This window comes from Enhydra lutris, unplaced genomic scaffold (genome assembly GCF_002288905.1).
Source record: "Enhydra lutris kenyoni isolate GAN:26980312 unplaced genomic scaffold, ASM228890v2 scaffoldscaffold5, whole genome shotgun sequence".
Classification (NCBI taxonomy): Eukaryota; Metazoa; Chordata; class Mammalia; order Carnivora; family Mustelidae; genus Enhydra; species Enhydra lutris.
The window spans coordinates 36,662,396-36,933,975 of record NW_019154089.1 but is presented as its reverse complement, the minus strand read 5'-3'; the positions used below and the strand labels follow the sequence as shown (position 1 = coordinate 36,933,975).

At 54.1% G+C, this 271,580-nt stretch overlaps 7 protein-coding genes across 11 annotated transcripts in view; 3 read left to right on the top strand and 4 right to left on the bottom strand.

Annotated features, from left to right (window-relative positions):
* Positions 1–11,137, top strand: part of LOC111140847 (HMG-box containing 3) — a 44,741-nt gene extending 33,604 nt beyond the window's left edge. For both annotated transcript variants that reach the window (XM_022493062.1, XM_022493063.1), the window contains 7 exons: positions 706–837; positions 1,734–1,918; positions 4,971–5,190; positions 5,883–6,016; positions 6,808–6,924; positions 8,580–8,789; positions 9,770–11,137. In XM_022493062.1, the coding sequence (XP_022348770.1) occupies positions 706–837; positions 1,734–1,918; positions 4,971–5,190; positions 5,883–6,016; positions 6,808–6,924; positions 8,580–8,789; positions 9,770–10,237 (1,466 nt within the window). In that variant the 3' untranslated portion in view covers positions 10,238–11,137. The remainder of the gene's footprint in view (positions 1–705; positions 838–1,733; positions 1,919–4,970; positions 5,191–5,882; positions 6,017–6,807; positions 6,925–8,579; positions 8,790–9,769) is intronic.
* Positions 11,138–11,289: 152 nt separating this feature from the next.
* On the bottom strand, positions 11,290–40,765 carry LOC111140850 (colony stimulating factor 1 receptor). The gene is given in 21 exon segments (XM_022493068.1): positions 11,290–12,149; positions 12,244–12,352; positions 13,236–13,335; positions 13,852–13,963; positions 14,044–14,166; positions 15,181–15,278; positions 15,394–15,485; positions 17,555–17,717; positions 18,376–18,486; positions 18,972–19,076; positions 19,223–19,349; positions 24,684–24,799; positions 26,531–26,718; positions 26,810–26,931; positions 27,090–27,231; positions 29,794–29,980; positions 33,337–33,496; positions 34,132–34,268; positions 35,637–35,921; positions 36,370–36,627; positions 40,581–40,765. Coding segments are annotated over 21 exon segments (2,967 nt in total). The 5' UTR covers positions 40,630–40,765; the 3' UTR covers positions 11,290–11,966.
* An 18,933-nt stretch (positions 40,766–59,698) lies between these two features.
* On the bottom strand, positions 59,699–96,473 carry LOC111140848 (platelet derived growth factor receptor beta). Of its 4 annotated transcripts, none has more exons than XM_022493065.1 (23): positions 96,033–96,473; positions 80,435–80,480; positions 79,041–79,364; positions 78,251–78,517; positions 77,404–77,531; positions 77,114–77,288; positions 76,324–76,516; positions 75,512–75,627; positions 74,054–74,177; positions 73,506–73,717; positions 70,978–71,072; positions 69,920–70,052; positions 69,324–69,428; positions 68,859–68,969; positions 67,677–67,836; positions 66,861–67,021; positions 66,199–66,317; positions 65,849–65,971; positions 65,013–65,124; positions 64,522–64,621; positions 63,886–63,991; positions 62,791–63,023; positions 59,699–61,663 (listed from the first exon to the last, which is right to left on the bottom strand). In XM_022493065.1, exons 1-23 carry the CDS (start codon positions 96,060–96,062, stop codon positions 61,498–61,500), a joined length of 3,339 nt encoding a protein of 1,112 aa, XP_022348773.1. In that variant the 5' UTR covers positions 96,063–96,473; the 3' UTR covers positions 59,699–61,497. The 4 variants fall into 4 exon arrangements, with proteins under 4 accessions (XP_022348773.1, XP_022348772.1, XP_022348775.1 ...); XM_022493064.1 differs by having other exon boundaries at positions 73,506–73,720; positions 96,033–96,365; XM_022493067.1 differs by lacking the exon at positions 96,033–96,473 and having other exon boundaries at positions 73,506–73,720; positions 80,435–80,486.
* A 9,889-nt stretch (positions 96,474–106,362) lies between these two features.
* On the top strand, positions 106,363–122,023 carry LOC111140750 (caudal type homeobox 1). The gene is given in 4 exon segments (XM_022492944.1): positions 106,363–106,807; positions 121,152–121,297; positions 121,816–121,899; positions 121,901–122,023. Coding segments are annotated over 4 exon segments (798 nt in total).
* A 6,178-nt stretch (positions 122,024–128,201) lies between these two features.
* Positions 128,202–145,991, top strand: LOC111141138 (solute carrier family 6 member 7). The gene is made up of 14 exons (XM_022493486.1): positions 128,202–128,333; positions 133,280–133,463; positions 135,014–135,145; positions 135,331–135,565; positions 136,079–136,217; positions 136,956–137,090; positions 138,189–138,292; positions 138,421–138,545; positions 138,944–139,056; positions 139,292–139,423; positions 139,905–140,004; positions 140,204–140,304; positions 140,834–141,001; positions 144,297–145,991. Exons 1-14 carry the CDS (start codon positions 128,301–128,303, stop codon positions 144,504–144,506), a joined length of 1,911 nt encoding a protein of 636 aa, XP_022349194.1. The 5' UTR covers positions 128,202–128,300; the 3' UTR covers positions 144,507–145,991.
* Positions 145,992–154,982: 8,991 nt separating this feature from the next.
* On the bottom strand, positions 154,983–213,058 carry LOC111140840 (calcium/calmodulin dependent protein kinase II alpha). The gene is made up of 19 exons (XM_022493053.1): positions 212,997–213,058; positions 198,398–198,492; positions 191,491–191,550; positions 186,357–186,411; positions 185,447–185,512; positions 185,271–185,343; positions 182,092–182,194; positions 180,736–180,819; positions 180,512–180,606; positions 179,354–179,476; positions 178,894–178,977; positions 177,375–177,417; positions 174,871–174,911; positions 170,165–170,197; positions 169,135–169,183; positions 162,765–162,840; positions 160,081–160,175; positions 156,274–156,502; positions 154,983–155,993 (listed from the first exon to the last, which is right to left on the bottom strand). The coding sequence occupies exons 1-19, from the start codon at positions 213,056–213,058 to the stop codon at positions 155,990–155,992; spliced, it is 1,470 nt and encodes a 489-aa protein (XP_022348761.1). The 3' UTR covers positions 154,983–155,989.
* A 7,499-nt stretch (positions 213,059–220,557) lies between these two features.
* Positions 220,558–225,880, bottom strand: LOC111141210 (arylsulfatase family member I). The gene is made up of 2 exons (XM_022493616.1): positions 225,561–225,880; positions 220,558–221,965 (listed from the first exon to the last, which is right to left on the bottom strand). Exons 1-2 carry the CDS (start codon positions 225,878–225,880, stop codon positions 220,558–220,560), a joined length of 1,728 nt encoding a protein of 575 aa, XP_022349324.1.
* Between the last annotated feature and the right edge of the window lie 45,700 nt (positions 225,881–271,580).

Genomic DNA, 271,580 nt, shown 5'->3' with positions numbered 1-271,580 from the left:
TTTTTTTTTTTTTTTTTTTTTTTTTTTTTTTTTTTTGCAGGGGGAGATTGTCTTTTGTTTTTCTTTTAATTTTTATGTAATCAGATTAAATCTTTTCCATTATGGTTTCAGCATATGGTATTATGCTCAGAAAGGTCTTCCCCACTCCTCTGTACTCTTCCTTTATGGAAACACATATTCCAGAACTTGATTTTGTGCAAATTTGTGCATTATACTTCCTGCAAATATAAAATCACTCTCTTCTATTTGTCTTAAATTGACTGCATTTAAATCCTTCTGAGTCATCTATCCCCGGATTTGGCTAGAGATATTGATAGCTATTGTTATATCCTTGGGCTAGAAGGTGCTCCTGGCCTTTACCCATGGTGCAGTTGTTGAAAAGTAGAGGAAGAGTGGGGTCCGGTGGTCATGAGGGCTGAGCTGGGTGGTATGGAGGGTTTTGTTTTTGTTTTTTTAATTAAAAAATTTCTGTATGGATTTCACTGCTTGCTTTTTTCATTTAACATTGTATTATGGACAACTCCATGCCAGAGCATTTAAGTCTATGTTATTCTTTTTTTAATGAGGCATAATTTTCCATTTTAGGAGTGTACCATTATTAATTTAATTATTCCCCTATTGCTGGATATTTAGTTTGTTTCTAATTTTTTGCCATTGTGGATGTTTTATAGTGAGTTTATTTGTTGCCTCTTTTTAACTTTGCAGGTCTCTTTAATGTGGGGAACAAGCTACTCGTGAGCCTGGACTTGCTTTTTGCAGTCCGGAACCAGATCAAGCTGGGAGAGGACCCCAGAGTGTCCATCAGCGCTGTTCTGAAGTCGGTGCAGGAGCAGACAGGTACAGCTTGGCTTGCTCCCTTTCCCATACTAGTCCTGAGTTTCCTGGGAATTTTCAGCGCTGCTTCTCCAAAGAGAGAAGAATCTGGTAGTTTGAAAAGGAGACATTCTTGACTTCCTGATACACTGCTCTTTCTGAATTTTATAAATGCCAAGAGCGTGAGTCTTTCCATCCACCCAGGGACCCTCAGCAGAAGATTAAGCTGACTCTTTAGAAGTTGATCCTTTGATGATCGGTAGAGTTGGCTTCACCGCATGTTAATTGTACTCGTTCTGAGTACACAGCTTCTGGAGGTCTGCTGCCAGTCCTGAGGCTCATATTGAGACCTGAAGGTGGAGGTCACCCTCCTTAATATTAGAAATGATTTTTCTCTTTGCTTTCCTTCTTTCTTTTGATGCTTTCCCCTTCCTATCCTTGTAAACTTCAGTTCACTTGCAGCTTGCCTGCTATGAGGTCAGATGGAGTAGGGCAAAGTTCTAGGGTTAGAGAGGCCTGTGTTTGAGTCTTGGCTCTGCCAGTTAGTGGCAGCATGATTTTTGAGCAGTTATCCTATATCTCAGTTTCTCCAGTTGTAAAATGAGGATGAGTATATCTTCTGTTTCATAAAGATGTGAGAATTAAATCAAATAATGTATTTGAAGCTGTCAGCACATGATCTGGTGCCTAGTAGTTTGCTAGCGCAAGGCGGTTTTAATAATTCTGTTTGGAATTGCCCTTTGGGGTTGTCATCTGCACCTTCGAAGGCCAGGGTACTTGACCCTTAGGGTGGTTAGTACTCTCGGGTGTCCTTTGGGCAGGAATCTTGTGGAGTTGCTATTCTTGTTGGCCACTGGCTCATCCCCAGTGGCCTCAGGGTCTTTTTTGTGACCTTCTCAGAGCTCTTGCCCTCCTTGCAGAGAAGACTCTGACCTCAGAGGAGCTGAGCCAGCTGCAGGAGCTGCTGTGCAATGGCTATTGGGCTTTCGAATGCCTCACTGTCCGAGACTACAATGACATGATCTGTGGCATCTGTGGTGTGGCCCCCAAAGTGGAAATGGCCCAGAGGAATGAAGAAAACGTGTTGGCACTGAAGAGTGTGGAAGTAAGTGCCTCCTGGCCACCTCTAGAACTGTCCTCACACTTCAGCAGCCACGTTCCTGCAAGCTGCCCTGGGAGCAGATGGCTCCAGTCCTGCCTGGGGAGATGAGTGGCTTTTTCATCTAAGGAAGGCTAGATGGAAATAGAAGCATTTGTTACTTTCCAATGAATTCATTAAATATGAACCAGGTGCATTTTCTAGACACTTGAGACAGGGCAGTTAAAAACCCGTAAAGTTTCTGTGTTCATGGGGCTCAAATTCTGGTGTAAGAAGATAGGAAAAAACATTATTAATAATTGCATATGTTATATTAATGTCTATTGTATAGGCAGTATGTAGAATTAAAAGTAGCATAGTAAGAGTAAAGCAGGTAAGGAGAGAACAGTGTGGCAGAGAGACAGAGACTATCTAGAGGATAGTCAGAGGGAGGCCCCTCTGATATGGTGGCATTTGAGGGGAGATCTGAAGCCCACAAAGCTTTCAGGGGAGGAATATTGGCAGAGAGAGCAGCAAGACAGAGTCTGAAGTGGGCTTACTGTGCTTGGTTGAGGAGCAGCAAGAAGGCCAGTGTAGCTGGAGCCATAGGAGCAGCGGAGGGAGTGGTAGGACTTGGGAGGTTCAAGAGGCTGCAGGTGGCCATGCTCTCCATGGGGGCATGTGGGCCACTGTGAGGACTTAAACCCAGTGAGCTAGAGATCCAAGGGTGGGTTTTATGGAAAAGAGACACCTGATCTGTGGCTTGGTTCTTAACTAAAAAAGTGTTCACATGAAGATAATACCAAATTCATATGGCCTTAGACATTAATTCTAACAGCCAAGAAATACATGATCCTGATCATAAAAGACTGGCAAAAGCAGATAAATTTCCCCACTTCATTGTATAAGGCCAGATAACCTTGAAAATAAAGCCAGACATTTAATATAAGAGAACAAATTGGAGCTAATTGTATTCTTGACTATAGTTGCCACAGTGCTGAATAAGATAATAGCCAGTCATCTATAACAGTGAAGGAAGTAACCCATAATGACAGGCTTAACCCAGGAAAGCAAGATTGCTTGAAAATATTCTAATGTAATTTGCTCCTGTACAGTTTAAAAGAAGAAAACCTGTATGATTATTTAATAGTTGTAGAAAAGGGTTTCATTATCATTCAACACCTATTTATGATAAAACTCCTAGTAAACTGAGAAGAGTAAGAATCTTTCTTGACCTGGTACACAGTGTTTTAAAAAAAAAAAATCACATAGATTGCTGAACTCTCTCCCGTGATCATGCTGAGAAGTGTGGTGTGTGTGCATAGCTATGGAGTGCCTCATGGGTATGCTAGTAATAACTTGGGGAGTGGGGGTGAGCTTTCCAACCCTGAACTCCAGCACAGAGACAGAGAGGACTGGAACATGAACTCTCCCTTTAGGCACTGGACTTGCAGCTCACCTGTTCACCACCAGGGGTGGTACAGGCCCTTGAGAGAAAAGCTTGGGTGCATTTTGGCATGGCCAGCTGATCCTGTGAGGGATTTAATACATATATCTCCTTTTATTCCCAATTTTTAAAAAAGTATACATTTTGCTCACATATCCCATTTGAAAGGATGATGTTGCATAACAAGATACATGAAAGTAAGTATAATGCTTTCTGGAGTCTTCTAAATGTTCTTTGTAGATAAAATGACCGGTAATAATTTTTAATTAAAAAATTAAAAATAATTTTAACCAAGAGGCTATTTCTATACTCATTCAGATCTCCTTGTCTGATGGTAATCTAATGGTGGTGGTTTTTGTTTTTTGTTTTTGTTAAGATTTTATTTCTTTATTTGACAAAGGGAGGGGTAGCACAAGCAGGCAGAGTGGCAGGCAGAGGGAGGCAGAGGGAGAGGGAAAAGCAGACTCCCCACTGAGCAGAGAGCCCAGTGCAGGACTTGATCCCAGGACTCTGGGATCATGACCTGAGCTGAATGCGGGCGCTTAACCAACTGAGCCACCCAGACGCCCCTAATGGCAGTGTTAGCAGTGCCCAACTAGAATCACGTTGAGCACGTTACTACCTATGCTGGGTTCTTACAGTGTGCTCAATGCTTGACTGAAAAACACATCTAGCTGCAGAGACCATTTGGTTTTCAGAAGTGAAGAGATGCCCACCCCCCTGCAAAAGCTCGCATCTCCTAGTCCTGCCTGGCATCTGCCTTGTCTGATCAAGGCTCTTTCACAGAATGGAGTAGAAGTCCCTTCACTCTTGGTGTGCCTGTCTCTCCTCTTCTACAATACTGGGTATATCTTCTGAGAGACCGAATCTAATTCATTTTCTCCCTTGTGCGTGTGCGGAGTGGTGTGGTGCATGGGCAGAGAAGCAGGTAGAGGGTGTTCTGAGGTCAGTGAGAGGAAATAAGAAGTTACTGAACGAAACTCAAATTGGCAGTTGTCCAGGAGGAGACAGTTTGGTGGCCTTTCCCCTCAGGGACTGTATAGAGGAGGACCCTCTAGACTAAAGACAGCACATCACTCTCAGTTGGCATTCCTTGTCCCTTTGTTTTGGGGAGAGAGTGGGCTCAGTAGCTGTGAAGTGTGGTGGGCGTTTCGTGCTGTGTACTCACAGCATGCACTGGCGTCATAGGTGGTGGGGACACACGACTTGGGCTTTGGAACTAGACTTTCGTTCCCATTCTTATTCTGCCCCTTACTGCGGTGGTCTCGCCTCATACAGCCCCCCAGACTTGTGCAGTAGTTAATCAGACAGCGTCCCGACACGTGACAGGTTTCGGCTATGGTAGCTCCCCTTTCCTGGAGGCTCAGGGAAAGAGCTTGAACAAAGGCAGGTGCAGAAGGGACTAAGGGCTGTTCAGGTATTGGGGACAGCTGTGGTATGGGAGAGGGGAATGTGGCCAAAGGCAGGTAGGTACTAAGATGTCAGAATTGGGGCCGGGTGCCCTGGCAGTGCATGGCTGTCTGACACCAACCCCCACCTTGTTGTCCCCGAGTGGATCAAGAAGGGGGGCTCTTGTGTTGCTAGTAGTCTATGGTTCCTACATTTTGATCTTTTTTTATCCTGACCTTTTAGTTCACCTGGCCTGAGTTCTTGGGCCCTAGTGAGGTAAACGTGGAGGACTTTTGGGCCACGATGGAGACTGAGGTGATTGAGCAGGTGGCCTTCCCTGCCAGCATCCCTATCACCAAGTTTGATGCTTCTGTTATTGCCCCCTTCTTCCCACCACTCATGAGAGGAGCTGTGGTCGTCAACACTGAGAAGGACAAAAACCTGGATGTGCAGCCAGTACCTGGTAAGAGCACTGGTGGCTGACTTGGATCAGGGAACAGCCCAGTCCAGAGTCGGGAACATTTCCATGGCTAGACAGTATCAGTGGCAGAGCGGAGTGGGAATAGGCTCATGGAGAGGTAAGATATCGACGCACTGAGGTGACTTTATAAGTATTTAATATGTTGTGGTCCACTGGCTCTCACACAGTGCTTCTTAACATCAGATGCTGAGGGCCCACCTCATACTTGCTGTTTCAAGGCCCAGAAGTTGGTTTTTGTTAAGACTCCCACCTAGCTCACCGGTGCTCATGCAGGTTCAGGAACACAGTGTAAAGAGAGTGTTTTTGGAATGAGACCTCCTGCTCATCATGTTGCTGCCCTTGTGGAAAGCCTCTGAGAGCTTGGTTCTGAAAAACCTTAAAAGAGTAAAAGCTTACCCATTTTGGGGTCCTTTGCAGGGGCACTCTGCTGGATCTCTCCCCTAGACATTCAGGGGCAGAAAGCCAGTTCTGAGAGACTTCGTACATCTGCAGAAGTTAGATCTGCCTCAGTCCGCTGCCCTTAGCCCCTAGGGCAGTGCTCGGGGTAGAGCCTGCTTGCGCCACTTCCTGGACTTGGGCCTCATCCCCGGGTCCTCATCCTCACACATGACAGGCTCCCTGTGTTGTACTGTCTGGTGGCAGTGCCCTCCCCTCAGCAGGGTCGTCTCTTGCAGGCCATGGCAGTGCCCTGGTGAGGCTGCTTCACGAGGGCGCCTGCAAGCTCGAGGACATTGGCTCCTATGGTGAGGAGGAGCTGCGGCACCTCTTGACGCAGTGTGGCATCCCCTTTGGGACAGAAGACTCCAAGGTGAGTGGCGGTGGCGGCAGGGCAGAGAGGGACTTAGGGAGCAGGCTGGTGGCCTTCTTTCTGGGCGAGGAGAGGAGCCACCTGTGACAAGTGCCTGTTTTGGACACAAGGTGCTAGCAGTCAGGGGCGTAGATCGTTCACAGCCAGGTCACCATAGCTATACGAGTCCTTCCCCTCCAGTCAGTTCCTCTGGCGAAGGTTGTGGTCCAGACTCGGGTCAGGTCCTGGCTCCCACACTGACTGGGCATGACCTTGCTAAGCTGCCTTTCATCTCAGCCTCATTTTCCTGGTTCACAAATTGGAAATAACCAAACTACTGACCTGACAATGTTGTAAGGAAGGCACTTTGCCCTGTGTGGTTTATCTCTTCTCCAGGCCCTTAGGGAATGAGCATCGTTCTATCTGGGGAAGGGGAGGGGAGTGTGTTTTATCCATACATTATTCACTTCATACTAAAGTCCTGCTGAAATTTCATGCTTCCTTCAAGTTTAGACTCAAATATTAGCTTCTCTTTGAAGCGCCCTGCCCTGTGAGAAGTAGGAAGACCCGCTAGGCTCAAGATAGCACCTTGATAGCTCTGGCTGCCTCTCCCTGAGACCTACCTGGTCCTCTCAGGGCCTCAAAATCACCATCTGTACCTAGAGGATGTTAAGCTAGTGAGGCGCCAAGGCACATACTGGCCTTGACAGTTTCTTCTTTTGCTTTGGGTATTGAAGTGAGCGTTTGGTGCTGCACACCAGGTCTGGTCCCTTAGCATTTACTGCTTTGTATTTAATCTTGTCCTGCTCCAGGAACAGCTCTGCTTCTCCTTGTTGGCCCTCTATGAATCTGTACAGAATGGAACCAGAGCTAGACAGCCCCCATCTCATCTCACAGGGGGTAAAATCTACAAGGTGTGCCCCCATCAGGTAAGGGGGTAGTAAGGAGGAGCTTGGGCTGAATTTGTCCATGTCCGATTGCCCACACAGAGACTCTGGTTGATGCAGCTCATTCTGTGGGAGCCGGCACTTGGGTCACTGGGCAGCCTGTGGGGTAGCTTCTTATGGGTCAGGTGCCACCCTTTGGACTAGGAAGGGAACCTGGGTCATCACCAATGAATATTAAGCACCCTTTCACATCCTGGCCCTGCGTCAGCTGTTGAGGGTACAGAGGTGAGCAGTGAAGATTCATTCTTTAGTTGACCTCATGTTAGAGGGGAGGTAGAGTCATCATGGCTTAGGGAGCTAGCTCTAAAGGAACTAGACAAAGCCCTGAGATAGAAGGCGACTGAGAGGGACCTGCTGTCTGGGGTAGCTAGGGAAGGCTGAGCCCAGTGATGAGTTATGGAAAGACTGTTCCAGCAGAGGGAAGACTGACCACTAAGTCCTGAGTGGGGAAGCCTGGTGAGCCCAGAGGAGGAAGGTTGGGACCTTCCAGAGGACCAGAGAGCAGATCATGTAGAACTTTGTAGGCCACAGTAGTGGTCTAGGTTTCCCTCTGAGAGTGCTGAGGGGCCTACTGGACAGTTCTGAGTGGGAATTGGGGAGCACGTAGTTCTGATTTTGGTTTAAGGAGAGCACCTTCGTGTCTGTGGAGCGTGGACAGGGTAGGCACTGGGATAGCACTGGGAAGGCTGAGCACTATATGACACAGCAGGCCCAGGAAGATATTGGGGTTGATAACCCCCTGAACGGGTACTAACTGGGGGAGGGATTGCTAGCAGAATCTTCAGTTCTCTCAGGTGTGAGAGTGGGCGTGTCAACAGGCTGTCAAAAGAGAATCCAGTTCTCAACTTCTTCAACCAAAGCTGCATTTGAGGGACAGACTGGGTGCCTTTGCCCTGGCGGAACAGAGCCTGTTCAGTGGACTGTGTTCATATGACTAGGGACCCTCTTGTGAGAAGCACTTGACCACAAGGGGCTGTGAGAGTTACAGAGCCTCCAGGCTGTGATGGGCGAGCAGTATTATTAGGAGGTGATAGCTACGGCTGGTGGGGGCGAAGGTAGGGAGGAGGCGGCTGATGCAGGATTTCCCACTATACACAGAGCTCTGCCTCCCCAACCACAAAGTGGTGCCTGGGAGCACTGTCAGTGCAGGTGTTTACTAGTCTACGTTGAGGTTCCCATGAGGTTCCCACCTGCACAGCATATCTGGGTCTGGTGGGGAGCTGCCCAAAATAGAGCTGCTCAGAATGCCCCACCCCCAGAGGCTAGTGCCTTGGGTTTGGGGTGGGGCCCAGGAACCTCCGTCTCTAACCAGCTGTAGCTGCCAGTGCTGTGGGGCTGGGAATTGGAGCCCCTGGACTAGAGGGTGCTTGGTATGGCAGTGTGGAGGGTGGGGTTTGGAGTGGATGCTCATGGGGGCCTCTCAGCCTCAGTCAAAGACTCCCAGCCATATTCTCTCAGGAAGTCACGGATGAGCTGGCGACTTCATTTGGGGACAGAAATGGGAAGCAGAACGTGATGGGCTCTGGAAGGATGGCTGTGGCGTTAGTCACGAAACCTGATTTTTCATCTTTATGGGAAGAAGACTCAACTCTGTGTGCTGCTTCACCCTCTGCTGTGACTTCCTTCTCCCTGCTCAGGTGATCTGTGGCTCCAAGTATCTTGTGCGGGGCGAGAGTGCCCGCGACCATGTGGATCTGCTGGTCTCTTCTCGCCATTGGCCACCTGTCTACGTGGTAGACATGGCCACACCAGTGGCCCTTTGTGCTGACCTCTGCTACCCAGAGCTGACCAACCAGATGTGGGGGAGGAACCAGGGCTGTTTCTCTAGCCCCACAGAGCCACCTGTGGTGAGTTCCCTTCTGAAGAGCTGGAATAAATCCCTCAGCCCATGTCTCACCTCCTGGTTGTTTGGGAAGGCCTTCTCGGAGCCATCTCCAGCATCCTTTGTCTCCACTAATATTTTGTCTTGATGCTCTGAGCCAACATTTCCTCCACAGATTTTTACTCACCAAACCCTGTGTGTGTGAGGCCCCAGCATGTCACTTAGGAGTGCCCAGGGTGTCCCAAACAGGTATTTTGCGGTTGCCTTCCAGATAAGCCTGTGAAATTGCTGCCTTTGGGAGACCTCATACACGTTGGTGTACTAAAGGTCCGGACCAGTCAGGTCTTGGGTCTGCCCATGAATGTACTACATGGCATACCTGTTGTGACCTAGAGGCACAGAGACTTAGAAAACATCACCGTATCCAACTCTCTCCATTTAGTAAAAGGTAATGGTCCAGAGAGGGGAGATGGACTTAGCCAGTGTCACACAGCAGATAAGTGGCAGAGCCCTTGTACTGTATATTTTGGTGCTTTGTACGAGACAGTGATTCTTCCTAGACCCACGCGCCCTTTGCTGGGAAGAGATGTTAGGACTGGCAACAGAAAGAAGGGGACATTATTGTCACCACTCAGCCTTTTCCTTAGTCACTGGGACTCAACTGGCTGTGTGAGCTTGTGCCTGGCACTGCCGAAAGGCAACAGCCTCAGCAAGAGCCCTGCTGCCCACTCCTTGCAGCCCCAGCCAGAGTCATCTAGACATGGCACTAAGCAGTAGCAGCTCAGGTAATCGAGCATCTGTTCTGAGAGGTGGTCCCTGTGACTGTCCCCATCTTCATGAGGAGAGGGAAGCACAGAGGAAAGGGACTTGCCCCAGGAGGTGTGAGCATATATGGTGACGTGAGGGTGTAAATGGTGCTGACAAACCCCCCTTCACTTTCACCCACCCCACAACTTTTACCTTAGTCATCCCTCATGTCAGATTGGTTTCTTCTCTCTCCTCCAGAGCGTATCCTGCCCAGAGCTCTTGGACCAGCATTACACAGTGGACATGATGGAGGCTGAGCACTCTGTCCAGCACCCAGTCACCAAGACTGCCACACGTCACATCGTCCATGTAGACACACAGCCCAGTCCTGGTGACCCCAGTACTGGACACCACTCTTCAGCCCTGTGCCCTGAGTTGGCGCCCTACACAACCATCCTGGCCTCCATCACAGACAGCAAACCAAACAGTGTCCGCCAGCGGCCCATTGCCTTTGACAATGCCACCCACTATTACCTCTACAACCGCCTCATGGACTTCCTCACCAGCCGTGAGATTGTCAACCGGCAAATCCATGACATTGTACAGAGTTGCCAGCCTGGCGAGGTGGTCATCCGAGATACCCTCTACCGCCTCGGGGTAGCTCAGATTAAGACAGAGGCAGAGGAGGAGGGTGAGGAAGAGGAGGTGGCTGCAGTGACAGTCTGAGCCAGGCTCTTGCACAGGGACTTCACCATCAAGCCATAGTGAGGCCCTTGCCCAAGGCAGATCCATCCAGGGGACCGGCCGGCGCGTTCACCTTTGGGGAGGCCTCTGATGCTGGGACTGACCAAAGAGCTTCCATTTCCTGAGCACGGTGGGGCCCAGGGTCAGGAGAAGCACCAGAACACTCCTTACTTGGGGACTTAGTATGTTCAACAGAGGGGAAAGGAGGCTGAAGGAATGCTGGTAGCTGGTGGCTTCCCTGGGGCCTCCTGCAGGTCAGGGTGGAGGTCCTGGGGTAGGCGAAGGTGGAATCCAGCACGGGGGAGGGGGAAGGCTGCAGAGGTATCTCTTCCCACCCCTGGGGTTCGCTCTTTCCAGCCCCTGCAGCCACACGACTTCCTTAGCCTGTTGCCTTTGACTTGGGGCCTTGGGGGCCTCATTAGCTCTAGGGGTCCCTTTGGGCTCTTGATTTTCCCAGAGGAGGGATGCATTTCCCTCCTACTCTTCCTGCACCCAAATTGGGGGGAAGCTGAGGAGGGGAGAAACAGCCACAGCTTACTTCCAGGACTGTCTTCTCTGCCCTGAGCTTTGAGGAAGAGGATCCCCTTCCTCCTTTCCCTGGCCACTGCTGCTGCACCGTACATCCTTTCTGGGCTCTGGACCCTCACCATAGAGGGGATGTGGCCCGTTGGCATGACATAACCTGGCGGCAGTAGGAAAAACTCCCTTCTGTGAAGGGGAAGCAGACTGGGCCATAAGGAAACAGCGGGACTGGCTCAAGTGCCTGAGGTTTGCTTAGGGCACGGGAATTGGCCGTGTGTTACTTAATTTATTGAGAGGAGTGGAGTAGGTGGCTTTTTTCCCTCCTTCTTCCCCCGCCAAGAATAAAATTTATTAAATTATCTGGTGAAGCAAGAGTCAATTCCATGCTCATTGTGTGGGGCACAGCGTGGTGGCACCCCAGGTGTTGAGTTGGTCACTTAACATGAAGGAGGATGGAAGAGGTCCCAGGGAATCCGCAGGCCCCCGAGTGGCACAGAGAACTGGAGGCCAGCTGTGTTAATGCTGTTAGTTTAATGACCGAGACATCCCGCAGGGTGACTGTTAGTTACAGGGAGTCAGCTTGGTGGCATGCATGCCGCTTGCTTGGTGTGGCCAGCCACACGGGCCCCCAGCCTTCCAGCTCGGAGTGATGGGGGACTGGGCAGAACCCCGAACTTTAGCTGCCACCTGGCTCATTGTAGCGACCAGATCCGGGGTGGGTGGGGCTATAGGGACCAGAAGGTGGGGACTAAGAGGTATAGTTCCTTCTTAGAAAGGAGCCATGCCACGGCTCTGAGGTGCCTGGGCTTTTCAGCGTTGGGAGGTACAACACGGATCCATTTACAGTGAGATAGTGGGGAGTAGGAAAAGGGGTTCCTAGAAGTGGGAACAAGGTTAAGAGAGTGAGCTGGGGGTTCTACCAGTTGGCATAGCGAACACGAGGCCATAGCATTGAGAACAGTGGGCGGGGGGCTCAGCCCTAGCCCCTGACTGGCAGTGATGGCCTAGGCCCTGGAAGTGGGGTCCTCCCCACACTCCTGTGGATCTCACATTCCTGAGTTTCAAAGCTGGGCCGGGCTGTTGAGTGAAATGACCAAGGGCAGAGTCTGTATGTTCTCCCCGCAGTGCCCCATCCACGGTGGAGTTGAAGCTTGGAGGAAGGGGAAAGCAGTGCTTCCTGGCCATCCCCTCAACAGAACTGGTAGTTGTTGGGCTGCAGCAGGGGCTGGGCGATATCCCCCTGCTCACAGCAGGCCAGGTTCTCACTGGAGCTCTCCTCTGGCTCGCTACTGCTGCCGCCGCCGCTGCCGCTGCCGCCGCTGCTGCCGCTGCCGCTGCCGCTGCTGCTGCTGCTTGGCAGATTGGTGTAGTCCTGAGGGTGTGAGAGCCCAGGAGAAGTCAGTCCTGGATTAGGCCCAGCCTGGCCTGCTGGAGCCAGCCACCACCCTGAGGTCGGCCCCACTCACCGGTGCTCTCTTGTCCACTGGGGCCTGCTCCTGGAGGAGGGAGCAGATCTGCTGGAAGGTGGGTCTGCGGGTGGGCTCCAGGGCCCAGCAGGCCTGCATGATGCTGTATCTGAGACCGAACAGAGGCTGCCTGTGGGTCTGGGGACCGTGACCCACATGCCTGTGCGCATGCGCATGCACACACCCTGCAGTCTTGCCCAGCAGAGGTCCTGAAGCCTAGTGAGAAGCAAGCCTGACGCAAGAACTGTGCTACGTTCTTGACATGCATTGTCTTATTCAATCTCCCCAGTAGCCCTTGGAAGGTATTTCCATCTTGCCCATTTGACAACTGAAAGGAGAAGAAGCTCAGAGATGTTCTCTTTCCCCAACTCCTAGAACTAAGAAGGGGCACTTTTGCTGCCTACAGGTAGGTTTGCCAGGTGGACTGAGAGATGAGTGAGTGGCCAGCTGTAGCAAGAGGTGAATAGGGCACGTGGGCTGCAGGGGCCATGGATCTGGCGAGCCTTCGAGCAGTGAGTGCGGGGCATGGGGGGTGGCTGTGCTGAGAGTGGCAGGGGAAAGGTGCAGTGGGTGAATTCATGGCCCGCTGGCCTGTGCAAAGGTGACGGTAGGGAGGCGGCTCGTGATGGGCCAGTTGCAGTGAGTTGGTGGAGGGGCTGTGGTGGCTGGCTGGTCGGCACCACAGATTGCCAGGACAGAAGAAATGACGGGAGCCTTCCCCGAGGTCATAATAAGAGAGTCTGACTTAAAAACCTATCATCTGAGTTAGGATCAGTCCCAGTTAAGAGACCTCGGAGCACATCCTCTAGGCTACCTAGGGAACCAGTGGAAACCCTGAACTCACTTGGAAAAGGGTTTGGTTTAGCCTACTGTGGGGGAGATAAAGCCTGGCCCTGGAACACTGGGCAGGGAGATCAGGCTCACACACACACTTCATCCCCTTCAGCCAAAGCCTGGGGTGTCCTCTTTCCTCCCTGGGGTCCTTCACTTACATGTTCTTTGGGGCAAACGCAGGCTGGGCCATTTGGTATCCATCCTTCACCAGCTTATAGAACTTGCTGTTCACCAGAATGCCAGGGTAGGGGTTCAGCCCTGCAAAGGCCAAGATCATGTAGGAGACCATGCTCAGTGCTCACCTTCACCTGCCCCCACACCCACGTGCATCTTGGTGAGACTGGGCTGTGAAGAGTTACAAAGGGCATAGGCTTCAGTGGAACTGGGGAGCCTTCACCCAGGCTTCACCAGACCCCACAGAGAATTCCAGCACAGGGCTTGGAATAAGAGGTCAGAGGAACTCGATGAAAGGCTTAGCCCAAGTCCCTGTGCTTAATGCTCCAGAAGTGGGATATGCACGTTATGAGGGAAAACCATTCGAGGAAGCAGCAACTGCTCGGGCAGGCAGAGGAGGCAAGAGCCCGGACGGAATGCCCAGCAGAGTGGAGCATCGGCCCAGCCCACGCAGGAGCTGCACTGCTTCATTGTCAGATGCTTTGCCCGTCATTTCACCAGCCTTTGCCCTGGGCACCAAGGATCCTTGACTGGCATCCTCCATGATGCATAGGACACTGTGGTAACCGAACACGATTGAGCCCGGGGCCGGCAGCTTACCGAGCGAGAAGATTTCCCAGAGCAGGATGCCGTAGGACCAGACGTCGCTCTGAACCGTGTAGACACAGTCGAAGATGCTCTCTGGAGCCATCCACTTCACGGGCAGGCGGGCCTGGCACAGCAGACCCCGGTCACCTCGGACCCTGGCTCACTGCCCCCTCCCCAGCCTGGCCCACCCTCCCCAGCACTCACATTGCCCTTGACAATGTAGTTGGAGTCATTCATGATGTCCCTGGCCAGCCCAAAGTCCCCAATCTTGGCCACACGCCCACTGGTCAGCAAGACGTTTCGGGCTGCCACGTCCCGGTGGATGCACTGAAGGGAAGCACTTGTGGGTTAGTCTCGGCCCCTCCCCTGCTTGAGCCTGAGGTGCCAGGGGAACAGCCAGGGCCTAGAAGGCCTTGGGCTCCTGACTGAGGGAATTGGCAGCCGTTTTGGTTCTCTACTCTGGCTCCTGTCCCCACCTTCTACCAAGACCCAGGTCTGAGGAAATTCAATGTGGTCAGACAGTTCAATGTTTAAGAACCACTGTCACTGCGGCCCTCTGGCCCTGAGCAGCGGCCGCTGACTTACAGCAAGGCAATCTGCTTGGGCAAGAAGCAATGAGCCCTGGTGCTGGGAACAGCCTCTGGACCCGCCCCCCACCAGTTACCAATGATGGCAGCTGCCACCTCCAGGGCCCTGCCATGCCAGGCTCTTCTCAAAGCATCTGCACACCTTACAACCCTGTTTTGCCCTCAAGACAACCCTGTGATTTTGCCCATTTTTATAGGTACAGAAACCAAGGCTCAGAGAATTGCCGTAGTTGCTCAAAGTCACGCAGCAAATGGCAGAGCCAACGATCAAACTCTGGACCCCCAAATCTGTAAGGGGTACGGTCGCAGCTCCCACTCACTGGGACCTTCGTGGGTTGAATGTGTTGCATACGTTTTATCCCCTCACAACTCAGGGAGGTTCCTTTATCAGCCCCATAAGACCAGGGCCTTCACAAAGGGACACAATGGTTGTCTTGTTCACACTGTTGACCAAAACTGAAGGAATAAAGCCTGTTCTTGGAAATGGGGTCCTCCATTTGCTGCATACCAGGGAAACGGGTCTGCTCAGGCTGGTGGCTCCCACCGTCCCGCCGTGGAGGAGCGCTCAGCCGTGGGTTTCTCCCGCGCACTCCTAGAGGCTGTGTGGCACTCTGGCTCCGCCTTGGCTCCGTCATATACCCCCTTTCCTGCCCTTGTCCTCAATCATCCAGCCTCACAGCGGGGCGGGGGTGGGGGGGGCAGCTGCCTCCCGGCCACCCTGGGTGACCACACTCAGACCCAGTTTACAACTCACGTTCTTGGAAGCAAGGAAGGCCATGCCCTGGGCCACCTGGCTCGAGAAGTGGAGCAGGTCCCGCAGCTCCAGTGGTCGCCCATCCTCCTTGTCCAGGTCTGGTGTGGGGAGAAGTGTCATGGCAGCCCTACCACACCCCTGCCCCTTCCTGCCCATCCCCCAGTCACCCTTCTCCTCTGCCTCTCCCCCACCTGCATCCCAGTACATCCTTACCTTGTTCAGAGAAGGAGTCATTTGAAGAAGAAGTAGAGACAGGCCTCATCTCCACATAGGTATCTACACCCTGGCTGGAGAAGCCGCTGTCCCTATACAGGAGAAAGGTTGGGGATGGGTGAGAACCTGTTGCTACACTGCCCAGCTCAGGCCTTGGCCACTGGCTCCCCATGGCCTCTCCAATCGGCAGGGAAGGACGGGGATGTCAAGGTCCACTCAAACATCTGTTGCTGACAGGGAATCCCCTGCCACATTCTGTGCGTGTGATCATTGATCTCTGCTTGGCCATCCAGGGAGGAAGCTCACAATTTGTTCTATCGTTGGGCAGCTCTCTGCCTATTAGAAAGTTCTTCACTGTTCCTAATGCCACTTTGCCCCTGAGATTTTCCTCCTGCTGGTCCTCGCTCTGTCCTCACGGGCCACAGAGAATGAGGCTCACTTTTCCCATAGCAGCCCTGCAGGGATTTGAGCATACTCTAGGTCCCCTTCCCCAGACAGTGGCTCTCATGGCTGGCTTCACATTCAATCACCTGGGGAGCTGTCAACTTTCCCTGTGCCCAGACCACCTCAGAAATTAGGGGCAAAACCCAGTCAGTCACACTTTGAAAGCTCTCCAGGCGATTCCAGTGTGCAGCCTGGGTGAAGGCCACTGGTCTGGAGGAGCGCTTCTTAAACTAATTCAAGAGCACATAATCCACCTGGGGTGGGGGGGGTCTTACTGAAATGCTGATTCTGATGCAGGAGGTCTGGTGGCCTGAGCTCCTGCATTTCTAACAGCTCTCAGGTGATGCCTTTGAGCTTACTCTTTGGGTTACGGTTGGAGAAAGCACTTCTCTACATTGAATAGCCACTGCTGCTTCTAATAATCCAACTAGGTATGATTTCTGGACTCCCCCCTCCCCGATCCCCTCTGTGATGGAGATGTGCACCTCGACAATGCCCATACTCTAGTGTTCCCAGAAAGAGAAGGAGGTGGCCCACTTACGCTTTGACCATGGCAAAAACCATCCCCTCCCTTGGTTTAGAAACTCTACTTCCATTAATGTAGCCTGGGAACCAACTGGCAGGATTGGTTCACATGCCGTGTGCCCTTGAGGTCACATCACTGAAGCCTTTCCCCATCTGCACATTTGAAGATCAGAAGTTAATAGTTTACTTCAGTTCTCATTTTGATTTGCCTGGCCTGAGGTTCCAGCCTGCAGAGGCCCAGTGTGAGCTGCCCTGTCAGAGGGGCGGCAGAGAATAGAAGAGGAAGCAGATCCTGCTCAGCCCTCATTTTTGAGGATACCAGATGGAATGAAATGGCCTCCTTCCCCTTTTGCCTCCTCAGGCTTGGCAGCTGACAGTAGCTGAGACAGGGGCCCCGTGTACACCCTTCTTGTTCCGATCCTGTCTCAGCAGCCTCGCCCTGAGGCCCCACATGCCCCAGCACTGAGACTTCAGAACAGTCAGGAGGCTTAGGTGAGTACCGAGCCAGGAGTCAAGGGAACCTAGTTCTAGTGTGGGCTCCGCCTCTGCCCCTGACTCATGTGTGACACGAAACTGGCCACTTCCTCTCTCTGGTTCCCTGTGTGGCTTTGTCCATCTGCCTCAAGGGTGGCTTCCAGGAATCACAGCATTACAGAATGACAGAGTAGGAAAGACTCTGAGAGGTTCAATCCCCCGATGGCTCACCCCGGGGAAACCAAGGCCCAAGTAGAACAGGGGCCTGGCCACAGTCACCCTGTTTTATCCCCGTCTCCAGACTCTGTCCGGGCGCTGTGCAGCCCCTGACAGCCTGAGCCTGTGGGAAAAACAGGGCAGTTTGCCTTCAAGCTCTCCCCATCTCTGGCTAGAGCGCTGAAAGGATCTTGGTTGATCTTTTATGTACATTAAAGTGATGATTTTGTTAACTAACGCCTGTCTCCACCAGACTGTGAGCTGCCCATCTTTGCCTCCATACTCCTAGTTGCCCAAATTGCCCAAATATTTGTTGGATGATAGGAATAAGTAGTAGAAAAACCGAGTTGGCCCATCTAAGCTGGGGTGACTACTCCCCACGGCAGAGATGGGAATGTGAGAGTCACGCGGCCACCCAAGCCTGAGTTAGCTTCACAGACAGACGCAGCGCCCCCGCCCCTTCCAGTCCCAGCCTCCTTCCTGTCCTTTGCCAGGGTCCTACCTGCGGACGTATTTCTTCTCCAGGTGGATGTTCTTGTAGCCAGTGCCTGCCTCGGGGTCCTGGCCCACACTCAGGCTGGGTCCCAGCATGGCTTCGGCCTTCCTTCGCAGGAAGTTGAGCAGGTCGCCATAGCAACAGTACTCGGTGATGACCAGAACAGGGCCTAAAGCATCCAGGACCGAGGGGTAAGTGCACTCCTTAGCCCATAGACACATGGGGTGGGGTGCTATGGCCTTCTGAAATGGGACTCAGGAGCCCTGAGTTCTAATCCTGATTGTCTATGAGCAGCTTTTTCTGCTTTCTGTGCCTCAGTAATCCTGTCTGTCTAAAGCAGAGGAATCTCAAAAAACTGCAGCCCAAGAATTCCTACTTCAAAGGAAATCTGTGGCTGTTCCATATGGGTCAAGGCTGCTACAGAAGAGAATGGGACAGACTGGGAGTCCTGACAGGCCCTGGGGCACCTCTGTGGACCCTGTCATGAGTGTCCAAGTGTCTCTGGGTGGAAGCTTCTCTCCAGACCCCCAGAACCAGACTCCCGGCAGCAAGACCCGGAGAACTGCACTTTTATAGCCCTCTCTGGCTGACTTGGACATCCACCAAGGTTTGAGAACCAACGAACAGAGCTCATAGAACTGTCCCTCAGTCATAAGCAGCTTCTGACCAATCCAGGCACCTGGTCTAGGAATTTGAGGAATGCTGAGGTAGAGATCCTGCCATCACTTAGAGCAGGTGGGAAGAAGATGGAGTCAGGTGGCCCTGGGCCCTCAGACACCCAAGAGGCTCTAAGACCATGGGCCCCAATGCCTGCCAGGACCCCTCACCTCCGTGAGTGCAGGCTCCCAGAAGGTTGACTATGTTCTCGTGCTGGCCCAGGTGACTCATGATCTTCAGCTCTGACATGAGGGCCTCCTTCTCGTCTGCGTGAGCCGTGGCTGGAAGAGGGAACCACAGGTCCCATAGATGGGGAGAGGGCAGGGCATAGATAGCCACACAGACAGACATGAGACACCCAGGAGAGCAAGCAGGGCACACCCAGTGCCCCAAAGTGATCAGTGACCAAATGAGAGAAAAGGAAAAATTCGGACACACAGATAGGAGTTAGGGAAAGAGGAGAGATGGCCCATCCCTGAGCTGCTCTCTAGGGGCAGGAAACCAAGCTGTGGCCAGACCGTGGCCCAGGGTGGCTTCTGTGCGCCCCAGCCTCTCTGGGGCTCCATCAGAAGCCCCTCCACACCCAGGAGCCAGGGGGAGGCTGGAGCTCACAAAAGAAGCCAAGAGTCCTTGCCCCCAATCCCAGGTCCTACCCCAGGCCAAAAATGTGGGTGGTGACTCTTGTGATGACCGGGAGGCCCTCCCCCAGCAGACACCTCCTCCTCCCTCTTCCCCGAAGTTCCCAAAACCCCCTCCCCTCACTCACACTTGAGCATCTTCACGGCCACCTTCAGGACAGCATCTTCCGTGCCCAGACCAAAGGCTGTGGCCTCCACCACCTTCCCAAAGGCGCCGGCTCCGAGAGTCTTCCCTGCCACACACACACACACACACACACACACAGTCTCCTTAGGTCCCTGGTGACAAAGAGCCCTTTGTCTAAGGGCCCACAGGCTCCCTACAGCACATGCCGACCCCATGACGGGGGACGCGGGGGTGTGCTAGGACCCGGCTCACCGAACCGCAGGTTGTTTCGGGGAAACTCCCACTTCTCGTTGTAGGGCAGCTGGGTGGGGTCAATGAAGGTGTAGCTGTTGCCCTCATAGCTCTCGATGATCTTCCAGCGAACCTGGTACTTGGGCTTCTGTAGAGGGAAGCGGGGGGAGGGGGGAGCATACGTCAGCTGCCCGCAGGCAGATCTGGTATCTCATCCCTGACCCCCAAGAGCAGGGGTGTGGGAGGCCTGAGGTGTGCGGGAGGAGGCGGGGTGGCCTGTCCTTGCCTGGCTTGGCCTCACCATGTGACCGTCCCTCTTGCAAGCCTTGGTTTCCCTACCTGTGTACTGAAAGACAGGGGGCGGCGGTGGGGGTGGTAGGATCACCTCCGAGAACCCTGCCAGCCCTGATAACTTGGTAATTTCTGACCCGGTAGGGGGGACATTTCCATCTCTCCATCCGTCCATCCTCCACTCCAAATACAGTCTGGTTTTGTTTTCAGGTTGTGGTTAGATACACACAACAGGAAATTGACCATCTCAACCATTTCTGAGTGTACCATTCAGAAGTATTCATTCACACGGTTGTGTCACCAGCCTCCACAATGCTTTCCGTCTTGCAAAACTGGAACTCCGTCCTCATTAAGTGACTCCCCTTTCCTACCTCCCCTTAGCCCCTGGCCACTTGTCTCCCGAATCCAACGACTCTAGGTACCTCACTTAATTCCAATCAGGCAGTATGTGTCCTTTTGTGACTGGCTTATTTCCCTCAGCCTAATGTCTTCAAGGTTCATCCGTGTGTCAGAATTTCTTTCCTTTTTAAGGCTGAATAATATTTTCAGACAAATATTTCACCAAATTCCTATTTGTGCCAGACACTATTGATTCAGAGCTAAAGAAGATAAATGTAAAGCCCTTTCCCCCAGGCAAAGGGCTAAGACAGGCATTCAACTCACATACACACATGGGTCAGACATTTTCCGACAGTGTCATGAAGATGGTAAATCGAGGTAGTGGGACAGAGAGCACCAAGTGCAACTGAAGGTAGGTCAGGGAAGGCCCCTGAGGAGGTGAGGAGAAGGCGGCCAGATGACTGATGGAGGAAGCTCTTTGCAGGCTCGGTGAAGACCAGATGCAGAGCCCTGCAGGTGGGCTGAGTCCTGGCAAGTCTGAGGGACGGAAAGGAAGTTTCCCCCGGGGGTGGAGGGCTTGAAGGAGGTGCGGATGTTCCAGAGACAGGAAGGTCTTGAGCGCTGGGATAGGTGAGTGGATTCCCTCCTAACTGCAGAGAAAAGCCCTTGAGGGTGCGACGCAGGTGAGGGATACTTCGGACTTTATGTTGTCAAAGGAGAGGGAGGGGGCACAGCCAGATGCAGGGAGGGAGGAGAGCAGCTGCCTCGCTCTTTCCTGCCCAGGATGGCAGCTGCTTGGGGGCGTCACTCCAGGGGGTGCCCATGAGAAGTGCTGATGGAAGATGGACTTTGGGTGGAAAGTGGAAGCTGGGCCTGGGTGGTGGAGAACACTGAGGCCTTGGGTCAGCAGTCCCACTCTTTCCGGTCAGTCCTAGGGGACAGGGACCAGCTGGGCTGTGTTTAGCAGCTGGGCTCCTTCTCTGGGCACCCAGCCTGGGGGACCTAATGGTTGTGCGAGTGGGTGTTGGGGAGGGAGGCAGCCTGTGGCTACAAGTTGCACGGGATTAGGAGAAAGACTCCAGAGAGCCATAGGGAAGAACTTCTGGAACTTGGGAGAGGAGACTGTGGTTAGACACAAGGAAGAACTTCTGGGTTCTGAGGGAGGCTGCAGGTAAACCTAAGAACATCCATGCCATGGCTTGGGAGGAAGAGTCTGAAGTGGGACCAAAGGAGGAACCTTGTGAATCACAGAGGATTCAAGCCCCGCGTGTGGGTCCCTTCCCTACCCTAAACATGGAGAGAAAGCCAGGAGGGGGTTCTTGGACCCCCCCCCCCAAGCAACTTCCATCTCCAGGGGCTTCTGTGGCCAAAGCTGTTTTTCTTCTCACCACTTCTCCTTCTTCTGGCCCCTGCAGCTGAGCCTGAGTCAGCCCCCTCCCCAGCGCCACCCCGCCCCCAGCCAGGCAGAGGATAAGAGGGTAAGGTCGGGGAAAGGGGGTTGTCAAAGGAGGAAGAGGTCATCTGGTTGGATCTCAGGTCTCTGAATCCCAGACTCTACCCGCAGGAACACACAGCTCTCTTCTGCCTCCCCCTGCGCCTCCGGCATCCCTGCCCCTTCCTGGAAGATAGCCAGCAGCTCTGCTTCTGTACCACCTTGGCTACCTAGGGCTTCTACCTGGGGGGGTCTCCTCTGAAGGACAGCCCTTTCAGGGAAGTTGGGACGGGCCACTTCGGCCAGGTTTCCTAACGGAAGTAGTTGTCAGGATAGGAGGGAGTGCTCCCTGATCGCCCCTGGTGAGCACGGTGCCGGGCAGCACCCTCAGTGCACGCGTCATCTCACTCTTTAGGACAAGCCCAGGCTCACCCCACTTCCCCTTGGTGACCGAGATGGGCAGGGAGACATCCCAGTCCTATGACCCTCCCCATCTAGGCCTGATTGTTCTGGGCTACTGGATGTTCTCTCTTAGGAAGGTAGCAACCTCAACACTTCCTGCTGGAAAACCTGGGGGTCCTCCCATCTGGCCCCAGTCAGCCTCCAAGCCCCAGAGCTCAGTTCTGACTCCAGAATCCCAGCCTTCGTGCCTCCCTACCTCATCCTTTCCTCCTTGCGTCCTTCCTCCTTCCAGCCTGCTGACTCCTGTCCTTTTCTCCTCCCCCCTCGGCCCCCCTTGTGGTCTCTCTGGGGGCCAAAAAGGCGATGACTCAGCTCTGAGGCAGAACCAACCCCTCCCCCCACCAGAGCCACCCCTCACCGCAGGTTCAGGCAGTGAGGACGGGCCAGACAGAGTCCCCAGGGCAGAGGCAATGCTCAGAGCCCCATGGGGCACAGAAGAGGGGAATTGGCTGGAGGGCCCAGAGGTAAGGGCATTACCATCTTGACCCTTCAAGGTCTCGTCCCATGAGATGCCCTCCTTTTCTTGGCCTTCGATGGGTTCAGGGGACAGTTACATTTCCTGGATGGGAAATGAGGTGGCTGGGACTACATGTTCCAAAAATAGTCCCATGGAGAGAAGGTAAGGTGTTCCCAAACCAAAATTGGCCAAGGGTGCTGGGCACCTAAAGGTAGAAGGGGCTGGAGAGGGAACTGGGCCTTCTCCAGAATCTCGGCAGAATTGTCCTGGGCTGAGGCCACAGCTCTGTGGGGCACTGGGAGGCAGTTTTCTGTTCCATAAAAGGAAGAAGCTGTTCAGAGAAGGAACTCATAAGAGTGAGTTAAGGCCTGTCCACAGGGGTGGGTGAGTGAGGCCGGACAACCACTGTGAGTGTGTGGTCAAGGAGGTGCCCAACCTCAGACACTCCTACAATCCCAAGAAGTGTGAGCTAACTCAGGTTCCCTACAGTCAGCTTTCTCTTGGGCCAAGGGCGTGCAGGGTCCACCCTGAGCACTGTATCCAGCACCCTGCTAAATCCCCTGCATGCGGTCCATCACTGAATCCTGACAGCCTGGCGGGGTGGCCTCCATTATTAAACCCATTTCACAGATGGAGAAACAGAGGCAGAGAACCGCCCCCCCCCAACTTCCCCAGAGTTACAATAGCTGGAGACTAGCAGAGGCAGGACCCACATCCGTCCAATTCCCAACCCCTGGCTCTTAAACCAGAGGCGGAAGACTGTGACTTCCATGGTACAGGTAGGGAAACTGAGGACCAGAGTGGGCAGTGAGTCAGTCAAGGTCGCATGGCAAGACAGTTTCAGAGCTGGACCCAGATCCCAGGACCTTTGTTTCTTGGAGTCTGCCTTCAGAGCTGCCTCTCCACGCTGGGTTCTGGCATGAGCATGAGAGCTGCTCCTATGGGCCCCTACATCCCATCCACAGTGTCTTAGTCCTCTTCTCATAGTAAAACCCCCAAGGCAGGGGTGCAGAAGAGAAAATGCAGAGGAGGGGCGCCTGAGTGGCTCAGTGGGTTAAAGCCTCTGCCTTCGGCTCGGGTCATGATCCCAGGGTCCTGGGATCGAGCCCCGCATCGGGCTCTCTGCTCCGTGGGGAGCCTGCTTCCTCCTCTCTCTGCTTGCCTCTCTGCCTACTTGTGATCTCTGTCTGCCGAATAAATAAATAAAATCTTTAAAAAAAAAAAAAAAAGAAAATGCAGAGGAGGAGACCCACAAGGGGGGTTATTCACCCCTAAATCACACTGCTCCCTTGTTCAAACCCACTGACGGCTCTGAGCCTACAGGATGGGCCCAAGTCCTTGGACCCACAGCCTGCCTCCTCTTCCAGGCACCAATATTTCTGGAACTCTCTTGGTCCCCCCCACCCTCCCCTTTGCACACAGTGCCCTCTCCCCCAGAGATACCCTTGCCCTGAGTCTTGTCTCCCCTTGCTGCACCACCCATTCTCCCAGACCTGTCCTGCCCATGCCTACCACCTTTTCCAAATGGGCTCCTTTCTCCACAAGGGACAACGGACACCATCTTTCACGTAGGACGGCAGCGAGGCAGGGTGGCAGAGGCCTCGGGCTGTCGTGTGGGGAGGCCCCGGGGACCCTTGGGCCAGTTCTTCCCCCTTGCCAGCCCTCAGTTTCCGTACTGTAAAATACTGACTGCTACAGTTCCTGCCTCCAGGTTGTGCAGCTAAGATAAGATGAGTCAGTGTTTCACATAATGGCTACAAATACGGCTTCTTAAAACCCAGCCTCTGCCACCCGCCAGCTGTAGAAGAGGGCAGCTGCCTCTCCCTCTCAGAATCTCAGCTTCCACTTCTGTAAAATGGGGTTAGTGATGCTGTCCACATGCTGTGACTGTCGAGGGCATTCAGCGAGAGGATGTGAGTAACAGACTTCATGAAAATGCCCCTAAAGTTGCCATCACCAACTCTGAACTGAGTGACAGGCAGCACGCCACACGTCAATGGGCCATCAGCGGCAGCTTCTATGAGTAGTAACTAATGAGGAGGGTGATGATGGCTGAGCCTTCCTCCTCCACTAGACCACCCACCACCTGCAGGGATCCACGGGCCTGGCCCCATGATGCCTTCTCTGTGTGCTTGTGTCCCCCAGGGGGGACAGGACCCCATGTTCACGCTGTCCTGGAATAATCCATCCCTCCCCCAATTGCATCTTTTCCTTCGCACCCTCACTTTTCTGGTTGTTGGACGTGCAACCATCTCCTGCTCTAGACAGTGAACCCCACGAGGGAAGAGCCTCCGAGCCTCCAAGTTTAGGCTCACTCAACACCCAGCGGCCCGCGTTGGTATAGAGATGACACCCATTGAGGAGCTGTTGGCTGAATGGCTGACAGAACGAGTGGGTTCTCGGGGGACTACAGGGTGAATCCTTGCAACCTGGTGGCAGCGTCCCAGGTCTGACTCACTCGGGTGCCTGGACACCCCCATCCTGGCCCCGCCTAGGCTCACCTGCTTGTACTTGTAGAAAAGCAGCAGGAGCAGCAGCAGCAACAAGGCCATGATGGACATGCAGGTGACCAGCACAGGTGTGAAGAGTGGCTCGTCAGAAAGCTGGACGTGGGCTCCTGCAAGGGGTGGGGCAGAGGAGTGAGCCAGCAGAGGGGGTCTCCGAGACCTCCTGCCACCACTGAGATCAGACCACTGCACTGCCAGGAACACAGTAGATGCTCAATAAATGCCTGTTGACTGAACACAGCGTTTTCTCACCCAGTAGCCTCCAGAGCCTCAGAGGGTCTTCCTATAGACCCTCCCCCAGCCAGGGGCCAGGAGGACAGCTCCTCCAGTTCTGCTCCTGCCCAGCCCCAGACCCTGCCTGGAGTCACAGCCTCTGTGGTTGGGGAGCCCCTCAGGTCACACAGTACCCCCTTCTCTGCAGCAGACTGGCCTCGTGCCCAGCTGTGGCTTGTGTGTGTGTGCGCACACACCACACAGATACACACACACACACACACACACACACACACACACATCAGTGATGGGTGTCCACCCCCTGTACCTTCAGGCAGCTCAGACAGAAAGACCTAGAGGTTAGCCTGAAATCTGTCCTCCTGGCCTTTCCCGCGCTGCTTTCCCGAGCGCCCCTTGGAGCCACACAGCCCTTCTTAGGGTCTGAAAGCTTCGCTTATAGCTCCTGGGTCTCCTCCTCCAGATCCATAATCTTACTTCCTTTAATATGTTTAAAGGACACAGTGTCCATCCTCTTGCCCAGATCAACAGTGTGGGTCTGAGGCCAAATCTCACCTCTGCCACTTAGGAGGCATATGACATGGAATGTGGGACTTCTCCCTAAGCCTCCGGTTCCTCATCTCCCAAGTGGGAAGGAACACAGTGCTAACCTCCTAGGGCCCTGTGAGCTCAGGGAGATAATGACTGTGCGGAGCTCAGCGCAGTGCCTGGCACAGGGGGTGCACTCAGTGGAACGGCCATTTAGAAGGTTTGCTGTGGGACCCCAGCAGTGAGGCCGAGCAGCCACAGGCCTCGGGCATGTGGAGTCCGGCCCCAGTCGCAGTGGCTTCAAGGCACCTGCGGGGCCATCTCTGAGCCAGACAAAGGCTTCCATTCTGTGTTGTCTGCCCAGAGAGTCTGGCCGGGGCCTGGCACACAGCGGTGCTGAGTCCCGGTTGGTGGAAGTCTGGGGGGTGCTGTGGGTTTCCACAGCTGCGGGCCTCTCGCGCTCAGACAGCTGGGGCCTTTGTGCCACATGGGGAAAGGCATGCCTTCCTCTGAAGAGACCCAGCCTGCGTCAGCGCCCGGGGCTGGCCATCAGCCCCACCCAGGGACAGTGGCCCTGAACAGATAGGACTGTGTCTCTGGAGGGAAGAGAGTCCAGGAGGAATGGAGGAAGCGGTCGGGGCTGGCGCTGGGGTGCAGTTGGCCTGTCTCTCCCCAGCCTGTAATCTCCATGGACATCCTGCTCCCTGACACCAGGTGAGCGCCTGGCACACAGCTCATGCCAAGTACGTACTTGTGAGTTCATGGGGGAGTTCAAAAGCAGGAAAATGAGCAGAAGCCCAGATGAGACCACGCTTCCAGCTGGTGTCTCCCTGGACCTCATGGCTTCCTGCCCTCTGTTCCTCTCCTCCCTGCTGCTAGTCCCATGGGTTCTAGATCCTCCACCTGGCCTCTGCAGGAGACCTTTGGTCAGGAGGCGGCTGCAGTTGGGCCCAGAGACGCGGAACTCAGTATGGCTGGGACCTGCTCACTTTGGCACTCAGGCCAGGGTTCCTTGGCTCCCTGGGGCTGGGGCAGTTTCCTGGGCCCACCTCCCACCCTGCCTGGGAGGGGCGAAGGCTCACCTACAGAGATGGGCCTGAAGGCCTGGGAGCTGTTCCCCACACTGTTGAGGGCCCGGCACTCGTAAGTCCGGTTGTGTTCCAAGCTCCCCATGGCCAGCAGGCTGTGGACGATCACCTTGTGGAAGGGCTCCCGGCTCAGCACCTGCGAGTGTGAGTCCTCTAGGACCAGCCCTTGGGCCTCATCACACCTGGGAAGAGCAGAGTGTGGCTTAGAGTGTCAGGACACCCCCACGCTTGGCCCCTCGGCCTGGGGTGAAGAGGGAGACCAGAGCTACCTACCTATCCATGTGGCTCCTGCACTCCAGCCATGTCACATTGGGCTGGGGGTACCCGGAGGCTTCACAGAGCAGTGCGTCGGAGCCATTGACGACGGTCCATGTGACCCTCACCTCTGGGGGGGTCTGAGCAGAAAAGAAGGGGTGGAAGAGGGAGGGATCAGCCCCGGAGGTCCCATGCGCCCTGTCTGACCACTCTGAACCCTCCATGCCCATCTGCAAGCCTCAGGGATGCACAGGCTGCCCCAGGGACCTTAGTCTCCCGTAGCCCCTGTCTCCCCCACCCCCGCCCACCTGCCGCATCACTCACATCGCAGCGTGAGCTCAAAGGTCAGAGAACTCTCGCCTCCAGTGTTTCTGGCCAGGAAGGAGTAGCGACCGGCCTCCGAGGGCTTCAGACGAGGCAGGGAGAGGATAGAGGTGTACCTGCACAAAGGGGGCAAGCCATCTGGTGTGAACCCCAGTTCTGGTATGGCCCCTGCAAGACAGTGGGCTCAGACAACCTTCCTAAAGGGCTTTGTTTTATTTTTGGTAAAGTGTCCAGGACACAAGGGCCTTGGCTGAGCCAGGGACCCAAGCTGAGTGCCATTAAGATATAGGAAAACCACGAACCGAATTTCCTTAATTGCTTCTCTCATTTGTTTTAAGATTTTATTTATTCATGTGTCAGAGAGAGAGCAAACACAAGCGGGGGGAGCAGCAGGCAGAGGGAGAAGCAGGCTCCCCGCAGAGCAAGGAGCCCCATGCGGGACTCCATCCCAGAACCCTGGGATCACGACCTGAGCCGCCCAGGCCAACTTGCTTCTCTCATTTGTAAAGCGGTTTTGTTCTGAAGTCTAATAGGAATGATGTCCATGAAGTGCCGACACTGGACAGCACATCCCAGGCCTGCACTAAGTGTACCTACTTTCACCATCGTCACTGGGCTAAGGAGTCCCTGCTCAAAACACCAGCACCCAGGCTAGCTGCTGTTCCTGAAACACCAACCCTGCCAGGAGGGACTGTGAGAGGGATGAGAGTCAGGATGTAGCCGCGGGGCTACAGAAACTGGGGTTCAAGTTCTTGCGCTGTATATCTTAGCTCTCTGATCTTAGACAAGTACTTCACCTCTCTGATCCTTTGCTTCCTTTTCTATGAGGGTGACACTGATGGTAATTCATCCACAGGCTTGGCCTGAAGATTAAAGGGACATACGTTCAGGGTGCTTGACACAGAGCCCAACTCATTGCAGCTGCACTGTTCAACGGTGCCCTTTGTTACAGAAGACCCAGAAGCAGATGCGGACAATATAATTTATTCTCAGCTGATCCCAGGTAATTTTTCAATTTTTTTTCTTAAGCTCTATTTTAGCATTTCCTTAATGGACATGTATTGTTTAGGTAATAAGTTTTTTTAAGTCGATTATAGCATTTAATTATAAATTATACTGGACTAATACATACGGTATTCAAAGGGCTCTCTCATTCAGCCAGACCTTTGGCATACAGAACCCCTCTACACATCTACCTCCTAAGCGGAAAGAATTTAACTTTTTTGCATGACTCAAAGTCACCATATGAACACACCCATCACATGAGCTCAATTTTGTGGCTGTTGGTTGCCCAGGTTTATCCGCCAACTGGCCCCACGCTACCGTGTTTTGGGGGATCTCCATGGTTTCTTTCTGCACTGTCCCTGTTGCATTTGGACCCCTGAAACCTGTCCGTGGACCAACCCCCTCCCAGGGGTCTATAGACTCCAGATTCAGAACTTCTGCTTTAGACAAAGGGAAGCTAGAAATCCTGACCAGAATGGATGAGAAGGGAACTGAGAGGAGAAAAATGAGGACAAGGGAACATTTTTGTCCTGTTGAACATTTTGTTCTGTTTTGATTCTGACAATTGGCAAACTGGAGGCCAGGCATTCATGAGGTCTGGGCTTCAGGAGCTAGGAAGAGAACCCCAGAGAGTTCTGGAATTGGAAGATGGCTAAGGGATTACCTAGCAAATATCTAGCAAATCCCCAAATAATGGCCAACACGTCTCTTCTCCTGAGTCAGTTATAATGAAAATACTGGCTGAGAGACTGTGTCAAGAAGGACTGCCAGGCTGCACTCGGACCCTGTGGGAAAGGGCTCAACAGCGGATTAGAGATGTCTGTCAAAAGCGTGCGAGGGGAATGGGTTGCACGCACAGCACATGCTTGTTGTCCTGGAGCACCGTCCTCTCATTCAGACACAAGTGGATAAAGAAGCTATCGTTTTAACAAATGGTATTGGTGTTCCTCCTGTGGAGAAGGCTCTTACGTAGGAAACTACCTGTGAGGCCACTTTGGAGGGGCAAGTGACACCCTGAGGATGTAAGGAGACAGGAAATGGACTTCTAACATGCTGTGCGTGGGGGAGAAGCCAGATTCTGGAAGTGGAGAGAAGGGAGGAAAGAGGAGATAGAGTCAGATGGCACTTTATGAGAAGCATTTTGAGCCTGTGAAGAAGAATGAGGGAGAAATTCTCAGGGGTGGGTGACCACAGGCCTTTAAAGAATTTTGATGTGTCTGTGTTGGTGTGATGTTGATTCTCTCTGCCCCCCAAGCCCATGGCTTATGTGGCAGACTCCCCTGAGCCATCATTATTAGGAGTGTACCTAGGAGTAGAAATCATGGAACAGTGTCTTCTACATTTGGATTGGCCACGAAAGAAGAGACTGATGGGATTCAGAATTCTTGAGTGAGCATGAGAATGCGTGTCCCAGGAAATGGTAGAATTCTTGAGGGGGGCATGGGACTTCCCAAGGATGTGGGACAGAGGGGCAAGCCAATTTTGTCCTAGTCAAACACAGATGACTGATATTGAGCTCCTAGAGTCAGGGCAAGTGAGACCCAGAAAGGGGAAGGGATTTACTCCAGGTCACCAGGAAGGTTGAGACATGACCCAGTCAGTGTCCTGCCTTCTGGCTGAAGCATTCCCCTTGTGGTTGTGGGGCTATCCCGATGGGAACTCATAGGCCATACCTGTATGTGTCCTTCATCGTGACAAAATTGAGCTTGGACTGGTGGTCAGAGAAAGGTCCCAGATAGGTCCAGTTCAAACCTTGCAGGCCTGGGTAGGCCTCCACCTGGACTTGAAGATCGACCTTCTCACCCACAGTCACCTCCTGGAGGAGGTTCTGCTCGGAGGTCAAGTTCAGGTAGGCTCTCTCTGGAAAGCAGAATACATACAGATCTGACATTAGCGGGAAGATGTCTCTGTTTGGTTGCTCATTTGGTGATCTACCCATTGATTCAGCCATTCAGCTGGAGCCTTCCTGAGTGCCTACTGTGTGCCAGGCTTATAGTCCCCGCCCCTAACCAAGACTCGCCCTCTGATACCTCCCCTCCCACCACTGCCCCACAGAAGTCCAAATTTTTCTCTTTGCTGAGTTCTTGGGAGAACCTGGACAAATTCCTATCCTCCTTGGTACCTCTAGATCCTTATTTATATAACAAAGAGATTGAATATACTTGTGTTGTTACAACTCTTTGAAATGTTTTTCAGTGGCAAAAAAAAAAAGTCTGCTTTTTTTGTTGTTTTTTGGACACCCTCACCCATTTCCCCTTCTCCTGCTAATAGTTGGGGCAGTGAAGCTTCCACATCCAGCTCTAAGGGAGCATGTGACCCAGGCCAGCCAATCAAAGTAGCATGTCCCCTTTGGAACAGTGAGTGGTTTGAGGTAAGTCATGAGCCCATAGGTCCTATGACACTTATTTCCATGATTTTTGTTGGAGTGCTGGGAAAGGAGAGGCCCTAACGTCACTGGGGTTGTCAAGCCCTATATGATAAGGAGTCCACAAGAAAAATGTAGAGCAAGAGGTAGAGGTGAGAAGCAACGAGTTCTTGTCCACATCAACTGAACCCCTAGATACGATTTACCTGACGCTCCTATCCACTAGTTTTTTAGCTAAAAGGCCAACAAAAATCCTCTTGTGATCAGGCTAGCTCAAGTTGATTTCTGTTCCCTATGCCTGAAAAAGTCCAGACTAGTTTCTTCTAATTAAAGCTTGCATGAATTCAAATCAAGTTGCTCTGGTTGAACCTCACAAAAAGGAGCTATGGCAAGGATCCCGCTCACTCAGCCTCTCCATGCCTCTTAGGGAAACCCCTGAAAAGCTTTCTTAAGTCCCCAAGACTTTGCAAAAAGCCCTGGACTATATGATCTCTAAGGGTTCCTCTACTTACTCAGGTCTATGAAACCTAAAGTTCACTCTTGTACCCGGTGATACACCTGCTCTAACGCCCTTATGGCTCCCTATTGCCTCCACCAGACAAAGTGGCATTCAAGCCTCTCTCAATCAAGTCTCCTCTTTATGCCCATGTAGCCAGCCCCCTCTTCCTACACACACACACACACACACACACACACACACACACACAGCTGAGTCTCTTAACATCCCCTGAACACACCAATACACAACAGTCTTTCCTACCTTGGAGGTTTTGTTCAAGCCATTTCCTCCACCAGGAGCCCTGTCCTCTTCCTCTTTTCTATTTAAAGCCTTCTCATCCTTCAAGGCTTATCCCTGTCAGGGGTTTCTGCCCCCCAGTCCAGGCCACAGGGAGCCCTCCCTGCCCTGGACTCCTGCGCCCCTTCTGGATTACACATTCATTAGGCACCACATCTAAGCTACTTCCGGCATCTGCTTCTCCCTTTGGGTAGCCATCCTCTCTGTCCAACTAGCCTGTGAGCTTTCAGGGCAAGGCTTCTGTCCTCTTCTCTCTCACCCACTTGGTCATCTATCTGTCTACCCGTCCTCCATCCATCCTCCCACCACCTCTTCCACCACCGCCTCAATCAAGCCACTCTCTCCTCTAGCTTGGATAATAGCAGTAGCCTCCTACCTTGTTCCCCTGCTTCTACCCTCCACGCAGCACGGGAAAGGCATATTAAATTTCATTACATACAAGTCAGATGATATCACACTCCATTACTCAGACCCTCCCATGGTGCTCCATCTTTCTCAAGGTGAGAAGACCCAAGTCCTTCCATTAGGGCCCTGTGGAAACTGCCACCTCTCCCGCTCACCCCTCTGATTTCACCTGAACCCCACCCTGGCCATGCTGGCCGGCTTGTTCCTTGCACATGGCCAGCACAGTGCCGTTCGCCCTCTGCCCGGGGCTCCGTGCTGCCGCGCACCTGCAAGCTTACCCCTCCGCCAGCTTCACTCCATGGCTCAGATGGCAGCTGACCGGTGAGACCATCCTTGAGGACGCCCTATTTTAAACAGCAAACCCTAGAGAACTGATTTCATCTCCAGAATTTATGTCAGCTCATTGCTGGTCTTTCCCCAGCTGGAGCGCAAACTTCCTGTGGGCAGGGGCCTCCGTGTTTGCAGCCGTGTCCTCAGCCTTCCAGAGCAGTGTCTGACCAGAAGTGGGCACAAACACAAACACGGAGTGACTGCTGTACCCAGGCCATAGGAAACACTCCGGCTCAGAGCCCACCGCCGGGCAACAATTCGCTGGGCTCCTCTCCTCCTTCACCGCGCGTGGCTCCCAGTGCAGGATGGGGGCCACGGCGGAGCTCACATTGACGGCAAGCCTCGTGCAGTGCTGCTGCTCTCGGGGGTGATGGTCATGCGTGCTCTCCCCAACGCCCCTCTGTCTCCCATAACATTGAACACACAAGGCGTGGCCAGACCGCAATCACTCAGCCGGTCTTGACCTTGAGAAACTCTCCCTTAGCTTGTCCAGCCTCCGATCTCCCATTCAAAGCATAGGACATTAGACTGACCTTCTCAGATGACCTCTCCTGTGCACACTTAGTGTTTACTCTGGTCCAGAGTAGATAGATAGATGGATAGACAGATTCACTTAATTCTCACAACTATGAGATAGTGACTGCTAGGAGTGTGGGCTGCTGGCTACCATGACATACCCCGCCACGCAGTCTGATCCCGTCACTCTCTCTTCAACTCTCAATGACTTCCCAACAGGATGGGCTGCAAACCAACACCCGCTTTACCATCTGGACGCTGCCTCCATCCCTGCTTCTCTCTGGCCACATGTCACACCACTCACAGCCCTGCCATGGGCAGCTTCTCTCCACGTCTCTTTCCCTTTGGGCCTTCCACATGCTGTGCTCTTGCCTGTCCTTTCCCACTCTTCTGCCTCGCTAACCTGTCTCTGTTCTTTTGGGCCTAGCTTAGGCCACTTTGTTCAAGCGGGGGATGGGCGGGGCGGGGCTTGGTGTTCCCAGCAACCCCATGCTTCCGGCATGATCTCGCAGGGTGAGCACTGTCTGCTCCTGTGTCCCCGTGATATGGTTGTTCCAGGCATGAAGGATGAATGAAGGAGAGAACAGCAGTCTAATAGGGAGCTCCTGGAGGCCAGTCACAAAACAGAAGGCAGTAATGCCCTGTAGGAGCTCCAGGAGGGGAGCGAGGGATTCTGGGGAAGGATCTGGGAAGGCTCCCAGCAGTGTGGCTCCCTCCACCATCAGCTACCTCCTTCCCAATCTCCCTACACACTCCCTCACCCCAGGATCCCTGGCAGCCCTCTCCCATCACCCTGACGCTCACCTACCACCCGGAAGACCATGGACCTGGAGTTGATGCCTCGGACATTGGTGGCCACGCAGGAGTAGTTGCCGGCATCTTGGAAGCCTACGTGATCGAGCTCAAGGGTCAGGACCTTTTGGTACTGGTTACCTTGGAAGTCGGATTGTTGAGGGATTGTGAGCTGTAGTCAGAAGGAGTGGAAATGGGATAGCAACATTGTTTAGGAATTAGAGAACTCTGAGTTCGAATTGACAGCCTTTAAAGATTACTATCTGCCTTTCCTTGGGCAAGGGACTGAACTCTGAGCCTCAGTCTTCATCTGTAAAATGGGATGAACACCAGCCCATGCTCCTAGGGTTGTAGTGAAGAATAACGAGTTATTACATGTAAATAGGGGTAGACACAGTGGGGCAGGGAGGAGCTCTTAGAAGCTGCCCGATGCCATTTGGGGATATTCCCTCTGCTTCCCCCTCTCTTTGTCTTTCTGAAATGGCCTTTATATTCCTGGGCTTCAAGGTGGCCAAGGAACCCCTTGCTAAGTCAGAGGTGAACCGACCTCTGGTTCTTGTCTACAGGCTGGGGCAAAGTTCATGGGTCAAGGGGGAAGAGTACCACCTCCCCCCACAACAATAATCAGTGGCATGAGCCCAAGTCCTGGTTTTGAATTAGTTATTGACTGGCAGTAAGATCTTAGGGCCTGGGCTATACCCTCAGTCCAGAGAACCAGCTGGTAGCGGGGCTGGGGCGCCATCCTGCAGTGCCTGGTGTGCAAGGAAGATGGGCACCCTTCCCCCTGCTGTCTCCCCACGGACTGACCTTGGTGTCTCCATGTTGGAGGAAGACGTCAAAGTTAACATCAACGTTGCTGGCTGCGCACACGATCTTGGCAGTCTCTCCCTGAATCCGTACCAGCTCTGCAGGTTCCAGTGTCAAGGTCGGGGGCCCTGGGATGACTGAGGTCAGGGGAAGCGACCCATGAACACCCAGGCTGGAGCTGTCATCACTCCGCTCCCTGCCACAGGCCAGAAACTGGCTGGGGGCCCCCCACGTCCCCTTGAAAATCCTGGGAGGCAGCCCAGAGGCCTCTACAGCTCGTCTTGTCTTTGAAACAGACTCTGAGAAGTCCACTCCCCTTTGTCACCACACCTCTCCCCAGTCTCACCCTGTGTTCTGCTCTGGGCACCTGCAACACCCACCTAGAAGGTCCCCACTTCCCCTCGGACTCCTGCACGATGCAGACTCCTCAAAGCAGTCCGAGGGGCCTCTTAGGAACGTGGATTGGATCACATGCATCTCCTGGGCCAGTATCCAGTGGCTTCCCATCACCCTTGGGATGCAAGCCCGGGCCCATGACCGACCCCCCAAGTACCTGCCGCCTCATGCTCACGCCCCGCTCTGCAACCTCACTGGCCTTCCCACCAGAAACTGCACACTCACCCCCCCCACCCCCTTCTGGAGTGCTCTTCCTTCCACACCAGGAGCTGGCAGCTGCTTTCACCCTCCAGATCTTCTGCTCTGAGAAGCCTTCTGTGACCGGTCAGCTGGGTGAGCCTCCCCTAGCCCACACACATCCAGCTTTCTCCAGCGCAACTTCTTGTGGATCAGTCAGCCTGTTATTTGCTCTCTCTATTCTGTCTCTCCCTGGAAGATGATGCTATCCCCAGCAGCTTGTACAGTGCCTGATGCAGAGCACGCATTGAATTCAAGTTCATGGCTATTACTTATGTTGAAAGATGATCTAATCCAGTTTCTCAAGGCCCAGAGACACTAAGGGACTCATCCAAGGTCACCAAGGGCCCAGGGCTTGACAGATGGAGTGCGGGGGAAAGAGACCTAATGGCCCCCTCTGCCCACATGGTGGGGTCCCATGACTTCCCAAACAGGTTTCATGGCCCAGGCACTGTTGCCTGCCACACGGCTGTGACCCTGGCCCTTGTTGCAGGAACGTGATTCCTGTATTGAGCCAGGTGTCGAGCCTGGGGTTCTGCATACTCATGCCAGGCCTTTCAGAAATGAGAATCCTGTGTACCAACCCAGCCGGGGCAAGGGGGAGACTTCAAACCATTATCACCTCCACCATGAAAGCTGTCGTGTGCACCCACCCAGACTATCCCAGGCTGTCTCTTTCTGTCCAGCACAGCTTGCTTGTCTTTCCCCTGCAGGAGCCCTGTGGATGACCATGGTGCAGTTGGAAGGAAGAAGTGGAAGAAGAGGGATGGTCCGTTGTTCCCCATCAGGCCCAGGTCCTCCCTTGGCTCCCGTGTCTGCGGGCTCTCCGGCCCTGCCCTCTGCCCTGGCCTGTCCCTCCCAGCCCCACGCACCTTTCTGCACTTTCAGCCAGATGCTCATCGATGTCACCATGCTGCCGCCTACCCGGGCGCTGCATTGGTAGCCATGGGTCTCCATGAACTGGGCCTTATGGATGGTAAAGCCATACCAGGGCGAGAAGGAGTAGTTGGTTTGGCGCAGGACGGGCCGGCCACGCACCCGCATCAGCGAGACGCCGGCCTCCAACGCGGGGTCGGTGAGCAGGCAGGGCAGCAACGCGTCCTGACCTTCCATCACCGTCACCTCCTCGGCCAGCACCTTCCAAGGTCGGACAGGGTCTGGGGTAGAGGGATACAGGGTTACAACTGCCCTCCCTCCACCAGGCTAAGCGGTGCCTGGACCCTGGGGATGGGGAGGCTCGGAGAGGCTGATGGTTTGCCTGAGGTCACACCATGTACCAGAGCAGCCCCGCGGATACTTCTGAGTGGGGGGTGCTGGAGCCAGACTCAGCCCCCCCTACTCGGTGCTGGGTTACTTTGGGCAAATGACTCGACCTGTCTGAGCCTTTGGAAAATGGGCATAATCGTGGCACCTATGTCACATGGTTGCTATGAGAACTACATTGAATTGGAAGCACTGCCACCGGTCATGGTCAAGGGCAGGCCCTCGCTTGGGGTGGAGCTGCTTTACTGTGGTTACTAATGTTAGGGCCCAGCTCTCTTGCCCATTCTTGGTGGTTCCTGTTGGGCCAGGCATCTTGGGACTGAGTGGGCCCAGAGTCCTCACCTTTGACGTAGAGGTGAATGGTGGCACTGTCCCCGAGTGGGCCTCCAGGCTCCGTGCAGCGATAGGTCCCAGTGTTTAGGAAGGTGGCATTATTCGTGGTCAGGGTGCTGCTGGGGGCCTCAGTGTCCAGGTTCCAGTAGGGGAATATGGGGCCGTCCCATTCCACGCTGCCGTTGCCCACACAATGCAGGGTCACCGTCGTGCCTGGCTCCACAACCAGCTCAGGGCCACTGGGTTCTATCATGGGGACTCCTTGTACTGGTGGCAGGGGGAGGGGCGAGGTGGTGAATAGGGGACAGAAGTAAGCCCTGAGGAGACACACGCTGGTCTAATGATCCTAGCCTCTGAGGTCCTCCTGGCAGGAGATGTGCGGTGCTGGGGTTTAGCTGTGACTGGGGGTCACCTTGAGCAAGTCCTGGCCCTCTCCGTCATTTGCTCAGCCCCCCATTTCTAATCTGCTCATGGAGGGCCCGATGTCCAGCAGCCCCCTCCTCCGAGAAACGGGCCCTGGGAGCTTTCTGGGCACCCAGGCAGCTGCTGTCCCGCGGGTCCTCCCCAGCCTCCTGCCTCAGCCTTCCCAGCTGTGACTGCAACGTCATCCCCACGGGCGGACCCTTTCGGCCCTATGTACAAAATGCGCTGTGTCCCTAGTGCCACACCCAGGACCTGGCTCAAAGCAGGGGGCTCGAACAAGCAATGGAAAAAAATAAGGGAATGGAATGTTCGTGGCAAAGTCCATATGATCCATATTGGGAAAAAGAGAAGGGTCGTGGAATGTCGGCCCAGCAGAGTTAGAAGGGTACTGGGGGTCTTGTGTCGTGACCACTCCCACCACTGGACGTCTGCCCTGCCGCACAGTGGGACGGCTCAGAGGCTCTGTGCCGCGGTTGCCCTGCCTGCAAAGTGGGGGCAATAATTGTGCACATTTTTCGGGATACCAGGAGGATTGAGCACATGAGAGGCCTTTGGAACCTCATCTGTCACCAAGGAAATACTCTGTAAGGGCGGCTCGGCAGCCAAGCCCAGCACGCGGCACTGCTGTGTTTACTAGGAAGCCAATCTCTTTTAAGGAAAATTTTCTTGAAGGAAAAAAAGAGAACTTGAAACCCCTATCAGGCCCTCCGGGAAGAAGGCCCGTTGCCTCTGCCGTGTCAGCATTTCTCCAGGCCTAAAATAGGGGCAAAGGAGGGAAGTGAGAGCTGATTCAAGGCCTTGGAGGGGCAGCCAGGCGCCCCCCGAGCCCGTGAGGGCGGAAGCACATTGCTGGTGTCCAGCCCGGCCCCTAGTTTCCGCTCAGCCCGCAGCCCTTCTCACTTCTGTTTCCTGGCCCTCCTGGCTACCGACCCCTCTCCCACGGAGAGACCCCCGGAAGAGGGAGGGCCACCTGCAACCCATTGGAACATTCTGGGCTGCAGGGCCTGGCTCTGCCACTGACCAGCTGGGTGTCCCCACTGAATCCGACCCCTCCACTCCGGGGACAGGGTCCTGGATACTGCTGCCCCCAGGGCTTCAGCTGAATTCACGGTTCTCCACTGTCCTGCACAAAAGTGGCCGAAGTGGGTTTTTTCCTCCCCATCCCCACCACAGACTCCAGACCTGGAAAGATTTCTCTGTCGAGTTCTTCCAGGATGGCCTCATTGGCGTTTTGCTGTTACACCATCTAGAGGGATTGGCCTCGCTGCCTGAACTTCCTTCCAGTCAGCATGAAGAATCCAGCACACTGGTGAACACTGCCAAGGCCAACGCCTGGGGGTTGCGTCCGCTCTGGGCCACATGACCCCCAGGGAGAGGGGCAAGCATCATTTCTGTCAGGCTGTGGGCGAATCCCAGCCGAGCTGCCGCAACGTGGGTTCCCAGCTGGGGCTTGACCGTAGGGTCACATCCACACAGCCTGACATTTGGTTCTCCCTTACGCTGGGTGCGTTGCTTACCCTCTCTGGCCCTCGGGCTACTCTTCCTTCTAATGGGAATAGTCCCTTTCCACCTGGGAGGTCCCTGGAGGATTCAGGGAGGCCATAGCGGCCCCAGGTCCAGTCCACCGCTCTTGCCCTGGGCTACTGCTTGTTGCGACATTTCTAACCTCCCTTTTGGTTCTGATACTCTAGTATCTAAAGTTTTAAACTTTTTTGTTTTTATTTTATTATTTTTTATTAGTTTTTATTTTTTGTTTTATTTTTAAAGTAGGCTCCATGCCCAGTGTGGACCCCAACGTAGAGTTTGAACTCACGACCCTGAGATCAAGACCTGAGCTGAGATCCAGAGTCGGACGCTCAACCGCCTGAGCCAAAAGTTCTTAACTTTTCAAGGTCACAGTCTCATCCGAGGTCTCAGATTCTGTGATTCTCACTGGGTTCTGCTTCCGCACCCACACGGTTTCAGTGGCACCTTCTCCTTCCCCTACCCTGGCCTGTCCCTCTAGCCCCTGTCTCGGCCTCCTGGAAATGTGGTCAGAGAAATGTGTCCTGTTTTGTCTTGTCCTGTTGTCCCAGATATTCACGCAGGGCCAGGCTGACACCCTCCACTTCTGCCCCTAACTTCCCCCTGCTGGTTTGGCTGGCGGGAAGAGAAAGACTGCTCAGGCCCATCCTCCTTGCGGGTGGGGGCTGGGGCTTGGCGGACAGTGACCAAGATCGCCTTCTGTGCCTGTCTCTCGTCTCAGCTCCCAGAACTGAGATGTGGCCCAAACTCCACTCCTCTCTCTCAATGCTGCCCCCATACTGCACACCAAGGCCTGGGACATAGCCCCTCCTCAGCCTAGAATCTTAGCGGGCCTCTCCCCAACTCTAGGGTGTTTGGAACCTAGCCCTTGACTCCCTCACGGCCACCCCTATACCCCTACTCTCTCACCACTGGTCTGTGGGGCTGAAACCTGAGGCTTCTAGCCTGCTGCCTCCTATGTTCTTTCTTCTGCGTCTAGATGCCGGACAACTTTTCCACCCCCCAACAGTGCTGCACAAGCAGGTGCTGGGCAGGCAGACAGGACAAAGCAGTGAAATAAAACCCATGGGACTTTCTGGAGAGAGGGGAACAGTTTCTGTCTTCATTGGGGTGGTGGGTACCCAAGCACAAGCATTTGTCAAACCTCATCAGACTGTACACTTAAGAATCTGAGCATTCTACTGTATGTAAATTACATCTCAATAACAGAACAGACGCTCAAGCCCAGAAGATTGACGGGGCCACAAAAAGACCTTCAGCGGGCCGTCTCTTCACTGGGGTCCAGATACACCTTCTCCCCAGGGTCCTGCAGCCCCAGAACTATGGGGAGGCCAGAGCTGAGGCTGCTTTCCCATCTCACCCCACCCCACCCCCATCCTAGCCTAATTTCCCCCCAAATAAGCATGTGATAAAATATAACTGAAGCTACCAGCCAAGCAGCAGCCCCTCCCCTCCAGTGAGGCGCCCTCCTGGGATGGAGTCCGCCAGGGCTGCTGCCACCGGAGCTGGAGGTGGGACCGGGTCTGCCACACAGCTCTCTGTGCCGAGGCCCAGCAGCCTGTGTCTGGGAGCACTCTGGCCAGGGAGACCTACACTGCCCTCCCCCCCGGCCCTCCTCTAGTCCTCCTCTACTCTCCTCCCAAATTCACCTCACCCGAGCCCTGGGCCAGAGAGGCTAACCCCTTATCTCCCTTCCAGCCCCTTACCCACGCCTCCCAAGGAATGACTGCTGCCCCCTCAGGCCTTTCTGAGTCGGGTCCTGCCTGCTCTCTAAGGCTCACAGGCTGGGTGGGAGCTAGCAGAGCCATCAGGAGCTCTCTATGGCCTCCGGATCTCCTAGGAGCTTGTTAGAAATGCAGAATCTCACGTTGTACCTGGGACCTACTGAGTCAAAATGCACATTGTAACAAGATCCCCGGGGAATCTGTGTGCAGAGTAGAGTCTGAACAGCATTATTTAGTCCAGCTCACCACGGCCCCCAACACCTGCCATTGAATAGATGGGGACACTGACGTCCTGGGGCATCAGGGGCTTGCTCAGGACACCTGGGGAGTCCGCCTCTGAGCTGGGACAGATCTGCAGCCCTGGTGGAGCTGGTTCCACCCCACACACACCCTCTTTTCCCTCCACTGCCTTTCCAAAGCAGACACACGCAAACCTGCGGTCCAGAGTGGCAACACCTGGGGACGGGCAAGGTTTTACGGGATCCTTGCACAGCGGTCTTCCCTGTCACGCATCCCCCCAATGCGCAGAGTCCCCAGTTTTGCTCTTACCATGCCAAGTTGTGGCCCCCAGCAGGACCAGCAGAGCCCCTGGGCCCATGGCCTCAGTGGGGAGGTGGCAGGCTGATGCGGGGCTAAGGGGTGGGCAAGGCACAGGGAGGGTCTCAGCTTCTAGTTCCACAGGGACCAGGATCGCTGGGCACACGTTCCTCTCTGCTGTACTAGCTGTTTCTCTTGTTTTCCTCTTCCTCCTCCTCCTTGGGCCGATCCCCTTCTTCCCCTTTTAGCTAGGCAAGGCAACCACAGAGTTTGGAAATCTTGGGTCTTCAGAAGAAAACAAAGCCATGACCCCCAGAGGGAGGGGTTGGAGACTGGGACAGGGCCAGCCTGAGCCTGGGGGAGCTGGCTAAGTTTAGGGCCCTTCTCAAGCCACCTCCAAAGGATCCTGGGAGAACAGACATGCCCAAAGTCAAGCAGTCAGTAGCACAAATGGGGGAGTCTCCAGGGTGACCAGGCAGCTCTGGCTTAGCCAAAAGCAAAGTTTGGTTGTTCTGGGAGAGCCTGGTGATAGAAGCAAGAAGCTTCCATTTCCAGGACTCTCCGCAGCTAAGCCCTTTACATTCACTGTTTCCTCCAGTTCCATAGAACCTTTATGTAATGGGCACTACTGCCATTCCCATTTTGCAAATGGAAAAACTGAGGCTCAGAGAGATCAAACACCTTAAACTTACCCATAGTTACAGGGCTACCGAGTGGCAGAAGTGGGATTTGGATCTAGACAGCCTGGTTGTAGAACTTTTTTTTATATCACTTACTTATTTTTTTTAAAGATTTCGTTTATTTATTTGACAGACAGAGATCACAAGTAGGCAGACAGGCAGGCGGAGAGAGAGAGGAGGAAGCAGGCTCCCCACCAAGCAGAGAGCCCAATGCGGGGTTTGATCCCAGGACCCCAGGATCATGACCTGAGCCGAAGGCAGAGGCTTTAACCCACTGAGCCACCCAGGTGCCCCTTAAGTTATTTTTTATTTGTTTTTATGAAGAGTCTAATTCTGCTGCTGTATTTCTTCAGAAAAATTACATTCTTCTGCTCCTTCCTTTCCTGCAGTCAATTGTTTTTTACCCCTTTTTAATAGATTCCCTTAGTTTTCCTCCTTATTTCTAAAGTTGTGAAGTTGTAACGTTATTTCTTGGTTGTAAAGTTATTTCTTGAAACTAAAAAAATTCCCATATAACATCGATCCAGGAAAATGACTAGTCTTTCTATGTCCAGGTATATGTGATATATATATATTTTAAAGATTTTATTCATTTATTTGACAGAGAGAGAGATCACAAGTAGGCAGAGAGAGAGGAAGAAGCAGGCTCCCTGCTGAGCAGAGAGCCCGATGTGGGGCTCGATCCCAGGACCCTGGGATCATGACTTGAGCCAAAGGCAGAGGCTTTAACCCACTGAGCCACCCAGGCACCCCTATATGATATATTTTATATATACATTTTTTTTCCAGAAAAGTGTTTTGAACCTCAAGTAACCATAAATACCAACCAAAGCTGACTCAAGAAGAAATAGAAAATCTGAATAGACTTATAACTAGTAAAGAGATTAAATCAATAAACAAAAACCCTCCAACAAAGAAAAACCCACGACCAGATGGCTTCACTGGTAAATTCTACAAACTTCTTAAAGAATTTACCCCCCGCCCAAAATTTACCCCCATTCTTCTCAAACTCATTCAAAAAATAGAAGATGAGGGAATACTTTTCAACTCATTCTATGAAGACAGCATTACCTTGATACTGAAGGCAGATGAAAACATCCCAAGAAAATAAAACTACAGACCAATGTCCCTGATGAGCATAAATGTAAACTTATTCAGCAAAATACTAGCAAGCCGAATCCAACAGCACATTACAGTGATTGTACACCAGGACCAAGTGAGATTTATCCCAGAAATGCGAAGGTGGTTCAACACATGAAAATCAGTCTAAAACACTACATTGCCAGAGTGGGGAAAAAAAACACAAACCCATGTGATCATCCCGATTAATGCAGGAAAAACATTTGACAAAATTTGACAAACACCAACAAACTAGGAATATAAGGCAACATTTTTAACATGATTAAAACCGTAAATGAGGGACACCTAGGTGGCTCAGTTGGTTAACCGTCTGCCTTTGGCTCTGGTCATGATCATAGAGTCCTGGGATTAAACCCCGCATAGGGCTCCCTGCACAGTGGGGAGCCTGCTTCTCCCTCTCCCTCTGCCTGCCGCTCCCCCTGCTTGTGCTTTCTCTCTCTCCAACAAATGAATAAATAAAATCTTTAAAAAAAAAAAAAGTAGGTGAAAAACTCACAGTTAATTCAATGGTGAAAGATTGAAAGCTTCTCCCCTTAAATCAGGAACAAGGCAAGGATTCCACTTTCACTGCCTCTGTTCAACACTATACTGGAAGTTCTGGGCAGAGCAATCACAGAGAAAAAATCCAAAGTCAAAAGGAAGAAGTAAAACTATTTCTCTTCACGTATGAGATAATCCTATGTATAGAGAAATCCTAAAGAATCTATGGGGGGGGAACCCATTAGAGCTAATAAATTCATCGAAGTTGTAGGGTACAAGATCAACACACAAAACTCAATTTTATTTCTATTCAGTAACCATGAGCAATCCAAAAAAGAGGTTTAAAAATTATTTTATTTGCAATAACACCAAAATGAGTAAAAATACTTGGGAATAACTTTAACCAAAAAGATGTAAGATATTTGCCCTGCAAACCACAAAACACTTCTGAAAGAAATTAAAAAGACTAAATAAATGGAAAGACATCTCGTGTTCATGCATTGGTATTGTATTGTAAATATTGTGTGTAAACATCGTAAAGATGGCCGTCCTCTCCAAAGATGGCCGTCCTCTCCAAAGTGATCTGCACATTCCATGCAGTCCCTATTGAAAGCCCAGTGGCATTTTGCTCAGAAATGGGAAAGCTGATTCTCAAGTTCATATGGACTCCAAGTGACCAAAAGACTCTTAAAAAAGAACAAAGTTGGAAGAGTCACACTTCTCAGTTTCAAAACTTACTACAAAGCGACAGATACCAAAACAGTGTGGTATTGGCATACGGATAGGCATATAGATAAACAGAATAAAATTGAAAGTCCAGAAATAAACCTTTACATCTATGGTTAATTGATTTTCAATAAAGGTACCCAGACTGTTAATGTGGAAAAAAACAATGTCTTCAACAAAGGGTCTTAAAAGAACTGGATAGCCACATAGAGAAGAATGAAGTTAGATCCTTCACACCATATATAAAAATGATAAAGGATCAGATTTAAATATAAAAGCTACTACTAAAAAACTCTTAGAAGAAAATATAAGGGTAAATATTCATGACCTAGGCATGGAAATGGCGTCTGTGATATGTCACCAGCAGTGCAAGCAAAGAAAAGTTCAATAAGTTGGACTCCATCAAAATGCAACATTTTAGTGCATCAAAGGACATTATCAAGAGAATAAAAAGACAACACACAGAATGGGAGAAAATATTTGCAAATCATATGTATGATAAGGATTTGATCTCCAGAATATATATATATCTCTTCTAACTCACCAACAAAAAGGCAAACTACTCAATTAAAAGTGAGCAAAAAAGTTGAGTATCTATTTCTCCAAAGAAGATGTACAAATGACCAACAAGCGTGAAAAGATGCTGAACATCGCTCATCATCAAATCAGAAACACAAGGATATACAGCCTCACACCAATTAGGTTGTCCATAATTGAAAAATCAGAAAATAACAAGTGAATGATGCAGAGAAAAGTGAACCCTTGTGCATTGCTGGTGAGACTATAAAATGGTGCAGCGGCTGTGGTAATCAGTTTGGTAGTTCCTCAAAAAGTTGAACACAGGGGCGCCTGGGTGGCTTAGTCAATTGAGAGGCTGACTCTTGATTTCGGCTCAGGTCATGATCTAGGGTTCTGGGATCGAGCCCCGTGCTCAGTGGGGAGTCCGCTTGAGGATTCTCTCTCTCCCTCTCCCGCTGCCCATTCCCCAGCTCGTGCATGCTCTGTTTCTCTCTCAAACAAATCAGTAAATCTTTAAAAAAAAAAAAAAAAAAAGTTAAACACAGAATTACCACATGACCCAGCAATTCTACTCTTAGGCATATCTAAAAGAATTAAAAATAGAGATTCAAGCAAATACTTGCACATGAACTTTTTTTTAAGATTTTATTTACTTATTTTGACAGACAGAGATCACAAGTAGGCAGAGAGGCAGGCAAAGAGAGAGTGGGAAGCAGGCTTCCTGCTGAGCAGAGAGCCCGATGGGGGGCCTCGATCTCAGGACCCTGGGACCATGACCTGAGCAGAAGGCAGAGGCTTTAACCCACTGAGCCACCCAGGCACCCCTGCACATGAATGTTTAACGCAGCAGTATTCACAATAACTAAAAGGTGGAAGGGGTTGATGAGTGGATAGACAAAAATCCTGGCATCTCCACACAACGGAATGTTATTCAGCCACAAAGAGAATGAGAGGCACTGTCGGAAGAGCATGAGACTCTTGATCTCAGGGTTGTGAGTCTGAACCCCACACTGGTTGTAGAGATTACTAAAAAAATAAAATAAATAATAAGAAAAGAGAGAATGAATACTGATAAATGTCACGACACGCACAGACCTCAAAAACGTTATGCTAAGTGAAGGAAACCAGACACGAAGTCACTTACAGTACGACTACATTTATATGAAACATCCAGAATACGGAAGTCTGCAGAGACAGAAAGCTGACTGGTGGTTGCCAGGAGCTGGAGGGAAGGGAGAGTGGGGAGTGACAGCTTGATGGGGAGAGTGTTCCTTTTTGGGGTGATGAAAAAGTCTCAGAACTAGAGGGAGGAGATGGTTGCACAACACAGTGCACTCAACATCACTGAATTGAAGTAGTGGGCATTGAAGTTCATGAATATGTTATATATTATATGTTATATTATATATTATAATATTATATATATATATATAATATGTATATATTATATAATTATATATTATATATATATATAACATATATATATGTTATATATATATGAATAAGTTATATGAATTTTACCTCGATTAAAAAAAGAAGAAGAGATCAAGACTTTCTTGGAAAAACAAAACCATAAAATTCATTGCCAGGAGATCAGCACTACAAAAGAAAAAAAAAAAAAAAAAAGAACAAAAACCCCTGGGTGGCTCAGTCAGTTAAGCAGCTGCCTTCGGCTTAGGTCATGACCCCAGGGTCCTGGGACCGAGTCCCACATCAGGCTCCCTGCTCAGCAGAGAGCCTGCTTCTCCCTCAAGAAGATAACAGACTGTCTGAAGCAGACATTGTTGAAATTTTTTGTAAAGAACCAGATAGTGTCTATTTTAGGTTTGGCAAGCCATTCGGTTTGGGTGGCAGCTGCTTAACGAGGCCATCGTTGTAAAGAGGCAGCCGCAGATGACACCCCGGCTATTGACTACAGCTGTGTTCCAGGGGGACCTGACTTACAGAAACAAGCGCAGGCTGGGTGTGGGCTGACTTAAAGCACAGAAGGTGGCCGAGCATTATGTGTGTGTGGCTTCTGGTGGGGGTACAATGTAGGACAAGAATATTACAGAAGGCACAAAAGTGTACTCTGTAAGGCTTATACTATATTTAGAGCAGTATAATATGATTTGCAGGCAGGTTTTGGTTAATTAAACATATATATTTTAAAATCTAGAATAATCATTAAAATTGTTTAAAAGGTGGGGCACCTGGGTGGCTCAGTGGGTTAAAGCCTCTGCCTTCGGCTCAGGTCATGATCTCAGGGCCCTGGGATCGAGCCCCGTATCGGGCTCCCTTCTCAGCGGGGAGCCTGCTTCTCCCCTCTCTCTCTGCCTGCCTCTCTGCCTACTTGTGATCTCTGTCAAATAAATAAATAAAATCTTAAAAAAAAAAAAAAAGAAAGTCTAATTCTAAGAAAAAAATTGTTTGAAAGCTATATGTTATAAGCCAACAGTAGAGGTAAGATAGAGCCATAATAGAGTCATGAAATATAGTCAATTAATCCAAAGAAGGAAAAAGAATAGGAAGGAAAGACCGGTAAAACAAAAAGAAACATCTAACAAGACGAGAGGTTTGTCTTATTAGCTTAAGCGTCAGCTCGTGTCCTAGAGGTAAGCAGCCCAAACGTACCAAGTGAAGACAGAGATGGTCAGCACACTCCCGCTATTTGCTTTCTACAAGAAACCTACTCTAAAAATAAAGACACAGACAAGATAAATGCAAAAGGATGGAAAAAGATATTCCATGTAACAATAATCAGAAAGGGTTGGTGTGCAGCACTGATACCAGACCAAGTAGGCTTCAGACACGGACTTTGTCTCAGGATAATGAAGGACATTATGTAATGGCAAAGGAGTCAATCACCCCCGATGACGTAAAGATTCCAAATTACGCACCTCAATTACAGCAGGTAATTCGAAATATAGGAAACAAGACCCATGGAATGGAAAGAACAGACAGACAAATCTTTGGCAACGCTTCTGTCCCCATAATAAATAGCACCGGGGGAGAGAAAAGAGTAAGGATATTGAACAAGGCTATAATCCAACCTGACCTAATTGAAATTTATAGAATAATCCACTTAATGGTAGCAGAATACACATTCCTCTTTAGGGCACATGGAGCATTCATCAAGATTACTATATTCTGGAAAATAAAATAAAATAAAATAAAAATCACAAATAACTAGGGGCACCTGTATGGTTCAGTTGGTTAAGCGTCTGCCTTCAGCTCAGGTCATGATCTCTGGATCCTGGGATGGAGCCCCGAGTCAGCTCCCTACTGAGTGGGGAGTCTGCTTTTCCCTCTACCCCTCCGCCTGCTCATGCACTCTCTCTCTTTCTCTCTATCTCGTTCTCTCTCTCAAATAAATAAATCAAATCTTTAAAACAAAACACAAATAACTAAATCTTATAAATTATTTCTTTTTTTTATTTTTAAAGATTTTATTTATTTATTTGACAGAGAGATCCCAAGTAGGCAGAGAGGCAGGCAGAGAGAGAGGGAGAAGCAGGCTCCCCGCTGAGCAGAGAGCCCAATGAGGGGCTCCATCCCAGGACCCTGAGATCATGACCTGAGCCGAAGGCAGAGGCTTAACCCACTGAGCCACCCAGGCGCCCCATAAATTATTTCTCGTACCAAAACAGAATTGAACTTGAATTCATTAACAGAAAGAGATCTGGGAAATCCCAAATATTTGGAAATTGAATAACACACTTATAAACAACCCATGAGTCAAAGAGGAGATCACAAGAGAAATTAGAAAATATTTAGAATTTAATGAAAAAATAATCAATGATTTGTACTTCTATCTTAAGAAACTAGAAAAAGAAGAATAAAACCCAAAACAACTATAAGGAAGAAACTAAAGATACCACCAGAAATCAGTGAGATCAGAACAAAAATGTTAGAGAAAAACCAGTAAAACCATTGAAACACATGAATAAAATATCCAGGAAAACAAAACAAAACAAAACAAAAAAGACACAAATTACTAATATCAAGAATGAAAGCGTGGACATTACTACTAACCGTTTGGACTCTAAAAAGTTAATAAGGAAATGCTCTAAACAATGCTAAGCCCATAAATCATTAGGTGAGATAAAATGGACTAATCCCTTGAATGACACAAAGTGCCAATTTCACATGAATGGCCCTGTATTTATATAAAGCCTTCTAACAATAACAACAGACCCCAGATAATGAAAACAAAATTCCAGACCCAGATATTTCTGTTGGCAAATTCTACAAAACAAGGAAGAGATAATACCAAGTCCACACAAACTTTTCCACAATGTAGCAGAGGAGAGAACACTTTCCAACTCATTGTATTATCCCAGCACTATCCTGATAACAAAACTATACAGGGACATTATAAGAAAAGAAAACTACAGGCCAATATCACTGATGAACACAGATGCAAAAAATCCTCAAAAATATAGCAAATCAGGGACAGCTGTGGAGCTCCGTCAGTAAGGCCTCTGCCTTTGGCTCAGGTCACGATCCCTGGATCCTGGGATCGAGTCCCGAATCAGGCTTCCTGCTCGGCGGGGAACCTGTTTTCTCCCTCTGCCTGTCCCTCCACCCTGCTTGTGCTCGCTCTCTCTCTGGCAAATAAATAAATAAAATCTTAAAAAAATATATTAACAAACCAAATCCAACAATACATTAAAAAAAAATCACTCACCACGTTCAAGTGGAATTCATTCCAGGGGTGGTTTGAGTATTTGCAAATCAATCAGTGTGCTACATCACATTAACAAGAGAAAACATAAAAAACCAGTATGATCATCTCAATAGAATGCAGAAAAGACGTTTGACACAATACAACATCCATTCATGATAAAACCTCTCAACGAAGTAGGTTTAGAGGGAAAATATTTCAACATAATAAAGTCCATATATGAAAAACCCACAGCTAACATCATGCTGCATGGTGAGAGCTTTTCCTCTAAGATCAGGAACAAGACAAGGATGTCCGCCCTCACTACTTTTATTCAACATATTACCAGAAGTCCTAGCTGCAGCAGTCAGATGAGAAAAAGAAATAAGGGGCATCCAGACTGATGAGGAAGAAATACAACCTTCACTATTTGCGGATGGCAGGATACCATATATAGAAAACCCTGAAGGCTGTACCAAAAAATTACTAAGACTGATAAATGAATTCAGTAAAGTCACAAGACACAAAATTAATGTACAGAAATCTGTTACATTTCTATACACTACCATTGAAGTAGCAGGAGAAATTAAGAAAACAATACCATGTACAACTGCACCAAAAATAATAAAAAACCAGGAATAAAATTAAGCAAGGAGATGAAAGACCTGTACTCCAAAAATTATAAAACACTGATGAAAGAAATTGAAGATGACACAAATGGAAAGGCATTCCATGCTCATGGATTGAAAGAACGAATATTGTTAAAATGTCCATACTACCCAAAGCAATCTACAGATTTAATGTAATCCTTATCAGAATACCGACAACGTTTTTAACAGAACTAGAACAAACAATACTAAAATGTGTATGGAACGAAAAAAGACCCTGAATAGCCAAAACAATCTTGAGACAAAAGAACGAAGTTGGGATTGAAGATCTCAATCCCAGATTTCAAGATGTACTAGAAAGTTGTAGTTATCAAAACAGTACGGTAATGGCACAAACACAGACCCATAGAACAATGAACAGAATAGAGAGCCCAGAAACAAACCACGTTTATATGGTCAATTAACCTATGATAAAGGGGACAAAAATATGCAATGGGAAAAAGTCTCTTTAAAAAATGGTGTTGGGAAAACAGGACAGCTACATAGGAAGGAATGAAACTGGACTAGTGTTTTACCCTATACCCGGAAATAAACTCAAAATGGATTAAAGAACTAGCTGTGAGACCTGAAACCATGAAAATCCTAGAAGAAATCTCGTTGACATTGGCCTTAGAAATATTTCTCTAGATTTATCTCCTCAGGCAAGGAAACAAAAGCAAAACTGAACTATTGGGACAACAACAAAATGAAAATCTTTAGCCCAGCAAAGGAAACCATCAACAAAACGAAAAGACAGCCTACTGAGTGGGAGAAGATACTAGCAAATGATACATCCAATAACGGGTGATGGAACTATGTCTTAATTGTGGTAGTGATAACATGAGCATATACATTCGACAAAAGTAGCACAATGGGGGTGCCCGGCTGGCTCAGTCTGAAGAGCGTGCAACCCTTGAGCTCCAGGTGTTGAGACCCAAGCTGGGTGTAGAGATTACACAAAGTAAAACAAAACAAAACAAAACGTAAGTAGCACTATAGACTAAAGAACTGCAGCCTAAAAAGGGTGAATTTTACTGTTACTTAAACCTTAAACAGAACGAATGGAGACGAAAAGTATAGACTAGCCAAGACATTCTTAAAGAAGATGAAAGGAATGGAAAGCCTTGTTCTATTACGTATGAAGAAATACTATGAAGACAGTACGGTTGAGTTTGCTACTGACTCACAGACAGACAGATTGTACAAAAGGAAGATCCTAGAAAGAGATCTCTACATGCAGGCATTTGGTAAATGATGGAGATGGCAGTGTGAGTTTGCAGGGTGGGGAAGGACAGCCTTCCCAATGGAGGGATAGCAAGTAATCAGCTAGCCACACGTTTTTTTAAGTTTATTTCTTCTACATCTATCTTTTGTCTATTTTTCTATGGGTTTTGTCTTCTGTTGATTTGTGGGACTATTTCTATTCTCTCTTACATCTCTTAACCCTAACATCATATATGTTGAGGTATCTTTCATACTCGACCGTTTCTGTTTGAACCCTCTTTTTTGGTGTCTTTACGTACACAGAAGTTTTTACCTTACACGTCCTCAAATCGTTTGGTCTTTTCATTTCTGGCTTCTGGGTTTCATGTCTTGCTTAGGCAGGGTGAGCCATTTATTGTTTACAAGGCACTTTCATTTTCATGTTCTCATACAGGCCTGGGCCACCCGGACCCAGCAAGTGCATATTATCTCCACTGGAGAGATAAGAAATGGGAAGGTCACCGAGGGTAAGTGACTTACCTCGGGTCACCCAGTTACTTCGGGGAAGACTCAGAGCCAGTTTGGGGATTCTCAGAGCCTTCAGCCAAGGTCACCACTCCCTACTCCTGGGACCATTGAGCCAAGACCATTCCTCTCACCCCTCCACTCCACCCCTCAGCAGGTGACCTGCCTGCCTCCTGTTGTCGGAAAGCTGTAGCCCTTTCTTCCCTCCCTGGGGCACCTCCTGTCCCTTTTAGTGCTGCATTCTGGACTCCCTGACAGCTTTGCTCCTTGCCTCTCAATGGGCCTCCCATGTGTGGAGGCAGCCCTGCGCTCCCTGGAAGCACCACATCTTGGGCTGGGTGTGCTGGTCCCTTAGCCGTCCTCCTCGGACCTGGTCTCCAAACACATCTGGTCATCCTCGTCAGATCTTCAGCATATGCAGGGTCATGAATGTGACATTAACTTTTTCAAGTCCAACACATTTGGAGGGAGCCCCTTTATGTGGAAACAGAGGTATGAGGGGGTACAGATGTTGTGGAGGAAAAAGGACAGAGCGTTTCTGTGAGGGTTTAGAGGGCGCGTCGGAGGAGTCCGCCAGGCAGAAAGGGAATCTAGGAGGACTGGTGTAGGGGCGGAGAGGGGGAAAAGCAGGGCCAGCCAGAGGGAGGGAGTGGAGGTGGAAGTAGGAAGGGGTGAGGTCTGGGTGCGAAGAGTCCCTGACAATCCCACCTGGAGCTCAGACTTTATCCAGTTGGCCATGGCCATGGGCTCTTAATGGGAGCCTGTGGATGGGTGCCTCCAAGTATGGTCCAGGGACTCCGGCCTCAGACTCATACACGTACCCGTTAAAATGCAGAATCCAAGGCCATCCCAGGCCTGCTGAATTAGGGGTGAGAGGTGGAAACCTGCACAGGAAACATCTCCCTACAGGGTTCTGATGTGCACTCATGGTGGAGGCCACTGTCCTCAAAACCCCATGGATGGCCTCAGGGAAACCTGAGAACCCCTATCATGTCGGTGAAGTTTGCATCTGATCTCAGGATCTGGTGCCCGGCTTCCATGCCATTCTCACCAAGTCCCTGACCCAGTCTAGCAGAGACCCTCTCCGGTGGAGGGAGTGAAGGTAGAGAAGAGACTTGGCCGGCGAGGCGGCTTAGATCACCTCCGCAGAACCTGTCTCTGTCCCAGCTCAGAAGAAGCCGCTCGCTCTGTCGTTTCTGTCCTTCCAGCAAACTCCCATCGCTCCTCACCCTCCCTGCTTCCAGGAGGGCTCCCCAGCCCTGACAGACGGGCAAGTGTCCTTCCTATGCGTCCCAGGCTAGCCCAGTACTTTCCTCACTCGGCAGGTGAGGGTTAGCAAAGGTTGATCAGGACCTTACTATGCGTCAGAAGCATCCCACTCCCTTTTTGAAGTTTTCTCACTGAATCTTCAGGCCTAGAGGTAGGTGTTGTTATTATCCCAAAGCTCAGAGAACTTAAGTCACTTTCCCAAGATCACATAGCCGGTGAGGGTATTCCTGCCTCTTGAGCCTATGGTGTCCATAACCATTCTGATCCCCCGACTTTAGATATTTGGAGAATGAAAGAGTCCACGAGTAAATGCTGTGTTCCCCAACTCTGCAAGCAGGACAGTACTCTCCCCTCCTGGGAATGTGGCCTCAGAAGCCCCCGATTCTGAGTGTGGCTTGTGTGCAAGGCACCACATCAGGCCCTTTGCACATTTACCTTGTTTCTTCCTCTCAGCCGTGAGTCTGGTTCTAGTGATTATTCCCATTTTGCAGATGAGGAAACTAAGACTCAGGGAGGTTAGGTCACTTGCCCGAGGTCCCAGAGCCAGCAGGTGACACAGATCTGGGGTTGGAACCAGGCAGCCTGGGTGCAGAGCCTATGCTAATGACTGCCACACTGCACAGAGTGTGGGCCCCAGCAGCAAACATGCTGGCCACGGGATGGACATGACCTGCGGTTCAGTGCGGTGATACCCAGCAAGGAAGCTGTAGTGATGCGGCTGGGAGGGGGAGGAGCAGGAATCCTGAATTGACGTCACTCCTTCCTGCAGCAGAGGAACTTTAAAAAGGCTTTGCCCGTCAGCCCAAGGATTAGGAAATCCCAGAGTAACTGTGTGGGACGTGTCTCGCTTCTGCACTTACTAAGGGCCTGGAATTAATCTCCCTGCCTGGCTCTTGGCTCCTGGTGCTTCCAGGCCTCATGGGAGGGACAGCTTGGCCCTCCGGATCACTCAACCCCAGCCCCAACCCATGTCCTGGGATGCGGGAGGTTCCCCCCTCTCGGAGTGGAGGAGCCCCAGCCAGGAGCCAGGGACCCATTCTGGTCCTGCTTCCTGGTCCTGCTTCCACCCTAGGCCAGAGAGATCCAACCACCCCTCCCTCTTGGCTCTGGGGAGTCACTGGGCTCTAGCATCTGGCGTAGGACATGGTGGCACACGTTTCCAGCTCAGCTTCCTCCTCTAGCAGGGCTCACAGAAGCCCTGTGACCTGTTCACTGCTGGTCTCTCCTCCTCTTGTCACCCACACTCCTCCTGCACTGCATGCTGGGATTTCAGCCCTGAACTCACTTGGCTCCTTCTTACTGCTGGAGGTGGGCCTGCCTCGTCCGGACTGAGCTCCACACCCCATGCTCTCCCTGGCCCCCAAGTGCACAGCACCCCTCATGGGCCCAGCACAAGCTCTATTCTAAGGGAGTTACTGACACAGGGGCACGAAGAGGGCTCATTCTCCATCACCCTGCCCCTTGGGCACGCCCTCTGCGCCCGTCTCTGCATGGCTCATCCCATCCTATCCTCACAGCCACATGTGGGGATAGCTATAATTATCCCATGTCACAGATGAGGAAAGACAGGCTCAGAGATGGTAAGCGGCCTGCCCAGGGTCACACAGCTAAGTGGCAGAACTGCATTTGAACCCAGAAACTTGGTCCCAGAGCTCATGTGTTTAATCATTGGCCTTCAGCAATAGCTGGGGCTCTCAGAAAGGTCAAGGCTAGAGGGGAATGGCGTGGGCTTTAGAGCCAGGGAGACCAGGAATCACATTCTCCACTCCAGGCTATGTGATTCCAGCCAGGCCCTTGGCCTCTCAAGGCCTCAGTTTCTTCATTGGTGAAGTGGGGGAAGGGTTACTGACTCAGATCCAGTGAGACCACAATGCTTGGTGCACTCGACAAATATCTAGCATGTACTCTGTGCCTGGCCCTGGGGACACAGTGGTGAACATGGCAGTCATCGTCCCCCGTTCTGGAGCTCCCAGCTTGGTGGCAGAGGCAGGAGAGGAACCAGGAGCTCAGGCGGTGGTAGGACTTCTGGGGAGCACTGAAGAGAGGAGACAAAGAGGGGTGTGGCTAAGCCAACCAGGAACTGGGGGAGGTACAGGGAGGAGTGGGGAATATTCCAGGAAGGAGAGCTGGCATGGTACAGGCCTAGAGATGAGAGAGTACACTGGACATCCAGAGACTGAGGCTATCAAACAAAGGACTGGGAAGAAAAACCACTTCCCGCTGAGTGATTGGGAAGGCTTCTTGGAGGAGGCGGCTTTGATCTGGGCCAGTTTGCCCTTCAGCCATAGTGCACTGGGCATCCTCAGGGGTAAGGACAGCACCAATAAAGGTGCAGAGGTCAGGCTTCTGCACAGCAGAAGAAACAAAATGAGACAGCAACCTACCAAATGAGAGAAGACATCTGCAAACCATCTGTCTGATAAGAGGTTGACAACCAAAATATCTAAGGAACCCCTATAACTCAACAGCAAAACAAAACAAAACAAAAAAACCCCGAACGAACACACAAAAACCCCACAAAGTATCTGACTTAAAAATGGGTGGAAGGAAGTAGAGCGCTTGGTTGGTCGGTTGGTGGAAACGCGCCTCTCTTGATCTCAGAGTCGTGAGTTTGGGCCCCAAGTTGGGTGTAGAGATTACTTAAAAATAAAGTCTTTAAAAATATGGGTGTAAAAAGTGATTAGACATTTTTCTAAAGAAGATGTATAAATGGCCAACGTGAAGAGATGCTCAACATCACTAATTATCAGTGAAAAGCAAATTAAAATCACACGAGGTATCACCTCACAGCTGTCAGGATGGCTAGTGTCACAAAGACAAGAGATGGCAACTGTTGGCGAGGCTGAGAAAAAGAACCCTTACATCCAGCTGGAAGGTTGGAAAGCCTGTGGTCCACATGGAGGTAGAGAAGCCCTGGAGGATAGACATGGGGGCGCGTAGCGGGAAACATTGGAATCAGGTCAGGGATGGCCTTGAAGACCACACTAGGGTGCTTAGACTTTGTGTGTTGGGCCATGAGGAGCCCCTGAAGGTGTCTGAGCTAAAGAGAGTCGAGGTCATGGTATGCTTCAGGATGATCAGTAACCTCAGATGTGGAAGCTTCCACCTTGTCCTTTCAGAAGGGGAACAAGCACCCTTGAGAATTCTGTGATTTTCCAGAGCTCTGTTACTTCCCCATGTTTGTGACTTCTCTAGTTCCTTGCAGTGATTACCATGAAACCCGAAACCAGAAAGAGACTATGGACCTGCCCTAAGTCTGTCAGAAGGAGAAGAACCCTAAGAGGGTGTAAGGAGCTGTTGGAGAGGGCAGGCGCGATACCACCAGGGACCCAGAGAGAAGCGCCAGGGGCGAAGCCAGTGGGAGGAAGTCCCAGGGAGACAGTCTGGCTTCTGTGGTATCCCTCAGTCCCTGCTGGATCCGGAAAAGAGCCAGCCTTCTGCCCAGGCTGGGACCCCCTCATGAAGCCGTTGAGGAAGCCATAGCAGATTTTATTCTGAGCTGTGGGTATCTGTGATAGCCCAGAGAAGCCCCGGGAACCCACTCCAAGAAGAGCCCCACCCAGGGATTCCGGGAGCCACATCCTGAGTGGCAGCCAGCACGCTGATGCCGGGGCCCAGTCTGCTGCTCCCTCTGGGTCCGGGAAGTGGCCTTAGAAACTCCCAGAAGAAGGTGGTAGAAGGACACGGGACTGGCAGGCAAGAGCCTCCTGTGTGTGACCTTGGGCCAGCCCTCCATGGCGCTGAGCCTCAGCTTCCTTCTCGGGAGCTGAGGGAGCCCTTGACTTATCTCCCAGGCTGACTGTGATCATCACATGGGGCCACTGTCAGGAACAGCGAGGGACACATGCAGGGCTCAGGTAGCCAGAGCGAGCTGGGTTTCCCAACAGGCAGGTGCCCTCTGGATGTGGGCTGGGGGCCAACCCTAGGGGGGCCCTGAATATCAGCGTCGGAGGCAAGTTCCTGCCTTGGCCGGTCTTCTCAGCCCTCTGGTCACTCCACGGAGAAAGTCTCCACCTGGCGCCCTCCCTCTTTATCTCTGTTCTACCCCTGGTTTGTAGCTTTTCCCTGCAAACAGAAGAGGCCCCAGACTTCCTTCAAGAGGTCAGGACACCTGGCCAGAATCGAATAATGTTGTTTTCACCACTTTTCTGTTTGATTTTCTTAGCTTCTCGGAAGCTTTATGATTTTGCATAAAGGCAATGTTTGGACTCCAGTAACATTTCAAATATTTATTCTGTTTCCTAAGCAACTCTGTGTCTAGGAATTTAACCTATGGAAATAGATACTTACAGAATGTACAAATAGAAGTATACTTTACGGGGGTACCTGGGTTAACGTCAGGTCTTGATCTCAGGATCATGAGTTCAAGCCTAGCGTGGAGCCTACTTTAAAAATAATAAGCAAACAAACAAACTTTATGAACAATGGTCATTCCAGCATAATTGAGAACCTGGAAACACTAAATATCTATTACTAGGGGACTAGTCAAATAATGTACGGCTCAGGCATACTTTAAATTATGCGCAACTCTCACAATGAACACATTACTTTCTACATGTACCACCGACCTGTGAGTATTCCCAGGATGTGTTATTAAGGGGAAAAACAAAAAGTTGCAAAATGGTAGTGGTAGTTTTATTTAAAATTGTAATTATATATTTACACATACAGGTACAGATACAAAATGCAAATATTAGTATAGCTATAAGGGGGGCAGGGAGCCCCAGAAGGATATAACTGAAACATCAACGGTGAGAGGTGAATTTTCCATAAGATAAATTCCTACACACACAGTTGCTAAATGAAGAAAAGACATTTACGATGTTACTGGAGTCTAGAATACAAAATATACAAAGGAAAGACTTTCTATATTAGATATTTTGAGAGTGGATTTTTTTTTTAATTTTATATTTGACAGACAGAGATCACAAGTAGGCAAAGCGGCAGGCAGAGAGGGGGGGGAAGCAGGCTCCCTGCTGAGCAGAGAGCCCGATGCAGGGCCCCATCCCAGGACCCTGAGACCATGACCTGAGCCAAAGGCAGAGGCTTAACCTACTGAGCCACCCAGGCACCTGAGAGTGGATTTTTTTAAATACTGGTGTATGTTGCATAAATACTTTTATAAAAGTAATTTTTAATTATTATGAAGTTGAACAAAGAAATAAAAGAGGACTTTAGACTGTGTCCCCTAGGGCAGAGGAAGGACGTTGGTGGGGGTTATGAGCCGTGCATCAGCTGAAGGGTAGGGCCCCACAAGCAATGGCTCCTTCCAGTCTTTCCCTCTTTTTCCAGGAACAAGGCCCCGGCTGTGAAGAGGACAGCGGAAGAATTGTATAGTCCAAGTGGCTCATCCGTCTGGGAGGAAAATTCCAGCTCACTGATTGCCTTGGGCCTGCCTGAGCAGCAAGGCTGGGAGGCAGGAGGTGACCTGCGGTTCTCGCCTCCCCCAACTCCTGCACGCCCTCCGCTAGCGCTCAGGTTCACTTAGCTCTTTCCTCTTACCCGGCCCTTCCCTACGCTGTCTGCGCAGCACACAGGTCTGCAGTCTGGAGACAGGGGTTGGGACCCAGGCTTCCCCTGTCCCCAGCTCTGCAAACTTGGCTGAGCGCTTTACTCCCTGAGCGCTTACCTGGGAGTCTGCCGGGATCCTGTCCCTGCCACCCTGACCAGATGGCCTTGGACAGTTTGCTTCGAAACCTTCTTGAACTGGCTTCGAATGTAGTATGAGGACAGTAGTGGTGCCTGGTCCCCTGGGTTGGTGTGAGGGTAAAATGAGAAAAGGCTCACCGACCTTTCCTCGTCCTTTCTCTCTCTGTGACATCATTAGCTCCATTTACTGCTGGAGAAATCAAGGCCTGGTGTCGTGTAATCTAGCCCAGGTCCCCTAGGGAGCAGGCCTGAAGTGGAGGGAGCCCAAGTCTTCTGACCTGGGAGGCTTTTCCCAGGAGCCAGGATAATCCCCATCTGGAATGTGGGTAGTTTATTCTCTTTCTGGGGCAGATCTGGGGATTGGCTTATTCATCTACCATAGCCAGAGAAAGAGAAGGTCACAGGCTCGGGGTGTTCTCTGAAGCCAGGTCCCCCAGGAGGGTGGGCTTTGTGTGGCCAGGCCATGCGGCGAGTGGGGTTTCCCCCGGCGGGTTCAGCTGCCCCTGCGTTGGCGGCTGGGCCTGTGAGTCAGAGCTGCCTGAGTCTCCCCGTGGGCAGCCACAGCGCCAGCCCCATGGCGGCAGTTCAGGGAAGTGTGAGCTTCCAAAGACAGGTGCCTGTGCCCCAGAAGCAAACGGAGATGTCCCCTTCCCCACATCAGAGAGAGCAAGGGATGGCCAAAGTCACACAGTGAGGCATGATAGATAGAAACCCAGGTCTAGACCCCTGCCAAAAGGCCCAAGTGAGACAGTCAGGAACCCACAACCTGGGTCTAAGACGCTTGCCCTCTGGCCCTTGCTCCCGTTGGCTCTATTGCCCTGGGGTCTGTCAGGCCTGGGCTGTGCTGTGCAGCCAACGGTCAAGATGGAGCTGGCAAGCGGGCACCAGGACGCCTGGCCTCTGCCACCCCCATTTGACTCAACTGCTGTGGTCATGAGGGGCCAGGGGCCTGCTGGGTCTGCACCCTGCTTCCCGGCCTCGATAGCTCGACTGTGTCAGAGACACAGCGGGGCCTCGCTCGCTCCCCAGCCTCACCCTGGCCGCACCCACCTCCTCTCCCCGCCCACCCTCCTCTCTCTCTTCCCCTTCCTTCTCTCACTTGCCCTCTCTCCTCACTTCTTTCTGCTCCCTGACACCCATGGGTGCTCTGTCTGCTCTGCTCCTACTTGAGACCCCACTGCTACTCACCCAGGCCTGGAATCTGGGCTGGAGCCGATGCCTGTCCCAAGCCACACCAGCCTCCCTCTGGCCTGCGAGTAGAATGGAGGGGAGGGCAGGGGGTGTCCAGGCTTACCAGCCAAAGCCTAAGCACATGGTGCGGGGGGGGCGGGGGCCACAGGAGGGGCTCAGGCTTCTCTACAGGAGCCTGTGAACGGTCTGGCCAGCCCAGAGCCAAGCACTGCGGAGCCGGGGGGGCCTTCCCATTTCACACCCTGGGAAGCCGCAGCCCAAGGCCCAGGCCGTCCAGCCACTAGCAAGTGGTGGAAGAGCGTGCGAACCCCATTTTACAGATGGAACTGAGACTCCGAGCTAGAGGACACTGTGTGGGGACACTGTGGCTGGGGCTCAGCCCCATCTGCCCCACTCCACTCCTGCCATCTCCATGGCACAGGGACTTAAACCCGCGAGAGACCACGAAGTCCATGAGTGAGAAGCACCAGGTTTAATATTAAAATCTTTCTCTTAAAAAAAAAAAAAAAAGTACACAGATAGGAAAATTTGATGGCATATAAAATAGCACTTCTGCTGTATAAATGTGAGTTAATGTGAGTCCTAAAGATACTTGTAAACCTAGGTGATTACATCTTTGGTACCGTAGTGAGAACTCCCTCCCTCTCCTGGCCTGGCAGAGGGGGCTGCCGCCCACTTCTGGCTCTCCTCCTGCCAGCAGTCTTGGCCACAGCCCTCACTCCCTGGCACCCCCGATGCCCACTGAGCCGGGGTGTGGTTGGCAGAGAGAATGCAGTGAGCGGGCCTGGGCAGGGAGTGAGCCGTACCCCACGGGTACTCCCTCAGGAACTAGGCAGCTGCTGGATGAGAAGGCAACCCCCAAAATACCCGCCTTTTGCACCCCTTTTAGGTTCCCTAGAAAGGCTTCTTGTACTCTCTGGGGTCCCCCAGGAATCCTCACTGTCCACGATGTCTGTGGCACAGACTTGGATAGCAGGGGCTGGACGGCAGACCGCACAAGGGGTCGGATCTGATCCTCTCTGCCTCCCTCGCTCAGGATGGCTCCAGGGCTCACTGGTGGGTCTGAGAGGGGCCCCGAAGTCCTCCCATGGGGCAGCTGTTGGGGGCTTTCCAAGACACTGCCTGTCACTCCAAGTCAAGGCCTAGGCAGCTGGCCTTTTGGGGCTTGCTGGAGGTCTGGGGGAAGGGGCACGGTTCCTGGTGCCCAGAGTGTGATGCATGGTCTGGAATCTCCCCAGACCCCAGCTGACCCCTAGGATGGAAGTTTGGAGTGTTTGGCTTTATTTCTTCTGGGCAAGTGTGCCACCCCCTGGAAGATTTGAGAATGTTAGTGCCGCAGGCACCAGAAGTCAACGAGTCCACCTTGTTCATTTGTCAACAGGGCAGACAGGCCCAGAGAAGGCGAGGGATTCCTCCAAGGTCCCACATCAGGTCCGATGAGCCTCCTGATGCACGGTTGTGGACATTCTTCACTGGCATATCTGCACGCTCATCACAGATGCGGGGCCCGCCTGACCCTGGAGACTCTGGCGGGTGGAGTAAGACGAGCGGTGATAAGGAAGGAGACCCCGGCACTTACGGGGCCAGGCAGACATGGACACGGGCACTTGTACGAGGTATGCCCCAAGTGCCCGGGACAGGGGCTATGGGCCAGAGTGTCCTGAACTTGGCTCAGCCCCCAGCAGGGAGCATGGATGGCCCCAGACCAGCTCGGGCCTGGGAAAGTGGAGGCTGGCATCAAGGAGAGGTGGCTTCCCGATGAACATCACTGTCGGAGGCCAGGCCCCTGCTCAGTCAGGAGCCAGGGATGCCAGGGTCCCTTCCCCAGCTCTCAGGTGGAGGAAAGTGCGCGGAGAGAGCTACAGCTCCTGGAGGAGCAGCTGTGCGACCAGAAGAACGTTAATCTGTGCCTCCTGAACGCCGAGCATCTCTAGAGATTCCAGCCTCCCCACCTATCAGCCAGGGCGAGAAGCCCAGATCGTGCGTCACCGGGCCTGGAGCTCCCATCCTACAGATGGAGAAACGAAGCGTCCCGGGAGACCCCTGGCTCCCATCACATGGCCCCTCCAGCAGCAGAGGCTGGTCATGATCCCTGCAGCCTTCTTGCCTCCTAACCCACCCCAGTGGCTGGGGTGCCACAGGCCAGGAGCAAGAGCTTTCTAGAAAGTGACAGCGGATGGGAGGCCAGCCCAGCAGGCAGTGGGCGCTGGGAGGCAGAGGGGGAGCTTCGGGTGGGGCAGGGTGGGGCCAGCCCCCTACAGGAAGCTGTCCTCTGCCTCGGCCCGGGGCCCGGGGCAGCTCGGATCCAGTGGGGGCTGCGGCTCCGCCAGGGGCTCGGGCTGGGGCTCCGGCTCCTCTTGGGGCTCCAGGGGGCTGTCACAGGAGATGGTAGAGGAGGTGTTGACTTCATTCAGGGTGGAGCTAGGAGGAGAAGGCAGGTGAGTGGGGGGCCGGGCGGGGGCCACAGTAAGATAACAGCAGTGGCCCAGAGCTTTCTGTGCTTTTGAGCCTGCGCCATACACCCCACACCCTTTAGGTCATCCAATCCCTGTCAGGACTACGCAAAGCACCACATCGATGGGCGCTCCTGTTTTCATCTTCGAGAGGACGAAACAGAGGCCAGGGGAGTAGAGGCAGCTTGTGCGAGGGCGCCGGACAGGCCAGCGTTCACGCCTTAAGCTGTCTGAGCTCTGAGCTTTGCTCCTCTGTACATGGACTGCCTGTAGCCCCGCAATCTTTGCTCCTAAGGAAGGCGGAGAGGGCCTTCTAGTTCTCCTGGCGCTCCGAGTGCCCGAGGAGAGATGGAGGCTCGTGGAGACAGGGCCTGGCCGGGCCTCACAGCAGCTGGAGCCACAGCTGGAGCTAGAACCATGCCTGCGGCTGCTGCCACTTCACCAGAGAGTGGATCTGGTTTTGGGGGGGGGCTGGTGTCTGGCCTTGTGGGGGACTCTCCTCTCCAGCTGAGGGAAGGTCCTGTCTGAACCTGAAGTCCAGGCCTTCCTGCAATCCCCACCCACTGTAACTTCACCACATCTCAAGGCAAAAGAAAAGCACGAATCTCCTTCCCAGTCAGAATTCTGGCCTCAACTCCTGTGGGCACCAGACCTCCTACAACCACAGCCTCCTACAGCTAGGCTCCCAGGGGCCCTCGGGATGTGGTGCTGGAGAAGGGAGCCCAGGCCAGGGCTGGCAGTGACCCCAGAACAGTACATAGGTGCTGGGGATGCTGATTAGACCTCCTATTTCTCCGTAAGGCCTGGATAGGGCCTAGGAAGAGGAGCGGGGACAAGGCCTATGGGGGCCACTTTCCAGGAAACTGCTACCTTGCAATTAAGTCCCAGACATTCTGTCTCTTACCAGCCTGCCCTTTCCCCCTGAGCTCATCAGAAGCCAAATGAGTTCAGTCCTCCCTTCTGCTCACTGGCAGGAATCAGTACTCACCCCAGGTAATGGACTTCTAAGGCAAGCCTGGCGGCATGAAGACACACACACACACACACACACACACACACACACTATTGCTTTGGGCCTCAGGCCAGAGCAGCTACCTGGCAAGGCTGGGAGAACTCTCCAGTGGGCCCTCATCAGCAGCCTCGGGTTTGGGGTCAGGCAGGGGGATGATGTAGTCATTGTCACCCTCATTGGGCTGCACAGCAGTGTAGAGGACAGAGCTGGTGTCCAGGGGCGATCGGAGGCCATGGAAGCCAGGCAAACGGGCTTGGGACCGAAGGACGGCCGGGTGGTCGCTCCTCAGAAACTCCTCATCAACCTGCTGGTACTTCTGCTCCATGGGGAGGGAGGACCGGAGAAACCGCAAGGTCAGACCACAAATGCCGTGGGGTTCATCTACCATGAGACCCTGACCTGGCCCTTCCTGCCTCGTGTGAATTGGGCAACTGGTGCTCGGAGAGGAAGGGGAATTGTCCGGAGCCACACACAGCTGGCAGCAATCCCAGCTGCCATTACACAAGACCAGGTGGGCTTGGGGACCCCCTAGGGAGGGGACAGTCAGCAGACTAGCGCCTGTGACCCTAACACTCCCCTTACTTCAGAACAGACAGGTGTGGGCTGTCATCTTGCTTCAACCTCCTTCACTGTGGCCTCAGCTTCCCTAACTGGTAAGTGGTGACAACCCAATCATCTCACTGGGTGCTGAGCTGTGACTAAACGTGGGTGGGAGCATGGTTAGGAATGGGTCAGGGGAAAAGGGGCGTGCACCACCCCTCCCTGTAGCTCCCTCTGGTGGACAGGCCGGGTTCTGCCTTAACTGAGCCCGAAGAGGAAATAGAAGCAGCATCAGGGCGGTCAGGCCCTTATTGGATACACAGCCTAAGGTTGTTCAGACTTCTGAGGGAGCCCCAGGCCTGGTGCGTGGGTGCAAAGGCATGAGGAGGGATGCAGGACGAAGGGGGCTGTGGGCAGCGGCTTCCATGCAGGATTTCATTTCAAAAAACGCTGTGCTGTTAAAATAAATTCAACTCACAGCCCCAGCCCATCCTTTACTAGTACCAGCAGGGAAAATGAAGCCTGAGAAGCCCGAGAAGGTACAGGGCAGTCCCTCAAATACCAGCACAACACTCAGAGCCTTGTACCCAGTGTCTGACTTCTGGACCAGAACTCTCCGTTTCGCTGCCTCAACATACCTTCTTGTACCCCTCGCCCAGCAGCCTCTCAAGAAGCAGCACCAGCTGGGAGAAAGGAGGCCGGATCTCAAACTTCTCTTCCCAGCACTTCTGCATGATCTCATAACTGGGGAGAGGCACAGAGGGGGTCAGGGTCTTTGGCTCCGGCTCTGCAGCCTCCCGGAACCAGGTGAGCAATGAAGGGAGTTGGGGAGGACAGGTGGAGAGGGATTGCTTTTCCCGTCCCTTAGCAGGCCCTCCCCCCCGCTGGCAAGTTCCGTGGGGTCGACCGCATAGGTGAGCACGTGGCCCAGGTCTGGCTGGTCGGAGTTTGCATGGCTCTCAACTCAATGGCTGGCTCTGGATGGGCACGTGACCCCAGCTGAGCCCTGGACGGTCAGCTTGGGGCCTTCCGCCCGAACTATGGTGAAAGCAGCGAGCAGGTAGCCGTCTGGCCTTAAAATGTCCCCACCGGTGGGTCACGAAGGACTGCAGACCCGGGTAGAACCAGATTCCTGAGGACAGCCTCTGAACACCTAGATCCAGCTATACGGAGGTTTTTCTGGATCTCTGAACGAATCTATTTTTGCCTTAAGCAAGTTAAATTGGATAACTATTGTCTGCACCCAAAAAAATCCTCACAAAGGCTCCACTCACATCTCGTCGGAGGCGTGGGCAGGCTGGGCCATGCGGTACCCCCGCTTGATGGCATTATAGAACTGCTCGTTCATGGGCAGCTCTGGGTACGGGGTGCCACCTGCAGGGAGCAGAGATGAGAGACACACCGGCTCAGAGGTGCTGGAAGAGTGGCAGAGAGAAGCACACCAGCCCTAGAATGGACAAACGGTCTAATGGCCTTGGCATTGAGACTCGTGAGCCCCCTTTAGAGGCTCTGGACAGAGACAGCAACCCTCCCCAGAATCAGAGAACCAGAGAAACCAGAATCATCTAGGCTTTTTGATGTCACTTCCAAACCCATCCATAATCGGCTGGGGAAGTAAAGAGACCCAGAGAGGACAAGGGATTTGCCAAGGTCTTGGAGCTGTGAGAAAGCAGCCGAGAGAACCATAACTTGCACCAGAGCTGTAACTTCCCTTCCACCAGGCTGGAGGTACACGGGGGCATGGCAGGGGGCCAGGGGAGCATACCCAGGGTGAAGATCTCCCAGAGTAGGATCCCAAAGGACCACACGTCGCTCAGGGTGGTATAGAGACTGTTGAAGATGCTCTCGGGGGCCATCCACTTCAGAGGCAGGAAGGTCTGGGGGAGGGCGGCACGGCACTAAGTATAAGGAGGGCCAGGGCCCACTCCACACCTGGCAGTTTCCCCCCCAGCACCTGACTCCCGGGCCCAGAGAGCCCACCTCTGCAGGCATGCAGATCCCACAGGCATCCCAGTACTGGCCAGGGGACCGGAAGGCCAAGTTTCTTTACCCACAGCTGGTAACATGGAGGTCCCATCCCTGAGCAAGAGCCCCAGGTCTGAGGTCCCTCTTCCTGACCCCAGTAGAGGCCCCTGGACGACTTGGTAGAGACCAGGAGAGCCAGAGAGAAGCCAAGGAACCCCCTGCTCTGACCCGGCCACTTTCGATCTCTGCGGTCTAGAGTCCCTCCAGCTCTGGGATTCACTGTCCTCTTGTGGAAAGTGGGAACATGAGTGGCTGAGAGGATGGTCACATTTTAACCAAATACACATTTGATCTGCTCCCTTTCCACGCTTCCCTTGCCCCCCCCCCCACCCCCTCATGACCGGTGGCGCCGAGCCCCGGGCCCCCCACCCCACCCTAACCACTCCACTCCCCCACCCCCCACCCCATGCACAGCTGGTGGCTTCCCTTCCTGGACCTGCACACATGGCTAGCGGCCTGCACACATACCGCTGGACAGGGCAGGTCACGAGGCACTCAGTCCTCATCTCCCACGTGCCACAGCCACGCTGACCAGGAGAGAACCTGCTCCCAGGGTCAGAGGCACATGGTACTCACGCTGCCTTTGGAGATATAGTTCGAGTCTCGCATGATGTCACGAGCCAGGCCGAAGTCACAGATCTTGACCAGCTTGCCCTCACAGATGAGCACATTTCTGGCTGCCAGATCTCGGTGGACACACTGGGTTGGGGGAAATGGGAGCTGAGGCCTTGGGGGCAGCTGTGGGGAAAGACCTCCCCGCCAAGGGCTTGGGGAAAAATGTATCGCCACACAGGTGAGGGGAGCCACCCAGTGAGGGCGTTCACTGTCCTCACCCACCACAGGGGACACAGCTGCCATACAGAGCTTTGTACTTGGAGGACCCTGGCCAGCTGGGTGGCCCACCTCCCCACAGTGACCACACGTACGTTCTTGGAGGCCAGGAACTCCATGCCATTGGCCACCTGGTAGCTGAAGCCCACGAGATCCGTGTAGCTAAGCACTGGGGACTCGTTGATCAGAGTGGCCCGACAGGTCCGCTCAGGAGCTAGGGGAGAACAGAAGTTCACCTACCACCGTGGGTCTCCACATGGCCCACAGGACCCCTGCCCTTTTGCTCACAGAGGCCAACTCTCTGATACAGGTAGCTACTGATCCTCTAAGTTCTCCAAAAAAGGAAGACAATTTCCAAATATCTAATGCAAACCTCTCCTACCTCATCAGTGTGCTTTCATGGGCCAGAAAAGCCTTTGACGTTAGCCCCAGGCCACCTTTGCTCAGCCTGACCTGCCTGCTTCTCAGGGACCCTGGGTCAGCCCAGGAGCCTGGGCCCTCCTCTGTGCCCATGCCCCAGGAGGCCCAGAACTCCCTCCACCCCAACTCTTCCCGCTCTGGATCCAGAAACAGAGGTTCACTCTGGGGCTCCCTCACAGAGCAGCTGTGTGCAGGCGGCTAACCTCAGTTTCCGCATCTTTGAAATGGGGACAAGCCACCTTCCTCCCCCTGTTGTTGCAAGCCTGGGCATACGAAAGGCTCTGATAGGAATGCACGACTGCATAGGGGTGGGGGCCGTGCTGAGGTGAGGACCCACCGGTGGGGACGTAGTTGTCATAAGGGGCCATGTAGCTAGAGGACTCAATGTCTGCATATTTGACGCCTCCTTTCATGTCCAACATGGGCACGTAGTCTACCGACTCATCTTTGCTCATGTCCATGTAGCCACCGTCGCTCTCCCCGGGCAGAGACACATGGCTGGGAGAGAGAGGAATGTCACAGGAGGAAGGGCCATGGGGCTTTTCTTTTGCTTCCCTTCCCACCCCTCCTCGCCCCGAGGCCCCACAAGGCCCTGTCACTCATGGGTTTCCTCTCTCCCTCCACCACTCATCTTCCTCCAGTCTGTCACCACTTGAATGGCCATGCAGGGAGCCCTTCCCCCGAGCCCATGGGGTCCTAAGCTGGGCAGCAGGGTGCTGGGATGACATAAGACCCCGTGCGTGTCCCCGGGGAGCTCACGCCTAGGCGTGATCACAGCACTCGAGTGCAAGGGTCAGAGGAAGGGCAGGTAGCACGGTGCCTTTCCGGGGGTCTCCATCCAGCTGTGATGCCCTGTGAGGGCCCAGCCACAGCCCAGAGTGGGCAAGGAGTCATCCTAATGCCTCTGCCTACAGTGCCAGCTCCCCGGAGAGCTAGGGGGCCACATGTCTTTAGAGGTGGACCAAGGACTAGAAGGAAATTGATCCAGTGCGGGTGGGGAGGGGGTGGGCAGGGCTGAGTCTTCCTGTCTTTCGGTGACAGACCGACACCCCAGCTCCTAAACCGTCTCTGCCCATCCTGGCCTCAGCTTTCGTCCTGGACAGGGAGGGAGTGAGCAGGTGCCCCAAGGGCTCCCTGAAGCCTCCTGCGGTACCTGGGCAGCGGGAGCCCGACGGGCAGGGCGTTGCTGTAGAGCTCGGCGCTGGGCGGGCGACGCTTGTCGGAGCAGCGCTGCAGGAAAGTGTGCTTGTTGCGGTGCAGGTAGTCTACAAGGTCACCGTAGCGGCAATACTCAGTGATGATGTAGATGGGTCCTGTGGGGGCACAGGCTCAGGCACAGCCCCCGGGCTCAGACCTGCCGTCAGGGCCCGGGGTCTAACGCCGGGCTTGGAAAGGCAGTTTCATAGGATGGCCAAGAGGCTTTGGCACCGGGCTAACCCCGGTTCTTTTCCGGCTTCTGTGACCAGGAGGGAGATACTTATTCTCACCGAGCTTTACTTTCCCCATCTGTTAAATGGGGCTAACCCTAGCCACCTCCCTGAGCACTCAAAAGATAATGGCTTTGTCAGCTCGGCCCCGGGCCTGGCACAGAGCAAGGACAGGGTGGTAGATGTCACCCACAGGTTTTCAAATGACGGCGGATGCTGGAGCCCAGGATATAGAGCAAAGAAAGGCAATTATTTCTTATCAGGTTACTGTTTCAACCCAAATACAGTCCATTTACTTGAAGCCCGTCAGTGGGAACTTGATGATATTGATGAAGACAGACATTTTAAATGGGTGATCTTGTGGACATAAATTGGCCTCTGTGTGCAGCTCACTTCTGTATTTTATTTTGGTTGCACAATACTGAGGAAAATCCCGAATCTCACAATAAGCAGATGCAAACAGTGATAATACTTCTTTTTTTTTTTTTAATGGCCTAACTTGCAGTCAGAGCTTCAAATAAACACACGGGCTAGGGAGACTTCATTCTATGATCTGAATGAAAGCAGCTCCCAGTCAGCCTGCTGGTGTTCTCCGAGTGTAGGGACAGAACTCACCTCACAGGGGCCAGGACTTAGGAGTTTGTGGAATGTATTGAGAAAATTTTAAAGAGTCAGAGGACCCCTGGGTTTGCAAACGGCCAAGTCCTCGGGCCTTGAAGGTGATGTGATTCTGTGGGTTTGTGAGTCCCGCCCCCATCTGGGTCTGTGAAATGAGGGCACTGGACAGGGCAGGTACAGACCCTCCAGCTGGAGTGTCCTGTCATCCCTGGACTGAGGAGGGGGCGGGGAGGGGCCAGGCTTGGACAGCTGGCGTTTTCTGGAGCCCTCTGGGGGAGTGGTTTTGGTACCTCCTTTGGTGCAGGCCCCCAGCAAGTTGACCACGTTCAGATGGGGCCCGAGGTGACTCATGATCTTCAGCTCTGACATGAGGGCCTGCTTCTCGCTGCTGCGGGCTGTGGCTGAGGAGGGAGATGGGGCCTCAGGCCTGCCCTGTCCCTGAGGCCCCAAGGAGGCTGTTCTGCTCCATACCCTACTGTAAGACCCAGATGGCCTAGGGGCAGTGAGGACCCACGAGTAGGGGGAGGAGAAAGAGGGTGGGAGGAAGGTCAGGGAGAGAAGGAGGTGCCAGGAGTGGGGGACAGGGTGAGGAAGATTCTTGGCCAAAGCAGAGCTTACAGCGGTGCTGGCCCACAGGTGACTGTACTGCTTGTGTCCAGCAAATGACAGCCGGGGAGTGCCTGACTGTGTGGGGCCGGGGGCAGGAGACATGTGGGGGCCCAGATGTGAGGGAGGGGCAGGCTCCCAGGACTCACATTTCAGCATCTTGACTGCCACTTTCATCGTGGCCTGCGAGTGGCTCAGGCCGTGAGCCGTGGCCTCCACCACCTGCCCAAAGGCCCCGGAGCCCAGGGTGCGTCCTGGGGTAGAGACAATCCCTTAGCTCCTGGCCCAACACGGAACCACGTATCCTGCTCTCTCAGAGGTCAACCCCTCCAGCCAACCAGGACGTAAGGTGTTCCCCTCCAGGAGTCTCCCACAGTGCTTTGCAGCCCTTCCTGGTGTCTCATCTAAGTCCTGCCGACTTTCTGGTCCATCTTTAGTCCATGGAAGCCTTCCTCCCATCCCCAAAGGGAGTTCAGCTCCTCTGCACACCTTGGCCTTCCCAGCTAGACTAAGCACGGGCCTGACATGCAGTCTGTCCTCAATTCCTACTTCCCCTCTTGCCCACAAGAGGTCCGATCTCACATAGTCATGGGATCACAGGACCGCAGTGCTGAACCCTCCCTGGGGTATCACCTTGCCCCATTGTATGGAGAGGGGCACTGAGGGCCCGAGAAGGCAAGACCTCAGACAGTCTTGCCACCCTCCGAAAGTGCCCAGACTGCCCTCGAAAGTGCTCTGGACTGACCGAGCACAAGCTGGTCCCTTGGCAGCTCCCAGGTGGAGTCATACGGCAGCTGCATAGGATCTACATAGATGTACTCATGGCCGTCGGAGCTCACGGATTCAATCACCTTCCACCGGATCTCGTAACGTGGCTTCTGCAAGACCAGCACCAGGGATGGCTTATCAGAGGAGGTCTGGGCTTTGGGGCCCACCCGCCCATGGCCCCTTATGGGGCAGATGGAGCAGGAGACCCTGAGGCCCAGAGAGGGACAGAGGCCTATTTGAAGTCACACAGCAAGTTATTGATAAGGCTCAGGTTCACGGGCTCAGTAAGAACAGGTGCCAAGAGGCCCCAGCTTGGTGCTGGTTGAGGAGAAGCTAATAGCCCAGGGTCTGGCTCATCAGGACCTTCTTGCCAGCTTCTCCCAGAGCCCTAGCTGCTTCCCAGATGGAAGTAGCGGGGCAGGCAGTCCTGGGAAGTGACACAAGCTAGGAGCATTCGGCTAGATGTGGACAGCCCGTTCTCCAAGCTGGGTCATTTGCAGTGGGAATCTCAGAAAGATGGAAGCACATGATGTTGAAATCATAGGATGTGGGAATCACAGGATTGGGCTCTTAGAATGATAAAATCATGGATGCTGCAATTCTAACTCAAGAATCTTAAAACATCGGGATTGCAGAATGGTGAAGCCTCGGAACAGAACATTGAAATGACACGTTAGTAGGATTAGAATGCATTTCAGTAGAAGCCTGGGAGCCTCTGGAGGTGAGAGCTGGAAGAATCCTGGGACTCATGTAGTCCACCCAGAAAGTGCCTTGCCCTGTGGCTGGGAGGGGCAGGGCTGAGGTCCAGGCAACACCCAGGAAGGCACAGCAATGGCAAGGGACCCTGGCTGGCCTGGACCAGGCCCAAGATGGCCCTTGCTGCTGGGGGTAGAGGCAGCTCTCCATCGTTTTACCCCAGCGCTCTGTGCCAGGCTGGGCCATGACCAGATCCAGCAACATTCAAGGGCAGCTGGGGCTCCATGTAGAAAGAATAGTGTGCCCATGTGCACCCACCAGGCAAGGGGGGGAGCTTACCTTCTGCCACAGCATGATAAGGATGATGAGGGAGATGACTGTGAGGACCACCAAGGCCAGGATGGCCGAGATCACCACCACCTTGAAGGGCAGAGCTGCAGGCAGAGACAAGAGCCAGCCATAAGCAAACAGGGAGCTTGGCAGCTCCCTGGCAGTCCTCCCGTGTCCCCACTGCTGGTCCAGCAAATCCTCTCTGCCTGTCCTGACCTCCACCAGCCATGGCCTGTGACGTCAGACTGCCCCGTGGTGGGACAGGTGGGGGTTTTCATCCCTTATCTCACTCCCACTCCCACGCATGCGCACGTACCCCTGAACCGGTGGGTGCCTTCAGACCAGCCCAGAGCAAGACAGAAGTAAAGCTTTGGTGTGCTGCCTGTAAGAACCCACACCCCTCAGTAACAATGGCACTCAGCTCCCTCTGGGCTCCCATATGCCTTCAGCCCTTGCTGGGCTCAGTCTGGCCTGTCTGCCATGGCCCCAGACCGGATACCAGCTCCTGACAACTGGGCTCACCTCGCCTCTGAATCCATGCCCTTGCCAGGGCTGTCACAGCTAGGACAGAGCCTGACTGAGCTCCCAGAGCCTGATGAATCCAGACCATTTCCTCCCCTGTTTCACCCAGAGTCCCCAGCAGCGTCGGGGTAGTGATGACAGTTATAAGTTACATCCCCCAGGGAACAGGGGTAACCAAGTGGGGCTAACTCAGGGCCCCCAAGCCCCAAGTCTCCTCCCTAATGCCTCGGCCTCTTTGCTGTACAATTTCCCATTCTCTTCCCCTCCCTCTGCATCCACTCTGGCCAGACCCTCACCTCCCCTACCCTGCCCCACTGGCCACCCATGGGGTCCCCCACAAACTTGTTCCCTCTTCTTCTGTCCCATTCTTGCCCCTCTCAGCGCCCCTGGAAGCCCTGTCCCTCCTCCTCAGGGTCCCAGACCAACATCACTCTTCTCCTCCCTCTCCCCACAAGGTCACACATCCCAGGCCTGGGAAGGAAGTCTGAATCTTTTAAGGAGCAATCTGAATAAAAAGAAGAGGCTTGGTCTTGCCATGGTAGTTTCCCTGTGGGTTAGTACGTGGCTTTCCCCTCGGGCAGTACACAAAAGCTTTACTTCTGTTTTGCTCTGGGCTGGTCTGCAGGCGCCCACCAGCTCAGGGGTACATGCGCATGCGTGGGAGTGGGAGTGAGGTAAGGGATGAAAACCCCACCTGTCCCACCACGGGGCGGGCTGGGGACAGCTCTGTGCACAGAGAGGCTCGTGTGTGTGTGCCAGACCAACCTGCCAACGCCTCCCACAGCCTTCAAAGCTCTGTTTGCCCTGGCTTCTGCCTAACTCGAGCCCCTCCTTTACCAGTCCTTTCCCTTTCTCTTGTTATCTCCCTGCTCCAGCCCCTAAACACACACATACTCTGGGCTCAAGCCACGCTGAATGCCTTTGAGTTCTCTGATCCCACTTTGCCTCTGGGCTCTTGCAAAAGCCATTCCCTTTGATTCGAACCCCATTCCTTACCAGCCTAACTTCCAGGTATCTTTCAGGTTTTGACCTGAAGATTTCTTTTTCCAGGACACTTTCCTGAATCCCCCAGCTGGACACAGAGCCCCTCCTCCCTCTAGGCTCCCTGGCCCCCACAAAGTACTGCCCCCTGCAGTGGGATTGCCTCGTTCCTTGGCTGCCTTCTCTCTGGACTGAGGGCACTAGAAGTGCAGAGGGGCTGGGCCTTCTCCAGGGAGAAAGAGGAAACGAGTGAACAAATAGAGACCAACACAAGGGGAAACACACGCCCAGGGACTGGCAGGTAGCATGGGCACCCAGGCGCTGGCCGACACTATTCCCGTGGACGAGAGTTGTGCCTTTGTGTGTGTGTGAACCTGCTCACAGACACGCATGGGACAGCAGGCATCTGGGTGCAGAGGCTGTGTCTGCACGCTTTCATGGGGGAGGGGGTGCTGCCGCTCCACGCTCTGTGCCAGTTTGCACACATGCACAGGAATTACACATGCACTATCCACACCCTTGTGTGGGGATCGTGCATCTGCACATACATGCATACAGACACACCCCTGTGGGTTTATATACACGTCTGGGGATTGGGCATAGCCATATCCATGGCTTTATGCATGCACTCGGTGTAGTCCCCCAAAGGCAGGCATCATGCGTGCTTGTGCACAAGCCTGTAGACATACACTCCAGCCTGACACGTGTATCTGGGGCTTGGGCAGTCTTTATGATGTGGTTTACAAATCTACACTGGAAGGGTCTGCCCTGTGTCCAAGGGTCAGGCCTGCTCCTGCTCATGGCTTAGGATGCACACAGAACATGCGTACACCCAGCCATGGTCTAGACACGTAAACTCATGGGTGTACGCACGTGTGCCAGTCCTGCGTTGTTGCATAAGTGCATAAGGGCGCACGCTGGTGGGCTTGGCGAGGCCCCAAGGCACAGCTGGGCTCCCAGGCATAGCTCCAAGGATGGCAGGGTGGAGGTGGGGGTGGAGGGTCTCCAGGAGCCACTGGGGCCAGAGGACTCACAATGTGGCACCACGGTGACCTCCTGCATGTCGTGTCCCAGCAGGTTGTGCAGAGTGCAGCGCACAGACAGCGGTTGGTCCACACGGCGCAGGCGCAGTGTGCTCACCACCTCGAACTCCTGGTCCTCGGGCCAGTATGTCACGTTAGTCTCCAGCTGGCTCTCCTCCTCCGAACTGTTCCCCAGCGGCGTGGGCGGCAGTTCACGCGGACATCTGCTGAGGAAAGTCAGCCGGGTCAGCTTCCAGTCCTTGACTGGTCCTGAGCTCATTCCTCCTGTGCCCCCTCGACTGATCGGCAGGGGGCGCACCGAACCTAGAACTGAGAGCCCGAGATCGCAAAATCCACTCCCTTCATTTGATTGTCAGAGTCAAGGTAAGAAAATGGGACATTGAGGTCATGCAGAGCATCTCCAAGAAGCCACATCTTCTAGAACGGGGCTCTAGCCTGGAACTTGGTGCCCAGATAAGGGGCTGGAGGAGATGACCTCCACTGGGTCCTTCCAGGCCGCTGTGGTTACTCTGGGAGATGGAGGCCAGGGGTCTGCTCACCTTTTGAGGTCGCTGCAGGTAGACCAAGTGAGGTGCGGCTGGGGCATGCCACGACCGCGACAGCGGACCGTCTGCTCCCCGCTGGCAGGGTGGCTTTCACTCAGCTCCAGCACACGGACAGGCACTATGTGGACAGGGCAGGAGGCCAGGAGGTGGGAGGTCAAGAAGGAGACAGTGAGAAAGGCCCTCCAGGAGGATGTGGCCCAGGGTATGGGGGCTGGGGGGGGGAGGGGAGCCTCAGGCTGCAGGTGAACATCAAATACCAGGAATCCCCGTGTGAAAACTGACAGGTTCCCCTTCTGGGCACTTCAAAGGGAAAGCCTCAGTAGGGTGCCTGTCTGTCTCTAACACCTCTCTGAGACTCGCTAATCTGCCCTTTTAACAAAGACAGAGCAGGTCTGAGGGTCAGAGAAAGCCCTGGGAAAGCGAGAGCAGGAGAGCACGAAGCTAGAATTTAATAGCATCGCTTTGTTTTCCCAGAGTTTATTTTAGTGGTTGCTTTATATTTATGACATGTGATGCTGATTTTCCATCTACAATTGAGAGGTTAAATTCTCTTTCAAAATACGTTTATTTTTAGAAAGTCAATTGACAAAACAGTAAGTCATTCGTGTGTCATTCCCCTGCTCAAAACCCTGCCGTGGCTCTGTCATCTCCGTCACAGTAAAAGCCAAAGTCCATACAAGGGCCCGAGGGAACCCACGCAATCTGTGCCCCCCCACACCCCACGACCAGGTCTCAGCTCTGACCTCATCTCCCACCACTCTCCCCCTTCTTGGTTCCTGCCACACCAGCTTTCTGCTGTTGTCCTGCCTTGCCACTGCCTGGCGGGGCCTTGCCCCCCAGAACCCCCTGGTGAACGCCCTCACGTTCTTTAAGTCTTCACACAAATGTCGCCTCCTTGAGGCAAACTTGATCAGGCCGCTCAAAATCGCAACCCTCACTGTCCCATGCACCCTGAACCCTCGGTCCTTCCTACCCAGCTTTTCTCCTCCTTCGATGGCACTTGTTACCTTCTAACCTTCTGTGTCATTTGCTGGTTCTCTGCCCTACTGTGGAGTGCTTGTCCTCCCCCAGCAGGAGACAAGCAGCACAAAGGCAGGGCCTCAAGAACCTTGACCAGACTGGTATGTTGTTGTTGCTCAGTGAATACCTAAGTAGTAGTCCAGTATGAGGGCATGTGAGAATCACTGGCACCGGCACATGAAGGCCTGAGGTGTTAGGGACACCAGTGTAGCCCGGGGGCCTCCGTGTACAGCTTGAGGCCCAAGGAGGAGACATGCTGAGTTCACAGAGGAGCGGAAATGTTGGAGCTCGGCCTGGAGGCCAGCCTCCTGAGTCCTCTGCTCCCTCTCCTGCTCCTTCTCCTCCTGTGGGTGGGTGGACAAGGTAGGAAGGGAGAGGGAAGCGGTGGGGGGGGGGGGTGTGTGCAGGGAGGCAGGGTGCAGGGTTCCTTACCGTTGACCTGCAGCTGGAATGAGAGCTGGGCCTCCGCGTCCTCATGGAAGACCCGCACAGTGTAGCAGCCAGCCTCTGCCACCTTCACCCGTACCAGCGTCAGTTCCGACACGTATCTGTGGAGCACGACAGGCCCAGCTGCTGTCGCTGGAAGATCTCCCACAGTCCCCCCACCCAGCCCTCCTTGGATGGACCTGAGAAACCAGGCCCAGGGAGGGGCAGGGCCTTCCCAACATCACACAGGTGTTGCTAGCAGACAGGACTCACGATGCCAGTCTCCTGAATCCCCCACCCATCGGCAGCTGGCTCCACAGAGCTCAGAGGGGGGTTGGGGAGGGGTGAAGAAGGTGGGGCAAGGGCCCCTTCCCTCCCCCTCCACATCTCACTCCTGCAGAAAGGCCTGACAGGGCTTTATCCACACGGATGGCCCCTCATTGTCGGCCTGCTCGCCTCCTGCCTCCGGGCCAACATCCATGCATGGGTGGTCATGGCCCGTCTGGCACCCTCCTCCGTGATCATCTGGCCTTCTTCTCCTCAGCTGCTCCCAGCTGGCCCCACCCATCACAAGGACAACTGAACATCTGGGTGATCATCTGACCCGCATCTGTTTCCCCCTCTAGACAGGAGACTCTAGGAGGGCTGGAACAGTCTACTTGGAGCTCTACAGCCTCCCCAGTGCCTGGTACGGCACCTTGCACGTAGTGGGCTCTCAGGAAAAGTGTCTCTAGGTGTGTCTCGTGGCTGAAGGCTGTGAGTTGCCGGGCAGCTGCAGAGAATAACGTCAAGAATGGAGCGGGTGGGCTGCTGCTCACCGGGTCTCAGACACGTTGCGTGTGGACAGGGAGATCTCGCCAGCGCTGGAGTCGCCTAGCGTGCGGTTGTCCTTGAACCACATGACAGTGGGCGGCGGGTAGGCCTCGAACACGACCTGCAGAGTCCGGCTGCGGTGCAGCTCCGCGAATTGTACCGCGTCCAGCTCTCCCAGCAGCCGCACGTAGCCACTCTCTGCAAGAGGCGGCCGTCAGGGGCGGGGCCCCAGGGGTGGGGCCCGGCCCGGCTACCAATAGGACAGCGCCTCCTGGGGGCGGGGCTCCCGGAGGCAGGGCATCCACCGAATGCAAATGAGCCCGGCCTTCCAGGCTTCAGGCTTCAGGACCTGAACCAATGAGCGAGGTACGGGATCTGGGGTTAAAGTCGCGACTGAGCCTGGACCAGGGCCCGAACTGGGTGCTGATATTGATTTGGGGACCGGGTTTGAGATTGGGACTGGAGTTGTCGTTCTCACTGAGCGTATTCTGGCTCAGGATTGTGGCTGAGGTGAGCTGCAACATGGTTGAATTTGAGGATGGGGCGGCCTGGGCCGGGATGGCAGGTGGGTTTAGAAATCGGGTTGGGCCTGAGGTTCTGGCTAGGCAGAAAGTCCACGCTGGGAATAGAGTTGGATTTGGGGCCGACACTGCGTGTTGGTTTATCCTGGAAATGGGCATTGGTTGGTACTGAACCTAGAGCTGTACTGGAATGCGGCTGACAGGACCCTGGGGCCATGATAGGGTCTAGGTCCAGCTCAGAAGGAGGGTCGGGGCTGAGCCCCAGGGCACGCACCAACCACAGTGACATTGATGGACTTTTCATCCCGATGCTCATTCACACTTTCTGATACATTGCAAATGTAGGTCCCTGAATCGCCAAGCTCAGCAGCAGGGATGTGCAGGATGGAGCGTATGTGCGAGGGTATATTGAAGAGGAAGTCAGTCACTGGCTCCACCAGCCGCCCACTCTGTAGGGACAGGTGGGGGAAGCCCCCCCATCAGGCAGAGTCCAAGAAGTTAGGCTACAAGGCAAGATACCCATCCTTCCCTGGCCGTTCCTCCAACCCCCCAGCCCAGCACTACCTCCATGCGTGGGTAGGTCCATTCAAAGTTGACCACCTCGTTTCCGGTCACAATGCACATGATGGTGATGTTCTCACCCTGACGGACCACAGTCTGAACTGCATTCACGGAGACGTTGATGGATGACACTAGTGGAGAGAGATGAGTTTAGGGCCGAGGAAGTCACCACCAGCCATCACACCAGCCCTGCGGCTTGGGGAGAGGGTGGGGGTTCAGAGATGGAAGGGATGACTCATGCAGAAGATCCATTAATTCAACAAATATTTGTTAACTATGTTCTGTACGCCAAGTACTATGCTGGGCACTGAGACTTTAGCAATAAACACAACAGACAAAATTCCTGTCCTCATGGATCCGACATTCTAGAATCTTGAATCAGTGTATTCTCTGGGCATCTAAGTACCAGAGAAAGGTATGGAGCACAAACCGTGCACCAGGGAGCCTCTGTCTTTAATCCTCCCAATAATCCCACCAGGTGGGCCATCATTGTGGTCCTCATTTTCCGGAGGACGAAGCAGACTCGGAGAGATAGGTACCTGGTACAAACTCGCTCGTATGGGAAGTGCACAGCTAGGACTCAAACCCAACCAGCTCCGAGGCCTGTGCCTTTGCCCACCAGTGTGCAGCCCAGCCCTGCCACCCACCCTCCCCATGACCTTGGGCACACTCCCTCCTCTGAGTTTCAGGCTTCTCACCCGTAAAATGGGGAAACACTACCTGCCTTCCGAGACTACAGTGAGAATGTGGTGAAAACAGGAATTGCCAACTTCGTAAGCTGGAAAGGGCTCTACCCCTGCGGAGGGCCGTACTTGCCTCTGCTGAACATCAGGTCAGAAAGGGGGCTTACCCTGGAGGCTGTAGACATAGTAGGCTTCAGAATCCACTTCCCTGTCCCCGATGGTGGTTTTGCAGACATAGGTCTTATCCTCGAATGTCCCAGAGAAGCCACGTTGGTGGTCGTAGGGGATGGGTAGTGGGACATCCACTTTCTTCTCATGCAGTGTCACCACCAGCTTCGGATCCGTCACTCGGCACGGAATTGTGATCTCAGTTATTTCCGTGAGGAAAATGAATAGTTCCTCGGGGTCAACCGGGAGAAAGCCCATCGTGGGATCTGCCAGGTGTGGGGGTCAATAATGAGGGTCAGGGGAGCTGGTTTTCTGGCTATCCCCTGAATTTCGATGTGACCTTGAGCAGGTGTCTTCTCTCTGTCCCTCAGTTTTCTCATTACAGAATAAGGATGCTCTCAGAGGTCCCTTCCAGCTTTAACATTTGATACGGTCAGCACCAGGGTGGGAAAGAAGATAAGCTACAAGTCAAAGGGCAGCTGGTACCCAGCTTGCAGGATGGGAAAGATGGGATGTGGAGGCCCAACAGAGAGATATTGGAACTTGCTGAGAAGCCAGAATTCTGGGGAGCCAGGAATGGGGTGGGCAGGGAGCAGTCAGATCTCCCTGATCTGATTCAGGGGGGCGGGGGAGTGATCATACTCCTGGACCGAGCCAGGCTGGATCCCGTGATTCATCTGCATGTCGAAGCTGGCCGTGGCTCCCAATGTCACTAAGCATTCTCCGCTCCCCCCAGACACCTGCAGCTGACAGAAGTCAGAGAGTGAGCAGGCAGGTGGGGGTGCTTACCTGGCACAAAGATGTAGAGCCGTTTTCGCTCACCAGGCTCCAGCCCATGGGAGCCTTTGTAGGCGCAGAAGTATTCTCCTGTGTCTATCCCAGTGACATTGGTCAGTGTCAGTGTGCTGGAGAAGGTGCCATCCTGGGTCTTGGCCATTTTCTGTGGGAGCTCCTGGGACATCCGTTCCCACACCACTGGAGCTGGGCCCGAGCAGGTCAGAACGAAGTTGCTGGAGACATTGAGGACAAGCTCTGGCCCTGGGGGTGTGATGACCAGGCCCCAGGAAGACTGTGGGCCCAGCAGCAACAGCAGGGGCAGCAACAGCACCTGGCCTTTGGGAGAAAAGGCGTCAGATGTCAGCACAGGAACATCAGCCTTTCTCCTCTCAGCTGACCCTGGAGGAAGCCATGCCTGCACAGTCCTTGAAGACCATGCCACCCTAATCTGACACAGACTGGAAGCCATGGCTTTGAAGCCAGCTTGCCCAGTGCTGGGAGCCCTCAGGACTCCTGATCTTAGTGCCTCTAGTTCCCAGACCTTAGAGTCTCCAGCTATGCTGTGTTCAGGCTGCGGGCATGTTCACCCGAAGGCATCAGGAAATCCGTGGGAAGCAATTCCCAGGCCTCCAGTTCCTGCATTACTTCCCAGGTCACTTTCCTCAAGCCCCTTCCCTGCAGCTGGCCCAGTTGTCCAGGTTCCACCCAACCCCAGAGGTGGCCTTGATTGGGGAGGGTGGAGCAAGGTAGCTCAGAGTAGGGCACACAGGACAGGAGAGACTCAGGGGCCCCCCTTCTGGGGCCTAGAGGGAACTGGGGTTGGATGAGGGTGTCAAGTGATTGGTTCCTCTCTCCCTGCTAATGTCCCCTGGGCAGGATTCTGTAAGCTGCGTCCCCCAGACCTGCAGGTGCTCAGCCAGCCAGCCAGCCAGCCGTCCTCGGTAGGCTGTCGGCTGGTCCCTGCTGGCCGGTGACCGTTCACTGCCTGGTCGGCCACCCAGCCCCCAGAGCACCGACAGCATAGAATAGGCAGTAGTGAGGGAAGGGTGAGCTCGCAGAAGCCCAGCCAGGACTTGGGACCTCATAGCTAGTGGGGGATCCAGGCATGGGAGGGGAGCCCCAGACCGGAAGCAGACCAGCCAGGCTGGTACCCCAGAGTACTGAGAAAAGGTAGGACACGGGGGTGACTGAGCTGAGTGAACTGTAGAAGGAGGCCTCCACTGAGCACCACAGGAAAGGCAGGAAATCGAGGCTCACGAGCACAGCAGTGTCCCTGGGCTCCCAGGCCCCGGTGCTAGCTTACCAGCCTTGGCCAGCTCCAGGGTTCTGCTCAGTGCCTCCTGGGGGCCCCCTACCCCTTTGACAACAGGAGCTGGCATGACACTTGGAAGCCACAGTGTACCTACCTTTGAGGACAGGAGCTGGCCTGGTGCTCAGAAGCTGCATGGTGTCCTGCAGAGTTAAATATAGGGGTCAGGGCTGAGTGGGCACAGTCATTGCGAAATTGGACTTAGCACCTGGGTCCTGCAGAGGAAACCCCAGCCCAGACCACCAAGCCTCCACGTCTATGGGGCTGAAGTCGAAACCCACCCATGTCCCATGATCAAGAGGACACTCGCCCGAGTCCCCACCCCCTGCATGGGGCTGGGCCTCAGGGCGAATGGACCAAACTTCAGCTCTGCCACTACCTCTCCAGTAGCCTTGGCTGAACCCAGGCCTCTCTGGGCCTTAGTTTCTCTTTATGTGCAGTGGAAGTGGGGGACTCGGGCTGGATGGTGTCCAGGGGCCCGCCAGCTCTAACAGCCAGTCAGCTGGGTGACAGTTCCAATACCAAGCTCTTATCTGCCAGGACAAATATTTGGGGAAGCGTGATGAAAGGCCTGGGGGAGCAGGAGGGGGAAAGCCAGAACCCAGAGAACTCCCACAGGCTCCAAAAGCACAACAGGAAGTGGAGGCGGCTGTGGGAAGGGAAGTGGGGGAGTCAGGACTGCGGAATGTGGGGGGGGCACCCCCATGCCTGGGCCCCCTTTACTCAGCCCCAAGCTGCACAGGGAGGCCTAGGGGAGAGGGGCCAGGGGCTGAGCCCAGGGGCAGCCCCACGGCGCGGAAAGGCTTCAGAGGTCCTTGGAGACTACTGAATCCAAGCTCCCCCACCTTCACCCCTAGGGTCCAGACAGGGAAACCAAGGCTCCAGATGGGAAAGAAGTTCACACAGGATGACCCAGCAGAGCTTGTCCAGGAGGGAGACAAAGAGATCTGGAATGATAGAGGCAGAAAGAGACAGACACAGAGACCAAGAAGGAGGACGCACATGGTAAAGGAGGCAGCCAGAGACAGAAGAAGGACCACAGAGAGACAGATCGACTCAGGTGGGTTTCTGCTCCATCCCTGCCCTTAGCAGCCCCATCTGCGGATTCCAGACAACCACCAATAGCCAAGCTGGCAAGGGTCTGCCTGCAGCATCGATAAGAAGGTGACCAGAAGTAGACAGGGGTCACAGAGCAAGAAACGTGGGAAGGGACCACGTGACCAGGCACAGGGCGCCTCCCAGGCTGTGGGTCTGCTGACTTCCCTGAGTGGCTGCGGGCCAGGCCTGGCTCCTCAGGCCACGCCCAGATGGCCCTTTACTTCCCAGTCTAGGGCTGGGCTCCAGGTCTGAGCCCCATGGGGGCTGCCTCCTGTGCTATCGCTCTCTCTGTGTCCTCAGTTGCCAGCTCTCAAAATGGGATGACGGGGAGTGGGCCACTTATGGGGGCAGCATTTACCCCTACTGCCCAGCCCCCCAGGAAGCTCTCTGAGCAACTCTGCTTTGCCCTTCCTCCTCCTCCCCATCCCTTCGACCAGCCTGCCTGAGGGTCTCCTCATTCCTCCCCATTCCTCTCTCTTGACTCTTCCAGAGACAAAGCCCAGCCCTCCCACAGCACCCCCACTCCCGTCCCTCCTGCTCCAACCTCTCCAGCTGGATGCCAGTCTTCCACCAGCAAGAGGGAGCAGTGCAGAGACAGAGCCAGCAGCCCCCACAGAGGCCCATGTGCCCCTCACTGGGTGCCCCTCTTGCTCCCCCCTTCCCGCCTGAGATCCCAGCCAAAGAAAATCATTAGCAGCCCAGGCTGGGGGAGGGGGTCATCTCAGCCTCCCTGCCGCTCCCTCCCAGCCTCCCTGGCTGGCCACACTGTTTATTATTCTAAAGGAGGAATTTGGTCGGCTGGCCTGGAGATGGGAGGTCACTGCGACCAGGGCTGGCCTGGCTCTGGAAGGCTGGGCCTTGCAGGCTGGGCCCCCAACTCCCTTGACCCTGGCTCCTCTCCTGCTGGGCATGGGGCCGGGGGCAGCTCAGAGTTTCTGAGACTCTGAGCCAGGAGGGGCCCTCCTGAACAGGCAGCGGCCCAGAGAGGGACAGAACTGTGGCCTAATCACACAGCAAAAAGGCAGAATCAGGCTAGGGAGAGGATAGTCTGGGCAGAAGCGCTCAGGGCCAGTGTAGATGTGCCAGGGATCTTGGACTGACTTCTCACTCTAGGAAATGAATATTTTGGCACCAGTCACAAGGGATCTCAGACTCACCGTGAGACTCAGCAAGTCTCCCGCCTTCTCTGGGACTCAGTTTCCCCCCCATGAATACAGGGAGAAGTTTGGAGGGGGCAACTCAAAGAGCTACCCTTGTTCTAAAACTGTGCTTTTGACTTGCTAGAGAGAAGGTTCTGGTCACTGTTATTCTTGCTGGGGTGGTTTAGGGAGGTGAGGCCGATGAGAAAGAGGGGGCTACGTTACCGAGGCTGGAGTCACGTCAATCCACAACCCATCTCATTCCACAGGTTGAATTTCCCTGACCATTTGGTCACAGACATGCTGTGTGGACTTTGACAAATTGTTTCCCTCTCTGGGCCTCACTTTTCCCATATCTACAATTAGGAGTTAGGCGGCCTTTCAGGGGACTTTGAGACAAATAAACAGGTGATCTGGAAACCCAGGAGGTGGCAAAAGAAAAGGTAGTGTGGACAACAGAAGGACTGGGAAGAACAAGAGTACAGTTTGGGGGCCCTAGGCTCAACCTCCCAGGCCCATCTTAGATGACTCCCTGATACCCCCAGTTATTTACCCAATGCCTTATGGACCTCTGTGCTTCTCAGAGGCTGCTGTAGTGCCAGCCAACCCCACAGAGGACCAAGCAGCTAAATCTGAGGTTGTGGGCTTGCCTGTGACAACCCCCCCTTCTTCAGGCGGAGGGCTGCGCTCCAGGGAGGAGTCACCTGGGACAAGACGGATGTCACAGTCAGGATGCAGGCACCCTCCTACCTGCCATACTCTCCTACCTGGGGAGGCCCCTGAAGCAGAGAGAGAGCGGGGACCCTCAGGGATCCCCTCTTTGCCCATGAGGAGCGTGCTGAGGGCCAGGAAGACCTCATGATTCCTCTTACTGGTGGGGGCAGAGGTCCAAAGATGGAGTCATTGTCCCGCTCCTCCCAGTGAATTAGAAGGACCTGTTTGGGGGAGCAGAATGTGGACCCCAAATCTGGGGAGCAGGCATGCTTGGGGAATCATTCTGAGCCCAGACTTATGTCTTTCCAGCTCCTGTGAATCTTTCCCACCACCTTAATCTAAATAAATCCAGTCCTCTGGGCCACATCCGCCAGCAGTAGCTTCCCTCCCTCGGGGTCCCGAGACTCCCACGACACAGGGAGGCCAGGGAGGAGGGCTCCCTGGCTGCCGGCGGTGGGGGAGGCTTGCACACGGCCAGCATGCTCTCACACGCCCCAGAGCCCCACCCACGCACTCACTCACACGCTGCTTGGAAACACACCCGTGTGCACCAGGCCACGTGTGTGCCCAACCCTCAACGCAGGCACTGCACATGTGCGTGCCCACACAAATCCCACGTGCACACAGCTCCCCGGCGCCCGGCACACATGGCCGCACACGCGCTCTCGGCGTGGACTGCTGCCTGTGCGCTCTCCCACACACCCATGGGCGGGGCGCACTCGTGCCACAGATCACATGTGCACCCGGCCCCAGCCAAGCTGCACACGTGCAGGGGGGCCTGTGTGCACGCAGGCCTCAACACACCGGAGCACACAGCCACAACACCCAATACAAGCCAGTGCTCACCAGCCAACTCTGTGGGCTACATCCAAGGGTCACTCCTGTTTTGGATGGGGAAACCAAGGCAGTGAACCGGTAGGGAACTTGCCTAGGAATGCAGAGCAGAGACAGAACCTCTGTCTGCAGAGTGTTCTCTGCCAGCCCGTGCCACCACCGCCTTCTGTGTTTGGGCTGGGGACAGGGTGGGACTGGTTTAGCGGAGAGGTGACGGGACCTGGTGATAGAGGCTGGAGGGGCTGGAGTGAGAGGTAGTTTGCACGAGCCCCCACTCCTGGTTCTGACTCGGAACACTGAGGAGGGGCAGGAGTGTGTGTGTGTGTGTTGGGGATGCAGTGTCACTTCCTGGGATGAGAATGAGGCAAGGGCCAGGACTGAGAGCTGCCATCAATCTGCTTCAGGGTTTGGAGGGGCTGTAGGTTCCCGAGTGGACGGAGGGACCCTCTGTCTGGAGGCAGGGAATGGGCAGAAATAGCAGGGAGGTGGGGATGGGAGGCAGCCCTGCTGCAAGGAGGAGGGGGGTGTTGGGGCGGGCAATCTCAGGCCAGGGATGCTCAGAATAAACAAGATGCCAGAGGGAGGAGGAGGCCTAGCCGTGGAGTCACGGGGTTAGAGTCACAGAATATCAGAGCTTCACGGCCCTCAGGGATCATCTCTCCAAACCAACCCTCTTCCTGTGCCCATTGTACAGGTGGGCAAACTGAGGCTTAGAGAAAAACAGGGACAGGTGTCAGTGTTTTGCCCTAGGCAAGCCAGGCTCAGGTAGGTGGCTGATGGGGCGCTAGAACTCACCCGACTGGGCAGCCCTGGCTCCAGGCCCAGCTCCGATGTAAGGCTGGTAGCTCAAGACCCAGGGTTCAGGCTACCTTCATGGCCCACTCTGTGGGCAGTCACTCTTCCTGTCCTGTCCTCAGAGAAGGTGGCTAAGTTCCAAGCAGAAGTGGGGACACTGCTGGCAGCCTCGTCCTCTCTTCTGTACACCCCTCTCCACTCTGCATCCCCGGGGACAAACCGGGACAGATTCCTGGCTGACGGGAATAAGCCCCAGCTCTGTCACCCACCTATCGTGCCGTCGTGCCCCTCGCTGAGCCTTGGACTTCCCATCTGTACACAGGGTGCACTTCCAGGGCTGCCTGTGGCTCTCAGGGCCTCGCTTGCTAGGGGAAGGCAGCTGTGCAGAGCTGGAATGCTGGGGTGGGGGTGGGGACCCGGGGAGGCGCCCTGGCCTGGATGTCATGACTCAGCTCAGAGAAGGCAGCCCGCCTGAGGCCTAGGAGTGTGTGGGGGCAAGAGGCATCTGGAGCCAGGGATGGAGTCCTCCCTCCAGCAGCTGCAAGAGCACATGAGTGAGGGCCGCACCAGCTGGACCTGGCAGAGGGCGGCCCGGGGGGCCTTTCTTCAAGGGGGCTGAGATGTAGGTGTGCTCTGGCAGCATGGGTGGGGGACCTTCATCCCGGGAGCCAAGGAAGACTGCAGAGTCCACTGGGTAGGGAGATAGTCGGGGTAGAAGCCTGGGAAGGGGCTGAGGCTGGGGAGCTCCCACCTGCCACCCTCAATCCTAAGCCCCCCTCCTATCTGTGGGTGAGGGCTCAGCACTCCACCTCTACACAGTGAATTTCCCCACGAGCCAGAGGAGCACCTCAGGGCCGGAGAGAGAGCAACCTGGCCCAAATCACACAGTGATGTAGCTCGACATCCAGGCCTCACTCTGCCATGTGGCTCCAGACCTAGAGGAATTTCTGGTTTCTGGGTACCTATGAGATCCCCCAAACAAAGCAGCAGAAATCAGCTACGTTGGGGCCTGACCTGGGCTTCAGACGTTCTGGAAGTCCACGTGGGTAGAATAACAGTGCCCGTTCCATGGGCTGGAATTCCGGTCCCTCTACCCCTGCTCCCTCCAGCGCAAGCTTGGTCACCTCTGGCTGTCCCATGGCACCGCCCCTCTTCTGTCTCACCAGCTTCAGGCTGAACCCTCCGACCTGTTCTCACACCGAAACCAGGGGAGCCTTTCTGAAATACCTGTCTAACCACCTTCTTCCCTGGCATGTCCGTGGCTCCCCACTGCCCCCAGGACTGGGCTGGCTTCTTAACTCGGCCTCTAAGAAACTAGGCACCCCGGCCCTGCCGACAGCTTGTCATGACTGAGGAAGGGAGGTCGCTGCCCTCCCGGCTCCCTGGGGCCCAAGTGAGGCCCCCACACTCTCGTCACTCACTGTGTGCTCCTCTCCCCAGGAGGCCTCCCCAGGGACACAATGGAAAGAAATGACCTATTTTCTGGAAGTTCAAAATAAAACGAAACATCTGTCTGGATCCAAGCTAGGCTGATAAAGAACGGACTGATTCCCCCCAAGCCTGATCACCCCCTCCTGCCACACATCCCCTCCCCCGCCAGGGTGTGTGCACGTGGGGGTGGGGGATAACGCAGGCCCGGGGACTTGGAACAGCTCGTGGGAAAGCACTCAGTGTGTGCTTCACGGCCACTGGGGGCCCAGGGGAGGGGGCCTTGGTCCCCACACAGGCTGGGAGCCGTCCTCAGAAAGAGGTCAGTGAGGGAGGGAGGCCTGCCGTGTGCTCCTGTCCCCCGCCCCCAGCCTCCCGAGCAAACGCTTCCTGCCTTCTCTGGTGCCTTGCTGGCCTCCCTGCTGGTCCCCCCACGGCTGCCCACCCCACCCCCAGGGCTCTGCGCAGGCCCCGTGGATCCCCGGACCAGAGTCCTTTGGATCCCATCTGGACCCCCCGGAGCCCCTGTGAGATGGAACAAGGAGCTAGCCGGCCTTGAAAACAACAGGGATAACAATAGGTCTCTCTGAATTCTTTTGGGCCTCCCAGTACCTGGGCTGATGTCAGCGGAACAACCCATGACCTCTGGGTGGGGGCCCCCTTTCACAGATGAGGAAAGCAAGGCACAGAGGGGTTAAACCATTTGCCCTTGGGCACGGGGCTTGCCAGTGGTGGAACTGGTGCTCAGTGCTGGGCCGACTGACCCCCAAGCACCCTGGCTCCACACCCACATCACAGCCTCCCTGAGGCAGGAGGTAAAGATGACAAAGCCATGCCTGGCACCCAGCACAGGCTCCGTCCACGAGCCACACCCGTCTTGTTCTTTCCGCTCTGCTTCCAGACCTTGCCTGTTGGTCCAGGCCCTCCTTGTAACGGGGTAAGCCTGAAGCCGAAGAACAAGGCAGGAGTCATACCACCTCTCACAGAGCCCTACGGCCCTGGGGCTAGAAGGGGCTCCAGACACTCGGCCCCACATGCCTCCCTCTTCCTCTCTGCCAACCAAGGGGTTGTCCCGTCCACAATGGCACACCTCCCATGGTCAGGGTCTCACCCCCTCATCCGTAAACGCAGACCATCCTTGGACGGCTCGGGACCCTCAGAGGTCAGGTTACTCAGAAATGTTCATTACATTGGGGATCTTGTTTTGTCCTCACAACAGTCCCGTGACAATCGTTATTTTCCTTTCATGAGGAGGAAACTGAGTCTCAGAGAGGTCTGGTAACTTGCCCAAGGTGATACATTCAGTAAGCCATGAAGCTGGGGTGCAAATTCAGGCTCGTCAGACTTCAAACCTGTCTTCTTAACCATTACGATGGGCGGCCCTGTCTCCCGCCCAGAAACAGGTCTGTCTATAGGGAAACAGGACTACACGAGGTTACCCTAATGGGGTCCGTACAGAATCCAGGCTCCCAAGGACTGAAGGATCCTCCAGTCTGAGTCCTTAGCCTTCCCTTGCTGCAGTGCCGAGTGAGCACGGGGCGTGCCCCAGCTCACCCAGCAATTTGAAAGTCAAGCTAGGGATAGAGCTCAGATCCTTCTAGCAACTTCCCTGCAGAGCCTGAGGGTCAGCTCATGGGTGGGGAGAGGAGTCCTTGCTGAGGACAGCCTGGGTCTGGTAGAGGCCGTGTCCCAGCAGTAACTGGCCTGCCCCGAGGCCCCTTCTGAGGGCCTCTGAGCTGGAGCACCCCGGCAGTCAGGTTAGGTGTGTGGCCGGCTCTGCCACAGGCCCAGGCCCGCTGTGCTTGGGGTCCAGGCCTGCCCCTGCGGGGGCCCCAGCACCTCGGCAGCTGCAGAGTTCTGGGCCTCCACCATCCCTCGCCGCCCTCCCTGCACTGCCTCCCCTGCCCTCCCCCGGCCCCCCTGAGCCTCATCTCCGGCCGGTGCCATGGCAACGGAGAGCCCAGATCCTGGCAGCCAAAGGAGCCCCTGAGAGGGGTCCCAAGCTGAGGCTGGGGAGGGGGGTGCAGCAGACGCAGACAAGCAAACCTTCTGTTCCCCGGGCTGCTGCCAGCTCGGGATCAGCCCCGGGCCGGGGTGGGGGCCGCAAATAGAATGGGTTCTCAGAGCCAAGTGGGCAGGGGGCAGGCAGGCCTCAGGCCGTTTGTCCTGACCCACCAGCACATGGCCTGCCCCCACCAGCCTCGAGCCCAAGCCCACAGGCGGGCGGAGCGAGTGCTCACGAGAAACCCTGCCATTAATTGGAGCCAACGTGGAGCATTGAGATTCCCCTCAGAGCCCTTGGGGCGGCAGAGCCAGAGGGGAGAAAACGCCCACATTTTGCTTCCCTCTCCCTTTCTCAGCGTCTGTCTCTCATCCCTCCCTCTCCAGTCCTGCACCCCGACTCTCCCACAGATAGTTACTCCGCTTCTCTGTGCCTCAGCGTTCCCATCTGGAAGTCGGGGTTCGTCACTGAGCTGGGGAGGCCACTGAATGAGTTCATACAAGTAAAATGCTTAGAACAGGGCCTGGCACACAGCCCTGTGCCAAGTCAGGGGCCTCGTTCTTCCTGCACTCACGGGAGAATAAGTCACTTACTCACTCACCCGGCCAGTGAGTGCACAGCTCAGACCCCCTGGCCGGGCCCGTCAGCGAAGGGATGCCTGTGATAAATGAGATGGGAAAGGCCCTTCCAGAAGGACTTCTTAGGAAGGGTAGCTGCCAGTTATTGGTACGGCTGGCAGCCTCGGCGGGCGGGGGGTGTCCCCTAGCATAGCCGGGAATTTAAAGGCCCACCCGGGACCAGAACCCAGGCCTCAATCCCAGGTCTGCCAACCACCCTTCCTGTACCTTTGCCTTAGTTCCTTCACTTGATTCCCCACAAATGAAGAAAGACACCTAAAATTTTTTCAGATGCTCCCAAATTCCTAATACAGAGTTAGGCTTATAGTAGATGCTTAATAGATGCTTACACACCATAAGGGATCACACAGCCTTGTAGGGGTCGGCCCTTCTGGTCTTCAGGCATGTCCTCTAATGGCTTGGGGTTCACTAGGCTGGAGAGCTGACATGGGCAGGCGATGGTGACTCTTTCCCTCCAGGGTGGTGATGGGATGGGCTAGGTTGGAGGGCAAAAGGGGACCCTGAAGCCAGTAAGCCGTGCCTGGTACCACCCAGGGCACCAAAAGCACATGGGAGCCCAGCCAGGTCAGGTGCAGTAGTCCCGCTCTGAAGCCACTTAATCCAGGTCCAAGTTAAGTGCCAGTTCTCCTCCCTCATAACGGTGTGACCTCTCTGACTTTAACTTCCCCGAGTTCTAATTTCCAGGAAAGCGACACAAGAGGCTTCCTTTTCCAGACTTCCTTTTCCATTGCTTTGAGGGGCAGCAATGATGATGAAAAGCACCTGTCACAAAACAGGTGCTCAGTAAATGGCAAGTGTCCCGAATATGGGATTCTTTTAGTGGGGGAGGGGGAGTCCTCCACCTTGGCCTCCAGGATTTAGCCAGTTTCTTTGGTGGATGATGCCAGGGAAGGGTATCCCACAGTGGCCCTGTGTGGGAAATGGGAGATCTCAGGGCATCTGGGAGAACAGCAAGGGGAAGGCTCTGACATCAGAAATCAGGGGTCTTTAGCAAAGAGGTAGGGAAGGGCTCATGTCTGACACCAGGAAGAAAGGCAGAGGTCACTCTGGGAAAGGCCTGGGGTCCTGGGTGAGGATTCAGGCTTTGTTCCGGAGGCACCAGGACATTAATAGTGGGGTAGGGGGTGGCTGGCTGCTGGCTGGGCAGTGGTAACAGGCCAGCTCCAAGCACTGAGGGAGGAGGGAGCTCCCCATCCTCAAACGGGAGCGACAGGGGCAGGTTAGCATCTGTGGGAGGGTGTGACAGCAAGGCCAGTTTTGGATATGAAACCATCTGAAACCCCGCCTGAGGCACCGGGCAGAACCAGCTATGTAATTTGTGGAGCCAAGTGCAAAACGGACACGTGGGACCCCCGTTCCAAAATTATTAAGAATTGCAGGGGTGCCTGGGTAGCTCAGCGGGTTAAGCCTCTGCCTTTGGCTCAGGTCATGATCTCGGGGTCCTGGGATCAAGCCCCGCATCGGGCTCTCTGCTCAGCAGGGAGTCTGCTTCCCTCTCTCTCTCTGCCTGCCTCTTTGCCTACTTGTGATTTCTGTCGGTCAAATAAATAAATAAAATCTTAAAAAAAAAAAAAAAAGAATTGCAAACGTGGGGGTGCCTGGGTGGCTCAGTGGGTTAAAGCCTCTGCCTTCGGCTCAGGTCATGATCTCAGGGTCCTGGGATTGAGCCCCACATGGGGCTCTCTGCTTAGCAGGGAGCCTGTTTCCTCCTCTCTCTCTCTGCCTGCTTGTGATCTCTGTCTGTCAAATAAATAAAAGAATCTAAAAAAAAAAAAAAAGAATTGCAAGCGTGAGGGGCGCCTGGGTGCCTCAGTGGGTTAAGCCTCTGCCTCAGCTCAGGTCATAATCTCAGGGTCCTGGGATTGAGCCCCGCATCGGACTCTCAGCTCAGCAGGGAGCCTGCTTACCCCCCACCCTGCCTGCCTCTCTGCCTACTTGTGATCTCCGTCAAATAAAAAAAAAAAAAACTTAAAAAAAAAAAAAAAAAAGGAAAAAAAAGAAAGAAAGAAAGAAAAGAATTGTAAGTGTGGAGCATCACCCCTGCTCCCTGGACTAAAAGGAAGGCCAACTGTCCAGCAGCCAGCAGCATGTCTATTCGTCTCTCCCATGCATTATTTATCCATTCCGCAGATAGGTCGCAGAGTGAGAACTGATAAGGGTGCAAATACAGGTTGAGGGGTGGGGTAGCCCACCATCTACTGTGTCAGAGCGAGCCTTTCCCTTCAAGTCCCATGCCCTAAGCTACGGCTGTGATAGGTTCCTAAAGCTGAGCCTCGCCCTATGGACTGACCCTGGAATCCCCCTATGCCTAAATGAGGCTCAGTTTCAAGCGAGGAGACCCTGACCCACCAGCTGGTTTGACTTCTGGGAAGGAAGGCTATTAAGGGCGGCAATGAGGATTTGAAACAGCCACAGAAGCCTGGCAGGGGCTAAGGGCAAAGCGGGATGGAACATCAGGGGTCACTGAGTGGCACCCTAGGTCTCCCCTTTTCTTATATAAAAGGAAATTTTGGCCAGAATTGAGAATTGACGTGGGGAGAGCTCTGGGTCCACAAAACTTTACTCATAGAAATGGCATTTCCTCTTTAGCCCAAACTCTGCCTTGTGACCTCAGCCAGGGAGAACTGAGGCTGAGGGAGTCCCCAGATGGCAGAGGTGGATGGACAGCACGTACTTGGCTGGGTCCCGGGCTCAGTGCTACCGCTGACCGTCCATACGACTGGACCTCTCTTCCGGACCAGCCCTTCTCTGGACCTCAGCTTCCCACCCGTACAACAAGGAAGTCAAACCAGGTGACTCCAGGAGTCTTTTCCATCTCTGACCTTCAGGAACTGACTCTCTGACCCTGCTGCCCCCACTTCCCAAGAGATGATCATTCCCATCACAGGGTGGAGAAGGTGGTACCTCTGGCAGATGGAAGGTTTCGGGCTCCTGAGACATCAAAGAGCTCTGAGCTGAAGAGAATAGAAGAAAGGGTACTAATAGCACAGCTAAAGCAATACACTTTGATCTGCAGCCTCCTGAACTAGGCTGGGGGCAGGGTGTCCCAGAAAGCATCTAGGAAGGGGGTGGTCCCTGGGGTGAGGGTCTGGGGGTTCAGAAAGCCATTGGCTCTGAGTCTGAAGTCTTGGGAGGGTCTTAAGGTGGCTCTTAAACTAGAAGCCACAAGTGTGTAAATTCCACACCCGCTCCCATCAGGACCCCGCCTCACTTCCCTCACTTCTGGACCCCACCATTCATCCATGCACCATTGAGCCAAAGCCCTTCTTCCTCTTGAAATCAAAGCACATGAGATTTGAAAAATCAGCATTGGAAAGGGCCTAAAGGCTCAGAGCATCCACCCATACACACCCCAACAGGCGCATCTTCTGACTTCCTCCCTCTGTACCCCAAGAAATGGGCACAGGGGCTCTGCAGGAACACACCCTTGGAGCTCCCCAAGAAACCGAGTACATTAACGAATGGGCTGTTGTAACTGCAGAAAGTTTCTCCTCTTTATAGCAGGTTACAGTTTTCCATTAGTGAACATCGATCCTGACCTCTTTCTGTAATGGGTAAAGAAAGAGTAAGAAAAAATCCTTTCACCGTGAAGTTAAAGATACAGGATGCCTGTATACCCAACAGGCTGTGTGGCTGCCAATCTGGGTTGGCAGGGCTTGGAATCCTGGAATTGTTTTCGGCCCGGAAGGAGCTCAGAGATCATCTCATTCAACCTCCTGAGACTTACTGATGGAAAACTGAGGCCCAGCTTAGGACTGACTCAGCCACCGTCACACAGGATGGGTTCCAGGGTCTGAGGACCACCTCTGGAACTCTGAGGGGTCCCCACAGCTCAGGCCCATTGTCAGAGTTTATGCTGGTTCCCCAGGGTTGGCCCGCACCCCACCCAGCCTCTCTTGGGCTCTGGGGTCACAAACACCCAGACGAAAACCCCAGCTCTCCCACTTCCTAGCTGTGGGAACTTGGGCAACTGATTTAACCTCTCTGGGCATTTCCTCATCTGTTAAACAGAGAGAGTTTATATCTACTCCTGGAGGTTGCTGTGATGATTATGTTAGTTTGGCAAATATTTATGAAGCATTTTCTGAATGCTGGGCCTGTTCAAAGCCCCAAGGACCACAGCAGTGAACTTCACAGTAACGGGATGAGAGGCACTACGAAAGCACTCAGGGATTGCTGGTCCCTGTTATCTCACCCTGCCCCCACTGCTCCCCAGCATAGGGGCTATGAACTCTGCCTCCTGGGAGGCCCCCAGGAAGGCCTATGGAAAACAATGGAGGAAGATCTCCTTGCATTCCGAGGAGGGCGAGGGCCCACTGTCTGCAGGATTCTGAAGTGTGCAAGGACATAAGGTGGGCACAGAGGGCATTTCAGGGCAGTCAAGGGACCCTCTCCTTCCTTCTTCCTTCCCCACCACACTCAGCAGCCCATCCTGAGCAAAACATGAAGCCCCCTCCTCTAGTCCAGAAGGCAGCTGGTCCCAGAGCCAGACCATGCCTGGAAGGTGGAAGTGGCCTTTACCATACCTATGGTGTCCAGGTCCCTCCCGTGGGCGTGGTCCTTTGTGTATCCCAGACTGATTCACTGCCAGGTCCCATGCAGGAGAAGGGAGAGCAGTGGCCCTCTCTCAGCCCATGACCATTAGGTCCAGCCCTGTGAGAGCCCAGCGAGAGCTGCTCAGCACCTTACCTATGTTCCACTCGCAGGGCTTACATGCCCCTGCTGCTCACAGAGGAGGGAACTGATGCCAAGAGTGACAGAGCGCTGGCCCGGGGTCACACAGCCAGCCAGGAGCCAACTAGGGATTAATGCACGGTCCCCTGATGCCCAAACCTAATGTGGTTTACCCATGGTGTCCACTGCCTTCCAGATGTAGATGCCGTCCAGATAAAGGACATGGGGACCCGAGGCTGGCCAAGCAATGGACTTGAGTTGAGCCAGGGCCAACGCCAGGTCTCCTGACTCTGAATCCATGGTGCTTTCTGCTGTCCCACATCTGTGGGCAATTACAAGTCTCAGCTCTTCTTCCCACATAGGAGGGAGGGCTGCCTGGTCACCAGTGAAGGGAAGGTGCTGGCCAGATGGTCTCCTTCCTCACTCAGGACCCGGCCAGACTCCAGGTAGACCTGGGAGCAGGTGGGGCCTGATGCTGAACTTCCTGCTGTGGAAGGTGCTGGAGCCAGGAGCAGCCTCTGTGGAAGGATGGAGATTCTCTCCCTTCTGACCTGGGCCTCCGTGGGTAGCAAGGGGTTAAGTCTTTGGTTTCAAGCAGACCTGGGCCTAAGGACCAACTCTAACTGTGTGATACTGGAAAAGTCGGGTAGCCTCTCTGGGCCTTGGTTTTTCCTTTTCTGCCAAACAGGGTAACAACCGTATGGATTCCCAAGAGCTGCTCCGGGGGTTACAAGGAGCATGGGGTCCCGGGCTCTGCACCTGGCACAGGGCAAGTGCTCTATGACAGTGAGCAACACGGCCCTCCATCCCCGAGCATTGTGGACCCAGAGCCTCTTGCTCAGAGGCAGGGGAGGCCTGCCCGACTTCAGATATCTGGCTATAGGCCTTTGTGCACTCTGAGATTGCAGAGACAGGCCGGGACGCTCCTCCCTATTTGACATAGTAAAATGCCATCTGGAGGAACAACGTGATGTTCTGAAAGGGCACCTGAGGGAACCGAGGGGCCTGGTTCTGGTCTCACATTTGGGAACAGAAAGTCTTCAGTGAGCCCCCTCCTGCCTTTGATCAGCACATTTGCCCCCTGCCCATGCTGGGGACAGAACACAAGATGGGGGAACCTGGGGCCCAAATGATCTCTGATGTGCACACAGGAAGAGAAGGCCAACCAACCAGGCAAAGGGCATGGCTTGAAGAACCTGAAAGGCTGCCTGGAGGAGGTAAAGTCGGGAAGGTCCATGAAGGAAAATGGAGGTGATGAGGACAGGCGTTCTCATGGGCAGGATTGTTCATACTCTTCCTGGGAACCCTAGGATCTGACTGGCAGGAACACAAGCCCCAAGTTTGGAGAAACAGGGCAGGGAGCTTATTATCTCCCTGAGCTCTGCCACTTACTAGCACTGTGATAGTTTTGTAGCTGCCTTGAACCTCACACGCAAAACTGGCATAAAATCCGTGCCCACCTCGGAGCTGCTGGTGAGTTACGTGAGATCAGGCCCATAAAGCTCTCCAAGGGGTCCTGGCATGCAGTAGGTGCCAATCAATGGCAGCGACTATTAGGAGTTGGGGCTTTCTACACAGGAGAATCAAAGACGGGATCGTGATCAGATTCATGTTGTAGGACGGAGTCAAAGCAGCGTCCAGAAGGAGGGAGGCAACAAGGCGGCCCAACCAGCTGCCTGGGTCCAGAAGGAAGGACCCAATAACCGACTCCCCCTTCTTCACAGAGGGGCCCCCCACATCTGACAGCCAGGCCCAGGCCCCCAGCCCCAAGGCCCCAGCTTCGTGACTGCTTGGCTAGGCCTGCCACGGCCCCCTTGTCTTCATGCTTTCCCAGCCACTGGGGGTTTAGAAGGACATCTTAGGAATCTGGAAAATCTGCAAATCCATTTAAATCCCCAGAGGTTGCCTGGCGGCCGACTGGCCTAGGGCCAGACAGATTCTTAAGGACAAGGCTTGGGCCCAGAGACAGGGCCATGGTTCCGAGGTCCCCTATCCCCGGCTAGATCCCCTTTCCACGGACCCCGCTTGCCGCCTCCCAACTCCCCTCTCAAGCTTCTTCCAGCTCTCCCAGCCCCCTCAGGCTGTGCTGTGTTTTGGAGGCCCTCAGTCTGCACCCAGAAACTTCTGAGGTTCCTTTGATGAAAGCAGGGGGCAGCAGGGCTCTGGAGACAGGGGCCACCCACCCCAGACACAGCCTGAGCAGGAGAGGAGAAAGCTGGCTCCCTCAGCCCTGACGTCGCCCACAGCCTCCCGGCCTCCTCCCATCTGGTTTTGTTAAAAATATTTTCCATTTTTTGACCTACCCAAGAAGGCACAGACTGGATCAAGGGGACAGGGCAAGGGACTGGGGATCCCCCTTCTCCCAGCACTTACCTTGCTGCTAATGCCTTCAGGTGTGGGCATAGTCCTGAGCTGTGGGCTGTCACCCCCTCCAGGAAGTCCTCCTCACTGACCTCTCATTAACAGAAAGACTTTGCTGGACCCCAAATGGGGCAGTGGCTGGGCAGGAGAGCAGGGAGGACAGCTGTAGTCTCCAGGAGCCTCGGGAGAATGGAGGGAGTGAGGGGCTGCAGGGGTGAGGAGTGGCCTCACTCCCAAAGCATCCTTCTGGAGGAGCAGGGCTGCCAGGAGAGGCCGCCCTGGGTCTGGCCGGCTGGGCTGCGCTGCCCGGCACAGGCTGCTGCCCCGCGCCGCTGGTCAGAGGGGCTGCTTCTCTCCTTGCTGTCCTCCTCCTCTCTTGTTCCAACTTGTTCACAGAGGGATCCTGGGTTCCAGACGGGATGGGAAGGGACTGCGGGCGCTGGCAGCCCCACGAGCTCACACCACTGTGGGCTTCCTTGCCCCCCCCCCACTTTGGGGGAAAGGCTGCAGGGCTGCTGCTGATTGGCTCCGCTGGGAGAAGGGGGGCGAGGGGGCGGGGAAGGAGGACGCGTGTGTCTGTTTTCAATTTCAGTTTCTTCCCCCCTCTCTTTCTTTTCCCCCAAGTTTCTTGTTTTTCTTCCTTTTTTCCCCTCTGCTTGCTCCCTCCGTCGCCTGCTCTCTCAGGATGTGAGGGGATGTTTAGAAACTCTGCAGCCCACGCCAACCGCTGAGTCACTTTTATTAAAAAGTGGCCTGGCCTCACCTCCCTGATGCCTTGCCGTGGCACCTGGGGCCGGCTCCCTTCTCGGTGCCTGTGTCCCCATGTATAAATGCAGCTCTCATAACCTATATAATTGATTCAGTCAACATCCATTTATTGAACAAGCACGTTGAGCACCTACTATGTGACACATGTTGGGAACATGGTAGTGAGTAAGACACAGTCCCTGACTCCAGGCCTGCCTGGGCTCGTGAGAGACACAACGAGGCACAGACAGGTCCCCAAAGAAGGACAGGGAGGCTGAGAGTTCCTTTAACTGATGCTTTTTGATTATCAGTCACTTTTCAGAAGAAGAAACCCAAGGCGGGGATGCATTGGCACAGAGAGGGAAGGAGACCTGCTCCATGTCACCGGTGTGCTTCAGATTTCCAAACATATTCCTTCCTGTCCTCTCACAGGCCCTGGAGCATCAGGAAAGGATTATTTCCCCATTTCATAGACAATGAAACAGAAGCCGAGAGGCATGAATGGAGCTTCCCAAGCTCACACAGCAAGGGCAGAACTAGCATGGAATCGGGCCTCCTGAGTTCCATGATGGAGCAGACACAGGTGATCTGACCCCACATTGCAGTGCAGACTGGGGCTCCTGTCCCACCTTCTTCCTGGGGACCCTGTCCCTGCCTCTCGCCCAGTCCCCCAACACAGATTTTTGAGGACCGGATGTTCCATTGCCAGCCTCTTGCCATTCCTTCCCCCTAGGGTCTGCTGAGGCCCCTCCAAAACCTGGTTGGACCTCTTGTCCCACCCAATTAGTCCACCTTATTTCCTCAGACCAGAAGACATCTCTGGTCATAGACTCCTGGCACTTAGATGCCCAAGGGCATCATTTTAAAAGGGTTTAGAGAGTTGAGGCAAATCACCCTTTGCCCTGACACTGTATACATGGGGAAACTGAGTCCCAGAGAGGGAAAGAAAGGTGTCCCAGGTCACACAGGTAGAGCCTGACTCTGCTCAGGGTTCCTTCTGTCCTACCTGGTGCACCTCTATCTACCCCCTTCTTCTCCTGGGCCTCACCTTGGGCCCCAGTTCATGAGCAGGAGTGTTTGCCTGAGCTGGGATTTTATGCCGTCACAACAGCACATCCATCTTGAGGTCCCTTCTTGGTCTCATCTGAGTGGGGATTGAGAGGGGTCCCAGACCAGTGTGGTAGCAATGGGGTCATGGGGGGAGCAGGGGGACTCCAAAGACCACAGGGTCAAGCCTACGCTAATATTTCTTACGCTCGAAGACTGTATGAGTCTTTGCAACTCTTAGCATTTGCCTTGGCCATTCGCTTCCAAAGCCTTGACCCAACTGCTAGGACCAGAACAGCTCCAGGGGTGGTAGGGGGTGGGGGATCAAGGAGGCATTTCATACCCTAACTCCCAACCCCCAAACAAGTCTGGGAGCGAGGAGACCCAGCTATGGAGTTGCTGTGTAGCTTTAGATAGATATCTTCTCCTCTCTGAGCCTCAGTTTCCCATCTGTACCTAACAGGGTTGAACCCACAGTGCTGGGAGGCCCTTGGGATGCTCTGTTTACAAGTGGCTTAGAGTTGGGTTCTGGCTAGAGAGAGGAGGCTGGTGGGCCCCAGGGCAAGGGGACAGCTGGGGGCCAGAGATGCAGCACAGAGGGGAGGGGGTGGCTGGTGGCGGCTCCCCCGGGAAGCTGGCGGCGGCCGGTTTCCGGCCAGCCCAGCCGTCCGGCTGGCCCATCTGGAATCACTTAGCCCCTACCACCATTAACCCTTGGCAGGCACCAGGGCTGCTAAGCCTCCTCTCAGCTGAGATGGGGCTGGGGGATGCAGAGCCCCATGGAACACCACAGGGCACACACCAAGAGCTGGACAGATGACTCAGGGGGTCATGATGGAAAGGGCAGAGTCCAGAGCCAGAAACAGAGCTGGATTCAAATCCCGGCTTCTGCAAGGCCAAGCTGCATGACCTTGGGCAAGTCACTGAGACTTCCAAGCCTCAATTTCATCCTCTGGTAAATGGAGCTGATTTGAGGGATGATTTGAAAGACTACTGCAATTTGTACCACACTTAAAGGACTCAGTACAGTATCTGGAGGTATTACCGAAATACGGAGTTCCCCTCATTCCAGCTGCAGCTCATTGCTGTGTGCCCCTGAGCTGAGCTCTTCCTTCTCTGGGCTTCGGTTTCCTCTGTACACAGAGGGCAGTGCGGTACCGTCAAGCTAGGGGGTGGGGAATCCACACGGCCCCCAGCCCCACCGTGGACAGGGCAGGCACTGCCAAGATGCAGGGAGCCTGGTCCAGCCTGCTGATTTGGAAAAGCTGGGCTCACAGTGGGTGAACAGAGCATCCTGCCTGAGGTGGAGCAAGTGGGGTCTATAGGGAGAAGGGAGCTCTGGGCCTTGGGGTTCAGCACCCCTCCTCCCCACTGCATAGAGGCAGATCAAGAGCCTGAGCCCTGACATTGGAAGTTCCAGCCCAGCTCCTCCACTTCCTAGCTGCATGGGCTGGACAAATGACACTACCTGAGCTCTAGGAGCCTCAGTGTTTTCAGCTGTAAAGTGGGGATGCATGTGTCTCCCTTGCAGAGTGGTTGAGAGGTCCGCATAAGTGACACACCTGGTGTTTTATGCAAGGACTGGAGCAGAGCAAGGGGGCCCCACCGAAGGTGACAATGCTCAGGCGCCTCCAGGAGCCACTGTCACAGAAGTCCACCATCCGGGCTTCAGGGGGGCCCATCCAAATGCTCATCTTACAGCCCAGATGATGGCAGCTCGCGCTGGAGAGTGACTGAGCAAGGCTTCGTCATGTTCCCATCCCAGGACAGGAACGGCTCTTCCCTGAAGGAGGGAATCAGGCTGAACTGAACCCCCACCCCCCAGACCCCCACCCACGCTTGTCAGAGCCGGAAGCCACAGCTCTCAGTGGGGCAGGGGGAGGGGGGCCCGGAAAGGGCTCCTGAGTGGGAGAATTCCCAGTAGGCCAGCTCAGCTCTCACTCAGGCAGGGCCAGCAGCCACCACATCTGGCTCTCCCACGCTCCCAGCACTGCCCCCCTCCCAGGCTCCCCAGGCCTGGGGCAAGGAAGCAACACACATGTTCCAGGCATCAGCACCGTCATCTTGGATATCTGGGCAGGAAGAGTCCTAAGAGCGTGCCCATAGGACAGGCGTGGAAACTGAGGCCCAGAGAGTGGAGAAGACTTGCCCAAAGTTAGCAGAGAGAGAGAGATCCTGGGATGCAAGGATCCTGACATCTAGCCCAGTGTCCTTCCACCCTGCATACTCTGAGCAGGTGTTACCTTGTGCCTACAGCTAGGGAGGCAGAACAGGTACACAGTGGAAATTGCCCCTTCCCGTCCTGGACACTCAGCATGGTAGCTGTCCGGTTGCACAGACAAACCAAGGGGGGCGGACTTTGGGCCACATTCCTGCCCTAGATTTCTAGGACTGCTCTTACTAGGCCAAACTATAGCCACCAAAGTCTTCCAAGGTCCCAGGAGATAGGGCTTTGAGGCCCTGCCTGCCTTGGCCTCTCTCAGCCTCCCGCTGACCTCAGGCTCAGTACCCTAGAAATCAAGGGTGTGCTCTGGTACCCAGATGGCTCAAGGATCCTCAAAACAGTGGGGCCATCAGAGGCCACCTATCTCCCCCACACTGGATACGCTGGGTCCCAGAGAAGGCTCAAACCTGCATGAAGGCACACAGTAAGTCTGGAATGGGGTCTCTGACTCACAGGCCATGCTGTCCCTCTTGCCACTTATCCACGCAATGGAAATTAATTGAGCACCTACTGTGTGCCCCACCCTCATGGAGCTCACGAACACCAAAGGAAAGCACAAATTAATAATATCAAATTGTGTTTAGTGTGAAGAGATGAAGAATAATGGTAGGGCAGTTGGGGGCTCTTGTTTAGGTCGATTAAGGCCTCTCTGAGGAAGAAATATATCAACTGAGACCTGAGGTTAAGAGGCCACACACAGCACGAAGGTGGGAACGGTGTTCTAGGCAGAGGGAACAGCATATGCAAAAACTTGGAAGCCAAAAGGAGCTTGGTGTGTTTGAGCAGAAGGAAAAGAATGGTGAGGTGCAGAAAGGAGACATTCGGGGTTATAGGCTGGAGAGGAAGCCAAGGGGCCAGGTCTCAGGGCCTTGTGGCCCCAAGAGGAGCCTGGCTTTATCCTGAAGGTCAGGAAGGCCCATGCCTGATCTTAAACAGTGACAGATAAGACCAAGTCTCTGTGGTGCACTCCGGAGGACGGGCTAACACGAGTGAGGTGGGGGACTAGCATGGAGGCTATCGTGGTCGACCTTGGACTGACTGCCCTCCCCACAGCACTAGGTCCTTCTGAGAGGCTGCAGGAGTGCCCTGGCCAGGGAGTTGGGACTTCTGGGCCCCAGTCCTTGCTAGACCACTGACTCATGCAGTGACATTCCTTTCCTTCCCTGGCTCTGCTGTGTCTCCTCTGAACAATGGGTCAGACACAGTGCTTCTTCGGCACTTTGCCCCTATGCCTTTGATTCTAGCATCCCTTCTGAAGTGGCTGTGTACTGGGGGACTGCCTCCCTCCTCCACAGGGAGCAGGAGAACTCACAAGTCTGTCCAGGGGTCACGACTGACAGCAGCCCGCGAGCCTTCTGGCAATACCCTGCAGTCCCAGCAGGTGGCGCCCCAGCCTCTGGAGGGTGAGAGGAAAGGTGATGGAGGGGTCCAGAAGGAAAGGACACCTCCGCAGGAGCCCCAGCACCCACCTGTAAGCCTCACGTCTGCCCCCTGGAGGTGGGAAGGGCAGGAATTACCAGCCCCTCTTCCAGCTCAGAAAGCACTCAGCCAGGGAGAGTTCCTGGCCCAAGGTCAGAGTGAGTCAAAGCCCTTGGGCTGGGATCTGGGTAGGCTGAAAGTTAGCCCACCATCTTCTCTTAAGCAAACCATTTCCAGCAGAAAGCTCAGCCCAGGATCCTTCCTCTTCCAGGGCCATAAACCTGTTTAAAAACCAAGTATCTCCAAGATCTTTATGAGACCGTGCCTCTGCTCTCCACCCCAGGAGGCCATGGTCAGGCCCGAGGAGAGAGGGGCCACCACGGAGCCAGAGGGAAGGAGGGTCCAATTAACAGCCTCTCCTGGAGATAAAGGGCGGTCAGAGGAAGAGGGAGGCTGTGACATGGACGGAAGCTTCTCCATACACACAGTCCCAGTACCATGCTGGACCACTGTCCGACACAACCGGTCCCCAGTGGGGATACGGGGACACTGAGACCCAGGCGGGAAAGTCACATAGCAAGTCTGAGGCTAAGGTGAAGCAGACCAGCCATCCCCGATGCCCAGCCCAGGACTTTTGGACAAAGTTACAGTGTCCTCGGGAGGGGGGAGCGGGGGTGTCGTATCAGGGCTGTCTTGGGTCTCTGGTTGCCGGGGGGCATCCATCTAAAGGTGAGGCTAAGGGGAGAGCTGAGGCTTTTGCATGAGCCAGAGAAGGAAGAGGAAGCAGATATTTGTATAAGCAAAATCCCAGGTTTAGGAGAGAGACACACACACGGGTGCACTATCTTCCCAGGCTGGCTTGGCTGGAGAAGAAAGAAAAACTTCCAGCCAGGCCACTCTCCTGCTCTGTGGCCTCAGGTGGGTGACTTCACTTCTCTGAGCTCCAGCTGCTTCATCGGCAAGATGGGGATAGTAGGACCCTAGCTCACCCTATGGGAAAGAATACACTCAAATGGCTTGGCCCTGCTCCTGGCACTTAGTGAACGTGCTCTCTCTCTCTCTCTCTCTCTCTCTCTCCCTCAGTAGTAGTGCTATCGTCATCACTGTCGCTCGGGTACGAGGCGGACGGCCAAACCCTGCATTTTCAGAGAGGTGGGATGAAGGGGCACTGAGCCGGCAGTCAGAAGACTGAGGTTTTCCATGACAGCACTGTCCTGCTGTGGGACTTGGCAAAAATCCCTTCTCCCTTAGGCTTCTAGGCCTCAGTTACCCTATCTGTAAAATGAGTAAGTTGGCTCTCCAAGTGTCTTCCATGATCGGGATGCTGTGAAGTCTCCTGTCCCTGCTCTCCTACCCTAGGTGGACCAGAGGTGGGTTTGGAAGCTTGGCAGGGCTGGGTTGAGGACCCCTTGGGCACTCTGGTTAGGTAGCAAGAAAGGCCGTTGGCATCAGGAGACCTAGCTTCTGTACCCAGCACTGTCCCTCTGTGACCTTGCCTAGATCCCCGGACCTCTCTGTGCTTCCTCATCCAGCAATGAGGCCAGTTTGCCTCACCCTCCCCAACAGCAGGACGCAAGAAAGAGCAGGCCCAGGGCAGGGTGGAAATAAAGGTTTACCCCAGCACGTGTCTGTGGAGTGGGAGGCCTGTCCCAGCCCCTATCCTGGGGGAGGACAACACTGAGGGGATTAGGGAGAAGCTGGCATGGCTCCCCCAGGCCCTCCCCCATCTCCCAGCCACCACCCAATCCTGGGCACCATCTTCTATCATTCCTGGACCCGTCCACAGCTTCTCCGCTGCTCTAGAGCTCCCCGCCTGTCCTCTGGCTCATTCTCCACACGCCAGCCTCCACCATCTTTCAGCTCCCATCTCCACCACTCAAAGCCCTCAAGAAAGCCTTCCCACACCTCTCATCAGGCCTTTTCCCGGGCCTTGCTCTGCCCTCATCAGACTCATCTCCTGCCTCCCATCACTGCGCTCCAGGTCCGGTTCTACAGACCATGTGTCCCCTTGGGCCTCAGCACCTCTGTTCACACTGTCGCTCTGCCCGAAATGCCCTTCCCTGTTCCACGGGACCCTGACTCCTATGTCACTTCCTCTTGCAAGACTTCCATGTCTCCTGCCTTTGGGTCAAATGTCCCCATTCTTGGGACCCTTACCAAGATGTGATTTTACCTTTGTTTGTGATTATTTGATTCATGCATGCTTTCCCCCTGCCCCGCCCCCCCACTGTGAAAACCCCAAGGGCCAGGCCTTACCCACTATCCAACACAATGTCAACACAAAGGAGGAGTGTTAATACATATGCCTCAAATGAATGAACACGCAAACAAAAGAATTCCTATACCTATTTGCAAACTTTGTGCTTTTAGAGGGCACCTAAAAAGCACCAATCTCCCCCCCCCCCCCCCCCCGATAGGCATGCTTTCTGTAGCATTCCTGACCAGAGCCCTCCAGCAGTCACTTGCATACTTCCTGTGACAATCAGATCACTCTCTATTTCCTGACAACCTATTCATGCTGGATGGCCTTTTAGGGAGCACTTTATTATGGAGGGGTTGAAATCTATGTCTGTGCCTACAGCTTTCTCTCTCAGGTCCCAGGTGTGCCCTGCAGCCCTCCCTAAACTCAGTCCTTCAGTCCAGATTTTCTCTTCCTTGTCTGAGCAATTTGTCAACTCAGAGAGAGAACCCAGTCCTCCTGGGCCTCTTCTCCCTTCTCTGAGAACTTCCAATTTTTTATTGACCCCTCAAAAAGGTCAGTCCTGTGTGGAGCCCTCACTCCAGATGATTTCTGAGGAAATCTCACCAACATGTTCCCTTCTTAACCTGGGAAAGGGAGACTTTCCTGCAGAGGCAGCCCCGTGCACCTCCATGTGAGTGACAACCCAGGCAGCAGCCCCTCCCCCACCCCAGCCAGCCTTCATTTTCCTGCATAAACTTGGGCATGGTCCATTTCCTTTCTGGGCCTCAGTGCTTCCACCTGTACAATGGAAAAAGTTCCTCTGAGCCGGAAGGGGAGCCCTGTCTTTACTGCCCCCTCTTCTGTTAGAGTACCATACCATCAGAACCCCAGAAGTGCAAGAAACTGGCCAGGGCCAGCTTCCTGGGGTGGGGGGGGGTGTCACCTCTACAGTCACACAGGGCCCGGCATTTAGAAGGGCCCCTTGCATGGTTGAATTCTCTCCTGTCACCATCTTGAATTTCTTAATAATTTTTGAACAGGGGACCTCACACTGTCATTTTGCACTGGACCCTGTAAATTGTATCCAGATCCTGACCCATCTGTCTAGTCTTGAACTGATGTCGACCTGCCCTGCCCAATGCGGTGACCCAGGGGAGGGACAGGTAGAATAGATAAGACCTTGATTCTGTCCACCTTTGGGGGGCCTCATGTCTCTGCACATTTAGGGCATCCTCAGGAAATGTTGGAGGATCAAACAAAATGGGGGGGCTCTGTGCAGCTTGTGGACACTGAACCCCCCAAATGGGGAAAAGAAACCCATTACCCCAAGACTTCTTGACCCAGAGTCTTGTCCTTCATGAATCCTTCCCCCAGATCTCTCAACCTTGCTACTCACTCCCAGCTCCTCACCTGTTTTAGGCACTTCCCCTTGGATAGCTAGGAAATGTTTACCAGTCTTTAACAGGGTAAGGGGATTCAAGACTCATTTAAAATACCAGTAGGCCCCAGCTATAATATATGAATCAGGGCGTTTAGATCCTGATTCACCCAATGCAACTGTTACAAAGACACGTTTGAATCATCTGGAGTATTTTGCCTATGAACTGAGTGTTAGATAATACTCAAGAATTCGTGTTAATTTTGTTAGATGTGTTAATGGCATATTATGTAAGGAAGCGTCCATGAGTTTCAGAGATGCATGCTGAAGTATGTAGGGGTAAAATGACATGATGTTGGGGATTTGTTTTAAAATACTGTAGCAAAAAAGGGAGGGGAGTGATGAAATAACTTAGGAAATCTTGCTAACGGTTGGAGCTGGGTGATGGCTACCTTAGTGGTTCACTACACACTCTGCTTCTGTGTCTGTTTCAAACTTCTCATTAAAATAAAGGGCGGGTTTGGGGAGCTAAAAGGGTTCGTCGAGAGAATTGTGAAAAATTCCCTAGAAGATCCCGCAAAGACGCACATACACTTCCTCTTTAAGAGCTTTCTCAGGAGAGTCAACTCAGGAAAACGCCCCAGTCGTATGCAGCCTCGTGTATGTGCATATGTGCATTTTCCCGGGAAAAACATCCACAGCTTTCTTTGGCTGCTCCGAGGGGTCGTGACCCCTCCCCCCCACCACCACCAAGATTAAGGACCTGCTACCTTCCAGAGGGAACCCTGTTTGAAGTCAGGTTGACCGGTCACCTCGAGCTGATCACTGCGGAGCGCAACACTGGGCCCACGCAGTTGTGCGACGCTGGCCTGGGGCCCCCCGCGCCGCCCCTCGGATCCCTTTTCTCCACCTGTAAAATGGGGCCACGGGCGGTGCACGCGGCAGGCCTGGGGAGGACGAAGCGTTGGTGGCGCTAGGTGGTCGGGCCCACAGGAGACTCCCGCACCCAGTGAAGCCTCGGACTCCCGCCCGGGACGCGCCCTCCGCGCCCCCACCCCCTCCAGGCCCCGGCCAGTCCGCCTCCCGCTTGGGGCGGCAATTTGTCTCCTTTTGAACCCCCCGCCCCCGACGGGTTTCCCCCTTTGATTCGCGGCCCTGAGGCTCCCCCCCGCTTTGAAATGCAAACCCGCCGGGGCTGGGGCCGCGGGCGCCCGGAGCTATAAAAGGCCTGGGTGGGGCGGGCGCGGCGGCAGGGCCCGCGAGTTCAGGTGAGCAGTCTGCTCGTCGGGGCGGCCGGCAGCGGCGGCTCCAGGGCGCAGCATGCGCGCGGGCCCCCGCGGCCACCATGTACGTGGGCTATGTGCTGGACAAGGATTCTCCGGTCTACCCCGGCCCCGCCAGGCCCGCGAGCCTCGGCCTGGGCGCGCAAGCCTACGGCCCCCCGCCTGCGCCCCAGGGACCCCCGCAGTACCCCGACTTCACCGGCTACTCTCACGTGGAGCCTGCCCCGGCACCCTCTGCGGCCTGGAGCGCGCCCTTCTCCGCGCCCAAGGACGACTGGGCCGCCGCCTACGGCCCAGGCCCCGCGGCCCCCGCCGCCAGCCCAGCCCCGCTGGCATTCGGGCCCCCTCCGGACTTTAGCCCGGTGTCCGCGCCCCCTGGGCCGGGCCCAAGCCTCCTAGCGCAGCCCCTCGGCGGCCCGGGCGCACCGTCGTCGCCCGGAGCGCAAAGGCGGACGCCCTACGAGTGGATGCGGCGCAGCGTGGCGGCTGGAGGCGGCGGTGGCAGCGGTAAGGACCCCTCCCTCGCCCGGCGCCTCCGGACCGTTCCCTTGGGCACCGGCAGGTGCTAGGGCGAGGCCCAGTCGCCCCCTGTCTAACCCCTGCCCCGGCTCTGGAAGGGTTCCCACTGGGGCCTCCCTGACCACTCTGTTCGTGGGGCGCTTGTCCCTCAACCTGTCCCTTCCGAATCCCTGCCTGCTGAGCCTCGGTAAGCACGGCCCGTCTGTCTGGGTAGATTAAGGGAACCGAGACCCCGAGACGTGAAAAAACGCGCCTGTGGTCGCCTGGCCAGGCGGGAACTAGAGCGCAGCTCCCAGACTGAGCCCACGGCCCTTGAGCATCCCTGGCCCCGCTCGTCATCTGCCGCTTCCACCCCTGACCCATCCCCGAGAGGAAGCTAGCTGCCAACGGTCCCCAGAAGGGGCGACCTGCTGACACAGGCCAGCCACTTTCCTGTCCAGGTCTCAGCACCCCCATGGGTGCCGGGGAGAGACTGTGGCTCCTAGCCTTTGGACTGCAACAGAGCCCTCTTTGGTTACACTGGTGTGGGGGCTCCCTACCTTACCATCCCAGGGCCCTCCCTGAACTCTTGACCCTGGGGGAGGGGCGAGCAGGAGCAGTTGGGAAGGTGGCTACTGTTTGGCTCCTGAGACTGTGAGCCTCTTGCCCCCAGGCAGGCCTCTCTGATCCACCCTCTTCAAAGGCAGAGGAGGGGGCAGGACAAAGGGCTGGCTTTAATGAGGGGCGGCCTGACCTCCTTTATAGGTCCCCCCTTTGTCATGTAACAGACTGCGCCTTAGCTCGGTAGTGACTCCTGTTGGCCGGAAAGTGAACACGATACCCCATTGTCCCGACTGTGTCCGGCTTGTCCTGACAAAGGCCACCTGGCTTTAGGGGCGGGAAGTCGGCCTGCCCACCCTTTGATGTCTGTCCCCTCCCCCTCTTCCCCCAGCTGGGAGGGAGCCTGGGACTTCCCCCACCTCCTCGCTCTCTTCCATCCCTTGTCCCCATACACACTCCTCACTCCCGGGGCAGATGCTGGGGAGGTCTGGCCATAATCAGAGCACCTTCTTGGGAGTCCCGGGGACACAGAAGCTCCTGTCGGCCTCCGGAGGCCTCTCCTTTGCGTGACCTTGGCTAAATAAGGACAGCTAATGTTATGGCACTTACTAACAGGCCAGGCACTGCTGTGATTTCTCACAGCGTTATTGTACCATTATCATAGCCATTTTTAATGTGAAAAATCTGTGGCCTAGAGAGGTTAAACCCTTGAGGATGTAACCTAGAGAGGTTAAATCCTTGCACGAAGCCATATGACCAGTAAATGGGGGTGGGGCTGGGACTCGAACCCCAGCAGACTGATCGCCAAGCCTGTGTTCTCACCCTCTCAACAATAGCTTCTCTTTAATTGATCATCTTTCCTGGGTCTCAGTTTTACCATCTGTGACATGATAGGGAAGGGTCTTATACTTTTGCTGAAGTTATAAAAGGAGCTTTTGAAAAATCTGGTGGAGAAAATACAAGTCTTCTGTCCAGAAAGAAAGTGTTGCCTAATTCCGCAGACAAAGTGAGGGGTTCTAGAAGCTTCTGAAAAACTTTCCATTAACTCTGGTTGAGAACCCTGCATGAGATTAAATGAGAGAAGGTGTCAGGGGCCACTGACCTCCCCATCCCCCTGGTTCTGTGTCCGTCCCCTGGAGAGGGAAGCCTGCTTTTCCTGCCCCTCTATTCCAGTGTTGTGCCTGCTGATCAGGCAACTTTGGAGATGGAGATGAGTCCCAGAGGCAGGAGGAGTTCCTCAGGAGCACGGACCTGGAGAGAGTGCGCCAGTGGACATCAGAGGACTGGTGGGAGGCGTGGGGGAGTTTTTAGGCTGTGTGACGTCAGCCAAAAACCTTTTTCTTTCTGGACACAGGAGCCACTTGCGAACACCGCCCAGCCTCTGGTCTCAAAAGTCATTTGGAAACTGTTGTCCCCAGGCAGATGGGGGCCTAGCAGTACGTCTGCCCAAATGCCAAAAAAACCTTTCCCCCTTTATTCCCAGAAAGTAGAAAGAGAGAGCCCAGGGAAGTCTGCAGGCTCCCAAGGAAAGGGGCTGCGCCAGAAACCAGGTTAGACCCATGCTGCCAAGGACTCAGGACCATCAGCTTTCTAGAAGCTAGAAGCTGCTGCCTGTCTACCCAGGGCCATCTGATTCCAACCAGTGCTCTGGAGATGGGGCAGAATTGGCAGAATCAGGATGGAGTGACAGACCCTCTCTGAGAGAGAGAGGCTAGGCTGTGGCCCACCCCCCCCCCAACTTTGGTCTCAGTTTCTCCTTCTGGGCAATGAAGATCCCAGGGTCTCTAGGATGGTGCTTGTATAATGCTGTTCTCTAGGATGGCAAAGGGAAGGTCAGTACACCCCTGCCCCCCACAGCAAGTGTTGCCAGCCACCTGGTCTTGTGGTACCAGGTCTTCTTACCAGCTGCTTTCCCTCTTCCTGGAAGCCCCTGTGCCCTAACTCTTTGCAGGCCTACCTCGTTCTCACCCTTCAGGTCTTAGCTTAATGGCTGTCTCCTCAGAGAGGTCCTCCATGATTTCCCAAGGAAGGCTCCCCCATACATCATACATATCGATAATCTTCACCGTGTTTCCTTCAGAGCACCAACCCTGATTTCAACTTACTTCCTTATCTGTGTGTCTGTGCGCTACTTCCCCACCCACCCGCCCACCCACCAAAGGAGCACCCATGAGGTCCAGAGCCACATCCATTTGACCCATCACTATCTTCCAGGCACCACTGTAGTGCATGACATTTAGTAGGGACTCAGTACATTTTGTTGAATGAATGAACAGGACAAGTGTGAGGAACAGCAACGACAACCAAGAGAAAAAGGAAGAGATGAGATCTTGGCTTTGACATGTTTCTGTGGTCCCAGCCCTAGGGATAGGACCCCTGACCTTTGAGCTGAGCAAGTTCATGCCAGGGGTGGAAGACTGGTTGCTCCCCTCTCCCTCCTGGAATGGTCCTCCCTCCCCAGCTGAGGACTTGGTGTAGCTGAGGCTAGGACTGGAACTATGACCTGTGGTTCCCCCCCACCTAAGAATCTATTTATTTATTTGACACGGGGGGAGAGAGAGAGAGAGACAGAGAGAGAAAGCGCACAAGCAGGGGGAGCAGCACGCAAAGGGAAAGGGAGAAGCAGGCTCCCCGTGGAACAGGGAGCCTGCTGCGGGATTTGATCCCAGGACCCTGGGATCATGAGCTGAGCCAAAGGCAGATGCTTAACCGACTGAGCCACCCAGGTGCCCCTATGACCCAGGTTTATCCTAAGGAGGGACAATGAGAACCAGAAAGATGAGAGAGAGGCTCTTGGGCTTCATCCCGTCATCAAAATATTACCCAGTTCTGAGGGATTACTATCACCTGGCTGAGGCCAGGATAGGAAAAGTCTACAAGGGGTTCTCCTTCGTGGTCCTCCCTGTTTGCATCTACAAATAGCAGCATTTTCATTAAGAGGGTCAGACATCGGAGTGCCTGGGTGACTCAGTGGGTTAAGCCTCAGACTTCAGCTCTGGTCATGATCTTAGGGTCCTGGGATCAAGCCCTGCATTGGGCTCTCTGCTCAGCAGGAGTCTGCTTCCCACCCCCCTGCCTGCCTCTGCCTGCTCGTGATCTCTCTGTGTCAAATAAATCTTAAAAAAACTTAAAAAAAAAAAAAAAAAAAGAGGGTCAGACATCATCCTGTCAAAGGCCCAGCATCCCTTCCTTATGAATAAACAGTACTTCCCAGATCAGTGGCCTCTGGGGTAGGCCGAGGTCCCACACAACGAGGAAGATGCTTGTTGAGATGATGAGACTATAGCAGTAGGGTTCAGGTCTTGGTCCAGTCCCTTCAGCTTTCAGATGGAGACACTGAGGCCCAGGGAGGGGAGGAGCCCTGCCCTGTCCCCCCACATTCTAGACCCTCTCCCTTGGCCCATTGCCACAGCCACCAGCCTGGCCTCTCTCCTTCAGCCTCTCTCTGATGCCCCAGCTATCTTCACAGTCATCACCAGATTTGCCTTTTCAAGGCACATCTCCTGCTCAACATTCCATGGCTCCCCATTGCTATGGAATTCCCATTTTGTTATATGCTGTCAGATCCAGCTGTCAGATCCAGCCCCATTTCTGTGGCACTTGAGAACTGGCTCCAACCCACTATTGAAGCTACTGTCCCAACTAGTTTGTCTAGATATGGAAGTGCTTACTGGGGATGGCTAAAGCCTGGGCTTTGGAGCCTTAGGCCTGGGAGTGCATTTCTGTTAGAAGCTGCATAGCCTTGGGCAAGTTAACTTAGATCATTTCCCTGAGCCTCAGTTTCTTCCACTCTAACATTAGGATAACAATAGGATTGCACCTTGAAGCCATGGTGCCCATCAAGCCCAGCCCCTATGCTTGGGGCACGGTAGATAGGAAGAGTGTCTGTGCCTATGACCTTCTCTACCAGTCCTTAGCAGGTGCATGGAAACACACACCTCACACTCCCCGCCTCTCCAGTCTGGTTCCCTCCATCTAAACTACCCTTCCTGCCCTCCTACATCTTCACCAGCTCAAATGCTGTACCTTCACCAAGGCCATCTCCTCTAGAAGGCCCTCCTGGGTTCCCTCCCCTCCAAGTACTGTGTCAGGTTCTTGCCGTAACAACGCTCACCACTGTCTTGTTTATCGCTTCCATCTACCTCAAGGACTTGTGGTCAGCCCCATCCTTCTCACCAGGCCTCATGCTAAGTAGGAGCCCATGACTAAAGCTGGGAACTGTGGTGTTGGCTGAGTCCTTACCGCATGCCCGGCAGTGTGCCAAGAACCTCACATGGGTCTTCTCACTCAAGCTTCATAACAACTAACAACGCTCAGAGGTGTGAGGATCTATTATTGGCCTCATCTTACAGATAAAGTTAATGAGGCTCAGAGAGGGTAGGGTGCCTGCTGCAGCTCACACAGCCAGGATGCGGAAGCGTGGGGTCCAGACCCAGACTCTACCGCCTAAGGAGCCTCTGTCAAATAAAGCAACAACACAGCAGCCCCAGACCCCTCCCCATGCACGTCCCAGGCCAGGGTGGGGGAGGGGGGCAGTGGGGGAAGGAGGCTGGCTGGGGAAGAGCCGGGGAGAAGATGATGGGGGAGGGTGGGCCCAGCAGGGGCCAGGTTGTTTAAAACCGGTTCTCTAGGCAGAAGCTACGTTTGACACCTCATCTCTCAGATGTAGCTGGGAAGGGGAATGACCCAGTTAGAAGGTGGCAGAAGGCTTTTTCTGGTTGGGTGTTTTATCCACCACCACCACCCCTCCCACCCCGGCTTTGGTAGCTACTGCGGCTGAGAGCTTAGGGAATCACTGTGAAGGTCCAAAATGGCTTTGTTAACGGCAGGGTCTGGCTTGTCAGTAGCAAGTTATCTTAATGCGCTGGCCCTCTAGTTTCTGTCCTGGAGCTCCTGAGGTTTGGAAACACTGGGTGCATTTAAAGTCAACATGGGTTAACCTGTCGAACACTCCCCACGCCATGCTCAGCCCCCAAGCTCGTAGGGGTGCATAGGTCCCTCTGCATCAACACAGATGAGTGAGCAGATGTTAGTGAAAGCCAAGATTGATGCTCCAAGCTCGGCACCTTCCGGTGACTTCCCATTGTTCTTGAAATCAAATTCAAACCCCTCATGCCAGGGCAGAGAGCTCTGCTGGTCTCTCCAGGCTGATCACGTGCCTCTCTCATTCATTCATTCCTTCAGGCAGGCTGAGGATTTGGGCCAGAATGAGGCAGACAGACCCTCTCTTGGAGCTGGCACTGCTGCTCCTTCCTCCGCTACTCTGTGCTGTAGGGCCTTTGCACACGCCACTCCTGGAACATCCCCTTCATTAGTGACACAGAAACCTCTCCAACCTTCAGGTTCCAACTTAGATGTCTCCTCCTGGAGGAGACAAGCTAATTAGAGTAGGTCCCCCCAGCCCCTGCCCCTGCCACTTAATCTAGCTCTCAGCTCTAGACTTACTTTCCTTCATGCTAATCCGTTTGTGATGATTTTCTTGGTTTGTTTTTAATCTGCACCCCACCACAAAAGGGGGGAATGAACTATTTAATAGGTCCCGAGCACCCAGCATAGCAATAAGGATATAAGCTGGATCTACTGAGTACTTAGCCCGTGCCCAGCATTTTCTCAAGTGTAGGTATTTCTGACCCCAGGATCTCGTGCACACCTCTGCATTAGATTCGTGGCTTTGAGAAAGCCTCCAGGAAGATGTCCTTTGGAGATTGAGCTGACCAGCTGACGGATTGGCTGTGGGAGCCGGACGTGCCACCTCGGCTTTTGGCCTGAGTATCGGGAAGGTGGTGGCCATTTACTGAGAGGAGGCCCTGCTGGGAAGCAGGAGGTCTGCGTCATGTTCCGCAAGGACTCATCCAGTACTCCCTGTGTGTCAGGCACCATCATGAGACTGGGTGAGCAGCAGACCCGGAGCAGGGCACTGAGGGGAGGAGATTTGCAAAGGTCACCTAGGGAGCTAGGAGAGGGCTGGAATCCAGAGCCCCTCCCTGGACCTCACCCAGAATGGGAGACCTCGGGACCCGGGCCGAGGATGACTGGGTAGGGCAAGGCTGGAACACACCCTGGGAAACAGCTCAGGGGGACCTCAGGCTGTTCAGGTCAGGGAGAGACTTGAAGGGACACAGTTGCTGTTTGCTAGTCTTGGAAGGGCTGTTCTGGACCAAGGATGACCCTTGTGTTTTGTTTTGTTTTTTTTTTTTTATGGAAAAATACAAGTGGGTTGTCGCTGGGAGACCAGGCTGCTTTGTGGAGAGGATAGGCACAGTCTGGTTAGAAGGCGATGCCGCTGTGGGCATCTGGCTCGGTGGGGAGCTTGGGTTAGCGGGGCTGTCCAGTAGAACTTTTCTGTAATGGAGGAAATGCTCTGAATCTGTTTGGTCCAGGGTTCCAACCACCAGCAGCACGAGTCTCTCTGGCCCTTGGAAGATGGCTCACGTGACTCAAGAGCTGAATTCTTAATTCTCTTTGGTTAATTTCAATTTAAGTAGCCACACGTGGCTTGGAGCTGTCATCTGGGACAATGCAGAACAGGCCCTCTCAAGAGTTCTTAGAATAGTCATCTGTTCCCGATGGGCTCCTTATTCTCCACCGAGGGGCCTCTCAGGCCTCTTCTGTCTCTATGGTCATCCTCATCTTCATCATTGACTAGCTTTTATTAATAATTACCTTGTTCAATAGGTTCCCACACCTCATCTCTACGTCCCTCTGAGGGGGACCATGTCCTCAGTTGACAGGTGAATATCCCGGGATCCAAAGAGGGGTAGGGCCTTGCTGGGTTCACACCACTGGCCTGTGGCCAGGCTGGGGTAGAACAGACAGGTCTACCTGCCCCTGCAGTTTCTGTCCTCTTTGCTGCCTCCCACAGCCAAGCCAGACTGTGGGCCTCCATGGAAAAGACGAGACAGGGGACAGACGACAATAGCCAGGTGGCCCGGAAGGAGAGGGCGCAGTGCTGACTGAGCGCTGTGCCTGGAAAGGAGGGCAGTGGTGGGAAGGAGAAGCTTGCCTGAGGCTGCAGGACCCCTTACCCCCACGCCAGCCTCACCCCTGCTCCAGGGCTTGAATGAGGAACCATGAAGGAGCCGCCTGGAACTGGCAACTTAGCTGGAATAAGGATCCAGTCGGGGCCCAGTAGACAGCTTCATGGTCTGGCAAGGGACAGCCATTCCCTGTTGACCAGTTAGGTCAGCACCTAACTGGCTGGGTCTGGGCGGCCCCACGCAGAAGTCCACCTCCTGCCAGTGGGATGGGGAATCTAGTCCAAACTGAACATGGCCTGTCTAGCTCGTGGCTGGGCCAGGTCTCCCCACTCCCAGGCCAGTGTGTTCCTTACCCTGCGGCTCCCTATCAGGCGGCATTCCTCACTCTCCCAAGGGACTCCTCTAACATCCACTTCCGCAAATAGCTCAGCTCTCCTTGACATCCCCTTAGCTCTTTGCCCTCTACAAACTGCTTTCACGTCCAAAGCCTAAAGAAGTTCATTCACTCGTCAAGTCCATTAGCTAAGGATTGGTCATATCTGGGCCCAAGGCCTGAGAGAAGGGCTCCGAGCTGCACAGAACTTCAGAATCTCCAGGCCCTCGGGGCTGCCCTTCTTCTGAGGCACAGGAGAAACTGAGGCCCAGAGAGGAGAAGGGACTTCTTCATGACCACACAGATGGCACAGAACTGGGACCAAGACCTACTGACATCAACTAGTGGTTCAGAAACCCCAAGGGCTGTTAAAGAAGGCGGGAGAGCAGGATGCAATGGGTCTGGGAGGGAGTCTTTCGGACAAGCCAGCATGCGTGCCTGTGTGCACACTGCGTGTGTGTTTGTGTGTTGGGGGGGGGGGGATCGGGATGCACAGTCAGGCTGGGGCTGGACCACACAGAGAGGGGACATGGAGGGTTGAGGCGGGAAGGGTGTTCCAGTCCTGGGGGCCAGAGCTGGTGGTGTCATCCCCCAGGGCTGTGGGGACCCAGCAGGAGGAGGGCAGAGGAAGTGCTGACCCAAAGGCCATGTGACTTTCTTGGAGCCACCCCACCCTGCCCTGGGGGCAGAGGCTGAACCCTGTCCTCCCCTGGCCCAGGCTGGATGGGGAGGCCCCACCGCCAGCCACTGTGCCTCCTGCCCCCTCTCCTTCAGCTTGGCAGGCCCAGTATCTAGGCTCTCAGACAGGGAAATCAGTCTTAGAATTCTTTCAGCAAAAATAACAAACCCAACCAGAGAATCAACAAACATTGGGAGCTTCGTGTTTCCAAGTTGGAAGGGACCTTATAAATAAACAGTCTCATCCAACACATCACCCATCGCCCAGATCCATTTCTGCCCCATGGCCGGCCCGCCGCTGTTGAGGATGAGTAAGACCTTCCCATCCATGTGTGCCATTTTTCTGGAGCGGTCCCCGTGCCCCTGGAGGTTGGAGGTAATGACGGGAGACCTCACACTGTGTGAGAGGTTCTAGTGCTGTTTCTGAGGCTGGACAGACCCGAGTTGAAATCCCACCCTCCAGATGTGTGGACCACTCAGAGCCTCAGTCGGAAAAAGGGGGTACCAGCTACCCAGCTTCAGAAGTTGTTGAGAGATGTATACAAGTACCTGCCACAAGGACAGGCTGGCCACTATCGGAATAATAGTGATCTCCACTTTATAGATACAGAGAATGAAGCCCAGAAAGATGGGGTGACCAGTCCTCGGTCACCTAGCCAGTGAGAAGCTGTCCTGCCCAATCCCAGAGGTCCATTTGTCCCAACAGCCACGTGTCAGGGTCCCAGGACAGCCAATCAAGTAGCAAATCTGTGAGTCTCATTTTAGCCTCACTGAATCTGAATTTCTGGCCTAGAATCTGTGCTTTTGAAAAGCTTCCCAGGACCTCCACTGTGCATGCTTTAGGAGAAGGGAAATGTGCTATCTTCCCAGCAGCCTGATGCATGTGGATGGGCCATTACTCGAATCCCAAAACCAGAGCAAAGAGGAAGCCTCTCCTTCCGGTGAGTTATCCAAGCGTCTTCTCTGCTGCACTCACCACTGAAGAGCCAGAGGGGGCTCCCCTGCCACCATCCTGCCCCCTTGCACTGGCATCTGGCCCAGAGGGTTATTCATTAGGTGGCTGGGAGGGGCTGGCCCCCATCAGACACCTGTTGCAGGAGCCCAGACTTCCCTCTCCACACCAGCGTCCCAGGGGCCTGTAAATCATTCATCCTGGGGCCCTCTCCCTACCCGCTGCTCTCACGCACCTCCCTGTCCCCTCCCTCCTAGGCTCCTGGGGTGGCACAGGTGCTCACAGAAGGGGGAAGGGAGGGCGGCTTGGAGCAGTTGAGAGTTCTGGCTCAGAGGCTAGAGCCCAGGGCTCCTGACTGTCATTAAAATACAAACTCAGGGGCACCAGGGTGGCTCAGTCGGTGAAGTGCCTGACTCTTGATTTCGGCCCAGGTCATGATCTCAGGGTCATGAGATCAAGCCCCACTCCAGGTTCAGTGCCGGGCATGGAGCCTACTCTCTCTCTTAAAAAAATAATCATAAAAAATACAAATTCACCTCGCACACAGTAAAAAAAAGAGGGGGGGAAGGAAGGAAAGAAAAGAAAGGAAAGGAAGGAAGGAAGGAAGAAAGAAAAAGAAAGAAAGAAAGAAAGAAAGAAAGAAAGAAAGAAAGAAATGAAAGAAGAAGAAAGGGTCATCCCAAAGACTCTCACTTACCTGTGGCCCCACAGCTTCTGGTTCCTTCTCCATAGGCTTGTTATTGATTTATATTTCCTTTCAGAAAAAAACTCTACCTACACATGTATGAGTGTGTGTGTGTGTGTCGAGCTGTTACACAAAAAGAGTAACATACAATTCACAACATTCTATGTCTTGGCTTTTTTTTAAAAAACTCAATATATCTTAGAAATTGCTGCATATTAGTATGTGGGGAGCTTTATAATTTCTTTTTAATGACTGCATAATGTTGCTGTCCATGAATGTGCCATCTTTTATTTAACTTTTTTTTTTTAGGATTTTATTTATTTATTTTTTGAGTGAGAGAAAGAGGGCAAATGAAAGAGAGTCTGAGCTGGGGGGAGGGGCAGAGGGAGAGGGACAAGCTGACCCCCCACTGAGCATGGAACCTGATGCGGGACCCTGAGATCTTGACCTGAACTGAAGGCAGCCGCTTAACCCGCTGAGCCCCACAGGCACCTCTAACAAGTACCCTACTTGTAGACATGTACATTGCTTTTAGTCCTGTGCCTTTTGAAACAGCAATGGCTTTGGGCATTTTTCTGTGAGATCACTTCCTGGAAGTGGGATTAATGGGTCAGAGGGTGCGTGCGTATTAAGGGAGGCTAGATGTTACCAAGTTGGGCTCCAAGGAGGATGTTGCCTTATTACCCCCTGTATAGCATATGGGATTTCTCGGTTCCTGGACCACAGCAAGATACCAAATGTTTTGTTCTTTGGCAGAGCTATTTTCTTAGCAATGAAATGGTGTGATTTGAGAGCTCCACTAGGAAAAAGTTGGTCAGTGGTACCTGAGCCCACCAGCCCATCTCCTGGGCCCAGCAAGAAGGTGACGGGGCCTGTGGGCTGGGATCTCCCTGGCAGCCCTGCTATTACAAAGAGAAATGATTATGCAGCTAGAGTCCTATCCCCTGTCTAGGTCCCCGCTCCTCAAATCTGGAGGAGTCAGGCTACAGTTGGGGTCACTTGAGCCCAGGGTTGATAGCAATACCAGGCAGGATGGCCCTCAAGAAGGATGGGTCCCTTTCTGAGCCCCCATTTCCTCATCTATGAAAATGGGTATGATGGAGCCCCACTTGCTCATCAGAAAAGATGGGAGTGAGTACTGGGTGCCTGAGGAAAAGGGTCTTTCACAAGCTCTACTTGTAATTTCTCAGGCTATTTGGGGGGAAGGCAGATTCGTCCCCCCACTTTAGACTGTGAGTGTTCTAGGCATTTCCAAGGGCCCACCCAGCCTGCGGACCATCTAGCCCCGGCCCAGAGCTTTCTGGGGCCCACCTTCCCCATGATCTGGCCCCTCCCTTCCCACAAGTACAAATAGACAGGTGGTCTGCTGTTTGAGCTTCTGTTGCTAAGGCTCAGGAGACTTCTCAGGGGGCTTTATGGACTCTAAGCCTGATGGGGTGAAGAGTTGTGCCAAGAGTAGGGAGTGGAACTCTAGACCAGGTGACATGGCTTTGGGCAGGTCCACACTTGTCCAGGGCTTCGGTGACCCTAACTGTGCAGGGGAGCTCGGACTTGAAGGATTTACAAAGCCTCTCTTACTTGGACCTCCAGCATCTGTATTAGCTGCCTGAACCTCAGTCTCTTCATCTGTAAAATGGGAGGAGACTAAACTGAGCCCTTTTGGCTTTAGCCCAGTGAAGATTTGGAGCTCTGCTGGGCTCTGGGGGTGGCGCATTAGGCAGAACTGTTTTTGAGTCGGCGTTGAATTTTCTAGGCCAAGGAAGGACCCATCTGGAGCCAAGGCCTCAGCAGCCACTCCCTTGTCCCTTTCCTGGGCCAGGCCTGGCCGAGGGCCGATGTTGTCCCGTGCTACATCGGGTGGTGGGCTGAGGTCAGTGGATGTGGAAGTGTCCAGTGAAGTTCTGCTGCTCTGGCAGGAAATCCAAGGAAAAAAAGCCCAGAAACATCTGTTGTCTCCCATTTTCTGCAAAACCATTTGGCTCTTGGGGAGCCCAGCGGCTATCCTGCCAAGCTGCGTGGGCTGGGGAGTGGGGCAGGAGCTGGAAGAGGGGGTGGGTGGTTAGCATGGGGGTGCCAAGGGACAGGCAGAGCCAGAGCCGTGACCCTGGGAGGTGAAGTCCAGGCTGCGTGGGGGCAATTGATTGAGGTGGAACAGGGTCCTCGGTTATTCCAAGACCTGCCATGCCCTGGTGGACATGTGCAGGTCTGAAAGTGCTTGCGTGTGCCTCCTATTTATAGCCGAGTACTGAGCTTCTTACGAAGGAAACTGGTGTTTAGTCAGGCCCCCGCACCAGCCCGGGCCAAGCATGACTCTTAATATGCTCTCCAGACAGACCTCTGATCCCAGCCCCAAAGAGTCCTGACTTTAACCCCGGACAGTCCTCAAATCCCACTCCCGCCCTCAGTCTGAGCCCTGTAGAGAAGCCAACCCACAGCCTTCTCTCTCCTGGGTTGTTGCAAGCCTGTCTGTGCTTCCCCTTTCTTGCCAGTCGGTCCTCCATGCAGCAGCCAGAGCCAGATTAAAACCTACATCAGACCTGCTTTCTCTTGGGCTCAGAAGCCTGCAATGGCTCCCATCCTAGACAGAGTAAAACCTGGAGTCCTTTCCATGGCCAGCAAGGCCCTGGACAACCTGCCCCCCTGTCCTTGCTCACTGTACTCTGGCTATACCAGCCTCTGCACTGTTCCTCACACATCAGGTGTCAGGCATGGTCCCACCACAGGGCCTTTGCACTCGCTGTTCCCTGCACCTGCAGCCCTCTTCACCAGATACCTGCATGACCCTTCCCCTGACCTTCTTTAGATCTTTGCCTAAATTTCCCTTCTTGGTAAGTCCTTCCTGAACTACTCTTCTTAAAATCGCATACTCTCTCCTCCCCCAAATTCCCAGTCCTCTTTTCCTGCCGCCTTCTTCTCAGGAATACTTATCAATTAACATATCAAATACTTAGCATTAACATATCAAAGTATTTGGATCTCTGATTATTTTGACTAGGCTCCTAATTTCATTGAGAGTAGGGACTTTTTTAAGTTTGGCTGGCTGGTGTACCCCAGTGATTGGCCCACACCAGGAGCCCAATATTTACTGGCCCAGACTCAGTAAATTTTTGTCACCTGAGCCTGAGTCATGGCTCTGTGTCCACAGAGGAGGCAGTGGAGTGGAGTGGATGGCTCTGGGCAGACCCGGGGCTTGGTGTCCAGGGCTGGGGCCTTTTCAGGTAGCTGACAGGCCCTTGGCTTTTCTGTTGGGCCAGCAGCCGCCAGGCATTTGACAGGAAGTGTGGAGCAGCCAGCCCAGGACTGAGTGGCAAGCTTCCACCTCTGTCCGTGGTGGCTCTTCCCCACTCTCCCCCCTATCCTGGAGAGAGGAGCCACTGACTTGTCCTTGGTCTCTATCCACTCTGGGCTGCCCGGTGTCCCTCTGTGTCTCTGGTGTGAGGACCCATGGTCTCAGGATCCTGAATCAGAACCACCCGGGGAGCTTATTAAAAATGCAGATTCTAGGGGGCCCTGGGTGACTCAGTCGGCAGAACCTGCGACTCCATCTCAGGGTTGTGAGTTCTATCCCCACGTGGGGTGTAGAGATTGCTTAAAAAAAAATAATAATAAAATAAAATCTAAAAAAATAAAAGAAAATGCCAGCTCAACTCCCCAGGCTTTCTGGCTCACAGGGTCAGGGGTGCCCAGAAAGCTGTGTTTTTCCCAAGCCCCCCACGTGTCTGTTGCCCTGCTGCACCTGGAAACTGCAGGGGTGGGGTGGGGTGGGGTGGGGAGAGCTGGTGGAGCTGGCGGATTGGCAGAGGGCTCTGGGTCAGGGGAGCTGGACTGAAACCCCGACTCCACCAGCAGTTTGCCGTGAGTCCCTGAGCAGACTGCTTCTCCTCTCTGAGCCTCGTGCCTCCCCGAACAGGCTTGAGAGCAGCGCTTGCCTCTCAGGTTGGGGGTCTCCGAGCCTGACCCCCAGGGGGAACGATCGTTACCCCCAGGACCGAGTGGGCGTCCCTCCCCACCTCAGGGTCCTGCTTTCAGGGTTCTGGATTGTGTCCTCCCTGCGGCCCTGCTTGAGATTTGCAGAAACCCCCCCACCCCACCCACTCACCTCCCCTCCTGGCCCCTCTGCTTCTCAGGGAAGACCCGGACCAAGGACAAGTACCGCGTGGTCTACACCGACCACCAGCGCCTGGAACTGGAGAAGGAGTTCCACTATAGCCGTTACATCACCATCCGGCGGAAGGCGGAGCTCGCTGCCAACCTGGGGCTCACTGAGCGGCAGGTGTGTGGGCCCCTCCCCGCCCCCACCAGCCCCGTCACCAGGAGAGCAGTACTGGGAGTCTGGCCTCCAGGGTGTCAGGCAGATTATAGACTCGGGGAGGAGAAAAGAGAGGTTGAGTTTCCTGACCATGGTCACACGGCACAGCAGAAACTGAGGCGCTGCCAAATCTTCCCACTTGAAACAAAACCCAATATCCCCGACCCCAGTAGGGGGATGGGGGATCTAATTAGCTATAAACTGCAGCTGCTGGGATGATGGCTGTTTAAATCCCCAGCTGGGGAGCAGTTACAGGGAACAAAGGGAAGTCTTCCTGGAGGAGGCATCTTACAAAATGGGGACAGAGAAATTGTCTTTAGGGTCCGGGAGCAGTGGGGGAGGATGTGAGTTGTCTGGGTGGTGAGGCAGGAGGGAGGCCATAAACCCCACATGGGGAAATAAGAGCCTAGCTGTCCTCCTTTCTTCCTCGTGCCCTGCCGTTTGGTCACCCCACCACCCATCTCTGCTCTCCCACACCACAGGTGAAGATCTGGTTCCAGAACCGGCGAGCCAAGGAGCGCAAAGTGAATAAGAAGCAGCAGCAGCAGCAGCCCCCACCCCCCCCAGCCCCCAGCCCATGAAGTACCCCCTGCTGCAGCTGCGCCGCCCCTGGGGGGCCTGTGCCCCAGCTCTGCCAGCCTCCTGGGAGCCGCCTCCCCAATGCCTGTTAAGGAGGAGTATCTGCCCTAGCCCTGTGCCCGGCCTTGTGGGCAGGGATGGGGGGCGAGCTGGGGGAGGGGAAACCCTGGGGACTCAGGTGTGGGCCATGTGGCTTAGGGCCTAGGAGGCCTCATCTGAGCCCCAGCCCTGCTGCTGATCTCCTGGGTAACCTTGGACAAGTTGCAACCCAGCCCCTGCATCCCCTTGGCCCATCTATGCCTAGAGGCTGTGGGATAAGGACCTTTCCATCTCCTGTGTTCTAGGCCTCAGGGGGGAGGTCTCGATCCCTAGAAGGCTAAGTGAGGCGCCATGATAAGTCCCCAGGCCTTACCTCCTCCTCCATGGGTTCAAGGGTGGAAGGCTGCTGGAGGGACCGGACTAACTCAGGGGGAAGGAGTTAGAGCCCAGCAAAGATGGAATGTTGCAGCCCATGACCCGAGGGGAAGGGGTGAGGTCATCTTCCACCTGCCGCTTCCTGCAGCTTTACCCCCAACTGTCCCCATGGTGAGTTAGCCTGACCCCTCTCTAGGCTGGATGCAAAGCACAAAGCCCATAAGCCTGGGCCAGAGCAAGAGGCTCTGATGACCGTCCCCTCTGGGTTACAAAGCCATATGCCCCCACTAGCATTCTCTGTGGAGTCTCCAGACGGGGACAGGCAAAGGGGTTGGGGGGAGGGGTCCACTTGCCTACTTCCTACACTCCTAGGCTGTCCCTTAGGTCCCAGGCCCCAGGCCTCAGGGAGTCCCTGGGGGACTTTCTCTGGACCAAACAGAGCTCATAACTGGGCAAACGTTGTATATAGAGTGGAACCTCTTGGATGCAGCTTCAAGAATAAATTTTTTTTCTCTTTTCAAAATAAAAGGTATAAAAATCATTATACCCAGCCTTAAAAGAAGATGCTAAAGAAGTGTAAACCATCCTCACCCTCCCCTAACAATTGCATAGTCCCCTCCAGTCTCTGTATTTCTCTAGCAAGGTCACCTTTAAAATGTGTTTGAAAGATCCAAACAGGACATTGTTAGAGTATGCCTATGAGACTACGTAAAATTGTAAGTCCATTTTGTAAGCAGATTCATCAGACCCAATTTATCAGTTTTTGAATCTTTCAAGCACTTTCAGCTCTCATTTTCCACTCCACAACTGATATTCACTGGGCACCCCCATGGGCCAGGCATGGCCAAGTGTAGGGAATGCACAGTCCTTGCCTCACAGCAGTTCCCAGTCGGAGCTCTGCTCTGGGCATCAAAGGAACAGAGCCTCCAGGGAGCCCAGAGTGGGTTCCCATCTTAGGGCAGAAGGTCTGGAAGGCTTCCTGGAGGAGGTGATAATTTGGATTGAGTCCTAAAGATCTAGTAGGTGCTGTCAGAGCAAGAAAAGAGGAATGGTAAAAAAAAGAATATGAACAATAGGAACTTAAAGTATGATGTTTTAAAACTCCTGAGAAAAGCTACTGTTCTCAAATCCCTTCCAGAGGTAGGCAGAAGTCTGCCACCTGGGGCCTTTTCTCCCTAGAAGGCTCTGGTGCCAGTGGCCTGCCCCTCTGTTTACTTTTCTGGGATGTGGCCCAGCCATAAAAAAGTGTGCATATCCTGCCTGCCCTTTGCTCCTGGGACCCATGACAACACACGAGGTGGATCCAGCCCCACACTAGGCCCTGAAGAGAAGCAGGCACTTCCCTCTCTCCTTCTGCTGGTGGCCTGGACACCCAGCAGCTTCCCCGAAGATGGTGGACGTCTAAGGCATGGGAGCAAGGTGGTGCCTGGAAAAGGACTATGGTTCCAAGATCAGAGGAAAAGGGTTGATGTGACGGTGGTTGGCAGTGAGTGGATATAGTTTTCTGGTCTTCAGAAATATTTGCTGTGTGACCCCGGCTTAACTTCTTCCCCTCTCTGGGCCTCATTTCCCCATCTGTAAAACTGAGGAATTTGCTTACCAAAAGGAAATATGACTCAGGTCCAGTAAGTTTGGGAATTCCTGAAGACTCGACCCTTCTGGGGGAGTCCCAGCGGCACGTTAACACATCAAAGGCTCTGACAAGCCTTACAGCAAAGAAACCCCTTGAATTTTCTTTAATCCGGCATTCTCCATGCTTTGCTACCCAGGAGCCCCCTACTAGTGCCTGCCAGCACCCCACTGCACACCACACACTCCACACTCCAGAGTGTGGGTCTGCTGTGGCCTGGGGGGACTCGATGGGCAGCAGGCTCCAGTGTCAGATGGCCTGGCCTCCAGTTTACTGCCTCCCAGCTCAGACTTCAGGCAAGTCACTAAGCTTCTCTGAGCCTTGGACTCCTCATTCATCAAATGGAAATAAAGTCCTTGAACCTATCTCAGAATTGTGTCTAGGGTAGGTGCTATGTTTTAGCCACCTGCTCACGGGCAGTCGCATCCCTGGTGCGTGATGCTGGCAGGCCTGCCCAATGTTCAAACTCCCCCCTCCCGCCCCCCCAGTGCTAAGGGCAGATGGCAGCCTGGGAGGTCTGAGGCAGGACAAGCCTGTCCCTAGCCACAGGAAAACCTCTGTCTGTCTGGAGGTCGGTGGCCAGGCCTGGCAGGCTGGGTCAGCTGCGGCTGCTGCCCACATGGGAGGTCAGGGGGCCGGGTGGGGACCACAAGTTGGTTGGTGATCACCTGTCAATTGGTGTCTGAGCTCCAGGAAGAAGGAAATTTGATCTCAAATGACTTCTAAGCAGGGTCATGGGCTGCCTTGTGAAGAGTGAGTTCCCTATCACTCAAGAGAGTTCCACCAGAGCCTGGGGTGTTATGGCTCAGGAAAGGGACCCTCCGTGTCCCGTCAGACCCTACAGCCCACCCAGTGCCTGAGAGGTATTCCAGCCTTCCTGCCAGAAACAGCTGCTGTGGCCTCTATCGTGAGTACGGCAATTTCATGCCGTCCTCCCCCAGGTGGTGAGCCCTGAGCTGGTGCTGGAGACCGGGGGTCTGGACAAACGTCGGATACGGCTTGGCCTGGTCATGGCCTCTAGCAAATCAGAAGCAGGCACAACAGCACGATATTTTGCAAGCAACTTCCCTATGGCCCCCTGATCCTGTGCCGAGAGCCACGGTCTGTGGAGGGGCCAATCCCACTGACTGCCAAGGGATCGCAGTGGGTAGAGCAGAGAGGGCCTCAGCTCAGCTCGAGGGGAGGACTCAGCCCAGCAGGAGGAACAGGGGAGGTCTCCTGCCACCCAGGGTATGTGTGTGCATGCGTGTGTAATGTGTTATGATGGGGAGGGGTGAGGCAGGAGGACTGCGGAGCTCCAAGGAAGCTGCCCCAGCTCTGGATGCACGGGGTGCGCAGGCCTCAGCCAGGGCAGCCTTGGAGGGCAATCCCATCCCAGAGCTGCTGCTCCGGAGCCACTTTCTCTGAATCATCCCAGATGGACCAGCAGTCTGATTCCTCATCTCTCGCAGTCGCCGCTCGGTGGTGTAACAAAACACATGCTCGGCAACGATAAAGTCTGAACGTTTTAGCAAATTAAAAATGTTTATTTATACGCATTTAAAAATATCTCCCTATATAATAAAAGGAAGTACATTTTCATCTAACACTTTCCTTAAATCAGCACACATCTCCATTCTGGTTTGATGTGAGACCAGGAGAAACATAGAGAGAGAGAGAGAGGTGGGAAGGGGTGGGGGAGGGAGATAGATTATTTACTGGTTAGGATTCCTAAGTAGTTCTTCTGCTCAGGAGTACCCAAAGTTGCTCTGGGATAAGACAGAAGGAATGGCGTCAAATGTGCTTGGTGCCTGAACTCGTGGCCAGTTGTGTGATCGTAAGACTTCAGTGGGCAGGGGGGGCTTATGTGGACGATAGCTTCTAGAAGATGTTGCGGTTTTGTTTATTTGTTTGCAGACGACCAGACTTTTCCAACAAGGGCTGTGGTATTAGGGCAGAGGATGGCAGGAAGGGGAAGGTAGAACCTGAGTGGGCTCAGATTCCTGGATGTCGGAACTAACCCCACCTCTGCTTCATTCAGTGATAGTGTAAGTCTTTTTTTTTTTTTTAGTCCTGCCTTTTCTGGGCCTCAGTTTCCCCATCTGAAAAGTGTGAGCCTGGACCCATTTGCACTCACAGCCCCAGTGACTGCCACTGACATTCAGGTTCAGTGGTCACCCCATGATGTGTTTGCTTCAAGAAGGTTAAAGGAAAGATTCAGTCCTAGTCCCTCCCACAACCCCAAGACTGGCTCCCCCAAGAGCTGAGTCTGGGAAAGCAGGTGCAACTGGGAAGGCGCCATAAAGAGGCCAGGCTCCCAGGGCTCTTGAGCAAATGCCTCCCCTCTGTTCCCTCTTCCTGGGGTTCTCTGGACCTTCCACAGGGCCTAATGAAGCCCATGTGTCTAATGATGGTGTTGTTCAGCAAAGCTGCAGCCTGTCCTGTGACAGAAGTGGTGACAGGTCCTGGGGGAGAGCCAGGGGGTCCTGTCTGGGCCTTCTTGGATTCAGGAGCCATGGGCTTTTGCCCTCTCCCAAGCCCAGAGATTCTGCGTTCCATGTGACCTTGTGTATACGACTTCCCTCCTCTGAGATGGTTTCCTAAGGTGCAGAATGGGGGTGCAGAAACGGTCTTCCCAGGCTGTTGGAAAGAATTACAAATCCGATATTGGATATAAGTCTTCATCCAATGAACACAGTAGGGTTTCCTGAATGCTCCTTCCCTTCACATTCATGCCCAAAGGGCTCCTTCGTCCTGCTTCTGGAGAGCCCCTGGCCTGCCCTTTGAGGCCAGGCTTAAAGCAAGGAGCAGCTGGGTGGGGCCTTGGGAGGAGAGGCGGTTCCAGGACCCAGTCAGGCCCTTTACCCAGGCCTGTGCTTCAGTTTAAGCCCTTCTTGGCTCCTTCCAGGCTCCAGGGGTATGAGAGGCAGCAGGTCCTTATCCTTAACTCTCCCCAAAGGCTTCCCCGTGTTGGTTAATGGTAGGGCAACGCTATGATTTAGTGTCTGAACTGCGACACTTGTGGGTGAAAGGTGCATGATTTATAATAAATATGCTGGGTCCACTAGCATCTACCAGACCAATGGGTATGAACACCCCAGCTAATAATTTCCCCTCCTAGTCACAGGCTCACACAGACCCTCACAACATTCAGAGAGGTCGGTCAGACATGGCATCCCTGATGTAAATTCATTTTAGAGATGTAAAATTATAATATTCCTGAGATCTTACTGCTGGCAGAGAGGACCCCAGGTGCTCATGATCTAAGTCACAAGCCATCACAACACACAGGGAAAATTTGCCCTGTCTATTCTTGCCCAAACCTCCTTGTATCTCTTTCATCCCAGCAAAAGGATAAATGTTCCACACCACCCAGAAGGTCCATGAGGCCTGACTGTCACTGGTGTTACTCACTAGCTCTGTGACCTTGAGCGAGGAACTTAACCTCTCTGACTTCAGTTTCCTCATCTGTAAAGTAGGGATGACACCGTCTGTCTCTCCAGGTCACTGTGTTGAGACAATAAGACCTAGCCTGGGATCTGGCATAATAAATATTGGGCGCTTGGACGACTGACTATGTACCGGATTCATGGCCGCCATTCCTTTGTGGCAGGAGTGGGCAACTCATAGTGTCAGCTGAGCCCTTCTACGTGCCAGGCCCTGTACTATGTGTTGCACAATCTCCCCGGATTCCTCACATCACGGTAAGGGACGTAAGATTCTTATCCCCATTTTCCAGATGAAAAGGCAGCTTTCATCTGGAAAAGCGGGGCGAGCTTGAGTCACATGGGCAAGGTCACACAGCAAAGAAGAGGAGGCACTGGATCGCTGGAACCCAGGACCCGTCCCTTGGTGTCCAGGCACGTGGCCTGCCTCTCATCGCCCAACTAGGGAAAGGGAGGCCCAGAGAGGGCAGGTTACCTGCCCAAGGTCACGCAGGAGACGGTGGCCGAGGCCTCCAAACCTCTGAGGGTTTCCGTCGCAGACCCCCCTCCTCCCGCGCTCGGGGCCCCTCCAATCCGCAGCTCTGCGTGCGGGGGCGCGCGCATCCCCCGGCTGTCCGTCCGTCAGCCAGTCTGTCTGGGTGTCTCCGCGGGCGCAGCCGTGCACCCCTCCCCAGGCTCGGGCGCTGCGCAGGGAGAAGCAGAGCGTTGGCAGCGCCCGGCCCGCGCCCCACGCCCCACGCCCGCAGCCGACAGACGGCAGCGCCTGCGCCCGCGCCCGCGCCCACCCCCCAGCCGGTGCGCGGGAGCCGCCGCGGCAAAGTCGCGGCGGCTGGCCGGCGGCGCGATCTCGGGCTCCGTCGCTCGCTCTCTGCTCTCAGGGGAAGCCAAGCCGGGAAGCCCCGGCAACCCGCCCTCCAAGATGAAGAAGCTCCAGGGAGCTCACCAGCGCAAGGTAGGGCAGGAAGACCCGGGCGCACACGGGGGCCGGGGCACACCTGAGGGAGGGGGCACACCTGAGGGAGGGGTGCAGGGGCCCGCCCCCATTCAGGCCCGGGGAGGGTGGGAGAGGGCACATGGCCCGGCTCAGGGCTCTGGGGGAGGCCGGGCTGAGCTAGGTGGCAAGGAGGGGCGGGGTCACGGCCTGCAGAGGTGGAGTGGAGGGTGGCGACATGGCCTTCCCCATCTGGGGGTCGGGGTGTTGTGTGATGGGGCCGAGGTTCATTGGGCCAGGTCCTTCGAACAGGTGTCTGCAACCCCAGGAGGCATAGGGTAGGGGTGGCTGGGGCCAGGAGCCCGCCCCTTCCCAGTCCCCCACCCATTTCCCCCAGGGCCTGATTGGGGTTGGGGGTGTTAGAATAACTGAGCGCCAGCCTTGAGGGGCACTAATTTCGTGGGTGGGGGCGGGGAGCCGCTCTGGCCCTCAGCCGCGCGCTCTACACTGAAGCAACCTCCGAGAACCAGCAGGGGGACGATGTCTTTCCTGCCCGAGCTTTTGCCCTGCGGGGGCCCGCCACCTGCTCCTTCGAACCAGCTTTAGCTTCCCTGCTAAGACCCGAGGCTGCCCGTCAGTAGGGCTGACTGGAGGCAAAGGCGGGGGAGGAAGGAAACCGGAGACCCAAGGGATATGGGGGTAGGGTGGAAGCTGGCATGAGAGAGGGGGCCAAATCTGTGTTTCTGGAGCCCCTCCCCACCCTTCCTGTGGGGTTAGACCTCCCAGCCTGCGGGGGAGTGGGGAGGGAGAGTATTGGGTCAAGTTTTCTGGCTTTTGGCTTAAAAGTAAGAGTCCTAGCCAAGGAGTCAGAACTCCTGGGCACTATTTCTACAGATACCACTTACCCTGTGACTTTGGGCAAGTCCATTCTCTAAGCTGGACTGTCATTTGCCAATCCAGCTCCAGTATCAAGGCACCAAAGCAAGCCCCACTGTCCCTGAGTGGGGTTTGGGGGATGTAGTGACCCCACAGGGGCTGGTAGATGTAGATGGGAGAGAGAGCTCACAGGGGCTGGTGTTATTGACCATCCCCTGCCCCATTCAAGCCTTCTGCCCCTGCGCAGCTGGGCGTGGAGCGGCTAAGTGGGTCTTTTTATTCACTGCCTCGAATTACTTCTTGGGGCCATTTGTGGGTCTCTTGGGTCTTCTTGGGTCCTGCTTGCCATTCTTGTCCATTCTCTTACTCTCTCCTCTTTCCTCTCTCTCCCCACAAGAGCTCCTGCCCCTCACTGCCATGGTGCCACACGGTGTGTAAACAGCATATTCTGTAAAGCCTTATCTCGTGTAAGCCTCCAAAAATTCTAGGGGCTGGGTCTTGTTATCCCCATTTTATAGACAAGGGGAAACAGACATGGGGGTTGCAGTTTGCTGCTTTCCTAAAGATGGACTGAGTGACCCAGGGGCCCACAGAGCAGGGGTGGGGCCACCTGGCCTCAGTGTCCTCTCCCTTGGTCTCAAGGTGAAGGGGACAGGGAGGGAGGAAATGCCAGGTATCAGCAAAGGAGCCGTGTTGTTCAGAGATGAGCACTGGGCTGAAAGTCAGGGGTGTGGATTCTGGTCTTGCTCTGCCCTTAACTTGTTATTTGACCTTGGGCTCATCCCTTCCCCTCCTTGAAACTCAGTTTCCTCATCTGCACAGCAATGAAGTTAGACTCCAGATTTCTATTGTTTCTCTCATCCTGAAGAAGGTATGAGAGCCTTGGTTTGGGGCAGGCTAACCTCTCCCAGCACCTGCCACTGCTGGTGACCTACATCTGTTGGTGCCTAAAAGAGGGGGTGCAGGTCTGGCAAACTCAGGATTATGTTTCTGCGTGACTTGGGATAGGCAGTGGGGGAATCAGGGGTGGGATCTTCACACCCAGGCGGAAGTGTGAAGCGACTCATTAAGCTTCCTTCCAACCCTGCCCCATTGACTGGGTGCTTGTCTCCCAGCCAGTCACAGCCTGTCCGTGCCGGCCTCCTGGGATTCACTCCATGGTGGGGTTGGGGGCTCCGGGTGGTCTTGGGATTGGCTTATCTTTGGAGGACCCAATCCCCTGTGCCTGGAGCAGGATCAGGCTTCCCTCTGATTGGGGGAGGAGGGGGACAGGAGAGCTGGCAGCATCCTGCTCTTGGAACTCTTGTCACCATGGAAACAGAGAGCCGGGACTGCTCTGTGAGCAGAGAAAGGGCAGCAGCTTCTCAGGAGGGATCAGAGGAACCTCATTACTGGGCCCTCCTGCCAGCTGGCCTGAACAGGGCTGGGGGCTCACAGGGTGACCAGCCTGCCATACTACCCCATTTCAGGGGTCAGTGTCAACAGGCTGGTCCTCCATTCCTCCTGGAGTTCACCTGGCAGGGAGTGATTCTAGGGGGCCAATGCTCACTCAGCTGGGAAGGAACCTCATGGAAAGCGGCATCAGAGGCTGGAGGTGGGTTTCAGATAGGTCTGGGGGCTGCCGATACCCTCAGCCCAGGATGTCTGAGATCACTGCAAGCCCAATTACTGCAAGCCCACGTTCATTATCGCCAGCATCGCCATCACCCATAATAATGCCAGGCTGTCCTTGTTACCACTGCCCCTCTGGCCAATAGCCAGCCTAGGGCAGGATCGTTGCCATGGTCGCCACTGTGACAGAGAGCCAACCCAAGACTATTCCTCCATTCTGCTCCCCCCAACTCACTGCCCCGACCCTGTCACTGTCCCGAGACACCTCCAGTCCTATGACACCTGCACTCTCCTTTCACCGTCTTTATCCCGGCAATGCTCATAGGACAAATTCCCCGCAAAGCCTCCTCTGCCACCACCCAATTTGTGTGTAGACACCTACTTGACTCGTGTCAGGAAGGGCAGTTATAGGAGAAAAAAATATCTGATCAATAGACAATCACCAAGTCCTTGTGCTAGGATCTGATCTGGTCTTCATCCACTGCCAAATGTCTTTAGGGGAGTCTCTGGTGAAGCTTTCCTCACAAACCATTAGAGCCAGAAGACGAACAGATAGACCTACATTTCTCTGAGTAAATCTCAGCATACTAGCTTCTTAAAACCCTTTTCTTAAATAGAATTGCAGAATACTGTCTATTCTAGGCAGTCATTGTGGGTATTGGTGCATGAAAGGATCTGACAAGTCCTGTAGCAAATAAAACTATTTTGCTTTGTTAACTTGGAGTCCCCCAAACTTCTTTGACTCAAGCATCCTTTTCTTGGGGCACCAGGGTGGCTCAGTGATTTAAAGCCTCTGCCTTCGGCTCAGGTCATGATCCCAGGGTCCTGGGATCGAGCCCCGCATCGGGCTTTCTGCTCATCGGGGAGCCTGCTTCCTCCTCTCTCTCTCTGCCTGCCTCTCCGCCTACTTGAGCGGATAAATACTACTGTGATCTACTGTCAAATAAATAAATAAAATCTTTAAAAAAAAAAAAAAGAATCCTTTTCTTACACTGAGTACCTCTGAACACCATAAGGGATATATTTTTGGAGACCCTGATTTATTCAACCCCCTCAGTGTAGACATGGGGAACTGAGGCTCAGAAAACTCTTTTCTCTAGTCACACCATGAAGGGACACAGACATGGCAAGAGAATTGTAGTCTCTTCACACTCAGTCCAGAGGTATCACTGTTTTCTTATAACTATTCCCCAGCAGAAGCAGGGGGTCCTTTCTCCTCTCTCAGAACCATGACGTTATTAGACAGCTGGACTTTTTTGCTTCACCATCCTTCTTTGTTATGGGTGTGAATTTCAGAGGCAAGTGGGAAGGGCGTGGCTGTCCTTTACTTGTGACCCATTCCAGAAGACACTTTGGGGGAATCGCTCTCTGAATTTTAGATAGCTAACCTGGTATCTTTGGGATTCCTTGCAGACCCTCAGCTTGGGCAGCTCCTAGATGTACCAACTCATCCCCCAGGCCAACATTTCAAGCAGTTGGAGGAGGGCCTCACTTTTCCTGCCCCAGTCTGGAGGGAGAAGGCCCAGTGGACTTCCCCACCCTCCCTGAATGGCAGACAGGGATCTTAGGGCAGCTGGCTTCTCTTCCCCTCTGTGCCTGCATCTCTCCCGCAGTGACAAGAAGATTATGACTTTTGTGAGATAGATCCGAACTCAGTAGCCTCTTCCTGCTCATGACCTATATGATTCACAGTCCTCTGTAGGCCTCCTCGAGCCACCAGAGCATAAATCGAATTCCTCCCTCCGGGAAGGCCGTGTTCCCTCCAAGTCCTCTTCTTTCTGTGCTGAGGGCCCCCACTCCTTCCCCTGTCCTCCTGTTATAGTTTCTCCTGAAACCCTCCTGTCTGGCCGCCTGCCCTGAAAATATGCTCCGAGCTATCTGTGTGTCTCTCAAAATACGGTGCCCAGAATGGAGTAGCCAAAAGGCCGCCACTGGAGGCTGAAGGTGCAGGCTTCGAGGCTGGGAAGCTCCGGGCATGAGACCTAGCTCTCCACCCCTCAGCCTTATAAAACCTCAGGTGTGTCATGACTCCTCTCCGAGCCTCAGTGGGCCTCATGATTGAAACAGTACTTGGACAAGTTCTTAGCTCATAGGGTTGTCTTGAAAATGAAGTCAGGTAAAACATTTAGTGCACTGAGCACGTAATAAGAGCTCAAGATAGGGTAAATGTTATGAAGATCATTGTCATCCTCGCCATCAATCAAGGACCATCCCTTGATTTGACCTCTGTGTTCACCGAACAAAGATGAAGGTGGTTTTCTTAGCGCCCGAGCCACCTTGCAGGCCTCCTAAGTTTGTAGCGACCAGCCACCCCAAGAAGCTCCTGCAAATATTAGCCCAGGTAAGAGCAGTGGATTTTCTCAACCCGTAGAGTATCTCTGCATCAGCCCTGTTTGATTTCATCTTCTTATTTTGGGGGTGGAGTGGGCTGTGTCACGGTTCCAACCTGGCCTCACCTCTTTGGTCTCTTTTACCGGTAGCCCATTACCCCAGACCTGCTGATGACCCCCAGTGACCAGGGCGATGTAGACCTGGACGTGGATTTCGCCGCGGACCGGGGCAACTGGACCGGCAAGCTGGACTTCCTGTTGTCCTGCATTGGCTACTGCGTGGGCCTGGGCAATGTCTGGCGTTTCCCCTACCGCGCCTACACCAATGGAGGAGGTAGGGGCCGGAGGGCCTGCTGGAGGGGCATCTAGGCTCGTAGGCCAAGGCTTGGGGAGGAGTGAGGTTTTAGCGGCCTTGGCCACCATCTCCTATGTGGCCTGGAGCAGAATTCACTGAAAGCAGTGAACTGGGGCTGGGAGAAGACCACTCTCTCTGCCTTGTCTTTTATCATCACCCAAATATCTCCCCCGAAGCCTGGGCATTTCCGGGGCTCTGAGTGATGGGCAGAGAAGTTGCCTCTGCTTCAGGACGGCAGGCTGTACCTGCCTGGCAGCAATCACCATGCTCTCACAGTTGTCCCCTACCCCTTCCTCCCCTACCCTCTCCGGGACCTTACCCCACCAGACCTTCCTGCTTGTGAATCTTTGGTCTGTCCTCCTCTCCTGGTTCCTTCTGTTCAGACTACAAATGCGAAGCCTGTCCCATCTTAAACGAATCCTCTATTGACCCTGCTTCACCATCAAGTCACTGTTCTGGGTCTCGTTAATGATAGCTGGGGTGAGCACTCACCATCTGCCAGCCCCAGGCATTTAAACCTGATGACAACTCTCCTGGGCGGGCATGGTTGTCCTGATGTGACAACTGGGGCTTGGAGAGGCCAGATTCCTTGTCCAAGGTCACCTGGTGGCCGACCCAACATTCCACCTCCAGGACTATCTTCTCCAGAGCTCCTGCCCACCCTTGAAGCCTCCTCCTGTCTTGGCCAGACTCGTGGAAGAGACACCTATTGGTGTCTATTGGTGGAGTGGCAGAAATCCAAACAGGAGGGGATAGGGCGAGGACAAGATGAATTGCCGTGACCGGGAAGTGTGGGACTGGAGCCCGTCTCTGACACTCTAGGAACTCCTTAATGGCCACAGTTCTATGGGCTCTCCCTTTCCCTGCCTCCTAAATCTATTTTTCTCCCGGTGCTGACCTCCTTTTCTCCTGGGACAATGACTTCATCCCCAGAGCTCTTGTCTCTGGATGGGGCTATAGAGGACCACAGGGAAGGTCTCTAACTGGCCTGCCTTGGGACCCAAGCCCCTGAAGGGGTGGGTTTGGGGGGGGCAGCTGGCGTGATTAACGGCCCTTCCGAAGCCCTACAGTGGTAGGCAGTCTTCTAAAGGAGCTGGCTGTCAATAGGGGAAGCACATGAGGAAGGATATTGGGTACCTGGGACCAATGGTGGCAGCTAGAAGCACCCCAGGTGGCCTGGCAGAGAGGACCTGGGGAAGTAGACAGAGGTCAAATCCCAAGGGCATTCATTTCCTACTGAGGAGTTTGCACTTTCTCTGACAGGGAATTCACTCGTATATCCCTTCATTCCCTTAGTGTTTGCCCTGAGCCCAGCCCTGCCCTGGGCACCGGGGCTGCAGAGGTGAGTAAATCCCCACCAGCCCCTGCAGCCCTCAGTGATCTGGTGTGAAAGGTCGTCCCCATCCGCAGGAGAGGCACTCCCTGGGGTCGCAGGTGTCTGCCGTCAGGGGAGGAGCGGGGCTTGAGGAGAGGAATCCACGCACCCACCCTCCGGAGACCCTCCCTGACCGCCCTCCCCCTCCGCTTAGGTGCCTTCCTCGTGCCCTACTTCCTCATGCTGGCCATCTGTGGCATCCCCCTCTTCTTCCTTGAGCTCTCTCTGGGCCAGTTCTCCAGCCTGGGACCCCTGGCCGTCTGGAAAATCAGCCCCCTCTTCAAAGGTGAGGCCTCCTAGTCTCCGCAGGGGCTGGGGCCCCGGGGAGACAGGGAGGCTGACCCCTTCCCATGCCCCAGCCTCTAGGCAGAGACAGAAGTGAAGCCCAGAGAGGGGCTGGCTGCCGGAGGCCACATGGCCTGGCCTCAGGAAGGCTTCACCTGAGGGCCGCGCCCTGTCCCTCATGCCCAGGTGCCGGCGCGGCCATGCTGCTCATCGTAGGCCTGGTGGCCATCTATTACAACATGATCATCGCCTACGTGCTCTTCTACCTCTTCGCCTCCCTCACCAGCAACCTGCCCTGGGAGCACTGTGGCAACTGGTGGAACACAGACCTCTGCCTCGAGCACAGAGGCTCCAAGGACGGCAACGGGGCCCTGCCCCTCAACCTCACGGGCACCGTCAGCCCCAGCGAGGAGTACTGGAGGTCAGGCCACTGCCGGCCTGCAGGTGGTTGGGAGGGCCCCGAGCCGCTGGGGGCAGTGGGGGGAGTGTTGGGGGTGGGGAATGGGTGCTGGGAGGGGCCCCAAGCTGCTGGGGGTGATGGGTGGGGGAGCAAGAATGGACCAGCGTCCCCAGGGGGCTCAGTGTGCACCTGGAAGGCCGAGTCCAGGTGCTGGTGTTAGGTGGGCCCTGGGTTCTAATCGCAGCTCTTCGCTCACCAGCCGTGTGACTTTACACAATGTCCTTGGCTTCTGGGGCTTTGTCTATGAAGTGGGTGTGATCATGGCATTCGGAGGGTTGTTGTGAGGATTAAAGGAAGGAAAGTAGAGAATGTGCCACCAGCCTGTTGGGTAACCCAGCTCAGTAGAGGCTGGCTAATTGTAATTGTCATGGTGATGACACTGGTAAGAGTGACCTTGCTGGCCACAGCTTTCCCGCATGTCCGTGGAATGTGGCAGGGTGATCTGAGGACCCTCAAATCTTCCTCTCCCCACAGCCGCTACGTCCTCCACATCCAAGGCAGCCAGGGCATTGGCAATCCTGGGGAGATCCGCTGGAACCTCTGCCTCTGTCTGCTGCTGGCCTGGGTCATCGTGTTCCTCTGTATCCTCAAGGGGGTCAAGTCCTCGGGCAAGGTGAGGCCTGGGAGGTCCTAGAGGCCCGAGAGGCTGGGAGGTGGGAGGGCTTCCTGGAGGAGGCGGCAGGGCACGGACTGAATCGGAGAGGATGAACAGACATCAACGGGGCAGAGGTTGAGGGTAGGGGTGGGGAGTAGGCATCGGAGGCACTGCCTGAAGAAAGATGTGGAGGTAAGGATGGACGGTGGCCAGGCTGATTCACCAGGCCGGAAACCTTCCAAGGACAGGACCTACCGGTGACTCAGGTTTGTATCCTACCAAGTGCTTGGCACTTTGAAGAGGCTCCTCATGGTGAATGTTTGGAAGGTGGGTCTGTGAGTCAGGATGGGGAGGGGGCTTTGGGAATGTACCATGGCAGATAACCACACAGGGAGGGAGGGTTGCATGGGCAGGGGGCGGGGGCAGGGAAAGGAAGGGGGAGACTCTCATCAGTCCTAGGCAAGCCCTCCAGGCAAAGGCCCAGGGTGGCCTGGAGGGGGGCGCAGCAGGGCTGGAGGGGGTGGGTGGGCTGGGGACGCCTTGGGAAGCAGCGACAGAACTTTAATGAGGGATCCATGTGCAGAGGGAGGGAGGGAGGCGGGGAGGGAAAGAGAAGCATCATGGATAATGGCTGTTCTCAGCTCAGCCTCCCCAAATATTGGGGAGGCGAGTGAGGTAAGATGGAGATTTCTGGAAGAGGAGCAGGGTGGAAGGAAGTTCACCCCTGCTTTCCATCCCCCTTTAAACACGTCTCAGGTGGTGTATTTCACGGCCACGTTCCCCTACCTCATTCTGCTCATGCTGCTGGTCCGAGGAGTCACCCTCCCAGGGGCTTGGAAGGGCATCCAATTCTATCTCACCCCCCAGTTCCACCACCTGCTGTCTTCCAAGGTGAGGCACTTGGGGCTGGGGTGCTGAGGGAGGAGTCAGGACTGAGCCAGGGAGTAGAAGGAGGAGGGCTCCCTGGGGAAAAGAAGGGCAATGGTTAGGAATCCTCCCTGTGGAGGATCCCCAGTACCAGACCTTGTGCTTGGCGCTGCACTCAACAGTGTATGTCCTTTTCATTTCTTATTCTTCACTATCCTACAAAGTAGACATTATTCTGGGGGCCCCAGCTGGCTCAGTTAGAGGAGGTGTGGCTCTTGATCTCAAGGTCATGAGTTTGAGACTCACGTGGGGTGTAGAGATTACTAAAATATATATATATATATATATATATATATATATATATATATAAATTAAATAAATAAATAAATAAATAAAAGGTAGACATTTTTCTCCCGTTTTATAGATGAAGAAACTGAGGCCCGAAAGAGTGATAAGCTTAAGATCACACAGCTAAGGGGAGGCAGAGTTGGAATTCCAACCCCCAAAGGAGTCATTGGTAATGACAGAAACAGTGGTGCTAACAGCTGACATTTCTTACTTATTAATTGCCGACTGCCTTACCCTGCCCTGGCACTTCGCACATATGCAGTCATTAACCCTTACCACAACCCTATAAGGGAGCTAGTGTTCCTATCCCTGCATTACAGATGTGGGACCCGAGGCTCAGAGAGGTGATGTGGCTTGCCTATGCTATACAGCCCCAAAATAGGGGAGCTGGAATCAAATCCCGGTCCCTCCAACTCCAGAGAGGAAGTAAAGGGGTTCCTTGGGCTTGTTGTCAATACGGATCTACCGGAAATTTACATAAGACACTACTTCCTTCAGAATTGGACCAAGCATAGCCATCATCTAGATGCTGGATGGGGAAACTGAGGCCCAGAGAGGGAAAGGGACTTACCCAAGTCCCGCCGTGTAAGTGCTGGAACGGGGTTTGCTCCCGGCCCACATCACCTGGAGCCAGGCTCTCCACCATGCCGTCCCTGGACCTGTGGACTAGCTCCCGCCCCACCTCCTCCCTCCTCTTTCCGTGGCCCTCTGGACAGGGTCTCGGTGTGCCAGCCCCTTCTCTCTGCTGTCCATCTGCATCCTTCCCTGCCACAGGTGTGGATCGAAGCTGCTCTTCAGATCTTCTACTCCCTGGGTGTGGGCTTCGGGGGTCTCCTCACCTTCGCCTCCTATAACACGTTTCACCAGAACATCTACAGGTCAGTGTAGCCTCCCAGACCCCAGGGCGGGAGTGCGGAGGAGAGTAGCCGACCAGAGCAGGCCCTGTTGTGGGGGCAGGGCCAGCTCACTCTGGCCTGCTCCTGTGTGCCTATACTCCCCCCGACAGAGACACCTTCATTGTCACTCTGGGCAATGCCATCACCAGCATCCTGGCTGGCTTCGCCATCTTCTCTGTGCTGGGCTACATGTCTCAGGAGCTGGGTGTGCCTGTGGACCAAGTAGCCAAAGCAGGTGGGCAGGCAGGCCAGCCTCGGGGTGGGGGGCGGGGGGTGGACAATGATGTGAATCAGTGTCTTGTGCCGGAGGACGAGTCCACGTCTGTGTGTTAGTGGGATTGTTTGTGTGGATGATGGTATACGGAAGTATATTCAAATGAGGTTTTATATTGTCTTATGTTTCTTCCTGTACTCCTTATCAGTTCATTTACCTTGTCAAGCTGTGTTCATTGAGCACCCACGGCATCCTGGCCGGGGTTTAGGGGTTCAGTGTTGGAAGTGTACACTAGGGTGCATGTCTGGATCTGACTAAATGAGTGTGCCCACGGGGATGGAAGCAACCGTGTGTGTGAGTGTGCCTGTGAGGGCCTGCCTTGTGCCCCAGTCTGCTGACCCTTTGTGCGCCTGGCCCAGGCCCTGGCCTGGCCTTTGTCGTCTACCCACAGGCCATGACCATGCTGCCTCTGTCGCCCTTCTGGTCCTTCCTTTTCTTCTTTATGCTCCTGACTCTGGGCTTGGATAGTCAGGTGAGCCTGGTCTGTGCCAGCAGGCACCTTGTGGGGGGGGGTGTCCATTTGTGTGTGTGTGTCCGTCCACGTGGGATGTACATCTGTGTATCTGTGTATGTAGCTGTGTGTGTGATGTAGCTGTGTGTGTCTGTGTGACATGTGTATCTCTGTGTGAGTGTGTGTGTCCATGCACATGTGTACAGGTGTGTGGTGGGGGCCGAATTCTGACCTCCCCCCTCCTACCCTCCCCCAGTTTGCCTTCCTGGAGACCATTGTGACAGCTGTGACAGATGAGTTCCCGTACTACCTGCGGCCCAAGAAGGCTGTGTTCTCGGGGCTCATCTGCGTGGCCATGTACCTGATGGGGCTGGTCCTCACCACCGATGTGAGTGCTGCTGTGAGGAGGGAGGGCAGCCCGCGGGTGGGGTGGTGCGGGTATGGGTGGAGGCAAGGCCAGGAGGCTGGGGTGGGGGCAGGTGACTCTGCCCCGGGGCTCCCTGCTGCTGCTTTGGGAGGCCACCCAGGCCCACTCCCCAAGGACAGCGTGGCCTATGGCCCGGGGTCCTGGCTTCAAAGTACAGAGAAGACCCAGCTTCCAGCCTGGGTCCTACACTTGCTGGATGACCTCAGGACAAGAGGCTTCACCTTCTTCAGCCTGCATTCCCACCAATAAAATGGGCTCTACATTTAGGGTTGTTGTGAGGCTCCTGTAAGATGGTGTGTGGGAAGGGCTCAGCCTAGGCAGTGGTCACATGGCCACCATCTTGCCATCACCACTGGCCGGGCTGCTCCCCGCCTTGAAAAGGGGCTGTACCAGGGAGCGAGACTGGGCTGAGGGAAGCCCAGAGCTGTGACTTGTGTTCTAGGGAGGCATGTACTGGCTGGTGCTTCTGGATGACTACAGCGCCAGCTTCGGGCTCATGGTGGTGGTGATCACCACATGCCTGGCCGTCACCCGGGTATATGGTGAGAGGCGCTGAGGGAGAGGGGATTGAGGCTCCCCACGGTGGGAGGCTGGGAGTCTGCTCTGGAGCCCCCCTACACTGGGTCCCAGGTCCCAAGGGCCAGGGTCTCCCATGGGGGCAGCGGGGGTGGAGGGGGAGGGGCCGCTGGTGCTGGTGGGGGATGCTGGTGGGGCCATCCTCCTCCCCCCTCCCCCGTACAGGCATCCAGAGATTCTGCCGGGACATCCACATGATGCTGGGCTTCAAGCCGGGCCTCTACTTCAGGGCCTGCTGGCTGTTCCTGTCCCCGGCCACGCTCCTGGTAACCGGGGGGAAGGAGGGCTGGGGCCCAGAACTGAAAGGAGGGGCCCCCTCTGGACATTCAGTCCATCAGGGCTGCCCTGGCCCAGAGCGGACCTCTGTCAGGGCTGAGGGGTAGGTGGGCACCAGGATGTGGGTGTACTCCCCTCCGCCTCAATGTCCCCAGCTTTTGGAGCCATGCTGGGTCTAGCCTCCCATGCAGCTAGCCAAATGAGTGGGGCTTTCCCAGGCCTCAGGGCCTTTCCTCAGGGCCCTTCCAGCTGGGGCGTTAGGCTGGTATGTTGGTGAGTTGGAGTCCAGGCCCAGGCTGTCTTAGAAACTGGGTGCTTCCAAACTGGGCTGTCTCAGGCATCACAAAGGCCTGGAGGAGGGACCATCTCAGGTTCTATACAGCTTAGGATGGGGTTCTCTTCAACACTGGGTGGCTCTGGGCTGGGCTGTCCCAGGCCTTCAGGTAGCTCAGACCTGGGCTGCCCTAAGCCCTGGGGCCTGCCTAAAGCCCACCGTGATGCTGGGGCCCCTGTCTGCAGGCCCTGTTGGTGTACAGCATCGTCAAGTACCAGCCCTCGGAGTACGGCAGCTACCGGTTCCCAGCCTGGGCGGAGCTGCTGGGCATCCTGATGGGTCTGCTGTCCTGCCTCATGATCCCAGCCGGCATGCTGGTGGCCGTGCTTCGGGAGGAGGGATCGCTCTGGGAGGTAAGTCTGGGCCGCCTTGTCTGCCCCAAGCCCACCTGCTAGGACAGAAGACATCTGCCGTAGCACCTTACCCAGGGCCTCACAGGCCTTTCCAGACAGTAGCCTGAGCTCTGAATCCTCTCAGACCTGCTGGGGGTGAGGCAGGCTCAGGGGGCTTAGGGTCCGGCCCTGTGGTCTCTGGCACCACATGGGGTCTCTGACGGGGGGATGTCCCACTGCCCACATGCCATAGGGAGATGACAAGTGTCCCACTGCAAGTTGGTCACGGGTCCAGACTGGAACTCTGGTCACCAGCCCAGAGCTTCCCCTGACTCAGGGTCAGAAGGCAGGACTGAAGGACCCTAGAGAGTGGGCTACAGCCCGTGGGTGACCTGGGAATGGGCTGATGGTGGGAGTCCTGCCCATGCCAGGCTTTGTGAAGAGATCCAGGAAGCACAGAGAATGCAAGCTGTTTGGGCATGGGGGTCTGCGGTCTCAGAAGAGGGGAGTGGGTGTGCAGTGATGCCGTGTGACCATGGCAATGTTCTACCCCTCTCTGAGCCTCCCCACACTCTGTCCTTCTAAGGCTATGGAATGTGGAGCCCCTTTGGTGAGGAGAGGCTGTCACAGTGAGCAGAGCTGAGTGAGCCTGCTAGGGCCTGGAGAGAGCCTTGGGATCCCCATACATACCCCACATATCCCATCAGGCGTATGGTAGAGCCAGCTGGTACTGGTTCATGAGAGCTAATTGTTATATATTCAGGGATGTTGTGAGCTGGTTGTTAACTCATGGATAACTTGACATCGACCTCGGTGGGAATATTTATACTACTGGAACTGGCTACATATCAAGCCTCCTGCACCCCTCCAACCACTGCTCCCACTCCGCAGACAGTGCCACTGTGTCCTCAGCTGTCCCTCACCCCACCTTCATATCTGCACCTGGAAGGAGGCTCCGAGTCCGTCCCCAGCACAAGTGGGTTGTGGCCACAGTGCCCAGACTGCAAGGCAGTCCTGGACCCAGGCCCTGCTCTGGATCCAGCTGATGGGGGATGGGGAGCAAACCCCCAGCCTTCTCTCAACGTTGGGGGGCCCCACCTGTGCTGCCAAGGGCAATGCGTCTCCTTGCTTGAGAGCCGAGGTGTCTGCAAAGGAAAGGAAGAGAGGGATGTCGCTCAGGATAGAGGGCTCCAGTCCCCTGGAAGTTCATGGTTCCCAAGCCTTGCTATGCTTCCCTCTTGCCCTATTGCTACAGCCACCAACAGCCAGGCCTAGGGCCATGTTGCTGGGTGGGGAGCACTGCAGGAGGAGTCCTTGACGGGCCCTGGAGTACCATCTTCAGAGACCGGGGCTTCCGGCACTGTCACATTAGGAGGAATCCGGGCTCTGCCTTTTTGCCAGCTGTGTGACCCTAAGCGAGTTAACGCCCCTCTCTGAACCTTGCTTTTCTCTGTCCTTCAAGTGAGGACAAAGACTCCTCCCTTGAGGGTTGCTCTGAGAAGAAAAGAAGCTTATCCATGTTGTCAGAACTGTGAAGGGCAGGAAAAGCAGAGTATTTTAAAAGTTTAGGATGGAGTCAGACTGCCCAGGTTCAAATAGCATCACCACTTGTCACCCGTGTGACCTTGGCCAAGTTGGCTCACCTCGCTGAACTTTGCTTCCAGATAATATCTGTGTGGGTGGAGGGTGAAAGTCCTAATGGCCCTCTCATGGGGACACCGAGGACTCAAGAAGACCACACAGCCTAGAGCTGGAGCACAGGGAATGTTTTGTTCCACTTCGGGGATCCTCATGGGGGTGATTCTGCTCTCAGAGGCCATTTGGTAGTGTCTGGAGGCATTTTGCTTGTCATAAGAGGATCGTGTGCACAGGGGATGATACTGGCTTCCAGTGGGAAGAGAGCAGGGATGCTGTCAAACTCTCCTCGGTGTGCAGAGAGCTCTTACACGGCGACTCTCCAGCCAAAATGTTCCGAGTACTCAGGTCGGGAAGCGTCAGTCTAGGTTCTAGTGTTCAGCTGGGAACAAATCTAAGTGCTTGTTCTCAAGGAGCTTGAATTTTAATGTGGGAGACAGACAATAAACAAATACATAAAGGTAGTAGTAAGTGCTACATTTAAAAAAAAAAAAAAAAACAAACAAAAAAAACCAACCCTGAAACAAAAGCAAAGTTTAGGACTGGAGAGTGAAGGGAAAACATTTTGGCCAGGGTGGCCAGGAAGACCTTGGTGAGGGGGTGACAGACATCTGACCGAAACCCACAAGGTGATCAATAGATATCTAAGGGGAGAGCATTCCAAGCAGAAGAACAATCAGTGCAAAGGTCCTGAGGCAGGAGGGGATGGCATGTCTGAAGGCAGCAAGGAGGCTGGCAAGACTAGATCAGAGTGGGGGTGGGTGGAGGGAGAGTAGCAGGAACTGAGGTCAGGGAGGTAGATGGGCAGGTAGGCTGTGGTGGGCAATTTGGGTCTTATTCCAAGGGCAAAGACAAGCCATAGGCAGGTTTCTGGGCAGGGGGTACGATGCTCTACAACAGTTCAGTAAGTGTCCCCAGGCTTTGAGTGTGGGGCCATGCTGAGCCCCGGGCTAAGGGCTCTGTGCACATTATCCTCCTTGAATCTACACCCAGTAGGCTCCATTTAATGTTGGTCATCTATCCTCCTTCAAGGGTCTGGGCCTCTTCTCCGTGCAGGCCGGGCAGAGGACTTTGGGAATGTGGTTTGAGAGGGGAGGAACTCTAGAATGTCCAGACTTAGTCATTATCTTAGTCACCTCTCTCCTTCCATGGAAACTGGGGCTGCAGAGGGAAAGGTCAGACAATCAGAGTCAGTACGAAGCAAGTGGGAAACACTTGGAGGGTCAGTGACACTCCCTGCCTCAGTGCTCCCGGCTCCTGGCTCTTTTCCAAAGCTCCCCGGCTGTTTAGGACTCAGCCTTTAGGGGAAGGGACCAAGAGTGGGCTCCTGGATTGGCTGGCATGTAATTGTAGCCTGTCCCCAGCGGCCCTGCTAAGTGCTCCATCTCAGTGCCTGCTGACGGGGTTCAGAGTGGCAGGAGTGGCAGGGTCCCCAAGTGACAGAGGAGGAAACCAAGCACCAAAAGCTTAAATCCCATGTCCCCACCCAGCTTGTGAGTGGCCAAGTGGGACTTACTCCCCTGGGGACGTGCCACCGCCCTTGCCCTCCCCCTGCACCAGGATTGTCGCCAGGGCTGACACCGGGGATACGGTGAGGTCTTTGCCTGGTGCCCGGCCGCAGGAAGCACTCCACAAGCACCAGCCGCCCACCGTTTTTACCGCTGTCCTTGCTCTGCCACAGAGGCTCCAGCAGGCCAGCCGACCAGCCATGGACTGGGGCCCGTCGCTGGAGGAGAACCGGACTGGCATGTATGTGGCCACGCTAGCGGGGAGCCAGTCACCAAAGCCACTGATGGTGCACATGCGCAAATACGGGGGCATCACCAGTTTTGAGAACACGGCCATCGAGGTGGACCGCGAGATCGCCGAAGAGGAGGAATCTATGATGTGAGACAGGAGGCTGGTGGCCTGGAGGTCCTGCCCAGCTGCGGAGGGGTAGCCCTGCCCTGTGGGGTCCCGAGAGGCCCAAGGCCGTGGGCGGTCGCCACAGTGATGCCGGTCCCCAGGGCTAGTCCTTTCTCGTGGCCTCTGCCTCTCCTCTGTCTCCTTTCTCCCCACACGCACACAGACCCGCTCAAAGCTCAGTCCTTGTTGTGCAGATGGATAAACTGAGACCAGGGAGGAGGGACCTGACCAAGGTCACTTGGCGGAGGGCGCTGGACCCCAGACCTCCTGGCCAACCAGTTCCCTTTCTTACGTGGCAGCTGGCGTCATTCTCTCCTCTGTTCAGGGCCCAGACTCCTCTCTTTTCTAGGGGAGCCTGCCCCCCATATACTTCAAACAGCCAGAATCTTGAGCTGGGCAGGGACGCTCAGGGTGTGGCAAGGCCCACAAGGCCCCAGGCCTCGAGGCTTAGCAAGTGAAGGGGGACAAAAACCCCGTGTGCTCCTGTGCCTAGGCCAAGTTTCCTGGAAGAGGCGGGGTCTGAGGGCCCTGAAGGATGGGCAAGTTGGGAGGGAAAGAGGAAGAGGAGGGCAGGGTGTGGAGGCCCCCATGTATCCCCTAGAGTCCAGGGCCGAGTCCGCGGTGTTACCAGGCTATAGCAGGGGCCAGGCGGGAAGGACAAAGGAGGGCCAGGGGAGCATGGGACAAGGGGCGGGCTGGGGTTTGCATGATCTGGTTGTGCTTTAGATAGACTAGCTTTCAGGATCAGTGTGCAGGGTGGATTAGAGGGGATGGGGTGGAGGTGGGAGGCCTTTGGAGGGCAGGCAAGGGGGGCTGGTGGCCTGAGTGAGGCGGTCGGGGTGAGGAAAGGAGGAAGTCTCCACATTTTCCACCCCCAAGAGAAACTAATGTATTTTATTTTGACCCCACACTTCTGAGAAGGGCCCACAGCTTCCCTCACTGGACTTTGTGCCCTCCCATGTCGGGAGCCATGGGCATGATTAGGACAGAGCAAACAGGTGGAGAGGTGGGAGTGAGGGCCCCTAGTGGGACCTGAGGCCCCTCTGTTCCCTTCTCCCTGTTCTGGGGGCCCTCAGCTGTCTCCTCCAGCTCCAGGCACTGCTGGGAAACTGACCTTGGCTGTGGGCCACCAAGGCAACCAAGAGGCTTGGAGGTGGTCCGCACACGTGGCTGTCTGTCCTGATGCAGCCTCCTCGGGGCCCAGGCATGAGGGCGGAGGCAGAGAACCAAGGGCAGCCAACAGCTCAGGCCTGTGGCCAGAGGCCTCGGCATCTTCGGTTCCAAGCACAAGGGGGGCTGCCCTGGGATCCGTCCTTCCCTGAGAGACGAGAGTGGAGTGTGAAAGTGTGCCCCAGCGTGACAGGCTACCCTCATGCAGCTGGGCTGGGCTGCATGCCCTCTTTCTCTCCTGCCATCGCCTCAACCCACCCATGTCCTATTGGTTTATTGTTAATAAACACCAATGAGGTCATCCTTCTCACCCCTTCTCCTTACTGCTGAGAACCAGGGGGTGGACAACGCAGGGGTTTCCAGCTTCCCTTGGACAGATGAGGAAACTGAGGCTCAACTGTTTGCTTTCCTGGCTCTCCCAGCTTCTGACACTTGCTGTCCCGTTTCTCTGTGGCAGTGGTGGGGGTGGTACGGTTGAGGAAGGGTGGCGAAGACAAGGAAGCCACTTCGCCTCCATTATATGTATGGGCACACTGAGGCCCTCCAAAGGGAAGACTTGCTCGAGGGTACCCAGCGGAGGCAGGCACACCTGGGCAGCTGGCCCTCCCCTTCCTGGCTCCAGCTGCTCTCCGGCCTTACCAGCAGGTGTAGCTGAGGCTGGAAGCCCGGGGTTGGGAGAAGCCCTGAGTTTCCCAGGCTGGAAGAATTTCCTGGTGCTACCCACCCCCTCCTGGCAGGACCTGGCCACATAAAAGAGCCCCAGGGCCTTTCAAATGCGAGGCCCAGGTGTTTGTGAAGGCTTTGATGGGGGAGTGGAGAGGAAGGGCTGCTGCATCTTTTAGATATTAATAAATTTCCCCTAACAAAAGGCCAGGCCCCCTCCTGCCCCTCTTTGTTTGGGGCTCTAGATGGAGGAAGAGCATGGGATTGCTAATTTGCTGTAGGCTCAGGAATGGCCTTCACAATTCAAGGTGCCTCTTCCCACACCCTGGGGGCAGGCATCAGCCTTGCTCACAGGGCCCCTGGCGCCAGCTCCGTGGTCCCAAAGGGGGTCGGGGGGAGGGGGAGCCCTCTCCAGGCCCTCCCCGCTCCTTCTAGGACAGGTCCCAGGCTCCAGCCACGGTCCTGTGCAGACTCCTTGCCCAAGTTCTTGGCTGCGGCCTGGGGCCCTGGGCATCCAGAGTGGGTGATCCTAGAAGTCTGGCCTTCTTTTCAGCCAGATTCCCAGTTGGCCATTGCAGGCCTCTAGGAGCCTAGGGAGCCCACCAGCTTCACCTCCCCACCCCACCCCCCACTTCCCCTGCCTCGCTGCCTCTGGCTACCCTTGCACTCGCTCACTGCCCTGGCCCCCGGGGCCTGAGATTCCTGGTCTGTCCTCCCTGGGCCCCATCTTCCCATCTGTCCTGCTTTTCCCATTCCCGCTACTCCCAGACAGGCTGTCCTGCCACCTCACCCTTCTCCCACCTCTGCCACCTCCCAACAGCCCCTGCCCCTCCCTTTATTGACCTCAGGTGGCCCTGGCTCAGAGCAGACCCCAGCCAGGCCTGACGGCAGTGGGAGCACATCAGAGGAACCCATGGCCGCATGGTGGACAGTCCACGGAAGACCTCAGCCAGTTTGGAGTAGAACCCTAGCCTGGAATGCTAGAATGGCCTAGCAGGTGACAAGCCCAGTGCCTGCAGAACCAGGCTGAGCGGCCAGGTGAGCGAAGCCGTAGGTGTGAGCGGGAGAGCAGGTGGTGACTGGTCCCCAGAGAGGGTGGCCGTGATGAGTCAGTGGTGGGGACCTGGCGCACGAGAGAAGAAAGCCTGCCTCTCTTCCGGGGAGACTGCCCCTACAAGCATGGACCCAGGTTGCCAGATAGCCCAGCTTCTTAAGAGAAGTTGGAAGTTTGGATTTCTGTGAGAAATGTCTCATTTTTCTGGCTCTGCAGAGACTGGGGATTAGCAGGGCTGTGGGCCATGGTGACAACGTATGGGAGCTGGGGCCAGGCCCGGGGTCCCCACTCCTAATCAGTGTTTTGCTCTTTTTCTCAGCTGATCTCTGTGTCCGTGGCCGCCTGACCTGGAGAGACTCAGGGCGGGTGGAGGGGCAGCGAAGGGCTGGGAGGCAGCATCTGTGCCTGGCTCAGGTGTGGAGAGAGTGTCCTGGGGCCCTTCATTCCTCTTCTAGGAATGTTCTAGGACTCATGAGAGATGGTGTGCTCTTGGGGATCCCTGGGAAGCCCTGAGATGGGGCACTGATCATCCGCAGTCCCTTCTAGCCTATGATCCGTGAGAGTAAATATCTGGGCAGCTGAAGGTGGAAGGGGAGCAGGAGAGGGCAGGGGAGAGGGCCCCACACCATTAGGGTCAGCCATATTCCCAAGGTCAAGTTAGGGTCAACAGCACCAGGGTCACACAGTCACCTGTGTTTGGTTCTCAGTGGGTCCTGCCCCCTGTGTTCCCTTCTACCACCCCAGCCAAGTTCACCTTTTGTGGTGCCCTGAGCAGGCCCAGGCTTCCTGTTCCAGTGTCTTCCCCATTCATCCCTGGGACCCCGAGCCATCCTTTTAGGTCTGTCCTCCACATGCCCTCCATTCCCCATCAGGTGTGGGCTCCTGGAGTGTTCAGGGAGCCTGGCTCAGCCCTGGGGAGGCATGACAGCCCGGAGACAACCCCCTTCATCTCTGTGCAGTTAAGACACTTGTAGCACCCCCCCCGACCCCTGGCCCCTGGGATCATGGCAGGGCATCAAGGAGGGGGCTCAGACCACTCAGCCACGCAGGCCTGGCTCCATTCCCAGCTCTGCCCCTCCCTGGCTGTGTGGCCCTGGGGACCCACAGCGCCTGCTCACCACTTTGCCCAACACAGCAGCAACTGAAAGCAGTGTGCGGGTGGCTCTAGCGACAGCCAGCAAAGAGTTAAGACAGCCCCGGCCCCTCTGAATTTCACGTGACCTTGGGTTGCTGAGCCTACGGTTTTGCGGTGGACACTCTTCTCCAGACTCATTTTTTGCCGGTGGCTCATGGAAAGTTTGGCTCCTTGAGCTCCAGGCCACTCCCTCTGGGGCCTGAGGCCTTGTTGATGCTGGTCTTACCCTGGAAGGGCGTCCAGGGCGGCCTGCCCGCCCGTGGATCCTTGGCCAGCACTCCACCCGCCGTCCCCCTCCCCACCCCCCTTCTGTCTCCGCCTGACTTCCCCCAGCCTGACCTTCTGCCCCAGGACAGGGTAGCAGTCCACCCCCCTTGGCCATGCTGAGGCCTCCTCCCAGTGCCCCATCCAGGATTGCTTTCTATTTGAGGGAAAGAAAGCCTCTGCCCTGATGTCCATGGCATCTGTGAGCAGCCTCCCTTTGAGAACAAGAACCAAGCGGAGCCAAGGCAAGCTTGGACTCTGCTTGTCAGAGCAGAGCTGGATCTGCTGCTTCACCTCTGACCCCCGGCATCCTCAGATGGAAGATGTGGACAATAACTTTCCCCCCTTCGGGGAATAAAGTGGGATAATACAGGTGCTCAGTGCATAGTTTAAAAAAAAAAAAAAATCAGTGCGTAGTGTAAACCGTGGCAGGTAGAAGCCCTGTAATGCGATGGTTCTCACGAGCCTCCTGTCCCTTGTGCAGATCAAGAAACTGAGGCCCAGCTCCTGCCTCCAACCAGTAAAGGGAGAAGGAGGGCGGGGACGGGTGCACTCAGAGCCAGGGTCAGGCAATGACGGCAGGCAGAGGATGAGTTGGCACCTTCCCGTTCCATGGCAGAATGCCTTGGAGGCGGGGCCTTGGTGTCCCCATCTGTAAAATGGATGGGTTGGAGAGCCACAGAGGGGAACAGTGTCCATTCCTCAAAGCTGGGTTCTGGGATTGGCCCCTCTTGCTGGATGGAGTTAATGATTAAGGGCTCTAATGGCTTCTGTGATGGACGGGGAGCTCCTGCCAAGGCCGCAGGAGGTGTTGATGAAATGTAGGAGTAGGGCAGCCCTAAAATCCTCCAGGCCCCAAGGCTGGCTTTGACCCTGACTCTACTGACCCAAGGTCAGGGTCTCACAGAGTTTTAGGAATTGGGATGGCAGGAGGCAGGGGCAGGGGAGGGGCCAATGGTCAATATTGATCTAGCTGCTTCAGGGGAGTGGGTGGGGAAGCCGGAAGCCTGGGGTGGGGCTCGCTGGTAACTGGTCTTCCAGCTCCCAGTGTGGCTGTGGGAACTGGGAATGGGGTGCTTGGTGCAGAATTCCCCAACTGAAACTACAGCTGCCTGGAGGCCTGCCCAGTCTTCCTGCATCCTGTCCCCTGAGGGTAGGGTCTAAACATCTGTATTTTTAGCCTATTCCCTGGGGGATTCTGCAGCAGCCGGCACAGTTCCCGTATTTGGGGAACCACAGGTTCAACCCCCTTATTGTAACGTGAAAAATCTGAGGTCCCGAGAGGGAAAGGAACTCACTCAAGGTCACACCGGGAGAAAATGATGGTAATTCTCCCTTTTTTCTTGGGTGAAAGTAGTCAACTTCTAGATCGTTCCATCCATCCCCTGGCTGTGGCCCAAAGCCCAGGAAAGGATGATGAGGCCAGGATGCCCAGAGGAAGGTGGCTTCTAAGACCTTGGTAGGTCCAGATGGAGGAGGGAGGGTGGGGCTCGTCACAGGAGGAAGGACAAGGAGCAGGGGCCATTCCCACAGGTCTGGTCCTGCCCTACCCTGCCCTGTGCAAACACTGCCAGCACCTGCTGGGGGATGTTTCCTAAAGGATTTAGGGTCTGGGGAAGGCCATTTCCATTGCTGGGGACCTACCTGTGCCCCAGAAAATCACATCCACAACAAAGGAGATTTGGCACACACTCTGACACTCTGATCTCCCACAGCCTCCTCCCTAGCCTTGTCTCTCCCCACCCCTACCTGATCCACTGTTCTGGGCTCTCAGACTTTGCCTTGCCTCCACCCCACCCCCCATTTCACCCTGTTGAGCATGGGCACAAGGCCTCCTCAGCACCTCCAGTCATTGCCACGCTTCTGCTCCTTCCTCTGGCTCCGATAGGCCTTGCATCTCCAAGCCCAGCCCCCACCCCAGCCCACCGTGCACTCCGGGTCGCCACGTGGCTCTCACTCTCTGGGGTGGCCTCTCTGGGGACAAGAGACAGGTCCCGCTCATCACTGGGTCCTACTTAGAGCCCAGCTGGTTGCAGCAGACCCCAGCAGGTGTTTGGAGGGGCTAAAATTCTGAAACCCACCCCCCTTCCTCACACCCTGGGCCATCCCAGTCAGATTCCCTCCCTCTGCCCTACAACGTGGAATGAGCAGAAGAGAAACGCAGTGGCCAATGGATGGGCGAACTGAGGACTGTGGGAGCACACACAAAGGCGTGGGGTTCCTGGTCCTTGGCGTGAGGGAAGAGTTAGCTCGAGGGAGTCAGTGAGTTTTGTAGTAAATGGGCAGTGGGGAGGTAGGGACTGCGGGCGGTCGCTGGAAGGGACGGAGGGTCAAAGATAGGAGATTCCTAAGAACCCAAGTCACAATTTGCTGGCTGTTCAGAGACAGGAAGAAAAGCAATGGGACACTGGAGGCCCTGGAGGGACCCCTGGTTCCGTCTTTGCCTCTGAGTGTCATTGTCTTCCTTTTCAGGGTAGGGCTGTTCTGACACAAGAGGTATTGTGAAAGCACTCTGTGAACTCTAAGGGGTCATGCTCCTGTCAGATAACAGTAGCGTTTTGGGTGGAGTTGGTACTTTCTGAGAGTCAAAGGGTACCTCTTGACGTTCACTGGGAGCTGGAGCCTCAGGGCCCAGGGCCTGCCTGTAACCTGTTCCTGCGCTGCCACCTGCTGGCGAGTATCTGCCATAGCAGCATGAACCCTTGGCCCGCCCTCAGACCCTTCCTCCCGCCAAATCGAGATCTCTAGTCTGCGGGAGGGTGGAGCTGAGAGAAGTCCCAGCGCTAAGTCATAGCATCCCGATTCCAGGCCAAGAGTGCAAATGCAAGGCCCCACATCCCTTTGCAACCCACCCTCTGGCCCCTCGCATCCTTGGCCTCTGTTCTCACTGTGAAGATCGTCCTGTGTGTGCAAAGGGCACACGCCTTGCGGCCCCTCTGCATACCAGCAGTGGGGATGGACTGTGGAAGTGGCTGGTGCAGGAATCTGGAATCCCAGACACCCCGAGCATGGTCTAGAGGGAACTGTGGGCTCCAGAAGGCACATCCCCCTGGCGCTGTGGAATCCAGGTAACTTAGGGGGCTGCGTGGCTGAGTGACCAGCTCACCTGCTTTGCCTGGGACTGTCCTGTGTCAGCAAACCAGGATGGGTGGTCACCTCGCCGTGGCCCAAGGGCCAAGGCCTCTGCATCCACACGTTGGCTCCACCTTGACAGCCTGGACGCAGAGAACCACACTCTCCTCTGCTGTGGCAGGGGGCCGCCCCTTGGCCAATGGAGCCTTTCATCCCGTCCCTCTCTCCAGCCCCAGGGCTCCTGTCCCAGGCACTCAGTCCACAGTGTGTGGGTTTTGAGGGACCTCTTCTCTTACCCCTTTCTCCAAACTAGTCTCCAGGAGTTCTGAGGCCTGGCGGCTTGTCTGTGAGGTTGGGCTGAGGGAGGAGAATAGGTGTGGAGGGACTTCTTCTGGAATAAACTCTCATTTTACAAGGAATCCAAGGCCTAGAGGAGAAGAGCCTTGCCCCCAGGCCCCCTTCGAGAGACTTTGCTGCCGGCCAGCTGTTTGCGGCAACCCGTGTCAACCTCCCCCTTCCTCTGGATACAGGGCCCCTGGTGTGGCTGAGAGAAAATCAGCCCCGTCCCTGGTTCTAACGCCAGGCCACAGTGTCCAGGCATAATCCCACTGTAATTAGCTCAGTCTTGAGCATGAGACCAAGTTGGCCCAATCAGAAAGGAGACCTTGGCTTTTATTTTGCAAATAGCGAGATCTGGAACAGGAAACAAACACCCCCTCAACCCAACCCAGTGTGGTTGTTCAGCAGAGACTGGGAGAGAGCAAGTGCGCAGAAGTTGGTAGCTATTTATTGCACTGAAAACACCAGTAAAACAGACACCCCTTCTTCCCCCCTCCCACCCAATAGCAGAAGTTTTGAGCAGTGGTCATTCAAGTTCACAGCCACATATTTTTAAAAAAGGAAAAAAAAAAAAAGAAGAAGAAGAAGAAGAAAGAAAGGAAAGGAAGAACTGAAACAAATCCCCAAACAAATAGTAACAAAGAAACCAGCACGGGGAGTCTGGCAAACACATCCCCCAAAGGGTCTCCCTTTGGGAGACAGGAGGCCAGGATTAGCGCCCAGGGGCGCACAGTCCTGGGAGAATACTTTCCTATAGAGGTGTTGGCATGCTGGAGCCTAGGTCTGGTCTTAGGTCTGGATTTTTTTTTTGCATCTACAGGATGTTTTAGAGGAGCAGAGTTTCACTGTCTGCTGGGGTTGGGCTCTGGGCTGCTGTGTCTGCCAGCCTCCCCTGCCTGGGCCTCAGGATGGCACCAATGCCCTGTGGTCCATGCTGGCTGACTTCCTACCCACCGGAGTGGACTTCCTCCGGGGGAGCCGTCTCCTCCTGGGGTAGGGACCTGCCTCCATTTCTCTGGCACTTGGAATGGGACACAGTGGATAGGAGGCATGAGGCGTGCCAGCAAATGAGAATCAGGACACTGGGGTCCTCCAGCTCAGTTGTCCCTGGTGGAAAAACCCAGGGCCAGAGCAGGAAAAGGACTTGCCCAAGGTCACACAGCGAGTCTGGTAAGACCTGGGGATGGAATCCTAATCCTAGTAACCCCCAAAGCATGGCTCTTTGCCCGCAGTCCACTGCTAATGAGCAGTTGACAGGCACCAAAGAGGGGAATGAGGGGCAGGTGCGGGAGTGGTGGGCTGGCCAGGCTCCAAACGAAGCAGGAGTCTAGCCAGTGACTAACCCTGTCAGTTCTCACAGGTACATTGGGTTTCACTTCACAATCCCGTTGGATTCCCCCATCAGCCCTGCAGCATAGGCTGGGCAGGAATATTTAACCCTTTAACTGATGGGGAAACTGAGGCTGAGAAGGGGACCAGACTTGGTCTTGGTAATTGCAGCATCCCCTGTGAAGGCCACACCTTCACGTTGGGCTTGGGGCTTGCTGTGGGAGCTGGCAGCTCACAAGGGAGGCAGGCAGTTTTACTGCTGGGACGCTGGGATCACTGGGCCTTAGTGGGAAGCCCTCTGGACCCGGGGCAGGCCAAGTCCCTACGCCCTGGGCCTCAGCAGCAGGGTGTCTGCCAAGGATAGAGGCCAGTGATCAACCAATGTGGAGAGCAGGAAGCCCAGGCAGCCTCTTTCCTGGCCTGCAGCCCCAGTCCAGCCTGCCTCACCTGTCCCCAGGGCAGCAGCTATGGAGAAAAGGGCCCAGCAGACATCTCATGATCAGGGAGGACTCAAAAAGTCCCAGATCAAACATCCCCATCAGTCCTCCAGCCAACATCCAGGACTCCCCAGAGGTTCAGGGGAACCAGAGCCTCCTCCAGATCCCCGGGGATGTGGCTCTTCCTCCCCTAAAATCCTCCAGAGGGGACAGTATCTCATGCTGGCAGAACACGGCCACACAGAGGCCAAAAAGCACAGAGAGGCGGCAACATAATTCCGAGTCGGACACTGAGAATACAACCTCTTTTTTTTTTTTTTTTTTTTTTTTCCAAAAAATTGGATTTTTTTTTTGCTGAATGTTTTTCTTCTTTTTTTTTTTTTTTTTTTTGAACATACTTACTGCATATAAGTCATGCAAAGAAAACAGTGCAGACAGTAGATCCTAGTGGACGTGCCAAGGCATTCCACATCAGAGTCAATCCCGGGGAAGAGGGAAAGAGAAAAGAAAAGAAAGAGATTCGAACCCACGGCTGCAGGACGAGGCGTGAAGAGGAGAAATTCCAGTGCTCTGCTTGAACCAGCAGATGAGGAGGGGAGAGGCAATGAAGACACATGCTCGTGAACCCCCAAAGACTGGGGAGTGCTGGGGGGGGCACATACGGATGCGGTGGGATGAAATCCTGGGAAGCTGGGAAGTGTCCTAGTAGGAACTTCAGTTTGGGAGGCAAGAAAAAAAAAAAAAAAAGATATTTCTGTCCTGACAACCTCCCCCACTCTCTCTGCCCTGATTTGCTGTTTCTTAGCACTAACATCTGGTGTTTCTAGAGTCCTGAAAGGAACCTTGGGACCAAAATGTCAGCGAGGCCCTCCGCCCCACCCAGGGCTGAGTCCACCTCGGACCCAGATAACCACAGGTGACAGAGTGAATTTCAGAGATGACATGAAAACAAAAACAAAACAAACCAAAAAAACAAAACAAAACAAAACAAAACAAAAAACACAAAAAAGAAGAAGAAGAAGAAGAAAAAAAGACCTAGAACAGAAAAAATCTACCCCTCACCCCTCTTCCCACATCCCTTCCCAACCCGGCCCGACCCTCCTCACAATAATTTGAGAGGTTTAGTTATTACATAAATATCCATGAACGCAAAATCCATTTACGAAACACAAAGGAGTTTGGCTATAAAAAGGCATGCGGTCCAAGTAGGAGTGGTACCTAAACGTGCCTTCTTTGCCCCCAAAAAGCAATCAGATTCTCTCCCTCTGATGGGACGAAGCTGGAATTCTCCGGGACTGATGGAAGGGTGGAATGGGCGTTACTGTTGGACGTAAACATCAGCCGAAGGCAGAAGGAAAGAGTGGGGGCACCCTGAGAGGATCGCACTCCACACACGGAGGGAGAAGGGTCCGCATGGACAGGAGGACGAGCAGGACTGGAGAAGGAGGAGCTAGGGAGGCAGTGTGAGGTGGGGGCTCCTGGCGTCTGCTCCTCTCTCACCCTCTCCCACAGGGGAGGCTGGCTCACGGGGCTGGGGGACCCTGGAAGGGAGAGACAGGGAGATGGGGACGGATGCCACATTCCTCCTGATTCCGCCCCTCCTTCTCCTCAGCGGCTGGGGGGACACACAGCTGGGCATTCTGGCCTACAGCCAAGGCAAGACCAGGCCGACAACAGCCAGGAGGGGGAGCCCTCGGAGCCAGCACCCAGAGGGGAGCCCCCCCACCTCCCCGGGCACCCAGTCCTGAGGAGGCCCCGCCCTGGCAGGTGACACAGAGCAAAAGGGACAGGGGGTGGCAGGGAGATGTGCCATTTGCTCGGAAGTCGTGATAGCTTTTGTGAGCAGGCAGGATTTTTTGACATAGCTCTGACGGTGATGGTGATGATGGTGGTAGTGAGGTGACGTGAGTGGGGGAATTCCAGCAAAATCCAAGTGGGAGAACCAGCAGCCACATTCCATGAACGAAGAGTAAATCTCTGCGGTCCAGGGCCCCCGGCCTGGTCCTTCAGCTGTAAGAAATTGTATGTATTGGGGGTAATGCAAGTGTTTCTGAGGGCAGCCCCCTCCCCATCCTTAGATGGTGTTGAAGCTGCTTCTGGTGGGTCCCGCTCAGCCCCCCACCCCACCCCAGGAACCTGCAGTTCTGTTCTCCTCCCCGTGGTCTCCAGCCCCCACCCCATGGCCTTCCAGCACCCAAGTTCCCCAACATGGCCCCCTCCAGACTGACACCGTCCCCCCATTCTTTTAGACTGTCCCAGACGACAGATGGCAGGAAGGAGGAGCTCTTACTGGGGCAGGACGGAGGGCGCCCCAGATCTGTGGAAGTGGACGATCTGCCATTTGCCGTCCCGGCGGTGCCAGACGCGGGTCTCCTCGGACTGGGCCGTGCGGGGGATGCCGCCTGCATCCAGGTACTGCGTGATGCGGATGTAGGCAATGCAGGCCGACTCGTCGCCCATCAGATGGATATGGGGGTTCAGGATGGTGGTGTGCACGGGCTTGCTGTTCCGAGACCACACTGGAGGTGGGGATGGGAGGGGGCAGAGGAGATGCAACGGGAGGCCTCCTGCATCCCTTCCTTCACTTCCCCATCTCCCAGCGACCCTCTCAGCAGAGGCACCCCCCCGCCTGCCTCATTTCCACAGGAGGGGTTCAGCTAGGAGTCCAGGCAGAACTTCCAGATGGCTAGAGCAGATCCCAGCTTAGAGACAATGAACTTCAGACATGCCAATTCTTTAAACACAGGGGAATGGGATTTTAGAATCACAGGATCTCAGACGCATGGAAGTATACGGCTATGACTGTGGACTCAGATGAACTTAGACCAGGGTCTCAAAACCAGGTTCCCTACAGAGGCCAGACAAGTACATAAACGAGGGGGGCGAGCAGGGTATAAGATGCTAAATAGCAACAGACCCTTTGCCTCTGGGTCAGGGAGCGAGCGATAGGGAGAGGTGGAGACTGTGGTGAATAGCACACCTTGTCCGACCTGCAGAGGGCGCCCTGTCCACAGCTTCCCTGGGAGCCCTCTGTGAGAACCTGACCCTTGAACAATGAGGGGGAGGGAAGTTAGCCACACCCCACCCCACCCCCCTGCACACTTGAAAATCCACATATAACTTTTGACTTCCCCAAAACTTAACTGCTAACAACTTTCTGTTGACTGGAAGTCTTACCGATAACATCAACTGTCAATTAACCCACATTTTGTATGTTATTTGCATTATGTGCTATGTTCTTACAATACAGTAAGCTAGAGGAAAGAAACTGTTATCAAGAAAATCACAAGGAAAAGGAAATGCATTTACAGGGCCGGTCTGTACTTATTGGGGAAGATGTGTGTAGAAGTGGACCCACACAGGTCCAACCCGTGTTATTCAAGCGTCAGCTTTAATGGAACCCACATTGCCACACCTGATTTTTGAGGAGAATCTAGAAATCTGAATTTTTATGTGAAAATGCCTCATTTTTATTATTGGCCACTAATTCAAATTTAAAACCTCATGCAGTCCACGCGAAGCATATATGTCATTTAGATATGGCCTATGGACCCCTGATCTGCAATCCCTACTCCTGACATATGGAATTATGGAAACCTGATTCATATTAAAATTGAGGAATCCTGGGATCTTGGAATCATGAGGATAGAATTGGTGGTCATGGGGTGAGGTCATGGAGATTTCCAGAGTCAAGCAGAAAGGCATAACTCTTGTAATCATGACAGAACTGAAAAAGGTACCTGAAGCCAGCTTTCTCTATGACGCATGTGAGCCACTATTATTATTACAATTATTATTCATTATTATTATTAATTATTTTAGTTCTAGGAACTCTCCATGTTTTCAGCAAGATAGAAAACAAAAGCACAGAAAGACGACCCAGGGAAGGGCTGGACTGGGGTCATGAGTGTCCCGGGCTTCAGAGGAACCCTCATTCCTTCTCTTTGTGTAGCCCAAAGGCAGGTTCAAATCCCACAGAGGACCAGTTTAAAAAATACACTGCCTATCTCCTCTCTTGAAGATGACAATTCAAAAATCTATACTATTCGAAAGCCTCCTTCCCCTTCCACACCCTCTGATTCTGATGCCCAGCCAGGTTTGTGAGCCATGGGTTTCCTGGGAAATGTAAAATGTCTTTTTTTTTTTTCCTGAACTACCAAAAGCATCCCTAATATTATAATCACACTATACCCAGGCTTTGTCTGCGGAACACCAAATCACTGAGACTTACATATGTAGACTAACAGACTGTGACCATTTTGGGCTCTCAGTGAAGGTAGAGCTTTTGCATTATAGGCTTGGGAGTAACCTCAGAAATCAGAGGTCACTCAGTGGCCCTCCTACAAAATGCAATGAGGCCTCCATAAGCATCCTTGACAACAACAAGGGCTGGAGGCACCCAAGACCATCTAGGTCAATGCCTCCATTAAACACATCTGGAAACTGAGGTCCAGAAAAGCAATCTGACTTGTCCCAAGCTGGGCCACTTCCCGAATGAAATGCAATAGAACCTAAAAGAAGTCAGTCTCCAGATGGGACTGAATTAGGACAATCTAGAACAATCTCAGAAGAGATGAACGAGCTCAGCATTGTTGAGGGTGCCTCGCTGTTGTTGGCAGGGGCTGGAGTTCTGGGGGACGTTTGTAAAAAAGGATCATCCTAATGTGGTATCTCTGAAGAGACCGTGACCTAACGCCCACCCTTATAGGCAGCATGGGAGAAAGGGCCAGGTCCTCCAGCAGGGAAAAAGAGGCAGGATGCTGGGACTTGGCCTGGGCCAAGAAGTCACTCTGGGTCTTGCACTCATGGGCCGGCTGGCGTTCAAACCTAGAGTCCAGGGGGCCAGTGTTGTGATGAGGCCCTCGGTGTGGACCCAGGCCAAGAGCTAGTTCAGCATTCTCTTTGTGTTCCTCATCTCGGAGCCTCTAGAGACAGCTCGGCCTGGTTTCTGCTCTGCTCAGTGGGGATTGGGGAGTTGACACTGGGAAACCAGCACCTTCAGAAGACAGACCCATATAGAGAGGAGCCAGGGAACTCCAGGGTGATGGAGAAAACTTAGGGTCCAGACACCCGTCTTCACATGAAAATTTAACCTCCCCTGCTATCCTTGGAGCATCAGAGTTTGATGAATTAAGAGAAAAGGTAACTTCCTTCTCAGCTTGTTGAGGGGCTCTTGGCCCCTCTGGTCTGTAAGGTACAGTCTGATTTAGCGCCCAGCTGAGCCTTGCCCCCTGATGAAGCTGCACGTATTGAAAGAGAATTGAGCAAGGTACCAGCTTTCTCACTGTGCGAACCAGTGCTGTTTCAAGCGGTGCCCACGTGCTCCAGAAACCATCTTGCATAGCCTCAGGGGTATATACCTTCCCTTTGGGGTACCTTGATATGCCACTCAGGGCCTTCCTGTAGGTCCTGAGCTAGAGGAGTCTACCTTGCACGTGCTTTGGTTTGTCCCTGTCTGAACCCTGGCCAAGGAGAGACATGGACACAGGCAGAAAGCGCCCTAGGTCAGGCCCAGCCTCAGCCCCCTGACAGCCCCTAGTTGCAAAGCTGCCAGGGTCTCTCCTGCAGAGGAGAGGCCCAGGAAGGACAGACATGCGGACAGAGACCTAGACACACAGGCAGGGGCACAGCAGTGTGAGCTTGGGTCCCCTCCTCTTCCCCAGACTGCCCACCCACAGGCATAACAGCTCACCAGCCAGCTTGTGACCAGTTGGGAGAGCTGGGGTGGCCCCAGACATCTAGATGGCTGTGACACGGGTATATGCCCAGGCAGGAAAGCTCTCTCATCTGGAAACTGAGAATAAAGGCCATCCCCACACCCTCCCAGGGGCGGGGGCAGGGGCAGGAGAGGGCTGGGAGGACTTGTCACCCTTGTCCCAGGTCCCCATCCTCAGCCACAGGAGGGACAACTGGTGGTCGGACGGGCCCAGGTTATGAGAGGGAACCAAGATGGTACCAACCCCTGTCCACACGGGATCTTCCTCTTCGCGGGCTCCTGAGCTGCCCCGGGGGCCCTGCCCGTCACCCTGCTGTGCCATCCGGCAGGACATGGAACGAGAGCAGACAACAGGCACCCCAGAGAGAAGGGATTGCTCACGGTTTTCAAAATAGAATCGATGGAAGTCCAGGCCCTCGACCAGGTTCCCCAGGGCCTCGGGTTCGAAGGCCGTCATCCCAGGGTCACACATCTTCCTAGGGGGAGGAAGTCAGAGAAAAGAGGGCTTGGGTTGGCCTCCTGGGACCACCTTCTCATTCCAGGGACCTGGGCTGGAGAGGGGGGTGCTGTGACATTGAAGTGATCACGCCGGACTCCCAGGATCGGTGCGGTCAGTGGTGGTGGTGGGGGGGGGAACAGGCTTGCCAACTGCACCGTGAGGCACCCACCGCCCACTAGGGGTGCCACATAAAACTGGGAAGCCTGGGTGCAGGTCCAGCTCCTGCCACTCACTGGTTATAAGACCCCCAGCACCAAGCGAGAGCGCTGCAAGGGGCCGTGAAGCGTTGTGGGCAGCCCTCGGGCGCCGGCTGCGGGTCACTCGGCCTGCAGGCTTGTCTCTACATCACATCTCCCTGCCCAGGGCAGCCAGGCCAATCTGCCTTCCTGGGGGGGGCAGGGGAGTACTTTTTCCTTCACGTGAAAGTGACCTCTGCTCGCAGAGCAGGTTATGTCCCTGGAGGGGGTGTGTTTTGCTTCTTTAAAGGTGCCCCTTTTGCCCTCAGCATGAGCCTCAGTTTCCTCTTCTATAATGTGAGGAAAGTAGCCCTCCATGAAGTCATGCCTGGGAGGAAGGCATGTATTTTCGGTTCAGAGCTCCCTTCCAGGTCTCAGCCTTCTGGGGAACCCTGACAGTCAGGTTGAGGAAGGAAAAACTGTCTCCCCCACCTCCAGGCCTCTGGGACCTGTGGCACAACACAGACCCCGTTACAGTGGCATTGCAGCCAGGGACAGGAAGTACCTCTGGACAAGCAAAGATCCCAAGCCGGGGAGGAACAGGAGACAGGGGGAGGACAGGTATGGGGCCCGGCATTGTCTGATCTGGGCACTGTGAGGAGTGTAGGCCACTCTATCCCTGCTCTTCCCTGACTGTCCCTCTCCGTGTGACCCCAAACAACTCGCTTCTCGGCTCAGCAGCCCAAATTCTTCAGTGGGGGGCTGGGGGTCCAGCTCAGACCATATGAGATACTCAGGACCCTTCAGTTCCAGAAGTCTTCAAGTCTGGGGGTCTGAGCCCCAAGTGTCGGGGAGACTGAGCCCCTCACTGGAGAAGCCCCTCTCCAGGAAGTCTCTGGGGTCCCTGACTCTGAAGTGACTCAGAGACCACCTGTTCCAACTCCATTACACATCTAGGGACACTGAGGCTCAGTGAGCGCGGGCTACTCAGGGCCAGACTCAGGACACCAGAGGCTCCAGAGGTGATGGCACGGGGTCAGAACCTAGGGTAGGCTGCACATGCCAGGAGAATGACATCACAGAGGTGGGGGGTCCCCAGAAATGGCACTGCAGGGAGGGCTTTGGGGTCCATAGAAACCACCTCTCTTTCTCTCCCTCCCTGGCTGTATCCTTCCAGAGATAGTCTTGGGCTCTTCCTGGGTCTGATTTAGCTCTCTTGAGGAGGGCTGCCGGCAAGACCCGTTTAGTGCTGTGTTTCTGTGCTTTTAGGCTTTACCTGGGTGCACGTGTGCACACATGCCTAGCCACACCCCTTATGCACACAGTCACAAACGTGCACATGTGGACAGGTGCGTGCACACACGCGTCCATGCAGCTTCCGTCCCACACCTGTACCTTCCAGAGTCCTTGTTCCTCCAACAGAAGCAGTGGGTTGCTGGGGCTTTGCCACCTGCTGCTGCTGAAACCTTCCCACAATTAAAATGCACCTGGCCTGCCAAGCCTTTGGGAGACAAACTTAAGGTCCTGGGCACCGAGGAAACCAGGAACCAGCTGCCCAAGACCCAGATCCCAGTTAAATTATTCCCACCTCACCAGAACCCAAGGCAGGGTCATTCTACCTTAGATGGCAGCTTTTATCCACCAAAAATCATATGTGGGGTCTTGTCAGCCCTAGCTGAGAGGTTGAGGGCTAAGCCCAGAATCCTCCCTCTCCCTGCGGTGGGGCCCGCTTCTGGGCCAGACCATGCAGGCTGTGGGTGGACACTAGGGGGCGCTCCAGCCCAGCCTTCGCACACAGCCGCCCCTTGAAAGGCTGGTCCAGATGGGTAGGGGACATCTCATACCATCTGTTTCATTTTATGTTATTTTTGGGCACTTGGCCTTATTCCCCAGAGGATTTAAGGTTCTGTTTCGAGGTTCGTTTCCTCACCCCTGCTCACTGGAGGACGCACCCTGTGGATTCCTGCCTGCTTCTGCCCACCTGAGGTCAGAGGCCTGAGGAGGTCCAGGCTGAGGAACAGGCCCAGGCAGCAGGTCTGAGGAGAGGCCCGCCTCCCTCCCCTCCTTCCCTGCTCATCTCCTGAGGAGGCCCATGCTGTGGTGGGGGAAGCAAAGGAGTTTTGTTGGAGTTCCTTCTGGGGAACAAGAGATGAGGAGGAGGATATGAGGAGGAGGAGAAGAGGGAGGACTGAGATACAGAATATTGTGAACAGAAAGCTTCATTAAAGCAGAAAGTCTAAATGCAAAACAGACATACGAGTTCAGTCTGGTTCATGGCACATGCAGAGGGAGTGAATGAGGACTGGAGACGAGAACCCCCAAAGTTAGCCATCAGCGCCCCCTGAGCCACGATCCAGGCAGGACATGCAGAGTGGACCCAGCCGACTCACGTGTAGGACTCAAAATCTCCATTGCTTATGGCTTCAATCAGCTGCTCTGTCACTTTAATAATCTCCTGTTTCCGCACTGCAAGGCAGGAGGAGACACAGAGAAATGATAGTAATATAACGAAGCACCAGCTACCATTTTCTGAGTCCCTGTCATGTGCCAGACCCTCTGTGGGGACCTGAGAGCCTTGTACAGACGGTCTCAGTTAGCCTCACATTATCCCTGGGAAACAGGTACCATTACTTCCATTTCACAGAGGCAGAAACTGAGGCCCAGAAAAGTGGAGAAGAGTGGGAAATTTCCCTCAGCTGCAAAGGGCAGAGTCAGCGTCCCGGCTGGCAGCCTGGGCTTCAGTGAATCATGCATGGCAGACATTCTGACGTTAGGCCTCATGGGAAACCAGGCTGACTCCAAAATACACTACTCTGTCCCCTTGCTTTGCCACCTGAATCAAAACCGGGTCAACAGTGGTGGTTGTTGCTAGCAGCCACGAACCAGGGCTCCCCCTGGGCCCAAACTGGGGGCCTTAAAGAAGGTCTTAGGGCTTCCTGCTCCCTTAGGTCTGGGTGAGCTTTTTGCTCCATGTGGGGCCTGTAGGAATCAGGACTGAGGGATTCAGAACTTTCTAGGCATCATGAATCCCAGTTGCTGAGACCCGGCCTCCACTGTCCACCCCCAGAACACGACGAATGGCTTTTTCTGGTAGAGGCTTAGGCCATCAGCTTTCTCATGACAAGGGCTCTGTTCTGAGCCCCAGTTTTCCCATCTGTGAAATGGAAACAGCACCACCTCTCATCCCTTCAGTGCCGAACCCAGACTGGCGTACCAGACAGACTTCACCCACTTCTCCCAGACACCCCAGGAGGTCAGCAAGGCCAGCACTCCCGATATGACACATGGGGAGACTGAGCCTCGCTGACGGAGGAATTTGGAGCCCAGTGTCCTGGCTCCCAGCAGGACTGTCCCACCAGAAGCCTGGCATGGTTCCCTGGGCCAGGCTCTCCTCACACGGGCCCATGCTTCACTTCCAACCCAGTCAGCTGGCTGGCCTACGGAGCAGCCTCTGGTGAGACACGTGGCCATGTCTCAGTCTGGGACGGAAGGAGGGGAAACACGCCTGGCTGAGGCCCTGTCCCTGCCCCTTTCCTCATCACCGCCTCTGCCACCCCAGCCCTGATGCCGGGGAGCTCACCTCGGGTTCAGAGGACACAGAATCCTACAACATCCGAGCTGAAAGAAACCTTGGGGACCAGAGCCTCAGCCTCCAGATGATGATGGAAATGGATGGCCATTTTTTTTTTTCAGATGATGGGGGAAATGGAGGCCCAGGAAGGGGTCGACTTGCCCAAGAACACAGAACACCTTGGTGTAGGGCTTGGTTCCCAGCCCAGGGCCTTTTCCCCAGGACCCCTACGCTCCCCACCCCATGCTCCCTGATGAGTTAGGCCCATACGCTTGTCTATCTCCCAACTTAGATACGTGCTCCGTGGAAGCTAGGCTGTGGCTGCCTTTGTTGCACTGGACGCCCGGGCCTGGAACAGACCTGGCCCCACGGGCGTTTCCCACCGCACAAACAAGCACACCAGCCTTTGTGCCGTGTGCTCAGCCTGAAGCATCTGGAAGCCTCACGGCATGACTTCATGTGGCCATCACTGCCACATCAGAGATGAGCAAAGCACGGGTGAGAGAGGGTGACTGTCTGCTGTAGCGGGCTGACCGATCCCACCAGAGTCTGCAGATCCAAAACCCATCACACTCTCCTCAAGGCAGGGGTCCCTGTGCCCAGCATGCCTGTTGGCACATGGTGGGTGTCCCAAAGACGTAACAGTCACCATCTTCAATGTCAGCAGCACAGTGAGGGGCTAATTCTTGATCTCCTGGCTCTGCTCAGATTTACCAGGGCTGGGAATGAGCCTGTGTTGGACCGTGAGCTCTGCCGGCTCACACTGGGGGGCCTCGCCTGGGGTGGGGGCAGAGGAGGCAGGGGCGAGCTAATCAGTGAGTGGACTGAACCGGGCCTAGGGCTGCTGTCTTTGTCCTGTGTGCTGGAATCTACCAAGTGGCCAGGTGGTTTTTGTCCCTTGGAGCCCAAAAGCCTGGCCTGCTGCCCAACTCTGCCTTCCTTCATGGAGACTGAGGGCAGGAAGACACCCATCTCTGCCAGGTGACACGGCAGTCCACTCCCATGCAGAAGCAGGGTGGTGATCCAGAGCGGTCCACACACTCCTGGCAGGCCATGGGACCTGGGCCACCTCCTGGCTTTCTCTGCACAGACTTTAACACTCCTTCCAGCTTGACATCCCATGAGCCCGTGACATTCCCTAACTCCTGTGGGCTCCTTCTCACTGCCATCCCGGAGACGCTAGGAGAGCAGTCAGGGGCCTGGAATCTGGAGCCAGACTCCCTGGGTTTGGAGCCCGACTCTGCTGCTTATACTTCCCCGTTCCTCGGTTTCCCTGTATGTGTAATGGAGCTTCTAATAGTACTTACCTCACAAGGGGTTCTGAGAACCAAGTCAAGGATGCATCAGTAGAAATAACAAACACATGTATGCTTCTCATTAAGAACCAGCTACTGTTCCAAGCCCTTTCTATCAACTCATTTATGTCAATAATGGTGCACAATATAAAGCATTTAGAGCCGTGCCTGGCAGTCTGTGAATAAGAGCGATGATTATTATCATCTGGAAATCTCCGAATTGGAAGTTCTCCCTGAGGACAGCATCTGGTCTCTAGCCAGGGCCAGGATGCTTCCCAGCAGCCTGAGACATGATGGTTCCGTTTTTGGTTGGAACTTTGGGGGTTGTAGCCTGCCAGGGAACCTGACACACACTATTGGGCTTCTCTCCCTCTGCACCCACCTTCTTCTTCTTTTAAGTCTGACTCTCCCCTCTGAAAGCCCCTTGTTATGGTTCTCTTCCCCTTTCTGCCTCCTGGGGCCCCAGAGTATGTACTGCTTCCTCAGACCCTATGCCCTCTCCCCTCTACTAGTCTTCTCTTTCTAAGGCTGAAAGCCTCCAGGATAGGGTTTGCAGGATCTGATTTAAGCTGGCCATCCACTCTTTGAGGGTCCTTGAGCTGTTTAAATGCCTCTCTGAGTGTCAGCACACAATCCTCAATGTGGCTTGAATATTGCAGAATATCAGGTCTGGGGTAGCACTCTCTATCCGCTCCTCAAATCTGGACACTATACCTCTATTAACGCATCCAGAGACAATGCCTAACTTGGCTGTGCTTCTAGCCACTCAGAACATCAAGTTTAACAACAGTGGAAGTCTAGTGGGCAGAAATCTCCCTAGTAGCTTCATCTGTGGGACAGAAGATCTGGGAGTCTGGTGCTCCCTAGAGCTGGAGAAATTCACTCTGGTTTTGGTTCCCTTCCCTGTCCTCAGCAGTCCTGTTTCTATGTGAGAGATTCATTTAGCAGCTTCTCAGCAGCAACCTCTGGCATTTCTCATCTGCCAGGTGTTCACCCATGCAATCTAGGAGTGCTCCTATACAGGCACTCTCTGAAGGTCTCACAGCATGCTGAGGCTAAAATGGAATCAGCATTCCTGGCCAATATTTCCCAGAAGGTCTCTGCCTAGATTCTGAGGCAGCTCTTTGGGTTGGGGAAGAAATTAATTTTTCATGGTGCTGACCAGTAGGAGTTAGGGAAGTGGGAAGAAAGCCTGGCAGAGCCCCGTCCACACAACTCAGAGGGCCAGAGGCCTGTGCATTAAGCCTGAGGTGCTCTGAAATATTAATGTCTCTTTCTTCGCTCAGGGGAAATTGTTCCCTGGAGGATGACATTTCTAATTAACTTTAATGTTAGGTCAGAATTTACCCCACCAGCTGCTATTCTCACTTAGGGAGAAGACTTAACAAATTAACACCAGAAAACGTTTTTTTCTGAAACTTTCTCTGAGGCCTGAAGAAGCTGGGGAAGGCACAGGGCTCCTCTTTCCTGCCAAACACAGGGAGAAGCTCTTGGCTGAGCCAGTGTCTCTGCTATCTGACATGGCCTTTTACATGGGGGAAACTGAGGAAGGGAACAGGGCCCCAGTTCTGCCATCAATAACCTGGACTTGCCCTTTCTCTCTGGGCTTGAGATGCTCCTCTGTAACAGGGGTACAGGTGAACTAAAATCTAAGACTCCACAAATTTTCCCATCCTGATCTCTCCAGAGCGGAATCTAATGACAGCAAGTGTGAGGCCTCAGGATGCCACCCAGAGCCATCACCCCAGGGGGAGAATGTCTTTGATGGGTCATGTTCACATTTATAACACATACAAATTTCACATTCCTTTCCAAATATTTCTAACATATAAATATCTGTCTTAAAATAATCTTTGAGTAAAACTGAGGCTCCAAGAAAATTCCATGTGGCTTCCTGTCATTCAGCCGTAAGTTCCGGTTTGAAAAAAAAGAAATTGAAATTTATTAAACTATGACCAGTGCCAAACACTGTGAAACCACTGTATATGCAGCCTCTCATCTCATCCACACAGCAGTCCTCTGAGATTGTTACCATTATCATCCCCTCTTTACTGAAGGAAAACTGAGGCTCAGAGAGGTTGAGTAAGTTGTCCAAAATCACCCAGCAAATGGACTGCCATGAAGAAGCATAGAGCCAGTTCACCTCTACAACCCCTGTCTGCTCTGAGACCAGCATCACAAGGCCTTAACAGGTCTTCTCAAAATCCCAGTGCCTTTTATCATTAGAACGGTGAGCTTTAAATGTGGCAACAGTCTTGGATATGCCATGTCTTGGCTCACCACAGAGTCCACAGGGGCAGGGCCAGGGATGTGGTTGGAAAACCACACCTGAGGGACTTAGAATGCACACCTGACCCCAGTGGGGAGTTTTTCTATAAGATTGTCGGTTTTTAAAAGGTCGTCCCTAGTTCCGTCGTGGAAGACTGATGTGTTCTACTGCTGGGCTGTGGTGATGGAGTGACTGGCCCCAAGGCCCGGCAGGGAATGACTGCACAGGGACACATACGGTGTGGAGCCGACCTTCCGCGGCCCCCGGGCAGTGTGTGGAGGGAGTCATGGTGTTCAGCGTGCCAAACTGTCTTAAGAGGTGGACTGAGCAATTGTGCAGAAGTATTTGTTACGTAACAAAATGCCCCTTCATTGTGCTCTTCTAGGGGTCGATATCCAAATGGAAAAATGTCTACACTGGTACGGCTGCAATCTCTCCAGGTCAGTGGTGTTCTTCTAAGTTGCAAAGACTCCCCAGGGGTCTCCAACATGTGCTGAGTGTGAGAACCCCCACTCCGGCTAGTCTCCCTGTCCCATGGGACGAGGATGGCTGGTGTGGACAGGACAGCAGGACATCGCTAACTCGTCCAACGATTTGGGGTCCCCTGAGCAGAAGGCGACCCTCAGCCTTCCTCCTCCAATTCCAAGCATGATTTCCACACACCCAACCTGTGAACCACGGGTACCAGGCGTGGAGTCCTGGAGCCACGCTGCCCGGGTTCAAATCCTAATTCCAGCCTTAGGAGCTAGGGGACCCTGGGCCAATTTACTCAACCTCTGTTTCCCAGGCTATAGAATGGGCTCGATCACAGTACCTACCTCACTGCTCAGGTAGATATAAAGCACTTGGACCCGGTCTAGCCCATAGCAAGTGCCCTGAAAAGGGTGTCCATGATTCCTCTTATCATCCTTATTAGCTCCCCTCAGCTGGTCACAGTAATTCAGGGTTTTGCTCCCTCCTCCATCTTAAGGCTTGTGGGGACTGTCAACCACTAGGGGTTGGTCTTAGGCAACGCTCCAGTTCAACTGAATTTTCGGAATTTTTGCTTTCCCTTCCCTTCCTCAGGCAACGCTCCAGTTCAACTGAATTTTCGGAATTTTTGCTTTCCCTTCCCTTCCTCTTTTCACTTCACGTTCTTAGAATCAACTCATGTTTATTATTTATTTGTTTGTTTATTTATTTTTAAAGTAAGCTCTATGCCCAACGTGGGGCTTGAACTCATGACCCCAAGATCAAGAGTTGCACGCTCCACCAGTGGAGCCAGTCAGGTGCCCCCTAAAATCAATTCATTTTTTAAAAAATTCAAAAAGAAAATGTCTGCCACCGTGATACATTTATGACCTGAATAGGTTAATGTTCTGCCCCCTAAAACATCCTAAAATTAAGCACACCACCCCTGCAGTAAGCAAAGTCCGCCTGTGCACCGCCCTTAGCCCGAGTACCTCACGCGGGAAGCAGTGTCCTGCGGTGGCACTGCCCAGTCCGCAGGGGGCGACAGCCAGGGTCTCTGTGGAGGAGCAGGACACAAGCTCGGCCCTGGGGCCCTTGGAGGCTGGGGCTGTCAGGGAAGGGGGCCTGCCGGGAGGCCCGGGGGGCCCAGACGTTGAAGGCGAGGCCCCCCCTACCTTTGGTGTCTTCATCCTCGATGGTGGTGTTGGTACTCTCGGAAGATTCCTGCCAAAGAGAACACGGGAGGCGGTGAGGGCCAGCTGGCGAGCAGAAGAGGCACGGCCCGTTGGGGGCTGCCCCCCGGCTGCCTGATGCGGCGGCCCGGCTTCTGTCGGCCTCGCCGGCTCTGCCATCCAGATGCTGCCCTGAAGACCCTGCCAGACTCTTGAGCCTAAGGAGGGGGAGGGCCCAGCTAAGCAGGTGGTGGGTGGCAGGGGGCATGGGTGAAGGGACGGGTACGAGGAGATCCCTGGCCTTTCTGGAAGGGCTGGGAGGGCTCCCCGGCCCTGTCTGCTTGAGGGAGCCAAGACAGGGTGTGGGAGAGCAGAGAGGCTCGTGGTGGCCACAGAATGGGGAAGGGATACACACACCGGCAGGAGAGGAAGAGAGAGAGGAGGGGAGGCCCAGTGTGAGAGAGGCTGGGCTTTTCGAGGGCAGAAAAACCGCACAGCTGGGGGAGATAGCCACGGAATCAGAAGAAGAGGGATGTGGGCCGCCATGCCACCACTGGGACCCCTGGACAGAAGGCAGGGGCTGGTGGCTCCGCTGCCACCGGCGGGCCCTGGGGAGCGTCGAGAAGCTCAAGAAGGGCCTCTCGGGCGCCCACTCCTTTGGCCAAACCAAGCCCCCCCGCGCCGCACCTGGCACAAACCAAGCCCTGAGATGAGTTCCAGAGCAGAGGGCGGGGAGAAGCAAGAAGCCAAGGGCTGGACGTGGGATGGGGTTCAAATCAACCTTCATACCTGAGGAGGTCCTCAGGTCTACGGCCAGGCTGCTGGTCTGGGCCATGGAGTTGGAGGTGTCAACAGAAACACGCAAACAACACGCACACGCAACACGCAGACTGTCACACGAGGCACACGTACCAAGCACGCCCTGAGCAGCCTCTCCCCGCCCCGGGTTCCCAGTGCAGCCTGCAGGAGGGAGGCAGGAGCGAGGGTTCGAGGCCCAGCATTTACCGGCGTTTGGGAGACGGCAGACACTCACCATTAACTGAACGCTGGAACTGGACTTTCTTTTCTGGAAAAACAAGGAGAAGAGATGGGACAGGAAAAGACACAGCGTGAAAACGGCAGGGAGCAGAGAAACGGCAGGGAGCAAAGAAACGAACGACAGTGGGGGGGGGGGCTTGGAAGGATGATGAGCCTCACGGTCATCCTCTAAGATTCCTTGCCAGCGTGGCAGTGGGGCTAGAAGTCAGGGCCATGAGCAAGAGCTGCCCTAGCAGGGCCAGTCCTCTCTCAGCCTGAAGCTCTTGGGGGCCTCATGCACAGCTGCCTGGGGCTCACCATCTGACCAGCAAGCTCTGGGCCAAGCCTCCCTTGGACCAGCGCTCCCTCTACATCAAGTTCTGATGGGGTCTTGGACGCCAGTTGCCAGAGGCCTCTGGAAGCCAAAGTTCTTGCAGGACCAAAGGTGCTCAGGTCTGGAGATGAGGCCCAATGCCTCCTCCTAGCCTCCCCTTGTGTGTCTACTGAAAGAACCCCACTCCTGGTTTGGTTGGATGTCAGAGTTCCTTGGGAAACCTGTAGAAAAGAAACATAACCAGGCCCCCTCAAGGAGTTCAATAACTAGGTCTGGGGTGGGGTGTCTGCTTTTTAAACAGTATCCCCAGGTGACTTCAAAGCAGCCCTGGGCATGGACAGTCCTCTAAGTGGCCTTTGAAATCCTGCCTCTGGTCCCAGCTTCCCAGTGACAGGCCTGTTCAGCTCCCTTAGGCTGACAGAGAAACTGAGGCACGGCCAGACACACAGCTGAGCCCTGCCATCCCACCTAGTCCAGCTTTTGGAGGATTTGCAGCTTCACTCATATTATTGGCCGTGGAACCAAGGGAGAGGAGAAAGACAGAGGACACATTGTCTTCTTGTTCTCTCACTGTAAGCTAGGAGTCGTAAAGACTCGCATTTGTGGAGGCTACGGGTCTAATACTGACATTCGCATTGCACGGATGGGAAGCTGGGGCCCAAAGATGGGCAGTGACCTGTCCGAGGTCTCTCAGCTATCCGGGAGCAGAGCGGAGGCGGGAACCCCCGAGTGCAGGCTTTCCCCTCTGTGCAGGTCTCCAGATACCGCGGCCTGACTGCTCTGCCTCAGCTGGCCCTTCACGGACGCCCTTCCTTCTGAGAGGCCTGGAGGTTGTTATCCTTGCTGTAGTGTGTTGTGTGTGTGTGTGTGTGTGTGTGTGTGTGTGTGTGTAGGGAAGGACTTGAGATGTCCTCAGGGTGGGCCTTTGCCCTGGGGGAGGCACTGGCTATTCTCTGAGGATCCTTAGGTCTAATTCTGGGCTTTCTGACTCCAAGATCCAGGAGTGTATGAGCGCCAGGAGCCCAAGATCCTGAGTTCTCCTTCCAGGGACCCCAAAGACGTGGCAGAAGCAGCTTGTTGGGCATCGGCCTGTGTAAGGGCTCACGGCCTCTGCCTCTGCCCCAGCTGGGTGGACAGTGAGACTCCCGCAGCCAGCAGCCTGCAGCCAGCCCCCAGGGTCGGCCTCACTCCTGGCAGGAGCCTGGCCAGGCACAGTGTATGTGGGAGGGGACAGGCCCTCCCAGCTCGCCATCAGCAGAAACCTGAGGAACACAGGGGCTAGGGTTCCAGGCGGGACACGAGGAGGGAACACAGAGCAGAGACTGCATCAGAGTCGGACATACAGTGACAGGATGGGACATGGGGGAGAGGAGTCACGATGGTACGGATGGGACACCAACAGGGGCAGTGAGTGGGGCTGAGGGGTGGGAGCAGTCGGCCGCTCCTCATAGAAGTAGAGGCTTAGAGGTGGCAGGGGTGGGGGTGGGGTCAGTGCTCCTCGGGAACAGAAAGATTCGATTTCCCTGGATCACCAGTGACAATGGTGCTAATAATAACCCCATACTGACCGGGGTCTTTCACCACAAGTAGAGTCACATCTCTCAGAACCACATGTAGAAGCATGGCTCTAGGGTTTGCAAAGATGGTAGAAATCGAGTAGGGTCAAAATTAGCCTCAAAAAGCCCCTACAGGCCCATAAAGCCCAGTATCCTCTGCGTTCCGACCAACCCGTCTTCCCTCCGGCAACCACTGCACCTCCAGCTAAGCCCCCGATGACCTCAGTGGTTTCTCCAGGGACCACGTTGTAAGAAGAACAAATACTTCCCCACTGGGGCCGAGCATATGTTGGTTAAAGGAGCTCATGGTGTGACTCCCCAGGGCCCACTCTCGTGCGAGCCTCTCGCTGGCCCAGCAAACACCGGCCCCTCCCCCTTGCACAGACAGCAGAACTGGTGACGCAGGTCTCCAAAGGAGGGGACGATGGGGCCCGGCTAACCCACAGCTTCTTGACTCATAGGGGAGCACGTGACTGGACCCCCAGAACAACATATTGTAGGCCAGGCTCCCCAAACCCCAACTGGGTCCCTGGTTCCTCTCATCTTCCAGCTGGCTTCCTCTCCTCCAGCCCCCCAAAAAGGGCAGGAAGCTGAGCTATGAAGAGACAGTCTGGCCAGGAAGAGCCTTTGGGTGTCTTCTCATCCACACCCAAGCCACCCTGAGAAGTCACTCAGGGTCCTCCTACCGCTATAGGAAGGAGTGGCTTTTCCTTCAGCGGTGGCCCCTGGTAAGCCCTGTTGTGACTAGCCGGAGTTCCACCACGCTCTGCGATGTCCTTCCTCAGACAGCCTCTGTCTCCTGGCCTGGCCTGGAGAGGAGCTGGAAGAGAGTTTCATCCCAAGACCCGGCCTGAGGGAGGCCCTGACCTCACACCCGTGGCTCTGTGTCAACCCTTTGCCAGGGCCAACATAAAAGCCAAGCAGACGGGGTAGCCTTCCATCTGCCCCCGCCTCCTCTGCTGACCCGGGCCACAGCTCACAGGCCCCTGTGGCCTCCGCCCTATATTCCCCACATATGACTTTTCCCAGGGAACTGAGCACCCCCAGTGTCTACACGCTATGGCCAAGAGGGCCCCGGCTGCCCCAAACAGGGCCCCCCAAATTGCCCATCCCCCCATTACCCTTTCCAATTAGAGGGGGGGAGAGTTTGATTCATGGGTAACCCGAAACTGCAAGTAAGCCAGAACTCAAGTCTGGATTCCGTCATAGCATTTGGGATAAGCAAGTGTTCACTTTATACGTTGGTTTGGCTTTAGATCTGTGTTTTCGAATACTTCCTTGATCAAACTTTGTTTTCAAGAGAAATCTTACTTCAAAGTCCAATCTAGAAAACACAAAGCATGTACCCCATGCCAGGGCCCCTGCTAAGTCTTCAACACCCATTATCTTCCTTCATCCTCACAAGCAGTCCTGGGAGGTGGGAAACCCTTTTACCCCATTGCCCGGATGAGGAAACACGGTCTCAAGGGAGTCAGATAACCAGCTGAGGCTTCCAACTGCTAAGTTCACCCTGGCTTCTTCAACCACTGCGAGGTCCGTTACATGGAGTTCTTCTGGCTCTAGTGGGCGTGAGAAGCCCAGTATCTTCTCTGCTCAGCCACCCCCTTATTATCCCACTCTACCCCATCTGCTGCTAAGGATGCCTCCCCCCAAACCTTCCAGCTCCAAGAAGTTCAGTTTGAAATCCACTGACGCTGGCTATAACCAAGTAATTCTGTATTCCTCAAGTACCCAGAGGAGAAGGAAAAGTGATTAGGTAGGGTTTAGTTGCCTTTTTCTTTTCTTTTCCTTTCTCTTCTTTCCCTTTCCTTTCCTTTCCTTTCTTTTCTCTTTTTTGTTTTTAAAGCTTAAATCTTAGAAATCATGGAGTCCACACTCCTCCCACTCCACCCATTGTACCTATAAGGAAACTCAAGCCCCCAGAGGGCTCAAAGCAGCAGGAAGACCCAAATCCTGGCCTCAGTCAGCCAGCCAGCCCAGATCCCCTCCCATGCGACCCCCAAACCAAAGCCAGTGGCCTGAGACCACAAATACTACTACAATGAAGCCATGAAGCCACCAGCCCACCTGGGTGGCTGTGTTTGGACAGCATCCCACACCTTCCAGCATCCTGGGCACAGCCCAGCCCTGGGGTCCTGGCCAGGCAGGGCTCTGAGCCCAGAAAAAGGCAGGGTCTCAAGAGAGGAGAACCCACAAGGCAAGCCAGTGGCAGGGGAGAAGGGAGCTGCAGAGAGGGGGGCCAGGCCCCAGAGAGCAGAGGGAGAAGAGAGAGGAGGGAAGGAGGGGTCAGCAGGGTGCGGAAGGAAGTAGCTCGGGCATCGGGGGTGCGGACAGGGGTGGGTCAGGGGAGGAGGGGATTCTTGGCACCCAACTGGCAGGCCTTGACAGGGGTGAGTGCCTCTGGATTCCAAAGCCAAGAGGGGTGACTATCCATCCTCCATGGGCTTTGTGGGTTGGACTGGGGTGCACGCTGGGTCAGGGGCCCATTCCAGCCAGCCCACACTTGGGAAGGAGGAGGTCACCCCTCATGATAGCTCTGTCTCTTCTTCATACCCTCTCACTTTCCAGTCCTCCCATCCCAAAGAACCACAGAAATCTCCTTCAGACCTGCCCCTTTCCTTGTGCCCCCCCAACCCCAGGCCACCTGCCTCTCCCATCGACTTTCGGACCTCCCCCTCCCCCACCCACCCCCACCCATCCTGGGACCAGCCCGATTGCACGAGTGACCACACCTGCTCAGCAAGGCCTAGGTCTTGCCCCGGCCCTGAAAACTAGGCCCTGTCGGCGGAAAGGCTGCCAGAGGCAGGCCCTGCCGTGCTCCCGGGGGCTTACCTTCACACCATCATTCTTCTTGTTTCCTCCACTCTTCCCTCCTACGGAGGAGAAAAAGTAGAGGGTTACCAACACCAGGCAGGGCACCAAGGCCCACAGGGTGAGGAAGAGCAGCATCTGCGGGCAGGCAGACGGCACGGAGCCGGCTCAGCAATCTGAGGGACACCTCCTCCTTCTGCTCGTCCTTCCTCCTTGGGGCTTGGACTGCAGGTGGCCCGCGAGGTGGGCCTGGGCTCCCCTGTCCTCAGCAATCTCGAGCATGCCCCTCTGGCCCCATGGGTGGCAGGAGGTGACCGATGTGTCCCAGGCCCCAGGGGTTGCTGTTTCAGCCTGGGGATTCCCTCTGGATCCCGGTCACCACCCGTGCTGGTGGTGGCCAACCCGGAGGCCTGGCTGCCTGGCCCAGGGCTGGCCGCTCCCTCCCAGCCCCGGCCCGCTCTAATTTTAGGCCCATGCTGCTGCCGAGGTCATGTGTCAGCCTGCCTACTCACTCTGGACAGCTGCGAGCCTTGTTTTGCCGGTGAGAAGAAGCAGATGCCCCACTCTGGGGCCCACCCCTGCCAGAATGCCCATCCCCTACCGAGGCCTCCCTACCCTCCAGCTCCACAGCCCCATGCTGGGGCTGGCGGTGTCCATGGTGCCTGGGAAAAGCAGAGCAAGGGCTGCTAAGGGAGGCCCCACCTCTGTCATTCCTTTTTCCCTCCCTCCTTGCCTCCCGGCCAGAGCCCTTGGTGAGGACAGCAGCCAGGAATTGGCATGAATGCCCAGCCCTGCCCAGCTTGGCATCTGGCTCTTCAGACCTCAAACAAATGCCTTACGTTAAAGAAGACAGGAGATCTCTAAAGCGCTTAGCACAGCACGGGACCTGTATATAGTAGGTGCCCAGTAAACGGTAGCCACTGGAAGTCCTTCTCCCGGTGGCCTGGGGATGGCGAGCCTGGGAAGAGGGGCAGCACGGGACACAGACACCCTGGAGGCTCAGAGGGACAGGCTTATTCTGGCCCAGGCTCCCAGTCCCTCTCACAAGTTCACCTACAACCCCTTCCAGGCAAGTAAATGCAGGGGTGGATGGCTCTGGATCCCAACGCTGAGAGGAATGACTATCCATCCTCTGTGAGCTTCCTGGGCTGGGGTGTACAGTGGAACAGGGGGAATGGTCCCCCCTCCAGCTTCAAGGGGGCCCTCTCAGCACCAGCCTGAAACCACAGAACTGGGGGGGGGGTCCCATGTTCTGATTTTCTTCCTTTTTTTTTTTCCCTGTTTTTTTTTTTTTTTTTTTTTTTTTCTTTTTTCCGATTTTCAAGAAAAGACAGAAATCCGGGTTTTTCTGTGAAATCTCCTAATTTTTAATTGCTGGAAACTCTTTTCAAAAACACCACCGTTTTAAAACACCACTAGTCCCGCAGGGCCATCAAGAGATGGGAACTGACCCATGGGCACCATTTTGTGAGCTCTGGACTCGAGTTTCTAAGGGGCGCTTCAGAGGTTAAAAAAAGACTGACTGTCCAGTGGCTCGTCTTTCAGTTTAAGGAAGTACAGGACCCTAGTCTGGGGAGACAGTGGGAAGGCGATTCAGTGTGGCGGGGCCAGCCCGCATCGGAATTTCCCGAGTTTTCCCACCTCTGGGTCTTCGTCCAGCTGGTTAAATGGGCATGTGGACCCTCCGCAAAGTCAGAACCAGAACTTGCCCGAGCCGACACCTTGCTGTGGAGCCGGCCACGTGTCCTGCCTGGCCCATCAGAGGGCCCCTCGGGTGAGCTTTGCTATATCTGCTCAGCAGCCCCGTCAGCGGTCCTGTCTCCCCAGAGAGAAGCCTCTGGCAGGCACTGGCCTGGGCGCTCTCCAGTGTGCCAAGGGGAGCTTCTTGCTAAGCCCTGACACTAATCCCTTCCTTTTCTCTGTGAGGCTCTGCACTGTGGCCTGTGGGTCGCTGGGTACTCCCTGCCTTAACCAGCCGGCTGCGGCCCAGGCCGAAGGCTGCTACCCAGGCTCTCTGGCGGCCCGTCTTGATTAAGGGCACTTGCTCTGAGGTGGTTCAAAGCTGAATGAAAGCAGGCCCTGCCTCTCTCTGCCTAGCCGTGGGCCCCCACTGCATTGTCACCAAGGCCACCTGAGCAAAAGCTTGGGGACTGCTTAGCACGGGCTCGGTACTGGTGGGAAATGGGAATATTGCTACTCCCTGGGCCTGCTTCTGTCCTGCCTGAACCTACACCCTAATATTCGGGAGGACCCCCTCGGGCTGGCCCAACCTGAGAACCCCAGCCCTGCTGCGAGGTTAGGGAGCCAGACTCAACCTCTAACCCTTTCTTGTAGGCCTTTGGCTTGCTGACCTATCAGCTTCAGTCCTTTCTGGGTGCAGGCGACCTGAACCCCCAGTCTTAGTGTCCTCTGTAGCCCTCATTCTCTCCAGGCCCCTGGCCTGAGGCCCCACAGATATTGACAGGGCAATGCTCTCAACAGACCTGTGTAGGATATATTCGGGACTTCGAGGTCCCACCACCTACCAGAGAAGTTCCTGGTGGCCAGCATGGTGGTGAGGATGGCTCCCTGCAAAGATAAGGAGCGGGGGAGGGGACAGGAGGTTGGAGGTGAGGGGGGAGAGGAGAGAGAGAAATGGGACGAGCAGGGGAGGGGAGGCAGGTGCTGCCTTCAGACACAGAACCAGAGCCTTCTGCCCTGCCCTTCCCTTTGCCCTCACCCCACAGCCCAGAGACCATCTCTGCCTCCCTGGGGAAGTCGGAGTGAGCTGGGCCTTAGCTGGCACAGCTCCTAGAACAGGGCCATCCCTGCAGAAGATATTAATAGGTTCCGCTGTCCTGGCCAGAGGTGGTGGAAGGGCTCAGAGACACCTGTTGGTGGGGACTCCTAAAGGCCAAAGACTATAGCCCCTGCCCTCCTGGGCCCCCTTCACCCTCCGTCATGGTGCTCAGTACCTTGTTTCATCACTAGCTCATCTTTCCCGGGGCTCCCCGCTCACAGCCTGGGGGACATAGAGAAATGCTCCTGTCCCAGTGAAGGGCCTAGGGGATGGCCCTCCTGCTTCTGATGCTATCTGTTTTGGACACTCTCCGAGTCTGACTGTCCATGATTTTAAGACATTTTGAGATTTCCTCTGTGACCACTCCCATTGGGGGGGGTGGGATGGGACTTAGTTCTTCTGGCGTCATGCTGGCCACCACCCACCTGGCCCAAGCCCCCTTCCTGGGCCATCACATCAGGCCTGGGAACAGCTGGTGAGGAGTTTCCGAAGGCGCTGGGCCCTCAGCATCTGTCACTCAGTGTTCTGATGGCTTCTCTGTTCCAGCAGGCTGGGGACTCCTCAGTTACTCTTCCTACCTGTTCATGGGGTCCCTGGCGAGGTCCAGGCCAGGAGCTATCACAGGTTAAGAGCACACGCCACTTGCTCACGAGGCTGGCAGCTCCTGGCCCACCTGGGTCCCACTGTGGCTTCCTCTGGGCTGTGACCCCTGTCCGTGTCTCTTGGCTTGTCCTCTCCAGTGTTCTGCACCAGGGCCTCTCACCCACCCTGGTCTCCTACCCAGTTCCATCTCACCCCCCAGACCCTCTCGCCAGCCACGCTGAAACGCTTACAGTCCCCCTACAGGCTCAAGCTCATGCTTCCAGACTTTGGCACGCGCTTTCTCTCTGTCTGGAACGTCCGTCCACTCTGACTACATGACTAACACCTGCTTATCCTTTGCGGTGTCTGCTCATAAGCCACCTGCCCAGCAGGGCTTCTTGGGAGGCTTCCCTGGTCTTTCCAGACCTAGTTCATGGCCCTGCTATGGTCACCCCCGGCCTCCGGGAGTGCCCCGCCATCCCAGCACTCACCACACCCCCTTACGGTCCAGGGTCCTTGCCTGTCCTTTCCACCCACTCATTCCCCAGCCCAGACAGTAGGTGCTCAGGACATGTTTGTTGACTCAGTGAAGGAAAGAACTTGTGAGTGAATCTCTTGGCCTCTGCGGAGACCCAACCAAGCTACTCCATGTCCGGGGCCTATAGAGGGCAAGAACGTGTTACCTTCAGTTTCCTCCTGGCGTTGAACTTCTTCAGGCAGTCCACGGTCTCCTGTCTGTGCATGCAGGAGGCCACAGTGGACCGATGCTGGAGGAAGTGGGGAAAGGTCTGTGAGTGGGAGGCAGGCCTGCCCAAAGCCCCTTCAGTGGGGTGTCTTACAGAGAGGTGCTTGGCATTTGAGGAGCACAAATCTTTGTTCTAGAGGACGTTATAAATGCCGCAGGTGCTTAGCAGCCCTGGCACCCAAGATCCCTGTCAGGAGCACCCCCCGTTGTGATGCTGACACAGAACGCCTCCCACTTCCACTTCCCCTGAGAGCCACAGCAGGGCAGCATTTCTGGGTGAAGCCCCCTTGACCCTCCGCTCGGCCTGAGGGGCCGGGGACAGGGCGAGAACCCCATGGGGGTCTGCACCCTGATGCCGGGAGGGGCTCCCGGAAAGGACCCCACAGGTGAGGGCTCACCGAGATCCAGGGGTGCTTGAGGGCCTCGGCGGCCGTGATGCGTTTGGATGGGTTGATGGTCAACATCTTATTGATTAGATCCTTGGCTTCCGGGGTGACCGTGTCCCATTCTGGTGACGGGAACTGGAAGGGGCAGAGGGGCCAGGTTTGCCCAGCCTACCCCAGGCCACCCCTGCGATCCCCCAGCCCCTGACTGGCAGGGGAGCAGGCAGGGGTCCTACTGCCCATCCACTGGGCATCCACAACCAGGAGGCACTGGGATCCTCCATGCAGGGACCCTCTCTGGAACCCAGGAAGGGGCAGGATCCTTGGTTCCCCGGATAAATCAGAGCTGGGGCCAAGGGGAAAGGAGGCCTTCCTCTGTTTTTCTGAGGCTGTGCCTTATCTGGGGAGCAGGAGGCCAGGGGTTATGGGCCAGACTTCAGAATCGGAAGGCTGGGTCTAAGTCCTGGCTCTGCCTCCTGGGCTGTGTGACTTTGGACAAGACTTTGGGTGATCTTCCAGCTGCCCCTAGAGATGCTGTGAAGATTAACTATGATATAAAATGCATACCACAGGGCTTGATAGAATCAGCCTCATTGAAAAGCAGTATAGCTTGGTCGTTAGAAACATGGATGCTAGAGCCAAATTGCCTGGGTTCAAATCCCAGCTCTACCATTTCTTAGCTATGTGGTAAGGGCAGTTATTTAACTTCTCTGTGCCTCAGCTTCCCTATCTGTAAAATGGGCATAATAATCGTACCTATGTCATAGATGGGTATGTAGATGAGCTCTAATAATCTATAAAGCATTTAGAAAAGTGTTGTGTTAGCTAATATTATTATTCATGTGTGCATTATTATTTGCGAGAGAGAGAGAGGGAGGGTGAGAGTCTGGCTTCTGGGACCTACTCTCCACCTCTCACCCCACTTCGGTGCTGCTCCTGCCCTCCAGGGCCCCAGGCTAAGTGCCATCATGCTGAGGCCCAACCATGAGGCTGGGGCCACGTGTAGTCAGTCCTCAAGCTCCAACCACCTGCAACTAGGGAGTGGCAGAGGGCCTAAGTAGGTTGGGAGGGCGGACAGGAGGCAGCTTAGATCTCTGACCTCACTGGATGCTGGCTTTCACTGGAAGGGACTCAGGGCATGGCAGGGAGGCTGGAGAGAGGAGGGACACTCACATCATAGGCTCCAGCTTTGATCTGCTGGTAGAGGCGGTGCTGGTCCTCATCCCAGAATGGAGGATACCCAACGAGCAGGATGTAGAGGATGACCCCTGGGGAGAGGACCAGGAGAAGCCTCACTGCGCGTGAAGAGAAGTGATGAAGAGGGCAGGGATAGGGAAGGAGAGGGCCCGTGAGGGCCAGGAGCCCAGGGGGATGAGAGCGCTTTGGGATGGACTCACCACAGGCCCACAGGTCCACAGGCTTGCCATATGGGTCCTTCCGCAGCACTTCTGGGGAGAGGTATCCTGGCGTTCCTGCAAACCCTGCTCCACAGACACACAGACACGCAGACGCACACATAGAGGTTGGCACGTAAGAGGGATGAGGTTGCCCTGGAGAGAACGGACACACTTCCCATCCCAAGAGTGGCTCAAGGGCAGGAAGTTCTTGCCCAGCAAGGCAGCAAAGCCTCTAGACCAGGGTGGACAGGTGCACAGGGTACCTGTTGCCCCCCGCTCCCCACTCCAAAGCCTACGGCAGAAGTCGTCAGTCAATCCCAGAGTCCTTCCCATGGGGTCCTGCTCAGCGTCATACACTGCTAACAGCCTTCCTGCAGCCATTACCAAGTGCTGGTGGCACTCTAGGCAAAATGTCCTTGCCACGTCAGCTGAAGGCTGAGCTGAACCCTCGCTTACTCCCCACCCTTCTAGGAGCTGGTTCTGGCCTAGCAGGAGGCTGGTCCCTAACTCTGGTTTTGCCCTAAGTCCCCTGGTGGGTCTCTTTTCTTTCGAGGCCTTAGTTCCCTCATCTGTCAAATGAGAGATTAGGGATTCCTCCCTCTACTACCAAACAGCAGTGTCGGGAGGATTGTTTGAAATAAACAGACACCCAAAGTACTTGAACAAGGAATCATAAGAACAGTTACTATTTATTGAGTATGTGTGCTCATGCCTGGTCTCACTTACTCTTCACACAGCCCTGAGGTCCATGTTATCATCACCCTCATTTTACAGATGAGGAAACAAAGGCTCAGCAAGGTGAAATGATTCGCCGAAGATCACACACTTCCTAAGTGGCAGAGTTGGAACTTGAACCCGGAGCTCTGTCTCTTAATCACTGATCAGTAGTGCCTACTGAAGTTTCCCCAGCTAGCTGAAAGGACTCAATTATGCCAAAACCTCGGAGTCTGCTGAGTCATATGAGTTTCAATCCTGGCTCTGTCCCTTTTAGTCTCCCGTGAACTCTTTCAAGTTTCTTAGCCTCCGTTCGTTTGTAAAATCAGGATAATTAGCTCTGGCACCCAGGCCGTTAGGGGAACCCACGGAAGCCCCCAGCCAGCCATGGTGGTGCATGTGCATGTGGAGAGGCCATGTACTGTTTTAAGGATAACCGTGTCCCTGAGCCTGACCCCTGTGGAGATAAGATGGGCCACACCCACTGACCAGAGGCTGTGCAGTGGGACCTCTGCTCCGGGAGCTCTGGCTGGTGCCCCAGCCATTTCTTACCTGCCCCTGCTTGGGCCTGGGACTTCTAGGGGCCAATGTGTCAACACAAGCCTGGCCCCCCACACCTCTGCCATCCCCGTCCCCACTCACCGAACCATGCCTGCTGCTCCCCTTCCACTTCTATGGCCAGGCCAAAGTCTGCCAGCTTCACTGCGGCGCCCTTGAGCTTGGAGGCCAGCAACAGATTCTCCGGCTTTCCAGGACCAGAGAGAAGAGTGAAATGGGGGAAGAAAGAGCCAGAGAACAGTGAGCAGATTCTGAACCTCACGTCTGGTGGCCTGAGCCCACAGGAGGAGTAGCTAGACAATCTTGAGGTGCCTTGCCCCCACCTCCAATCCCAGCCACAGGACCCTGAGCTCCAGCCTCCAGTGAGGGGACTACCCTAGGGTAAGACCTCTGTCTTCGGCAACAGGAAGACCCTTTCTCCACCACCCATCCCCTCCTTTGCCTCTCCTCAGGGTTTGGGGCTGAGGCTGACATGGCGTCAGGGAGTTGTGGGGAACAGCTACCACCACAATAAGGAAAAATGAGTGACATTTATTGTGCCCCTACTATGTGCCAGCCACCAATCTAAGTGTTTGCATATATCATCTCACTTATCACTTCAACAACCTTTGGGATGGGCATTATTATTCCCTTTTTCCACAGCAGCCTTCCTATGTTCCCTGAAACAATCACACTTGGTCCCACCTCAGGGCCTTTGCACTTCCTGTTCCCCCTGCCTGATTTGCTCCTTCTCTGAGCTTCACAGAGCTGGTGTCTTCTCTTCATCTGCTCTCACCTTCATGTCGTCCCCTCAAAGAATCCCTCCATGGCTATCGAAAGGAGGACCCCCCAGGTATCTTCTGTCTTAGCACCTTGTTACCTTCATAGATATCACAATTTGTAATTTTCCCCCCATCTGTCTCTGTGCTTATTCATTATCTGTCACCTCTACAGACAGTGAGTTCCCTGTCTGTCTGTCCACCACTCTATTGCCAACACCCAAGGCAGGGGGCAGCATGTAGTGGGTACTTCATACATATTTGTCATATGTATAAAGATGAGGAAACCGAGGCTCAGAGAAGTTAAGTGGCATGACCCAGGTCACACAGCTGATAAAGCACAGAATTAGAATTGAGGCAAAGTCTGGCTCAAGAGCCACGTTCTCAACCACGCAGGACTGAGAGACAGGGGCCCTCGTACATGCCGCCTGGCCTCTGGGGCCCCGAGACTGCTGTCTTCCACTGGGAGTAAAGAACAGGATTTCTCCCCCCACCCCCACAGGCCAGAGAGGAGCTGAAATAAATTCTGCAGTTGGGTAGCCCTGGCCTCTGACCCAGCTCCGACATTTCTGTGCTATGGAACTTAGACAAGCCATTTCACTTCTCTGAGCTTTGGTCTCCTCTCAGAAAAATGGACAGAGCCCACCTCATGGGCTGGCGTACAGATTAGTCATGATAATCTGGGCAGAGCCCTTGGCAGTGGCCCACGGCACATGAGCGGTGAGCATTAGCACTCAGAATCACTGCTGGGGCTGGGGCAGGGGCCTGGGCTCCATGTGCCCGGAGACAGCCGGTTTCCCCTGACCCCCTTCCCCACTGGGACTTCTGACGGGGTCCCACCTCTGACCTTTCGCTGCCCAAAGCTAGGCGGGACCCAAACAAATATAGCTCCCTCTGCCCCTCACGAAGCCCTCTTTTATCCTTCAGGGACTGCGCTCCCAACGTGTCCTGGGTCTTGGTAGCCGTCCTGCCCTGATTTGATGAATATGCCACTAATTAATCTATCCAGAGTGGCCTAAATTTGTGCTGCTTCTCCTCCTTTCTCCTCCCATGCAGGGGCTGTTGTTATAATAGGAACAGGCCCTCTGGGAGAACGGCCCTGCCATCCGGCCAGGACCCTCCTGGACTGCACACTTGCCTGTGGGTCCAGACTGAGCCCCATGGAGCTCTGCTGTGAGAGTCGGGGCTGGGCAGGGCTTCTGGGCAGAACGCTGGATCCCAGAGAGGGGCCCAGGCCTGGTGGAGGACGCCCAGGGAGAGTGTCCAGAGAGGGGGTCCAGGCTGAGGAGGGCCTGGGGGGTCCTGTCCTGGGTGGGGATGGGGGAGAACAGCCTGCACAAGAGGGAGGAGGTACCATGAAGCTGCCCAAGGACCTCAGGCCTGAGCTGGAGGCCTGATCTGGGTGGCCCCCAAGGGCAGCACCGGGGCTCATAGGCCAGAGTAGGAAAGATGAAAAGAGACTTTCCCAGTGGTTCGAGGGGGCTGCCTCTCAAGAAGTGAGTTCAGAGAGGCGCCTGGGTGGCTCAGTGGGTTCAGCCTCTGCCTTCAGCTCAGGTCATGATTCCAGGGTCCTGGGATCGAGCCCCACATCGGGCTCTCTGCTCAGCGGGGAGTCTGCTTCCCCTCTTCTCTCTCTGCCTGCTGCTCTGCCTACTTGTGATTTCTCTCTGTCAAATAAATAATAAAATCTTTAAAAAAAAAAAAAAGAGAAGTGAGTTCAGAGTCGCTGAAGGCCAAACAGCAGAGGTTCACAGGCACCTAGAAGGGACCACTGCAGGAGCAGGAGCTGTGCTGAGTGGCTTTTTGGCCCCGACCCCCACAGGCCCAGCGTCTGGGGTCAGAAGGCCAGGGCTCCATCCTAGCTCAGGCACAACTGAATGGCAGAGTCTTGGGCAAGTCCCTTAGACTCTGTAGGCCTCTGTTTGCTGCTCTGAAAATCGGGGGACCTTGAGGCTCGACAGAGGGGAGCGAGGAGTCTGTGCCGACCAGGCAAGGCTATGCGGCTACTGCCCACCCTAGATTGCACATCTGCCCAGACCTTTCTCCTCCTTCAGTGGGAAGAGGAAGGACTCTGGGGGCCCCAAGGCCTGTGCTTCTTCTCCCTGTACCTGCCAGGGATCCAGAAACAAGAACTCGGTGTCCCTGCGCACTGGGTACTGTGCTGTCTCCTTTGACAGAACCAGCAACCCCCAGCAGAGGTTGCCATGGCAACCCCACCGCAAGGCAGCTGAGGCCCTGTGGCTGGAGAGTGGCCTGGCTGGGACCTGGACCCCACCAGAGCCAGCCTGGGGCGACCTTACAACAGCTTACCTGGTCTGGCCCGGAGCACATGGGCCTGGGCATCAGGAGACTGGATCCGAAGCTTGGCTACTCCTCCCTGCACCCTGTTTCCTCATCGGAACCATGGGGTAGGTACTCCCCGGCCCAGCCCAACTCAGGGCAATTGAAGGGATTCTGATGATCCCCTCGGCTTTGCAGGGGAGCCCCCTTGGGTGTGTCACTCACCTTCAGGTCCCGGTGCACCACACCCATCTGATGGCAGTGGAGAACGGCCTCCAGGATCTGCTGGATACAGTGACTGCGGAGAGAGAGGACAGGGTCCCCCTGTGAAGGCGGACATCCCCTGGGGAGCTGGGAAGCTGGTGGGGGAGACGCCCTGCCCCCAGGCACCTGGTGCTCACCTAGCATCCGCCTCACTGTAATACTCCCGGGCCACGATGTCCTCAAACAGTTCCCCACCGGTAACCCTGGGGAGACAGGCACAGAGTCACCCTCCCACGAAGGCCTCTGGGGTTGCCTCTTCTGGAAGAGTCTCTGGGAAGCTAAGGGCGTGACCCAGGGACCTCAGAATCTCAGTCCAAAGGGAGGAATCCCTGGGGCCCCGGGGTGCCTCCCGCTGCAGCCCTCTTCCTGGCTCCCATCCCACCCTTCCACGGACTGCCCTCCCCTCCCCCACTTGCCCTTCTCTCCCGCTGGGTCCACACTGGAGTTAGGTCAGGGGGTGGGACACTCAGAGGGTATCACTCAGGTTCATCAGGAAGCCCAGGGGCTGGGGTTTTTGTTGTTGTTGTTGTTTGTTTCATAAACTTTAGTTTTTAGAGTAACGTGAGGCACACAGCAAAACTGAGCTGAAGGCACAGAGAGCTCTCCTGTACCCACACATGCAGAGCCTTCCCCATGATTAACTGTTTTCGGCAGATGGGGCCAGTGTCTTTGCTGAGTTTCTCTGCCAACCCGAGAACCTATCATTTCATTATTGTTTGTCATTCGATTGAGTGGCTTTCAAAACTTGAAAATTACTCCAAAAGGAAACTTTATATTGCCACTGGACATGGGAAGCCAGCACCGCTGGCCACAAATAGAAACAAAGCAGTAAGACAGCAGAAGTAACAAGTGTGCGTTGGCGTTTCAGGATGACCCACCCACCTTGTCTGGGTGGCAGGCCTATCATGTTCGGGAAACTTCCGTCTCAAAAGGGAATTCAGCCCAGCCTGCCGGCATTTGGGACTCAGGCCAAGGGACCCACCTAGGTCTTCCCTGCTCAGGCTGCCCCTTGAGCCCCTGCATGACCCGGGGTGGGCCCAGACTCACAGGTCGAAGATCAGGTAATGGTGTCCCTCCTCGGAGATGCTGTCGTGGAGCCGGACTGTGGGAGGGGCCCAAGCAGCCAGTTAACCCGGAAGCACTGCTTCCACCTCCTCCCGCCCTCTCACCTCACCCCTCCGATGGCCAACATACCAACTTCTCAGTCACTGAGCACAAGCCAGGTAACAGGTGCCTTGACAAATGCCAGTGAACGATGGTGACTGACCTCGGGCATCGTCAAAAGAAGCCCAGGTTTAAAGATGAAAGGCCCCTCCCCGCTTTGGTCAAAGTCTGGCCTCTTCCTTCCTCCAACCCTTAGCTTCCTGGCTGGGCAGTCTGGCATCACGGAAATTGCTCAGATCTCTGCCACTTGCTAGCTGTGTGACCCCACGCAAGTTGCTCCACCTTTCTGAGCCTCTTTTTTCTTGCCTGGACAATGAGAATGAAACTCCTGGACCTGCAGCCTTGTTGTGAGAACTCCATGAGGCACACAGGTGGTGTTCGCCCAGGGCCAACCCTGGGGAAGATCCATGCCGGGCAACCAGATGAGAAATAAGAGAGCCGGTGTTGGTGGGAGGACCGGGGTCCCTGGGTTAGGCCTGCTGAGAAACTGTCATCTCTTCACACCTCACTTACCAAGAACAGGGGCAAGACTCCCAGGAGCCCAGAGCTCCCAAAATTACCCCCTGAGATTCTGGAGGGAAGGACCCGAGGCCCAGAGCTGACTCAGGGGCTGTACCCTGCCAGCCAACTGCATTTTCTCCCAGGACAGATTCACATCCTTTCCCTGAGCCACAGCCTAAAAACGTCCACAGAGCGGGGTGCATGCTCAGAGAATCAGGATACGTCGCCCAACGGAAGATCACACAGCTGTTAAGATAATACAGCAGTTACGTTTCCCCTGGTTCCGAATCATCTCTGAATTATGTTGTTTGGCAAAAAAGCAAAGTACAAAACAGTGTGTGTGGTACTTAAAAAGATGTATTTAGGCCTGTTTGTGGCATAAGTGTCTTTGGAAGGATACAAAAAAGTGGGCATTGGGGGAACTTGGGGAGGGGAATCGGGAGGGCAGGAGTGGTGGGTGGGTGAGACTATCTGCTTTATCTGCGGTCCTAGTGCCATCCGAATTCTGGCCATATGCATATGTTTCTGACTCAGTATTGAGTCCCCCCAATGGCTTATGGCTCTCTTATCTGCACATAAAGTTTGGAGAAGCAGGTGTCAAATACATCAGAGTAGGCATCTACTATGGGGGCAGGGGAAAATGTGGCTAGAGATGGAGGAGAACAGGAACACAAATATTTTTAAAGATTTATTTATTTAAGTAATCTCTGCACTGAATGCAGGGCTAGAACTCACAGCCCTGAGACCCAGAGTCATACTCCACCAGGACTGAACCGACCAGGCACCTTGGGAGCACCACACGTATAGAAACACCCGAGAAGGTACAAACATCACATATCATATGAAAACATGTATCGTACAGTATAACCTCTATGTCCCAAGGCTATAGAATATACTTTAAAAATTGTCTTCTCATTGATCTACCATAAACTTGCATTATTAGTGTAGCCAGATAAAGTTAAAAACAAAAACAAAAACAAAAACAAAAACAAAACCCTTTCCGGGTGCCTGGGTGCCTCAGTTGGTTAAGCATCTGCTTTTGGCTCCGGTCGTGATCCCAGGGTCCTGGGATCTAGTCCCACATCATGCTCCCTGCTTAGCAGGGAGCCTGCTTCTCCCTCTCCCTCTACCCCTTCCCCCTGCCTGTGATCTCTCTCTCTCAAATAAATAAATAAATCTTTATAAAAAAGGAAAAGAAGGCTGCCCGTCTAAGCAGCCAGCAAGGGGAACACAGGCTGGATTCCAGCCGCCACCTGCATAAGGGCCCTGGGATAGGCTTTCGTCCCTGAGAGGGGGCACCAGCACAACTCAGAACCCAGGAGACAGGACACATAAAACCTCCCCTCCCATCAGGGAAGGCTGCCCTGAGAAAGAACAGTCCAAAGCCAAAGAGGAAAAGGAAGATTCAAGCGCCACCACGGGGTATGAAAGGGTCTCACCACGTGGTAGAGATTGACATGTCTGTGGTCACTGAGCTATGTTGCCAGCTTTTGACTTTTTAAAATATTTCCATAGATCCAACAAATCTGTAACCTAGTTTTCATTTATATAGCTGGACTCACGAATTTCTGACATTCTTTTCATATTTCCAACAGGGATGGTTTTTTTTCTTGGAAATTGAAGGGCAATGCTTGCTGCCCTAGCCTCTGCCCTCTGACGCACACTTCCTGGTGTCCCCTTGGGAGGTTCGATGGAATGGTGAGAATCTGGGCTCTGGAGTCAGTCTTGCTGGGCTCACCTCCCAGCTCTGCTTCCTGTAAGCTGTGTAACTTTGGGCAAATTAGGTAACCTCTCTGAGCTTCCTTTCTTACCCATAGTGCTAACACCACTGGCCTGCTGCGGGGGGGATAATTGATGATGCTTGTAAAGCCCTCAACTCAGGGCCCGGCACCGGGAGAACTTGACAAATGAGGACACTGTCGTCTACCTCACCGACCAGCTTCACTCCTCTTGCCTACCCCCAAATCCCCTGCTAAACTCTCAGGGTGTCCCCTGCTCCCCGGGGTGGCCTCAGTGTCGGCCCCATCAGCAGGTGGTGATGGTACAGTGTGGGGTATTGTTCCTGTCCCGTGTGCGCAGCACAGCTGGACCCCCTGTGCTGAGCCAGGGCCTCCCTGACTCGGTCCCCCCCAGGGCTGGGCACCAGCCCCACGTGGACAGCAGCCAGTAAGCATGGCTAGAGTCACCCAGCAGGCTGACTAGGGCTCAGTCCAGCTCCTCCAGCCACAGGCTTGCCTCTGGGGTTCTGCAGCCACAGCTGCACCTGTCTCCACTTCTTCTGGGAGATTATAATCTACATAGAAGTGAGATGCTTGGAGGTTTAGGAAGCAGGGCCTTTCCATCCCTGAGATAGTTTTGGGGTTCTTCCCCAAATCCTCCTGATCTGGGGCTCAGCTCTGCTCTCCACGTCTCTGTGCGTTAGCTACCCCATCCCAATGTCATCCTCACTCCTGCAGCGCATCCTCATCCTTGGCACATGGTTGGGTCCCAGATACCCTTGCCGTCAGGTGAAGGAAAGAAGGAAAGAAGGAAGAGGGGAGAAGGAGGGGGAGGGAAGGGGAGGGGAGGGGAGGAAGGAAGGAGAAAAGGCCTCAGTGATGATGATGATGGTGAAGCACCATTTCTGAGACTTTGCCACAGGCCAGACTTGTGCTAAGTGCTTTCCTTGCAATTTCTCACTTAACCTGCCCAGCAATTGTAAAAGACGGCTACTGTGCTTGCCCTCACGAACCTGTGCGCCTCAACACCTAGCAAGCAGCAGAGCTGGGATTGGACCCCGGGAGCAAACCGCATTCTCTTAACTAGCACGTTAAACACAGCGCCCTGATCTGGTGACCAAACATCATGACGCCTCAGAAGAGTGAGAATTGCACGGAGGTTACGGTTTCGGGAGAGGTTGTCTTGTGCGAAGGTGTAGACTGAGGACAAGGGGGAGCAGCCCCTACCTCGGGACTGTCGTGGGGCTATGCTTTAATTAATCATCACAACTCTACGAGGTGGCTATCATTGCCATTTCCCAGATGAGAAAACCGAGCTTCAGAGCGGTTCAGCAATGGGTCCAGGGTCACACAGCCACCAAGCAGAGGATCGGAGCTGCAGACTGTCAGCCCCAGAGCCCATAAGGTACTGCTCCCCATGTACAGTGGGGCGAGGAGGGGGGAGGCTGAGAGGGAGGAGGAGGCAGGGTTGACCCGAGACAGTTGTAGTGTGCAGCAACACACACACACACACACACACACACTCCCCGCCTCCTTCCCCTGGCGCTGATTGCCTTTCTAAGAACCATGGGACTTCGGAGTCAGAGCTCCCTCTCAACCCGTCCGTCATACTGCTGGGCAGGTGGACGCCCTGAGTAGGGCAGGAGCTGCCTGAGGCCACACAGTGAGTCCGTCAGCCGGTGGTCAGGATCGGGGTACAAGCAGGCCTGCCCCCCACCTGCCGCCTTGCTGCCCCTCCTCTCATTCTGGTCCTGGAGCCTCTGGCTGCTGTTTGCGCAGTTCTGCTCCCCTTCCTTGGGCACGGGGAAGGGGAGGTGCCTTTGGGGTATAAATAGCAGACTGAGACGCTTCTCTCTGGCAGGAGGGTTAACCCTTGGGGCTCTGGGCACTGAGCTATGCTTCCTTCCCAAGGGCAAAGGCGTGGTGGCTGCCCGAGTGGGAATATTCCTTAGAGAGCACCTAGGCCTTGTTCCTCAAAGTGTGGTCTGACGCAGCAGCCTTGGCATTGCCTTGGAGCGTGCCAGAAATGCAGAATCCCGGGCCCCACCCAAAGCCACTGAACCAGAATCCACCTTTAAACAGGAAGCCCACGGGATGCAGAGAGTATCTCCTTGTGGAGATTGGGAGAAATGGCTCAGAGAGGACAGGGCTCCCACCCAAGGTCACACAGCCATTCCTTGACAGGACTATATCTAGAATCTGCTCTTCCTCCCCTCCCCAACCCCCTGGCCACACCACCCCAACTCAGAACACTGATGGGCAGGGATGCAGACCCCCAGTCCTGCATGGGGGAGGAGGGGAGATCAGGCCGTGAAGCGTGGTCTAGGCCCAGCCTCTCCCCTGCAGTCTGTGTTCAGTCTGCCCCTGGGGCAGGACCTTGGAGCTTGCCTCTGGGGCAGGCAGGCTGCTGGTCTAGGTAGGTGGGCAGGCCACAGTGCCAGGCTGACTCAGCTTGGGGTAGGTTTGGGGAGTGGGCCGTTATGGTCAAGGCCACGCCTGGCCTATTTTTGGTCTCTCCCGGAGCTTCGGAGCTTCGGGAGTTTTCCTGAAACAGCTTTTCTGAAGGAGGCTGCCGGCAGCGTGGGCTAGGAGGGAGGGCCCCTTCTTCACCTTCCCCCCAACCAAGCTGGTCTCTGAGAAATGTGGAGACCATTAAAGGCACCCCCTTTCCCATCCCTACTGCCACCATCCACAGGGAAGAGAAAAGCTGCCCTCCCTGCCCGGAAGACCCACTGGCTTGGCCTGGGCACGGGGCCAGGCTCCACCCACCCCCCTCACACATACCCCCGCCAGCTCACCGATGTTGGGGTGCTTCAGCAGGCGGCAGATGCGGGCTTCGCGCTCCAGCTTCTGATGATCTGAAACACAGACACCCAGCTGAGTCCCAGGTGAGGGAGGAAACCTCACCTACTGTCTCCGCCTCTTCATGGCCTCTTATGGTCTGCGCCCCCAAGGCAGCCCCTTCCACCCCACCACACACACTACCCCCCCCCCCCCCCCCCCCCCCCCCCCCCGTCTGGATAAGCTTGCATTTCTGGCAGAGCCTCTGGGTTCTCCAGGAAGGCGGTGGGAGGCAGCAGAGAAGGGGGGATGGGGGGAGGGGTTGCAGGGCCTTGGAAGTCCCTTCTTCTCTCTGGGCCTTTGTTTCTAGGGTTCTCAAATGAGGTGCATCTCCAAGTCCCATCTGCTGAGCCTGGAACACCCCCTACCCCACCCCAGGGTAGGCTCCTGCTTCCCCGTCTCCAGGCTTGCCACCTCCTGGCAGGGCACTCCAGCCAGACTGAACTGCTAAATGGCATTTCTCCTGAGCCCCCCTGCTTAGTCCTTGCGCTCAGGCTTGGGGGCTTTTACCCATGTGGTTCTCTCAGCTTGGAACTTTTCCCTCTCAACCTCCCACTGTCCTTCACTGGCCATCACTCCTTCATGCCCACCTGTCCTTCGATATGCCCTCTCCCGGCAGCCTGTCCTTCCAGAATAGGAGGGGGCCCTCCTCTGTGTTCTCAGGGCCTCAGGACAACACATCTCACTTTAGCTCACGGGGACCTTTACCCTTAAAGGCAAGTGCTTGGTCCCTGTTGTACCCCTGGCATCTACTCAAATGCCTGGCACATAGTAGGTGCTCAAGAAGTCATTGAATTATAGAATAAACCATGGACTGATCAACTTTCTAGGGGAGTGTATATTTCTCTGCAGCAGAAGAGCTGTATTAATTCACAGAGGCCGCCTCCCTTCCAGGGGACTCCGGGCCAGGGACACCCCAGAGAATCTGCAGGGTAGAGCCCGAATATGGCAGCCTCTGGGCTTTACCTGGATCTCTCACCCCTGCTCTCCAGGATTTCTGTCCAGACCCCCGGGGAGGAGGACTTGTTCAGAATCTGTCCCGTGGTCTCCCGCCCTGGGGCTGCTGGGAACAATCCTACCCGTGACTCTCTTCCGTCCTCCCAACCATCCTGCTCTGTGGGCATCACTGTCCCCATTTTAGGCACTTCTCAATTTCCTTTCTGGTGCTTTTCTCACAATTCCATAGTTAACGCCTTAATTTAAAGAACCAGAACACAAAGGGAACGAGTAGAATATTTACTACGTGCCAGGCACCGTGCAGAGCACCTCGACCCCATCTCAAGTCCTCACAACAACCCTTCATGCTCCGACCTTACAGAGGAGGAAACAGAGGTTCCTAGAAACTGAGTACCAGGCTCACAGCCTCACCTGATCCGTGGTGATCAGCAGAGCCACACACTGTACCCAGGCAGTCAGACTCCAGGCGTGAGCTTTACTGTGCTGTAGCACTCTCTGCACCCTGACTCATCGCCCCCCACCTCCACCAGCCCCCAATTTCTGAATGGGAAAATCAGGGTGCCTAGGAGGGACCCCACGCAGACACTCAGAGGCAGAGCCCGGATTCAAACTCCAGTCTCTGACTGGCCCCTTCAGAGCACGCAGCCTCCAAGGAAGGCAGTAAGGACGGAGAAAGTCCCAGCCCTTGTCCCCAGGCAGGCAGCTCCCCTTTCCCTTGTCCCTTCATTAGAGCAACCCCTGCCCTCCCTCCATGGGCTGCACAGATCAAGAGTAATACTGAAATGCGGCTTTTTCATCAGCAAAGCAATTAAGTCCACGCCTGTCTCCATTGAGCCTAAGCTCAACTCCCCAGCTGGAGGTGGACTATAGGCTAGGGGAAGGGAGGCTGCCTACACTGGGGGAGGCAACCTCCCCCTGGTCCCCCCTCCCTCCCGCTGCCCCCCCACCCAGCTTCCTTCCCCAGCCTCCAGGATGGTAGGAGACCGATTCCGCACAAAGGAGGGGCCTCTCCCTCCCGAGCTGCTGAGGGCCCTCAGTGGACTGAGGACGGCTGGACACCCTCCCCCCCACCAGCCCTACAACCCTCTCCCCTACCCCACCCATCCCCAGCAGAACCGGAAACCAGGGCAGTCAAGTGGGGCCTATCAGAGGGGGCTGGGGGCTATAGGTTCAGGGAACAAGGTTGGTACAGCCTGTACATTTAGGGGATGAGGGACCCAAGCGCAGAATTCTGATGTTTCACCACCACATCATGTTACCCAGGAGTGGCACTGAAAGGACACGCAGGTCACACAGCCTCACACTGGGGCCTGATGGCCAGCCCTCACTGCCAGAAATGTCAGGAACTGTTTCTATGAACCTGGCAATCATCTTGTGCATTGTCCAATCACGCCACATTGCCACTCTCTGGGCTTTTAGCATGAATTTGTTGAATTTATGTAAACATATATATTATTCACCAGTTTTTGTATCTCTGACATGTTTCTATTTTCTAACATTCCTCAAAGGAAGTAGGGACGGCGTTTCTTTTGACCTCTGAGGCCTTGCCCCGTTCTGTAGGTAAGGAAACTGAGGTCCAGTGATAAGGAGCAGTCCCGTTATCAAAGTCACTCAATAAGGTGGTCAAGCCTCTTTAGAACCCACAGCTCTGAGGAACCACTCCTGGATGCTTTCCGCACTCCAGCCAATAGTCTTTGGTAGCCAAGGACCTCTTATTAAAATATGAATTAGATTCTATCTCTCTCTGGCTTCAAACTCTCCAACAACCCTTCAGACTCCCCATTGTACTTGTAACCCAAACTCCTCACCATGGCCAGGCAGACCCCGCTGGTCCTGCCTCATCTTGGCCTTGGAACTTCAGCCACAGTGGCCACCTTTCTGGCCTCAGGCACACTAAGCCCCTTCCCACCTCAGGACCTTTGCACTTGCTGGACATTTTGCCTAGGATGCTTTTCCCCTGGGTCTTCTCATGGCTGCCTCCTTCTCCTCAGGCTGGTCCAGCACAATATCACCTCTTCAAAGAGCTCCCCCGGCTGCCTTTTCCGAGGGTCTCTCCTGCCCCATCACTTCCCCACTACCCGGTCTCATTTTCTTGATAACTCGTTGTTACCTAAAATTACCTCGCTTGTTTATATGTTTAATATTCTTTACAGTCTTCCTCCCTAGAGAATAGGTGCGATGAGAGCAAGACGTTATCTGTCAGTCACAGCCATGCCCCAGGGCCCAGAGCCACTAAGCAGCGTGTCCAAGGTCTCCTAGCTAAGAGATGGCAGAACTGGAATTTCAATCCATGTTCAAAATTACTGTACCATATTGCCTCCCATTCTCATAATTAATTAATTGACAAATCAATCCATTCAGCTAGATAGATAACAGCCTCCCAATGGTGAAAGGCCTGAGGGACTCCTCCTGCCCAAGTACCTGGAAGGATTGTCCCTAATGTTCACCATGATACCTTGTGAACCTTCTCCCTCCCTCCCTAGGGGCAGGCCTCCAGGGTGTTGGGGCTAAGGGGCCCTGCCCTGCCTAAGAACTTAGCAGGCAAGGGTAAGTGAAAGTAAGGTTCAAGGTGAAGTTCCTGGGGCCAGATAGTGCCAGCAGGGCAGAGCATTGGGGGAAGTACAATCAGGCAGCCTGGAAGGCTCTACCTGCAGAGTGAGGTGGGGGAGGGGGGCTCCAGCGGGCAGGTAGGACTCTGGCCAGAGGAACAGAAACCAGGGGGGAAAAAAATAGACCTCCAAGTCTTGGAAGAGGAAATGCTCCCACCCTCTAGAGGGCCTCAACCAGGCTTCTGCTCCTGGGAGGTTGGAAGAATAATCCCAAGGGCCAAGATTGCCAGGCAGGGGTGGGGAGTAAACTGAGGAAGACGAGAAGGATCTGTCTTCGGATCCTTAGAGCATGAACCTGAAGCTGAGGGGCAGCATGAATGAGCCCATGCCACGCTTATCACCCCATGTCCTGGGACTGGTTGCCCAGGAGCCAAGGAGGCGATCCCTCAGCGCTCAAATGGCTAAGGGTTACTATAGCGGTCTCTGCACCCTGCAGTCACTTCTGGCTGTACCAGCCACATCCGTGTGCCCGGCGCCCCTAACATATTAAGGAGTTTCTTCTCTGCGCTGGCTAAGACTGTGGCTGGGAAGCCTACGGAGCCCCCGACAGCGAGTTATCATTGAGCGAGCAAGCTATGGTCGCTGCGGACGGGGTTTTTTTCATTGCAGGAGCTCGGGCCTCACCTACTGACTCCAGCCCTCCAGGATGGAACTAAAGCAGCCACTTTTTTTGAAAGGCTCCTGAGGGGATCTGGCAGGGCCTGAGACAGGCAAAATTTTCACTTTCCATTCCATGTCCTTAAGACTTCTTGAAATTGTTTACACTATGAGCATTTTATCTAAAAGAGTATTTTTAAAATACATATAAAAAAAATAATCTCCTGGGTTGGGGAGCCATTCAACAGAATAAGGGGCTGACCCGGGTGGGGAAGGGGAAGCCAAAACTCCCTGGGGTGAGGGGAGGGACGGACACCCCGGGTGGGCCAGGCCCCCCTGCAGAGAGCTGCCAAAGTCCCCAGGAGTGCCAGCAGGGGAAGCTTAGGGTATGTTGCCAAATCTTCAGCATCAAACTTCTCCCTTCTCCAGGCACCATGAGTGGCAAACAAAGGAACCTGCTAGAAGCAGCTCCACTCCTCCTCTCCCGCTGGGGAGAGAAGCCTTGCAGTTGGCAGACTTCTTTGAGATGGTTCCCCTGAGAACCTCCCCTCTCGCACCCTCCACACTCAGCTAGGCCTGGGCTGCCTTCCTGTAAGGATGTCAAAGTCTCAACAAATGGCCAAAGACAGGGGACTTGCTGATTTCCCCTTGGCGCTGCCCAGAGTCCCCACTGCCCAAGGAATGCTTAGTCACCTTCCAGAAAAGGGACAGTGCCCCTTCCACTGCCTCCCATACACATGTCTCTTCCTGTCAGAGTGTGTGTGTGTGTGTGTGTGTGTGTGTGTGTGTGAGAGAGAGAGAGAGAGAGAGACAGAGAGAGAGAGACTGAGAACCAGGAGGCAGGGAGAGGTGTCGCTCTGAGAATACTGTGAAGTGGCTTAAGAGGTCCAGTGCCCAGGGAGGACCTTGAAACCTGACCCTCCCTCACTTTGTAGTAACATCAACCAGTCGCCCCAAACCATGGCGCTAATCTTGCCCCTGCCCCACCTCCGCCCTGTATCTCAGGGATTGGAACATCTCCTTTGATCACGAGAGACCCAAAGCACACAGAGGGCGCCAGACTGCCACTCACACCACAGGAAGCCAGGCAGGTCCCAGCATCTGGACGTGAGGCCACGCTCCCACAGCCGCCCTACCCACCCTGGCTCCCTGCCCCTGGCTCCAGCTCCAGACTTTCCACGGGTGTCGTCCGTCCACACCAGCTTCCATACCGAATTTGTGCCATCTCGGCCCCCGACCCTTAGAGAACCACCCTCCACACACCCAGCCTCTTCTCCCCACAGGACACTGGCTGCCCACGGGGAGTTCAGTAACTAGGAGAAAGTGCTGGGCTCCCAGCAGCACTGAGCCAGAGAGATGAAAGACAGCAATGCACGGTCCAACATGGGGCCTGCTGGGAGGCCTGCAGGGGGCCATGTGAACATCCTGTACCAGACTTTGTGAACCCCACACCTGCTGGGCACCAGCCCCCACACAGATGCCACTATGCCAGATCAACACCTGGCCATGACGCCAGCTCCTCAGATGATGTCTCCTGTGCTGCACCTGTACCTGCCGCACCCGGCAGGACCCTCTCCACCACCAGGGGTCCCCAAGGCAGCTTAGACACCATTCAGAGCAGGCACTAGATTTTTGAACATAACCTTCCCCGACACACTGACCATGGATGCTACCATTACTGCTCTAACCACACGCTAACGGCAAGAAGCCAGGCTCCTGGGCAGGCTTTCCAAGTTCCAGTATCCACATGGACCACCGGGGTATCTTGCTAAAATGCAGATCCTGATTCCTTAAGCCTGGAAACAGAATGTGCATTTCTAGCGATCTCCTGGTAATGCTGACTCTGCTGGTCTAGGACCACTTCCAAACCAGAATTACCTGGGGATTTTTTTTTTTTTTTTCAAATTCTGGTCACACCCCACACGGATGAAGTTACAACCCCTTGGTGGGGAGGAAAGCATCAAGAGATCTTAAAGCTCTCTAGGGGTTCCAGAGTGAGGACAGGCTGGGGAGCCCCTGTTCTAGGGACTAGTTAGGGATGAGAGGGTGGACCAGTGTGGCTGAAGCGGGATGCCCCTAGAGTTCACTGGACACTGGTAGAGCGCTAGGATGTGCTGGGTGCTGTCCTAGGTACTGGGTGTAGCAGGGAATGAGAGCTGTCCCCACCCGCTGGAGCTTATAGCCAAGATGCATGTTAAGTAAGGGACCGAGCCAGCAAATGGGACAAGCGCAGACTGGGGGAAAGCCACAAAGAAGGTAAACAGTAATAACCGATATAAGATGGGGGAGACGGCCTCAGATGTAGGGGTCTGGGAAGTCCCTCAAAGGGTGTGACATTGAGTTGAGACCTGAAGGTTGAAAGAGGGTCAGCCTTGTAAGGAGCCAGATAAGGGAATGGTGGGTGCACAGGTCTGGAGATGAGAAAAGAATTAAGTGGCAGAAGGGCAGGGAAAGGAAGTCCCGCCTGGCACCTTAGCCTGCACCCTGGGTAGGAGGCAGAGAGCCTGGCCTGTCCGAGAGGCTGTGTCCTCTAGATCTCATGAGGAAGGAAAATGGAGGGGTCTGTTCTCATAATACCCACAGGAAGAAGACTCCCCCTGCAGCATCACCCAGGGGGTCAGACCCAGGTCCTGCTTCTAACCCAAAGCATAGAGGGGAGAAGAGCCCCAGAGGGTGAGCAAAGCACGGATCTGCCACCTACCTCTGGCCGAGAGCTTCTTGGTGTTGATGATCTTAGCAGCATACTCCTGGCCAGCCAGCACCTTCACGCACCTGCGCACCACTGAGAACGCTCCCCTAGGAGGACAGAGAAGGTGAAGGAGGGAAGGAAGGGCCCAAGGGATGCTTCGCTAGGACATGCCAAAGTTCATGCATCTGTACCTCGTTGGCTAGGGAGACCTCCTGCAGGGCTGCTCAGCTCACGGGAGCGAGTAGCCTGACTCAGGGACAGGGCAGGGCTGGAGACCCAGGAGAACGCCCGCCTGCAGGTTATGAGGCCTTGGCCTCATGAAGGATGAGCCTTCCAGAAGTGTAAGAAGTTGGGTCCACCAGGTTGTAAAACATTAGAATCATGTAGGTCACAGAATCTTGTCTCCGAAAGATTTTAGTTTTTCGGGCTTTGAGTAGGGAGCACATCAACATGACTCAAGTTCAAAAGATATTAAAATGTAGGTAGTAAGAAGGCTCCCTCCCACCCCTGTACAGCAGTCTCTGAGGTCCCATCCCCGGGGACAGCCAGTGTTCCATTCCTTGAGCATCTTTTCGCAAATACTCTCCAACACATAAAGGGCTTTGGACCCCGCATGCTGTTCTGCACCCTCCTTTTTCCAGGAAATATTTTGGAGACACTCCTTCCATATTGGAACATACAGAGTTCCTCATTATTTCATCAAAAGGCTGTCCTATAATTCATCTAGCCAGTCCCCTATCAGTGGGCAATTAGGTTAGTTCAGTCCATAGTTCCATGCATATTACAAACAGCCCTACAATGACTAACCTTCTACATGTGCCTTAGAACTATGTTTCCCACGTGTGCAGGTGTCTGTGGACCCACTTCGAGAACTGGTATTACTTGGTCAAAGGGTAGGTGATTGTGATAGATGATAGGAGATTATCCATTTTAGAGATCGTACCGACTTACTTTCCCGGGTATGCAAGGGGACCATTTTCCTCCACCCTTGTCCCAGTGTGTTATCAAACTTTCTTATCTTTGCTAGTGAGACAGGTGGGAAACAGCAGCTGTGTTTGATTTGTAATCCTCCTATCACCAGCGGTAGGGAAACACTTAGAGCGAGGGCTCTGTCTGTGCTTTGTATGGGGACACTGATTATTGCCATGTGGAAGGTGGCCCGTTTCCCAAATTGTTCAATATTTTGATAAAAGCCTGCAGTCTGGATATTTATGTGAAATTTCCCAATTTTTAAATACTGGCCCCTTATTCTAAAAAAAAAAAAATGTAAACATAGTGCCTGGAAAAACAAACCTAGTGTAAGGAGGGTCAGGTGGTGCGTGTAGGAACGACCTCATACCCCCTACCACGAAGGTCATCTAGTGCAATTCTGTCATGTTCCAGAGGAGGCCCCTAAACAGCCAGACCCTGACGATTGTCACTGCCATTAGTTCCCTAACCACAGACTAATGGCAAGAAGCAGGTCTATAGGCAGGTTTCCTCAATTTTAATGTGTATATGAGTCACCAGGGTGTCTTATTAAAATGCAGGTTTTGATTCCTGACGTTAGCAGTGGAGCTGAAGACTCTGAACCCCAGTGTAGCTCAGTGTAGACGGCTCATGTAGCTAGCTGTAGAGAGAGCCAGGTCTAGAACTCGGGTATTTGCATACACACTGCCCCCGCCACCAACACCCCCCCCCCGCCCCGCCCAAGGGAGCCTGCCACTCCCAGCTTCCTGATCTGGCCACCCCTCATCACATCCTCCAGACTTTGATGCCCTATCCTCAGCACAAGGGCGGGTCCAAGCCCAGGAAGCCTGCCGTCTCTGCACACACCCTGGGCATAGTGTCTCTGATTTCATGTCTGAGCCTCATGAATGGAGTCAATAGAAAACTGGAAAGGGATGAGGAAGAGCCAGCCAGGAGGGAGCATGAGACCAGGAAATGTGACCTTATAAGAAAGCACTGGAAAGCACTAGGCTATGCACTTACACTAGAATTCCTCAGCAAGTGGTTCGTCTCATGTAACAGTGGACCCTCCCTGGGTGGGGTGCACCCTTGCTGTCCTTTCCCCCAAGCCCCTGCTCCTCCCACCCCAGGACAGCAGCAATACCTGAGTTTCCTTCCCAGGGAAGCCTCCCTGTTAAGGACGCCTTCATCTGTGTTCCCAGAGCACTCGGCCCCTCCCCATCTAGCCCAAGTTCACAGTTGCTCTGTTGTTTGTCCTGTTTGTCCCTCTCACCTGATGGTAAATTCCAGGACTTTAACTTTCTTTCCCACGTCCCCATGCCCTCGTATCCAGTGTCTTCTACACACGGGGCCTCCATAAATGCTACTTTGCAGAAACAAGAAGTGGATTGAATTCACAGTGAGAGAGACTGAACGAGGCAGGGGAGTGGACATTATGTCAGGGTGTTAGGAACAGGAACAGGCATCTGAAGAAGGTAGGACATGACTGGTCTCTCAAAGGTGCCCACCCTACCCAGACAGGGGGGATGGACCCAAAGACCTTCAGGTCCCTGCCCAGCTGGAGACCACAATCCCCAAGGCCCCAGGTGAGAGTGTTTAAAGTGGCTTCATCCGGGAAAGGTTGGAGAGCTCCAGGGAGAGCAGGGGCACAGGCAGAGAGCGGCTATAAGCTCCTGAGTGCAGGGGCTGGGTCCTGCCTCACTCACCAGCATCCAGCCGGTGTTTGGTCCAGAGCTTTCAAATAATGTGGGCTGGAGGGATGGAGGGGAGGAGTAGGGGGAGGAAAGCAAGGAAGGAGGGATGGATATAATTTCTCCACTAAAGAAACAAATTCTAAGTGAAAAGTAAAAAACGAAATGAAAAATTCCGTTCCAAGCAAAGACCTTAGACCCGTGCTTATCAAACTGGCTGCTTTGGAATCCCCCGGGGATATTTTAAAAACACATATACCAAGGCCCTATCCAGACTTAACCAAACCAGAGCTTCTAGGTGAGGGCACAAGGGATCTGTATTTTCATTTAACATGCGGTCCAGGGCACTGTTTCCTGCCTGCCCTCTGGGGGTCTCCTGCTAGAGGCTCTGACGCCGGCACTGATGGGGAGGGTCACATACAACTCTCTGCAGGGGAGCTTGGCAGCCCTATGAACCTAGGCTCTGCCTTAGGAGCTGAGGACCTAAGAGCTGCATCTGTAAGACAAGAGAAGGTACATTTGCTAAACTTCCTTCTCAGAACACAGTGCCAAGCTTTTGTGTAAATCCCAGCTTCTAATTAGGGGTCCTTTTTTTTTTTTTTTTAAAGATTTTATTTATTTTCTTGAGAGAGAGCAAGAGAGAGAGAGCACAGAAGAAGAGGGAGAAGCAGACTCTCCGCTAAGTAGGGAGCCTGGCATGGGATTTGATCCCAGGACCCCAAGATCATGACCTGAGCCGAAGGTAGCTGCTTAACCAACGGAGCCACCCAGGCGCCCCTAACTGGGGGGTCCTAACTAGGTTCTAGTTAGGGGAACTGACTAGGGAGGGCAGCCACAGGGCCCGTGTACCCACAGAAGGACATCCTGTGCCTCTGAGAATAGGTATGTGCATTTTTTTCTGGGGCAAGGATGCATAGCTTTTAGCAGCTGTTCAGAGGGAGGAGTTTATCAAAACCAGTTCAGAGCTACTGATGCAGAGGGTACTAGCCTCTCCCACACCCAGACGGTATCTTCCTTTTAAATGCACGTGCACCTTTAAGCTCCTTCTTGACCATAGCAGAACTGCGGAGTTGACATTAGGATCCCCATTTAACAGATGGGGAAACTGAGGCCTCGAGTGAACAGGCATATTCCTAGTGCATCTGTGAAGAGGATCCAGGCCACCTGCACTTGCTCTTCTGACTCCACCAAAGGCAGGAACGTGTGACCCTCTAGAGCAGGGGCTCTGGGCTCACAAAGCTGTGAGCCCAGACTTTTCCTCAATGTGATATTGAACTAGGCAATTCACCCCGACCTATGCAGCCTTGGGTCTCTATCCACCCTGCTCACCATGGTGCTGGGGGTCCGGGAGACAAGGGGCAGAGGAGAATCTGCAGCAGAAATGAAACTAACCTCCTCTCTGGTATCTTTTGCTTTAAAAAGGCCTATTTCTGCATTCCCGTCCTGCATGAGCAAGTGGCCACAGCCCAGCAGCCTTGGCAAACAACAAAAGAGCCAGCCCAGTCCTCCCACGGCCCTGAGGCCCTGAGCTGAGCAGGTGGGCAGCATGGGGTGGGGCAGGAGCTTGGAAACTGCGCAGGGCAGGGAGGGGAGGAGGCCAAGGTGAGGAGCTCAGGGTGGAAGGCTGAGACCAGGGGTCCTAAGAGAAAGGGATGAGGCCTGCGTGTGAGAACCCAGTGTGAGTGTCCACAGACGGTCCGGGGAGGGTCTGTGAAGGTGTTCCTGGGTGACAAGGGGTCAAGGGGAGCCTGTCTGCCCACAGCTGTGGGCGGCCAGCCTGGGCAATGCCCTGTGTGTGAGATTCCACGGGGCTCTGGGTGTGACAAGGCGCACGTGTCTCACCCTGGGTATGAAATATACATCCACATCAGTAAGCACAGAACGTGGGCGGGGAGGCATGTGTGTGAGACAGACAGAAGGAGGGACAGAATCTCAGCTCTCAGTCCCGATGGGAGGTCCTGGGCAGGGGCCTGCCCCAACACGGGCCTCACTTTCTTTCATCTGCCACATGGGGGTTTGGGTGGGAATGAGGCTAAATAGTACAGAGGCCTTTCCATCTGTAATATTCTCTACCAGAATATCCTGTGACGGTGAAAATATTCCATGTTGTCCAATGTGACAGCCGCTAGCTTCATATGGTTATAGAGAACTTGAAAGCTGGCTAGTAGGAATGAAGAACTGAATTTTTAATTTTATTTCATTTGAGCAGATGTATGTGGCTAGTGACTACCATATTGGAGAGGGAAGTTCTATGGGGATAAGAACAGGGATTCCTGAGCCGGGCCAACCAGAGTTCAAATCATGGGGTAGCCACTTACCTGAAGCTACTTAACCTCCGTAAATCTGTTTCCTCCCCTGTGAAATGTACATGAGAACAGTACCGGTCCTGTGCAGTTGTTCCAAGGATTCAGTGAGATACAATAAGGTATGCGATGGGTTTAGCACAGCCCCTGGGGTCTAGTAAATGCCCAAGAAATGCCTTTTATAGGCATCATTATCTACGAAGTGATGAGAACAGCTGGCATCATCAGAAACAAAATGGACCTTGTTTGCCAAGCTTGGGGAAGAGGAAAGCCAGGAGAGGATGTTGCGGGGGCCATGGTGAGGAGGGGAAGAGGCTGCTCCCCAGGGTAGAGCACCCTGCCCCATGGGTGTGGACACTGCTCTCCAATAGACAGATGGAGAGGGCGCTCTGAGAGTGGGTCCAGCGCGGCTAAGAACATAGGGAATGTGCTAATGGGCCGTGAAAAGCAAGATTCACACTGGGAAATTGCTTTCTGGCTGCCTGGCAGGCTCAGTGTCCTGGGAGTTGCTGGCTGTCAGCCCGCAGGGGGCTTACCACTCTTGCTGGCCTAAAACAGCCCAAAATGCTGACGTGGAAGCCAGGTGAGCCTGGGAGCAATCAACGGGGAGCTGAAAGAGCTGGGTCCTCACCCAGTGTGGCTACCAGCTTGTTTATCCTCTGGGCCTCAGTTTCCCCATTTGCAAGATAGGGATGAGGACCCTCAGCCACACTTCTTCCTGGGCCATTTGTGAGAAGTCTCTCCTACATAGGGATGGGAAGAGGTTCCTACTACCCAAGACTGCTTCCTGCCAATTTCCTCTAAAGTAAACCTTCCCACCTTTACTCTGAGCTGCCCAGAGCCCAGTGCAGACCCCTGGGTCTCAGCAGGCAGAAGACTGTTTATGGTGGCCTTTTGGAGATAACCCCCCTCCACACTGGACCCTTGAATTGTCAGGGGTCCTGATAATTACAGGGTCTTCTCTTCACTGGCTGCTTCCTCAAACACACACATGTCTCCCTTATTCTGGAAAAATAATCATCCTGCTCCCCCAAAGTTTTTAAATTAAAAACCACGAACCTTTCTCTCGACCCAACAGCTTGGGCCACTTCCTTCCTCCCTCTTTGCTGCCAAACTTCCAGAACAAGTGTCCGACATCCGCTGCCTCCTCTTTCCACCTCCCACACTTCATGAACCCACCACAATCTGGTGCCCACCCCCGGGCTCCCCGGAAGGAAGCTGTGCCAGTCCCGCCCACCCAATGCCCCCCCAAGCCCCTGCAGCCACAGTGGGCCTGATCCACTTTGCCTGCCCCACACCAGGCGACATCTGGCCTCACTGACCTCAGGCTTGGAGGCCCAGCTTCCCTTTCGTTTCTAGGTGGCTGCATTCTCTCTGGCACCCCGCCTCTTCTCCCCCAAAATCACTACCCTCTGTTCTCTCTCCCCTGCCCTCTTATCACTTCCCTCCATCTCCTCCTCCATCTCCTCCACCCAGGGTTTAGCTGGGAATTCCTGGGGAGGCCCTGGGTGGTCATGAACACACTTAAATTGTCAATAAAATGGTTCTGTGTCTGTGCATTATTCTGTTCATCAGCTTCACAAAGCTTTCTGTGACCCCACCACCCCTGCAAATGGCAAAAGCCACTGACTGCCATACAAAATTGAAACCTGCGTCTCTACAACCCCTTTTTCCAGAATTCCAGTCCAGAGTTTCTAGCCACTCATCATCTTGTCTAGATGCTACGTGATAGGCAGCTCAGAACCAAAATCTGGTCTCCCCAGGAAAGTCTTCCCACTCTCAGTTAAGACACCTAAGCATTCTACCTCTCTGAGGTGAGCTGGGGTGATTCCAGAAAGTTCCCAGTTAAATGCAGGCAGACCTGTTATCTGTGAGAGGATTAGTATCCTGAACCCCTTGGTGGTCAGTAACTCACAGCCCAGGTTAGCTGATCTGATCACTCAGCAGAGAACAAGGCCTAGGGGTGTGGAAGCCAGAGCAGATGGAGGCAAAATGTTGGGGGAAGGGACAGAGCTGGGGCCGGCCACCAGAGCAGCTCCACCGAGGGGCCAGGATGTGGGCCACATGTGGCTGCAGGAGGAGCTGCCGTGCCCAGTGATATCTTCCCATTGAGGTCCACCCTTTCCCCATTTCACAGATGAGGAAACTGAGGCCAAGAACTTGAACCCAGGACTCCCAACTCATCGTCCATTGCTCTCTCCAATACCCCATCCTCTCAGCTCAGAGGGGCCCTCACCCAGGGTCTGTGGGCTTTAGGGCAGAGGGATCTGCGGGAAATAATACACACATTCTATAGGTTGTCATGAGTGTGCATTTTTCTAGGAAAAGTGCCTGTGGGTCAGATGAGATTCTCTGAGGGGTCCTAGATTTCCCGAAAAGTTAAAAAGCTGGGGTCAAGTTTGCTGAGAAATAGAAGGGATACTCTGTTTCCACAACACCTACCTTTGAGAGCTTTAAGCAAATCCCTTCACCTTTCTGGGCCTCAGTTTGCCTATCTGTGAAATCAGCTGTGGGTCAATTTTAAACCCACTCTCCCTTACTTATTTCTTTTCAAGCGGTGATGCCCTTTTAAAATAACAAACAAAACACAACTATTCAGGTCCCCAAATGGCAAATAGATCAGAGGAGAGAGGGCCTGTGGGGGCTGGAGACCCCATTTGTTTGGTTTTTCTCTCTCTCCTCCCCAGTTCACCATAGCAGCTCTGCCCAGAACTCCACAAAAGACAGCATTTTACAGCCAGAAAATTCTAGGACCTTATTACTGAAGCCACACGTCTCCCGCCTCCCATCCCAGGCTGCAGCCACCCACGGCCAGGCTCCAGAAGATGCGGCAGGGACTCGGTGTCTTTGAGCTGTCCCCTACCCCACAGACCTGCCCCATGCCAACCCAGCAGAAGTCTCGTGGGGGACACAGAAGGCCTGGGAACCAGAAGATTCTGTTTGCTGCGGGGAACATTGAACCAACAGAAGTCCCAACATATTTCTTGTTTTGGCTGTGCATGGGTTTTCTTGAATGGGTTACAAAAAGAGAACTTGAAAAATATTCTCAGACCTTGGAGATAGGACCAGAGCAGACAGAGCAGGGGGCGATGAGGAAGGTCTGCTTTCTCCTCAGGCTACATCCACCTGCACACCCTGAAGGCTTCCAGAGGTTCAGAGAGAGAGGCTCCAAGGGCTAAGGGGGCCAAGCGCCAGACTGGAAAGAGGCTGGAGTGCCCTACTTTTGTGTGTCTTTGGCTTGCGTGACTTTGCCCAGGACCCTGGCCCTCTCTGGGCCTGAGTTCTCCATCTGAAAGACAAAGGAGCACTCCTCATTCCGAGTGAGCCTGAGGATATTCTGGCCCCTAAACCATCTCCCACTTCATGCTTGTGGCATCTCACCAGCGAAGGCAGGAGGAAGATGGAGGCAAGGGGTGGGGAGGGCTGTGAGTGTGTGCCTGTCTGGGGCCACACTGTTCCCTACCTCCTGAGGCCGTGTCCGTCTGGGGGCCTGGAGTTGGGTGGGGAGTGGCGGTGGGAGACGAGCGGTTCTCATAATTCAGAAGTCCTGCCTATGCTGAGCTGAGCTCCACCTCTGTGTTCCTCTCCACTTTGGCTCTGCACAGGAGAAGATACCAGCTGAGAGGGGAGGGGAGGGGAGGGGAGGGGAGAGGGGGAAGGAGAGGAGAAGAGAGGACACGCCCCCCCAAGCCCACTCAGAGGGGTCCTTTCTTCCCGCTCAAGTCCTCCTGCTCCTCAGCTTTCCCTCTCTTGGCTTGGCTTCCAGAACTGCCCCACCCTGCTGGGCTCCCTCTTCAAGATCATCTAGGAAAGGCTTTTACAATTCGCTCTGGGCCCTAAGCACCCAAAAGTCGGAGGCAGACTGAGCCGGCCTAAGAAGAGTAGGATCCCCAACCTCCCTGGGGCTAAGTACACACCTCAGAGCCTTTGCCTGTGCTGTTCCCACTCTGAGGCACACTCTTCCATCTTCTTCCTTCTGACTAACTCTGATTCAACCTCCAGCTCCCCAATGTCACCTCCTCGGGGGAGCTTTCCCTGATACCTTCCTCATCCCAACAGTTGTGGTCTGTGCATCTCATAGCTCCGTGTTTGCGCTCGTGTTCCTTACCTAGTTGCATTTAAGTAATAACTTCTGGGGGCGCCTGGGTGACCTAGTCAGTTAAGCATCTGACCCTTCCTCTCAGCTCATGCCCACTTCCCACTAAGCTGTGAGCCCCAAGGGGCAGGGACTGCATAAGCCTTGCCTTTGGGACGTCATGGGCTCGGCCCAGAGCTGGGAACAGAGCGTGTGCTCAGGAAACACTTGTTGCGTGGATCCAAGAGGCACAGACATGTTCCTCCTTTTATGTGATCCCCAAGGCCCTCTACTTTCTCCAGCACAGACATCTTGGGGGCAGTAATACCCTGGAAGGCCTGGGCTAGGCCTCAGCTGGTGGGGACCTACCCTGGGGGCTGCGCTGGCCTGGCCTGGGGCGGGGAAGGGGCAAACTTCCTACTGTGCCCCAGAGAAGCTCCAAAGAGAAGGCAATATGGGTAGCCTGCGTGCAGAAGAAGGTGGACTCTGGCATGGGGAGAGGTGTACAAATGGGGGAGGGCAGGGTCAGGGAGCAGGTCCTGTGCTGGTCCCACCCTGAGGGACACTCAGAAGCCCAGCCAGCATCGTCTTGCTCTCCCTGCGCTGGGAGAAACACTCGTGCCGGACTCTCTGTCGGAACCTGCGCGCATGCGCAACAGGAGGCAGGCTTATGGGCTCCAAGGCTCACCCTCCCTACCCGGGGAAGGCCGGGGTCCCAGACTGCAGGGGTGCTGGCAGCGGTGTCACTGTGTGCTTGTGTGGGGAGGCGGGCGGGCAGGAGGGAGGCTCGGCGGAGTGTCAGTGTGTCTCGGGCTGTGTGGGGGCGGCTGTGCGGGGGCGGAGGGCTGCGGCACGCACCAGAACATGTGCGTGCGTGCCTGCCGCTCGGGTGGCTTGGAGGGGGAGGAAGGAAAGTCTGTCCCCTTCCCTGTTCCTGCACTCCCCACCTTGAGGACCTCCCTGCCCCTCACCCCTAACCCAGCATCCCATCCTTGGTCTTCGGCTCCTGCACAGGATCTGGTCCCCTACTTTGACTTTAGGACAGCCTCTTCCTATGGCCTTGGGCTATTTCTCTCTGGGTGTTGGTTCCACCTTCTAGGCTATAAATAGACAGCGTATGGGTCCTCCCAGTTTGATGTTCTGGGAGTCGGAAATTTCCCAAGTGTGCCTTCCACAGAGGGAAGCTAAAGAGGGCAGCACCTCTACTGGGGCATTTCAGCATCTGTAGAGTTATTCTGATCCCCATTTCACAGATGGTAAAGCTGGGGTTCACAAAGGACAGGGGATCCACACCGGGTGGTCCAGTAACTCCCAGGCAGAGTCATGACTGGAAAATAAGCCTCAGCTCAGAATTCTCTTGCCCAGAAGCCGGCGGCCCCTCTGCCCTAATAGTGTTCCTTGGACACAACAGCAAGAGGGGTCCCTCTCATGAACTGTCTCCCCGCCGCATGCTGGACACTCGCACACTGGGCCTCCCCCTCCTCAAGCCTCAGTCTGTTCCTCTGTCTGACGGCGCATAAGCCCTCTGCCTCCCTCAGAGCTAATGGATGGAGAGCTGCCTCAGTGGCCCCAGAGCTCTGTGAATGTGAGAGGCTATTAGAAGCAAAATGAAAGCATACCCCCATCTTCAGGGGTTCTCTCTCTCCAGCGTTACCCTATGGAGCCTCCTGACAGCTCAGCCAGGGAAGGAGGGATTGCTGAACAGGCTTGGTGGATGTTAGAGCTTGTCTCCCATGAGGGAACCGCAGCATCCGGGTTCCTGGTACCTCAGTGTGGGGAGCAGCCTCTGGGCCCCAGGTACCCCGGCCCAGGCCCAGTTCCTGACACACACCATGAGGGTAAAAGGGGCAGAAAGCTCCAGAACCAGCTCTCGCCCGTCCCTCTGCCCACCTGGCTTGCCCTTCCCCCAGCCCAACACTGCCCTACAGTTGATTTCATATCCCAGTTTCTAGAGGAAGAGCGGGCTGCCCTCTATCTGGTCTCCCTCCCTCGCTCTCCCTCTCTCAAGTAAAACCTCCTTCTGGACCACTCAGTGATTACACAGGCTGCAGAGCAATTCTCTGCCTCCCTCACCTCTCCTGGAAGTGGGATCCAAAGCCCAGAGAATGTCAAAGGCTGGAGGAGGCATCCTCCTTCTCTGCCTCCTAGAACCAGACCCCTTCCCCCCATATCCTGGGTTCTGCCCAGAGCTCTGGCTCAGCTGCCCAGACCCGCTCTGGCCACGAAGCTGCCATTACCACTGCCGGCTTCCCAACAAGCTCCTGTGGGCTTTTATTTCTTGCATCTTCTGGGAGGAAGAAGGGTGGGGGTCAGGGAGGAGTGAGTGAACCAGTCTCTGGATTCCACCTTAACCTTCTAGGGGACCTAGAATCAAGATCCTACTTATATGCACCCAATGCAGAGTGGGACCTTTGTCCAGGAGCACCGAGGGGCCTCAGAAGCCACTGCCGAGGGCCCTGGGGACTCAGGACCACTCCCCACCCAGCTGGCTGCCCACCAGGTGAGAGAGCAGCAGCTGTTCTTACATCCGTAGCCAGCCCTACCTTGGGCTCCTAGAAGGCCTGCAGTCACAAGCCTGGGCTCACTGAGTGGGATGCCAGGAAGCCCTCGAGGCATGTGCCCTCCTCTCCAGCCGGGCAGCCCAGGGCCCTGCAGAAGGACGTCCAGTGCCTCCCCTGCTCCCTTGCAGGACTGTGCCAGCTGCCTTGGCAAGTCATCCTGCCAGTGATCTGGAGTGGGCTCTTGGAATGGGGACTCAGCTTCTGGGTGGTGACCACAGTGTCCCAGCCGGCGGGGACTGTGGGTCCACAGTGGAAGGCTGGGCCCTGCAGACGTCTTCCTGGCTTCTTCCCGCAGAAGGGGAGCTGGGTCAGGCTCTTTCCCCAAGCTGGGCCAAGTCCAGACAAAAGGTAAACCTGTGGCAGGCCCCAGCCTTGGGCTTCAGCCTGCCTCTCCTTGGACAACAGTGATCCTGACAGTGGTCCCTGCTGAAGGCCCACTGTGTGCCAGGCTTGTCACTAGGTCTTCACACGAGCCATCTTACTGCATCCTCACAGCAACTGCTTTTATCTCCAGACTACAGGGGGAAAGGGGTGCGTCATGTGGCAAGTGTCACAAAGCTATGGGTGATGAGCTCCAGGGCCTGGGCCATGGGCTGGGCACTGCCCCTACCCGCCCCACTGGGTGCCTGGCGTGCAGAGCACGAGTCCCAGCTGCTCCCTGAGGTAGCCTGGCTTTTTTAACCCCTGCATCAGAGGCGGGGAGCCTCACTCCCTCCCGGTACAAGCATCCTTCAGCCCAGGCCCATCCCCAGCCTTCCTAAGGTCCTGCAAGCTCCTGACATTGTACGCAACATTTTGTAGATCTGTGCGTTTCTCTGGAGAATGTAGACTTGGACTTTCATCAGATTCCTGGAGGAATACACGACCTAAAAAAGGTTAGGAGCCCTTATGGTTCCGAAAGGAAGAGGTCTGAAATCGATCTGACACGGACTAGCCGTACCTGCCACCCTTGCTTTGCCTGCCATGGCTACACCAGGACTCCCCGTCCTCTGGAATTCTGCCCCTGCCCCGGTCCTGGCAGGCAGTGGGGTCGAGAAGACTCTCGAAGGCTCTCTGCACCAAGTCGCCCCCTCTCCCCTCCACCAAGCATCCGGTCTTCATGATATCCATCTCCTCTTGGGGCAAAACATCACTTTTATTTTCACTTGAAGGGCCTGAGTCACATCTCAACTCCATTTCCCTGCACTCTGTGACGCAGCCCTCCCAGCACTGAGCCTTGGTCATCCCCTGAAAGGCAGCTCCCAGCTAATGGGGGAACCCTGGCGTTCCGGGGGGGGGTGCGCGGGAACCCCGCCAGGCAGGGGTCCTGCGCCCTACAGCAGACAATATCAGTCCTCCAGAGAATCTCGTGCCTACAGCCCGCCCCTGCCCCCAGCACAGAAACACACTCCGAAGCACAGTGAGTCTGCAGGCAAGAGTGACTACACGTCTGCACGTGGGTGTATACCTGTACAAGGGACCTGGTGTGTACCTGGGAGTGCCAGGATAGCCTGGTATGTGAGTGTGAGTGTGTGTGTGTGTGTGTGTGTGCAGGCAGCCTACTTGTACACAGCCACAGGCCCACCTCCCACACATATGCAGACACCAGCATGAGCTCACACATGCCTTCAACACCCACACTCCCACCCAAGCCTTTGGCCCAGGCCTCACACGCACGCATATAAACCTTCCCATGTGTATGCCCCCCCCATCCCCACACAAATGTGCATGTCTGGACCTCAAAGGGATACCACTATGTCCAAGTCCCACACACACATCCTTACACAAACACATATTTGCACAGCCCCAGACCTCAAACACATCTCCGGCTGACGTGCACACAGCTCTGACCTGCCTTACGTGTGCACACACAGTGACGCACATTCACGCCCGCACCCCCGTGCAAACCGGCCCACGGTACCCCATGGGCCCCTTGCACGCCATCACGGTTGCAGGCCTTCCACATGTGGCTCATGCCAGCACCTCCTGCCGGTGCACCCGTGTGAACATTTGCATACTCTGTTGAAGCACATAAGTGTACCCCAGAGTCAGTCCTTACACAGCACAAATCAAAAGGCACACTGGTGCAGATTTGCTCCCGCACCCCTTTCCCTGGCGCTCCTGCTGCCCTGGCAAAGACCACCCCGGGCAGGGGAGCTGCTTTGCCCAAGGGGCGAACTCTGCCTCTGAGCTGTACCCCTCCTCTGAGCCATCCCTGGGGCCTCCCTGGACCGAGCTGGGAGAGTCCAGGATGCTTTCCTGACACTCCACGACCCCAAGAGGCTCTCCTCTCCCCCATCCTCCCACCCTTCTCTCCACACCAGTCATCAGGGGTCTTAAAATGAGCTCTGGGGCCGGACAACACTGCCAAGGAACCAGAGCTGGTATACCACTAGCCCCTGAAATGGTAGTGCTCCCCCCAACTTGCCCGAGTGCCCCTCCCTGCCTCTCCACACCCTGGGAGCCCCACAGGCCCTTAGTTATTCACCCCTGCTGTACTGATGCCCTCCCTCTAAGAGGACCTTGGAGGAGGGAGGGAGGGAGGGAGGGGATGTGCTTTCACAGAGAAGTTGGCCACTCTGCACAGTTGCTGGTGGTGCCTAAAGTCAGGAGGGTCTACCCGGGAGATGGCGAACTCTCTCCCATCAGAGGTGTCCAAGTTGAGGCCAGATGAACACCTCCAGAGAAAGTCAGCAGGGGGTTCTGGCCCCGGACTTAGCTGCCTGGGAAGATCCCTTTTTAACCCTGAGTGTCTAGAAATCTGTGTGTGCCCAGTAGTGTGCACTCGGGTGCGTGTGTCTGTGTGTGTATGTGTGTGTGCGTGCGTGCATACTGGCATGCACCACTAGCCCTTCACCCCTACACACACACTCAGCTGGCTGGCCTTGGCACCTCTTTGCACCCATGAACATGCCTACACCCAGCTCTGGGCAAGTGTCCCCTCAAACATGCAGACTTCCTCCCTGTGCATGCACAGGAAGCATGCAGGTGCACACTCCCAGCCCGTGACACTGACCCCCTGCACCCTCCAGAACTCTCTGAGGTGCAACTCACTTTCCCAGTTCCTCGAAGAGCTGGTACTCTTCCGTGAAGCGGGTGCAGGTGATGGTGGCCATCCTGGCGCTGGGCGGGCAGGCGAGGCTTGGGGCTGGAGGACCAGGACTGGGGCTCTGCTGCTCTGCTCCTGGAACTAAGGGCCACTCGCCTGCCTGTGCTGCCGAGTGAGAGCCGAGAACCAGCTTGACTGACGAGCCCCGGGCTTCTGAGCAGGGCACTGTGGCTGCTCACAGCCTCGCGAGCCTTCGTCAGCATCCAGGTCCCCATGGCAACCACCTCCGAAACGCCCTGTTCCCGTTGCCCGGGTAACTGCCTCCCCAACACCTGCCTGCCTTCCACTGCAAAACCTGCTCCCGGACGCCCTGGCCCTAACCGCACACAATGCTGCAGGCCTGTGTGGGCCCAGGGGCGGGTGGACCCGGCACCCCCATGGTGGTGGACTGACCGAGGAGTCTGGGGAGGGGGAGAAGAACAAACTTAATCCACAAGTGATCGTCTCTCTCCCCACCTCCCCCACCTCCAACTGTGGGTCCCTTGTAGCAGACAGGATGGGATTAAGTGGGGCAAAAAGGCAGTTGCCATGGTAACGTCCAGTGGGTGCCACATTCTGGGATGGTCCCCAGGAAAGACAGGATGCAGTTACCCTGGCAACTTCATCTCCTCTGGAGAGACAGGTATTGCCCCGTTGCCCTGGCAACAGCCGGGTTCCAAGGTTTACAGGAAGCGATGGCTAATTCATCGGGATCTCTCTCCCAGTGGATCACTGTAGTCTGTAACTGTCTTTCTGCGCCCCTCTGTATTTTGTTTTTTTGCCTCTGCCTCTGCTTCCTTATTGTGCTCTCGTTCTCTGCCACCTTGTCCTCCCCACTGGCGCTCTAGTTTGAGGGACAAGTGCAGAGGAGACATTGGGATTCTGGAGGGAACAGCCCTGCTGGCCCGCTCACCCCCACCCCTCTCCTCCATTCCATGCCCCCAGAGGGACCATGGAGATCTGGTCTCCTGGGGCTCATGTCCCAGTTTCTGCTTGTGCTTCAAGTCAAGGTGAAAGAGGCGGAGGCGGCAGTGGGGAGGGAAGCATGGCCTGGCATGGAGGGGAGTGGCCATGGGCCTGCCCTGAAATCCTCATTCCCCTTTTTCCCTGCCAAGTTCAACTCTTCAGGGCAGCAGCCAGATCCATGGCCCCAAGATCTCACTCAAGCCTGGGGGTGGGGGGGTGTGGTTTGGAAGGAAAATGGTTGGAGTTTAAGGATCTGAGTTCAGCTCCAGTTCTGCCGTTTGTGAGCTGTGTGACCCTGGGAAAGCCACTGCCCCTCTCTGATCTTCCAGCGTCCTTTTCTGCAAAACAGAACAAAGTTGCTACTGCAGAGGAAGGCTGTGAAGAGGGAGTGGGTTAAGGGCTGTGGAAGCCTTTGGGAAGTATGTAAACATGAGGCCTCTTTTTAGTTTCTGGAAGAGGAAAAGGAAGGTCTAAAGCGGGACCATGACCACCCCCATCACTCTAGCTTGGACTCAGAATTTCACACCTACCTCCTCCACTCAAGCTCATTTCACAGCCCACCAGGCTGAGGTCTCTTGCCAGCATTTGCCCACAAGGAGCCCAGGTGAGATAAAAGGGTCCAAGATCCCAACCTTTTGAGCTGCTAACCCACCCCTCTGAACCTTCCAATTGCCTTACTGGTCACCTAACTTGCTGAACATATTGTCCACTTCTTGGTAATCCCCAACCCTAGCAGGTCCCTGACTCACTACCTTGGGTCCCGGGGCCCCTGGAGACATCTGGGTACCCTCTCCCACAATTCTGCCCCTCTCCCTGGGCATCAGGGGTGGGGGAGAATGATGGGATTGGCTCTCCAACACAGGACATAGCCACTTCTTCCCAGGAGAGAAACAGGAGGGAGGCCGAGGGGAGGGAGAGGAGGCGAGCTAGGGAGGAGGGGTAATGGCTTAGCCACTAATTGCACCATTACCACCTTCAGAAAAGGGAAAAACCACTCAGTTTTGTTTCTGCACACAATATGCTTCCTGCTTCTGCCGCCAACGTTGCAATTCAGAGGCAGAGAAGAGAGGCCTTTGCTCGGGCCGCACAGCTGGTGGGAGCGGGCTGGGCATGGAAAGCTGAGGCCGCCAGGGGCGAGAGGCAGATGCAGGGGAAGTGGGGGAAGGGCCGCACGGCCACCACCTCACCCAGACCCTCTAGCCCTTCCTGGGAGAGGGCATCCATTCGTGAAGGTGTTGCAACAGCCCTTAGTGATCTCTGAGGCCACCTCGGTCACTGTCCAGGGGAGAGGAGAGGGACTCCGCCATTTATAGGCTGTGGGATTTTAGATGAGTTGCCTAACTTCTCTGTGCCTCAGTTTCCTCATCTGCAAAACAGAGATACTAATATTCCCTACCTCCCGGGCTGTTTAAGGAGGAAGGAGATGAGCAGATGAGCACAGCTGCTGACACACTGTAAATGCTCAGAGATGGGAAATTATTACTATTAAGAGACTCAGAAAGAAACCTTCTCTCCTCACTCTGCTCTGTCTGAATCGTGGAAGCATGTATCATGTCTTTGCTCCTAGCACTTTGCAGCCCCACTGGAGTTGAGTTCCTGGTTTGAGCATCACCCGGCCCCAGCCAGGTCCAAGCAATGCCTGTAGGACAAAGGACCGGGGCTGGGATGAGAGGGCTCAGAGACCTCTTAGCTCACTTAATGAGGCTTTAGAAGTTAATACATAAAACAAACGGCAAACAGGCCCCTGAGGCTATATGAATGGGAGTCTGAAGTTCCGGACAAAGGAGGTGAAAGTCCTGCCCAGCTGGGAGCTGGCCTGACCATCCTGTTCCTGGGCTCCGGCCCCATCCCCAGACCCCGACTGGTGAAGAGAAGCAGGTAGAAAGCAGAACACCTGTCTGGAGGTCGTGCCCTCAGGTCACTGGAAGATCTAGGGGAACAAGAGGGTCAGAGGCTCATGGCCAGCTCCCTCCCTGTTTCTGACAGCGACCATGGAGGTGACCTGTGTGACTTCAGAGAGCAAGGGCAACCTAGCCCTGTACCACTCCGTCCCATCCCCCACCCCTGTTGGTCATCCTTCCCTACCTCTCTCTTCTTTTTCACTCCTCTTTCTCCTCTCCTTTCTCTTTCCCACCTTTTCCCCACTTTCCTCCTTCCCCGAAGTGCTTTCTTCTCAATCCTCCCTATTCTTCCAGTGCCTTCCCCCACTCTTCTATTTCTACCTCTCTCCCTCCTGCCTCCTCTTGCCCTCCCCAGCCCAGACCCTGTGCAGGAGAGTGGGACACGGCACGACACGCAGGACCTGGTGCCAGAGAGATGGCTGGAGAGGAGGGAGAAGACCCAAAGGTCTCCTTGGCAACTCTCTCTTACGCACACACCCACTTGGAATCTTGGAGAGCTTAGCTCAGGGTATGGGCACTGCCTTGGACGGGCCCCCCGCCCCATCCTGGATTTGACTGTTGCCCCCCACGACAGCTAATTCACTGCCTCCCCTGTGCCACAAGCCTGGCAGCTATGCCTGGTGGTGGTGGGCAGTGAGAAGCCAGGCCTGCCTCTGGGATGTGGAGAGAATGAGCCGATGATTGCACGGGGGGACCGCTCCTGCCAGACTGCCCACTCCCCAGGGCCATGGCGGGCATGAGAGCCAGCACGTGTGTGCCCATCTGCAACACGCCTGTGGTACTCGAGAGCTGGCCTGCCCGCCACAGGCTGGTGGCTGGGGGCGGGAGCCCCAGAGGTCGCTGAGCACAGCCCCAGCATGCTAAGAGAGGGAACGGGAACACAAGCTACACCCCATGTCGATGGGATGGGAAGGAAAAGAACTAGGGCCAGGGCCAAGTTCCTGGGCCATGGCAGCGGTGGGGGGTGCAGGGGGAATCAGAGCTTGGGAAGCATTGTGCCAGCCCGCTCACATCCCACCTTGCACAGCCCACATGCACACACTCACACACACACACACCCAAGTGCCTCAGGGTCCTACAGGGCCTGGGCAGGGTACCACAGAGAACGTGCCATCGGAAGGGTCCCCACGAGGCCTGTCCTACTAAGGGCAGTGAGCGTGGGGGGCAGAATCGGTGGAAAGTGGGCCGAGGGAGAAATGATCCTGCAGGGGGTCTGTCTAGGTGGAGGGCCATTTGGTTAATGAATGGCCACAAGTAACGCCAGGCTTACACTTGGGAGAGAAGTCGGGGGGCAGGGGCCAGCACTGTCCCCTGAGGGGTCCCCCGTAGGAGGCACTGCTTGCAGAGCAGAGGGAAGCAGGGAGCCAGGGGACAGGGCCATGGCAGTTAGAAGACATAGCCTGCAGTTAGAGGACCCAAGTTCAAGTCCAACTGTTGGTTAGGAATGCTTATGGCAGGTCTTTTTCCCACTGGGGCCTCCATTTCCTCCTAAGAAATATGGGGACAAGATGTTCCCTCGCTGACTCCAAAAATATGAAAAATAGTTATTTCTGTTTAGAGCCAGGCCCAGTGCTAAGCATACTGCACAATTTATGCCTCACAACACATATCTGTGGGATGGGTTCGGTCACCGCCTATTTTGCAGAGATGCGACAGGACTTGCCGGTGTAGGGTCTGGGTGACTTCTGCACCTCCGCCCTATGTTCTTTGGCCTGCATGAGGGCTGGAGGGGCCCTGACAGAGCCCAGATGGAGACCAAGGCCCAGAGACAGGAAACAGCCCTCCCTCAGTAGCAGAAGTCAGGACCAGAGTTAGGACATAATCCAGAATTCCTGACTCCCGGAACAGTGCTCCTTCCCTTACCCTGCTCTGCCTACCCCCTTCCTGCCACTGCCGGGCTGCTTGCCTGAGGCCCAGGGTAGCCAGTCGGTACCAAGTGAGAGGAAGAAACACTGCCAAGGTCCAGGGTGGGGCTCAGAGCCCTGCCCTCTAGCCAGGTCCGGAGCTCCCTCCTGGTTCCTGGGGGACTGTCACGTCGGCTCAAGACTCCACAGGCAGGGCCTAGCTAGGATAGGGACACCCCTGGCTCTAACCTGGCTTGCTGGGAGATGTGCTGCCATCTGATCCAGCCAAGGGGGAAACCGAGGGTCTGTCTGGCATCTCTAGGCTCCATTCCCCCAGATCAGTGACCCAAGGGGCCAGAGCTGCCTCTGGTCCGCCCTTCCGCCCACTCCGCCCCACCATAGGTGTATGAGCATCTGTTCAGCAGTAGCAGTCAGGGGCCTGATGCAGAGTCCAGAGCCAGGTGCTCTGGCTGGGGAAGAATCTCAGGGGCCATGGGAGACAGGAGGAGGTGGGCAGGAGCCACACTGTCCGCTGGACAGAACAGAAACCACAACAAGGAAGCTGAGCCTCTCCTCCCAAAGCCCTAATCCTGGCGGCTCCTTATCCCAGTCCCTTCCACCTGTCTCGGCCCTGGGTAGGCAGGCTTGGGGACAGCCGGACTGTGGACCAGGTTGCAGGCTGAAGCTTCAGTGGGGCTCCTGGGCTGTCTGCTGGGTTCTGGGTTATGCAGGACTCTGGGCCAGGCCGGCTCTAGGCTGGGTTTGAGATGCTGCAGAGCTTCCTCCCAGGGGCAGCCCCAGGACCCAGCTGGACTCTGTTGAAGGCCAGGTTAGCAGGAGGGGGTAGGCTGTGGTGTCCAGGGAGGTGCAGGAAGGGTCTTTTATGGTCCTGCTCTCATGGCCCCAAAGGGCAGGGGCCCAGGAAGAGAAGCAGGGTTGGAGCTCAAAGTTAGGCCACCTAAGGGTAGTCTTGGGAGAGGCCTCCAGCGAACTGGTGGGAGCCGGGAGCTGCAGGAGAGCCCTGGGGCCACGCCATTCTGGAAGGGCACAGCCCTACAGCTGGGGAAGCACCCAGTGGAGCTGGTGTGTCCTGAAGAACAGGCAGACTCTGAACAACCCATCTGTGGGATATGCTGGGCCCAGGACACCATCCCAGTGGATGACTTCTTCAGTCTCCCCCTTGAGGAGGCAGAGGCGTTGGCGGTGGCCGGAACCCAGAGGCCTCAGCCAGTCCCAGCCCCTGTGCTCTGCCCCGCACAGTGCAGGCATCAACCTCCTAGAGACAGAGAAAGATCCCGCTGGGGGCAGAGGAAGGGGCCCAGGCTATGGTCAGTCACCTCAGCCCTGCAGCCCCAGGCCAGACGCTTGCTGCTGGGCTCAGCTAGCTCTGCAGAGGGGATGCACTCTGGAACCTGTCCCCAAACCCCCTCCACTGCAGCGCACCCAGCCCACCCCGCCCCACCCGTCCTGCTCATCCACAAGCTGACGAGTCCTAACAGGCCTCCTTTGCCAATGACAAAAATAACTATTTTCAAAATTCACAGCAGGGCTTTCGCCTACACACGCTGCACCGACTGGAACCTGAAGGGAGATATGCAGAACGCGATGTGCGGATGGAGGCATGCTCTGCAGTGAGCAGGCTCTGAGCCCCCTAGGCCCCTCCTCCCGCCACTCAGCCCATGCCCACGCACAGGGGTCCCCGGAACAACCAAGTCGGAAGGGCTCTTAAATCATCCATTGTACAAAGGGAGACACTGAGGCCCAGAGAGGCTCCAGGATTGGCCAGAGGTCACCCGGTGGGCCTGTGGCAAGGCTGGACCAGAACCCATACATTCTGCTTCCCCACCAGCCTGTCTACCTCCTCTCCCACGGACTCGGTCAGTGGTGAGCTCCTACTTGCCCTCAGGAAGTACACACTCACACCGGTGCTCACAGACAGCCCTGCAGCCCTGGCGTCCATGTGACTGCATTTTAATCAAGTTCATGGGCTCCTCCACAACCATTACCTTGGCCAGTATATCTCTATAGCCCTCTGAGGTAGGCGGAGCTAGGGCTAACAACCCCATTTGCAGATGGGGAAATCGAGGCCCAAAGGGGAAGGGTTGGGTCCAAGGTCAAAGCGGCACCCAGTGTCCTGATTGTTAGTTCGGAGCTCTTTTCGCAGCTGTTCCCATCACCTTTGATCCTGCTGTAGCTAACAGCCCAGTCTGTCCTCTGGGTGCTAGGGGCCTGAAGGAGAGCTTTCTCCCATAGCTCCCAGCACTTGTCTGGCCTCAAGATTGGCCCAAGCCATGGGAGGACCAGGAAAGTCAGCCCCTATCCCTCCACCTCCGCCCTCAGCACTCTGGCCCGACCACCATGCCTCAGCGAGGTTCCAGGCCTAGAGATGCCTCCATGTGGCCCCTCACCCAAGCAGTATCCCAGAGGTGCAGGCTTCAAGGGCAAGGTCGTCGAAGAGCTGGGAGGTGGCAAGGTCAATGGGAACTCCATCATGGCCCCAGGCGCCAGGTTCACTCCACGGAGCCACCAAGTCATTACAGCTCTTTCACCGAGCAAGCCACGGAGGCCCTGAGAACTCACGCAGGCCACTTGAGGTCACAGAGCAAGTCAATGGAGAGGTGGGACTGGAATCCAGGAAACCGTGTCTAGTTTATTCTCCCCCAGGCCAAGCTCCCCATCCTTCAATGGAGGATCTCTCTGCTCCCCATTTCCCTACAGGTGGGGATTTGACCTCAGGCCCCTTGGTGGGGAGGGGCAGGGCCAGGCCTGATTGGGGAAGTACATCTAGGGGGACAGAGATCATGACCTTCCCCCCATCAGATCCGCTGGGACATCAGCCTGGTGTTGAGTTTACGAAAAAAGGATCGAAGCTTGCAAATCTTGCATTTTTTCTTGCGGCGCCCTTGGGAGAAGCTACGAGCCCTGCCTGCCTCTTCCTCCTCTTCCTCCTCTTCCTCATCACTGGCCCAGGGCCCCCAAGCACCCCCATTAAAGTCGGGATGGGCCCGGGGATTCTCAGCTGGGTAGCGCACAGGGATGGCTGTGCGGTTATAGTCCACCAGACGGGCCAGAAGGGCACGGACCACATCGGGCCGCTGGCCAGCCAGGTCCTCCCGTTCGTAGGGGTCAGCGCTGATGTTGAAGAGCCACACCGCCTGGCGGGCACTGGCCATGCGCTCGAGGTTCCACCAGCTGCCGGGAAAGGCGGCCAGCGTCTGTGGTGGGATCCAATCCCCATAGCCAGGGTCCCCTGTGAGCAGCTTCCACTCACCCACGCGAATGGCAGCCTGCACAGCCGTGTTCCAGATGCCAAAGCCAGCCTCCAGGGAGCCGTGTCGGGCATGGTTGTAGAGGGGGTCGATATTGTGCAGGATCTCTGTGCGCGGCGAGGCCTGGCCCTCACTGATGGTGGGCCACACGTCATAGCCATCTAGCCCATCCACCGCCGAGGCAGTGCCACCTGCCAGACCCACCAGGGTCGGGTACCAGTCAGTGATGTGCACCAGCGCCCGGCTTGTCCGGCGTTTTCGCTTGAGCAGGGGGCTGTGGACGAAGCCGAGGCCACGCACGCCCCCTTCCCAGTAAGTGCCCTTGCGTCCTCGCAGCGGCCAGTTGCTACCCCCAGAGAAGGTCTGGCCGCCGTTGTCACTGGAGAAGATGATGACGCTGTTGTTGTAGAAACCGTAGCGCTTGAGGGCCCCGGTGATGTTGCGCACGGCCTCATCCATGCAGGTTACCATGGCTGCGTACTTGCGCCGGGCCACGTTGCCCATGCCGCGGTAGCGGTACAGGTACTCGCGAGGGGACTGCAAGGGCGTGTGCACGGCCTGGAAGGCCACGTAGAGGAAGAGGGGCCGCCGGGGGCTGTGGCTAGCGAGGATGTGGCTGACCCGCTGGGCGTAGAGCATGGTGGAGTACTGGCCGCTGAGCCCCCAGGCCACGCTCTCGCCCTCGTGCAGGTCAAAGCCACATACCCCGGGCCCGTCACAGTTGTCGTAGGTGTAGTAGTCCACGTTGCCGGTGAGCGAGCCCAGGAAGGTGTCGAAGCCCCGGCGGGTGGGCAGGCACTCCTTCCGGTAGAAGCCCAGGTGCCACTTGCCCACCATGTGGGTGGAGTAGCCAGCCTCCTGCAGCTTCTGGGGCAGCGTCACCTGGTCCAGGGGCAGGCAGTTGGGCTGCCGAGGGCGGATGATGGAGTGCTGAAGTCCGGTGTGGATCTGGTACCTGGTGGGAAGAGGAGAGCGTGTGGAAGGCACAAGGAACTTGCAAACCACCACTCGGGCCAACCAAGCCCCCAGTGCCCTCCCTGAGGGGGCTCTGGTCCCAGCACTTCCAGCAAACGCACAGTAATTGGCATGAAAATCACTCCAAATGTGTTGTCTCAACAGAATCCTCAAAATCCTCAAAATCAATGGAAGCTGATTATTTATTGACAGATGAGGAGACTGAAGCTTGGAATGGTTCAACCACTCACCCAGGATCAGGCAGCCAGGAAGGTGGGGGAGTTAAGAGTTGAACCCAGGTTAATTGTGACAAAAAAATAATAATAACTAATACCAAGTCCTCTCTCTGTGCTCGGCATTGTGTTAAGCCCCTTATACTAAGCATCTCACCAACTCCCCACTAACCTAGGGAGTGCGTGCATGTCATTATTATTCCCATTTTCCAAATAAGGAAACTGAGGCTCAGTAAGTTAAGTCACTTGCCCAGTGATTCAAACAATTAGTAACTGGAGTGGGGATCTAAATCCCAGGGGGTCTTTAGAGACTTCAGAATCCCTAAGCTCTTTAAAAGAATGAGTCACTTTTGTTTCTGGGTTAACATTTAGTACACATGATCATTGTCCTATGTGGCCATTGGGTTCTGCTTAGTTGTACATGCTCATGGGTCAAGTGGTATGTAATGGAGCTGTCCTTTACGCAACTTTGTATTCCCGGCATTCAGGTGATGTTTAAACAATCCTCAATTACGTATGGAAGGAAAGAAGGAAGGAAGGAAGGCAGGCAGGCACTCAGAGGATTTTAGAGGCAGAAGGGACCGAAGTCAATTTCTAGTGTATTTATCTTGTCTTTAAAAACACAGGTCCAGGAGCACCTGGGTGGCTCAGTTGGTTGTGTCTGACTTTCACTCAGGTCATGATCTCGGGATCCAGGGATAGAGCGAGGAGTGGAGCCTTGCATCAGGCTCCGCACTCAGCAGGGGGTCTGCTAGTCCCTCTCCTTCTCCCTTGGGCCCTCCCCAGTTTGTGCTCTCTCTCTCTCATAAATAAATAAAATCTTTAAAAAAAAAAAAAAAGACAAACAAACAAAAACCCCATGTCCAGAGGAGGGGAAGGGCCTTGCTTAAGGTCACTCAGGGGTCAGGGGCAAAACCAGGGCTTGAACATAAGTCCAAGCAGAGTCCAAACCCAGACTTGTCTCCAGCAAACTCAGTTGCCACATCTCTTCCCCCATGGTGGCCTCAGTGAGCTCACGTAGACGGGTGAGCTGGGTAGGACAGGAGATCTCTGAAAACCCTCCAGCTCCCAAATTTTATGAGACCAGTTCTCACATGCCTGCCTATACATTCATGTGGCCCCTGGATCGGGGTCACTCACCCAGGCTGACGCTCTGAGGCAGGAGCAAATGGTTAGCAGAATCCTGCATTCCTTGTCTATTCATTCAAATCCCTTCTGCGGTCAAGGTCCCCATGTGATCTGCTTGTGGTGTCCAGCCTTTACTCAAGTCTTAAAAACCCAGAGTAAATAAGAAGGCTAGAACTTCACAAGGGTCTTAGAATCCCAGAGCTTTTTCTCACCCCAGAGGAATCCTAGTTAAGCCAAGACCTGACAACCTGACTCCTTTAACACAGGCCTGGGCGGGGTGGGGGAGGGCTCTCCTATTTTTGGTTTCCTTAACTTAGAGCTCTCATCGTTAGTATCACTAGCTACTGTCGCCATTTTTATATTTGTCTCTATACCACATATATTATTTCATTCATTCTTCATTAAAAGCTACAGGGAAGACTATTATTATCCCCATTCCACAGCTGATGAAACTGAGGTTCTCAAAAGTACAGCACGGGCCCAACTGCAAACAGCTAGCCAGCAGGGGCTCCGAGCTTGGAACCCAGGTCTACACAGCTTGTGCTCAAATCCTCTCAGTGATGCTGGCTCTGCAGCCCCCAATCAAGCTAATGAATGATTCCATTTAATATGGGAAGTACCCCAGGGCCAAGCAGTGGCGGGGCCTCATCACAGGGCTGGGTACCTCGGAGGACCAGTTTGTAAAGTGGGTGGGCCAGCTACGGGTCACCAAAGCCCGGCTGCAAGGGGGTAACATGAGAAACATTGGCATCGCGGAGCACGGAGCACGACTGGATGCCTTAACAAACACTAATGAGAGTCGTCAGCATCAGTCAGATGGAGCCGGCTGCAGGGGGCGGAGAGCAGACGCTGCCCAGCCAGGCTCAGCTAACTTCCCAGATCAGGGGGCTGGAACCCTGCCCTGTCGGCTGCTCATTCCCCTGCTTCAACCGAAAGTCACCTCTCGAGAGAGAAATGCTAGCTTGTGCACAATTCTTGGAGATGCAAGTTCTTTTCCCCCTGCTGGAGGTTAGTCAACATTTGGCCCTCGCCAACACTACTGACGCCCCAACCCATAACACACACACCAGCCCCTCTTCCACACTTCCCCAGTTCTATCTTCCTCTCTCTCTGTTCCTGGAGCTGAAGGCTGCGTGCCCGAATGGAGGAAGAAAAGGGACCTATTCGACTCCCAGCTCTGGGACCCCTGTCAACCACGTGGCCACTCAGCCTCCTCTCCCACCGACCCTGAAGTTGGGCAGAGGCATGAGTTGGGACCCCCTGACTCCATGCCTCAGTTTCTCCCACCCGGGGAAACAGGGAGAGCAAGACTCTGGTTCCTGAGATCATGCTAATGGCTTTTGGGTGGAACTTCGGAGAAGGCATGACTTGGACCCCATCCAAGGAGGATTAGCTTCAGTCTTGCCAAAGGATTTTCTCCTAAGTGGCCAGAGTTTGCCTTCCACACCCCCACCTCCTGTTACCCTGCTCTTTTAATCCTGTAATCCAGCCGCCTTGCCTGTGGACAACTCCTTACGGAGAAAGCAGCACGTCTCCTGGGGGCTCCCAGCCAACTTAGGAGGATTTCGCAGATGAAAAAACAGAGGTTTGGAGAAGTGAAGTAACTAGCCACAGGTCAAGGCAACCTGCGTGTGTCTTTCTGCCCCACCTACACGTTCCTTGGTTTCCTTTCCATGCAGCCCTCGGTTTGGGAACCCTGATCCCTCCGGTGACATAGAAGCTGCCATTTATTATAGCCAAGCAGGATACATACAACTCATCCCATCCTCGCCACTCTTCTTCAGGATAAACACTGCCCTCCACTCTGTTTACGGACAGACAAGGAAGCAGAGGCTTAGAGAAGCTGAATGATTTGCTCACGGCCTCCGGGGCTGTAATTAGAAGCAGCGTTAAAACCTAAGTGTCAGAGACTGCCGTGTTCCTCTCACAAAGGGATGCCCAGGTGTCTCCTTCGCATGGTGTACAGTGTGTGTCCTAGAACATCAGAAGGAGGAGACCTCAAAGATGATCCAATCCATTCAGTGTACAGTTGGAGAAACTGAGGCCCAGAGAGGGCAAAGGACTTAACTAATGATCACACAGGCAACTGGAGACAGAATTGGCGGAGTCCTGGTTTCCCAGGTCCCAGAGGGGGTGGGGGGGGGGGGGGGGGCTTCTGTGAATGCAGAGGAAATCTACAGACGGGATTTACTTGGGGCACACCGGGCCAGTCCCAGCAGCCTGGGTCATGCCTACCTGCCAGTGAGAAGTTGGCTCCGCGAAGGCGTGCAGATGGGCTGAATATAATAATTCTCCAGCTTGACACCCTCGGCTGCCAGCCGGTCCAGTGTAGGGGTCTCGATATCAGAGCCGTGGTAGCCCACGTCGTGGTAGCCCTGGTCGTCGGTGAGGATGAAGATGATATGGGGAGGCTGGGGTGGAGCGGCCGAAGGCTGCTCCACACCGGCTTCCCCAGGCCCGTCAGCCACCAGACTCGGCTTGGCCCAGTCCCAGGACAGGTAGCCCAAGCTGAGCAGGCTGACCAGCGAGAAGCCAGTGAGGGCGTGCATCGCCATGCCGGCCCGCGCGTCCCGGCGCACAGGGTTCCCGGGGCCTCACCGCCTCGCGCGCCCAGGGCGCACGGCCCGCACGCCTGCCGGCTGGCCCGCCTGGACGCTGCGAGATCGTTCAGGCGGCCCCGGGGGGCAGCCCAGAAGTTGGATCAGGACCGGAGGGGGGACCTGCGCGGCCGCAGCGGGGCGCTCTGGGGAGGTCAGGCCCGCGCAGAGCTGCCTCCCGCCGCCCGCGCGCCCGCCCTGCGCCGCCCTCGCTCCCTCTTCCCCAGCTCAGCCGGGCCAGCCTGAGACGCGGCGTGGCTGCTTCCAAAAAGTGCTTTCCACCATCCTCTAACTCTCCCCTTCCTACTAGCCCTAGATTTCTCCCGCCTCCTAATTTCTCTCGCCTCTGCTTTCCTTTCCTCCTCCTCCCGACCCTCCAGCCCCCGGCCCTGCCTCTCGCCCCGCCCGAGTCCTGAGAACAGTCGGGCTCCCCGCACGGAGGCGGGCAGGACCCCAGCGGTGAAGGGGAGGGAGGCACGGGTTGGGCGGGCCTGGGGGGGAGACACCGCGGGAGAGAATGCGAGAAAGTTGTAACATCTGCCGGGGCAGAACCCCAGGTGGAGGGGCGGGACTGGGAGCAACGGCTCCGCCCTCGGGCGGGAAGCCCAGGCCCGGTCGGCCCTCTGGCTCCCTGGCTCCGGCCCCCCTCCCAGCCGTCCCGGCGGAGAACAGGAGGGAGAGGGGCTGCTTGGAATTCAGTGGAACAGCTCCGGAATGGCCCGGTCAGACATTCCAAGATCTTGGAACCTTAGCACCTCTGTGTGCCAGCCCTGGAGGGGTCGCGCATAGTTTTCTATTCCAACCCGTTCATTCTACAGTTGGAGAAACTGAGGCCCTGAGATAGGTAGAAACTGGTGTAAGTCACAGGGCATGTTAGTAACTTCTTCCCCGGGGGGCTCGGTGGCTGCTAGAGTGGCAGTAGAGACCGCAGTGGAGAACAGGGACGCCTTTAGCATGCGCCTGAGGCTGGAAATCAGGAAACTAGGTTCTTGCCTTTGCCAGCTTCCCTCTCCCCATCCCGTCCACTCCCCCTCTTCATTCTGCCCTTCAGGGATAGAATGCCAGCGCTGAAGTCCAGAGGGCCGGGGCTGTTGAATACATCTTGTATCCACAGGGTCCAGAAGTTAATCAGCACGTGTTGCATGAACGAATGGATGAGCGGGCCTCCCGCAGGCCAACTCTCACCCAAGGAAATCTCCCCGGCAGAGAAGGCAAGCTGGAGGGACTTCTGTGCCGGGCAGGTATCATAAAGGGATAAAGCAGGGGGGTGGCTGTGTTGCCAGAGGGAAGGCAGGGGCTTCGGTGAGCCAAAGACAAGCCAAAGACCGCAGACTTGTGTCCTGATGACCCTTGTCACGCAAGAATGTGGGCCAGTGTTTCCAGATCTTCTGATTTTCCAAGAACACCCAAATCCGGATTATTATGAGAAGTATCCCAACTGTTAAGTGCTAGCAACTAATGTAAAGCAAATTTAAGCACTGCACAGGCTAACTCAAACCTGAGGAATATGTTAAGCCGTCAGGTGCCTTTTGCCACTTCCGCTCTGCTTTATTGTTTTCCAAAGTTGTCCTAGGCTGCATTTTTAAATGGGAGAACTGAATTAAACAAAAGCAGTTAGGCTCCCTTACCACCAGCACTTCAGAACTTCAGATGTTGGCTATGCTGAGCTCCAAGAGGGAAGCTGGTAAAGCTGTATTTTCCAATCTTATGTGGCCAAGGACCCCCCTTTCCACAGGGCTTCTAGAAGGGCCAGTGTCTGGGGAATTGAGGGGAACGAAGAGTGCCCAGGTGTGTCTTCTCTGCTAGCATCTTTCCCCTGCCAGTATGCTGTCATAATCCCTTCCCTCTTCCTTAAAACCACTGTGTGTGGGGAAAGAAACCAGACCTCCAGAATAGCAGCCGGAGTGAACCCACATTTTTTTGAAATGAGGGCTGCGTGGAGCCAGCAGCTCCCGTTTGCTCAAAGCCCCATAGTGAGGGTGATCAGATTTATCAGAAGGGAAAACTGAGCCTGTTGTTCTGGCCAAAGAAAGGTTGAGGACAGACAGGAAAAATACAGCCTCCTGAGGGGAAATGCTGCTAAAACGGTGTTTCTGGAGGCTTCAGCCTGAAGGCTGTCCTGGAGGTCAAAGTGGGACAAGTCACGGAGGTCAGACAGACTTGGGTTTTGCAGTCTTCACATTGTCCCAGACCTCGGTCAGGAGGAGTAGAAGTGGCACAGGGAGAATGGCAAGGGAGGTGGGGTGGGGAGGGATGTAGCCTGGAAGGAAAGAGGCCTGGGGAGGTGGGGAGGGGAGCTCACAGGCTGCAGATCTCGGGGCGGGGGTGGAGGGGTGGGGGTGTCAAAGGGACAAGATAAGCTGAATTTCTAAGAATTCAAGATGGTGGGCTCTGACATTAAACTACCTGTGTTCAAATCCTCCCTTTTATTTGGGGTCAGGCCCTTGGGCAGATTATTTGGCCTCCCCCAGCCTCAATTTCTTCTTCTATAAAATGGGATGATAATATAAATGAGACACAGTACAGTGTTCAGGAAAGTGCCCAGCCCAGAATAAATACTCCGTGAATGTGAATGATTTTGATGGTTGTTCTCTGCGGTTCAGGAAAAGAAGACTAAGTCCTGTGGTTGAATGTTACCCGGAGGCACATTTCAGGCCAATTTAAGGGATTACTTTTGTAGGAAATCTGGCGGTTTTCTTAATAAAAGGATGGCAGTGATGGGTGAATCAGCACATGGAGAGGAGTAGGTGGGACTCTGGGGCCCAGCTCATGTTCCCCAGCATTCTTGTTTAAGGGCCCCTTAGTACTCCCCCAAACCCATGGTGGTCTCAGGGGACATCTTTCCCCTCTAATGTTCTAGGCAAATGGACACTGACCGGCAACTCTGAATGCCATTACACAGCCGGACCAGGCTGGAACATTTAGGCCGGACATTTCCAAAGGCTCAGGGATGCCGAGGGGGACATAAGCAAGGACTAACGTGAATCAAGTCGTATCGGTGTTAAGACGTGACTCACTCATCTTCCCTCTATGTTCCCTACAGGATGCCTTCCTGCTTTCTTCCCTGAGACAATGTCCATCGGCCCTGTTGCTACCCAGATGGATTCAAGAACTCGAAAATGTCTCAAGTTCAGGCCCAAAAAGTAAGTCTCAGAGAAACAGAAGTTGCCTCTTGAGCCAAGCTAGCCTTTGCAGTTTCTGTCTCAGGACCTACCTGTTTCCGAGGTGAATGACAGCAGAAACATCCATCCCCTACAGAGGGGGGAGATCTGCCCTCCTTCACACAGGTGCACACTTCCCCCATCACCCACAAAGAGCAGCTGCATTAAAACAGGGCCAGAAACCTAACACCTGCTCACGGAACGCAGATCAGACATGGTGGGGGTATAGCACTGTTACTTCCTGCCGGACTTCAAAAAGCTCTGAGCTCTGTTACTAGCACAAGGCAAAAGGGGCAGAAAGTGCCCATCTGCCAGGAGGGAGAGAGATTCCGAACTGAAATGGGGAGCAAAACTGAAGGACTTTGAAAGTTCTTTCCAGCTTGAAAATGTTATGATTTGGATTTTTTACCCATAGAAAACTGTTTGGGATGTGGAGATCTAAAAGTGAAAAAGTGGGTGGGTCCGTTTTGTGGCTTTGTCTTTCATTGCTGTGTGTGTGGTGTAGGTGTAGGTGTGTGTGTATGTTTGGCCATTTTTGAGCTAAAATTAACTCAGTACAGATACTATTTTCTTCTGACTTAATTGACCTTGGCAAAGATCTTTTGCACAGATTATGCATGGTCTTGTCCTCTGGAGGTCATTTTGTGTAGGCTGGGCCAAGTCAAGGACTGGAAAGATAACACAGAAGTCGTCTGGACAGTCAAAAATGTCTTAGAGTTCAATTCCTTAATTCAGAGTAGAGCTCCTCAGCCTTTCCCCAGTCCAGGCCTACTGACTCTTGCTTTGTATGCAATTGTTACAAGGCTAACGACTTTTGTTTCCCAGTCTGAGAATATTGGAGAGTTCAGCGGGAATAAAGTAGATGGTGGCTGGAGGCACTTGCCTGTTTTGTAGTAATACAGATTCACAGTGAAAATGTCAGGGAGAAACAAAAGAATAAACATAAAAATCAGACCAATGAATTTCCCCAAAGCCGGGGAGGTTAGGGCCATTGGGTGCCCAAGCAAAGAGCTATGTCCACGGGCACCACCAAATCATGGCCATGCCACAGAAGGGAATGTGGGGTCACCCTTCGGCACTTAAATTCCGTTCAAGATCCTCTTTTTAAGAAAGCTGGAGAAAGGGGCGCCTGGATGGCTCAGTGGGTTAAAGCCTCTGCCTTCAGCTCAGGTCATGATCCCAGAGTCCTGGGATCCAGCCTGGCATCAGCATCAATGGCATCAGCATCAGGCTCTCTGCTCAGCGGGGAGCCTGCTTCCCCACCCCTTATCTCTCTGCCTGCCTCTCTGCCTACTTGTGATCTCTGTCGGTCAAATAAATAAACAAAATCTTTTAAAAAAAGAAAGAAAGCTGGAGAAGGCATCCGCGATGTTTTAAGGTTTCTATCAAAACTGGTTACTTTGACTGGTTCCTGTTGTAAGCCCAGCTTCAGCTTCAGCTGGAGAGCACCTTCCCCAAAGATTCAGGCTCAGGCAGCGGTTCTGCAACGAGTAGGATGTAGCTCTGCCCAGGTGCGGGAGGTCGGGCTCCCCAGCAGCAGGCTGGGCTCAACGGCCTCCTGCCTCTCCTCAGAGCCCACGGAGGCCAGCATTACATTCCTCACACTTGAAGCCCTACAAGCTCCTGGGGCTTGAGAGGGCGTGGGGCGTGTGGGATGTGGCACTCAGCACACTGAGTGGGAGACCAGAATTCGGCTCCTGGCATCCTTTCCAACAATCAGGCCGTCTCCTCCTAATGAGCAGTTTCTCTATTTGCAAAATGCCTCCCCGAGAGAAAATTCCACAGGTTTCCTTCGTCCTCCAGTTTAGTGGCCACAGGTTCTCACTTTAACTCCCACGCTTGACTGCTGCCTCGTTAGTTACAATGAATGAACGATCCTAGGTGAGGTCAGAGGTGTTTCAGGAAGCCGTGCTGGGTGCAGCCCACAGACGACTGACCGCCCAGACAAGCCACTCTCTCCCGGGGGGGGGGGGGCAGGCTGAGGGGCATCCAAGACCCAGACCTTGCTGGGTATTATTTGGGCAAAAATGGTTCTGGGAGGAAGAGCATTTTCCCTCTTGATGGCGGTACACCTCCTTCTGCATTTCTGAGCAGGGAGACACACTCCCGACCCTTGCTTCCGGCCCTCTTGGTGGTCTCACCGAGTCCCCCTTGTTTTAGCATCAGGATCCCCATATCAGACTTCTGAACCGCGAGTGCCAAGAGCCAGGGCACCCTGGTCCCTTGCCTTTAACCCTTCACGGGGCCCCAGTCCTGGGCATTTCAATGGCTCCTTTCTCTGGCGCTCAATGAAACATTCTTCCGAGCAGGTTATTGAAAGCAGAGCTCCGGGTCCACAATGGGCGCTCTGTGCTCACAGCCGCTGCCCAATCTGTTTGCCCAGCTCGACTGCGGCCTCGCCTCTCCGCACGCTCCCCACCCTCCACCCACCCGACCCCGGCCCCACCTCGAGGCCAGCTCAAAGGGAGGCCGTATGAAAGGACTTGTTCTCCACCTCCTCAGAAGTTCCCGCCGTGGCCTCTGCCAGCCTTGGGAGAAATTAGCCCAACGGGACCCAGGCTTGCCTCCAGCCTGTCCATCCGGGGCTCTGCCCACTTTGATGTCCAGAGGTTTCCGTCCTCCCTGGTCAGCTGGCTTCTCTCTCTCACACACACACCAGGTGGGACTTTCAGAGAAAGAGGTGAAGTCTCAGAGAGTGAGACTGAGAGTGAGGGGCCCTGAGATCCAGATAAGTGGAGGGGCTCGGAAAAGTGAGGCTGCCAGGCTGCCCACTAGCGTTCCCCCACCCCAGGTTCAGGGAAGGAAAGAGTGCCCGGGTGAGACCCCGGGAGCCAATGGCTGTGTTCCAGCCCAGCTCTGCCATTGACTAGCTGTGTGACTTAGCTACCTGAGTCAACCTCTCAGTGCCCCGGTTTTCTTGTTTGTAAAACAGGAATAATTATAGTAGCTACCTCATAAGGTTGTTGTAAGGCTTACAACAGACAAGGCATGTGCCTCTCTGAGCATGAAGACTGGTGCATTATAAGCTCTCATGAAAAGATAGCTGTTGTTATTATTGTTACTATATTTAAATTCTATTGTTATAATACTTGGAGTTTATTCCTACAAGTGCATAGCCTCAGGGACAAAAATCTGCATTCCCTCGATCAAGTCCTTTTTCTCTTCCAGAATTTTCCATGGCTAGCTACGCACAGTCTGTAGTAATAATGCTATAATAGCCTGCATTTCGTGAACACCCACTATGTGCCACATGCCATGCATGATGACATCATCTCACCGAATTCTTGTGGACACAGGTAAAATTATTACCATCACCTGTGTCTTCCAGATAGAGAAACTGAGAAGCAGAGAAGGAGTAAGTAATTTGCCCAACCTCACACAGCTAGGAAGTGTCAGAGCAGGATCTGAACACAGGTCTGGGATCCAAGGGCTATTGTACTGAATATGCCACTATTCCCTCTCCTGTTAGAGACCCCCAGCCTCTCACTGGGGTCTTTGCTTCCGGTTCCCCCAGTGCCCTTGGTGCTTGGACTCCAGTTCTCTCAATGCACTGGAATCCCCTGGCACTCCCCGGGGGTCCTGAGAGGCAGCCTCATATGCTGGCATCTAGGATAGAGCTCCACCGCTTGGCCCCCAGTGCCTCTTGGCCCTGCTCCCTGCCCTTTGCATCCCCTCCCTGAGGTCCCAGTGCCTGCTCCAGTAGCTTGGGGTTGTCCCCGGAAGTCCTTTGAGGCAGAGGCTTCCCCTGGTTGCCTGACTTCTCAGAAACAGATATCACCTGTCACCTCTGTCTCCCTGTGAAACAAGAGCCCGTCTCCCAGGGCAGCCGTGTTGCTGGGCTTTTCTTCTAAGGGACAGTGCAGCCCAGCCCCCGCTGCCTCCTGGCCCTGGCTAGACAGCTCCAAGCCAGGGATGCTCACTAATGACGGGGAAGAGGCTTGCCTCAGTTTCCATGGCAACGGCTGCGCCGCCGCTCCGCTTAGTCAATCACTCTCTGAATCTCCTGCTGGTCTGAGAGTTATTTTGCATAGACATGCTTCACTCTTACCCAGGGAACTCTGCACTGGCTCTTCAGATCCTTCCAGATAGCTTATAAAGTTGATTTTCTCTTTCCTTCCTCAGTCGAAGTTCCTTTATCTTGAAAGCTCAGCTCAAATCCCACCTCTTCTAAGAGACCTTTCCAGGTCCCCTCCTCTCACCCCTCCCCAGGTGGAGTCAATCTCCTGCACCCCGCGCTCCCCTGGGGCATGTTTATGGCTCTCTTAGATCACAGTCTGCCTGTTTCACAGTTATTTATGTGTCTCCCTCTGAGCCCCTGGTGAGTGATCAGCCCATAGTAGGTGCTAAACAAACATTTGTTTGAATTTATTTGAGTTTCCCTTTCAGGGTTTTAAAAAATTACTATTATTAACAGTACAGACCCTTACTAATAATCCCTATGCTTGTAAAATTATTTACAGTTTATATATAGCTTCGTGCTCGAGGGCTTTAAACTTTAAACCCCAGCTCCTCCCTTGCGAGCTCTGTGACAACGTACAAGCCCAGTGACTGTTCTCAGCTTGCTTCTCGTCCATAAAATGGATTGTTGTAAATATTAAAATAAACGTGTAAAGAGTTTACTTAGCACAGGGCCAGATGCTCGCGATGCCTCAGTGAAATGTTAGTCATTATTCTAACCACGGTCTCATTTGGACCCCACCAGAGCTCTAGGATGAGAAGAAGGGCAGGGTTTTTGTCAATGTTGTTCTTGTTGCCCAGGACACGCGAGAAGGCTGAGGCTCGGAGACGGGAAGTTTGGCCTAAATGTTCAGACCTCTGCCGAGTGCTACGGTGGGCGCCCGTTGTCAGCCTCTCCCCTTTTCTGGCACTGGAAGCTGCATTTCCCTGTGCAGAGCCACTCCTTTCTCCTGGTGGGTCCACTCCGAGGCAGGCTTGGCTAATCAGAGCATCAGATGTCCCTGGCCACAGGGACAGATTAGTATAGGGACAGGTGAGGGGACCCAGCTCAAAGGGAGTCCAGTGAGACTCACTTCTGAGGTTTTATTTGCATTTCTGAGAACAAGATTGTCTCTTCGCTGCTGGACTGGAAGCCTAACTCTAGGCTGACTCTAGGGGCCAACTCTAACAGAGAGGAAGGCCAAGTGCAGAGATGAAGACAGATTCATCGTATTGTCAGTTGAGCCGAGGAATTCCGAACAAACAACTCTCTGCAGACTTTGGCAACGGGAATGGGTACAGTCCTTCCATCTTGCACCAGGTTACATTGGTGTCTGTCACCTGCAACTGAACAAGTACCAGCTATTGCAAATATCCTGTCTCCTCCACACTGAGGTCAGGGGTCTCTCCATTGCGTTCCTTCACACGACAAACACTGAGTACTTGCTATGTGCCATCTACTACTTCCCAGGGATGAGACTGCAGGGACGGGCAAGACAAACCACCCAGCCCTTGGGGTGAGCTAATGGTCCATTGTCATCCCACTTGACATAGGAAGAGACTGAGGCTCAGAGAGGGGGACATTGCCAAAGTACGTGTCCTTCAAATGATTCAGGGTGCCATGGTTCAGAATGAGGCTGGCCAGGAGCTGGGACAGGCAGCTGGGACTGGCTAGTCACTGTCAGGAAGATCTGGGTGAGGCACTCATGAGTTTCTGCTTATCCCAGGTCAAAGCAGGAAGGTTCTGGACCCAAGCAAGAGGTGGGACACAGAGGCTGAGACTCTGGACCCCCAGCTCTAGCACTCCTGACAGGGGATGTTTTCCTGGGAACAGTGTGGTCTGTTTTGGGGGGTCTGATTTGGGGGATTTGACTCCCATGCTCCAGGCTGAGTGGATAGCCTCTCCTCCTGGGCTATAACTTGATTATTAAAGGCTCTCCAGCCTCAGGATTATCCCAAGAGGAAACTTCTTCTCCTGGGATCTCTCACTACACTTCTCAAAGTGAAAGGCCCATTTTCCAGCCCAAGCTGAGACAAGTTTTTCTCCTCCATCTGATGACTCAGCCCCTGGGAGAGACCAGTCTCTCCAGGGCTGGGCCCCTTGGGGAGGCTGTGATGTCTAAAAGTTGGATGTGCTCTCAGCTTGCTTTGTTTGTCTCTGCCTCATCTGGATCTAGAGTCTGACATATAATAGATGAATGCGTTTTTCTCGAATGAATGTTTGTGGGTTTTGGTTTGCTTGTTTAGTTGTGGGGGGTTTTCCGAAGGAGAGAGTGTGCCCATCCCGAGGCAAGCTGACTGTGAAGCTAGTAAGGTTTAAGCATCCGGATCCTTCCCCGGCACCGGCCCCTCTCTAAGCCCTGGGAGGGGCCCCAGCTATGGTCATGTGCTTCTATAAGATTTACACAAGGCAATTGAACTCCAATCAGTCGAGATCACTCACTTTTTCCATGCTGCCCTCCTTACTGTCAGGTCTTCCTTTTGTCCAATGCCTTTAGAGTAGCTGTGGAATTTGGGGGATCTGGCTAAGGAGAAGTGGAATTGGTGATACCTTTAGTTTGCATCTGGCGGCCGTCTAGGTTTTGCATATAGTTCAGTCAACTGTTTCAGGATAGGAATGTCCTGAAGGACCCCCTTGCTGTCTACCGAGCCCACTCACCTGGCATAAAGACTCAGAGATGAAGGCTCCGAGTTGCATGGCGCCATGAACCTGTCCTCCAGGAGCTGGCAACAGAACTGTGTGTGCTGGAGAGGAGGGCTTGTTTGAAATTTAGGAAGCTGGAAGCGAGGCTATAGACAGTTCTTCCGATGATTGTAAGCAGATAAGCCTTCCCTTCTTTTTTTGTGGCTTATGGTTGAACTGCATCCCTCTGAAAAGCTCTGTTGTTGTCCTCATTGCCGGTACCTCAGAATGAGACCTTAGTTGGAAATAGGGTCTTCTTGGAGATAGTCAAATTAAAACGAGACCCTTAGAAGGGGCCTTAATCTGATATAATTGTGGTGACCTTATAAAACGGGGGAGGTTTGGACCCAGAGATGGACAGACAGGGAAACCCCAGGTAGAGATGAAGGCAGAAATCAGGGTGATGCTTCTACAAGGCCAAGAACACCGAAGACTGCCAGCAAACCCCTAGAAGCCATGAGAGGGGTCTGGACCAGATTCTTTCTCACAGCCCCCAGAAGGAACCGATACTGCCAACACCTTGATCGCAGACCTCTAGCCTCTAGAACTGGGAGACAATACATTGCTGTGGTTTAAGCCCCACAGCATGGAACATGGTTATGGAAGTCCCAGTAAACAAATCCACATGGGAAACAAAAGTCATCAGAAGACCTGTGTGTGTGTGTCCCGAACCTGGGGCAACACCACACATGGTGAGAACATCCATGTGTGAAGTCCCATGTTTCGTTCATCCCAACTAGAACAAATCAAGAGGAAAAATCCAGTTAACCCTGCAAGAAGGAGGAGCCGATTATCTTTCCATTTTCTTTCCAGGAGCATACCTTAGATGACACCGGTGCCCTGCCCCCCACCCTCCAAGAACTACACGGCTCCCACCATCTGGAACTTTCTCTCATTGTCTGCAGCTAGAACTTCCCTACCTCCACCCCAAGGGCCTCCTCCCATTACCTGTGTGTGCTCTCCCACATCATATTTAGAAAACAACCGGCTGGGCTCTGCTTCTATGGGCCCAGACCTCAAATTGGAGATTCTAGAGGTTTAAGGGGTAGAGTGACCTGAACCCTGTCCCCCAAACCACCCTTCCTTGTCAGTTTCCATTCCTTCCCCAAGCCCAGAAAACCAAATCAGAGTTCTTTCCTCTCAGACCCTGAAGGAATATTGCCTTCATGTTTGGCCCCAGGCGAACATTCTCAATTACCCTGGAAAGGCCATCTAAACATTGGCGATTCTGCTGGGTTTTTCTTTCCACCTTTTCCTCCTCCTTCCCCTGGCCTGGCCTCCAGCCTCTCTTCCATATTCCGTGCCCCACAGTGTCCTCAGAGGAACCCAGCTCTCCCTCTTCCTCTGCAACCCACCTCCCACCCACACTTACCACCAGCCTCCTTTCTCTTATCAGATGACCGGCCACTCGGATTGTTTTTCTTAGGCGTCTGTCTGAGGCTCTTGGCTAAGGATGTGGGCAGAAGCAGAGGGAAACTATAGGGTGGTTCATCTGTAGCAGCCAGGTAGGGATTCAGGGGCTCACCATGAGGAGGGTTCTAGAACAACCTCGAGTACAACTTGACTCATCAAGATTCTGGACTTGGCACTGAAAAAAGGGGATTGATCAGGACCCTTGGAGAGACGGAAACCCATCTTGTCAGCTTAATGCAAGAAAGGGGAGTTTTTTGACTGATGGAGCCATGAGGAAGAAGAAGGAGGGGGCGCCTGGGTGGCTCAGTGGGTTAAAGCCTCTGCCTTCAGCTCAGGTCATGATCCCAGGGTCCTGGGATTGAGCCCTGCATCGGGCTCTCTGCTCAGCAGGGAGCCTGCTTCCCTTCCTCTCTCTACCTGCCTCTCTGCCTACTTGTGATCTCCGTCCATCAAATAAATAAATAAAATCTTAAAAGAAGAAGAAGAAGAAGAAGGAGAGGAAGAATGGGGCTTCTGCGGGGACTTACATTCTCCCATTTTTCACCTTTGCCCCCTCTGTAGCTGTCACTTTTATTTTTCCAGGCTCGCCAGGAAAACACTCACAGACCCTTTCTTGGCCCAAGTTATAAAGTCCCAGAGAGCTCACACATTACTGGTGGGAATATTCAGAATGGTGCGGCCACCATGAAAAACAAAAGTCAACGTGGAATTACCTTAAGACCCAGCAATTCCATGCCTAACTGTATGTCCCCCAAAATTGAAAATAAGGACTCAAACATGTACTTGTACACAAATATTCATACAGTGCTATTCAGGATAGCCAGAAGGTGGAAACAACTCAAACATCTTTCAGTGGATGAATGGGTAAACAACTTTTGGTAAACACATGCCATGGAATATCACTCAGCCATAAAAAAGGAATGGACTACTGAGACATGCTCGGTATGAATGAGCCTCAAAACCAATATGCCAAGGGAAAGACACCGGATGCCAAAGGTCGTGTATTGTCTGATTCCATCTGTGGGAAATAGCTAGAAGAGGACAATCCATAGAATGCAATTTGGTGGTTGTCAGAGGAATTGGAAAAAGGAAATGTGGAGCTAAATTGGTGTGGGGTTTCCTTTGGAGGTGATGAAAAGTTTTCCGAACGAAGAGGGGGTGGTCGTCCAATGTTGAATTGTTCCCTCACCTTTAGAAAGTTAATTTAAGGTCATACTCATTTCACGACCATAAAATGTAAAAGCCCCCAAGAGCAGCTCTAGTTGGCCTAGCTTGGATCACGTGCCCACCCTGGCCAGTCAACAGGGATTAGGGATGGGATCTACAAAGACAAGGCAGCTTGCCTTGGAGTCACATGGTTGCAGCTGGGGGAGGTTGCTTTCCTGAAGAGGTGGGAAACAGAGCCCTCTTCTGAGACAATGAAACCTTGGTTTAATAAAAGAATCACCAAACAGCAGGGCTAAAAGAAAATCTGGAACTACACCATCTGTTTGGTGGCTACTAGTTAAATATGGCCATTTATTTATTTTTTAGTATTTTATTTATTCATTTGTGACAGAGAGAGAGAAAGAGAGGATGAGCAGAGGAAGAGGCAAAGGGAGAAGAGAGGGAGAAGCAGACTCCCCACTGAGCCGGGATTCCATAGCCCAGGACCCTGGGATCGTCACCTGAGCGGAAGGCAGACACTTAACTGACTGAGCCACCCAGGCACCCCAAGTATGGCCATGTAGACTTAAATTAATTTGGTTTCTAAATGGCATCAGCACCTTTCAACAGCTAGTGGCTACCATATTAGAAAACAGAGATACAGAGAACTTTTCCGTTATTGCATAAAGTTCTATTGGACAACACTAATTTAGGGATCATGAGTCCAAGCCCTTCATTTTTCAGGTGCGGGAAATGAGACCTAGAGGAGGAGAGGACTTACATCAATACACACAATATTTTAGGGCCATAGCCAGAACCAACACTCAGGCTTCTTGAGTTCTACTCCAACGATGGGCTTTCCCTACAGGGGCACATGCTGCAGGTGCCGTCTCTCCTCAGGGGGCTCTCAGTTTCATGGGAGAGAAGACATGCCCACAAGAAATGACTGGGCAGCCTGTTTGATTCCGTTCACTGATCATCTTGAGAGGCTCTGGGGGGCCAGGCACCCAGTCATGCCGGGAAATCAGTGTACACCACAGAGAGGATGATTGGCAAGAGACCACATAAATGTAGGGGAAGTGGAGATGAAGTTCTTAATCGGAATGAAGCTCTAATGTCTTTCTGTTTATAAAAGCAACATGCTCGTTGCATACAACTTAGAAAGCCTCGAAAAATATTAAGGAAAAATAAGTATCACCACAATCTTCATGACTCAGAGATTGTCATGGTTAACATTTTTATATATATCCTTCTAGGCCTTTTTTTCTCTCTGCATTTCCAATTATAGACACATATATATGGATCAAAATGCATTTTATACACTTTATTCTGTCTCCTGCTTTTTTCTGCTTAATATATTTTGTACAATTTTTTGTGTAATCAAATGTAGATTCATGTCATCGCTTTAACATCTGGGAGAGTTGGATTTTGAATAGGAGGTTCTGCAGGGCTCCTTGATAAAGCAGCATTTGACCAGGCCCCTGAAGGATCAGGAGGTAGATAGTGGCCAGGGTGTCCTCAGCAGAGGGGATGATGTGGACGAAAGTCAAGTCAGTGTCAGTCCACTGTGCCCGCCGAGCTGGCCATCGATAGATGAGGTCATTGAGGCCCAGAGGCAGCAAGTGGTTTTACCAAGGTCACATGTGAGTTTGTGTTCAGGGTGACACTTGAGCCGAGGACCCCAACCCTTCCTCCAGGGCATCAGTCCCCACAAAGCCCAGCCCAGAGTCCCCCCCACCATGGGGCACTCAAGGCCCTGTACCACCTGGTTCTTGTTCCCTTTCATTGTCTTAGTGGCAGATGACAGCCCATCATGGATCATTCTGGGCCTCAGCTTTAGGCACCGACAGGGAAATCGAGGCCCATGGAGGGAAGGGCTGTCTGGGTCACCAAGCTCGAGGATGACAACTGCTCTCCTGGAGAGAGCCCTCATGCTTGTCAGGCCACGAGCAGCGGCCTGGCCTCCACCAGGAACCCTCTTCTCCCCTTCCAAGGGCTGTGCCTGCGCCATGCTGAGTCACAGTCGGCCTAGCTGCCGTGAGTCAGCAGCATTCTTGGGGGCTGACAGCGCCATGCTGTATCTTCAGGCCCTGCCTTGTACCTCAGTGAGCCTGGCACCTTCTCCAGAGAGGCGAGATGTGACAGAGTCAGCCAGATGAGTGGCCTCGGGTCACGGCCTGACAGCCTGGGAGCTGACCTGTAGGGGCCTCAGGGATTCGGATGACTCAGAGAATCCCCAACTGCCTCTGTGCTGCCCGGGAGCTGGACGCTGACATGCTCTCTCCGGAGGAACCCCGGGTGGAAGGCCTCAGCCACTGTCCTGGCTGGGAGAGGCTGTGGGGGACGCAGTGAGAAGATTCCCTGATTTCCTCTCTGCCCCAATTTGGGCAAGTCACTCTCCACCACCGTGTGTAGGGGAGATGTTAAGAGCATGGGCGTGGCCATGAGACAAGCTTGGGTCAGGATTGGAGCCCCAACTTGGCCTCCTACCACCCGTGACTTTGGCCGGTTCCTTAACCCTACAGGGCAGCAACAGGATGAAGTGAGACGATGTATGTGCAGCACTTGGCACAGGGCAGGACACAGAGAGGACACTCAAGAATTGGGAGCGATCGTTAAGGTCGTAAATACCATCCATGGTCTTTTCTGGCTTTCCCCTTGTGTGCACTCACCCATTCACTCCTTCATTCATTTAACCAGTATTTACTGACCACTTCCAGGTGGGGACAGAGCTGGGAACAGGGCTTTCCAGGGAGCAGAGGTCACCTGCTAGCTGACATTCATGGTAAAGGCCTCAGCTGAGCCGAGAAAACACAGATGTCAACAGTCACGGTCCCTGCATCTTAGAACTTAACATTCTAGTGGGGAGAAGAGAGACCGCTCAAAATTAAATGGATAATAAGAAAGACAATTGCAGCTGTACACTTGAGGGCGGCTGGGAGAGGGAGCCCCCATAGATGGGGTGGCCAGGTGGCATCTCTGGGGAGGGCGATGTTTGTGTAGAGACGTGAGGGCGGACCTGTGAGAAGAAACCAGCCTTGTGAGGAGGCAGGAGGAGGGCCTCCGGGCCAGGGTGAGAGTTAGGCTGAGGATGGGTGCCAGGAGACGGTCTGCTGGGGAAGGCACGTCAAGGAGGGGCGTGGTGCTGCTCTGAGAAAGGGAGCGGCTCGAGATGAGGACAGGGAGTGTCACTGCCTTCCAAGCCATGTGAAAACATGTTCATTTTCTCCAAAACACGATTCTATGCTTCTGGAGGCCAGGGTTCCCTAGAGGGCAGGACACCCCCATGCCTGAATCAGGACTAAAGCTGGCAAGAGCCTGGCCATTTTTCCCAAGGGGGCAGCCTCAGTTCTGTCCCCGCTGCTGTACTGCTCAGGCTTCCCAGCTCCCCAGGGCCCTTGGAGGTGAGTCTCTCCTGGAACAGAGAGACCACACCAAAGCCACCTGGAGGTTATTTCTGGCGGGGGGCCGAGCCCTCCAGCTGCAATCCCGGAGCAAATCTGCCTTGATAGTTGGTCCTGAGGAATGCAGAGTCCACATCTACCCTAGACACAAGGAGCCTTTTCTTGCCCAGGCCCCTGGGGTGAGGGTTTCCAGGGAGGGAGGTCACCCGACTTCTGCTGTTCATGGTGAAGACCTGGGCTGAGCAGAGAAAACACAGCTGTCAGCCAGAGGCCCAGCAGGTGTTGACCTGCAGGGAAGGACCTGGACAGGGGAGGGGAGGTGGCTGCCAGGCTCGCTGGGTCCTTCCCCACCTCCCAAAGTTCAGTCACACCGATGACCTGCATCTTCCTTGCCTATTCTAAGTAATGTTGACAGCATGCCCTACCATAGATCATCTCCTGATCCCACTTCAGAGGGAAACTGAGGCCAGAGAGGGGAAGGGCCATCCAGCTAGATAACACCCAAACATTGAGAACTTGTCAGGGGTCAGGAGTGTGGTAAGAGCTTAACCAACATTTCACAATAATCCTAGGATGTAGCCATTCATGTTACCTCCATTTTCCAGATGGGGAAACCGAGGCTTAGAGAGGTTCACTTACAGGCCCAAGGTCAGGGAACTACTAAGAGGAAAAAAATCTAGATTTGAACTCAGGCCTTCTGTGTGACTCTAAAGCTCATGCTAATTTTTTTTTGTGTTTTATTTACACAAATTAATTTTGTTCTCAAAGGAAACTTATTACTACTACTAATGAAAAACCCATGTTGGGCAAAGGCAAAAATAAATGCAACAAAAATCAAATAATGTCAGTAAATTCTAACTAAAGTCTAAAAATACTGTTGCTGTTCAAAGACCTGAGCCTGAAAGGTGCTCTCAATGGATGAGAGAGATGAACGCATGTCAGAAAGGGGCCAGTGATAGGCTAGTACCCAACGGAGGTTCCTCCTTGAAAGAACCTCAAAGCTAAATGGGGTTGAAAGGAGACCAGCTCTTCACTGCATGCTTCCTTGTCATTCAGGACAGCTTAGCTATGTGGTTCTCCTGCATGCTGTCCACCAAGCATTTCTGGGTTTCTGCCTCCCGGGCATGAGGAAAGAGATGCCGCCCCGTCCCTTTGTGGTGGGATGGGACCACGTGACCAGTGCTGGTTCCAGAATGTACAATATTATGAGTTGGGACTTTGCACTGCTGTGCCCTCCAAAGCTCTCTTTTCCTGAGGGAGGTTCCCAGAGAGAAAGAGCCATAGTGGGTATGCAGCAGGAGTCAGAACTAAGCCCTGATGTTAAGAGCCATCAAGAGTTTTGGGTGCTCACTCACTGCTGCGGCATCTAAGTGTTCTGACTAACATGGCAAACCACCCAGAATCATGCTGAAGATCCTTCCCCCCTTTGCAGAGCCCACGGCCTTATCCCCTGTGTTGTGTGGACACTGGCCAAGTCCAAGCCTTCGTGCTCCTGTAGAAGCCATGTCTCCTTCCCTGAGATCACTATCTTGGAGAACCAACCATTTCCCCAAAATGCCCTTGACTTCCCCCCTCCTGGGGCTTTGCTTATGCATTTCTCTCTAGCAGCAATGATCTTCACCTCCATACTGGCCAAAGCCAACATCGTGGTAGAGACCTATTGCCTAGGTTTGGATTTGGGCTCTGCTTATTACTAGCTGTGTGATCCTAGGTTAGTCACTTTGCCTCTTTGGAATGGACTCATAGGAGTATTCAAGTACTCAAATGGAGACAGTGATAGGGCTCCACTCCTCACAGAACCCCTGGGTTCAATGGGTTACCATCTGTAAAGCAATAGAACAGTGTCTGGCACATAGTGAGATGTTTATAAGCATTAAATTATCAGTGTGATCCTTGCTTCCTGAAATCCTGCCTTGGCCTTGCTCCTGGCCTGTGCATTGAAGACCAGGGACCCTTCCCCTGATTCTGAGGGTCACTTTGCATACTGGCTGGAAAGATTGGAAACCAAGCATATTCGTTTGCCCATGCTCCCATAACAAAGTACCGTAAACTGGGTGGGTTAAAACAACAGAAATGGATTCTCTCATACTTCTGGAGATTAGATGTCTAAAATTAGGTGCTGGCAGGGCCATGCTCCCTCTGACATGCTGGGTTGAATTTTCCTCGCCTCTTCCTAGCTTCTGGTAGTGACCGTCCACCCTCAGTGTTCCTTGGCGTGCAGACACAGGTGTCTGATCTCTGCCTCTCTCATGCTGTGTGGTCTTTTCCTTATGGGTCTGCCATATTGGACTATGAGTTCATCTGTAAGGCTTGATCTTCAAGTAAGGTCATGTTCACAGGTACTGGTGTTGGGACTTTTGGGGGGAATACAATTCAACCCATAATACCAGGAGTCAGAAGGCCTTTGGCCTCTGGTTTTTACTGGCAGGTGGAAGGGGGCATAGAAATGGAGGGAGAAGGTGAATGGGAGCTCTGATCCAGGTACCAGGACTCCTGGACTCTGCCAGCAGCTTCCAGGGTGACCTCAGACATTCCCCTTTCCTAGGCCTTATCATTCTTTATGGTAAGATGAGGAAAAGAATGCCCCACCCCTAACCAGGTTCTCATGAGATCCAAATAAGGCAGGGAATAGGAAGGGGCTTTGCAGCTTGGAAACCCATACACAAATGAGAAGACTTGCCCCTTAGCCTTTGACTTTCCTCTCAGCCTCTCACCTGAGCTGGGCAGCATTACCAAAATGGTGGTTTTTCCACCAACCCTGCTAATTAGACATGCATGAGGCTGGGCCCTCAGCCCCCCACCCGCTCCATTCCCAGGGTTTCTCATGAACTCATTCTTTCTCCTCTTCCTTAGTTCAGTTCCTTGGCTCTGAAAGTCTGTTTCCTCCCCTCTACAGTGGGGAGAAGGTTGCCACCACATATGGTTGTTGCAAGAATTAAATTTAGAGGCAATGCAGTTAAGTCAGCATGGTGCCTGACACATGGTAAACTTGAATCAATGCTCATTAATATTGATTTGATTATCACCATAAGGAAATAGCCCCCACAACATACAGACACACAGTGCATTGCAACCATTGTGTCCCCCCTTAGCTCTTGGGCCTTTGTTCCTGCCTTCATCCCCTAGCCTTAGATCCTTAGTGCTCCGTTAGGCTCCAGAAAGGATGGGCCTGGTTTGTTGGGAGATCCCACTGGTTCTGCTCACGGTGTGGCTTGGGAATGGCCTGTGTCTTTCGGGTCCTTAGTTTCCTCCTCTGTACAATGAGGGTATTCACCTGGGCAGTCTCTGGCAAGCCCCAGCAGCTTTCTTGCTGTATGATTCTAGCCCGCAGGGGCCTTTTAGGGCAATTTAGGCCCCGGATCTTGATGGGCTGAGCAAAGACACGGTGGCTGGAGCTCAGACAAAGGCCAGGACTCCTGGTTCTGCTTCTTGCCCTGCTACTGACATGCCTGGGCAGTTCCTTTCCCTCTTTGTGGTTCTTCTCTCCATCACTAAGGAGGCTGGCTGGGACCAAAGCCCTTCCGGTCTGCTGGTCTGTAGTTCAACAACCAGCCCACTTTTGAAACAAGTCAAGGTTGTCTTCACCACCTGGCCTGAACGTCTACTGTGCCCTCCTCCAGAAGGCATGTCCCCCATGTCCTACCCACCCCCGCTCTGTCTGCATGGTGCTCCCCTTCACCTCACTCTGCTTGTTAGCATTCAGCAAAGCCTGCCTTTTCCAGCCTATCAGAAACCACATGTAGACACACAGCCCTGAGACTGCTTCTCCCTAAAACATGTATTACCGGAAATCATACTACACACTTATTTGTAGCTTACTTTTCCCTAGGCTCCCACACTAGAATATAAGCCCTCTACTCACAGGGACCTTGTCCATCTTATTAAGCACAGCACTCTCGTGCCCAAGATAGATCTGGGCACATAGTAGGTGCTTGATATACTGTGGCAAGAAGAGAGGGAGGAGAGAAGGAGAGAGGGAAGGAAGGAAGGAGGGAAGGAAGGAAGGAAAAAGGAAATGCTACCTACATCCGTGAATTCAGCCAAGATCACCTAAAATGCCTTTTCTTTTTCACCATTGCTGTTGCTAAGCAATATCTTTTTGTATTTATCTGTTCAACCAATATTTATTGCCAGCTGGCTCTGGCCCAGGCATGGAGCTGAACCCAGGGGATAGGGAGGCCATCTCCTCTGGGTCTTATTTCCCCCAAGGAAGAGATAATTTAACATTTTACCCAAGCAGTAAACCAGGCTTGTGGTCAGTACAGTGAAGGAGAGCAGGACACCATGTGACCCTGGAACAGGTCATAGGCTGGGGGATGGGGAGGAATTAGGGAAGGCTTCTCCGAGGAAGTGGCACAGGACCTGAGTGGTCAGTGAGGGTATGCGGAGAGGAGACTGGCTCCCTGGTGTGGACTGTGGCAGCCCCAGGGTCTGGCCTGCTTTCCTGGGAAGACGTGCTCCTTAGCTACCCAGCTGGACACCCTCCTCCAGCCAACCCAGGGCCTCTCCCTGCACCCTTAGATGACAGATCCTTGCTCTCTGCCTTGCGGTGGGCTCGGCTGCCTCTCCATGGGCGCTCCCTCACTGTGTCCCTTTAACACTGGCCGGGGTCGGGGGGGCAGGCCCTCGATGGACTCCCCGACCTCTGCCCTGCCACAGCATGCAGCAGCCGCCCTCTCTCGCCTGCCTCTGCGGCGATGGCTTTCTGATGGCCCTCCGCCTGTGGCCAGGGCACCACCCCACGCTTCTCTACCAAGTCACGACCTAGCTGACCCTGGGTGGTGTTGGAGGACATCCAGGGAGGCCGCTGTCAGGCAGGCTCTATTTAACAGCAACGGCAACCACAACAATAATAGTAACAACAACAACAATCGTTAGCAACAACCACAACAGTAACAGGAGCAAGAACAGCAGGCATACAGTGCCTCCCTCTGACACTTGTCTCAGTAGGTGGTCAAGCAAGGGCTCTACGACAGGGGCGTGACACTGAAGCCTTCTGTGACTGGCCGAAGAGCCCATCCTTTCCACACCCCCACGGCCGGGCTTTCTGGGGCCGGTGACTGAGCCAAGGACCTTCTCCTTCTTCAGGGAATCCAGCTGTGCTCTGTCACGAGGGAGTGGGATAGTGTTGGGAGGTGTTGGGATAGCGTGGGATAGTGTTGGGAGTCAGAATCATGGACATTTTATTTATTTATTTAAGAGAGAACATGAGAAGGGGGAGGGGCAGAGGGAGAAGCAGACTCCCTGCTGAGCAGGGACCCCCCCCCCCCCCATGTGGGGACTTGATCCTGAGACTCCAGGATCATGACCTGAGCCAAAGGCAGTCACTTAACCAACTGAGCCACCCAGAAGCCCCAGAACCGTCGATCTTTTCAATGTTGGGCAGAACCCTGGAGAAAGGAATCAGAGGACCATCCTGCCCTCTGGACATTGCCATAAATGATAGTAATTACAACAGCTACCGTTTATTTAATACTTACCATCCAGTGCCCGGCACTGTTGTACACAATCACACATGCGTTCTGATCTCACAAAGCTGTTATCCCCACTTTGCAGATGAGTAAACCGAGGCAGGGAAAGTTACAGCGTTATAGCTGCTGAGCGACTGTGCTGCGGTAGAAGCCAGTAGGCTCCCGAGTCAAGCTCTTAAGCTCAACCGATAAAGCATCTCAGAGTCACTGATGCGGTCCCTGCACACGGACTCGCCCAGGCTCACCCCTGCCGCCAAGTGGAACACACAAAGGCAAAGGGACCCGTCATCCCAGCCCACATACTCCCCCGGCCCTTGTCCTCCAGACCAGAGGCCGTGTTCATGGTGATGGGTCTGGATGCCTTTTAGAAGAAAAATACAATTTTCTTTTCCACTCAACAAGCCCGTGTTTCTCTCCCCTACCTCCAGCCCCGGTGTTTATTTCGGCCAGGAAATGGCCTTTGAAGTCCTCAGTTCTTGAAAGCTGAGTGGGAAGGGAGGCACTACAAACATTTTGAAGCATGTCCACATTTTGGTAGGAACATGGAATTTTTTTAAGGATTAATAACACTTTTTGGAATCCACCAACCCTGCTGTTTTTTTCAAGGAGAAAAAAAAATAGCCCCTTGAAAATCACCGCTGTTGAGGTCTGGGGGGAGAAGCCTGCGAGCCCAGGGAGCTGTGCCAAAGGCCTTCGTAAGCAGAACCAGGCAGAGACCGATGGGGAAGAGCTCCAAGTGTGCTCCGAGGGAGAGATTTCATAGACCATGGCAAGGTGAGAGGAAGAACAACCGAGTTGCTCCTAAAGCTCCATTCACTCAGTTTAACTCAGGGGTTATGCCCTTCCTGGTTTGCTTGATGTCAAAAAGTACTCTCTTTAAGGAAATCATGGCTATGATCAACGATAGCCTTCTTTAAAGTGTCTTTAGCAAAAGAAAATAGTTGTCAATCCTGGTTTGGTCTCCTGATTTTTAATTTTTAATTTTTTTTGGAATGTGTCTGGTCTGTGAGATCTTAGGTCTGAGAGTGTAGTTGGGGAGGAGGAAAGAGCTGGACCCAAGTTATTTTTTTGTTTGTTTGTTTGCCAGAGAAAGAGAGAGAGAGCGCGCACAAGCACAAGCAGGAGGAGCAGCAGGCAGAGGGAGAAGCCAACTCTCGAATGAGCAGGGAACCTGATACAGGACTCGATCCCCAGACCCTGAGGATCATGACCCGAGTCGAAGGCAGATGCTTAAACCGACTGAGCCACCCAGGCATCCCAGGACCCAAGTTATCTTTTTTTTTTTTTTTTTTTTTTAGAGAGAGAGGGAGAGAGAGCAAGCACAGGCAGACAGAATGGCAGGTAGAGGCAGAGGGAGAAACAGGCTCCCTGATGAGCAAGGAGCCCGATGTGGGACTCGATCCCAGGACGCTGGGATCATGACCTGAGCCGAAGGCAGCTGCTTAACCAACTGAGCCACCCAGGCGTCCCGGACCCAAGTTATCTTAATCCAAAGTAGAAACGGGTCTCCTAAGACTCCAGCAACGTGCCAAAGAGGTTCAGGGAAGGTCTCTCCAGACACAGATCCTAGGAAAGGCTTCTTGGAGGAGGGGGCACTGAATTAGTCCAGGAAGGGCAGGGACCACTGCTCCTCCTCCCCACCCCCCACCCGGGGCCAAGGTTGAACTCCAGGGAGAGGGAAGGAAATGAGCAAAGCCACAGAGGAAGAAGCAGAATGGCCCTAGGGGACACTTGTTTGCCCACAGGCTCCCTCAAGCTGATCTCATAGACTTCTCACAACAGGCTGGCAGGGTACCCCATTTATCACCCAGCTGCCACGCTAGGAAACAAAGTCATGGGCAGCGTCACACGACAAGCAGAGGCGGAGATGTGTTCTCACCTCAGCCACGCAGAGTGCCTGCTACTTAATTTGCAAGCCCAGGGCACAGCAAAAACATGGGGCCGTGAGTTCAAACATTATTAAGAATTTTAAAACGGTGACTACAGGACATTCATCCAAGCACAGGGCCCTCCTAAGTGCAGGGCCCAGTGTGACTGCATAGGTCACACACCCAGGACAAGAGCCTGGCCACCTGGCCCAGAGGTCTAGCTCTTTCTATGCTGCTGTTTTCCAGTAGACGGGAGAGTTATGTTAAACAGACCCCAAATCAACAACATACCACATTGTTCCTCCATGGCTATGTTTGGGGGGTTAAGACAATAGGTGGATTTTTTCCTACTTTTCTATATAACTAACTTTTAATACAGGAAGAATTATGGAGTTTCCTGGCCATTTTCTGAGCTTCCTTTTCAGCATCACTTGGGTCTCCTTTGTCTGTCCTTCTCTCTGACTCTAACCCCCTACCCACCCCCTGTCAGGGCCCCAGCCTGGCCCTGGCCTATGGCTAACTGTTAGGACCAGAGTAGGCTGTGATAATGCAGAGCACGTGGACCTACAGAGAGACCACAGCCTGGAGAGTAACTAGGTCTACTTCCTGCTCTGCCACGAATATACTGTGTGGCCTTAGGTAAGTCCTTTACCCTCTCTGGGTCTGATGTTACGGTAGGGCCCTTTCATACAGAGCTCAGTTATTGCAGTGGACAAGGAGGCAACCCCACCCACCTTTCTAAATGTCCTTTCTAAATGTCCTCCTTTTCCACTAAGAGCACAGAGGGAGTGAGTCGGGACAGCCTGGGGAAGAGGCAGCACCGTGGGCAGAATGCTGAGCCTGCCATCAGGAATTCTAAGTTGGAGATTCTCTAGGTGGGTACTATCTGCCCCTATTAGTACCTCTGTCTTCTCTGTTCCAAACTCTCCATGGCTTCTAACTGCCCCCAGAATAAACCCTAAACACCTTAGCATGGCCCTACATGAGCCGTCTTACCAGCGTCACCTGCTCCCATCTCTGCCTCTTGCTCACACTCCTGTCATGCTAGCCTCTTGCCTTCCCTCCAAGCTCATTCACCATCAGGACCTTTGCACTGGCTGTTCCCTCTGCCTAGAACTCTTTTCCTCTGACCTTTACATGGCTGCTTCCTTCTTGCATTTGGAGCCCCAGCAACGTTGTTACTCCTCAGAGAGGTTTCCCTGGCCCTCAGAACCATCCTGTGAGCTCATGTCTGCATCTCCACAGTCTTCTCCATCACCAGAACATTTCCTGCTTGTGTGTTTTATTGTCTGTGTGTGTCTCCACTTTCCCTCCCTGTGGCCATCAGCGATCATACCAGCCAGACCTTCTGTCTGGTTCCCTACTGTGGGGCTCAATGCTTAGAGGTTCAGTAAGTATTTGATGAAAGGGTGGATGGAGGATCTTCCATCCATTGATTCACTTATCAATGCAATGGGATTGTAGGTACTACTCAGCTCTGGTCATAGATGTCTTTTCAAATATAACACAGTTTAGGGATCCCCTCCCTGAGAAAGCACAGACACACAACATTTTTTTTAAATATTTTATTTACTTATTTGACAGAGGCAACAAGAGAGGGAACATAGCAGGGGGGGTGGGAGAGGGAAAACCAGGCTCCCCACTGAGCAGGGCATCCGTTGCAGGGCTCCATCCCAGGACATTAGGATCATGACCTGAAGGCAGACGCTTAACCACTGAGCCACCCAGGCGCCCCACACATTTTTATTTTAAGATTTATTTATTTATTGGGGTGGGGTGGGGGGATGGAGTGGCAGAGGGAGAGAGAGAATGCCCAAGCAGACTCCCCGCTGAAGACAGAGCCTGACTTAGAGCTCTATCCCAGGACCCTAAGATCATGACCTGAGCCAAAATCAAAAGTTGTCTCTTCAACCAGCTGAGCCACCCATGTGCCCCAGATATGCAACACTTTACATCAACTTTGGAGAGGGTATCCCCAGCCCCTTTGAAGTCTACACCTGACTCCCTGATCTTGCTCTGAGGTTTTCAGATTTGGGAACAGAAAACAATGAGATGGAGGGGCTGTTCCTTTTGTTGCCAAAGGTGCTCAGGATTTGGCCCTCCCCTTTCATGAAATTCACATTTCCTCATTTGGTGGTGAAGGTGCCCCTCGGTGCCCCCTCTCACCCTGCACCTAACTCCGCAGACCCCTTGAAGTCTGGGCCATCCTTCTTGCTCCTTGGTAGGCCACCCTGGTTCCTCCTGGCCCTGTCCCCTCCTCTTCCTGCCGCTGGGATCTTAAGATAGCAAACTCAGGCCCCCTGGAGAAATGGTCTCCCTTAACACCAACATAGTCCCCATCTATAAAAGCTTTCAACTTCGTAAACTTGTAACTGCAGAAATCTGTCCAAACATTCCGGGGCGGTTGTAACTATTGGTGTTGGCTCACAGGCCTGAGCCGAGCTGCCAGGGCTTTAATGAGGAAATACTTAACAGTCCCAGCTCAGGGTGCCGGCCAGGGAGGGCGGGGAGCCCGCAGATGGGCGCCAAGGAGCCATGAGCTGGCCTCTGGGGCACCTTGGATAAGACATGCTAGGCAGCGTTTTCTCAGAAAAAAGTGAAATTGACTTAATCCTGTTACCCTTTGGGGGTGTGGGCGGAAGAGGCCGAGATGGGTCAGGACAGCTGTCAAGGGCAGGAGCTTAACCAGGGTTGAACTTTGGATTTGAGAGCCATGTAGCCAGACAGATGAGAAAGGCGCTTTCTCCCTCCCAGTCTCAGCGTGCTGGCTTTTCCATGATTAATGTGGAGAGAATGGCTTACACGCTTTGGAGGGCCGGCTGCGAGGAGAAGTGGTCCTTTTTTCCCTCCTCCTCAGGCGCCTGTCTGGAGGGTGGTGGGCTGGGAAGGGTCAGCCGTGTTGGTGAGGTCTGCGGCGGGGTTGCCTGGAACTTGAGCGGGAATCCACATCACTGAACACCTGCCCCCCGCCGCCTCCTGCCACTGGCTCCCTCGGCGGGGCGGGGGGGGGGGGTGGTGGTGGGAGGCTGCTGCCCCAGCCAGGCAACTACATAGAAGCCCTTGGTATTTCCCCTCCCACAAGCCACATGAAACACTTCTCAGGGGAGAGGGAAAGAACACACTTGAGAAGTGGGTGTGAAAATATGAGCCTGGTAGATGAAGTACCATCCACGAAAAGGGGGCAACTGGGTGACCTTGGAGACTAGTCTGAAGGAGTCCCCTTTGGTCTGGTCACCGGGAGAAAGGGCACCCTGGCTGTGTGGCAGGAGGAAACGGCTGCCTACTGCAGCCCTGCTAGAGGTCCCTTCCCTCTACACAGTGCCCACAGGGCCACACTTTGCACCTGTGGCTGGTGGGCAATTCTAGAAGTTGATACCCAGAGGAACCAAGTCAGAATAGCATACCCGACTACCCCACTGGCCCAGCCTGTCACCATAGCTTGGGGCTTCAGTTCTCCAGGGTAGTTGGTGCTGGGCCGCAGAGAGCCTATACATTCCAGATACATGGAGAAATGAAGGTCACTGTGGTAGGAGCTGAGGGATAAGGTCTTTCCCAAGAGTGTGATGGATTTCTTCTGCATTCATCACATCAATAACTCTTAAGACCTTGCCTTGCCTAAGGTCCTGTGCTCCACTGAGATTGTCCAAGACCCACACTGCTTGGAGCCCTATTCTCTTCCCAGATAAGACCCCAGGAATTATGCTTGAAGCACTGGGAGTCAGGAAGAGCACTGCTTAGGTTTCTGACTAGGGAAGGAAGAAGAACCTGAGGCCCCAGAAAAAAGCTGAGTTGGAATTATAAAATGGATTTTCCCTTGGAGGTCATCTGGCACCAGGCTGAATTTGCAGGTGGGACCTCTCCAGCTCAGAGAAGGGAGAGGACTAAATGTGCCTCCGACTCACCCCACCACACCACAGGGCTGCATGATTCCCTCTGCCCTGGACCGCTGAACCTGGCCTCCCCTTTCCTTCCTTGGCTCCCATCTCTGGAGATGGCCCGGCAGGCCATGCCCATGCAGATGCTCCTGCAGCTCCCAGCAGAGGCTGGATTTGGTCCGGAGGAGCCTCAAGGACCTCATCAGAGCCGGTGGGGTGGAGGTGGGGGACTCATAGGCAGGAAAACAATAGATGCAGGGACAGAAGTCAAGAAAATTGATTTCAGTCCTAGTTCTCTGCTAGAAAGCTCTGTGACTTTGAGGGGGTGCTCTTTCAAATATCCCTAATTTTTGAAGAGCCCATTATGTTTGACAAAGCTCTTTCACATAAATTACTTCATTCTACCCTGAATTCTCTTGGGACTTCAGTTTCCTCCCATTAAAATGAGGGGATTGGGCTTTCAAGGCATTCTCCCCCTACCATGCTAATTATTTTGTGAGAGACTATGTTTTCTGGTATCTGATATATTTTATGGTTTGTTTTAGGATTTAAGATGTTAGGAGGCTGCATTCTGGCATTCTAAAATCTTCAGCTTCTGCAATTCAATGGCCTTTGGTTCTGAGAATATATGACTTTTTTGTTCCATGATTGCATATGTCAATGTTGCCCAAGTTTCTATTGTACCCACATCACCTTCACCACCTAGGCGATGTCTGCATACCACCTGTATTAGTATTCATTTAGTATTTTTCTTTAAATAGACTCTTTTTAACTTAAATAAATGTCTTTAAAATGGAAACTTTATATCACTACGGCAAATGGAAAACCAGTCTCACCTGCCATAAATAGGACCTAAAAGTAAAAATAAATACAATAAAAACAATGTTATTAAATTCTAACTAGATACTGTTGCCTGCCAAAGGCTCAGAGCCCAAGGCCTGCTCTTAAAAAAAACTTTTTTTTTTAGCACACACACACACACACACACACACACACACACTAGCAAGGCTTAGAGAGGTATTAAAGACATGTTAGCATCAAATTAAAACAGTATAGTGAGGAGGACTGAAAATATCACTGAACTTTTCATCTCCTTCTCCTTAAGTGTTGGTATGTTGGTGCTGTCCCTGGATACCACCTACGTTCATTGCCAAGGGCGTCCCTTCACCATGCAAATCACCTCGCTCTCTTATACATAGGTAAAGGAACCTAGAATTCTTGCCTTCCGGGCCAGATTCTCCAGGGACAGTTGTCCACACTTTGTCCAGTTGGTTTCTTCTCTCTCAGCTTTGAGCTAGGTCCTCTTTGCCTTATTGCAAAACCAGGGTCTGGGATTCAGGCCCAGGCCTTCTCTCTGCTTGTCTCCCTCTGGCTACAAAGAAGCTAGAATTACCATCAAAGCCTCCCACCTGGAGACTGTTGGGGACAGTGGCTCCAGAGACACCAGCAAGACTCAGTGCCCATCTGGTGACAGTTGGGCCTATGGTGATGCCTTCGTCTGCAGGACAGAAAGAGCAGGCACAGCCCAGGCCATGCTTCGCCCCCAGGGTTAGGGAGAGTGGAGACTGTAGGGAGAATCTGAGGAGACCCAGCACACCCCTGCAGGTTCAAGGCTGTGCTCGCCCTCTTTGGGGCTGGCTACAGAGCTAGGGTGGCATCGGGATGCACTGACCCGTAGGCAGGAGAACCCGAGTCCTAATTCCCCCTGCCACTGCTGGTCTAATGTGGGACCCTGAGCAAATCTCGTTTTGTCTGCACAGCTACTTCCTCTCTGTGTGATTGGGTTGGATCCCCTGGCTGTGACTAGCACATCTGATTACTTATCGGGTCACACTCTATCTTAAGCATGTGTTCACATTCAAGTAAATGGCTGCTGCTATTACCGTTCAAACAGTCATAATTATTATTTGAGCCTCATGATTCTTCAGGGAAGGCTAGGGTGGGCAGTAATTTTCTCATCGACAGGGTCGATAATCTCAACGTTTTGGTACACAAAAACACTTCATAAATTTGATAATAATTCTGTTTCCCTCCTTTCAGCTCCCCCTCCCTTCGCCACCCCCCGGTGCCGAAGAGCGGCATCGGTCCCTAGACTGAAGTCAGTTTCTGGAGCTGGCCACAAGACAGCTTCTCCGTGGTAGTGACCTTGACCCCGCATCCAAGGCAGCCTCTGTCTATCTGACTCCAGAGCAATTTAGGAAAAGCCAGAGCCACCTCGCTCCCTGTTCCCTTCACCCTATGTGCATTCTCACTGCTTGGCCTCTGTCCTTGCTCTTGTCCTTCATCGGGATGCTCCTCTCTCTGCCTGGTTCGATCCACCCCTCAGGACCAGCCTCTGAGACCCAGCTGATGGTCCTATGTGGACCCCTGGTTCTCTTCTTACTTTGGGTAAGTCTCATGGCTGCTCCAGGCCTTAGTTTCCCTAGGAAGCAAAGCACTGAACCTCATGTCCTCCAAGTTCCTTCCAGTCCTTGCACTGAGAATGGCAGATGCTCTAGGGCCCAGTGCAAGAAGGATGTGATCCCAGCTACTTGGACTCTGTTTGCTCATTGAAGACCTGTCCGACTTGCAGTCAGGAGAGTGGGGACACTGGGCTCTATGGCCTGGGATGGTTTAGAGCCATCACTGCAGAGATGGCAGGCACCCAGAGGACAGAGCTGGGCCTGCGTTTCCTGATCCTCTCATTTTTAGCACAGTGTTCAACACGAGTGGAAGCATGCATGTTTGAAAATTGGTATGGCGGGGCACCGGGGTGGTTCAGTGGGTTAAGCCTCTGCCTTTGGCTCAGGTCATGATCTCAGGGTCCTGGGATCGAGCCCCGCATCGGGCTCTCTGCTCAGCAGGGAATCTGCTTCCCCCTCTCTCTCTCTGCCTGCCTCCCTGACTATTTGTGATCTCTCTCTCTCTCTCTCTCTCTCTGTCAAATAAATAAATAAATTAAAATCTTTAAAAAAAAAAAAGAAAGAAAGAAAAGAAAAGCAGTATGGTAAGTGTTTTTAGTAAAAACTGAGATTGGAGTCCAATGCAATCAAGCTAGATCTCCTTAACCTTAAGCTGCAGAAAGAGAAGCCCTCTGACCAGCCCCCCTTGTGCTTTCCTCCAGTCTCAAATACCTGCATCAGCCCACTCTAGGGGTTGGGGTAAGGGGAAAGAACAAGATCCCATTAGCTGATTTTAACTAACTAGAGAAAACTTCACACAAGTACAGGCATCTTTATCCCACCCAATATTCATTCATTTATTTCAAAACCATTTCTTGAGAACATCTGTGCTGCTACAGAGAGGGTAGGGGGCATAGGCATGGGATCTGGTTCCTAACCCCAGCTCAGACTGGGTACTTTTTGTGTAACCTTAGTCACTTTGTTCTTTGTAACCTAGTCTCCTCATCTGTCAAGTGGGGGAGTTGGACCTGGTAATATGGAAGGATTCTTTCCTTTTTTATTATCTGTAATCGAGCTGCAGATCTCTCTGCAGGGGAGGAGTAGAGATTTCCTTAAAGATCTGGGAAGCTGTCTGTACCTCAAGCATTATCTGTAAACTAAATACATGAAATTATCACTCATCTCCTATCACGTGTGACGGAGTGGGATGGCTAATGCGTTTTGCAAAAGGGACTCAAACTTCGCAAGGTAGCCCCTCCCCCGGGAATAGCACTGGCTCAGTCCCAAGTCGGAGGGAGCTTGCAGTTTTGCAGAGAAAACAGAATCCAAGCAACTTGACTGCAGGGTAAGAAACAGATGTGGGTCCTGAACATCCAGACATGGATGAGACAAGTGAACTTTGAGGGGTCTCACCCCTCTGAGAATCTGAGAAAAGTACTATCTCTCCCTGGTCAGGAGGCCCTCGTGCCCCAGATTTCATGTACAAATACCTGATGATCAGGTATTTGTACATGATTTGTACATGTCTCCCCGTTCATCTCACAGATTACAGATTAAGATCTCTTGATTTAGATAAACTCATAAACAGAAGTCAGGCAAGTCCCGAGCAAATGCCTAACTTGAATTCTTGAACAAAAGCACCACCTAAGTTATTCGGAGAGGCTAGGGACACACAAGGTCTGTGGCCCCAAGACCTGGGGGCACAGGGTGCTGATCAGGGAGAAAAGAGGGGATGGGGAAACTTAGGTAAAATAAACCATGAGGCAGTCTCTTTGTTCCTTTTGCTAGACAAAGCAATTCTTGAACCTCTTTTAAAAGACCGAACTCACAAGCTTTGCATAAACAAGCTGAGCCTCTTAAATCATTGGGGAATTGTTTATGAATACAATTATTGGATTACATTGTCTGTTCATAATGAACAGAGACCAGGCTGAGAACCCCACTGTCTCTGTGATTGGGTGGAGAAGGGTAGAGGATGGGGAAGAGTCCCTGTTGGGATGAGACCCCATCCAAAATGATCCTTCTCATGAGCAAGACCCCCAGCTAGAAAACTGTGCCTCTATTCTCATGAACATGTTCCCGGGGGTGCTAGAAACCTGACGGAGAAGCAGGATTTTAAAGTGAAATAGGCTTTTGATCCTTCAGTGGTAATTTTGAAAATCACAGCCACAGCCGCCAGCACTAACAATTACACCCAGCGGTCTTGTGGCAAAGGACAAAGGACCCAACAGCCAAGAGCAGTTTGATTGAGGCTGCCCGGCAGCCGAGGGCTCAGAACCCCTGAGTGAGGTTGGGGTGGACTGGCTGGGGTGGTGGGAGGAAGGTGGGGCCACTGAAAACAGGCTTCTCGCACTTTGATGTATATCTGAACTGCTGAAGCCTCTTATTACAATGCAGGTTCCGATCCAATAGGTCTGGGCTGCCCCTGGCAATTTGCAGTTCCAGCAAGCTCCCAGATAATGCTGATGACTCTGGTTCTCAGACCCTACTTTGGTGGTGAGCCTCAAGGTCATGGCCATGGCAGCAAAGCGTGGCAGCTGACACTTCGAAGTCAGATAGAACTGGGTTCAAATCCTGACTTGCCCATCCCACTAGCTAGCAAACCTCAGCTACTCAGCCTCCTTGACACTCAGCTCCTTACGTGTAAAATGTGAATTAGAGGCAGGATTATTTGCTCATTCTACAAAGAAGTATATAGCGTCGACTCTGTCAGGCTTGTGGAAGGCCCCGGGGAAGCAGTGGCGAGACAGTGCAGGCCCGGTTCCTGACAATCCCAGAGATAATGGATGTGGAGTCATCAGCCCAGTGCCTGGTACATGGTAAGAACGCAACAAATGTTATCTATTTTTATTAGGAGGGGGAGGAGTTTCATCCATTTTAAGCTCCCAGGGGAAAGAACTCTCCTGTTACACGCTGACGGCTTAGAGGATTTGGAATTCATTCTGCAAACCAGCGGGCCCAGATGTGAAGGATACGCAGTCCCTCTCCTTGAGGAGCTCCTGTTCTTAGTGGGAAAATGGCTCTGTGGCCTGTGTGGCCCCAGGATGCCGCCCGGCTCTCAGCAGTGGCACACGTCAACGTGATTTCTGTCTGTTCACACGTTTGGTCCTGGCCACCAGCCTCGGCTCACTTCTCCAAGCTGGCACTGCGTCTGGCCGGACTGTCCCAGCCCAACTTCACTTTTCTTACTCTGCCTCCCGTCCATGTACCCTTCCCTTACCCCCTTTGACTTGAAAAATGCCGTCTCTGCACACTCCACACCCCCCGTCCACCTCAGGAAAGATTGCTACACTGCCAGCCAGACAGCCTGGAGACCTCCCACTCTGAGCTGGGCACCACCCCGAGGGGCCTCCCTCCCCTCCTGACCATGGGGCCCTACCAGTCAATCAATCCAGACACTGAGCAAACAATGATGTTGTGGCTCGATGCAGGGGAAAAAGTCAGAAAGACTTGGCCTGCTCTCCAAATCGGCATACCATCCTCAAGCAAAGGCCTAGCTGGGCCGGGATGGGCTTAATTCAGAGGCTGGAGTTCTCAGAAGGAAGAATGACAGCCTGCTTCCGGGTGGGCTTGGCCTGGACGCCTGGGTCTGGGCCTCCCTGTGCCTTTTTCCTGGTACAGGCTTTGCTGCAGTGGGGTTCTGAGTCAAGGCCAGAGAGAAGGCACGGGTGTGGGGGGGTGTATTTCAAGGAACAGCTAACGACTGGAGACCCATAGGCAGCCCCAACCTTCAAGTGAACGGCAAGTGATAGGGGCTTCTTACGAAACCATCATGGGCAGTGCTAGTCCTTGGGGACATGAGGATCAGGGCCGAGCCCCTGCCCTCAGGGAGCTTACAGTCTAGCAAAGAAAGCTGAAGTGCTGGCCTTCCAGTTCGGGGCAGTGGGCGCAGGCGGGTTCGGTGTGAGACGTCAGCAGCCCTTTCCCTGAGTCAGGACCTCAGAGGAGACCCACAAGAGAAGGAAGGCCAGGCAGGGAAGATGAAGGGCAAGAGTGTTCCAAGATGGATAAACAGTTCACGTGAAGACCCGATCCAGAGGGCTGGTCTGTACGGTCAGAGTGGCAAGTGTAAAAAATGGGCATGGTGAGGAACAAGGCCAAGGGCAGGCCAGGGAAGGCTGACGTCTCTAAGGGACTTGGGGGCTCTTCTGAGGGCAGTGGAGGGTTCTACAGTACAAGGCAGCGGTATAGTGAATGATTAGTCCCCTTTTCTGGATGGGGAAACTGAGGCACCGAGGAGCCGTAGGTAACCAGTCTGAGGTCACACCACCACAAAGTGGCAGGGCCAGGATTCCGTCCCAGCAGTCTGAGGCCAGAGCTTACACTCTCCAGCATGTTGTTAAGTACATACACAGACACCAATATACATTCTCGAAATTTAAAAAAAAAAAAAAAAAAAGCTGCACCCCGGGCACCGGGCTCAGCCAGAGGCCGTACAGGCAAACTCTATTTAAACCCATTTAACAAGGAGCCTCTTAATGATCTCATTAGCCCGGACAGGGCCCTTAGGAAACTTGAGGCAAGCCCTTGCTTTAAATGGGGCCCCTTTGAAGTGGCCACCACCTGAAGCAGCCACCTGAGAGGGCGGGAACAAAGCCAGCCTGTGAGCCCCGCACCCACTTGGGCGGGCGCCACGGGGCTGCTAGTGCGGTAAGACCCGGCCTCGGTGTGGCCCAGGGCGCCCGCCGGGTTTCCATTAGCTCCATCCCAGCCACCCTCTCCACAGGCGTGTACGGATGGGTGATTTGGCTGGCCACAAATGAGCTCATGCACCATGATGGCGGCAGCCAGGAGCCTGTGGCCTTCCTTAGGCCTCACCCTCTCAGGATTGGACTTGGGTCTCCCTCAAGCCCTGGTCTGGCTCATGACCCTGCGTGGGTTCTCCTGACCCCAGACTTAACCTCCACCCTCTCTGTCCCCCATTTCCTTTCATCAGTCCTCTCATTTCTGACCAACCCTGATCTCTCCATGACCCCCTTAAGGGCGAGTGCCTCATCTTCCATGAGAGTGGCTGTGGAGACCCCAGCCAGACACTCCCCCATCCAGAGGGTATCTGCCTCTCTGGCCAGCTCTGGGTCCAGCATGAAGGGGGAGGGTCAGCATCCTGACAGGGCTATGCCCCCTTCCGGGTTGCCCCAGGAAGGCTCAGGGCAAGTGACCTTCTGAGCAATAAGCACCTGGCCTATCGTCCCACCACAGGGTGAAAAACCCAGACAGGCAGAAGGAACTGATTCACCTTTCCAGAACTACATGCTGAGGCCCTCCCAGCAGGCTGCGGCTGAGGCCCCTGCCTATTAATAGTCAAGCAGCTGTTTGCCTCCCTGAATGAGACTCTTTATTTGCAAGCTGCGTTGACAAAACAGATCCTGCTCCTTCCTGCCGGGAATATTTGGGGCTGGAGGGGCCGCAGGGAGATGTTCCTTCCTTCCAGGGAAGTTGAGAAGGTCAGTGCAGGAAGAGATCTTAGTGGTGACCCCCCCGCAACACTGGGGAGGACAAAGCTGAGCTCATTATCACCATCCTCTCTGCCCCCCCCCGCCCTCCCTCCTCCTCCCATGTTCCCAGCTCCAGCCAAAGGCTCCATTCCTTCCCGAGTACAGTACCACCTCCTTGACAGTCTCCCCTTCCTTTGTCCCAGCCCCAATCTAGAACCCTTGAGGTCAAGTCCTTGGGTGACTGCCCCTTGCTGACATCCAGGCCTCATCTCCTGTGCCCCCAGTCCTTCTATCCACTGTGTCTGTGCCAGCGTGCCCTCCCTGAGATCCTGGCCTTGACCTATACTATTCCCTCTGCCTGGGACTCCTTTCCACCCCCGCCTTCCCACGTTAATTGTCCCTTACATCTTAGCCTTAAAGAGATCAGGAAGCCTTGCTCCCCACACCCACCTCAAAGTGCTTTCACACTCTGCTGAATTTACCCCCTCACCTAAAGTTCTAGGAGGGTAGAGGGACACCTTTTTTTCCCATTGTATTTCTCCACCAGCCACAGGGACACTCTATGACATGGAACTAAAGCAAAGAAAGGGCATATGAATTTTTTTTCTCTTCCCCAGACCTCCATGATCTGATCAGTCACCAAGTTCTGTTAATTCAAGCTGGTTCAGAACAGGAGATCTGGAGATGTTGGTTTGAATCATGGTTCTGCCACTTACCAGCAGAGAGACCTTGGGTAAGTCACTTAACCTTGAAAAACCTCAGTTTCCCCACCTGTGAAACAGAGCCAACCATAGTGCCTACCTCGTAACATGGTCGTAAGAAGTCAACGAGATAATGTTACAAAATGCCTAGCCCAGTGCCTGACATATTCAGCAAATGTGAGCTGCAAAGATAACTTTCAACATTGTGATTCGAAAGAGAATCTCTCACCCGTCCCTGCCTCCCCATTAACCACCACCCATGATAGCTGTCACTCCACAGCACCTGCTTTGAGAAGGTGTCTGGGCTAGCTGTCTGGGCTAACCTCCCCTGCTACTGGATGGTAAGGCATGGAAGTCAGAAGAGTAGAGGAAAAAGCCATGAACCTAAGGGGTAGGCACTGCCATTCTCTGCTTATTGGCACGTGCTGGCCCTAGAGCCTGCCATGTCTGGCCTCCCAGGGAAAGACTAGGACCGAGGGGCTGGCTGTCTTCACATTAGAGCAGTCCAGGCACCTGCTTTGGGTTCCACTACCCCTCAGGGTGCCTAAGGCATGTTTTGTCAGGAGTTAATGGACTTTGTTCCTTCTCTGCCTGATGAAGGTACAGAGGGGCCTGGAGAGGGTTGGGGAGGAAGGAGACATTCATTGGTGTTCTCTGCTTCCGGGAGCGTTGCTGGCTATTCCTGCTCCTCTGAGCTTCAAAGCCTTCTTAAATTGTCTTCAAAGAGTGAGTACTAATCTCTGCCTCGTACAGGACTTTTCAGTTCCCGAAGCATATTGACTTCCATGAGCTCACTTGGTCTCTTAGCTGCCCACCCTGTGAGCAGAGTAAGTCTCTCCCCAACTTGGCTGATGGTGAATTTGAGGCTTAGAAGAGGCAAATGCCTTGCCCAATGCTGCAGGGTGGGGGTGTAACCATGCTGAGGCTAGAACCCGGGTCTCCTGGCTTCCCACCCAGCACCCTTACCTGGCTGGCATTCAAGGTGAGTAGCCAGGAGAATGTTCCCCGTGCTCTGAGAGGGCTGGACAATTTTTTTTTTTAAAGATTTTATTTATTTCTTTGACAGAGATCACAAGTAGGTGGAGAGGCAGGCAGAGAGGAAGAGGAGGAAGCAGGCTCTCTGCTGAGCAGAGAACCCGGTGCGGGGCTCGATCCCAGGACCCTGAGATCATGACCTGAGCTGCAGGCAGAGGCTTTAACCCACTGAGCCACCCGAGCGCCCCTGGACCGGACAAGTTAAGCAAAAAGCTCTAGGCCCCAAAACATATGAAAAGATGTTCAACCTCATGGAAATTCAGAGAGATACAAATTAAGACCATTATGAGATACCATTTTACGCCCACGAGATTGGCAAAAAGATAAGGAGCCTGACAATACCAAGTGTTGGCAAGGATATGGGTGCTGCTAATGGGAGTGTCTGCGGGGATAAGTGATTCAGAAAACCATCTGCTATTATCTTATAAAGTTGATCATTCACTTTCCCTACAACATGGCAGTTCCACTGGTGGGCATGTATATTTCTAGGTATATATACATGAGTGCAGACCATTTGGACCACACTGGTTATGAAAACTTTGACTTAATTTCAGGCCAGTGGGTAAATAGCCGCTACTCCATGTCTCTCTCCACCCAGCCCCTTCACCGTGTGACTCCCCTGTGCTCTGGCTGCTCCAGCTCCTCTTCTGGGGGCCCTCGCAACATTCCCAGAATCCAGAAATCCAGCAACAGTTAACAAGGTTAACACTTGGCCTCTCCTTGACCTCCCAGACCAGCTTCCAGCAGTATAGCATTCATTCCAATTCCTCAGTGCCCCTTACCTTTCCGGTTGTTTGTTGTTGTTAGTATGTACACACTAGAGAAACCCTTGTTCACATGTACCAGGAGAAATGTACAAGTTTATTCATAGCATCAGTGTTCTTAGTAGACACAACAGCGAGTGCAACAACCACAATAACAAATCAGCTATAAATAACTCGATGCGCGCGGACGGAAGTTGCCCATGCAAGCCGTCTCCTTCTGTTGGGTCAGAAAAGCTGCTCAGAGGCTCTGGGCAGATGAAGGAGACAGGCCAGTCTTCCAGCGGGGTCCGAGACCCATCAGATATCATGCTGGATAGCAGGTACTGAGCCCTCATTTCCATGCCAGGTGCTACATTCGTTAGGCTAGTATCCTATTTCCCAGCAGAGGAGGCAATGACCCTGGTTCATCCCATTTCATAGGGAAGGAAGCTGAAAGGTAGAGACGTAAAGTGGCTTGCCCAAGGTCACACATTGTAGAGCTAGAGTTTGAGGTCACATCTGGGATTCCCAAGCCCAGTATGGGAGACCTTCTTCACCACTGTGGGCTCATCGCCACAGAGTAGAGGTTTCTGGGGTGCAAGACCTCTGCTCAGGATCCCCAGCTTCAAGCTCGGAGCCTGGGTTACAGGAGATGCTCAGAGAACAGAGACTTCATACCACAAAGTAGTTAATCAGCCTGTTGGGTCTGACCTCAGCCTCTGGACCAGCCTTACTCCTGCCTGGTCTCTGAAATCCAGGCCAGAAGGCCGTTTCTCCCCGCAATTCCCTTGCTTCCTGATGGCCTGATTTTGAACCTGGGCTTGTCAGACACATCTCTGAGAGGCCCCTCCAAATCTTTAAATACAAAGAACGTGACTCTACTCACAAATTCCTTTATTCTCTAAACATCGATTGAGCACCTATCACATCAGGTGCAGAGCTCTGAGGGAGAGAAACAGCACGGACCAGAAATCGTCCTTGCTTTCAGAAGCCCTCTGCCGGCCTCGGGTGACCCCAACCCTGAAAACCACATCCTCCAGAAGAGTGGGTGCCGAAATAAAGCCCATGTGCTTGGCTCAGGGACCCTTCAACCGGTCAAAGTAGTAAAAATGGCCGGACATTGCAGTGACATTGAATGTTCTGTCCTCGTGTGCCTCCTGTCTGACCTTCTGCCTGAGCAAGAATTTGTTTTTGCTGTGGAAAGTTCAACGTGCTCATTTATTTGTTTGGTTTCTTAATTTAATCTCTTTTGCAAATAAAAATAAAGATAGTGTATTTGCCCAAATAGTGACAGGCTCCACCTGAGATGTCATGTGGACGCTCGGGGAATGAAAATCCCACCAGTGCAGCTAACGGCCTCGGTGCCCTGGACAGTGGGGGAAGTGCCAGGTGGGTTAGGATCCCAAGCCCCCCAGCACAGCTCTGCCAGGAACTGATGTTGGAAAAGTCATTTGGCCTCTTCAGGCCTGTTTCCCTCCTTTAGGAAATGAGAGAGTCAAACATGTTCGTAAAGGTAGAACTTTCACATTCGCTACCTCATTTTGCCGTCATGATATCCTGGGAGGAAGCCTTTTTGATCCCTATTTGATTGGCAGAGAAATGAAAGCAGAAGAGTCAGAAGAATCCAGGGGACCCAGCCACTCAGCACTGGAGATGGGACCTCAGTCCAGGCTCCCAGCCCCTGTCTGGAATGCTTTGGTCTTTCCCAGGGTTTCTCAAATTTGGGAGACAGACACATGCCTTAAAAAATTCTCAGATCTTTGTGGTCTGCAAACACAAAATATAAGAACCTGCTCGGTTTGATGTTTTTGAACATCTTGGTTTGTTTAGGAGGTCGTGGAGTCCTCGATCATCCCAGCGCCGATGCGATCATAATTACAAACAGACCAACACGGGTGCAGTCACGCGCCCGTGCGACATTATCAGGCAGACATCCCGATGATCCAAAAATATTATCTTTAATTGTTTTAGATTATCACTGGAACGAACACCAAAAAACTAAAGTCTAAAAGAACTTGTGGGGAACCCCACCCCCCAATCTGAGATTCTGTCAGGCTGCCTCCACATTGCCTGAAAACCCCTCCCAGTTCGAACATTCTTTGAGTTTCCCTGGTAACCATCTGCTGGTGGAAATGACAATTAAGCTGTTCAGCTGCCTGGTTCACTTAGTTCCCCCATTATGGCTCTGTGCCAGGGTCAAGAAGGCCTGAATGTACCCACCTGCAGTGACAGGCGAAAAGAAGAGGGAACCTCCCAAGGTCAGGGGTGAGTCTCTAAATACGGAGTCCAGAAAGCCTAAACCGGGATGAACCTCATTCATTTATACACCACCCCATCCACGAACCCATCCTGTTCTTCAGATATTCACTATATTCACTCCTGCCCGTTATATTCTAGGTCCTAAATTTGGGACAGAGAAGATGGGGTGGAAAAAAATAAGCAAAGTTTACCCAAATGTGTATAATGTGCTACTCTCAATGTTATATAAATGCGTGTATGTATGTACCCTCCAGTAACAACGCTTTCTCCTGGGAAGCTGGGGAGAAGGGTGGGAAGCGAGGAGACTTTTCTCCACATCCTTTTTACACCTCTCTGGTTTTCACATCACGTGTGTGTATTGCCTACTCCAGAAATAAGTTTCAGTTGTAAATAACGCTCCTGACCGCTGTCCCGGTGCTCCGGTCACTTGAGCAGGTGACCCCTCTGTGATGGTGGGAGGGGTGGAGGAGGGATCTAGGGTCAGCAGAGAGGACAGTAAGCATCTTTTGGTCCTCCTGTCCATGGGCTCCATGGTCTTGTCCAAATGGCTGCTCACCCCAGAGGCCTCTGCCCACCTCCCCCCAGGCTTGATCCTGCTCCAACAGGGTGCTGTGCCCAGGATGCTGGGATGAATTGCTGGGAGGCAATGGGGGTAAGCCCCCTGCTGTAGCTTCAAGAGACCTGTTTGTGTGGGCTGGCATGGGGTCACATATGAGTGAAGGTGACCAGGCACGTCACTTTTCACTTTTCTTTCTTTCACTGACCTTCACTTTTCTTTCCCCAAATACTCTCCTTGGAGCCATCAGATGCCCCCATGGATGACTGACTTGCAGCTGTCATGGCGTGCACCCTCCCAGCTCTCCTGCAAGATCGGGAATGCGACTCCATACCCTTCCCTGCCTCCGGAGTCACCTAAATGGGCTCAGGACCCAGGTCCTGAGTGGGAGGGGAGGGATGGTAAGGCTGGGTTCCACACATCCGGTTCCTCCAGAGACCTAGCCGTGTTCTGAGATGTGGTTAGATTCGAAGAGAATATATCCATCCCTTTGGACCAAACACCACTGGGCCATCCATGCTAGATGGGCCTCAGATGACAGCCTCTCTGGAGACTCGTCAGTGAGTCCTCCCCTACCTTCTGCCACTGCCCTCCTCCTTCCAGCCTCGCAGCATCCCTGAAGCTCCAGACTGTCCTTATCCCCATTTTACAAGAGAGGAAGCTGGAACCCAGAGGTAAAACAAATTACTCCCAAGTTCACCTCACTTGTCGATCTCTCAGGAAGGACTCACAGTCCAAGCTGGCCCAGCCCGAGAGCCCACACTCTTCCCACTGCGGCGCCAGGCCTCCTACGGAGGGCGCTCTGCCGGCGAAACGGCCTCTTCTTACTGCACTGCAGCCGCCCAGGCCGCAGAGGGAGAGATTGACGCTGTAATTATACTAAAATATAAAATCTTTGTGCATCAAAAGACGCCATAAATAAAGTACGAAGACAGGCCACCGACTGGCAGGAGGTAGTAGGAACAGGCCCAGGATTTGAGCTCCCACAAGTCAGGAAAAATGACCAGACAGTGCACTGGAAACATGGGCCGGGGATACAAAGGCAATTCGCAGGAGAAGAAATGCAAGCAACCAGACAAATGATGAAAACATTTCAGCCCCACTGATCAGAGACATACAAATTAAAAACACCAATGAGAGGCATTTGGCCCCCATCAGAGCGACATAAATTCCAGTCTGACAACTGCCAGTGTGAGTCTGGATGGGGAGCGACAGAAACCAGCCAACCCTTCAGATGCAGCCAGGCGACGGTGGGCGGGCTGGGAGACGCTTGCGGGCCCGGCGACCCCTTCCCAGGCACACACGGGAAATTGTGCAAGGACCTTCCTGGCTGTGAGGCTTGGGTTGTGAAAAACGGCAACTAGCTCTGATGCCCACGGCTGGGAGAATCGATTAGTAAGTTGCAGCACACAGTTACGATGAAACGTATTAGAACAGTGGCAATGCCTGTCCTGAGCTCCATATACAAGGCAGATAAATTTCAAACAAAATGTTGAAAGGAAACAAGTAAGTTGCAGAAGGCTATGTGCAATGTTATAGCGCCGACAAAAACTTTAAAAATCTGCAGCGCAATACTTTACATGTTTTATGGATGTATACATATATAGCATAAACATAAAAATATGTACAAGAAAGATTCACGCCAACGTCAAGGAACACGGTGGTGACTGTCTCCGGGCAGGAGGGAGGGAAATAGGCTGAGAGGCTGCTATTTATTTGTGATGTCTTATTTCACAACCTTGGCCCGGGAACATGGAAGCTGTATGCACGTGTCCCTGTGTTTTTCATACATTGAGTGTTTAATTTCTTTAAAAAAAGAAAAAAAGCAGGGAACCAGACAACGGCTCCAAGGTCAATTGTCTCGCAGGTCACTGATCACTATTGGAAAATTCTATCTGGAATTTACCCCCTAGTCAGGGCTCCTAATTCGGTTCCTTGAGGATCCTGTGTGACTCTGCAGGCTGGCAAAAGCAGAGAGGAGGCTGCATCGCCCAGCCACCCCCTCCATCGCCACCCCCTCCGCCCCTCGCCACCCCTTCCAGTCTTTAAAGCAGATGGCTCTTCACACAGCATGTTCTTTTCTGTGGAAAGTCCTTGAGAAGCCCAGACGCAAAGGAGGCTCAAAGAAATCCCACCACATTTGTCAGTGGAGCTCTCTCTGCTAACTAGGGACTAGGCTCAACAAGGGATGCTCAGTGAGAAGCACGGAGCTGGGTGTCAGGACATCTGCTGTTGATATGCTGGGTGACTCTGGGTAAGCGACAAACCTCTCTGAGCCCTGGTCTCTCCCCAGGTGCACCGATTAAAATATGTGGTCCACCGTGGCGGTTCCAGACCTAGAAGCATCAGAATCGAGCGGCAAGGTTTTTAAAGGGTCAATGCTGGGGCTCCATAACCAGAATTGCCTGAGGTGGGACCCAAGAATCGCATTTCTATTGAATTGCCAGGTGATCGCACTGTACAGCACGTTTGGGGATCAGACGGTCATTCCAGGTCGGACATTCACATATGTCCGAAAACTCGGTCCATGTCCCCTTCTTTTCTCTCCCCACCCCCAGTGCCTTCCTGAATCTTTGTTAATCATCACCCTGAAGAGCTGATGCCAAGCAGGGTGCTGGGTGAGAATGAGGGAGCAGATGAGCTTCCAGAATGCGGCCCCTCTCAGCCTCCCACTCCTTAGTAACCGCAGGGAAGCTGAGAAAGAAGGCGGGGAGGAGGAGCGGGCCCGTGCACCCCTCCACAGGTGGAGGAGGGTCTGGTGGTGGGGACATGGCCCATCTGCTGGATTCCTACCCCTCAGCTCCAAGGCCCAGTGCCCCAGCCCCTGGAGGCAGCGCCTTCCTCCCTGCCCCCATCCTTGGCATGGATCACCACAAATCACAGAATTCTAGAACATCAAAAGCAGACCAATGTTTTCTCGACGGAAGCCATTCACCGCCGTCTTACCACCTGTACTATTATTTAATTGCTACTTTCTTTTACATTGACTCACTGTTTTTTTTTTACTTGAATGCCTACTTTAGCCCCATCCTAAGCAATAATATCTGTGAAATAACAGGTTTGATGTGCTAGTTATTTTTTGTCTAATACACATTAAAATAAATACATAATGATTTCCATTTTAAAATGTCCCTCTATTTATCTTCTGAAGTCACTTTGTGCTTCACGGCGCTTTCAGAAACGCGGAGCTGGTCCAACCCTCTTGATTGAGAAATGCAAACTGAGGCGGGGTGGGGGGGCGCTGCCAAAGGCCACACCACTGGGGTGGAACCCCGTATTCCTACAGGCATCCACACTGGAGATGAGGGAGGGCACACCAAAAGGCTTGTGGCTGGCCTCTGGTCCCCTGGTGACCTTGACCTTTAGGGAGACCTTTCTTTGGTGGTGCACTGCCCCCTTCTGGTAGGCCCTTCTGTGATGTGGCTCCTTTCGTCAGGAGTGGCCAGAAGAGAGGGGCTCCTTGCAGAGCAGAGACGACTGTGCTCTGTTGAGAAGCTGAGGCAGTCAGGGAAGACACCACGGAAGAGGTGGTATTTGCATTTGGGTCTGAAGTGTGACCGGACAGGCTGAGCTTGAATGCCTGTAAGGAAGCTGTGATTCGTTCTCCTGGTCAGTGGTTGACCTCCTGGGGGAGGTTTGATAAGCTGGGGAGAGAAGTTATGCAGAATGCGGTGTGGAGAACCGACAGGGGAGGAGAGAGAGGGGCAGACACAGCTGGAAGGAAGGCAGGTGTGAGGCAGGAGGGCGCCTACCTCCGCCTGGAACTGGCTGGGACTTCACCAAGCTGATTCCTGCCTCTGATAGGGGCCTGCTTCCTTATCAGTGAGAAGAGAGAGCCAGGCTTCATGCTCTCCAAGGACACTTCCAGCTCTGAGAAATAAAACCACATAAATAGGAAATTATGCTGATGAAGTTGTGAATTGCTACACCCTTTTTGGCAGTTAATCCGGCTTTAGCTATTAACATAAACCAGAGCATCCCCTCTGGCCCACTTTCATTCCATTCTACAAAAATTAAAGCTCCAGTCCTCAAGGATGTATTTGCCAGGGCGTTGAGAGCAGCGCTGTCCTATTAGCCAGAAAAAAAGTAAATAAGCTGTCCCAAGCTATCTTCCACCTCTGTCAGTGGGAGTCCCCCCTCCTCGCCCCACCCCTGCAGCTGGCCCTCAACCCTGCTAGCTCAAAGCTCATGGCCTAGGGGCACCTGGGTGGCTCAGTGGGTTAAAGCCTCTGCCTTTGGCTCTGGTCATGATCCCAGGGTCCTGGGATCGAACCCCACATCGGGCTCTCTGCTCAGCAGGGAGCCTGCTTCCTCCTCCCTCTCTGCCTGCCTCTCTGCCTAGTTGTGATTTCTCTCTGTCAAATAAGTAAAATATTTTTTTTAAAAAGCTGGTAATTAAAAAAAAAAAAAAAAAAAAAGCTCATGGCCTGGGGCCTTACCTCGCTGAGCTCGACTTCCTCCTCTATGAAAAGGGCAGAGAACCAGGGACATACTCCATAAGGGGCTTTGAGGGCTAACGCCATAAACACTGGTTTGCCTCACAGCACAACTGTGGGGGGCTCCTGGTAGTTGAGCTGCCACGCTTACCGAGAAGGCTGCCGGGATCCCAACATCTGGAGAAAAGGCTCTGATCTGACCCTCGGTGAAAAAAGCCAGCTGCTGAGTGTATGTTTAGGATTATTCCCTTTTGCAAAAAAGAAAGAAAAGAGAGATGAAAATAGGGAAATGGGAAGGGAGGATTAAAACCTTATAAAACCTGGTGCAGGTCATCTGTGTCTGAGTCCAGAGGGACGATGTGAAGGGACCTGACACCAGGCCCCTAGGGGTTGCTGGGGGTGGAGGTGGGGGACAGGTGGTGCTGGAGGGTGGGGAAGGGAGCTGGGAGTGGATGACCTGGAGGGAGGGTCTAGCTTTATCTTTGTACATCCCTGAATTGTTTGACTGCTGACTGCACTAATCACTTTTAAACCTTTTGTAAATCTTTAAAATCTCCAAGACTGAAGAGAAAAGAAAGTGAGAAATTATTATCCTGGGAGTGGGAAGGAGACTGTGGCAAACCTACAGGCCCAAGTGACTTGGTCCAGGGAGAACCCTTTGTTACAGTAGATGATGAGGCCATCTTTGGGTTCCAGGGGCAAAGGCAGCCTTTCCAGATGGGCCCCTCTCTAGAGTTTCAAGGCCAGAGGGGCTTTTGTCCAACCAGTAGAGGTGTTGAGGATCAGAGAGGTCAAGAGACTGGCCCAAGGTCACATAGCAAAGCCTGGCCAAAAAGCAGTTTCCTGACTCCTGGCTCAGTAACCTTTCCGGTATATCGTGCTACGTTCCAACTCTGTGCAGGAGTCCTCCTGCTGGGAAAAGAAGGGTATAGTGTCCCACCTGCTTAACTTCGTAGCCCTCTGCTGACAGTCCCTCCTTCACTCATTTCCTGAGTGCCCTCGCTGTGCCCTGCTTGAGAATTCAAGATGACTAAGGCATGCTGCTTACCCAAGAGACACTCACAGTCAAGTGGTCTGGAAGCTTCTGGCTTCTACCGCTAACAAAGACATCTTTTTCTAACTGTTAAAAAAAAAAAAAATTGCTCTGAGGCTAAT

Excerpts from the sequence above, each read along its gene's own strand:
- LOC111140848 (XM_022493064.1), bottom strand. The coding sequence starts at position 96,062 with ATGCCCACACCTGAAGGCATTAGCAGCAAG. Across the intron at positions 74,178-75,511 it reads ATTCCAGCTGCAGGTCAACG|TGCCTGTCCGTGTGCTGGAG; the intron begins GTAAGGAACCCT and ends CTGTCCACATAG. Across the intron at positions 73,721-74,053 it reads ACCTGCAGCGACCTCAAAAG|CAGATGTCCGCGTGAACTGC; the intron begins GTGAGCAGACCC and ends GACTTTCCTCAG.
- LOC111141138 (XM_022493486.1), top strand. The coding sequence starts at position 128,301 with ATGAAGAAGCTCCAGGGAGCTCACCAGCGCAAG. Across the intron at positions 136,218-136,955 it reads GGGTCAAGTCCTCGGGCAAG|GTGGTGTATTTCACGGCCAC; the intron begins GTGAGGCCTGGG and ends AACACGTCTCAG. Across the intron at positions 141,002-144,296 it reads AGGAGGGATCGCTCTGGGAG|AGGCTCCAGCAGGCCAGCCG; the intron begins GTAAGTCTGGGC and ends GCTCTGCCACAG.
- LOC111141210 (XM_022493616.1), bottom strand. The coding sequence starts at position 225,880 with ATGGCGATGCACGCCCTCACTGGCTTCTCGCTGGTCAGCCTGCTCAGC. Across the intron at positions 221,966-225,560 it reads AGCCAACTTCTCACTGGCAG|GTACCAGATCCACACCGGAC; the intron begins GTAGGCATGACC and ends TCTTCCCACCAG.
- LOC111140840 (XM_022493053.1), bottom strand. The coding sequence starts at position 213,058 with ATGGCCACCATCACCTGCACCCGCTTCACGGAAGAGTACCAGCTCTTC. Across the intron at positions 185,344-185,446 it reads TACAGTGAGGCGGATGCTAG|TCACTGTATCCAGCAGATCC; the intron begins GTGAGCACCAGG and ends CTCTCTCCGCAG. Across the intron at positions 174,912-177,374 it reads GGCCACCAGGAACTTCTCTG|GAGGGAAGAGTGGAGGAAAC; the intron begins GTAGGTGGTGGG and ends TCTCCTCCGTAG.